The 243,793-nt window shown below is 45.9% G+C and overlaps 1 protein-coding gene across 3 annotated transcripts; it reads left to right on the forward strand.

Moving 5' to 3' along the window:
* The first annotated feature begins 101,355 nt into the window (after positions 1 to 101,355).
* Positions 101,356 to 243,514, forward strand: hapln1b (hyaluronan and proteoglycan link protein 1b). 3 transcript variants are annotated; one of them, XM_070866833.1, is made up of 5 exons: positions 101,356 to 101,686; positions 167,639 to 167,782; positions 208,312 to 208,686; positions 214,108 to 214,410; positions 243,084 to 243,514. In XM_070866833.1, exons 2-5 carry the CDS (start codon positions 167,677 to 167,679, stop codon positions 243,368 to 243,370), a joined length of 1,071 nt encoding a protein of 356 aa, XP_070722934.1. In that variant the 5' UTR covers positions 101,356 to 101,686; positions 167,639 to 167,676; the 3' UTR covers positions 243,371 to 243,514. The 3 variants fall into 3 exon arrangements, with proteins under 3 accessions (XP_070722934.1, XP_070722943.1, XP_070722952.1); XM_070866842.1 differs by having other exon boundaries at positions 101,517 to 101,537; XM_070866851.1 differs by lacking the exon at positions 101,356 to 101,686 and adding an exon at positions 138,170 to 138,301.
* The last annotated feature ends 279 nt before the right edge of the window (positions 243,515 to 243,793 follow it).

Below are 243,793 nucleotides of genomic sequence, written 5' to 3' on the forward strand. Positions count from 1 at the left end.
TACTGGCCGCATTGTCCCTTGCAATGGCGTGAATCGCTGTTCAGCTTGCCATTGTCTCTGTCGAACTCCCCCTCTGGGTTCGACTACATGTTGGGGCATGCCTGACTGCCCTTATCTGCCTGGAGAACTGTGTGCTGCTTTAACAATGTTGAATCTCTGTCCCAACCATTCCTTAACACAGTACCTCTCATCTGTTCTGCTAGTGGCCATGCTCGCGTGGTTTAAATCCCAGTTTCTTGTCGCCATTGATCCGTCCTTACTACACAGTATAAATGCACACGAGGCCCATGCTTGAGAGAAGGTCAGTCTGTGACCTGTCCTTTATTCCTTAGCACTCAAGTAATGAAGGTGGGTGGAGCTTCCCCTTTTATACCTGAAGGTCCAGGTTAGGAGTGTCTCCCACCTAGTGGTCAGTGTTCTCACGGTGTACAACTTAGGTCAGTTTATACATGGGTTACAATGCTGGTTGAATACATGACAGGCCTCACCTGCATCAACCTGCACAAAGGTCTCTTCACTTACTGTCCTTAGTAAAAAACTGTGCTCCACAGGAGTTGTTCTAGTGTCCTGTTAGAGATGCAGGAGGAAATAAAGCTGCACCAGCGGCACAAAGGTGAAATGTCTATACAGGCAGACTGCCTCCTATGGGGTAATCAGGTAGTGATGCCAAAAAAGGGGAGGGACACTTTCATTAATGATCTCCACAGCACCCACCCAGGCATCGTAATGATGAAAGCGATAACCAGATCCCATGTGTGGTGGCCTGATATCGATGCAGACTTAGAGTCCTGTGTGCACAAATGTAATACATGTTCACAGTTAAGCAATGCACCCAGGGAGGCGCCACTAAGTTTATGGTCCTGGACCTCCAAACCATGGTGCAGGGTCCATTTCGACAATGCAGGCCCATTCTTGGGAAAAATGTTCTTCGTAGTTGTAGATACGTACTCCAAATGGATTGAATGTGTGATAATGTCGGCAAACATGTCCTCTGCCACCATTGAAAGCCTACAGGCCATGTTTGCCATGCACAACCTGCCTGATGTCCTTGTAAGTGACAATGGGCCGTGCTTTACCAGTGCCGGGTTCAAGGAGTTCATGACCCGCAATGGGATGAAACATGTCACATCTGCCCCATTTAAACCAGCGGCCAATGGTCAGGCAGAACGAGCATTTCAAACAATCAAGCAGAGCTTGAAAAGGATAACTGAAGGCTCACTGCAGACTTGGTTATCCCGAGTCCTGCTTAGTTACAACACAAGACCACACTCGTTCACTGGGGTCCCTCCCACTGAGCTGCTCATGAAAAGGGCACTTAAGACAATGCTCTCATTAGTACACACTAACAGGTAGAGAGCAGGCAGCTTCAACAGAATACATATCATGATCACACAAATGTGTCACGCAAAATTGACATCAATGATCCTGTATTTCTGTTGAACTATGGACAAGGTCCCAAGAGGCTTCCTAGCACTGTTTTAGCCAAAGAGGGGAGTAGGGTGTTTGGAGTCAAACTCTCAAATAGACTCACCTGCAGGAAACACTTGGACCAAACCAAACTCAGATTTACAGACAATCCAGAACAACCCACAATAGACTCCAACTTTTTCGACCCTCCAATACACATACAAATGGCAATCGACCCAGCGGTTGGCGACGAAGCAGAACCCATCACCCGCAGTGGCCCAGCAGGATTCACCACCACCAGCAGCCCAGCAAGGCCAGCTGCGCAGCAGCCCAGCGAGAGCCCAACAACCGACTCACCAAAACCAGCATTTGCACTGAGACGATCAACCAGGGAAAGGAAGGCCCCAGATCGATTCACATTGTAAACATTTACACTATTGACTTTGCGGGGGGAGTGTTGTTATGTGTGTAAACCTGTAAATACCATGTCTAACCACCAGAGGGCTTATCCACTGCAGTCCCAAGAGATCCCACAATCTCTTGGGAGCACCTGTATATAAGGAGGCCTCACAGGCTGGAGAGGCATTCTGAGATCTGTAATAAAGGACTGTGGTCACACCTTACTTTGAGCTTGCAGTATCTACTCTAACTCTTTATTCAAGTCATAACAGGATCCACATCATAATTTCGTCAGAAAAAGTGAAATTCTGCTTTCTGGAATTGAAAAGCTTACTATGTTTTAAAGTTAAGGTATAGCATCACGTTGTCTTATATTACGGAGACATGGCTTCAGGGTGACCAAGGCTGGGAACTCAACATCCAGGACTATTCAATAGTCAGGAAGAATAGACAGAAAGGAAAAGGAGGTGGGGTACCATTACTGGTTAAAGAGGATATTAACACAATAGTAAGGAAGGACATTAGCTTGGATGATGTGGAATCTGTATGGGTAGAGCTGAGGAACACCAAAGGGCAGAAAACACGAGTGGGAGTTATGTGCAGACCACCAAACAGTAGTAGTGAGGTTGGGGATGGCATCAAACAGGAAATTAGGGATGCATGCAATAAAGGTACAGCAGTTATCATGGGCGACTTTAATCTGCATATAGATTGGGCAAACCAAAGTGGTAGCAATGTGGTGGAGGAGGATTTCCTGGAGTGTATAAGGGATGGTTTTCCAGACCAATATGTCGAAGAACCAACTAGAGAGCTGGCCATCCTAGACTGGGTGCTGTGTAACGAGAGAGGATTAATTACCAATCTTGTTGTGCGAGGCCCTTTGGGGATGAATGACTATAATATGGTAGAATTCTTCATTAAGATGGAGAGTGACACAGTTAATTCAGAGACTAGAGTCCTGAACTTAAAGAAAGGTAAATTCGATGATATGAGACGTGAATTGGCTAGGATAGATTGGCGAATGATACTTAAAGGGTTGACGGTGGATAGGCAATGGCAGACATTTAAAGATCACATGGATGAACGTCAACAATTGTACATCCCTGTCTGACGTAAAAATAAAACAGGGAAGGTGGCTCAACCGTGGCTAACAAGGGAAATTAGGGATAATGATAAATCCAAGGAAGAGGCATATAAATTGGCCAGAAAAGCAGCAAACCCGGAGAAATTTAGAATTCAGCAGAGGAGGACAAAGGGTTTAATTAGGAGAGGGAAAATAGAGTATGAGAGGAAGCTTGCAGGGAACATAAAAACTGACTGCAAAAGCTTCTGTAGATATGTGAAGAGAAAAAGATTAGTGAAGGCAAATGTAGGTTCCTTGCAGTCAGAATCAGGTGAATTTATAATGGGAAACAAAGAAATGGCAGACCAATTGAACAAATACTTTGGTTCTGTCTTCACGAAGGAAGACACAAATAACGTTCCGGAAATATTGAAATAATGGATGCATTGGTGGTCATTTTCCAACATTCTATAGACTCTGGATCAGTTCCTATGGATTGGAGGATGGCTAATGTAACACCACTTTTTAAAAAAAGGAGGGAGAGAGAAAACAGTGAATTATAGACTGGTTAGCCTGACGTCGGTAGTGGGGAAACTGTTGGAATCAGTTATCAAAGATGTAATAGCAGCGCATTTGGAAAGCAGTGACAGGATTGGTCCAAGTCAGCATGGACTTAGGAAAGGGAAATGATGCTTGACAAATATTCTAGAATTTTTTGAGGATGTAACTAGTAGAGTGGACAAGAGAGAACCAGTGGATGTGGTGTATTTGGACTTTCAAAAGGCTTTTGACAAGGTCCCACACAAGAGATTAGTGTGCAAAATTAAAGCACATGGTATTGGGGGTAATGTATTGACGTGGATAGAGAACTGGTTGGCAGACAGGAAGCAAAGATTAGAAATAAACGGGTCCTTTTCAGAATGGCAGACAGTGATTAGTGGGATACCGCAAGGTTCACTGCTGGGACCCCAGCTATTTACAATATACATTAATGATTTAGACGAAGGAATAGAGTGTAATATCTCCAAGTTTGCAGATGACACTAAACTGGGTGGTGGTGTGAGCTATGAGGAGGATGCTAAGAGGCTGCAGGGTGACTTGGACAGGTTTAGGTGAGTGGGCAGTATAATGTAAAAAAATGTGAGGTTATCCACTTTGGTGGTAAAAACAAGAGGGGTGATTATTATCTAAATGGTGACAGATTGGTAAAGGGGAAGGTGCAACAAGACCTGGGTGTCATGATACATCAGTCATTGAAAGTTGGCATGCAGGTACAGCAGGCGGTGAAGAAGGCAAATGGCATGTTGGCCTTCATAGCGAGAGGGTTTGAGTGTAGGAGCAGGGAGGTCTTACTGCAGTTATACAGTGCCTTGGTGAGGCCACACCTTGAATATTGTTTACTGTTTTGGTCTCCTAATCTGAGGATGGACATTCTTGCTATTGAGGGAGTGCAGCGAAGGTTCACCAAACTGATTCCCGGAATGGCAGGACTGACATATGAAGAAAGCCTGGATCGACTAGGCTTATATTCACAGGGATTTAGAAGAATGAGAGGGGATTTCATGAAACACATAAAAATCTGACGGGATTGGACAGGTTAGATGCAGGAAGAATGTTCCCGATGTTGGGGAAGTCCAGAACCAGGGGTCACAGTCTAAGGGTAAAGGGAAAGCCATTTAGGACCAAGATGAGGAGAAACTTCTTCACTCAGAGAATTGTGAATCTGTGGAATTCCCTACCACAGAAAGTTATTGAGGCCAGTTTGTTGGATATATTCAAAAGGGAGTTAGATGTGGCTCTTAAGGCTAAAGGGATCAAGGAGTATGGTGCAAAGGAGGAATGGGGTACTAAAGTTGCAAAAATGATCAGCCATGATCATATTGAATGCTGGTGCAGGCTCGAAGGGCCGAAGGGCCTACTACTGCACCTATTTCTATGTTTCTAATTGTTTCTATATTTTGCGTAAGGGGCCCGAATTTGGTGAAGCACAAGTTCTGCCCGTTTTTCGGCGGTCCCCGGGCGGTGTGTGATTTTTTTACCGCCCGGTACCGCTGGGGCCGAGTGGATGGGAGATTAATTTCGCTTTTCTCAGCGTTAGTAGGAGCGGAGTGCAGCAGGTGGTGGCCGGCGGAGGAAGCCTTTCGACTCGGGAATCTTCGGCTCCCAAGTTGTGCGCGCGCGTGGCTGTGAAGCTCCGCCCCCAAGAGGCACCGACGAGAGGCCAGAGACTGCCGGCCTGTGGCGGGGGGGAGAGATCGCTGTGGGGTGGGGGGGAGAGAGATCGCTGTGGGGTGGGGGGGAGAGATCGCTGTGGGGTGGGGGGGAGAGAGATCGCTGTGGGGTGGGGGGGAGAGAGATCGCTGTGGGGTGGGGGGGAGAGATCGCTGTGGGGTGGGGGGGAGAGAGATCGCTGTGGGGTGGGGGGGAGAGAGATCGCTGTGGGGTGGGGGGGAGAGAGATCGCTGTGGGGTGGGGGGGAGAGATCGCTGTGGGGTGGGGGGGAGAGAGATCGCTGTGGGGTGGGGGGGAGAGATCGCTGTGGGGTGGGGGGGAGAGAGATCGCTGTGGGGTGGGGGGGAAGAGAGATCACTGTGGGGTGGGGGGGAGAGAGATCGCTGTGGGGTGGGGGGAAGAGAGATCACTGTGGGGTGGGGGGGAGAGAGATCGCTGTGGGGTGGGGGGGAGAGATCGCTGTGGGGTGGGGGGGAGAGAGATCGCTATGGGGTGGGGGGAAGAGAGATCACTGTGGGGTGGGGGGGAGAGAGATCGCTGTGGGGTGGGGGGGAGAGATCGCTGTGGGGTGGGGGGGAGAGAGATCGCTGTGTGGGGGAGAGAGATCGCTGTGGGGTGGTGGGGAGAGAGATCGCTGTGGGGTGGGGGGGAGAGAGATCGCTGTGGGGTGGGGGGGAGAGAGATCGCTGTGGGGTGGGGGGGAGAGAGATCGCTGTGTGGGGGAGGAGATCGCTGTGTATGGGGCGGGAGGAAGAGATCGCTGTGGGGTGGGGGGGGAGAGATTGCTGCGGGGGGGGGGGGGGAGATCGCTGTGGGGGTGAGAGATTGCTGTGGGGGGGAGAGAGATTGGGTGGTGGGAGAGACTGATGGGTGGGAGAGACTGGGGGGTGGGAGAGATGAGGGAGGTGAGAGAGACTAATAACATTTTTATTATAATTCATTAATAAAGGAGTAAATATGGCTTTATTTGACCATTTATATTATTGCCTAACACTAAGAAAATGCTATAATCCATTTAAAAATACATCAAACTGTGGAGAACTAAAAAGATCTGTGTAATATCAAACAAACCTGTCAGCTCTGTGTACATACCGCTTACTTAAGATGCACTTAAAAGCACCTTCTCCAGGACGGTATGCAGTTCCAGCGGTATGTTGGCGGTATGTCATGAAACTTGCACTTTTGGGCGGTATGTGGGCGGTTCTACATGGGTGGGCGGTGTGCATACTACCCGGTGGTATGTCACTCATGAAACTTCCGCCGGGCGGTATGTCAGCGGTATGGTCCTGGTTTTTGATGAAACTTGTGTTTTACGGCGGGAGCAGGCGATAAGCGGGCGGTAAGCGGGCGGTCGTGAATGGTATGTCGATGAATTTCATGCCATATGTAACTGGCCTACAATGTAGAGCTCCTTCAAATAGTTAAAGCTCCATTGTTTCCATCTTCTCCTTTATAATCTAAGATTATCAACAGTCAAGCTCAGTGATATTTTTTGATTGTAAGGTGATCCAATTATGGAGTACAGACCTTGCCAATTTGGCTTGTAGATGCTCAAACCCACATAAAACTTTCGTAAAGGAAAGAGAGGTGATCCAGGCATGAAGAAACAGGTGACCACAACAATTTCTGAGACATTTTCTATCATCAGAAACCAATTAGACTAAAACAGATATTACACTGGGAACATAACATTTGTGTAAGGTGATAAGTTTGCATTTTGGATTGGCCAAAAATGTACTGCAATCTTAAAAATGTTATTATTTTGTAATAAGCATTTAGATATTAATGAAATATTGGGTATAGACTTAATTCTCGTAAGCAATTCTTGTATAAAGATAGCAGATAAAGCACTTTAAAATGCTAGTATTTAATAGAACACTTAGTAAATTAAATCTCTTTTAATTCACTGCAACATTTGCATATTTGTGGGTACATATTTTGCATTATATTTTCAACTACCTTCTAAGGTCTTTCCAAAATGACTTTGCAGTGCCTGAGCTGCAGTATCTGAGTGGATTTATTCGAACATACACAGTGCAGAGGTTGGCCTATATTCAGCAGTAAGTTTTACAACTGGCATTTATGGTAGCGTTAATTAACTGCTTCTTATATTCTGTACCTGATAAATAGTACTTGAAATAGTCTATGGAGGTAGAAGTCATCTTTATGGAAAGGTTTGACTTATAGTATTTCCATGTTAATTTCTTAAGTAGTTTATCAGCAAGGAAAGTACAGACACAATGACAATCCTTAATGGATGGGTGCCTTTTGTATAGACAACAGAGTGGGCCAGATTTTGCCGAAGCAGGACATCTAACAGTGTCTGCCATTAAAACTTGCCCCTGCACCCTTCAGCTCAAAGAATGTTTGCCTATTAAATTGCTGAAAGTGCGAGCTGATAACGGCGCAGCGAGGGAACAGGGCATCTTGGACTTGAGTGAATAGGGCAACCAACAGGGTATCTCCTTAACCAATGAGATTTAAGGATTGTGAAAAAGTACTGAAGTTGCATGTTCAGCCATGAACTCATTGAATGGCGGTGCAGACTCGAAGGGCCGAATGGCCTACTCCTGCACCTATTTTCTATGTTTCTATGTTTCTATGAAATAAACAGCAGAAGGAGTGAGAAGGAGGGTAAATTAAAGGGGGTGAATTCAATGTCAAATCAGGTACAGAAAGTTAAATAAAGAGAGGGAAAGAATGGTTGGATTAAGAGAGAGAGAGAGAAAAGAGGCAGAAAAGAAAAAAAATAATTTTAAATTTGACATTTTTGATATCTCCTGCAACAATTCATAAGCTGAAGTAATGATTAATTTTCAGTGCCAGAGAGATGGATTGGCAGTCATTAACACTTATCACGTTGTTAAAACGGTACTTACACTTATAACTACTAGCCGAAAGCATGTGGGAGTCAGGAGCATTGCGATACTTCTGACTCCGAAAACGGGTCGTCAGACCCTACATCTTCTCCAGATTCCCCACACATGGGGTCCAAGTTTCGGATGTCCTCCCAGAGGCCCGCCTATTTTTTAGAATAAAAAAAGCGCCTAAAACTTACCTCGCGATTCTGCAAGACCAGCAGGCCTGTTTCACAGTCAATGCAGCGCAACACAAGCAGGCGGGGGTGGAGCTACAGCCCTGCGCCAAAAAGAGCTCCGGCAGCTGCGTGCGCGTGCAGTGGAGTCTGCGCATGTGCTCAGTAGCTCTTGGCCCCCAGATTCTGTGTGAGTGTGCTGCTGGCTGTGTGGGAGGGCCCGAAGCACGCTGACCCAAGCCCTGGCCGAATGGGCTGCAAGTAAGGCTGACTGGATATCTCTCCAAGGCAAGAAATATTGGAGGGGTTTCACAGTGGAGGAGAAAGTCAAGAGTTCAGCACCACCTCTCTCCCACTCCCCCCCTCCCCCGCCCCCAATGCCGCATTGAGCCTAGCCTCCCGGTGTGCGTCTTACCGCACCTAGCCCTGCCTGGCCGAATGGGCTCCCCGCTGCAAGTAAGGCTGACTGGATATCTCCCCAAGGCAAGAAATATTGGAGGGGTTTCACAGTGGAGGAGAAAGTCATTGGCCGAATGGGCTCCCTCATCGCGGCCAGAGTGCTGATTTCCAGCCTGCAGCACGCAGCCCCTAGCCCTGGCCAGGCTCCCGGTGCTCCCAAATGGGTAGGTGAGGTAGGAACTTTTTATTTTTTATTTATTGATTTATTGAATGATTTGTTATTTTTTATTTTATTTATTGATTTATTGATTTATTTATCATTTATTATTGATGATGGTTCTTTACTTTTAAAAGTGAAGTGTTTAATGCTTTGGGAAATCCCCTAACTTCCCTTCCCCCTCGCACCCCCCCCACCCCATCTCTGGCTACCTGCGCCTAATTCTAAAGTGTACGCAAGGTTTTTCTGAACGTACAAAAGTCGACACTTACTCTGTTCTAAGTTAGTTTGGAGTAACTTTTCGGTGCCTAAACTTGCAAAACAGGCGTAAGTGGCTGGTTATGCCCCCTTTCGAAAAAAAAAACTGAACTAAAATGAAACTAAACTGACTCACTAGAACTGGAGCAAACTAAATGCCGAGAATTATGATTTCTAAGATACTCCAAACTAAACTAGTTGCTCCAAAAAAATAGGAGCAACTCCACCCGAAACTTGGGCCCTAGAGTGCACAATGTAGATTCATCAGGTTGATGCCAGTGATGGGAAATTATAGTTATGAATAAGAGTTTTAAGATACTGGGACTATTTCTACCGAGGAAAAGAAGTCTTAATTGATGAGTTTTTATAGGGTGAATAGAGAAGTTTATTTCCTCTGGTTGGGGAGATAGTAACGAGAGATTATTAATTAAAAATTCTCACTAAGAGAGTGAGGAGAGAAGTATGGAGAAATGTCTTTACACAAGGGTTGTTGAAACACATAATGCTCTGTCAGGTGGATGGAAAAGATCCCATGGCACTATTTCAAAGAAGAGCAGGGGTATAATCCCTGGTGTCCTGGCCAATACTTATCACTCAATCAACATAACAAAAACAGATTATCTGGTCATTATCACGTTGCTATTTGTGGGAGCTTGCTGTGCACAAATTGGCTGCCAGGTTTCCTACATTACAACAGAGACTACACTTCAAAAATACTTCATTGGCTGTAAAGCGCTTTGGGACATCCGGTGATCATAAAAGGTGCTATATACTTGAAAGTCTTTCCTTCTGAATGGTGTCCTTCTGTATTGTATAAGTCTATGGTTCTATAAGGAAGGTAAAGCTAAATTAAAATGCCTTAATTTTTTGTTAAAGGTTATCGGTTTAAGGCCCACTCCAGAGACCTGTGCACATAATCTAGGCTGATACTTCAGTGCAGTACTGAGGGAGAGCTGCACTGAAGTACCAGCCTATAAATTGAGGCCTTTTCTGCCTTCCAAGGTGGATATAAAAGATCTCATTGCACTATTTGATGAAAAGCAGGAGAATTCCCTTAGTGCCCTGCCCAACGTTCACCCTTGAACTAATAGCACCAAAACAGATTATCTGATCATTTAACTTGTTGCTATTTTTGGTACGTTGCTGAGTACCATTTTGACTGCTGCATTTCCCTACTTTGTGACCACACTTCAAGAGTAATTCATTGATTGTGAAGCATTTTGCAATGTCCTGAGGTCATGAAAGGTGGTATGTAAATGCAAGTTTTTTCTTTCTTCTTTCTTTATTACTGTATTACAGCAGTTGTTTGAGCATCTGGGAGCTGTAGACCAATGAGGGATAGAATAATTTTCCACAAACTAATCTTGAGGATTAAAATTAGATTCTCCTCCCGGTTTTTCTGTGGCTGCGGAGTGACCACCTCCTGGAACATGCAGCCCATGAAATACCCAGCCTCCTGTATGCACTGTATTGACACCAGCTGCTCCTCAAGCTCATGTTTGTCCAAGGCACACAAAGCGTCCTGGCGTTCCGGCACAGGATGCACATTCAACAGGTCCCAGCTGTCCTGCCATTTTCCTCGAAATTGAACAGCTATCTAGTGGAAAGCAGTCACACAACTGTATCGCTATCAGCCTTGTAATACTTACATGTCCTTACCTGAAAGCAGTAATGATGTCCTGGGCAGCACAAACCTCCTGGTTAGCAGAAACTCCGCGCTCTGAAAATGATGGGAAAAGCAATGCAATATGGATTGTTGGGACTATTAGGGAAAAGCAGGTGGCTCACTTACCAGCTAGTTGCTTTGAGTGATGGCGACTCCGTCATTTCATAACTAATAAAAGAAAATGAAAAAAACACAGACGTTATTTTAAGGCGACTATGATTTTTCTCCCGTGTTGCTCACAGTAGTGTCCAGAAGAATAATCTTTACTTTGTGGAGGCTCCAGGATAATTCTGGAGGGCTAGCAACCCTATTTGAATTCCATCGAATTCACGGCATTTGCTTGTTTAGAATGTTACTAAACATAAAAGATCAGCATTGTGCATTACATAGAGCTCACTGAAAATAGCGTTTCACTTTCCCAAGCTCCCTGGCTGATAGCGACATCAAGGTTCTTTGACTGGCATATATCATGGAGCATTTCATTAGATGAGTATCTCAACCAGAAAGGAGTTTGTAAGGCTTTGAAATGCAAGTGTTTTATTTTTATTGTTCTCCATAAATAGTTCTGGCTTGCATTTCCTCAGGGGTTGTATGCCTCTTTCAGTATGTTCTTAAAGGTCATCTTAAATTGTAAATAGATTTATATTTTAAAAAGTTATTTAATATGATAAACTTGTGGTGCATGTCATTAAATTCAATAAGATTCTGATTCTCAAATAAACCTGCAATTACTATCATTCTATTCTGATCCCAATCTCCACAGTTCAGTATTTTATTGTGTGGTTTAATGATTTGGTTTCTTCAGAGTGGGAATGTTACCTTGAATTTTTGCTAAACCACCCCTTAGGGTCCTCTTGAAAACTCCAAACATCAGATTCAAAGCTATGATTATCTGAAAGAGATGGTTGTATACCTGAGGGTGAATTGCAGAGAAATTCTGATACTGTAATTACATTTTATTTGCATATAACAATTGCAGCTGAGACAATGTAACCCTATCACACGAGTACAAATATATCTACGGTTTGAATTAGCTGTGCTCAATACAGCAATATCTAATGTGCCGATGTGCTTTGCCACCTAATGCATGAATGGTAGCATTTCAGAACCATGTGGACTTTTGTAAATTAAATCAATGAAATTCAAAAATGCATTTCAGCAAAATTAGAAAATTAATTAAAAGTAATTTAGAAGATTTAGCATTATTGGTGGATAACTTCACAACAAAAAGAACTTCGTATCGTGTGATAAGATTCTGCATTATCGAAACTTCCCAGTGAAAGATTTAAAATTGGGAACAGGTCACTGATGTAATTAATGTATGAATGAGTTGCTTAGGCCACATCCAAAAATGGAAACTCATGGCTCCTATTAACAATTGGCTGCTATTGAAGTAGCCAATTTTTTAAACACCGAAACAGCTATTAATCCCAACACAATTCACAACACTTCTCCTCTAAAATGGGAAACTATCATGTATCTCTAAAAAAGATGAGCTTATAGGTGTTAAAAGTAAGTTCAATTATATTTCTGGTAACGGTACGGCTGTGCTATGGTTCCTGACAGGAGTCATGAGCCATGTCCGGAGGGAAAGCTAAGTAGCCAACCTGTGACTTGGCGGCCTGGTTAGAATAAAGGCAGCATAGAGAACTGGCACAGAATGAATAAATCATGCCTGCTGCCAGGAAACCATGCACGACCTGTGGTTTCAAACAAGCTACTCATCCAGGGAGTTATATTGCTTTCAATTGAGAAAGATGCCAGGCTGGTGATGGGGAGCACGAAAGACAGTGTGGGTGCAGTCCATGAGGAAGTCTGTGTTGCAGGCAAAGTCTAGTTTTCCCTCATCCTGATTTGCTCTGTTCATGGGGAATATGACGTATGTGTTCCTGCTGGCATAAAGAGCCTCAGTCACCTCCCTGATACAGCGATGCACAGCAAGCTGGGAGATATCACTAATGTCACCTGTGGCAACTTGGGACAAGCCCGTGGTGTAAAAGTTAATGGCTACAGTGACCTTGACAACCACAAACAGAGCTGTCCATGCCCTGGTTTTGGGCTCCAACTGTGACATAGCTTGGTGACAGGCTCCTTGGTGAAGCACAGGTGCCTCACGCGTTACTCCTCTGTGAAATTGAGGTATGAGAATTGCTCCCTGAAGACTTGCTGGGGATATGGCCTCCAGTGTAGTGCCTTTCTCCTCTACTCCCACCTTTTTAGCTGCTCCTGCTCTCTTCTGTCTTCTTTGCTACTTCCCTTGTTCTCCAGACCCAAAGGCCAGATCTACCAGACTACTACAATTGGAATAAACTCTTTCCAAAGTAGACAAAAGCAGCCCAGCACTGGCACACAGCTGTTCCCAGAAGTTAAAATTCACTTGTGGAACAGACAAATAGCAAAAGAAAGGTTCAGAAGTTAACTAGCAGGCTAAGAGTACAAACCGACAACTAACCTGTATGGAATGAATCATCCCTTTGAACAGTATTCCTGCGGGACCTGTTAGCACCACAATTTGCTCGGTGGGTTTCTCACTTGGTGAGACAAGTGCTGCAGCAGACTCATTTCCCAAAATGGCCCTACAACAAGCATAGGTCCATTATTTTAATATTGTAATGAGACTTCTAATAATTATGATCCTACTGAGCTGCCCTATCCATTATGGCGGACTGTGCCGAAAGTATGTCGCCCACCATATTGCACCCTTAGGCAGGGGTTTTACGCCTGTAACACAGGTTCAGCACAATCAAATTTCTATTCCAGCAGAACATGCACGTCAAACAAGCCAATCAGAGCATACCTGCAATCTGCTGCTGGCTCACATATTAATGAGCCTGTTAAACTGTAGAAGATATACATTTTGTGCAGTAAGGAAAGTTCTGTAAAATTGAGCAAAAATAGACTATGGAAATGGTAATTCAACAACAGTACAATCCAGGTCCTTTTAAGTGGAGTGAGCAAAGAGTGAGTAGTCTCTTTATAGGGTAAGGACATTCCAACGAGCGCAATGCATCAATGCAGTGCCACATGCTAATTGCACTTGTGTTGATGTCAGTAAAGCACCTAACCTTTGCAGAATTAAAAGGTAAGCAAGGAAGATTATTGTGAATGTCTCATGTCCTAAAAGGACCACATGGCATAGATGTTAGTCTCAATGCTGCCACTTCTGAATTGCTGCATGATCAGAACAAATACTTTCTCAATCTGTGCCCTGGTTTGCCCATTGTGCCTTTTTAGCAGGACTTGTCTGGTGTACGGAGAGAGGGAATGATGACTTATTGGCGTCATGATTCACAGTTGTCGCACTTAGCTTTGTGACAGAATTCTGATGGGTCCGATCTTCTGCCCACCCCTCCAAATTAATTTCAACCTTGCACCATTTTCCTAGGCCAGGGCTTATTAGAGATGCACGGCAAACAACCAGCGGGATTCCCGCCACCAATTAGGGAACATCAACAGTGCTGCAGTGTGGACATTACTGCAGCACTGGAAATCTTAAAAAGGTAGAAGGGACCTAAAGATTGAACCAGCTGTCCTACTGATGGTCTCAGCTAAGACCAGTGTTGGGGGCCAGAATAGAGGAAGAGAGGCTGCTACAAGGCCCTCTCCTTCCTTGGCGAGGACCTCAGGCCAATATTACCGCTTCCCAGGGCCTGCTGCCACCTTCCATTGGAATTGGCGGTTAATGGGATAGATGGGAGAGACCAAGGCAGGGGAGATTGTAAAGAGCCAATCTTGCACCCTTCAAAGAGTTTGATCATGCATGGATGGACGAATCATAGTTGCTCTCAGAGTAGCAAGTAGTCATGTGCATGATTTGCATGCAGTAGTCACTGAGTACTTGCACATACAAAAAGCTTCCTATTGTAGTAGGTCAGGGCATGGTGTGTGGATGGTAAAAGGACTATGTGTGTGTGCAATTTTTGATGCCCCGTACCACTCCAGCTGTTTAAGAGCCAACAATGTCGCATACAACTGGATTCAAATGTAGGCAAGATCAGGCAGAGGTGACAGGTTCTCTTCCCTGTTGGGTGTTTACAACAATCTGACAGCTTTCAATGGCAAATCCACAAACTACCAGATTCATTGAATTTACCATTGTGGGATTTGAACTCACGTGCCCTAGGTTGCTACTCAAGTTCTATAAAAACTATGTTACTGAACCCATGTGTTCAAATTGGACACCAGTCACCTATTTGTTGCAATGTTTTATGGCAAAGTAGTTGATCCCACACAAGTCTTTTGGATGGCTGATCATGTCTCTAAGTCTGAACCAATGAGCCTGTTTATCTCGTCCAGAGCAGTCTTAATAAACCATAACCTCTTGAGCAAAGCTCCTCTATGAGATGCAGATCGCTTACTTTCATGTGGTGTAATTGGTGGCTCGGATACCCATGGGTCCGGTAGGTGTTCCTTCAATGTGCAAGGACCTCTCCCTCACCACCTGTTTCCTCTCCTATTGTTGTTGCTTCTCCTTCCAGTCCTGCATTAAAACGGCACTGTATGCACTACCCAACAAAATAAGCAAACTTCCTTCTGTACTTTAGTGCAGCCTCTCTTATCTTTCCCCACACTGCCCACTCTCTCCACTGCTCCATCAACATTTTTCATCCGTAATATATGCTCAATGCAGGGATATGAATGGCTGCGCAGTTCTGCATGAGGTACCTTTAATCACATTTTGACAAGGAATTAACGAGCTAAATCTGACTTACATATAAGAAAATGTGTTCATTTGTAGGCAGAAACCCCATGGAGCAATTTTCTGAGAAATGCTGCAAATGTTAAGTCATATGAAAAAAAATTACTCAGCATTATGTTCAATTTGCTTAGTCATTAACTCCAACAGATTGAGAGATGTCCCTAGTGCATTGAGAACATAAGTACAAAAAGCTACAGCAGCACCGGCGCCCATTATATGGCGATAGGTCCATGGGTATTTGGTGGCTGGATAACAGGAAGAGTCAGATTGTATTTGGAAATGCAAAATTGAGTGGTGTGTAAAACAGACGGTTGATTTGATTATGTAAGCTCCCATCAGGCAAGTTAGGTTAAAATTACCCCCATTGAATGGTCATTTATCTCATAGCTTTTTGTGGGATCTTGCAGTTCAAATATTGGCTGCCATGTTTCCTTACTGTACAACAATGACTGCAACTCAAAAGTACTGCATTGGCTTTCTTCTATGTCAATTATAATCACCTGATTGAATACATCTGCATGAAATAAGAGCACCCTTTTCTGTATGACTCTAATCTCCATGAATAACAGAGCACAACATAATTGTACATTCTGTTTTGATATAACAAACTGCAAAGTGAACACAAGTCAACCTATTCTTTCCTAACATTGCGCTTCTCTGAGTAGCTAAAAGTACCTTTCTTTTTTCTATTCAAGTGCTTCACTTAGGTGTAACCTGAGGGCCAGTATCATGAGAGCTAGTTAGCTGCTCCTGTGCTACCAATGGCCCATGGGACTGAGATGGTGCTCTTCTCACAACAGCTCCATTGATGCCTGCAATGAAGAAAACACTTCCTTGATGTTGCTGCAGATGTAGGCCATATACTTTAGAGTCACACCTGTCTGCGGCACACTTCCTTGGAGACTGATCTCAGAGTCTGCACACAGGCGTAATGTTTCTTGAAGTTGTGGCTTGAGGTAATGGAAGGTTGGATATACATTTCAGTGCTATGGGGGAGGAATGATGGGGTGAAGGTGGGCAATGTTGCAGAGATGGAAGCATATATTCTTGGTGATGGATAGGATTGGAGCTTGAAACTCAGTTCAGGGTCAGTCAGGCCCAGTTGCTCATCACTTGGTTCAGCCTGAGGGAATTTTTGGGGAGGAGGATAGATTTGGGAGTAAGGGTATGAAAATTTTGGTGGGAGTCAAGATAACATCTATTTTTTCAATGTTTGACTGGAGGAAGTTCTGCCTCTGATTCATCCATGTCTTGATGTCAAATCGGCACTCTGATAACACAGCAGTGATTATGGAATCCAGGCTGGTAATGGGGTGGTGAAGTTTCATGTAAACAACATTCATATGGAACTTGACTATGGAAAATATTTCCAAGCAGCGGTACGTAAATGAGAAAAAAGAGGAGCCAATGATAAAACATTGGGGTATCAAAGAGGTGACTGCAAGGGTAGAAGGATATATTATTGTTATTGTTATTGGCGAGACTGGACACCAGATTGTAGGGAGTCAAAGATAAATTTTGGTAGCTGTGGTTGCAGAGCTGGGTGTCAAGAACATGTCCAAGGGCCTTGAAAAAACAAGACAGATTAGATATGTGATGGCATTTGGAAAGGACAAGGGGTCCAAGGTGTTTTTTCATGAAGTTTAGAAAAGGAGTAGAATTGTGTGTGAGCAAAGAAAGCTATGAAGTTGACAAACATTGGAACGAGAGATAGCTCAGTATTCAGGACTTGGGTGGAGTAGAATGTTGAGGGAACAGGAATGGGTGTCATGTAGATGAGTTCGGTAAGAGTTGGAAAGGGGAAATTGGAAAGTATTCACAGAATAATATGGGATAAGGACAAATGTTCCCTTTAAGCTGCACGGCTGCGCAGTGCTCTTGAGGTCCCATGCAGCCAGCTCACCGGTTTTTAAATGGAAAAAACGCACATGCACGGAATTTTGAATGGGCTATGCAGCCTATTAAAGGGACCACACAGCCCCCAAAAATTAGAGGGAACAGTGGTTAGGACTGGGATGGAGAAATAATTTGAGAGGGAACAGAGGGAGGAGGTGAGGGTGTCTGAAGCTGCTGTATGGATAGTATTAATCTGAGAGACAAATATGTCCACAGGCTTCTTGCATTTGGTGTTGCAGTTGAGGGTGAAAGAAAGGGACATAGCAACTTAGAGGAGGTCATTGGTCATTGAGATGAGGTCTGGGATATTCCTTAATCTTCAGGATCACCCTGGATTAGTAGGAGGATTTGGCCATTGAAAGAACATTTCTTATGGTGCTTAAATCAGATCCAATGGTAGACATCCAGGCTTGTCATGTGCCAGTTATACTCGAATCTGTGACTTTTAGACTTAAGGATTCAGAGGTATTTTGGACCAGGGGGACCAACAGGGGTGTATAATGGAAAACAAAATAGGCCACAGCGCCAATCTCTGGAGAACTCATATCCTGCCAATCTGAAAAACATCCAGAGACTGATTCTTGTGATCAGTACCTTCGATATGCCTATTCCTTGGATGTAGAGTTCAGAAAATGATACTATCTCTATTGTGTTCCTAAGACAGATGAGACTGCACACAGGGAGGTTAAAGTAACAGTGACCTCAGTCTTTATTAAGACACTCCAGAGTGATGAACAGGCCTTAGGGGCCGGCTTATATATAGTGCTCCCAAGGGATGCTGGGACTTCAGGGGATGCGCTCGCTAGTGTCGGAACATGGGAGTGCATGCTTTACAGATACACAACATCACTCCCCCCCCCAAAGTCAGAGTGAAAACTATTTACAAGGTGAGGCAGTCGGAAGCCTTTCTTTCCCTGGTGGATCACCTCGGTACAAATGTCAGTTCAGGTGTGTTGGCTGTGCCTTCGCTGGGCTGGCGTGTTGTTGGCCCTGCAGGGCTGCTGGGTGGGTCTAGCCTTGCTGGGCTGTTGGGCGTGATGGGTTCGATTTCCTGGTCCGAGGTGGTGTCGTTGATCCTTTGGGTGTGTGTTGTGGGCTCAAAAAAGGTGGTGTTTGCTGTGGGTTGTTCAGGGCAGTCTGTGAACCGCAGCCTCATTTGGTCCAGGTGCTTTCTGCAAATTTGTCCATTGTCTCGTTTCACTACAAACACCCTACTCCCTTCTTTAGCTATCACCGTGCCCGTGATCCACTTGGGACCATGTCCATAGTTTAGTACATACACAGGGTCATTCAGATCAATTTCCCGTGACACAGTGGCGCGACCATCGTTTACATTTTGTTGCTGCCGCCTGCTCTCCACCTGATCATGCAGGTTGGGGTGAACCAACGAGAATTTGGTTTTAAGTGTCCTTTTCATGAGTAGCTCAGCCGGGGGCACCCCTGTGAGCAAGTGGGGTCTCGTGCGGTAGCTGAGCAGTACTCGGGACAGGCGGGTTTGTAGTGAGCCTTCTGTGACTCGGTTAAGGCTCTGTTTGATGGTTTGTACTGCCCGCTCTGCCTGCCCATTGGAGGCTGGTTTAAACGGGGCCAAGGTGACAAGTTTGATCCCAATTCTTTAAATTCAGCACTGGTGAAACACAGCTCGTTGTCACCGACCAATATGTCAGGCAGGCCGTGGGTGGCAAACATGGCCCTCAGGCTTTCAATGGTGGCGGTGGCGGTGCTTCCCGACATTATTTCACATTCAATCCATTTTGAAAAAGCATCCACCACCACCAGGCCCACATAGTCGACATGGATCCTCGACCATGGTCTGGAAGGCCAGGACCACAAACTTAGTGGTGCCTCTCTGGGCGCGTTGCTCAACTGAGCACACACGCGGCATTGCTGTACACAGGACTCTAAGTCAGAGTCGATACCGGGTCACCACATGTGGGATCTGGCTATCGCTTTCATCATTACTATACCCGCGTGTGTGCTGTGGAGATCCGAGATGAACGTCTCCCTGCCCTTTTTGGGTAGCACAACGTGGTTACCCCACAACAGGCAGTCTGCCTGAATGGACAGCTCGTCCTTTCGCTGCTGGAATGGCTTGATTAGCTCTTGCATTTCAACGGGGATGCTGGCCCAGCTCCCATGCAGTACACAGTTTTTTACTAGGGACAGCAGAGAATCTTGACTGGTCCAAGTCCTAATCTGGCGGGCCGTGACAGGTGATTTATCATTTTCAAACGCTTCCATGACCATCGACAAGTCAGCGGGCTGCGCCACCATCGACAAGTTTGCAGGCTGCGCCATTTCCACCCCCGTGATGGGCAATGGTAGCCGACTGAGAACATCTGCACAGTTCTCTGTGCCTGGCCTGTGGCGGATGGTATAGTTATACGCTGATAGCGCAAGTGCCCACCTTTGTATACGGGCTAAGGCATTAGTATTTATCCCCTTGTTTTCAGCGAACAGGGATATGAGGGGCTTGTGATCGGTTTCCAGCTCAAATTTGAGGCCAAACAGGTACTGATACATTTTCTTTACCCCGAACACACACGCTAATGCCTCTTCCTCAATCATGCTGTAGGCCCTCTCGGCCTTAGACAAAGTCCTGGAGGCATAGGCGACAGATTGCAACTTCCCCGCAACGTTAGCTTGTTGTAATACACACCCGACTCTGTACGACGATGCATCACATGCTAGCACAAGTCTTTTACAATACAAGCAGCTTGTTGGAGAATAAAATGTTCAGGCTTTCTCAAAAGCAATTACTTGGTTTTTTCTCCATACACAGTTCTCACCTTTATGCAATAACACATGTAGGGGCTCTAAGAGGGTGCTTAACCCCGGTAGGAAGTTACCAAAATAGTTGAGGAGTCCCAGGAATGACCGCAGCTGCGTGACGTTCTGTGGCCTGGGCGTGTTCCTGATAGCCTCTGTCTTGGCGTCTGTGGGCCGAATGCCGTCCGCCGCGATCTTTCCCCCCAAAAACTCCACTTCTGTTGCTATGAAGACACATTACGACCTCTTCAGCCGCAGCCTTACGCGATCCAGTCGCTGGAGGATCGCCTCCGGGTTTTGTAGGTGCTCAACGATGACCCGACCCATGACCAATATGTCGTCCTGAAAAACCACCGTGCGTGGTAGCGACTTGAGTAGGCTCTCTATGTTTCTCTGGAAGATCGCTGCAGCCGACCGAATTCCAAACGGGCATTTGTTGTAGATGAACAGTCCTTTGTGCATGTTGATGCAGGTGAGGCCTTTCAAAGACTCCTCCAGCTCCTGCATCATGTAGGCCGAAGTCAGGTCGAGCTTGGTGAACGTCTTGCCTCCTGCCAGCGTCACAAATAGGTCGTCTGCCTTAGGTAGTGGGTATTGGTGCTGTAGCGAGAAATGATAAATAGTTACTTTATAATCGCCGCAAATCCTGACCGTGCCATCACTTTTGAGTACTGAAACAATTGGACTGGCCCACTCACTGAATTCCACTGGGGAGATGATGCCCTTGTGTTGCAGCCTGTCCAGCTCGATTTCCACTCTCTCACTCATCATGTGAGGTACCGCTCGCGCCTTGTGGTGAATGGGTCGTGCATCTGGGACCAAGTGGATCCACACCTTCGCCCCGGAAAAGTTTCCAATGCCTGACTCAAAAAGGGAAGGAAATTTGTTAAGAACCTGGGTACATGAGGCCTCATTGACATGTGATAGCGCTCGGATGTCATCCCAGTTCCAGCGGATTTTGCCCAGCCAGCTCCTTCTAAGCAGTGTGGGGCCATTGCCCGGGACAATCCAGAGTGGCAGTTCGTGCACCATGCCCTCGTAGGTGACCTTGACCATGGCGCTGCCCAGGACAGTGATGAGCTCTTTGGTGTACGTTCTCAGTTTCGTGTGAATGGGGCTCAGGGCTGGTCTGAGTGCCTTGTTGCACCATAGCCTCTCAAACATCTTTGTATTCAGGCTGGATTGGCGAGTACCAGTGTCCAGTTCCATGGCTATGGTTAAGCCATTCAATTTTACATTTAGCATTATCGGTGGACATTTCGTCAAAAATGTGTGCACCCGGTGTACTTCAGCATCTGCCTCCTCTCTCTGAGGCTTGAAATTGCTTTGATCCACCATGGATCGATCTTCCTCTGCCACGTGGTGGTTAGCAGGTTTTGCAGAGCTTGCAGCTCGTCTGCAAGCTCGTTGGAGGTGCCCCATTGTTCCACAGCTCTTGCAAATATACCCTTTGAAGCGGCATGAATAGGCTGAAAGGAAGCCTCTACAACGCCAACAAGGTGTGAATTGGCTTGCATTCATCCTTTGTTGCGGACTCTGAGTCATGGGTCACCTGAGGCCTGCTGGCAGTTGCAGACTTGTGGTTTCTGCCCTGTACATTTCTGCTTGCAAACACAGTTCCAGTTAATTTATGAACATTGCTACCACTTGTATGCTGAGAGATTTGTTTGGTGTTATCACTGGTGGACATAAACGCCTGTGCTTTTGCAATGGCCTTACTGAGGGTCGGTGTCTCTACAGTCAAAAGTTTTCATAGGATGGTCTCGTGGCCAATACCCAATACAAAATAGTCTCTGAGCATCTGCTCCAGGTAGCCATCAAACTCACATTGTCCTACAAGTCTCCCTCGGGTTAAGATGCTCCCGAACTAGTGTACTCAGCTCCTCATATGACTTATCTGTGGGTTTCAGCGGAGCCAGAAGATTCTTCATGAGGCTGTAGGTCGGTGCCCCGCAGACCGTGAGGAGGTCCGCTCTCCTTTTTGCAGCGTTTCCTTCTCCGTCCAGCTCATTGGCTACAAAGTACTGGTCTAGCCGCTCGACATAGGCTTCTCAGTCCTCACCCTCTGAGAACTTCTCCAGGATGGCCACAGTTTGCTGCATCTTTGCGTTGGATTCGTATACTCGTCGCTAGTTATTATGTTCCTAACACAGATGAGACTACACACAGGGAGGTTAAAGTAACAGTGACCTCAGTCTTTATTAAGACACTCCAGAGTGAGGAACAGGCCTTAGGGGCCGGCTTATATACAGTGCTCCCAAGGGATGCTGGGATCCCTTGGAACTTCAGGGGATGCGCTCCCTGGTGGCGGAACATGGCTTTACAGATACACAACAATCTCCACCCCCTTTATCCTACCCTGAGATTTCTTGGACTTCTGCCAAGGAGTGGAACAGGGTTTGCACCTACAATAGCTGCAGGCAAAGCACTATGGGAGAAATGACCAGAGGGGTGTTCCTGGCTCTCGCACCTCACTTTCCTGTGATTACCCAAGAAAGATACCCAGGTGTAGTGAGCCTTGTGCGTGGACCCCTTCAGATCAGAGAGTCTCAAGCTCAATGGGCAAGACAGAAAGGGCAAAAAGGCTCAAGAGGTGAAAATTATGCTATTTTTGCTGCAGGGATGCTTCAGGCTGGAAGACCTTCTGACTGCTGTTCTTTAACAGCAGCAGGAATATCCCAAGGATAATCAGCTTCTGCCCTGATTTCAAAGTCCTGCCACGGCAACCCTGTGCCAGGAGTACAACATGTTAATGATCTTGCTTATGATCCAACCCACCAAATTCAGGCACACAATGATCTGTACAGGCGAAGCACACATTGGGTGTGCTGCACTCTGCAGTGCCCAAGGCACGAGGGGCCAGGAAAATTGACCACTTCAATTTTCATCTACTCCTTGCTTTCTGTCCCCAGCATTCTCTCCATCCATGCAGCTCCATTCCCTCTAATACCATGTTAATTTTTGTAACAAGTAATTTGTATCGCATTGATCAAAATCCTTCTGAAAATCCATATATATAACTTCCACTTTATCTATTCGCTCTTTGTTCGCTCTATTATTCAGTTAATTTGGTCCAGTACAGCCTGCCCTTTGTAAATTTATGTCTGATTTCCTTGATTTGCCCTTGCCTTTCTATGGAGGTTAATTTCCTCGTGACTTCTCTCGTGCGCCACCATAAATTCGTCAGAAGTTCATTGCAAACCCCTTTTACGCACGTAAAGAGTTTCCACCAAACTTCCACCAAAGTTACTGCAGTGGAGCGGGAGATGCTGAAAGGAAATTCATCCCTAGGTGTTCACTAATATCGTTCTATGTATTAGGGATTCTTGATATTCAAGCACAACTGAAGTAAGACTGACTGGCCTATAATATCTGACCTTATCCCCTTTCTTGAGCAAGGGTGTAAGATTTGCCACCCTCAGACCTATGAATAGAATTTTCTTTTGAACTATTGGTGAGACAGTTCAGTTATTATCTCTGACTCCAGTAACAGTGCTTTTGTATGTCAGTAGATCTAATTCACTTTCTCAAATCAAATAGCCTCCCAGAATGAATAAAGCACCCTAAATCCATCAGTTATTTCAGTATCATGTCCTTTGTGAATACCAAGGCTGGATGTGCCCCCTCGATACTGCCCAAAATAAGATGGTGTAGAGGAAGGAAATCAGGTGTGGTGGCCAACTGCCGCCTCACCATTACCTTCCATTGCTGCCATGGATGTTCCACCCCCTGCCTCAGTAGGGACAGTGGCCAGCAGCCCTTAACAACCCGGCTGCATGTAAATGACGGAAGGAAGACAGGCCTGGGAACCCATCTGAATTCCCTCTTCTACCACTAATGCTTCCACAGTGGGGTGGTAAGTGTTAAGCTCATAATAAAGTAATGTCACTGAGCACGGTACACAATGAGTAAGTGTGACCTTAGCTCCTTTATTCAAACTCCAGAGTGCTGGTACAGCATGGGAGGCCTGCTTATATACAGTGCTCCCAAGGGATGCTGGGATCCTTTGGGACTCCAACAGGTAAGCCCTCTGGTGGTGGTATGATACAGGTTGTTGAGGGTTGCATATGTAACATCAGTCCCTCCCAAAGTCAATAGTACACTTATTTACAGGGTGAGACGATCTGGGGCTTTGTGCTCCCTTGTCGATCGTCTCGGTACAACTGTAGATGTGGGTGAGTTGGTTGGTTCTTCGCTGGGCTGCTGGGCAGCCGGCCTTGCCGGGCTGCTGGGGATGGTGAGTTCAGCTTCGTGGTCAACCATGATGTCGGTTGCCACTTGTGTGCGTGTTGGAGGGTCGAAGTTGGTGGTGTCTTCTTCGGGTTGCTGGTGGTTGTTTGTGAATCACAGTTTGGTTTGGTCCAAATGCTTTCTGCAAGTTTGTCCATTGGCAAGTTTGACCTCAAACACCCTACTCCCTTCTTTGGCTATGAAGGTGCCAGCAAGCCATCTGGGACCATGTCCATAGTTGACTACAAATACAGGGTCATTGACTTCAATATCACGTGACAAGTTTGCGCGATCATGGTACATGCTTTGTTGATGTTGCCTGACCTCGACATGATCATGGAGATCAGGGTGGACAAGAGAGAGCCTTGTTTTGAGCGCCCTTTTCATGAGCAGCTCGGGTGAGGGAACCCCGGTGAGCAAATGGGGTCTAGTGCGGTATCTGAGCAGAACTCGGGACAGGCGGGTCTGCAGGGAGCGTTCCGACACACGTTTCAAGCTTTGCTTGATGGTTTGGACTGCCCGTTCTGCCTGGCCATTGGATGTGGGCTTGAACGGGGCAGATGTGACATGCTTGATCCCATTGCGGGTCATGAATTCCTTGAATTCAGCACTGGTGAAGCACGGCCCATTGTCGCTGACAAAGACATCAGGCAGGCCATGCGTGGCGAACATGGCTCGTAGGCTTTCGATGGTGGCAGTGGATGTGCTTACAGACATTATTACACATTCAATCTATTTTGAATAAGCATCCGCAACAACCAAAAACATTTTGCCTAGAAACGGGCACGCAAAGTCAACATGGATCCTAGACCATGGATTGGAGGGCCATGACCACAAACTTAGCGGTGCCTCTCTGGGTGTATTGCTCAGTTGAGAGCAGGTGTTGCATTGGCGCATGCATGACTCCAAATCTGAATCGATGCTGGGTCACCACACATGGGATCTGGCTGTAGCTTTCATCATTACTGTGCCTGGGTGGGTACTGTGTAGGTTGCATATGAATGTTTCTCTGCCTTTCTTCGGCAAAACCACGCCATTGCCCCACAGAAGACAGTCCGCCTGTATGGACATTTCGTCTTTGCGCCGCTGGAACAGCATGATCCCTTCATGCATCTCCGCTGGGACGCTGAATCAGCTCCCATGGAGGATACAGCTTTTTACAAGGGACAGTAAAGGATCCTGGCTGGTCCAGGTCCTGATCTGGCGGGCCATAACGGGTGACTTTTTATTTTCGAATGCATCCATCACCAAGAGCAAGTCTGCAGGCTGTGCCATTTCCACCCCGGTGGTGGGCAATGGTAGCCGACTGAGCGCATCAGCGCAGTTCTCTGTGCCTGGTCTGTTGCGGATTACATAGTTATATGCAGACAGCGTGAGCGCCTATCTTTGGATGTGGGCAGAGGCATTGGTATTAATCCCTTTGCTCTCTGAGAACAGCGATATGAGCGGCTTATGGTCAGTTTCTATCTCAAACTTGAGACCAAACAGATACTGGTACATTTTTTTCACCCTGTAAACACATGCCAGAGCTTCTTTTTCAATCATACCGTCGGCCCTTTCGGTCTTGGACAAACTCCTGGACACATAGGCGACCGGTTACAATGTTCCGATTCGTTAGCTTGTTGTAACACACACCCGAACCTGTATGAAGACGCATTGCAAGCTAGCACTAAACGTTTACATGGGTTATACAGAACAAGCAGTTTGTTGGAACATAACGGATTTCTGGCTTTCTCAAAAGCAGCCTCTTGTGATTTCCCCCATACCCAGTCGTCTCCCTTGCGTAGCAACACATGTAGGGGTTCTAGCAAGGAGCTTTACCCAGGTAGGAAATTACCAAAGTAGTTGAGGAGTCCCAGGAACGACCACAGCTCCATCACGTTCTGTGGTCTCGGCGCGTTCTTGATGGCTTCCGTCTTGGCGCGGTGGGTCTGATGCCGTCTGCCGCGATTCTTCTCCCTAAGGACTCGACCTCTGGTGCCAGGAAAACACACTTCGAGTGTTTCAACCTGAGTCCCAAGCGATCTAGCCGACTTAGAACCTCTTCCAGGTTCTTCAAGTGTTCAATGGTGTCCCGACCTGTGACCAGTATGTCGTCCTGGAAAACTACCGTGCACGGAACCGACTTTAGCAGTCTCTCCGTGTTCCTTTGGAAAATTGCCGCAGCCGATCGAATCCCAAACGGGCATCTATTGTAGATGAACAGACCTTTGTGCATGTTAATGCAGGTGAGGCCTTTTGACGATTCCTCCAGCTCCTGTATCATGTAGGCCGAGGTCAGGTCCAACTTGGTGAACGTCTTTCCTCCAGCCAGGGTCGCAAATAGGTCATCTGCCTTGGGTAGCGGGTACTGGTCCTGTAGCAAAAAACGGTTAATCATTACTTTATAGTCCCCACAAATTCTGACCGTGCCATCGCCTTTGAGAACTGGGACAATCGGACTGGCCCACTCGTTGAATTCTACCGGCGCGATGATGCCTTCTCGCTGCAGCCTGTCCACCTCAATTTCCACTTTCTCTCGCATCATATATGGCACCGCACGTGCCTTGTGGTGGATGGGTGATGTACCGGGAACCAAGTGGATCTGCATCTTCGCCCCCGAGAAACTTCCGATGCCTGGCTCATAAAACTACAGGAACTTGCTCAGAACCTGGGCAAATGAGGCATCGTCGACAGACGAGAGCGCTCGGATGTCGTCCCAATTCCAGCGGATTTTTCTCAGCCAGCTTCTGCCGAACAGTGTGGGGCCATCTCCTGGTACAATCTATACTGGGAGTTTGTGCACTGCTCCATCATAGGAGACTTTTACTGCTGTACTGCCAATAACAGGGATCGGCTCTTTAGTGTAAGTTCTTAGTTTGGTGTAAATGGAGCTAAGCTTGGGCCTGTGTGCCTTGTTGCACCACAGCCTGTCAAAGGCCTTTTTGCTCATGATAGACTGACTCGCACCTGTGTCCAGTTCCATGGATACTGGAATTCCGTCCAGTTCGATTTTTAGCATGATTGGTGGATATTTCGTGGTGAAGGTGTGTACCCCGTACACTTCTGCCTCCTCTGTTTGAGTCTCTAGTTCAGCCTGATCCACCATGGATCAATCATCCTCTGCAACGTGGTGGTTTACAGGGTTTGCAGCTCGTCTGCACATTCGCTGGAGATGTCCCGTTGTTCCACAGCCTTTGCACACATAGTGTTTGAAGTGGCATTAATGGGCTCGATGATCACCTCCGCAGCGCCAACAAGGTGTTAACTGCCTTGCATTAACGATTGATGGCGGACTCTGAGTCATCTGAGGTCGTGCAGCTGCCGGCATGTACGTTCTGCCATGTGCATTCCTGCCTGAAAATGACATTACTTTGTGTACAGTATTTGCCGAAACCTCTTTATGTTGTGAAATTTGTTTGGTGTTGTCGCTGGTGGACATAAATGCCTGGGCTATTGTTATGGCTTTGCTCAGGTTCGGTGTTTCAACAGTCAATAGTTTGCGAAGGATAACCTCATGCTCAATGCCAAGCACAAAAAAGTCTCTTAGCATTTGCTCAAGGAATCCATCGATTTTGCAATGTCCTGCAAGGCGCCTTAGTTCGGCGATGTAGCTCGCCACTTCCTGGCCTTCAGACCGTTGACACGTGTAGAATCGATACCTTGCCATCAGAACGCTTTCATTCAGATTTAGGTGCTCCCGGACCAGTGTACACAGTTCTTCATACGATTTGGTTGTTGGTTTCACCGGAGCTAGAAGATTCTTCATGAGGCCATAGGTTGTTGCCTCACAGACGGTGAGGAGGATCGACCTTCGTTTGGCAGCGTTCTCGTCCCCTTCCAGCTCATTGGCCACGAAGTATTGGTCAAGTCGCTCCATGAAGGCCTCCCAATCATCCCCTTCTGAGAATTTCTCCAGGATACCAACAGTTCTTTGCATTTTTGAATGTTATTCATTATCTCGTCGCCAGTTGTTAAACTTACAATGAAGTAATGCAACTGAGTACTGTAGACAATGAGTAAGTAACTTTAGCTCCTTTATTCAAACTCCAGAGTGTTGGTACAGCATGGGAGGCCTGTTTATATACAATGCTCCCAAGGGATGCTGGGATCCCTTGGGACTCCAACAGGTAAGCCCTCTGGTGGCGGTATGATACGGGTTGCCTAGGGTTGCATACATAACAGTAAGGCTCTTTATGGCCATATCAATATTCAAGGACATAGTCTGCAGTTTCTTTGGCCATTTGTGTGGCCCTGTAAACATAGATGGCGGCATAAGGGCCGGTCTTAATTGACTGCCTAAGGAGCAAATGCACCTGTCTAGCATACCTCTTCTAATCCTCCTCCTCCTCGATCGGCAAATGTAAAGGGATGCCCAGAGGAATAGATTGGCAGCACAGGATGAAATATCCCTGAGGAGACAAGCAGGACTAGCAGATGGAATGCAGTTTTAAGAAGCTGACAGCTTCTTTGGCAATTGAGCCAAACAACAAAGCAGCAAAATAGCTGAATAGTAGTGAAGCACTAATACAGATGGGAGAAATACACAGCAGGTACGAGCAGTAAATCCAAAGAAATCAGGCTACTTTAAGAACAAAGGCAGACCTCCCTTGCAGCAGCCTTAATTTGCCTATCACAAAACGGGGCTAATTTTGACTTTGTGGGATAGCAGCCCGATTTACATCTCCCGATATTTATTTCTTTGAAGCCAATGGAAATAAAAGTCAGGAGAGATGTAAAATGGGCTGCCGACTTGTTATCAACCATTTTACACTGTCGCACAAAGTCATAATTATCACCAACATATGAACAGACTCTCAGCAATGGAGGCACCTGCAGTGCACATTATGCTGCACACTGTACATTGGGCACACAGCAGGCCTCAGTACTCCATGATCTGGAGTGCGGATGCCCAATTTGCAGCAGTATTACAGGCTTCATGATCAAATTTTCTACAGCATCATTGATACATCCTTACTTGCAACCACAAAGCAATTTAAAAAAATGCTGTTCCCATTGATTCACTGCATGAAATTTTAATCACCCTACAAATAAAAAAACAAATAATTATTTGAGAAACCAGAAACAAATATAGATTTTCACATATGAATCAAAATTGGCATACCTAGAATCATGGTGAAGTTGTAAAGGACCATTTGCGAGCCTGTTATGTTTCTTTTGTACTCTGTGTTGTGTATTGAGAAAGAGTCAGACTGAACACTGTGAGCTCAAAGTAAAGTGTGACCTTAGTCTTTTATTGCAGGTCTCCAGAGTGCCTCTCCAACCTGTGAAGCCTCCTTAAATACCTGTGCTCTCAAGGGATTATGGGATCCCTTGGGACTTTGGGGAATGAGCCCTCTGGTGGCTGTACAGAGTAAATACAAGTCCACATATATAACAACATTCCACCCCGCACCCCCAAAGTCAATAATGTAACTACTTACAATGTGAGTCGATCTGGGGCCCTTCTTGCCCTGGTTGATCGTCTCGGTGCGAAGGCTGGTGTTGTTGAATCATTGGTTGGGCCCTCGCTGGGCTGCTGTGCAACTGGTCTTGCTGAGCTCCTTGGTGTGTTGGGCCCTGCAGGGCTGCTGTGAATGATGGGTTCTGCTTTGTGGTCAACCACGGTGTCAGTTGCCATTAGTGTGTGTGTTGGGGGATCAAAAAAGGTAGGGTCCAAGTTGGGTTGCTCAGGTTAGTCCGTGAATCTGAGTTTGATTTGGTCCAAGTGTTTCCGGTGAATGAGTCCATTTGAAAGTTTGACCCGAAACACCCTGCTCCCCACTTTGGCCACGACAGTGCTGGGAAGGCACTTGGGAACTTGTCCATAATTTAAAACAAATATAGGATCATTGACTTCAATCTCACTTGACACATTTGCGCTATCATGGTATGCACTTTGTTGACGCCGCCTGCTCTCTACCTGTTCATGTAGATCAGGGTGAGCTAATGAGAGCCTTGTCTTAAGTGCTTTTTTCATGAGCAGTTCAGCAGGTGGGATCCCAGTGAGTGAGTGGAGTCTCGTGCGGTAGCTAAGCAGGACACAGGATAGGCGAGTCTGCAGTGAGCCTTCAGTTACCCTCTTCAAGCCTTGCTTGATGATTTGCACTGCTCTCGCTGCCTGACCATTGGACGCTGGTTTAAACAGGCAGATGTGACATGTTTGATCCTGTTACGGGTCATGAATTCTTTGAACTCAGCACTGGTAAAACATGGCCCGTTGTCGCTCCCCAAGACATCGGGTAAGCCGTGTGTGGCAAACATGGCCCGCAGGCTTTCAGTGGTGGCAGCAGACGTGCTAGCCGACATTATCTCACATTCAATCCACTTGGAGTACGCATCTATAACCACAAGGAACATTTTACCCAAGAACGGGACTGCATAGTCGACGTGTACCCGAAACCATGGTTTGGAGGGCCAAGACCATAAACCTAGCGGCGCCTCCCTGGGTACATTGCTTAACTGCGAGCATGTATTACATCTGTGAACGCATGACTCTAAGACGGGCCACCACACGTGGGATCTGGCTATCGCTTTCATCATTATGATGCCTGGGTGGGTACTGTGGAGGTCATTGATGAAGGTGCCTCTGCCCTTTTTGGGGACCACTACTCGATTGCCCCACAGAAGGCAGTCTGCCTGTATAGACATTTCATCTTTGCGCCGCTGGAACAGCTTTATCTCTTCCTGCATTTCCACTGGGACACTGGACCAGCTCCCATTAAGCACGCAGCTTTTGACTAGAGATAATAAGGGTTCCTGGCTTGTCCAGGTTTTGATCTGCCGGGCACTGACGGGTGATTGCTCACTCTCAAATGCTTCCATAACCATGGCTAGATCTGCGGACTGCGCCATTTCCACCCCTGTGGTGGGCAATGGCAGTCTACTGAGAGCATCGGTGCAGTTTTCTGTGCTTGGCCTGTGGCGGATGGCGTAGTTGTATGCAGACAACGTGAGCGCCCATCTCTAGATGTGGGCCGATGCATTGGTATTTATCCCTTTACTCTCGAAAAACAGGGATATAAGTGTCTTATGGTCAATTTCCAATTCGAATTTTAGCCCAAACAGGTATTGATGCATTTTTTTTACCCCATAGACACATGCTAATGCTTCTTTTTCAATCATGCTGTCGGCTCTCTCGGCCTTAGACAGACTTCTGGGTGCATAAGCAACCAGTTGCAGTGTCCTGAAATCATAAGCTTGTTGCAATACACACCCGACGCCATATGACGACGCATTACATGCTAGTACCAAACGCTTACATGGATCATACAACACAAGCAATTTGTTTGAGCATAACAATTTTCTCGCTTTTACAAAGGCATTTTCTTGGTTTTTGCCCCAAACCTATTTGTCCCCTTTCCTGGGTAAGTCATGTAGTGGTTCTAGCAGGGTGCTGAGACCCAATTAGAAGTTACCAAAGTAGTTCAAGAGTCGCAGAAACGACCGCAGTTCCGTCACGTTCTGTGGCCTCGGTGCATTCTCGATTGCATCTGTCTTCGCGTTGGTGGGCCTGATGCCGTCCACCGCAATCCTCCTTCCCAGGAACTCCATTCAGGTGCCAGGAAAACGCACTTCAAGCATTTTAACCTGAGCCCCATGCAGTTGAGTCAACTAAGAACCTCCTCCAGGTTCAGCAGATGCTTTACTGTGTTCCGACCTGTGACCAAGATGTCGTCGTGGAAGACCACGGTGTGCGGGACTAACTTCAGTAAGCTTTCCATGTTTCTCTAGAATATCGCCATCACTGATCAGATTCCAAATGGGCAAATGTTATAAACAAAAAGACCTTTGTGAGTGTTAATGCAGGTGAGGGCCTTCGATGATTCCTCCAGTTCCTGCGTTACCTAGGCTGAAGTCAGATCCAGTTTCGTGAACGTCTTTCCTCCCACCAACGTTTCAAAGAGGTCGTCGGTCTTTGGTAGTGGGTATTGGTCCTGCAGGGAGAAACGATTGATAGTTACTTTGTAATCGCCACAGATTCTGACGGTGCCGTCTCCCTTGAGGACTGGGGCAATAGGACTGGCCCACTCGCTGAACTCAATCGGTGAAATGATGCCCTCTCGTTGCAGCCAATCTAGCTTGATCTCTACCCTTTCTCTCATCATGTACGGGACTGCTCTCGCCTTGTGATGGATGGGTCGCGCCCCCGGAATTAGTGGGATCTGCACTTTTGCTCCTTGGAATTTCCGGATGCCTGGTTCGAACAGCGAAGGAAATTTATTTTAGACCTGGGCACACGAAGTGTCGTCAGCGGGCGATAGTGCTCAGACGTCGTCCCAGTTCCAGCGTATCTTTCCCAGCCAGCTCCTGCCGAGCAGCGTGAGACCATTGCCCGGTACCACCCAGAGTGGTAGCTTGTGCATTGCTCCATCATAGGAGACCTTTACAGTAGCACTGCCAATTACAGGAATCAATTCTTTAGTGTAAGTTCTTAGTCTCGTGCGAACTGGAGTTAAGATTGGCCTTGAGGCCTTGTTGCACCACAACCGTTCGGAAGTATTTTTGCCCATGATGGACTGGCTCGCGCCTGTGTCCAGCTCCATTGACACCGGGAGTCCATTTAGTTCAACATTCAGCATTATCGGGGGACAATTCATAGTGAATATGTGCATCCCATGTACCTCTGCCTCCTCTATCTGAGGCTCTGCTTCGTAGTGATCCTCCGTGGATCTGTCCTCCTCTGCAACCTGGTGGTTTGCAGGTTTAACAGACTTAACAGCTCGCCTGTACACTCGTTGGAGGTATCCCATTGTTCCACAGCCCTTGCAAACGTATCCTTTGAATCGGCATGAATGGAAATGATGATCACCCCCGCAGCGTCAACAAGGTGTTAATGGCCTTGCATTCATCACCCTTGATGGCGGACTCTGAGACATCTGCGGACGTGTAGCTGCAGGTATGTGTGACTTGCCCTGTACGTTACGATTCGAAAACAAGATCACTTTGTTCACAGTACTCGTAGCAGCACTTGTGTGCTAAGAGATTTGCTTAGTATTGTCACTGGTGGCAATGAACGACTAGGCTATTGCTATGGCCTTACTCAAGGTTGGGGTCTCTACAGTCAAAAGCTTGCGAAGTATGGTTTCATGGCCAATGCCAAGTACGAAAAAGTCTCTGAGCGTGTGCTCCAAATGTCCTTCAAATTCGCAATGACCTGCAAGGCGTCTCAGCTCGGTGACATAACTCGCCACTTCCTGGCCTTCAGACCTTTTGTAGGTGTAGAACCGGTACCTCACCATCAGAACGCTTTCCTTCGGGTTCAAATGCTCTCGGACCAGTGTGCACAAATCATCGTACGATTTCTCCGTGGGTTTCGCTGGAGTGAGCAGATTCTTCATGAGGCCATACGTTGATGCCCCACAGTGAGGAGGATCGCTCTTTGTTTGGCAGCGCTCTCTTCCCCATCTAGCTCGTTGGCCACGAAGTATTGGTCGAGTTGCTCCACAAAAGTTTCCCAATCATCTCCCTCCAAAAACTTCTCCAGGATGCCCACTGTTCTCTGCATCTTTGGGTTCGCTATCTGTATCTTGTTGCCAGTTGTTGTGTATGGAGAAAGAATCAGACTGAACACTGTGAGCTCAAAGTAAAGTGTGACCTTAGTCTTTTATTGCAGGTCTCCAGAGTGCCTCTCCAACCTGTGAAGCCTTCTTAAATACCTGTGCTCCCAAGGGATTATGGGATCCCTTGGGACTCCGGGGAATGAGCCCTCTGGTGGCTGACAGAGTAAATACAAGTCCACATATATAACACTCTGTTCACCAGGATTTTTGCACAGTGCTGTTGAAATGCAGGTATGGGTGTATTTTAGCCCCAGCACAAATATGCATGTATAACCCTTTCTAGGGCCAAACTTTGCAATGGAAAGTCCTGATGTTCCAACAGTGAATAAATATTATTTGATCCTGTCAGCTGTGGCTCAGTGGGTATCACTCTCACCTAAGTCAGAAGGTTGTGGATTAAAGTCACACTCCAGGGAGTTGAGCACAAAATATCTAGGCTGGCACTCCAGTGTAGGACTGAGGGAGTGCTGCACTGTCAGCGGGTCTGTCTTTCAGATGAGACATTAAACCGAACCCTGTCTGCTCTCTCAGGTGGATGTAAATTATCCCATAGTACTATTTCGAACAAGAGCAGGGGAGTTCTCTCCGGTGTCCTGGCGAATATTTATCATAGAAACATAGAAAATAGGTGCAGGAGTAGGCCATTCGGCCCTTCTAGCCTGCACCGCCATTCAATGAGTTCATGGCTGAACATTCAACTTCAGTACCCCATTCCTGCTTTCTCGCCATACCCCTTGATCCCCCTAGTAGTAAGGACCTCATCTATCCCTCAATCAACATCTAAATCAGATTATCTGGTCATTATCACATTGCTGTTTGTGGGAGCTTGCTTGTGCACAAATTGGCTGCTCCGTTTCCGACATTACAACAGTGACTACACTTCAAAAAGTACTTCATTGGCTGTAAAGTGCTTTGAGACGTCCTGTGGTTGTGAAAGGTGGTATATAAATCCAAGGACTAGACTTTCCACTTTTGTGCAGATCGGCCAAAAATGGGCACTACTTCCAGCGTGGGCGGTTAAAAATGGGTTTTGAGAACGGCAGATTATCGCCCAGTTTCAAAATCCTAACTATCCATTTTTGAAAATGGGCATTACCGCGAGCGATCTGAAATGGGTGTTAGCGTTAAAGATTTTTGACCTTCTGCCGTAAAGTGTCGCCAACCATAGAAACTCGCTTCCCACGTTTCAGGAGTTCAGGGGTCATCGTTACACCCACATAAAAGGAGACAGGGAGCAGAGAGGGACTGAACACGCATGTGGGTGTGGTGTGCGCTTCTTTGGCTGTTGTGGGAGGCACGCGGGAGATTCACCAGCAGCAAAAAGCCTACTAAGCACAAAGAAGATCGTTTTTGTAGAAAAAATATACTTAGCATGGAAAGGATAGAGGAGGAGACCCAGCACGCTGTGGAGACTGAGGACGCTGACAAAACCAGTGAGCTGGGAGAGGAACAATTGGGAGGACGAAAAAGAGCAAGGAGGTTCTCGGACGAGGCAAATGTCTCCCTCATGCAAGAGCTCGAGTCACGCTGGGGCCAATTGACCCAGAGAGGGCGTTGGAAGCCCACCCCAAAGGCTTATCAGAAGATATGGGCAGAGATAGCCGAGGTGGTCTTGTCGGTGACCAACGAGGTGTGTGAGGGCAACCAATGTCGCAAGCGATGGAACGACCTTGTCGGATCCGCCAGAGTAAGTATTACATTTATTTACATGTATAATTGGAATTGTAAGTGTAATGAGTGATTAAAATCAGATGTGATGTCTTGCACTTACACCAGGAAGGTTGTACTCAAAGCCTGCAGTCACAGTGTACGTCTTTAGGTAAAGAATGATCATTTTCATTATAATTGTAAAGTCCTGACCCTGCAGTACAGACTTACACGAGGCACATGCTGAAGTCAAGGTCACTCTGGACCTGCACCTTTATTTCACAGCTCTGGAATGCCTCACTTGCCTGAGACCTGCCTTTATATATCTGTGTGGGACAGGTGTGCAGTGTCTCCTGCAAGGGCACCCCTGGTGGTAAAGTATGCTTGTGGTTACAGGTCATATCTAGTTACAGTCATGTACAGCATGGTAAGATACAATTGTATACAGTGGTGTGAGATACATGACATCACCCTCCCCCAAGGTCTTATTGTCTTTATAGATTCAATCTCTCAGGTGGTCTACGCTCTCACGTGGAGCGTCTCAGTTGTGGTTCAGTTGTTTGCCTTGGTGCCTGTTTATCTTTCGGTGTAATTGCTGGTATCTCGCCTGGGCTGTTTGTTTCGTTCAGTATGATTGCTGGTATCTCATCTGGGCTCTCTGTTGAGACTGCCCTTTCCTCAGGTTGTTCCCTCTGTCTGTGCACCAGGTGTGGTGTGAGTTCCACATTGTAGTCTGCCTCTGGTTCTGCAGTGTTGTTGGTGAATCTACTTTTTACTTGGTCTACATGCCTCCGGCAGGTTTGGCCATTGCCCATTAGTACAACCAGTAGCCTCTTTCCTTCCTTGCCTGTTACTGTCCCTGCAAGCCATTTGGGACCCCTGCCATAGTTTAGCACAAACACTTTGTCCCCTATCTCATTCCACCTCCCCCTCGAATTTCGGTCACGGTACTCAGTTAGCTTCCGGCGCTTTGCCTCAACAATTTCATGCATGCCTGGGAGGATTAACGAGAGCCTAGTCTTTAAGGTCCGTTTCATCAGTAGTTGCGCGGGGGGAACCCCAGTCAACGAATGCAGATGAGATCTGTATGCTAGCAGCAGTCGCGACCGGCGGCTCTGCAGCATGGGACCTTGGATTTTAAGCATGCCTTGTTTAATGATTTACACTGCTCGCTCTGCCTGGCCATTGGAGGCCAGCTTGAACGGTGCCGTCTTAACGTGATTTATGCCGTGGTCAACTATAAAATCTTGGAATTCTGCACTGGTGAAGCACGGACCATTATCACTGACCAATATGTCAGAAATTCCGTGCGTTGCAAACATGGTCCTAAGGCTCTCCACAGTGGTGGAGGTGGTGCTCGAGTTTAAAATGGGGCATTGGATCCACTTTAAAAATGCATCGACGACTACGAGGAACATTTTGCCCATGAATGGGCCCACATAGTCTACGTGCACCCGCGACCACGGTTTGGTGGGCCATGGCTAGGGGCTCAGGGGGGCCTCCACGGGGGCATTGCTGAGTTGGGCACAAATGGTGCACCGTCGGACGCAGAGCTCCAATCTGCGTCAATGCCAGGCCACCAGACGTGGGATCTGGCTATGGCCTTTATGAGAATGATCCCCGGGTGCTCGCGGTGGAGCTCCCGGACAAATGCCTCTCTGCCTCGCAAAGTCATGACTACTCGGCTGCCCCACATCAGGCAGTCTGCCTGTAGTGATAGTTCATGCATGCGCCTATGGAAAGGTTTGATCTCCTCAGGGCAGGCATCGCGAGCCTCTGCCCAGTCACCAGTTAAAACACATCTTTTGACTAAGGATAACGTGGGGTCGCTGGTCGTCCAGGCTCTGATTTGGCGAGCCGTCATGGGCGAACCTGTGGACTCAAAGGCATTGATTACCATGACCATCTCACAGTCATGTTCGTTGGACCCTTCCGTGGTCGCCAGGGGTAGCCTGCTAAGTGCGTCAGCACAGTTGTCTGTGCCTGATCTGTGCCTTATTGTGTAGTCGTAAGATGCCAGCATGAGTGCTCACCATTGAATGCGCGCCGAGGCGTTGGCGTTTATTGCCTTGCTCTCAGATAGCAGGGATGTGAGGGGTTTGTGGTCGGTTTGTAATGCGAACTTGGCCCCGAAAAGGTATTGGTTCATCTTTTTGACACCATACACGCACGCGAGCGCCTCCTTCTCCACCTTATCGTACCCACGCTCCACCCGCGAAAGTGACCTGGAGGCATAAGCTATGGGTTGTAATTTACCCGCACCATTGACATGCTGTAAAACGCACCCAACCCTGTATGCTGACGCATCACATGTAAGAGCTAGCTTTTTACCTGGGTCAAAAAAATTCAAAACACTGTTGGAACATAGACGGTTGCGTGCCTTATTGAAGGCGCGTTCTTGGGCGTCCCCCCAAAACCAATCGCACCCCTTTCTGAGTAGTATGTGGAGAGGCTCCAGCAACATGGTCAAGTTCTGCATAAAGTTCCCAAAATAATTGAGTAGCCCGAGAAAGGCGCGCAGTTCCGAGACATTCCGGGGCCTGGGTGCCAGACGAATTGCTTCGGTTTTGGATTCGGTTCGGTGGATTCCATCAGCGGCAATCCTTCTGCCCAAAAATTCAACCTCGAGCGCGATAAACAGACATTTGGATTTCTTAACTCTTAGGCCGACCCGATCCAATCGCTTTAGTACTTCCTCCAAATTGCAGAGATGAGAGTCGGTGTCCCTTCCCCTGATGAGTATGTCGTCTTGAAATACAACCGTCCCCGTGATGGACTTGAGCAGACTCTCCATGTTGTGCTGGAATATAGCAGCTGCAGACCTGATGCCGAATGGGCATCGATTGTACATGAAAAGGCCTCGATGTGTGTTGATGGTGGTGAGTAGCTTAGACTCTTCGGTCAGTTCTTACGTCATATACGCAGATCTGTGATCGAGTTTCGAGAAAAGTTTTCCTCCAGCCAATGTGGCAAATAAGTCCTCCGCTCTGGGCAGCGGGTATTGGTCCTGTAGGGAGACTCTGTTTATGGTAGATTTGTAATCCCCACAGATTCGTACGGATCCATCAGGCTTCATGACGGGGATGATGGGACTTGCCCATTTGCTAATTTCCACGGGTGAGATAATGCCTTCCCGCAGAAGCCGGTCCAGTTCATGTTCAATCTTTTCCCTCATCACATAAGGCACAGCTCTAGCCTTGTGATGGACCGGTCTAGCATCCTGTGTGATGTAGATTTTAAATTTAGCCCCTTTGAAGGTGCCCACATCTGGCTGAAAGAGATGTTCAAATCGACTTAGAATTGTTGAGCAAGAGGTCCGTTCCTCTGATGACATGGCGTGAACATCATCCCATTTCCAATTTAGTTTTGCCAGCCAGCTTCTCCCCAACAGTGCTGGGAGAGCTCCGGGGACAATCCACAAGGGGAAGTCGGTTCACAGTCCCTTTGTGTGTGACTGAGAGCATGGTGCTGCCAAGGACTGGGACGATTTCTTTGGTACAAGTCCTTAATTTGGTGTCGACCCTTGTGAGCTTTGGTCTGTTGCTTTTGTGCGGCCACAGCTGTTCAAATTGTTGGACGCTCATGAGAGATTGACTCGCTCCCGTGTCCAGTTCCATGTTGAGGGGTATCCCGTTGAGTAGGACCCTCATCATTATTGGAGGCATCTTGTTGTAAGAACAGTGGACATTGATCGAGTTGACCCGCTGTGCCTCGGTGTCCTGGGCACTGTCCCCACCGTCTTCTGGTCCGCTTTCCAACCCTTCCGATTCGTATACCAGCCGAGCTGCTGTTTTTCTGCACATGCAGGCCAGGTGCCCTGTATAGTTGCAGTTTCTGCAAACGGCATGCTGAAATCGACACCCACTTGATGGGTGCCTTCCCCCACATCTCCAGCACAGATCGCTTCCATTGTTTCCGAAGGATGAGCTGCGTCTGGCTGATCTCTTTTGAGCTTATCTCAGTTTGTAGTTGATTGCTCGCATTGTGGGTTGATGAGGTGTGAACGGCCGTTCATGTGGCCCTTGATGGCTTCTGGCGCCACTGCCTGCTGTTGAAGGCCTGCTCTCCTGCCTTTGTCTGTGTGTGGGGGTAGCGGCTTGTTTCACGCTGTGAACCCCTTGTTCCGATGTTTCATTAGTTGTCGTACCCGCAGTATATATCAACCTCGTTTCTTCTTCTCCTGCCAAGAATGTCTGTGCGACCAGTGCTGCTGCCTCTAGGGTCAAGTTCTTGGTCTCTATGAGCTTTCGGAATATGCCTGTGTGGCCTATTCCTTCAATAAAAAAGTCTCTCAGTACTTCTTTCCTTAGTTCATCAGAGAACTCACATAAACTAGCCAGCCTCCGAAGTTCCGCCACAAAGTCGGGTATGCTCTGGCCCACACAGCGTTTGTAGTTGTAGAACCTGTGTCTGACCATGTGTAGGCTGCTCGCTGGCTTCAGGTGGTCTCTCACCAGTGTGCTCAACTCTTCAAACGACTTGCTTGCTGGTTTCTCCGGTGCCAGCAGGTCCTTCATTAAGGCGTACGTTTTCGAGCCACAGAGATGGGCTCTTTTCGTGTCTACCTTATCGTCGCCCAACCAGTCTTTGGTTACAAAAGCTTTGCTGGAGCCTTTCTATAAAGTCCTCCCAATTATCTCCAGCATTGTATTTCTCATCTGAGCCGTTGGTAGCCATTCTGTGGATTCTGTAATCCCGTAACTCGTCGCCACTGTAAAGTCTTGACCCTGCAGTACAGACTTACATGAGGCACATGCTGAAGTCAAGGTCACTCAGGACCTGCACCTTTATTTCACAGCTCTGGAATGCTACACTTGCCTGAGACCTGCCTTTATATACCTGTGTTGGACAGGTGTGCAGTGTCTCCTGCAAGTGCACTCCTGGTGGTAAAGTATGCTTGTGGTTACAGGTCATATCTAGTTACAGTCATCTATAGCATGGTAAAGTACAGTTGTATACAGTGGTGTGAGATACATGATAATAATCATGATTATATCTGTCGGTTATGTGTTGTATTTGTCTCTGTGACAGTACCTAGCAATGATATGACGCAATGATCTCATGCCATGTCATGCTGTTGTTACCTTTTACAGAAGAAGCTTTCGAGGAATAGGGCTGAGCAGAGGCGAACGGGTGGGGGGCCACTAGTCATCGTCGACCTATCTTAGATCAGTTCCTGTGTAATGAGACAGGATTAATAAACAATCTCCTCATAAAGTATTCCCTTGGAGTGAGTGATCATAGCATGATTGAGTTTCAAATTCAGATGGAGGGTGAGACAGTTGGATCTCTAACCAGTTTACTAAGTTTAAATAAAGGAGACTATGAAGGTATGAGGGCAGAGTTGGCTAAAGTGGACTGGGAAAACAAACTGAAGTGCAGGACGGTTGATGAACAGTGGTGTACATTTAAAGAGATATTTCACAATTCTCAAGAAAATTATATTCCAGTTAGGAGGAAAGGGTGTAAGAGAAAAGAAAGCCATCCGTGGCTAACTAAAGAAATAAAGGAAGATATCCGATTAAAAACAAGGGTATACAAAGTGGCCAAAACTAGTGGGAGGACAGAAGATTGGGAAACTTTTAAAAGCCAGCAAAGAATGACTAAAAAAATGATTAAGAAAGGGAAGATAGACTAGTAAACGAGCACAAAATATAAAAAAAGATAGCAAGAGTTACTATAGGTATAAAAAGAAAAAGAGTGGCGAAAGTAAATGTTGGTCCCTTAGAGGACGAGACCGGGGAATTAGTAATGCGGAACATGGAGATGTCAGAAACTCTAAACAAGTATTTTATATCACTAACAATATTCTAACAGTGGACAGTCAAGGGGCTATAGGGGGGGAGGAACTTAACACAATCACAATCACTAAAGAGATGGTACTCAGTAAGATAATGGGACTAAAGGCAGATAAATCCCCTGGACCTGATGGTTTGCATCCTAGGGTCTTAAGAGAAGTAACGGCAGGGATTGTGGATGCATTGGTTGTAATTTACCAAAATTCCCTGGATTCTGGGGAGGTCCCAGCAGATTGGAAAACTGCAAATGTAATGCCCCTATTTAAAAAAGGAGGCAGACAAAAAGCAGGAAACTATAGACCAGTTAGCCTAACATCTGTGGTTGGGAAAATGTTGAAGTCCATTATTAAAGAAGCAGTAACAGGGCATTTGGAAAAGCAAAATTTGGTAAGGCAGAGTCAGCATGGATTTATGAAGGAGACGTCATGTTTGACAAATTTGCTGGCATTCTTTGAGGATGTAACGAACAGGGTGGATGAAGGGGAACCAGTAGATCCGGTGTATTTTGACTTCTAGAAGGCATTTGACAAGGTGCACACAAAAGGTTACTGCACAAGATAAAAGTACACGGGGTTGGGGGTAATATATTAGCATGGATAGAAGATTGGCTAACAAACAGGAAACAGAGTCGGAATAAATGGTTCATTCTCTGGTTGGCAATCAGTAACGAGTGGGGTGCCGCAGGGATCAGTGCTGGGACTCCAACTATTTATAATCTATATTAACGACTTGAAAGAAGGGACTGAGTGTAACATAGCTAAGTTTGCTGACAATACAAAGATGGGAGGAAAAGCAATGTGTGAGGATATAAAAAAGTTGTAAAAGGACATAGACAGGCTAAGTGAGTGGGCAAAAATTTGGCAGATGGAGTATAATGGAAAGTGTGAGGTCATACAATTTGGCAGAAAAAATTATTTAAACGGAGAAAGATTGCAAAGTGCTGCAGTACAGCGGGACCTTGGGTACTTGTGCATGAAACACAGAAGGATAGTAAGCAGGTACAGCAAGTGATCAGGAAAGCCAATGGAATCTTGGCTTTTATTGCAAAGGAGATGGAGTATAAAAGCAGGGAAGTCTTGTTACAGCTGTAGAGGGTATTGGTGAGGCCACACATTGAATACTGCGTGCTGTTTTGGTTTCCATATTTACAAAAGGATGTGCTTGCTTTGGAGGCAGTTCAGAGAAGGTTCACTTGGTTGGTTCTGGGGATGAGGGGGTTGACTTATGAGGAAAGGCTGAATAAGTTGGGCCTCTACTCATTGGAATTCAGAAGAATGAGAGGTGATCTTATCGAAATGTATAAGATTATGAGGGGGCTGGACAAGGTGGATGCAGATAGAATGTTTCCACTGAAGGGGGAGACTAGAACTAGAGGGCATGATCTTAGAATAAGAGTCCGCCCATTTAGAACTGAGATGAGGAGTAATATCTTCTCTCAGAGGGTTGTGAATCCCTTGGAATTTGCTGCCCCAGAAAGCTGTGGAAGCTGGGACATTGAATAAAGTGAAGACAGAACTAGACAGTTTCTTAAACGATAAGGGGATAAAGGGTTATGGGGAGCAGGCAGGGAACTGGAGCTGAGTCCAAGATCAGATCAGCCATGATCTTATTGAATGGCGGAGCAGGCTCAAGGGGCCGTATGGCCTACTCCTGCTCCTAATTCTTATGTTCTTATGTTCTTATGACCTCACCGACATCGAGGAGTGGGTGCTGACACTACTGGGGACCCACCCCTGGTCAGCCTTGCAAGCAGCAGCAGAGCCTGATGTGATGCCACGTGAATAAAGTATACACCATTGCGTGATGTAAAGTCAATAGATGCCACACCAACTCATATCCGACTAATACTATATGATAGATGAATCATAAAATTCTTCTCTAAATAATGATGTCCTCATGAGAATCATTGCAATGCAGAATTTGGTGATGGTCATGAAATGTGATGTCTGTGATGATCTTGATAGCGGTGTTGCTTTTGTCGTGCATATGCTGTGTGCAGCGCTGGAATCACCCTCTTCTCTAATAACCTTATTTATATTTTGTAGCTCAGCCAGCAGCGCGGCCCCATGCAAGACCACTGAGCCCAGAAGGTGGGGGCGCGGGGACGGACTCGCCGGGCGATCCTCCATCTGGTGCTGAGGAGCCCCAATTCTCGCCCGTGCATCTGCTAGGTCCCTTCTCAACAGATGACAGTGCCGACTTCGAGGAGTTTGCATCCCCAACCTCCATAATCCATTCGACAACGTGACATCTCGTGCTCCTGCAGCCATTCCCACACCCACCATGGAGGTACTGGGCCCAAGCATCTTGCCACAGAGCACCCCAGGTGTCTCCAGGACGGCACCGACCAAGCAGAGGTTGGTTTAATGCGGCAGGTCTGCTCCACGAACGGCAGATCTGAGCGGGGACATGGTACACTTGTCCAGGAGGAGGGTTTAGGTCAGCAGATCCAACAGACAATGGGGGGCATATCCCTCCAGCTGACCAGCATGTCTGCCACCATGACAGAGGATTGCGGAGGCCCTTGAGCTGACAGCCAGGAACACTGGTGGCAGAGGTCTCCCAGTAGTCCCGGAGCACGACACTGCATCCCAAGGTGCCGCACCCGCAATGCCAATGACACATGAGAGCTAGGAGGAAGATCTTGCTTGTGGCCCGGAGGACATTCCCACCTTGGGACCATCCTCTCCCGTATCCGTCCAAACAGCAGTTCTGCCATCATCACCCCCTAATGAAGCAGCGTCTGAGGAGCTCCTCGGCCAGGCGGCTTGGAGTCAGGAAGGGAAGAGGAAGGGGTAGGGGTAGAGGTGGAGAGGAGAAGCGGCGGTGGGGGGGGGGGGGGGGGAGGGGGGTACGGGGGGAAGGAAAGTGAGGTGCATGGCCGCAGGTGTTGTTTTGGGCATATTTTTATGTTGTTGATGTTATTTTGGTGGGAGGGTCGGGGGAAGGGGCGAGGGGGCAATCTTGCTGGGTTGCATTTGTGTTCTGTATTGTGGTGATGTACACCATTGATGTATGACCTGCACACCCAGCAGTGTTGCAGCTTTGTAAATAACAACAATGTTCTTTCAAGCAAGCGCTCATTTATGAGCTGCTGACGTAAGAGTCTTGCAGCTAATATAGCTACCACAGACCCTTTGCTGGGGTCTAGAGGGGGTTGGTGGTATGGTTTCAGCGTCAGCCTAAGTGCGCCAATGCAGCCTTCAGCCACCTGAGGAAAAGAGTTTTCAAAGACCAGGCCCTCAAATCTGCCACCAAGCTCATGGTCTACAGGGCTGTAGTAATACCCGCCCTCCTGTATGGCTCAGAGACATGGACCATGTACAGTAGATACCTCAAGTCGTTGGAGAAATAGCACCAACGATGTCTCCGCAAGATCCTACAAATCCTCTAGGAGGACCGACGCGTCAACATTAGCGTCGTCGACCAGGCCAACATTCCCAGCATTGAAGCCCTGACCACACTTGATCAACTCCACTGGGCAGGCCAAGTTGTCCGCATGCCAGACACGAGACTCCCAAAGCAAGCGCTCTACTCAGAACTCCTTCACGGCAAACCAGCCAAAGATGGGCAAAGGAAACATTACAAGGACACCCTCAAAGCTTCCCTGATAAAGTGAAACATCCCCACTGACACATGGAAGTGCCTGACCAAAGACTGCCCTAAGTGGAGGAAGTGCATCCGGGAGGGCGCTGAGCACCTCGAATCCCATTGCCGAGAGCGTGCAGAAATCAAGCGCAGGCAGCGGAAAGAGCATGCGGCAAACCTGTCCCACCCACCCCTTCCCTCAACAACTATCTGTCCCACCTGTGACAAGGACTGTGGTTCTCGTATTGGACTGTTCAGCCACCTAAGGACTCACTTTAAGAGTGGAAGCAAGTCTTCCTCGATTCTGAGGAACGGCCTGTGATGACGATGATGATTGTCTGGCCTGAGGTCAGCGTCCACCTCCGCGTCCTCCTCTTCCTCTCTCTCCTGAGATGGATCATCTGTCCCTTCTGGCAATTCTTGTCCCCTCCTTATAGCCAAGTTGTGCAGCATTGAGCACACCACCATGAATTGAGTTACCTGCTCAGGGTGGTATTGGAGCTCGCCTCCTGAGTGGTCCAGGCATCTAAAGCGCTGCTTAAGCACTCCAATGGTTTTCTCCATGATATTGCAAATGGCTCTGTGGCTCTCGTTGTATCGCTTCTTGGCTTTGGTGTGGGTGTCACGCAGTGTGTGTCATCACCCAGGTGGCGAGGCCATATCCTTTGTCACCAAGCATCCAGCATTGACCTTGTGGCTGACTGGTAAACATGTCAGATACAGCGCTCTCACGCAGATGGATGCTGCCCAGAAATTTAGCATTCACTGCCATAATTATTTGCTGGTGGTTGACAACGAGTTGCACATTCCGGGAGTGGAATCCTTTGTGGTTCCTAAAAACCTCTGTATCCTGAAAAGGTGCCCGCATCGCGATGTGCGTACAGTCTATTGCTCTCTGCACCTTGGGGAAGTTAGCAATTCGGTAGAATCCTAAAGCCCTCTCAGTCTGAGCCTCCCTGGCCATGGGGAAGCTGATAAAGTCCATCCTGCGTGCGTACAGGGCTTCAGTGACCTGTCTAATGCAGCAATGTGTGGCATGCTGAGAAATAGCGCAAATGTCGCCAGCTGAGGTCTGAAAGGAACCCGACGCCTAGAACGAAAGTGCCGCGATGACCTTGACCTCGACGGACAGTGCGGTCCTGATGGTGCTGGCAGACTGCAGATCTCCCCTGATGAGTTGGCATATCTCACTGATAACCTCCTTGTGGAAGAGCAGTCTCCTAAGGTAGGTGGTGTCGGACAAGTTAAGGTAAGACCACTTCTCCCTGTAAGTGCGGGGGGGTGTATAGTCTGCTCCTCCTCATCAGTCTGGCATGTCTTAGATTGGGCACATAATGCTGTTGAATATATCTTCTGTCATCTGTAGTCTGCAGCATGTGCATACTCATCAAGACAGGCTGAAAAATGACAGGCCCCATTCCAATAACTGTCAGTATTACAACGATTGTTCACAAACAATAATTGTCCCCACTAAGACACCTAAAGTAAATTCCAATCATCAACAGTATGATAAGATGTTTGTTCAGATGTTCGCATCACCTTAAAAGACGTCCAGAGTACATCCAAGCTTCCCCGAAAATGAAGCAGCCTTCTAAATGAAGTGACCTGCGATTTAAAAAATGGCGTCCATACCGCTGTGATTAGTTCAGGTGAGAGCAACTTTTTCACAGTGTTGTTTCGGCGACCGATATTGTCGGCGAGATGTGTGCGAGGTGTCGAAAGTAACGCTGACCGATTTTCTGGTCGTTAGTTTCGGCAAATGTAATCTTTATGACAAAAAACAGTGGCCGGGCGGTTTTATTAAATCTCAGCGTTAATTACGTGCCGAATGTAACGCTGGGTAATATTATGGCCGTTGGCTTCGCCCATTCTGATCCTTCCGCCCAAAAAAAGTAGGTGGGCAGTATTATTTTTTATGGGCGTTACGTACATGCCGAAAGTAACGCTCGGCGATAAGTGACCGAGAAATGGGCGTTAGTTTCCATTTTGTGGCTAAATGGGCGATATCTGGGCATTATACCTGTCATGTATCTCACACCACTGTATATAACTGTATCTTACCATGTATACATGACTGTAACTAGATATGACCTGTAACCACTAGCTTACCTTACCACCAGGGGTGCACTTGCAGGAGACACTGCACACCTGTCCCACACAGGTATATAAAGGCAGGTCTCAGGCAAGTGAGGCATTCGAGAGCTGTGAAATAAAGGTGCAGGTCCTGAGTGACCTTGACTTCAGCATGTACCTCGTGTAAGTCTGTACTGAGGGGACAGGACTTTACAGTGGCCGACGAGTTACGGGATCACAGAATCCAAAGAATGGCGACCAACGGCTCAGATGAGGAATACAATGCTGGAGATAATTGGGAGGACTTTATAGAAAGGCTCCAGCAAAGCTTTGTAACCAAAGACTGGTTGGGCGACGATAAGGCAGACAAGAGAAGAGCCCATCTCTTAACCAGCTGTGGCTCGAAAACATACGCCTTAATGAAGGACCTGCTGGCACCGGAGAAACCAGCAAGCAAGTCGTTTGAAGAGTTGAGTACACTGGTGAGAGACCACCTGAAGCCAGCGAGCAGCCTACACATGGCCAGACACAGGTTCGACAACTACAGACGCTGTGTGGGCCAGAGCATACCCGACTTTGTGGCGGAACTTCGGAGGCTGGCTAGTTTATGTGAGTTCTCTGATGAACTACAGAGAGAAGTACTGAGAGACTTTTTTATTGAAGGAATAGGCCACGCAGGCATATTCCGAAAGCTCATAGAGACCAAGAACTTGACCCTAGAGGCCGCAGCACTGGTCGCACAGACATTCTTGGCAGGAGAAGAAGAAACAAGGTTGATCTATACTGCGGGTACGACAACTGCGGGTGGCATTGCTGGTTAAAGAGGAGATTAATGCAATAGTTAGGAAGGACATTAGCTCGGATGATGTGGAATCTATATGGGTAGAGCTGCAGAACACCAAAGGGCAAAAAACGTTAGTGGGAGCTGTGTACAGACCTCCAAACATTAGTAGTGATGTTGGGGAGGGCATCAAACAGGAAATTAGGGATGCATGCAATAAAGGTGCAGCAATTATCATGGGTGACTTTAATATGCATATAGATTGGGCTAACCAAACTGGAAGCAATACGGTGGAGGAGGATTTTCTGGAGCGCATAAGGGATGGTTTTCTAGACCAATATATCGAGGAACCAACTAGGGGGGGGCCATCTTCGACTGGGTGTTGTGTAATGAGAGAGGATTAATTAGCAATCTCATTGTGCAAGGCCCCTTGGGGAAGAGTGACCATAATATGGTGGAATTCTACATTAGGATGGAGAATGAAACAGTTAATTCAGAGACCATGGTCCAGAACTTAAACAAGGGTAACTTTGAAGATATGAGGCGTGAATTGGCTAGGATAGATTGGCGAATGATACTTAAGGGGTTGACTGTGGATGGGCAATGGCAGACATTTAGAGACCGCACGGATGAACTACAACAATTGTACATCCCTGACTGGCGTAAAAATAAAAAAGGGAAGGTGGCTCAACCGTGGCTATCAAGGGAAATCAGGGATAGTATCAAAGCCAAGGAAGTGGCATACAAATTGGCCAGAAATAACAGCGAACCCAGGGACTGGGAGAAATTTAGAACTCAGCAGAGGAGGACAAAGGGTTTGATTAGGGCAGGGAAAATGGAGTACGAGAGGAAGCTTGCAGGGAACATTAAGATGGACTGCAAAAGCTTCTATAGATATGTAAAGAGAAAAAGGTTAGTAAAGACAAACGTAGGTCCCCTGCAGTCAGAATCAGGGGAAGTCATAACGGGGAACAAAGAAATGGCAGACCAATTGAACAAGTACTTTGGTTCGGTGTTCACTAAGGAGGACACAAACAATCTTCTGGATATAAAAGGGGTCAGAGGGTCCATTAAGAAGGAGGAACTGAGGAAAATCCTTGTTAGTCGGGAAATTGTGTTGGGGAAATTGATGGGATTGAAGGCCGATAAATCCGCAGGGCCTGATGGACTGCATCCCAGAGTACCGAAGGAGGTGGTCTTGGAAATAGCAGAGCCAATGTAACCCCACTTTTTAAAAAAGAGGGAGAGAAAACAGGGAATTATAGACCGGTCAGCCTGACATCGGTAGTGGGTAAAATGATGGAATCAATTATTAAGGATGTCATAGCAGCGCATTTGGAAAGAGGTGGCATGATAGGTCCAAGTCAGCATGGATTTGTGAAAGGGAAATCATGCTTGACAAATCTTCTGGAATTTTTTGAGGATGTTTCTAGTAGAGCGGACAAGGGAGAACCAGTTGTTGTGGTGTATTTGGACTTTCAGAAGGCTTTCGACAAGGTCCCACATAAGAGATTAATGTGCAAAGTTAAAGCACATGGGATTGGGGCTCGTGTGCTGATGTGGATTGAGAACTGGTTGTCAGACAGGAAGCAAAGAGTAGGAGTAAATGGGTACTTTTCAGAATGGCAGGCAGTGACTAGTCGGGTACCGCAAGGTTCTGTGCTGGGGCCCCAGCTGTTTACATTGTACATTAATGATTTAAACGAGGGGATTAAATGTAGTATCTCCAAATTTGCGGATGACACTAAGTTGGTGTGGCAGTGTGAGCTGCAAGGAGGATGCTATGAGGCTGCAGAGTGACTTGGATAGGTTAGATGAGTGGGCAAATACATGGCAGATGAAGTAAAATGTGGATAAATGTGAGGTTATCCACTTTGGTGGTAAAAGTAGAGAGACAGACTATTATCTGAATGGTGACAGATTAGAAAAAGGGGAGGTGCAACGAGACCTGGGTGTCATGGTACATCAGTCATTGAAGGTTGGCATGCAGGTACAGCAGGTGGTTAAGAAAGCAAATGGCATGTTGGCCTTCATAGCGAGGGGATTTGAGTATAGGGGCAGGGAGGTGTTACTACAGTTGTACAGGGCCTTAGTGAGGCCACACCTGGAGTATTGTGTACAGTTTTGGTCTCCTAACTTGAGGAAGGATATTCTTGCTATTGAGCGAGTGCAGCGAAGGTTCACCAGACTGATTCCCGGGATGGCGGGACTGACATATCAAGAAAGACTGGATCAACTGGGCTTGTATTCACTGGAGTTCAGAAGAATGAGAGGGAATCTCATAGAAACGTTTAAAATTCTGACGGTTTTAGACAGGTTAGATGCAGGAAGAATGTTCCTAATGTTGGGGAAGTCCAAAACCAGGGGTCACAGTCTAAGGATAAGGGGTAAGCCATTTAGGACCGAGATGAGGAGAAACTTCTTCACCCAGAGTGTGGTGAACCTGTGGAATTCTCTAACACAAAAAGTTGTTGAGGCCAATTCACTAAATATATTCAAAAAGGAGTTAGATGTAGTCTTTACTACTAGGGCGATCAAGGGATATGGCGAGAAAGCAGGAATGGGGTACTGAAGTTGCATGTTCAGCCATGAACTCATTTAATGGCCATGCAGGCTCGAAGGGCCGAATAGCCTGCTCCTGCATTTATTTTCTATGTAACTAACGAAACATCGGAACAAGGGGTTCACAGCGTGAAACAAGCCGCTACCCCCACACACAGACAAAGGCAGGAGAGCAGGCCTTCAACAGCAGGCAGTGGCGCCAGAAGCCATCAAGGGCTACATGAACGGCCGTTCACACCTCATCAACCCACAATGCGAACAATCAACTACAAACTGAGAGAAGCTCAAAAGAGATCAGCCAGACGCAGCTCATCCTTTGGAAATAATGGAAACGGTCTGTGCTGGAGATGTGCTGGAAGGCACTCTTCAAGTGGGTGTCGATTTCAGCATGCCGTTTGCAGGAACTGCAGCTATACAGGGCATCTGACCTGTATGTGCAGAAAAACAGCAGCTCGGCTGATATACGAATCGGAAGGGTCAGAAAGCGGACCAGAAGACGGTGGGGACAGTGCTCGGGACACCGAGGTACAGCGGGTCAACTCGAACAATGTCCATTGTTCTTACAACAAGACGCCTCCAATAATGATGAGGGTCCTACTCAACAGGATACCTGTCAACATGGAACTGGATACGGGAGCGAGTCAATCTCTCATGAGCGTCCAACAATTTGAACAGCTGTGGCCGCACAAAAGCAACAGACCGAAACTCACAAGGGTCGACACCAAACTAAGGACCTATACCAAAGAAATCGTCCCAGTCCTTGGCAGCGCCATGCTCTCAGTCACACACAAAGGGACGGTGAACCGACTTTCCCTGTGGATTGTTCCCGGAGATCTCCCAGCACTGTTGGGGAGAAGCTGGCTGGCAAAACTAAATTGGAAATGGGATGATGTTCACGTCATGTCGTCAGAGGAACGGACCTCCTGCTCAACAGTTCTAAATCGATTTCAACATCTCTTTCAGCCAGGTGTGGGCACCTTCAAAGGGGCTAAATTTAAAATCTACATCACACAGGATGCTAGACCGGTCCATCACAAGGCTAGAGCTGTGCCTTATGTGATGAGGGAAAAGATTGAACATGAACTGGACCGGCTTCTGCGGGAAGGCATTATCTCACCCATGGAATTTAGCGACTGGGCAAGTCCCATCATCCCTATCATGAAGCCTGATGGATCCGTACGAATCTGTGGGGATTACAAATCTACCATAAACAGAGTCTCCCTACAGGACCAATACCCGCTGCCCAGAGCGGAGGACTTATTTGCCACATTGGCTGGAGGAAAACTTTTCTCGAAACTAGATCTCACATCTGCGTATATGACGTAAGAACTGACCGAAGAGTCTCAGCTACTCACCACCATCAACACACATCAAGGCCTTTTCATGTACAATCGATGCCCATTCGGCATCAGGTCGGCAGCTGCTATATTCCAGCACAACATGGAGAGTCTGCTCAAGTCCATCACGGGGACGGTTGTGTTTCAAGACGACATACTCATCACGGGCAGGGACACCGACTCCCATCTCCGCAATTTGGAGGAAGTTCTAAAGCAATTGGATCGGGTCGGCCTAAGAGTTAAGAAATCCAAGTGTCTGTTTCTCACGCCCAAGGTTGAATTTTTGGCAGAAGGATTGCCGCTGATGGAATCCGCCCAACAGAATCCAAAACCGAAGCAATTCATCTGGCACCCAGGCCCCGGAATGTCTCGGAACTGCGCGCCTTTCTCAGGCTACTCAATTACTTTCGGAAGTTTATGCAGAATTTGAGCACACTATTGGAGCCTCTCCATGTGCTACTCAGAAAGGGATGCGATTGGTTTTGGGGGGACACCCAAGAACGCGCTTTCAATAAGGCACGCAACCTTCTATGTTCCAACAGTGTTTTGACTTTTTTTGACCCAGGTAAAAAGTTAGCTCTTGCATGTGATGCATTAGCGTACGGGGTCGGGTGCGTTTTACAGCATGTCAATGGTGCGGGTAAATTACAACCCATAGCTTATGCCTCCAGGTCACTTTCGCGGGCGGAGTGCGGGTACGGAATGGTGGAGAAGGAGGCGCTCGCGTGCGTGTACAGTGTCAAAAAGATGCACCAATACCTTTTCGGGGCCAAGTTCGCATTAGAAACTGACCACAAACCCCTCATGCCCCTGCTATCTGAGAGCAAGGCAATAAACACCAACACCTCGGTGCGCATTCAACGGTGGGCACTCATGCTGGCGTCTTACAACTACACAATAAGGCACAGATCAGGCACAGACAACTGTGCCGACGCGCTTAGCAGGCTACCCCTGGCGACCACGGAAGGGTCCAACGAACATGACTGTGAGATGGTCATGGCAATCAATGCCTTTGAGTCCACACGTTCGCTTATGACAGCTCGCCAAATCAGAGCCTGGACGACCAGCGACCCCGCATTATCCTTAGTCAAAAGATGTGTTTTAAACTGGTGGCTGGGCAGAGGCTCGCGATGCCTGCCTCGAGGAGATCAAACCTTTCCATAGGCGCATGCATGAACTATCACTACAGGCAGATTGCTTGATGTGGGGCAGCCGAGTAGTCATGCCTTTGCGAGGCAGAGAGGCGTTTGTCCGGGAGCTCCACCGCGAGCACCCGGGGATCGTTTTCATGAAGGCCATAGCCAGATCCCACGTCTGGTGGCCTGGCATTGACGCGGACTTGGAGCTCTGCATCCGACGGTGCACCATTTGTGCCCAACTCAGCAATACCCCCAGGGAGGCCCCCCTGAACCCCTGGCCCTGGCCCACCAATCCGTGGTCGCGGGTGCACGTAGACTATGCGAGCCCATTCATGGGCAAAATGTTCCTCGTAGTCATCGATGCATTTTCAAAGTGGATCCAATGCACCATTTTAAACTCGAGCACCACCTCCATCACTGAGGAGAGCCTTGGAACCATATTTGCAATGCACGGAATTCCTGACATATTGGTCAGTGATAATGGTCCGTGCTTCACCAGCGCAAAATTACAAGATTTTATCGTTGACCACGGCATAAATCACGTTAAGACGGCACCATTGAAGCCGGCCTCCAATGACCAGGCGGAGCGAGCAGTGTAAATCATTAAACAAGGCATGCTTAAAATCCAAGGTCCCACCCTGCAGAGCTGCCTGTCGCGACTGCTGCTGGCATACACATCCCGTCCACATTCGTTGACTGGGGAACCCCCCAGCGCAAATATTGATGAAACGGACCTTAAAGACTAGACTCTCGTTAATCCTCCCAGGCATGCATTAAATTGTTGAGGCAAAGCGCCGGAAGCTAACTGAGTACCATGACCGAAATTCGAGGGGGAGGTGGAATGAGATAGGGGACAAAGTGTTTGTGCTAAACTATGGCAGGGGTCCAAAATGGCTTGCAGGGACAGTAACAGGCAAGGAAGGAAACAGACTACTGGTTGTACAAATAGACAATGGCCAAACCTGCCGGAGGCATGTCGACCAAGTAAAAAGTAGATTCACCAACAACACTGCAGAACCAGAGGCAGACTACAATGTGGAACTCACACCACACCTGGTGGACAGACAGAGGGAACAACCTGAGGAAAGGGCAGTCTCAACAGACAGCCCAGGCGAGATACCAGCAATTATACTGAACGAAACAAACAGCCCAGGCGAGATACCAGCAATCACACCAAAAGAAAAACAGGCACCAAGGCAAACAACTGAACCACAACTGAGACGCTCCACGCGAGAGCGTAGGCCACCTGAGAGACTGAATCTATAAAGACAATAAGAACTTGGGGGAGGGTAATGTCATGTATCTCACACCACTGTATATAACTGTATCTTACCATGCTGTACATGACTGTAACTAGATATGACCTGTAACCACAAGCATACCTTACCACCATGGGTGCACTTGCAGGAGACACTGCACACCTGTCCCACACAGGTATAGAAGGGCAGGTCTCAGGCAAGTGAGGCATTCCAAAGCTGTGAAACAAAGGTGCAGGTCCAGAGTGACCTTGACTTCAGCATGTGCCTCATGTAATCTGTACTGCAGGGTCAGGACTTTACAATACCTCATTTCCAAGTCTTTCTTTCTATATAGTTATCAGAACCTCACGTAATTTCAGAAGCCTCAGGCAAATAATAATAATCTAGGCATTTATAGAGCACCTTATGACTAAAGATCTTTAAGTAATTTGCACTTTATTTTGAACTGCAGTGACTGTTATGTAGGGAGTCATGGGAGCTATTTTATATCACCATTATCTCGCAAACAGACACTGAGATCAATGGCCAATTGAAGCAAGACCTAAGTTTAGAGGTTTTTTCCAAAAGACAGCGCCTCTGATAATGCTGTACGTCATGCAGTTGCATTGTCATAAATGCCCTTCTTTAATTGAAATATCAATCCAAGATCCTGTCTGCCTGTTCCACTAATCTAGGTGGACTGTAAGGGGCTAATTGTTCAAATGTGTGTGGAGTCTCTCCTGCCAGGAGTACAATTGGGAAATCAGGGCACACTGTCTGTATTTTCTGTACCCTAATTTAGGTCTGAGTGTCCACACTGGGTGTGTGACATTGGAAAATTGACTCTTATGGATGCCACTATTCAAAGAAGAGCAGGGAGTTCCCCCAGTGTCCTTGCCATTCCACCAATATCACCCCACTGGAATTTCAGCCCAGATTATGAGCTCAAACTTGTTACCCAGAACATTCTGAGCCAGAAGCAACAGCTTTACCAACTGAACCAAGCTTACACTGATGCAATAATAATATTGAATGTGTCATGTGACTCTTCACAAAGATTTTATCAAACTTAAAATCTGCAACTCAAGCTTCTTGTTCCATCTGTAGACATTCCCTTTGCACATATAAGATGCCTATGCCTCCCAAAGGTGAATGATGTCCGTTCGTTGGACCCAGATTTGTTTTGGCCAACTTGGTAATAGTGAACTGTTATTTTGTGCCACACAGTGGTCGGGCTTTGACTCACACTTATAATGCTTCATATGATAAATCCCTGATCTTTTCTGAGGTGAAGGAAAACTTTGGGCTTATTAATTTTGCATTCATGTTCTCTAGTTCTGCATTCACAGCTTATGTCAAACATTCATATTATTCATGTTTTTCAGCATTTTAGAGGCCTGAATTGGATTTATTCTCAATCTTCTTTTCTCTGTTGAGAACAAGCCAAAGGTCAGCCTATCCTCATAATTTGGCATTTTGAATTCTGAAATCGTTCTTCTTGCTCTTTTCTGCATGTAATATATCAATGTCCTGTTGAAGGTAAAATAGCCAATTGCAAATTAAGCTTTATCAATGAGTTCTACAGGGTTACAATGCATCTCTCAAAATGTAATGAAATGCTCTTGAGATGAATCCTAGGATTTAATTAGTCTTGTTAACAACATCCCTGCATTCATTGAATAACTTTAGCAAATGATCAATAACCAGACCCAATTCTTATTTTCCTTTTCCAACTTCCTTAACATACACTCACCTACATACATATGTTTCATATTTCCTGTAACAAGGTGTGCTTACTTTTATATCAACACTAAATGCCCTCTGACATTGCTCAGCCTACTTGCTTCATTTAACTAGGTCATTTTACATCCTGCCACTCTCCCTTGTATTGCCTTTCTGCCTGCATAGTTTGGTGTGATCAGCAGATCTGACAATATTATTAGAAGTAACCATCAGGTGAATCGTATGAGTAACACTCCTGAGATCTCACCTAGAAGTGCTCTTTTCTTTGTATCTTAGTTAATAAAGAAAGCACTTTCAGAGGGACTCTATTTTACCCAGCTCCGCTGTTATTATATCTGTATTGGACTTTTTGCAGTGACAGTCTTATTAAAAATGTAAAACTATCAACTGTAAATCCTTTGTTAAGGATTATCTTTGCTTTATTGCTGTGTTTGCTTGGATTCCCATGTTAGAAACATCTTTATATTTATATTATAAGGCTATTGAATGATTTCCTTGCCAGCCTGTTCCATTATTCTGAGGGTTATTTCTCCTTTAAATCTGAATCGGTAGATATGTAGTGTTCAAACTTCCTTTCCATTTATATTGCAATATATTGAAATAAAGGTTTCATAGTCTTTGCCAGATGGAAAATAAATTGTAAAGCAAACCCAAGACAACAAATAGGCAAAGAAACTGATGTAGTACCATACAACTGAAAAGTGGAAAATGTTCTTGAGAGGGTACAGAGACTAACAACAAAGATATCAGGGACTGATGTGCTGAGGAAATGTAAAACAAGTTGAGCTTGTTTTCTTTGGAAAAGAAGAGAGTTTAGGGAAAGTTTAATTAAAATTACACAATTATAAAGAAAACTCACAAAATTGTTTATTATGACAAAGGGTTCACACACAAGTTGAAAATTCAGAAATCTTCTTGTAATAGAAATATTGTCTATGCTTTGTTATTCTGATGAGAGCTAGATTGTTCTGAACCTAACTCTGACTCAGGGTCAACTTTCCATGCCTCCTTGGCTCTCCATTTGCCACGGTAGAACCTCTAACAGTCTGTTCATTAATACTCTGCCCCTCAAACAGCTCCAGGACTCACTTGCCCTCCACACCTGTATCCAAACCTGGGCATTAGTTCATCGATGTTCCAAGCTGACCCCATTCTATCAACAAGTCAACATCAGCCCCTCATGGGACCTCTGACTTTAACTATGGACTATCTCTTATTGTCTTCTCCCTATTCACCACTTAATACCAAGAAATGTCTATCCTAATACTGCGGATGCTGGAAATCTGAAATAAAAACAGAAAATGCTGGAAATACTCAGCAGGTCAGGAAGCATTTATGGAGAGAGAAACAAAGTTGACGTGTCAGATCGATGATCTTTCATCGGAACTGGAAAAAGTTAGAGATGTAACAGATTTTAAGCAAGTTCAGAGGCAGGGAAAGGAGGGAGGTTAGAAAAGAACAAAAGGGAAGGTTTGTGATACGGTAGAAGGCAGAAGAGCTTAAATGACAAAATGGATGATGGTGCAAGACAAAAGGGGATGTTAATGGGACAAGTAAAGAAACAAAAGATGGGTCTAGAGGGGGAAATGGGAATAACAGAATCATAACCAACAGCTACCATCCAAAAAAATGAGGGCAGAGGTTATGATCTGAAATTGTTGAGTCCAGAAGGCTGTAACGTGCTTAATCGAAAGATGAGATGCTGTTCCTTGAGCTTACATTGAGGTTCATTGGATCAGTGTAGGAGGCCAAGGACAGAGAGGTCAGAGTAGGATTGGAGCAGAGAATTAAAATGACAGGTGACTGGAACCTCAGGGTCACACTTGTGGAGTGAATGGAGGTGTTCCACAAAGCAGTCACCCAATTTGCATTTGGTCTCCCCAATGTAGAGGAGACAGCAGCGTGAGCAGCGAATACAATATACTAAATTGAAAGAAGTACAAGTAAATCACTGTTTCGCCTGGAAGAACTGTTTGGGGCCCTGTGCAGTGGGAAGGGAGGAGCTTAAAGGGCAGGTATTGCATCTCCTGCACTTGCACGTGAAGGTGCCGTGGGAAGGAGAGGGGGTGTTGGGAGTGATTGAGGAGTGGAGCACGTTGTCATGGAGCAAACAGACCATTCAGAATGCTGAAAGAGGAGGGTAGGGGAAGATGTGTTTGGTGGTGGCATCACGCTAGAGGTGGCAGAAATGGCGGAATATGATCTGTTGAATTTGGAGGCTGGTGGGCTGGAATATGAGGACCAGTGGAACCCTATCATAGTTCTGGGATGGATGGGAAGGACTGAGAGTAGAAGTGCGGGAAATGGAATGGACATGGTTCAGGGCCATGTCAACCACGGTAGACAAGAATCCTTGGTTGAGGAAAAAGGACAACATATCGGAAGCACTAATATGGAAGGTGGCAACGTCAGAACAGATGTGACAGAGATGGAGAAATTGGAAGAATGGAATAGAGTCCTTACAGGAAGTGGGGTGGGAGGATGTGTAGTCAAGGTAGTTGTGGGACTGAGTGGGCTTATAGTGGATATTGGTCGATAGCCTAGCCCCAGAAATGGAGATAGAGAAGTCGAGGAAGGGAAGGGTGGAAATTGAAAGCAAAGTTGATGACATTTTCCAGTTCAATGCGAGAGCAGGAAACTGCACCAATATAGTCAGCAATGTACCACAAAAAGAGGTGAGGATTGGAACAAAGAATGTTCCACATATCACACAAAAAGGCAGGCATTGCTAGGACCCATGTGCGTTCCCACAGCAACACCTTTTATTTGGCGGAAGTGAGTGGAGTCAAAGGAGAAGTTGTTCAATGTGAGAACAAGTTCAGCCAGGCGGAGAAGGGGGTAGGTGGATGGGAAGTGGTTGTGCCAAGGAAGGAGTGGAGGGCCCTCAGACCGTCCCACTGCGGGATGAAGGTATAGAGGGATTGGATGTCCATGGTGGAAAGAAGACGGCTGGGGCCGGGGAACTGGAAATTGGAAACTGTTAAAGTGGCGGAGCTTGTCGGAAGAGTCGCAGGAAGAGACTGGGCAAGATAGGAAGAAATCAGTTCCTTGGGGCAAGAACAGGCTGAAACGATGGGTCTAGCAGGACAGTTCTGTATGTGGATCTTGGGAAGGAGGTAGAAGCAGGCTGTGTGGGTTGGGGTACTATGAGGCCATGGAGGGAAGATCTCCAGAGGAGATGAGGTCAGTGACAGTCTGGGAAATGATGGCTTGATGTTTAGTGGTGTGGTCATGGTCCAGGGGAGGTAGCAATCGGTATCAGAGAGTTGGTGTTCAGCCTCCGCAAGGTAGAGGTTGGTTCGCCAAACATCAGTATCATCAACAGGCTTAATAGAAACATAGAAACATAGAAAATAGGTGCAGGAGTAGGCCATTCGGCCCTTCGAGCCTGCACCACCATTCAAAAAGATCATGGCTGATCATTCACCTCAGTACCCCTTCCCTGCTTTCTCTCCATACCCCTTGATCCCTTTCGCCATAAGGGCCATATCTAACTCCCTCTTGAATATATCCAATGAACTGGCATCAACAACTCCCTGCGGCAGAGAATTCCACAGGTTAACAACTCTCTGAATGAAGAAGTTTCTCCTCATCTCGGTCCTAAATGACTTACCCCTTATCCTTAGACTGTGTCACCTGGTTCTGGACTTCCTCAACATCGGGAACATTCTTCCTGCATCTAACCTGTCCAGTACCATCAGTATTTTATATGTTTCTATGAGATCCCCTCTCATTCTTCTAAACTCCAGTGAATACAGACCCAGTCGATCCAGTCTCTCCCCATATGTCAGTCCTGCCATCCCGGGAATCAGTCTGGTAAATCTTCACTGCACTCCCTCAATAGCAAGAATGTCCTTCCTCAGATTAGGAGACCAAAACTGAACACAATATTTCAGGTGAGGCCTCACCAAGGTCCTGTACAACTGCAGTAAGACCTCCCTGCTCCTATACTCAAATCCCCTAGCTATGAAGGCCAACATGCCATTTGCCTTCTTCACCTCCTGCTGTACCTGCATGCCAACTTTCAACGACTGATGTACCATGACACCCAGGTCTCGTTGCACCTCCCCTTTTCCTAATCTGCCACCATTCAGATAATATTCTGCCTTTGTGTTTTTGCCACCAAAGTGGATAACCTCACATTTATCCACATTGTACAGCATCTGCCATGCATTTGCCCACTCAACAAACCTGTCCAAGTCATCCTGTAGCCTCTTAGCATCCTCCTCGCAGCTCACACCACCACCCAGCTTAGTGTCATCGGCAAACTTGGAGATATTACACTCAATTCCTTCATCTAAATCATTGATGTATATTGTAAATAGCTGGGGTCCCAGTACTGAGCTCTGCGGCACCCCACTAGTCACTGCCTGCCATTCTGAAAAGGACCCGTTTATCCCGACTTTTTGCTTCCTGTCTGCCAACCAGTTCTCTATCAACGTCAATACATTACCCCCAATACCATGTGCTTTAATTTTGCACAACATTTCTCGTGTGGGAACTTGTCAAAAGCCTTTTGAAAGTCCAAATACGCCACATCCACTGGTTCTCCCTTGTCCACTCCACTAGTTACATCCTCAAAAAATTCTAGAAGATTTAGCAAGCATGATTTCCCTTTCATAAATCCATGCTGACTTGGACCGATCCTGTTACTGCTTTCCAAATGCGCTGTTATTTCATCTTTAATAATTGATTCCAACATTTTCCCCACTACGGATGTCAGACTAACCGGTCTATAATTACCTGTTTACTCTCTCCCTTCTTTTTTAAAAAATGGTGTTACATTAGCTGCCCACCAGTCCATAGGAACTGATCCAGAGTCGATAGACTGCTGGAAAATGATTACCAATGCATCCACTATTTCTAGGGCCACTTCCTTAAGTATTCTGGGATGCAGACTATCAGGCCCCAGGGATTTATCGGCCTTCAATCCCATCAATTTCCCTAACACAATTTCCTGACTGATAAGGATTTCCTTCAGTTCCTTCTTCTCCTAAGACCCTCGGTCCCCTAGTATTTCCGGAAGGTTATTTGTGTCTTCCTTCATGAAGACAGAACCAAAGTATTTGTTCAATTGATCTGCCATTTCTTTGTTCCCCATTATAAATTCACTTGATTCTGACTGCAAGGGACCTACGTTTGTCTTCACTCATCTTTTTCTCTTCAATATCTATAAAAGCTTTTGCAGTCAGTTTTTATGTTCCCAGCAAGCTTCCTCTCATACTCTATTTTCCCCCTCCTAATTAAACCCTTTGTCCTCCTCTGCTGAATTCTAAATTTCTCCCAGTCTTCAGGTTTGCTGCTTTTTCTGGCCAATTTATATGCCTCTTCCTTGGATTTAACACTATCCCTAATTTCTCTTGTTAGCCATGGTTGAGCCACCTTCCCCATTTTATTTTTACTTCAGACAGGGAAGTACAATTGTTGAAATTCATCCATATGATCCTTAAATGTTTGCCATTGCCTATCTACCGTCAACCCTTTAAATATCATTCGCCAGTCTATTCTAGCCAATTCACGTCTCACATCATCGAAGTTACCTTTCCCTAAGTTCAGGACCCTAGTCTCTGAATTAACTATCTCACTCTCCATCTTAATAAAGGATTCTACCATATTATGGTCACTCTTTCCCAAGGGGCCTCGCACAACAAGATTGCTAATTAGTCCTTTCTCATTACACATCACCCAGTCTAGGATGGCCAGCCCTCTAGTTGGTTCCTCAACATATTGGTCGAGAAAACCATCCCTAATACACTCCAGGATATCCTCCTCCACCGTATTGCTACCAGTTTGGTTAGCCCAATCTATATGTAGATTAAAGTCGCCCATGATAACTGCTGTACCCTTATTGCATGCATCCCCAATTTCTTGTTTGATGCTGTCCCCAACCTCACTACTACTGTTTGGTGGTCTGTATACAACTCCCACTAGCGTTTTCTGCCCTTTGGTATTCCGCAGCTCCACCCATACAGATTCCACATCATCCAAGCTAATGTCCTTCCTTATTATTGCGTTAATTTCCTCTTTAACCAGCAACGTTACCCCACCTCCTTTTCCTTTCTGTCTATCCTTCCTGAATGTTGAATATCCGTGGATGTTGAGTTCCCAGCCTTGGTCACCCTGGAGCCTTGTCTCCGTAATGCCAATTATATCATATTCGTTTGTAGCTGCCTGTGCAGTTAATTCGTCCACCTTATTACGAATACTCCTCGCATTGAGGCACAGAGCCTTCTGGCTTGTCTTTTTAACACACTTGGCCCCTTTAGATTTTGCTGTAATAACAATGTTAGAGTTGGACTTGAGAGAACGGAGTGCTGCGAGTGCAGAGAGAGGTATGTTAGAGTGAGTGAGCGGAGTAGAAAAATTTAGACTGTTGATGCCATGCCCGCCATTCCCAATGAAATGATTTCGAGAGAGTAATATCTATTCACTCCTTTGCCATGCCTACGTAACCTGAGTTTCCTGTGTCCATTCGTGTGTGCATTTTGGCTGCTGCTCCAGACCCGAGCTCATTACTTCGATATCCCTTTTTCTTTCTCTTCTCTTTACCCCCTTCTCTACAATGTCCTACCCTTCCAGTTACCCAGTCATGCCCCTTCCATGCCCTCTGAATGCCTATCCCAATCCTTCATTATTCCTCTACATTCCTACTCTACCGCTGCTGATCCAGGCTTTATTCCCTCCTAGATAAGCTAACAGCTTCCCTCGGTACATCTTTTTGCATTCTCCAAAGGGCCCATTGAAACACCCATCGCTGCCTCCATAGGAATGGCAAACCAACTGTCCCATCTTCCTCTATCACTGACATTCCTATGCACCATGTCCACTGAAGGCTAACCTTGTTCCTTCCCACTCACCCCTCCTCCCATTGACCCTATGACCTCTGTCAGCGACTCAGCAATCATTGCCTCTCTCCGCATCTCCCTCCAGAATGTCTATTCACTTGTGAACAAGGTGCTTGCCATCCACACCCTTATTGTGGAGGATTGCATTGATATCATGGCCTCGGCTTAGGTTGATGACATCTTGCGCCTTACTGAAGCCTCCTCACCTGGCTGCACCTTCCACCACCTGGTTCACCCAAATTGTCATGGTGGTGATCATCAAATCTCACCTTGTTCTGTAAACCCTAATCCTCTGGCACCTTCTCCTCCTTTGAGTACCTCACGTTGTTCCACCCCTCAATCACAGAGGCCTTCTCTGATTACTTATTTGTATCCATCACCACTTACATTCCCCTTCCCTCTTCATATTCCACTTCATTCTGCATCCATCCCTTCCCCCAAGTTATTTACAATGGCACTTTCAAACTCCCAACGATCTAACCTTTGCTTTCCATTCACCATGTTACTTCTGCAGCTACGGATCTGCTCAATCACACCTTTACCTCTGCCTTTGATGCACTTGTCCCCAGGAAAGCCATTACTCTCTCCCACCCTGGTCGTTGCCCGTTTTGAAAAATTATTATACTCTTATGTTGAGAAACATTGGTGTGTGACAAAAAAATAATTTTGTCTCTGTTAAATTTTTAAGTTTTATTCTTTATTGTTAGAAATAGCTTTTGAAGAGCTAAAAGCCCAAAGTATCAAAAGGAAAAGCCAGAACCTAGAGAGCAGACATGTGAGCTGTGGTGGGCTTCACAAGGTGAAAACTGTTAGCAGTAATGCCAATTCTTGCGATTTAATCACAGGACACGCGATTTCTCATGAAAACTCACCTCTACTCGCCATTTCACTCGGAAAAATCTTGATTTTCTTTTCTTGTTCGGCACCACCTCCTGTGATTGGCTGCTGGGGCACGTGGGGTTGGGTCAGGGATTCGCAAGGAGTGGGGGGTCCGCGCACCCGTCGTGGTCCGTGAGAAGATTTCAGGGGGTCTCCGAGTTGGTATAGCTATTGTCTGCAATTGGTGTTCCATTAGCGGGCTCCCCCTTGCTTCCTTGTGTGCTTGGAAGTGTCTGAGATACAAAAGGTTGTGCATGCATACATTAGCGACTATTGCAACGCAGTCAGGGAAGTGGAGTTGAAGTGCAGCATTTGAGTCACTGGCTATTGAAATGTATTGTACTGAATTTGACAGTATTGAAATCTATTTTGACAATTTTTGTGAATAAAGTATATTTTAGAAACAAAAAACTGAATAAAATTTGAGTCACTGGCTTCTTCATGATTATCTGATCCCGATAAGTACCTCGTGTTGTCTGAGCTTTAGTCTGCCGTTGTTTCTGAAACTTGGGCCTTTTGTGTTCCGATCCCTCCAGTAATTTGATGGGTGATCGTGACGGAGGTTCGGCGAATGTTTGGTGCGGAGGTGCGGCGGGAGATCATGGCAGAGATGCGGCAAGTGTTTTTGTGGCGGAGGAGCGGCGAGAGATCGTGGCGGAGGTGCGGCGAATGTTTGTGGTGGAGGAGCGGCGAGAGATCGTGGCGGAGGTGCGGCGAATGAGAGTACGAGACCCAGAAGAGCCGAGGGCCCAGGGGCAGCACGGGCCTGCCCACACTGCGATATGTGTGCACACTAGGTTAACCCTTGCCACTGGATAAAGGCCTAGCTCTGTCAAGCCCGTGTGGTGGCTGATGTGCAATGATCACCACACGTTAAAAAAATTCACGCACAGGCATCTTCCACCCCCTCAATTGGAGTTCAGGACTGGAACATCGAATCCTTCATTGAAACATCTGTGAACTCATGTGGAAGCAAGTCATCCTCGTTCGAGGGACCACCCATGAATGAATGAGTGAAATAAGTCACAACAGCGGGCTGCTGGTCGAGTGTAGCTTTTGTTTCATAACCTCCAGGTGCAGCGTACCTCTGCTTTCACATCCCCTTTGGCTTCCTTTTACTTTAGTTGCCTTATTTAATTCTTTGACAATTAGATGTATTTTAGTGGCCAGCAGAGCCTGCATGGCACTCCAGGGTCACACAAGTGAGAATCAATGTGATCCAGAGATGGAGAACCAAAGGAAATTCATCATTTTACTCTTCACTATGTCGGGCAGTTTTATACTGTTATGGCTCTCAGCTGTCATTAGTTTTGCAACTACTGGACTTTCAAACACCAATTATTACCGAGATGACCACACAAATCCTAGATATATCGCCACCAAAACCAGAGCTATGTTGAAGCTTTTGAGTTCCTGACCAAACACGTTTATTTATGCAGTGACCCAGAGGAAATTCAGAGAAGAGCTGAAGAAGGTGCTAAAATCTCCCTGGACACTAATTCTAAGACTGGTTAAAAATGAAAGAAATACAAACTAAAGCTCCCTTTGGAAAATTTAAATTAACTTTTAGCTCCTATTCCAGCTTAGACTGACTGGGGTTCTCTCTCCTTACAGCTGCATCAAGATAGTTCTTGTAAAAACTCACAGGCACGTGACTCTATTTGTTCCCCTTTTAATGCCAACAAGGTGACGAATTCTTGTTGGTAGTCATGAGCGAGAGAAAAAGTTAGCTAGGAAGCATGCGTGGGAAAATCGCTTGTTGCAGAAAATTGGAACATAGATCAGCAAAAGATATTGTTCTCAGAACTTTATATACACAGTGATCATATTCCCAGATTCGAGCCCAGGGCACACAGTTTCTGCACGTAAAGATTAATGTTTTTTTTTAAACTTGGTCATTTGGAATTAGCCAATAGCAAGAAGCAGGGTTTTATTGGATCCCCTTGATATTCAATGTACTGAGGCGATGCTATAATTTGGCGGGAGCGGGGGAAGGCTTTATAGTTTTCATTATTAAATCAATCCTTTCCCCCCAGTCATTTACTAACACAGGTGCAGCATCCAAAATCCGGAGTTCCGGAATCCGGAATGTTCTGGAATCCGGACACTGGGCTCATCCGTGGCGGGGTCGTCCGGAAACCGGAAAATGTTCCGAGATCTGGACTCCCCCCACCTCAGCGGCCCAACCTCGCCCTGGCCCTCAGCAGCCCAACCTCGCTCCGGCCCTCAGCGGCCCAACCTCGCTCCGGCCCAACCTCGCTCCAGCCCTTGGCGGCCCAACTTCGCCCCGGCCCTCAGCGGCCCAACCTCGCCCCGGCCCTCAGCGGCCCAACCTCGCTCTGGCCCTCGGTGGCCCAACCTCGCTCCGGCCCAACCTCGCTCCAGCCCTTGGCGGCCCAACTTCGCCCCGGCCCTCAGCGGCCCAACCTCGCTCCGGCCCTCGGTGGACCAACCTCGCTCCGGCCCAACCTCACTCCAGCCCTTGGCGGCCCAACTGCGCCCTGGCCCTCAGCGGCCCAACCTCGCCCCTGCCCTCGGCGGCCCAACCTCGCCCCGGCCCTCGGCGGCCCAACCTCGCCCCGGCCCTCGGCGGCCCAACCTCGCCCCGGCCCTCGGCGGCCCAACCTCGCCCCGGCCCTCGGCGGCCCAACCTCGCCCCAGCCCTCTGCGGCCCAACCTCGCCCCGGCCCTCAGCGGCCCAACCTCACCCCAGCCCTTGGCGGCCCAACCTCGCTCCAGCCCTCAGCGGCCCAAACTCCGGCCCGACTTCGCCGCGACTTAACCCATCCCAACTTCACCCCGGCCCGGTCCAACTTCGCTCCGACCTCGCCTCGACCCGACTTCGCCCTGGCCCGACCTCGCCCCGGCCCTCGGCGACCTGACCTCGCCCTGGCCCGACCTCGCCCCGGCCCGACCTCGCCCCGGCCCTCGGCGACCTGACCTCGCCCCGGCCCGACCTCGCCCCGGCCCTCGGCGACCTGACCTCGCCCCGGCCCGACCTCGCCCCGGCCCTCGGCGACCTGACCTCGCCTCGACCCGACTTCACCCTGGCCCGATCTCGCCCCGGCCCTCGGCGACCTGACCTCGCCCTGCCCCGACCTCGCCCCGGCCCTCGGCGACCTGACCTCGCCCTGCCCCGACCTCGCCCCGGCCCGACCTCGCCCCGGCCCTCGGCGACCTGACCTCGCCCCGGCCCGACTTCGCCCTGGCCCCGGCTCCCCCCTCCCCCCCCGCCCCGCCACCTCGGCGGGCCAACCTCGCCCCCTTACCTTGGCTGCCTGACCCCACCTACCTCGGCCCAGGCAAAGACGTTCCAAAATCCGGAAATACCCGGAATCCGGAACGGCCTCGGTCCCAAGGTTTGCGGATTTCGAACGGTCAATCTGTAGTTTGTAATGAAGTCTGTCCTGACTTTTAAAAAATTGCTTATATATCAGTGCAAAAACATGCAGACATGCTGCTGTAAGATATGAGGATCAGGTGGCAAAGTGGAGTTGAGTCTGAAGATCAGCCATGATCTTATTGAATGGTGGAACAGGCTCAAGGGGCTGAATGGCCTACTCCTGCTCCCATTTCTTGTTTTGATGGCAGTAATCGGTTAGTGACGGCCAAATCTGCTTCCTGTCCGGGAGCAATGGTCACAGAATGAGCTTCCTGTCCGGGAGCAAAGATCAGTGAGGGGTCGGGTCAGGAAAAAAATAACACCTCATGATTTATATACCAAATCTTATGATTTTTAAGAGTTTGTCTCCTGATTTTTGAGAAAGTGGAGTTGACAATACTGTGTTAGGCAAAGCACAATATGAAGTCTAAGGTGCTAGTTGGATTAAAAGTCTGCAACTTCCACATTGCATGGCAAACATTATATGCTGTTGTCAAAGATTGGCTATTCATTTAATATGGTTAAGGGAAATGCATGTTTGTTTCAGTATCTCTTGAAAGGATGTTGAATGATATATTTGGTCTGACTTTATGCCAGTGAACAATCAGTTTCCAGTGGCAGTACTTTTGAAGTACAGTCAATGTTAGACAAAATCAGCAGTCACTTGGCACAGAGACTATAAAGTAAATGTTATGAATTTGTGCTCCTGGCAAGGAGCTTTCGATCCTGGACTGCAGATTGAGAATTCAAGCACAGAGGTCAGTGCTTAGAAGATCAATACTGGTAGTGCACATTCATAAAATCTAACCTCATATATCTACCTATTGCCTGACAATGGGTAACCTAAATATTCACACTCCTGTACATCCTAACAACTTTTCCAAATTTTGTGGAACACACGGTCACTGTGCTCAGATGATTTGCTGTATGAAGTATTTGGATTAACTTACAACAAAAATAATTTTCCTTACACTCTTTTAAATTAACAGTATACCTTGTTTGATGCTGTTGAGTACAGTCACCAGTATTGTGACACCTTCAATTTTAATTCAGTTTGAAACAGGACGCTGCTCCTCTCACAGTTCCATCAAATTACACTGTGGATGGATTTTACATTCCCACCCACTTACTGTCTGCTCCCCTGCTAAGACAGACAGGCTGGCAGACAGACAGGTACCCTCCAGCTGGATTGAAACATTAAAACAAATTGTATTAGCTTTTGAAATTGTATTCAGTTATTGGCTACGTTTTACAGGAGATGATGTGACCAACATAGGCGGTCCCTTGAAACGAGGATGACTTGCTTCCACGCCAAAAAGGGATAAGTTCACAGGTGTCTCAATGAAGGACCTAATATTCCAGATCCCAAACTACATCTTGAAGGGTGGAAGATACCTGTGCGTGGATTTTTTTAATGTGTGGTGGCCGTTGCACACCAGCCAGCACACGGGTTTGATCGAGCTAGGTCTTGGTCCAGTGGCAAGGATTACCCAAGTCGACTGGACCAAGGCCTACTGTCCATAGATCGCAGTGTGGGCTGGCCTGTGCTGCCCCTGGGTCCTCGCCTCTTCTGGGTCCCAAACTCATGCCTCTCCTGGGCCCCAGTCACTTCCCTCTACCAACTCTTGCCGCTCCTTCGCCCTGACCTCGCCGCTCCTGCTGTACCTGCCCACACTGCAATCAGTGACCTGGCTTTGCAGCCGTTGCCCTCCTGCAGCAGCACGCGCTGCTCCCTGCAGTGGTATGCTGCCGCACGTTGCTCCCTCGAATGGTGTGACCAATGTAACAGATGTATGTCAGAATCTTCTTCAGCTTATCCTATTACACAAGGAACTACTAAATCAAAAAGTCTCAGAAAATGTAAAAAAAAGTAACTAAAATTAGATATTACATCTAATAACACCATTATACCTCAGATGCTGGTTTAACACTGGTACCTCCTCTGAAGCAGTGTGAGCCAGGAGTACTGCCAACGACATAACACTCTTGAATTGTGGAAAGGCAGAAGGCTTAAATATGTATGAAAGGCTCCACTCACCACTGCTTGACTATCAGTAAAATGTTTCATGTCAGTGAAGAGCCAACTGTTCCGTCACCTCGTTCGCCTGTTACAATCAAAGTACATCATCCAAAAACTTTTTAAACTTTAAAATCGAAATTGTAAATGTTCCCTTCCCGCTGGTAGTGGTTACACTGCTGCAAGTGTGAAGCACAAATCATAGTCTCATGTCCAGTGGCCAAAAGTGAACTGGGGCTGGTTTGGATTCAGTTATGCTGCATATATTGCATCACAGCAAAGAAGTCGAGAGTTTACAGTGACACAAAATGCGCAGTGTATCTTACCCTATAAAAGGGAAAGTCAAGCGACCGCATGTTCAAAATTCTGAGGAGTTTCGATGGAATAGATAGGGAGAAACTATTTCCACTGGCAGGAGGGTCAGTAACCAGAAGACACAGATTTAAGATGATTGGCAAGAAAGCAAGGAGGGAGACGTGGAGAATTTATTTTTACTCACAAATTTGTTATGATCTGGAATGCTTACCATGAAAGGGTGGTGAAAACCTTCAATATTGACTTTCAAAATGGAATTGAATAAATACTTGAAAGGAAAAATTTGCAGTGCTATGGAGAAGGAGCAGTTGGTAACACTTTCAGAGCACAGACCGGGCACAGGCGTGATGGGCTGTGTTATGTATGTAAACCTGTAAATACCATGTCTAACTACCAGAGGGCTTATGCCCTGGAGTCCCAAAGGATCCCACAATCCCTTGGGAGCACCTGTATGTAAGGAGGCCTCACGGGCTGGAGAGGCACTCTGAGATCTGTAATAAAGGACTACGGTCACACCTTACTTTGAGCTTGCAGTATCGAGTCTGACTCTATTCAAGACACAACAACTGGCGACGAGATACAAATGACGAACCCCACTGCAACAATGCAGAGAACTGTGGGCATCCTGGAGAAATTTTCGGAGGGAGATGATTGGAAAACCTTCCTGGAGCGACTCAACCAATACTTCGTGCCAACGAGCTGGAAGGAGAAGCGAACGCTGCCAAACAAAGGGCGATCCTCCTCACCGTTTGCAGGGCCCCGATGTATGGCCTCATGAAAAATCTGCTCGCTTCAGGGAAACCCGCAGACAAGTCGTACGATGAGTTGTGCACACTGGTCCGGGAGCATCTAAACCCGAAGGAAAGCGTTCTGATAACAAGGTATCGGTTCTACACATACAAGAGGTCTGAAGGCCAGGAAGTGGCGATCTATGTCGCCGAGCTAAGGCGCCTTACAGGACATTACGAATTTGAAGGACACTTGGAGCACATTCTCAGGGACTTCTTTGTACTTGGCATTGGCCATGAAGTAATACTTCGTAAACTCCTGACTGTAGAGACCCCAACATTGAGTAAAGCCATAGCGACAGCCCAGGCGTTTATCACCACAAGTGGCAATACCAAACAAATTTCTCAGCACACGAGTGCTGCTGCAAGTACTGTGAACAAAGTAATGTTGTTTTCGAATCGAAATGTACAAGGCAGGACTTACACGCCTGCAGCTGCACGTCCGCAAATGACTCAGAGTCCACCATCAAAGGTGATGAATACAAGGCCATCAACACCTTGTTGGTGCTGCGGGGGTGATCATTGTTTGCATTCATGCCGCTTCAAAGGATATGTTTGCAAGGGCTGTGGAACAATGGGACACCTCCAACGTATGTACAGGCGAGGTACAAACCCTGCTAATCCTACAAACCACCATGTTGCAGAGGAGAACAGATCCATGGTGGATCACGACGAACCAGAGCCTCAGACTGAGGAGGCAGAGGTATATGGGGTGCACACATTTACCACTAAGTGTCCCCCGAAAATGCTGAAGGTTGAATTAAATGGACTCCCGGTGTCCCCAGAGCTGGACATGGGCGCAAGCCAGTCCATAATGAGCAAAAAGACTTTCGATAAATTGTGGTGCAGCAAGGCCTCAAGGCCAGTCCTGACTCCCATTCGTACTAAACTGAGAAGGTAAAAAAAGGAACCGATTCCCGTAATCAGCAATGCTACTGTAAAGGTCTCCTAGGATGGAGCGGTGCATGAGTTACCACTCTGGGTGGTACCGGGCGATGGCCCCACGCTGTTCGGCAGGAACTGGGACGACATCCGTCGACGAAACTTCATGTGCCTAAGTCCTAAACAAGTTCCCCTAGCCATTCGAACCAGGCATCGGGAAGTTCCAAGGAGCAAAAGTGCAGATCCATTTGATTCTGGGGGCGCGACCCATCAATCACAAGGTGAGAGCGGTACCTTACATGATGAGAGAGAGGGTGGAGATCGAGCTGGACAGGCTGCAATGAGAGAGCATCATTTCGGCGATCGAATTCAATGAGTGGGCCAGTCCGATTGTTACAGTCCTCAAGAGAGATGGCGCAGTTAGAATCTGTGGTGATTACAAAGTAACTATCAATTGTTTCTCACTGCAGAATCAATACCTGCTACCGAAGGCAGACGACCTATTTGCGACGCTGGCGGGAGGGAAAACGTTCACGAAGCTGGACTTGACCTCAGCCTACATGACACAGGAGTTGGAGGAATCATCAAAAGGCCTCACCTGCTTCAACACGCACAAAGGTCTCTTCATTTACAACAGATGCCCATTTGGGATTTGATCAGCCGCGGCAATATTCCACAGGAACATGGAAAGTTTGCTGCAGTCCCGCGCATTGTGGTCTTCCAGGACGACATCTTGGTTACAGGTCAGGACACCGTCGAGCACCTGCAGAACCTGGAGGAGGTTCTTAGTCGGCTTAATCGTGTGGGGCTCAGGCTAAAACGCTTGAAGTGCATTTTCCTGGCACCTGAAGTGGAGTTCCTGGGGAGAAGAATCGCAGTGGACAGCATTAGGCCCACCGATTCGAAGATGGAGGCAATCAAAAACACACCAAGACCACAGAACGTGACGGAGCTGCGGTCGTTTCTCGGACTCCTGATCTATTTTGGTAACTTCTTACAGGGTCTTAGCACATTGTTAGGACCCCTGCACTCTTTACTGCATAATGGGTATGGGGTAAAAGCCAAGAAAATGCCTTTGAGAAAGCTAGGAACCTGTTATGTTCAAACAAATTGCTTGTGTTGTACAATCTATGTAAACGTTTGGGACTAGCATGTGATGCATCATCGTACGGGGTCGGGTGTGTATTGCAACAAGCTAACGAATTTGGGGAATTGCAACCGGTTGCTTATGCATCCAGAATTCTGTCTAAGGCCAAGAGGGCCTACAGAATGATCGAAAAAGAATCGTTAGCGTGTGTTTAGGGGGTAAAGAAAATGCATCAATATCTGTTCGGGTTCAAATTTGAATTCTGCACAGCAGCCCAGTGAGGGCCCAACAATCGACTCACCAAAACCAGCATTTTCACCGAGATGATCAACCAGGGAAAGGAAGTTCCCAAATCGACTCACATTGTAAATAGTTACACTATTGACTTTGGGGGGAGTGTTGTTACGTATGTAAACCTGTAAATACCATGTCTAACCACCAGAGAGCTTATCCCCTGGAGTCCCAAGGGATCCCACCATCTCTTGGGAGCACCACTATATATAAGGAGGCCTCACAAGATGGAGAGGCATTCTGAGATCTGTAATAAAGGACTATGGTCACACCTTACTTTGAGCTTGCAGTATCTAGTCTGACTCTTTATTCAAGACACAACAGGCCGAATGGCCACCTTCTATACTCTATGATTCTATGCCATTTTCTGAAACAGCCATGATAAACATTATCACCAAGTTACAGCACTTAAGAATTATATGGCAGGGACCATTTCTGCATATTCATCTCTTGTTGCCACAACAAAGGACTTCAATCACATCTGTAGAACACATTCCTTACACACAGCACAACATTCCCATGTTATACACTCAAGCTTCAAGATCCATTTTTAACTGATGAATTAAATGTCAAATTTTTGGAAGTATTTTGCTGGAGTAGCAGCATTTTAAACCGGGGTTAGGCTGGCAGAATCAGTTCTACATGTTATTGTTCTTGTTTGACAAAGAAGAGCTATCTTAATGTGACTTCTGTGAGCTGTTTCCAAACCAATCCACTGTCTAAAAGGACAGAGTTTCAAAAATATTCCTACACACTATATCAATTGACAATGATTTCAACATGAATAGTTGCTCATGTTTTTGCTTCTATGCCTTGGCTCAGTAGTAGCACTCTCACCTCTGAGTCAGAAGGTTGTGGGTTCAAGTCCCACTACAGAGACTTAAGCACATAATCCAGGCTGACACTTCAGTGCACTACTGAAGGAATACTGCACTGTCCGGGGTCTTTATGATGTGACGTTTAACTGAGGCCCCATTTGCCCTCTCAAGTTGCTATAAAAAATTCTATGGCACTATTTCAAAGAGCAGGGGAGTTCTTCCTGGTGTCTTGGCCAATATTTATCCCTCAACCAACATCACTGAAACATAATGGGCAGGATTTTACTTTTAAATCGCCCCCGCCCAATCCTTAGCGGTGTTCCGGCGGTTGCATCTTTGGTGCGCGCTCCTGCGGTTTTCGAGTGCTCCATGTCAGCGGCGGCGGTGAAGCGGTGTGGGAGCGAAGTGCAGCGGGCGGTGTGCGGCGCAGGAGGCCTATCGACGGGGGAATCTTCAGCTCCCAAGTTGTGCGCACGCGCGCGGCTGTCAAGCTCCGTACCCCACCCCGATAGGCACTGAGAGGCCAGAGACTGCCGGCGTGAGATGGCCTGAGATCGCTGTGGGGGGGCGGGGGAGAAGAGTGAGATCGCTGTGGGGGGGGGGGGGAGATCGCTGTGGGGGGAGGGGGAGAGAGATTGCTGTGGGGGGGGGATCGCTGTGGGGGGAGGGGGAGAGAGATTGCTGTGGGGGGGGGATCGCTGTGGGGGGAGGGGGAGAGAGATTGCTGTGGGAGGGGATCGCTGTGGGGGGAGGGGGAGAGAGATTGCTGTGGGGGGGGGATCGCTGTGGGGGGAGGGGGAGAGAGATTGCTGTGGGGGGGGGTCGCTGTGGGGGGAGGGGGAGAGAGATTGCTGTCGGGGGGGATCGCTGTGGGGGGAGGGGGAGAGAGATCGCTGTGGGGGGGAGAGAGATCGCTGTGGGGGGGAGAGAGATCGCTGTGGGGGGAGGGGGAGAGAGATTGCTGTGGGGGGGATCACTGTGGGGGGAGGGGGAGAGAGATTGCTGTGGGGGGGATCGCTGTGGGGGGAGGGGGAGAGAGATCGCTGTGGGGGGGAGAGAGATCGCTGTGGGGGGAGGAGGAGAGAGATTGCTGTGGTGGGGGGGGGGAAGAATGAGATCACTGTGGTGGAGGGGGAAGAGTGAGATTACTGTGGGGCGGTGGAAGAGTGAGATTACTGTGGGGGGGGGAGAGTGAGATTACTGTGGGGGGGGGAAGAGTGAGATCACTGTGTGGAGGGGGGAGAGTGAGATCGCTGTGGGAGGGGTGGAAGAGTGAGATTGCTGCGGGGGGGGGGAGAAAGAGAGTGGGAGCGCTGTGGGGGGGGGGGGAGGGGAAGAGTGAGTGCCGTGGGGGGGGAAGAGTAAGATCACTATGGGGGGGAAAGAGTGGGATCGCTGTGGGGGGGGGGGGAAGAGTGAGATCATTGTGGGGGGGGGAAGAGTGAGATTACTGTGGGGGGAGAGAGTGAGATCACTGTGGGGGGGAGGGGAAGAGTGAGATTGCTGCGGGGGGGGGGGTGGAAGAGTGAGATTGCTGCGGGGGGGAAGAAAGAGAGTGGGAGCGCTGTGGTGGGAGGGAGAGAGAGTGAGATCGCTGTGGGGGGGAGGTGAAGAGTGAGTGTTGCGGGGGGGGGGAGAGTAAGATCACTACGGGGGGGGGAAAGAGTGGGATCGCTGTGGGGGGGGGGGAAGAGTGAGATCGCTGTGGGGGGGGAAGAGAGTGATATCGCTGTGGAGGGGGGAGATAGAGTGAAATTGCTATGGGGGGGAGCAACATCATGGTGGGGGGAGGTTGAGATCACTGTAGGGGGTGAGACAGTCTAGGGGAGAGGAAGAGACTGGGGGGCTGAGAGAGACTGGGGGTGAGAGAGACTGGGGGAGAGAGAGACTGGGGGAGAGAGAGACTGGGGGGAGAGAGCGACTGGGGGTGAGAGAGACTGGGGGAGAGACTGGGGGGGAGAGAGAGACCGGAGGGGGAGAGAGACTGGGGGGGAGAGAGACTGGAGGGGGAGAGAGACTGAGGGGGGAGAGAGACTGGGGGGGGAGAGAGACTGGGGGAGGGAGAGACTGGGGGGGAGAGAGACTGGGGGGAGAGAGACTGGGGGGAGAGAGAGACTGAGGGGGGAGAGAGACTGGGGGTAAGAGAGACTGGGGGGGGTGGTGAGTGGGACTAATGTGAGTGAGACTAGTGAGTGAGAGAGACTAAAGGAGTAAATAAGACTTTATTGGACCATTTATATTGTTGCCCAACACTAGAAAATATTACAATCCATTTAAAAATACATCAAACTATGGAGAACTATAAAGATCTGTATAATATCAAACAAACCTGTCAGCTCTGTGTCCATACCGCCCACTTAAGATCCAGTAAGACCTGCTTTTTCAGGTATTAAGGTCCGGTGGTAAACGGATCTTAATGATGAAACTTCCATTTTGGACGGTATTTGGGCGGTAATATATGGGCGGACAGTATCGAATACGCCCGGCGGTAATGACTGTGGAATTTACCACTGGGCGGTATCTGGGCAGTAAATGTGCTTTTTTCAACGAAACTTGTATTTCTGGCCGGTAACTGGGCGGAAAATAAGCGATTTGAGAGGAAACTCTAGCCCATTGTCTGGTAATGTCTCTTATTGCTGTTTGTGTGATCTTACTGTGTGGAATTTGTCTGCCATATTTCCCAACATTACATCAGTGACTACACTTCAAAATAACTTATTTGCCTGTAAAGTGCTTTGGGATGTCCTGAAGTCATGAAAGGCTTTACATAAATGCAAGTCCTTTACTTTAATTCACAGCAGTTTGGATAATACTCGTGTTCACAACTCCAACAATAATGACTTCCTAAAGTTAATAGAATTCTGACTGAGAACCTATAATTGAATGGCAAAAACAGAATGTTATCTCTTTTACACTGGTTCGTGGAGACTGCACTTCAAAACTATCTAAAATAGCATTTACATGGACCTCAGACTTCTTGAAGAATTCTATTTGAATAATGGATTATATTTTTACAAAGTGCTGACAGCACTACAGGGGATTTTGCAGATAAATGTAATATTTATAAATAATATTATTATTGTATTAATTGCACAAGATTCTGTAAATATATTCATTCCAGTTTGCATCATTTTAGCAAAAGGGGCAAGATACATTGGTATGTAGATTTTTATTTTTGAAATTCATATTAATTTTATGTATCTGATACAAGCTTTATGGTACTAACATATTTATTTTCCATTTTTCCATTTTTATATAATTATTAAATCATTTTTATAATGAATTGCACAATTTATCTAATCTGCGATATTTAGAAACATCAACAACCCTATTCCTTTCTGCCTGATCAACAAAGTGAAAAATTAGATAATTTAGGGGCTAAACGAAGCCTATGAACTATATTGGTAGTCTGTCGTATCCAACAAAGACATTAATGTGCTAATCATCAATGGCATGTGTCTTCAAGTGGCTGTATAGGCCAATTCTGGATGTACATAATCTCTTGCACGTCGGACAAGGGAAGTTCAATGTGCCTGATGCTGACAGTACTGCCACCTGATGTCGTCTATCTCGAGTGTCCCGCAGGCGTTGACATCAGCTTTCTTCGAAGGTCTGGCAGGCAATCCTCGTGAGGGTACGCCACTGGATTTTATTAGCTGCTGTATTCTCGAGGTCCTTTGGTCGGATGCCACAGTACTGGAGGTTAGCCTTGATGCAACCTTTGTAGCGCTTGCGGGGGCGCCCCTGGTGTCTTCGGCCTTCACAGAGCTCGCTGTGAAGAAGCTGACGAGGGATCCTTGACTCATCCATGCGGATGACATGTCCAGCCCACCGGAACTGGGCTCGCATCATCATCACCTCGATGCTAGTTGATTGTGCTCTCTCTAGAACCTCAAAGTTTGACACCCGGTCTTGCCAGCGTATGTGGAGTATAGATCTGAGACTGCGCATATGGAAAGCTTCCAACTTTTTGATGTGATGCCTGTAGGGTGTCCAGGTCTCACATCCATAAAGGAGAGATGATAGAACGACAGCTCTATACATCAACAGTTTAGTTCACAGTCGGATGTGGTGGCGACTCAACACCTTAAGTGTGCAAGCGACCAAGTGCCTGGCTGGCTTTACAGATCCTTGCATCAATCTCCTTGTCCAAGGACCCATCACTTGATATGGTGCTGCCAAGGTACTTGAAGCTGTCCATTGACTTTAGTTGTATACTGCCGATGATGACTGTGGGAGCAGGTGCTGTGGTGCCAGGGGCAGGCTGATAGAGAACCTCGGTTTTACTAAGGCTGATGGTTAGGCCAAACAATTCTGTTGCCTCAGCAAATTTGCTGAGTATGAATTGTAGGTCACTCTCCTTGTGTGCCATAAGGGCGCAGTCGTCAGCAAAGAGTGCCTCTAGGATGAGTCGTTTCCGTACTTTGGTCTTTGCAGCAAGGTGGCAGAGGTCGAACAGTGAACCATCTAATCGATATTTCAGGTAGACCCCAAACTCCAAGACTTTTATGGCAAAGTTCAAGATGCAGGTAAAGAATAGGTTGAACAGAACTGGAGCGAGAACATAACCTCCTTTCATTCTATTTGAGATGGCAAATGGGGCCGTGGTTGTGCCGTCTGATAGCACTTCACCTGTCATGTTGTCATGAAACAGCTTGATAATGTGGGCAAACTTCCTTGGGCACCCAAGTTTCGTCAAGATTGACCACAGCGCTGCTCTGTGGACAGTATCAAAGGCCTTGGTGAGGTCAATAAATACAGCGTACAGGTCCATGTTCTGCTCAATGCACTTCTCCTGCACTTGTCTGAGTGCAAAGATCATGTCCGCTGTGCTCCGACCAGGTCGAAAGCCACATTGTGTTTCTGGAAGATTTACTTCTGAGACACTAGCTATGAGTCGGTTCAATACTATGTGGGCGATGATCTTCCCAGCAATGGACAGAAGCGATATTCCCCTTAGTGGCCACAGTCTGCTTTGATGCCCTTGTTCTTGTAAAGGGAAACTATCATAGCGTCACGGAAGTCCTGTGGCATGTCTTCATCTTCCCAGTTATTATGTCATGAAAGGCCTCGAGAGTTGCTGGGCCTACTGCCTTGTAGATTTCGGCAGGGATTCCATCCTTTCCTGGAATCTTTCCAGTACTCATCTGGTTGATGGCTTTCTTTACTTCGTCCATGCTGGGAGGAAGATCAAGATCTTCTTTGATAGATTGCTGGGGTATGGAGTCAAGTGCTTCTTCGTTCACTGCTGAAGGTCAATTAAGAAGATTACTGAAGTGTTCTCTCCAAATCTCATTTATGCCAATCCTGTCTTTGATCAAAGTGCTACCATTTGCTGAAAGGAGTGGAGTAGTGCTGGGTTTTGATGGTCCATAGACTGACTTGATGGTAGGACCTCAAAAGTAGTAATCTCTGGATTGCGACCAGTGCCACATGCTAGTCAGAGTAGGAATCACAGGATAGCTCAGATGAATACGTAGCTTGAGCAGTGGTCGCTGAGGCGTGAGTCCGGGGATCGGCGAGGCCTATAAAAGACCACGAGAGGCAGCGGGAGTTCGTGGTCGCTGAGGCGTGAGTCCGGGGATCGGCGAGGCCTATAAAAGACCGCGAGAGGCAGCGGGAGTTCGTGGTCGCTGAGGCGTGAGCCCGGGGATCGGCGAGGCCTATAAAAGATCACGAGAGGCAGCGGGAGTTCGTGGTCGCTGAGGCGTGAGTCCGGGGATCGGCGAAGCCTATAAAAGGCCAGCTGGTGCAGCTACAGGGAGAAGGCAAAAAAGAAGTAGAAAGAAATAGGAAGGTGACGTCACAGCCAAGGGGGTAAGTGATTGGCTGGTGATTGGTGAGTAGCTTTTCTTTTTTCTCTTCTATAACAGTGAGTAAACTTTAGCATTGTTGTTGCCAATTTAAGTGTATCTAAGGGTTAAGTCATGGCAGGAGAGCTCGGTCACGTGATATGCTCCTCCTGTACCATGTGGGAACTCAGGGACACTTCCGGTGTCCCTGATGACTACGTGTGCGGGAAGTGTATACACCTCCAGCTCCTGACAGACCGCGTTGCGGAATTGGAGCTGAGGGTGGATTCACTCTGGAGCATCCACGATGCTGAGAATGACGTGAGTAGCACGTGTGGCGAGTTGATCTTACCGCAGATGAAGGGTCCACAGCCAGTTAGGAAATGGAAGACCAGCAGGAAGAGCAGTGCAAGTAAGGTAGTGCAGGGGTCCCCTGCGGTCATCCCCCTAAAAAACAGATACACCGTTTTGAGTACTGTTGGGGGGGATGACTCATCAGGGGAGGGCAGCAGCAGCCAAGTTTATGGCACCGTGGCTGGCTCTGCTGCACAGGAGGGCAGGAAAAAGAGTGGGAGAGCGATAGTGATAGGGGATTCGATTGTAAGGGGAATAGATAGGTGTTTCTGCGGCCACAACCGAGACTCCAGGATGGTATGTTGCCTCCCTGGTGCAAGGGTCAAGGATGTCTCGGAGCGGGTGCAGGACATTCTGAAAAGGGAGGGTGAACAGCCAGTTGCCGTGGTGTACATTGGTACCAACGATATAGGTATAAAAAAGGGATGAGGTCCTACAAGACGAATTGAAGGAGCTAGGAGCTAAATTAAAAGGTAGGACCTCAAAAGTAGTCATCTCTGGATTGCTACCAGTGCCACGTGTTAATCAGAGTAGGAATCGTAGGATAGCGCAGATGAATACGTGGCTTGAGCAGTGGTGCAGTAGGGAGGGATTCAAATTTCTGGGGCATTGGAACCAGTTAACATAGAAACATAGAAACATAGAAAATAGGTGCAGGAGTAGGCCATTCGGCCCTTCTAGCCTGCACCGCCATTCAATGAGTTCATGGCTGAACATTCAACTTCAGTACCCCATTCCTGCTTTCTCGCCATACCCCTTGATCCCCCTAGCAGTAAGGACCTCATCTAACTCCTTTTTGAATATATTTAGTGAATTGGCCTCAACAACTTTCTGTGGTAGAGAATTCCACAGGTTCACCACTCTCTGGGTGAAGAAGTTCCTCCGCATCTCGGTCCTAAATGGCTTACCCCTTATCCTTAGACTGTGACCCCTGGTTCTGGACTTCCCCAACATTGGGAACATTCTTCCTGCATCTAACCTGTCTAACCCCGTCAGAATTTTATATGTTTCTATGAGGTCCCCTCTCATTCTTCTGAACTCCAGTGAATACAAGCCCAGTTGATCCAGTCTTTCTTGATAGGTCAGTCCCGCCATCCCGGGAATCAGTCTGGTGAACCTTCGCTGCACTCCCTCAATAGCAAGAATGTCCTTCCTCAGGTTAGGAGACCAAAACTGTACACAATACTCCAGGTGTGGCCTCACCAATGCCCTGTACAACTGTAGCAACACCTCCCTGCCCCTGTACTCAAATCCACTTGCTATGAAGGCCAACATGCCATTTGCTTTCTTAACCGCCTGCTGCACCTGCATGCCAACCTTCAATGACTGATGTACCATGACACCCAGGTCTCTTTGCACCTCCCCTTTTCCTAATCTGTCACCATTCAGATAATAGTCTGTCTCTCTGTTTTTACCACCAAAGTGGATAACCTCACATTTATCCACATTATACTTCATCTGCCATGCATTTGCCCACTCACCTAACCTATCCAAGTCGCTCTGCAGCCTCACAGCATCCTCCTCGCAGCTCACACTGCCACCCAACTTAGTGTCATCCGCAAATTTGGAGATACTACATTTAATCCCCTCATCTAAATCATTAATGTATAGTGTAAACAGCTGGGGGAGGTGGGACCAGTACAAACCGGACGGTCTGCACCTGGGCAGGACCAGAACCAATGTCCGAGGGGGAGTGTTTGCTAGTGCTGTTGGGGAGGAGTTAAACTAATATGGCAGGGGGATGGGAACCAATGCAGGGAGACAGAGGGAAACAAAAAGGAGACAAAAGCAAAAGACAGAAAGGAGATGAGTAAAAGTGGAGGGCAGAGAAACCCAAGGCAAAAAACAAAAAGGGCCACTGAATATAAAGGGGCTGCAGGAGGGGTCAAAACAAAAAATCATGGTTTAAAAACTCGGATTAAAACACTCTACCTAAATGCACGCAGCATTCGAAATAAAGTAAATGAGTTGACGGCACAAATCATTACAAATGGGTATGATTTGGTGGCCATTACAGAAACATGGTTGCAGGGTGGCCAAGACTGGGAATTAAACATACAGGGGTATCTGATAGACAAGAAGGGAAAGGAGGTGGGGTAGCTCTTTTAATAAAGGATGATATCAGGGCAGTTGTGAGAGACGATATTGGCTCGAATTAACAAAATGTTGAATCATTGTGGGTGGAGATTAGAGATAGTAAGGGGAAAAAGTCACTGGTGGGCGTAGTTTATAGGCCCCCAAATAATAACTTCACGGTGGGGCGGGCAATAATCAAGGGAATAATGGAGGCATGTGAAAAAGAAACGGCAGTAGTCATGGGGGATTTTAACCTACATATCGATTGGTCAAATCAAATCGCACGGGGTAGCCTGGAGGAGGAATTCATAGAATGCATACGGGATTGTTTCTTAGAACAGTATGTTACAGAACCTACAAGGGAGCAAGCTATCTTAGGTCTGGTCCTGTGTAATGAGACAGGAAAAATAAACGATCTCCAAGTAAAAGATCCTCTCGGAATGAGTGATCACAGTATGGTTGAATTTGTAATACAGATTGAGGGTGAGAAAGTTGTGTCTCAAACAATCGTACTATGCTTAAACAAAGGGGACTACAGTGGGATGAGGGCAGAGTTGGCTAAAGTAGACTGGAAACACAGACTAAACAGTGGCACAATTGAGGAACAGTGGAGGACTTTTAAGGAGCTCTTTCATAGTGCGCAACAAAAATATATTCCAGTGAAAAAAGAAGGGCGGTAAGAGTAGGGATAACCAGCTGTGGATAACCAAGGAAATAAAGGAGAGTATCAAATTAAAGAACAATGCGTATAAGGTGGCCAAAGTTAGTGGAAAACTAGAAGAATGGGAAAATTTTAAAGAACAGCAAAGAATGACTAAAAAAGCAATAAAGAAAGGAAAGATAGATTACGAAGGTAAACTTGCGCAAAACATAAAAGCAGATAGTAAAAGCTTTTACCGATATATAAAACGGAAAAGAGTGACTAAAGTAAATGTTGGTCCCTTAGAAGATGAGAAGGGGGATTTAATAATGGGAAATGTGGAAATGGCTGAGACCTTAAACAATTATTTTGCTTCGGTCTTCACAGTGGAAGATACAAAAACCATGCCAAACATTGCTGGTCACAGGAATGTGGGAAGGGAGGACCTTGAGACAATCACTATCACGAGGGGGGTAGTGCTGGACAGGCTAACGGGACTCAAGGTAGACAAGTCCCCTGGTCCTGATGAAATGCATCCCAGGGTATTAAAAGAGATGGCGGAAGTTATAGCAGATGCATTCGTTATAATCTACCAAAATTCTCTGGACTCTGGGGAGGTACCAGCGGATTGGAAAGCAGCTAATGTAACGCCTCTGTTTAAAAAAGGGGGCAGACAAAAGGCAGGTAACTATAGGCCGGTTAGTTTAACATCTGTAGTGGGGAAAATGCTTGAAACTATCATGAAGGAAGAAATAGCGGGACATCTAGATAGGAATAGTGCAATCAAGCAGACGCAGCATGGATTCATGAAGGGGAAATCATGTTTAACTAATTTACTGGAATTCTTTGAGGATATAATGAGCATGGTGGATAGAGGTGTACCGATGGATGTGGTGTATTTAGATTTCCAAAAGGCATTTGATAAGGTGCCACACAAAAGGTTACTGCAGAAGATAGAGGTATGCGGAGTCAGAGGAAATGTATTAGCATGGATAGAGAATTGGCTGGCGAACAGAAAGCAGAGAGTCGGGATAAATGGGTCCTTTTCGGGTTGGAAATCAGTAGTTAGTGGTGTGCCACAGGGATCGGTGCTGGGACCACAACTGTTTACAATATACATGGATGACCTGGAAGAGGGGACAGAGTGTAGTGTAACAAAATTTGCAGATGACACAAAGATTAGTGGGAAAGCAGGTTGTGTAGAGGACACAGAGAGGCTGCAAAGAGATTTGGATAGGTTAAGCGAATGCTAAGGTTTGGCAGATGGAATACAATGTCGGAAAATGTGAGGTCATCCACTTGGGAAAAAAACAGGAAAAGGGAATATTATTTGAATGGGGAGAAATTGCAACATGCTGAGGTGCAGAGGGACCTGGGGGTCCTTGTGCATGAATCCCAAAAAGTTAGTTTGCAGGTGCAGCAGGTAATCAGGAAGGCGAATGGAATGTTGGCCTTCATTGCGAGAGGGATGGAGTACAAAAGCAGGGAGGTCCTGCTGCAACTGTATAGGGTATTGGTGAGGCCGCACCTGGAGTACTGCGTGCAGTTTTGGTCACCTTACTTAAAGAAGGATATACTGGCTTTGGAAGGGGTACAGAGACGATTCACTAGGCTGATTCCGGAGATGAGGGGGTTACCTTATGATGATAGATTGAGCAGACTGGGTCTTTACTCGTTGGAGTTCAGAAGGATGAGGGGTGATCTTTTAGAAACATTTAAAATAATGAAAGGGATCGACAAGATAGAGGCAGAGAGGTTGTTTCCACTGGTGGGGGAGACTAGAACTAGGGGGCACAGCCTCAAAATACGGGGGAGCCAATTTAAAACCGAGTTGAGAAGGAATTTCTTCTCCCAGAGGCTTGTGAATCTGTGGAATTCTCTGCCCAAGGAAGCAGTTGAGGCTAGCTCATTGAATGTATTCAAATCACAGATAGATAGATTTTTAACCAATAAGGGAATTAAGGGTTACGGGGAGCGGGCGGGTAAGTGGAGCTGAGTCAACGGCCAGATCAGCCATGATCTTGTTGAATGGCGGAGCAGGCTCGAGGGGCTAGATGGCCTACTCCTGTTCCTAATTCTTATGTTCTTATGTTCTTATGGCGCTGAAGAACATCTTTGTATTGTGAGTTTCAGCATAATGTTCCACTTCCTCTGCTTTCGTCTGCCACCATTTATCTTGCATCTGGCGAAGGTCTCTTTGTGCTTTGCTCTACATTTGTCTGTAGCGGTCCCTCTTGGAAATTTGCCATTCTAGATATGCTTTTTTCTTTTCATCCAGCGTCTTGCAGATCTCAACATTGTTTTCATCGAACCAGTCTTGGTGTACCTTCTTTTTAAGTCCAAGAGTTGTCTTTGCTGAGTCTGTCACCATCTGTTTGAGCTTTGTCCACTTCTGTGTGGTGTTGCCGATGAACGGTCCGTGAGACATCAGCCTGTTATCGAGGTCATCCTGGAACTGCTCACGGTAGCACTGATGTTTCAGCCTAGCTGTGTTAAAGGTACTTCTGCTCGGTTTTGGACGCTTGTGCTGAAGTGGAGCAATGTACAGCTGGAGGGTGGATCTGACTAGACGGTGATCTGTCCAGCATTCTGCTCCCCGCATGGCTCTTGTGATTTTTACATCCTTGATGTCTCACCTTCTTACAATGACATGGTCTATCATGTGCCATTGCTTAGACCTGGGGTGCATCCAAGTTGTTTTGTACTTGTCGGCCTGCCTGAATAGAGTATTTGTAATAGTCAAGTCGTTCTCCGCACTCATGCTCAAGAGGAGGAGGCCATTACTGTTTAATTTTTCTGTGCCGTGCTGTCCAATGACTCCCTTCCAGTGCTTGCTGTCTTTTCCAACTCGTGCGTTGAAATCACCCAGGATGATCAACTTGTTCCCAGCAGGCGTGGACCTGACCAGCCTGTCTAGATCTTCATAGAACCTCTCTTTCATCTCATCGGGATTTGGAAGGGTAGGTGCATAAGCACTTATAATGGTGATGTGACACTTGGCATTCAGGGGGAAACGCAGTTTCACAAGTCTTTCGCTAATCCCTTCAGGCAGATTCGGAAACTGTTGCATAAGAGAAGTCTTCACTGCTATGCCAATTCCATGGATCCTATTCTCATTCTCTGCCTTGCCTTTCCAATAGAAGGTGTAGCCGCTACCTAGTTCACTCACACAGCTCTCCTCTGCAAATCTTGTCTCACTCAGAACCGCTATATCGATGTTATAACGCTGCAGCTCTCTTGCAATAAGGGCAGTCCTTCTTTCCGGCCTTGTAGTGTCTCTGTCTATGAGTGTGTGAACGTTCCATTGTCTGAGAAGAAGTTTTCTCGTGTTATGACGTTTTCGACTGTTGCTGTATTTTCAACCGCAGAATGGGTTGAGCTGCCAGCCGCTGGAATACAGGTCAGTTAATGAAAGGGCAGGCAATGTTTGGGCCACCTTTTCTAGGCCCCTCCCTTATAAAGGGTGAGCAGTGCTGTCCTAAAGAGGGCTGCTCAGTCACCTGGGGTGCTGCCGGGTTCCTCTGCTGCCCTGGATACAGAGTCAAATGACCACTTGCCCGCAGGCCGCCTATGTGCAGGTCTGAGGCTACGACTCCCAGTGATCACCTCCACCTGTCACTTCGCCCCTCCCCCATCGCCGCAGGACTTGGTATGTTGGATGATGGTTAGCTCAAACCTGTGCATAGATGCTTTTAAAGTGGGAAGGCCGGTGCACAGGGGCAGTCCCACTCTCTCCTCCGCAGAAGCCGGGTTTCAGTGACCCAAGATTTGGTACAACTGAAGACTTCGTTGGCTGCAGTGGATGACCATGACGTCTTTTGTGCTCTGCCACTCCACAGTGCATTGCTGTTCCACCTTCATGGCCGTTGGATCAAACTTGATTTCCTCCGTCCAATCCACCGCAACAGACTTCACATGCTGGGGTGAGCAGGTCCCGAAAGTCACCGAGGGATAATACCCATCGGCTACCCTCATCTGGTTTAGCCTGCCTATCAAAGCAGTTTACCGGGGTGTGGCCGCTGTGCATACTACAGCTACTTGGAGCCACAGATGGGAGTTGGATGCCAGGTGGGGACCAAGGCAGAGAAACTACTCCGAAGAGCACTACAAGTCCACTGTCAGAGGTGCTACCCCTCCCAGACACCCCAGATACCCCTACAACCCTATTCCTTTCTGCCTGATCAACAAAGTGCATAATTGGATCATTTAGGGACTAAACGAAGCCTATTAATTAACACTTTATTAAACCTTCAAGCTAAGTTCCATTGATGTATTTCTGGAATCACCTGATTTTGGCTAAAATATGTTGCCATTGGCAGAAATTCGACTTTTAATAATTTGAAACCTTGTTATATCAGCCTTACTACAAGGTAAACACATGTGAATATATAAATTCAAGTACAGGTTGAACCTCTCTTTCCAGCACTCTCGGGACCTGGCCTGTGCCGGATAAGGGATTTTGCCGGACGAGGGGAGGTCACATTAAATTGGATGGTACAGGTACTGAGCAAGGGGCTATCGGGGCTGGCTGGCTTGGGGCTGGGAGTGCGGCAAAATTGAAAGAAGTACAAGTAAATCGCTGTTTCACCTGGAAGAAGTATTTGGAAGAAGTCTGTGCTATTGTTAGCTCCACACCAGTACAATACAATCCCATTTCTCTGCTCTTTCCCATACGTTTTATTATTTGTCATCAAATTGCACCTAAATCACGTAGTTTGATTGTGGTAGTTTGCCAACTGCCAAAATCCACCATGACACACACCACCCGCAAAATGTCAGTCGAAGCAATGCTTTAAAGGAGAATGAAAAGTTTCCTGTACTAAGTATTGCAGTCCCTACTCTCGCTCGATGTGACTTTTATGGGTTCAGGTGCCCTCACTTTAGTCTGCAAAATATTTGAAAGCACTGACTCCCATTGAAATCAATGGAATCAATTTATTGTGTATGGACTGTTCCCATAATCTATGCTAATTCAAAAAGAGTGTGAAAACCGAAAATGGCAAATGTCTGTGAGGCTGAAAACATCCTATTAAACGAGGCGATCTCTGAATAGGGAGGAGATATTGAGCTAATTTTTGTTCTTTTTATTGTGTTTAGTAATTACTTCCCCCAGCCATAATTCCTCCTTAAAGGAAGTAAAACTCATTGAGGCTCAGATGACACTAATCTACCCTATGTCTAATCTGCTCTGTCATCGCCATCAACGTTGCCCCAAAACAGCGATGGCGACAGAAGCAATGCCACAGGAAAATCAACACTGAGGCACTCAAAGATGCTGCTAAGATAGTGCTATTCAGCCAGCGCCTCGCTACCAACCTGACGATTCCCAGTGACCCAGAGACACAGAGTGCCCACAGCGCCTGGTCTGCCCTCAAGGCCTCCATAATTAGCACCTGTGAAGAAACGCTCGGTCACACGACCAGGAAACACCAAGACTGGTTTGACGAGTATGACCAGGAGATCCAGGAGCTAATAACCCCCAAGTGCAAGACATTCTTGAACTGGAAACAGCAACTCAATTCAAGAGCAAGAAAGCAACTCTACAGATATCTGAAGGCCGAGGTCCAACAGAAAACCCGCGAGCTAAAGAATGGAGAAAGCACAGGAGATTCTGCAGCTAGCCGACAACCACGACGTGCGAGGATTCTTCAGCGCAGTCAAGACCACCTACGGCCCAAGCACCCAAGGCCCTGCCACACTGCTGGCCAAGAACGGAGAGATACTCATCAAGGACAGAGAGGCAGTCAGTGCCCTCTGGAAGGAGCATTTCGAAGATCTCCTGCACCGAGACTCTGTCTTCGACATGAGTGTCCTCGACTCCATCCCACAGCATCCCACCCACCACCACCTCAGCACAACCCCAGCCCGACATGAGGTAGAAAAGGTCATCCAACAACTGAAGACCAACAAGACATCAGGAGCAGATGGAATCCCCGCCGAAGCACTAAACCGTGGTGGAGAAGCACTATTGCCATGAATTCATGATCTCATTTCTCTTATCAGGAAGGAGAGCATACCAGGAGACCTCAGAGACGCCGTAATCGTGATCATTTTCAAGAAGGGTGACAAGTCCGTCTGCGGAAACTACAGAGGAGTCTCCTTGCTATCGGCCACAGGGAAAATCATCACAAGAATCCTCCTCAATCACCTTCTCCCTGTGTCCGAAGAGTTCCTCTCAGAGCTGCAATGCGGATTCCGCCTACTAAGGGGCACAATGGACATGATCTTCACCGCGCAGAAAATACAAGAGAAATGCAGGGAGCAGCACCAACCCTTGTACATGGCCTTCTTTGAACTCACAAAGGCTTTCAACACTTTCAACCATGAGGGATTATGGAACGTTCTCCTCCGATTCGGCTGCCCTCAAAAGTTTGTCACCATCCTCCGCCTGCTTCACGATGACATGCAAACCATGATCCTTACCAATGGATCCACCACAGACCCAATTCACGTTCAGACCGGGGTCAAACAAGGCTGTATCATTGTACCAATGCTCTTCTCGATCTTCCTTGCTGCAATGCTCCATCTCACCCTTGGCAAGCTCCCTGCTGGAGTGGAGCTAAATTACAGGACAAATAGGAATCTGTTCAACCTCCGCCGCCTCCAGGCCAGATCCAAGGTCGTCCCTTGCATCTGCGCACACTCGGAGGCTGAACTCCAAGCTGTTATGTATGTAAACCTGTAATTACCATGTCTAACCACCAGAGGGCTTATCCCCTGGAGTACCAAGGGATCCCACAATCCCTTGGGAGCATCTGTATATAAGGAGGCCTCACAGGCTGGAGAGGCACTCTAAGATCTGCAATAAAGGACTACGGTCACACTTACTTTGAGCTTGCAGTATCTAGTCTGACTCTTTATTCAAGACATAACAACTGGTGATGAGATACAGATGACGAACCCCAACACAACAATGCAGAGAACTGTGGGCACCCTGGAGAAATTTTCGGAGGGAGATGATTGGAAAACCTTCCTGGAGCGACTCTACCAACCTTCCCTCGCCAGACAGCACTATCCCTCGGTTATCAAAATCCATGATGAGGCCTTGGACAACGTGGACCATTTTCTACACCTTGGGAGCAGACATCGATGATGAAGTCCAACACCACCTTCAGTGTGCCAGTGCAGCCTTTGGCCGCCTGAGGAAGAGAGTATTTGAAGACCAGGACCTCAAACCCGGCTCCAAGCTCATGGTCTACAGAGCAGTAGTGATACCTGCCCTCCTATATGGCTCAGAGACATCGACTATGTACAGCAGGCACCTCAAAACACTGGAGAAGTACCATCAATGCTGCCTCCGCAAGATCCTGCAAATCTATTGGCAGGATAGGTGCACCAACATCAATGTTCTTACTCAGGCCAACGTCCAACATCCCCAACATTGAAGTATTGACCATGCTTGACCAGCTCCATTGGACGGGCACATCGTCCACATGCCTAATACGAGACTCCCAAAACAAGTGCTCTACTCGGAGCTTCGACACGGCAAACAAGCCCCAGGTGGGCAGAGGAAACACTTTAAGGACAACCTCAAAGCCTCCTTGAAAAAGTGCAACATCCCCACCGACACCTAGGAATCCCTGACCCAAGACTGCTCAAAGGGGAGGAAAAGCATCTGGGAAGGAGCCAAACACCTCGAGTCTCTTCGCCAAGAGCAAGCTGAAGCCAAGCGTCGACAGCGGAAGGAGCGTATGGCAACCCAGGCACCCCACCCACCTGTTCCTTCAACCACCGTCTGCCCCACCTGTGACGGAGACTGTAGGTCCCGCATTAGACTCTTCAGTCACCTGAGAACTCATTTTTAGTGTGGAAGCAAGTCACCCTCGACTCCGAGGGACTGTCTAAGAGAGAAGAGAGAGACATGACCTTGGCTTTCATGGTTTATGTAGACATCTAAAGCTCCTTATGTATTATTGCCTTGTAACATACAATATTATCCCATTTACATTGCAATGATTGTACACAGAATATTAACATTGGCAATATATTGTACATTTCTGGAAGCAAATAATTTTTATTACATGTAATTGCTGGAATTAGAAAGCAAAAATAAAGAAAGTGAGTTTGAAGGAGAGAAGAAACAAGCAGGAAAAAGGGTAATAAAACAAATTTAATGGCGCTTTGTCTAAATGCACGTAGCATTTGTAACAAAATCGATGAGTTGACGGCACAAATTGAGACAAATGGGTATGATCTGATAGCCATTACAGAGACGTGGTTGCAAGGTGACCAGGACTGGGAATTAAATATTCAGGGGCATCTGACAATCCGGAAGGACAGACAGAAAAGAAAAGGAGGTGGGGTAGCTCTATTGATAAAAGATGGAAGCACTACAATACTGAGAAACGATATATGCTCAAAGGATCAGGATGTTGAAACAGTTTGGTTGGAGATAAGGAACAATAAGGGGAAAAAGTCATTGGTGGGCGTAGTGTATAGGACCCCTAACAATAGCAACTCTGTTGGTCGGAGCATAAACCAGGAAATAGTGGGGGCTTGTAAAAAGGGAACTGTTATGTCTTGAGTAAAGAATTTGACCAGATACTGTAAGCTTAAAATAATTTGTGACCATAGTCCTTTATTGCAGGTCTCCAGAGTGCCTCTCCAGCCTCGGAGGCCTCCTTATGTACAGGTGCTCCCAAGGGATTGTGGGATCCCTTGGGACTCCATGGGGATGAGCCCTCTGGTGGTTAAACAAAGTATTTACAGCTTTACATATATAACAACACTCCCCCCCCCCCGGCCAAAGTCAATAGTGTAACTATTTACAATGTGAGTCGATCTGGGGCCTTCCTTTCCCTGGTTGATCGTCTCGGTGCAAATGCTGGTTTTGGTGAGTCGTTTGTTGGGTCCTCGCTGGGCTGCTGCGCAGCTGGCGTTGCAAGGCTGCTGGGTGTGGTGAGTCCTGCTGGGCTGCTGGGGCTGATGGGTTCTGCTTCATGGTCAACCGTTGGGTCGGTTGCCACTTGTGTGTGTGTTGGGGGCCGAAAAAGGTAGAGTCTATTGTGGGTTGTTCTGGATAGTCCGTGAATCTGAGTTTGGTTTGGTCCAAGTGTTTTCGCCAGGTGAGTCTATTTGAAAGTTTGACCAGAAACATCCTACACCCCTCTTTGGCCACGACAGTGCTGGGAAGCTACTTGGGACCTTGTCCATAGTTCAACACAAATACAGGATCATTCATCTCAATTTCGCGTGACATATTTGCGCGATCATGATATGTATTCTGTTGAAGCCGCCTGCGCTCTACCTGTTTGTATAGATCAGGGTGGACTAATGAGAGCCTTGTCTTAAGTGCCCTTTTCATGAGCAGTTCAGCGGGGGGCACCCCAGTGAACGAGTGGGGTCTTGTGCGGTAACTAAGCATGACTCGGGATGGGCGAGTCTACAGTGAGCCTTCAGTTACCCTCTTCAAGCTCTGCTTGATTGTTTGAACTGCTCACTCTGCCTGACCATTGGATGCTGGTTTAAACGGGGCAGATGTGACATGTTTGATCCCATTGCGAGTCATGAACTTTTTGAACTCGGTACTGGTGAAGCACAACCCATTGTCACTCACAAGGACATCAGGCAGGCCGTGCGTGGCAAACATGGCCCGCAGGCTTTCAATGGTAGCAGCGGATGTGCTAGCCGATATTATCTCACATTCAATCCATTTGAAGTACGCATCTACAACCACAAAGAACATTTTTCCCAAGAATGGACATGGACCCTGGACCACGGTTTGGAGGGCCAGGACCATAAACTTAGTGGTGCCTACCTGGGTGCATTGCTTAACTGGGAACATGTGTTGCATTGCTTAACTGGGAACTATGGACAAGGTCACAAGTGGCTTCCCGGTACTGTCGTGGCCAAAGAGGGGAGTAGGGTGTTTCTGGTCAAACTTTCAAATAGACTCACCTGGCGAAAACACTTGGACCAAACCTGGGTGGGTACTGTGGAGGTCACTAATGAAAGTGTCCCTGCCCTTTTTTGGCACCACTACCCGAATACCCCATAGGATGCAGTCTGCCTGTATAGACATTTCATCTCTGCACCGCGGGTATGGCTTTATTTCTTCCTGCATCTCTAACGGGACACTAGACCAACTCCCAACTCCCGTGGAGCACACAGTTTTTTACTAAGGATAGTAAGGGGTCCTGGTTCGTCCAGGTTCTAATCTGTCGGACGGTAACAGGTGATTGCTCACTCTCGAATGCTTCCATTACCATAACTAAATCTGAAGGCTGTGCCATCTCCACCCCTGTGGTGTACAATGGCAGCCTACTGAGAGCATCGGCACAGTTTTCTGTGCCTGGACTGTGGCGGATGGTGTAGTTGTATGCAGACAATGTGAGCGCCCATCTCTGGATGCGGGCCGATGCATTCATATTGTTCCCCTTACTTTCAGAAAAGAGGGATATAAGTGGCTTATGGTTGGTTTCCAATTCAAACTTGAGCCCAAACAGATATTGATGCATTTTCTTTACCCCATAAATACACGCTAACGCTTCTTTTTTGATCATGCTGTAGGCCCTCTCAGCCTTAGACAGACTTCTGGATGTATAAGCAACCGGTTGCAATTTCCCAGATTCATTAGCTTGTTGCAATACACACCCGACACCATATGACGACGCATCACATGGATCATACAACACAAGCAATTTGTTTGAGCATAACAGTTTCCTAGCTTTCTCAAATGCATTTTCTTGGCTTTTACCCCATACCCATTCATCTCCTTTTCGCAGTAAAGAGTGCAGTGGTTCGAACAGAGTGCTAAGACGCGGTAAGAAGTTACCAAAGTAGTTCAGGAGTCCTAGAGACGATCGCAGCTGCGTCACGTTCTGTGGTCTCAGTGCGTTTTTGATTGCCTCCGTCTTCGAATTGGTGGGCCTGATGCCGTCTGCCACGATTCTTCTTCACAGGAACTCCTCTTCGGGTGCCAGGAAAATGCACTTCGAGCATTTTAACCTGAGCCCCACACAATTAAGCTGACTAAGAACCTCCTCCAGGTTCTGCAGGTGCTCAACGGTGTCCCGACCTGTAACCAAGATGTCGTCCTGGAAGACCACGGTATGCGGGACTGACTTCAGCAAGCTTTCCATGTTCCTCTGGAATATCGTCACGGCCGATCGAATCCCAAATGGGCACCTGTTGTAAATGAAGAGATCTTTGTACGTGTTGATGTAGGTGAGGACCTTCGATGATTCCTCCAGCTCCTGCGTCATGTAGGCTGAGGTCAAGTCCAGCTTTGTGAACATTTTTCCTCCCGCCAGTGTCACAAATAGGTTGACTGCCTTTGGTAGCGGGTATTGATCCTGCAGGGAGAAACGATTGATAGTTACTTTGCAATCACCACAGATTCTGACGGTACCGTCTTCCTTGAGGACCGGAACAATCGGACTGGCCCATTCATTGAATTCGATAGGCGAAATGATGCTCTCTCGTTGCAGCCAGTCCAGCTCGATCTCCACCCTTTCTCTCATCATGTACGGTACCACTCTCGCCTTGTGATGGATGGATCGCGCCCCCAGAATCAAATGGATCTGCACTTTTGCTCCTTGGAACTTCCTGATGCCTGGTTCGAACAGTGAGGGGAACTTGTTTAGGACCTGAGCGCATGAAGTGTCGTCCCAGTTCCAGCGTATCATTCCCAGCCATCTCCTGCCGAACAGCATGGGGCCATCGCCCGGTACCACCCAGAATGGTAAATTGTGCACCGCTCCATCATAGGAGACCATTATGGTAGCACTGCCGATTACGGGAATTTGTTCCTTTGTGTATGTTCTCAGTTTAGTACGAATGGGAGTCAGGACTGACCTTGAGGCCTTGCTGCACCACAATTTATCAAAAATCTTTTTGCTCATTATGGACTGGCTCGTGCCCGTGTCCAGCTCCATTGACACTGGGAGTCCATTTAATTCAACCTTCACCATTAACGGGGGACACTTAGTGGTAAATGTGTGCACCCCATATACCTCTGCCTCCTCAGTCTGAGGCTCTGGTTTGTCGTGATCCACAGTGGATCTGTCCTCCTCTGCAACATGGTGGTTTGCAGAATTAGCAGGTTTTGCAGCTCGCCTGCACATAAGTCGGAGGTGTCCCATTGTTCCACAGCCCTTGCAAACGAATCCTTTGAAGCGGCTTGAATGTAAACGATGATCACCTCCGCAGCGCCAACAAGGTGTTAATGGTCTTGTATTCACCACCCTTGATGGTGGACTCTGAGACATCTGTGGACGTGCAGCTGCAGGCATGTGAGTCCTGCCCTGTACGTTACGATTCAAAAACAACATTACGTTGTTCACAGTACTTGCAACAGCACTCGTGTGCTGAGAGATTTGTTTGGTATTGTCACTGGTGACGATGAACGCCTGGGCTATCGCTATGGTTTTACTCAAGGTTGGGGTCTCTACAGTCAAAAGTTTGCGAAGTATTACTTCATGTCCAATGCCAAGTACAAAGAAGTCCCTTAGCATGTGCTCCAAGTGTCCCTCAAATTCGCAATGCCTGCAAAGCGCCTTAGCCGGCGACGTAGCTTGCCACTTCCTGGCCTTCAGACCTCTTGTACGTGTAGAACCGGTATCTCCCCATCAGAAGCTTTCCTTCGGCTTTAGATGCTCCCGGACCAGTGTGCACAAATCATCGTACGACTTCTCTGTGGGTTTCGCTGGAGCGAGCAGATTTTTCATGAGGCCATACGTTGGTGCCCCACAAACGGTGAGGAGGGCCGCCCTTCGTTTGGTAGCATTCGCTTCTCCTTCCAGCTCAATGGCCATGTAGTATTGGTCGAGTCGCTCCACGAAGGTTTTCCAATCATCTCCCTCCAAAAATTTCTCCAGGATGCCCACAGTTCTCTGCATTGTTGCGGTGGGGTTTGTCATCTGTATCTCGTCACCAGTTGTTATGTCTTGAGTAAAGAATCTGACCAGATACTGTAAACTTAAAGTAATGTGTGACCATTGTCCTTTATTGCAGGTCTCCAGGGTGCCTCTCCAGCCTCTGAGGCCTCCTTAGGGAGCTCCCAAGGGATTGTGGGATCCCTTGGGACTCCAGGGGATGAGCCCTCTGGTGGTTAAACAAGGCAGTTACAGGTTTACATATATAACAGGAACAGCAATAATCATGGGTGATTTTAACCTCCATATTGATTGGACAAATCAAATTGGTCAGGGTAGCCTTGAGGAAGAGTTCACAGAGTGCATAAGGGATGGGTTCCTTGAGCAGTTTGTAATGGAACCAACCAGGGGGCAGGCTATCTTAGATCTGGTCCTGTGTAATGAGTCAGGATTAATAAACAATCTCCTAGTAAAGGATCTCCTTGGAATGAGTGAACATAGCATGATTGAATTTCAAATTCAGATGGAGGGTAAGAAAGTTGGATCTCTAACCAGCGTACTAAACTTAAATAAAGGCGACTATGAAGATACGAGGGCAGAGTTGGCTAAAGTGGACTGGGGAAACAGATTGAAGTGTTGGACGGTTGATGAACAGTGGTGTACATTTAAAGAGATATTTCACAATTCTCAAGAAAAATATATTCCAGTAAGGAGGAAAGGGTGCAAGAGAAAAGAAAGTCATCCATGGCTAACTAAAGAAATAAAGAACGGTATCTGATTAAAAACAAGGGCATACAAAGTGGCCAAAACTAGTGGGAGGACAGAAGATTGGGAAGCTTTTAAAACCCAGCAAAGAATGACTAAAAAAATGATTTAGGGCCCAACATTGGCCATGACTTGCATCAATTTTTTTGGAGTAAGTTGTTTTTTCTGGCGTAAGTTAGAAAATGCCATTTTCCCCAAAAAACTTGCTCCAGAGTAGGTCAGTTAGGTACGTTATTTTTTAGGTCAGTTTTTTTTTCAAAAGGGGCGTTCACAGACACTTACGACAGCTTTGGCCATTTATGCCATTTTGGCCAGCAAAAACGTACTCCAAATCCACTTAGGTCAGCGTATGTGGCCAGCTCTGAAAAACCTTGCAGGCAGTTAAGAAAAAGCAACGCACATTCAGCAAACATTAGGGCAGGGATAGGGGAGGTAAGGGAACTGGAGAGGACCTCAACAACCAAGCAGCAAACATTAAGGAAAAGCTCAAACCAATAAAATACAATTAAAAAAGAAGTAAATCCTACCTTATCTTTAAAACATGCCCGGAAAGGCAGCGGGCCGGCCTGTGCGTGAGGCCATTCGGCCTGGGATAGGGGAGGGAAGACGCACCGGAGAAGTGCGAGCTTGTGGACCGGAGAAGTTGCAGCTACTGGGTCTGCGCGTTTTGTCGGGTGTGGGGCGGGGGGGAGAGCCCGCCGAGCGACCAGAGAAGCTGCTGGTTCTGCGCGTTTCATCGGGATGGTGGGGGGGGGGGGGGGGGAAACGCCAGAGAGCTTTCATTCAGCACACCAGCTATTTAGATTGAGAGCTCTCCTGGCAGGCAAACAATTACAGCGGCGATGCTCTTTAAAAATGGCAGAGTGCCAAGTTTTCTCTCTATTGCGCATGCACGCATGTCGGGGCCGGCACCAGTGCGCCGACAAAGTTGCTTGCACAATGTTAGGCCCTAAGAAAGGGAAGATAGACTTTGAAAGTAAACTAGCACAAAATATAAAAACAGGAAGCAAGAGTTTTTATAGGTATATAAAACGAAAAAGAGTGGCTAAAGTAAATGTTGATCCCTTAGAGGACGAGACCGGGGAATGAGTAATGCGGAACATGGAGATGGCAGAATCTCTAAACAAGTATTTTATATCACTAACAATATTCCAACAGTGGATAGTCAAGGGGCTATAGGGGGGAAGGAACTTAACACAATCATAATCACTAAAGAGATGGTACTCAGTAAGATAATGGAACTAAAGGCAGATAAATCCCCTGGACCTGATGGCTTGCATCCTAGGGTCTTAAGAGAAGTAGCAGAAGGGATTGTGGATGCATTGGTTGTAATATACCAAAATTCCCTGGATTCTGGGGAGGTCCCAGCAGATTGGAAAACTGCAAATGTAACGCCCCTATTCAAAAAAGGAGGCAGACAAAAAGCAGGAAACTATGGACCAGTTAGCCTAACATCTGTGGTTGGGAAAATGTTGGAGTCCATTATTAAAGAAGCAGTAACAGGACAGTTGGAAAAGCAAAATTTGGTCAGGCAGGGTCAGCATGGATTTATGAAGGGGAAATCATGTTTGAAAAATTTGCTGGAATTCTTTGAGGATGTAACGAACAGGGTGGCTAAAGGGGAACCAGTGTATGTGGTGTATTTGGATTTCCAGAAGGCATTTGACAAGGTGCCACACAAAAGGTTACTGCACAAGATTAAAGTTCACGGGGTTGGGGGTAATATATTAACATGGATAGAAGATTGGCTAACAAACGGAAAACAGAGATTCAGTTAGCAATCAGTAATGAGTGGGGTGCTGCAGGGATCAGTGCTGGGACCCCAACTATTTACAATCTATATTAACAATGTGGAAGAAGGGACTGAGTGTAATGTAGCCAAGTTTGCTGACGATACAAAGATGGGAGGAAAAGCAACGTGTGAGGAGGACATAAAAAAGCTGGAAAAGGACATGGACAGGCTAAGTGAGTGGGCAAAATTAGGCAGATGGACAGTGTGAAGTCATGCACTTTGGCAGAAAAAATCAAAGAGCAAGTTATTATTTAAATGGAGAAAGATTGCAAAGTGTTGCAGTACAGCGAAACCTGGGGGTACTTGTGCATGAAAGAAGGATAGTATGCAGGTACAGCAAGTGATCAGGAAGGCCAATTGAATCTTGGCCTTTATTGCAAAGGGGATGGAGTATAAAAGCAAGGAAGTCTTGTTACAGCTGTACAGGGTATTGGTGAGGCCACACCTGGAATACTGCATGCAGTTTTGGTTTCCATATTTACGAAAGGATATGCTTGCTTTGGAGGCAGTTCAGAGAAGGTTCACTAGGTTGATTCTGGGAATGAGGGGGTTGACTTATGAGGAAAGGTTGAGTAGGTTGGGCCTCTACTCATTGGAATTCAGAAGAATGAGAGGTGATCTTATCGAAACGTATAAGATTATGAGGGGGCTTGACAAGGTGGATGCAGAGAGGATGTTTCCACTGATGGGGGAGACTAGAACTAGAGGGCATGATCTTAGAATAAGGGGCCGCCCATTTAGAACTGAGATGAGGAGAAATTTCTTCTCTCAGAGGGTTGTGAATGTGTGGAATTCGCTGCCTTAGAAAGCTGTGGAAGCTGGGACATTAAATAAATTTAAGACAGAAATAGACAGTTTCTTAAACGATAAGGGGATAAGGGGTTATGGGGAGCGGTCAGGGAAGTGGAGCTGAGTCCATGATCAGATCAGCCATGATCTTATTGAATGGCGGAGCAGGCTCGAGGGATCATATGGCCTACTCCTGCTCCTATTTCTTATATTCTTATGACAAAAAGATTTTTTATATTATACAATGCACTTTAAAACAGAGTATTTTTTTGACAAAAATGTTTTTCTGCAAAACCTTATTCTCTTGTAACATGAGTGTTAAAACGAGTGATTTCCAATTGAGGCATCTTTTTGCAGATCTCACCTGTAATTGCTAACAGCACAGGATCAGCATATGAATCCTTTCCCAGCAGCGCAATTGGGAGAGGATTCTGTGCATTGCAGAATAAATGAATGTTAGCAGCTAAAAACAAAACAAAATCTTTGGCTTACAGAAAGCAGCCTGAAGTGTAACATGAAATTTGTCAAATATTTAATGATTAGTGAACTGATCATTACATGATGAGGTCACTTGTGAGCTATGATTTAAATCCCATTGTTTGATATATTACATAGAGCATCAGGAGAAGTAGGACCTTCCAGTTACATCATGAAAATGATATAGTCCATTCATATCATTACTATCACAAGACATTTCTATAACCCTGAGCACTCAAAGTAAAAAAATACAATTTAAGCATGTCTTCTATTAACAGTCTTATATTCAAATCTGCATAGACAAATGTTGTGCCGAATTATAAATTATATAATTGGATTGGACACCAAAGCCCAGTTGTTAATCCCATCACTGCACCCACGTCACTGAAACGCCCTGGCCGTGACAAGGCCAGGTTAATGGGGGCGATTCTTAACTCGTCGGTTCGGTAGTATGAGAGGGGAGGATACATGGGTCAAACCTGTAAGGAAGGAGCGGCCGGGACGAGGCTCTGGCCTCTCCTGTGGGGAGGGAAAATAATCAGTGATGTTTTCCCTGGGTGGCACCTCCCACCTCATAGTCTCCAGCTAGAGGAAAACAAGGTAGAGATAAAACTGCAAGGTGTCTGCTCAGCTTCCTAATAGAAAGGCTGTGAGTTCGGGTGAGCTAAACCAATGGGGCAAATTAGATAAAATTACATTTTAAAAAGAGATAAAAATATATCTTGCCCCCACCCCCAAAACAAACTGGACGGGTGCATTTGGACTATAATAGTGGGAGAGAGGAATGGTAACATTAAGTCACCCTACACTGTAATGTCTCCGCCAATAAGACTCTCCCACTACAAACTACAAAATACCCCAAAGGACACGAGAGAATAAAACTCATCACTTGATTACAAATATTCAGAACGGTATCATAGGAAAAACTAACTTGAAATAATGTTATTGCGCTTGGTCTTTCTGATCTATAAGACTTCAATCTTTCTCTTTCCTGTTGACCAATGTTCAGCATTCGATCAGATGGGATCGGGAGAGCACCAGAACGCCCAGCACTGCCACTTCTTTTAAGACCTTAGGATGCAAGCCATTAGGTCCGGGGACTTGTCCCCCTTTAATCCCATTATTTTACCTAGTACTACTTCTTTCGTGATAGTGCCTCATCGTGGATCCCCTGAACCCAACGGCTGGGGTTTTATTGAGCCTTGTGAACACCACATGACTGGCTAAGCCACTCCCAACTCACAGCTCTACAACTATTTTGGTAGAAACTTTAATTCAAGTGTCCCTTTTTTTTTTGAGAGCACCAAAAACCACAACTTAACAATTGAACATAAAAGGGAACCTTTGTCAAATCAAATCCCGGTTGAAATGATGCACTCCAGTCCCTCTGTCGCCCAACTCTTCCGGAAGGCCGTGAGCGTACTGGTGGACATCACATGCTCCATCTCCAAGGACACCCTGGCTCGAATGTAACCGCGGAAGAGAGGCAGGCAATCGGGCTGAACGACCCCCTCGAGCGGTTAATGGCCACCTTGGCCAGGCCCAGCAGCAGTCGTCGAGGAGGCCTTGCAACCTGTCCGCTCCGCTCCGCACAGGGTGCCCAAAGATCAGGAGTGTGGGACTTAAGTGCAACCAGAATTTGAAGAGCAGCCCCTTCAAATATTGGAAGGGGGGGCTGCAACCTCCACATTCCACATATACATGGAACACAGACTCCTCTACAACTCTTTTGTTTCAAAACAAAATAATAATTAACTCAAGTGCCCACTGATCTGGGGTGGTTTTGATCCATCGATTTCTGGGTTATGGGCCCAGCACGCTTCTGCTGCACCACCCAGCACTACCAACACAGGACATATTTGAGCAACTGAATTGGTGCGATTATATTTGAAGGCCGCCTCTCCCAAAGATGAATAGGGGCGAGTTTGTGTTCTTAAAACCAAAACATAACACGCCTCCGACCTTTCGAGAACTGGTTACGCGGAATCTGCCCAAGCTGCTTTGGCTGCTTTATTTGAGACAATAGCGCCGCTTGCCGCAATCACAACCCTAACAGCTCTTTCCTCAATAAAACACTAGCGTTCGCAGCAATCGCGACCCGTGCATTTGGCTAGGCACACAATAATTAAGCAGGAATCCTTGCATTTTGTTTCGGAAGGGAATAAGTCCTTTCTTGAGAAAATCGTATGGTAGAGAGAGAAGTTACTACACGGGTGCTTATTTGACAAGTTCGTTCTTGGAGAATATTGCCAACCTTAAAGGGGAGTTTAATGAAAAGTGCGTTTGTAAGAGGCGTCGCAGTCTTCTCTCAAAGGGTGCACTGTGCTGAAATATGAAGCGATTTCCTCTTACTGGGCAGACTGAACCTTAAACCTCACTTATTATTAGCGCTGACTTTTGAAATATGTTTGGCGGTGTTTTTTTGGTAGAAACACTACATTAAACTGCCGTGCTATTAAACATAGGAGCCCAGTTACATCCCTGGGTAAATAAGGGAAAAAATGACAGCCCACACACTGTGACAGCCAGGGTATCCTGCGTTAATCATCGAACCCACACAACCCCGCCCGTTGTCAGTTTATGGAACCGACTCAGAATAAACAGGCGGGAGGGGAGAAAAGTCACGTCAAAACCACGTTTGAGCTCATAAAACACCCCTGTGTTCATTGCTGTATCTGTCTCTGGCTACCACTTAAGTCCTTCCTTTCTTGAACTGACCCATCTCTTACATATTAATTCCCCCAAAAGAAATTCACTTCCTTGATTTTAAATGGGAGGAGACAGGACTTGTGTTAAAATCAGATCTCGCATCACAGTTCCCGCCAATAGTTTCTCGCACTTCTAAACTTTATTCGTTAGTTTACTGATTATTTCTGGGTCTGACAGACGTGCGCAAGTATTTAATGACGTCGTGGCTATTTCCTCTGGTGGGAAAAGTGTCTTCCCCCTCTATGGACCAAACTCACCAACACCCAGAGCAACAAACGGACATTGAGCAGGAACACAGCCCAGCAAGGTGAGCTCAGTACAGCCTGCATCTCCACTCATTTGGGAATCAGAGACAGACAGAAACAGACGAGGCGACACAGAAAGTTTAGCTGCAACTCTCGAAAAGTGTTTTTTTTAAACTTTTGACAGGACTTGAGACTCCGCGATATCTGTCAAGTAAGTGTGATCAATGCGTTAAGAGTAGTGTGAACGATTTGCAGTAGAAAAGGTCTAAAGGTGAAAATAGGGCTGATATTCTGTTGGGTATAATGAGAGTGATATTGCCCGGTTCTGGAGTTACAGTGCACTGGGATACTCTCGGTTGATGCAGATGACTGTGCTGACTCCACACAGTCTCGCCTCTCACTTTAGACCAGTGATAATAATTCGATAGTTAATTAAGACTTTTAAAGTAAATGCAATATTTTATTCCGAGTGGTTTATCACCTGCATTGACGGGCTCACTCCTCGCCCTCTATGTCGGGTTACAAGGTGACTTGAGATGGATGCTCGGACATGCCCGCGTCCTCTGCTGTCTGGCGGATTTGTTTCCTCAGTGTTCATACACGTGATGCAATCTTCATTTTGTTCAGGTCGCACATCAGACTGAGATCGCGTGTGCAAGTTAATGTTCAAAAACAGCAGAGCACATTCTCGGCTAACAGCAACTATGAAGTATTTGTGGGGAAGATATAGGTAATGGTGTGATTAGCTGCACAGCAGAATACTCGCGCCATGTGGCTTTCGTTATTACATTCCTCGCCAACAGCAGCCCTGTCCATATTTGTCGGCTTTCCCAAATTAAAATGTAGCCAATTTTTTTTTGATCGACGTGTTTTAAATATAAAGCGTTACTGTATACCAACTCCGTTCTTACAACAGCAATGTTGGGAAGCAATGCTCGGTGCGCGTTTACCGGGGTTATTTCATTAATATGTGACGTGCCGAGCGGATCCTCAATAAGCTGAATATGTTGTTGTCTGTGTCACTTCAGATTCAGCAGCCAAGAGAGCTCTGAAACTTTGGAGTTTGTCCGCTAGGCGAAAAAATCTTCAAGTTTCAAGCGAAAACTGAATTTTCCAGATCCCACTTATCTCCTCGATCAAAATCCCAACGATTTTAAACGGGTCTAGAAAACACTGCGATTGAGACGTTTGCAACAAATATTGACCCTTCGTGAAACGCCAAGTCTCGGTTCTTGGCCAAACATTTAACGAAATGCAAATGCAAGTGCAAATGCTGGGCGTTTACGCGTGTTTATTTCCAACCAGTTCGTATATTCTCTCTTAAGGCAGCCTGAAATGACAAACTGTTAATTTGGCGATGTTATTTACCTAAATTTTCTACAATTTTCAGAGTAGGGAGGCAGCTAGCTAAACAAAATATTGTACGTAGAATGTGAGGGAATCCAGTAAATTAATAATGCACTCCTTTATTAGAATGAATGGGAGGTTTTGTGTGCGTGTCGGTGTGTGTGTATACATGTGTGGTGTGAGGAGACTTTCCACGGTAGCCCTGCGCCACCTTCTGGTCATTGAAGAAACGTTTGTAAAATCGGCTGATGGTCATTTTGGAATGTGTTTTTCACAATATTAATGCGTTATACTGTCGTATCTTGACACTGCTTCGAATTACAAAGGTGTTGGGGATTGGTTTGCGCTATCGTTATTACTTTTTAAAATACTGTAGTAATGCGATGTGCAAAACATTAATACGAACAATGCATTTTATTGCATTTAATTATTAATTGATTCGAATATATATATCTATGAACAAACACAAGACTGTCAGTCACCGAAGATGTCACGCATTGCTACTCTGCTGCATGCATTTGACTGCAGTAACTATACAGACGTGCAGAACCCAGAATTCTAGTGTATCCAATCACGTCGCAGCATCATCCAGAATCCCTGTTCCAAACTGTCCCTGTTAAGTGTAAAATGTGGATCCAAGCATAACATGTGTTCTCATGTTGAATAGTGTCATGCCAACACGTGCAGTCATCTTTGGCAAACTAACAACTTCTAAAAAAAAAGCTGAAATAATAGAATATTGTAATTTAAACTAAATAATTGGAACATAAATATACTGAGGCTCCTTGGCAAACTCAAGTCTTTAATGTGATTCAGCTGTATTCCAATATTTGGGCAATTTGGTCAACAGTGCTGGTGAATGTCCTCAACCGCTGCCCTGCAAAGCTTTGTAGAATGCCTTGCTCTCTGATTCCACCCAGGATGTTGTATAAAGGTAACATACACCAAGATAGAATCATAAAAATCTTACAGCACAGAAGGAGGCCATTCGGCCCATTGTGCCTGTGCCAGCTCTTTGAAAGAGCTCTCCAATTAGTCCCATTCCCCTGCTCTTTCCCCACAGACCTGCAATTTTCTTCCCCTTCATCTTTAAAAAAAATATTCATTCACAGGATGTGGGCATCGCTGGCAAGGCTGGCATTTATTGTGAATCCCTAATTGCCCTTGAAAAGGTGATGGTCAGCTGCCTTCTTGGACTGCTGCAGTCCTTGTGGTGAAGGTAATTCCACAGTGCTGACTTTATCCTAGTGGTTTGGTACAACTGAGTGGCATGCTAGGCCATTTCAGAGGGCAGTTGAGAGTTTACCACATTGCTGTGGGTCTGGAGTCACATATAGGCTAGACCAGATAAGATTTCCTTTCTGAACCAGATGGGTTTTTCCAGTAGTTTCATCGTCACCATTACTGATACCAGCTTTTTAATTCCAAATGTATTTAATTAACTGAATTTAAATTCCCCAACTGCTGTGGTGTGATTTGAACTTGTATCTCTGGATCATTAATAATCCAGTAACATAACCACTATGCTACCATTCCCTCTATATATCTAATTCCCTTTTGAAAGTTGAAGCAAGCTGTGCAGTGACTTGGATTCGATCGAGGTTGCTGTGACCACAGTGCAGAGCATTGACCACTATACGATCAGGACGTCACACATCAGTCTCAGATAACATAGAGCAAACTGGTGTGCCAGGAATTATGTCAATTTGCATACAATTACCATACCAAGGCTTGGAGTTTTCGTTAGGTTGCGCTTTTTTTATAGTGCAATTCGCCTGAAATCGGCCAAACCAGCGCAAAAGATCGAGGAATTTCAAGCACAAATTATGTCCAGTGCAAATCGATTTTTTTGTGCTAATTTAAAAAAGCATTGCCCTGGAAACTGGCCATGCCCACAAAACTGGCCACACCCCCAGTTTGAATTAATCACTACAGCGAGTTTCCGATAATTACGCCTGTCTGCGGGCCTTTGAGGAGGCTCTTAAAATTAAGCTAATTTTTAGGCGCCAGGACACGAATAGCTTTTAAAAGTTTTTGAATATATATTTTTTTAATTCACTAAGAAATTGACTACTGTGAGCCCATGTAACCAGTAAATGGTTCTGTATAGTTTTTCAAGTCATTTTCAGTTATTTAAAATGGGGTTACTCACAAGTGATGGCCTAGACACTGATTAGAAATACTTATTTTTTGTGATCAACCCATTTTCGGCTGTATTAATCAAACTGCACCAAGTTACCACTCTTAAATATATCAAGAAATATTTTTAAAGCAAATAAAAAAATACTTTCTAAAACGCTGCCAGGTTGTGCTCAAAGCAGAAACTTTGAAACGATTATATTTGACTACACGATGCTGACATTAGAACAATGAAAGACTACTTTGTCTGTTTTGTGACCATCTTTATATTGATGTGGTAAATTCATTTTAGGACTGCTGTTAAAAGGAAGCTACATAGCGCATTGTCAGCTCTTTTTCCTTATTCCAGTGTATGTAGTGTTTGGTATCAGGCCTACAGCTCCTAACGTTACAAAATATGCATCGAAACTGATAGAACAAGTAATTTCAGAGAGGATTTCTTGTCGATTTCAAATTAATTCAATTTTTTTTCGCGTCACCAGTATTTTAGTTCACAGCTGATGTGCAGCACAAATACCAACCAGTTTTTCTTTCTGACATTTAACCGTTGTGGCTTTAAATGTTAATTTACAACTTTGCTGAAAAATATTTTGAACCTAATCTCTATTGCAAAATTCTCGTTCTAATGGATAGATTAACCAGTTACAGCGCTTTTATATGTAATTTTTCTTCAAGATGTGTAGTCAAATCTTGTTTTACATCTTAGACTTGTTTTAAAGGCAGAGTAACAATTTAATATGGTCCAGCTTTGTATTTGTCCAAAAGCGCCAACGCTGTCAGCATGTTAGACATACAAGTACGTGTGTGTAATACTGTGTAACAGTCTACAGTACTGAGCTACACGTTCTGTCTGATCTTTTAAATTATTAATGGCGGTTGTCAAGTAACAATACGAAAGCACAATTACTGGCATTTAATTGCAGAACTGAACATTGTTTGCCTCAAAGTTATCAATTATTTCCAGACAGGCTCAATTACTTGAGTTGAATGCCGTTTTAATTATTTTATCGCTAATCATTTCGGGGTTTTGTCCTAATTAGAAATTCGTTTGGACAGCGGTATAAACTTCAAATTAAATCCCTCGAAGACAGAGATTTTGCCGTTCATCTGTAAGTAATTTCCCTGCTAAACCCAATGGGGCTCTGGGCTGCAACTGCTTAAATAGCCCCAAAATTTGCATAATGTTATTAGTTTAACACTTCAGTGTCCAGTAGTGCATCCATATAAAAAGATGCATGAAACAAGATGTTAAAATGTGTGACTCAGTAATATTTTGACTGCTGTAACTTACAACTTTGGCAAAATACTAAATGTATACTTGTAAAGGCTTCATTCTGTCATGGACGGGATTCGTGTTATGGAGTATTCTGTAGTGTGAACATTCAGAAACCTTCAGACTGCGAGAATTTCCAAAGGGCTGCATTTGTTTAAATAGTGTTGCTGCTGCCATCAGGTGGCAATAGTCAGAACTCCGGCCAGAAGATACATTCAGCCAATACAAAGTCTTCCAAGTTTCTTTTAAACAAGTACTTTAATTCTTTCTGCAAAGCAATCAATGGTGTGCCACTTGGTAGAAGTGGATCTTATGCAGTTTGCAAGCAAAGGGTATTTTAGAAAATGAAGAATTCTGCTTTTACTTTTACCTATTTTCTCTCCTTTTCCTCTTTATCTCCTGAAAGCTGTAAGAACATAAGAACATAAGAATTAGGAACAGGAGTAGGCCATCTAGCCCCTCGAGCCTGCTCCGCCATTCAATAAGATCATGGCTGATCTGGCCATGGATTCAGCTCCACTTACCTGCCCGCTCCCCATAACCCTTAATTCCCTTATTGGTTAAAAATCTATCTATCTGTGACTTGAATACATTCAATGAGCTAGCCTCAACTGCTTCCTTGGGCAGAGAATTCCACAGATTCACAACCCTCTGGGAGAAGAAATTCCTTCTCAACTCGGTTTTAAATTGGCTCCCCCGTATTTTGAGGCTGTGCCCCCTAGTTCTAGTCTTCCCTACCAGTGGAAACAACCTCTCTGCCTCTATCTTGTCTATCCCTTTCATTATTTTAAATGTTTCTATAAGATCACCCCTCATCCTTCTGAACTCCAACGAGTAAAGACCCAGTCTACTCAATCTATCATCATAAGGTAACCCCCTCATCTCCGGAATCAGCCTAGTGAATCATCTCTGTACCCCCTCCAAAGCCAGTATATCCTTACTTAAGTAAGGTGACCAAAACTGCACGCAGTACTCCAGGTGCGGCCTCATCAATACCCTATACAGTTGCAGCAGGACCTCCCTGCTTTTGTACTCCATCCCTCTCGCAATGAAGGCCAACATTCCATTCGCCTTCCTGATTACCTGCTGCACCTGCAAACTAACTTTTTGGGATTCATGCACAAGGACCCCCAGGTCCCTCTGCACCTCAGCATGTTGTAATTTCTCCCCATTCAAATAATATTCCCTTTTACTGTTTTTTTTCCCAAGGTGGATGACCTCACACTTTCCGACATTGTATTCCATCTGCCAAACCTTCGCCCATTCGCTTAACCTATCCAAATCTCTTTGCAGCCTCTCTGTGTCCTCTACACAACCCGCTTTCCCACTAATCTTAGTGTCATCTGCAAATTTTGTTACACGACAGTGTCCCCTCTTCCAGGTCATCTATGTATATTGTAAACATTTGTGGTCCCAGCACCGATCCCTGTGGTACACCACTAACCACCGATTTCCAACCCGAAAAGGACCCATTTATCCCGACTCTCTGCTTTCTGTTCACCAGCCAATTCTCTATCCATGCTAATACATTTCCTCTGACTCCACATACCTCTAGCTTCTGCAGTAACCTTTTGTGTGGCACCTTATCGAATGCCTTTTGGAAATCTAAATATACCACATCCATCGGTACACCTCTATCCACCATGCTCGTTATATCCTCAAAGAATTCTAGTAAATTAGTTAAACATGATTTCCCCTTCATGAATCCATGCTGCGTCTGCTTGACTGCACTATTCCTATCTAGATGTCTCGCTATTTCTTCCTATGTCTCTGTGATATGATTGTTTTGGTACCAAAAACCTTCCATTATGTGCCCTGGTAGGCATTTTCCACATGTGAGCCTAAGTAATTAATGTTGGCAGATAATTCCAGTTGTTGGAGGCCTCATAGTTATCCCCAAGCCTACCCTCACCCGATGCCCACGAGCACTTTCCAGTAAATGCGACCAGATAGCATACAGGAACATAACTAATCACTGATTTTTTTTCCCCCTTTAAATGCTGCCCCAGTCCCAAACTTCTGCCCAGCAGTTCGGAGGCAAATTGTGCCACTCCTATTATCATTTCATCTGGGATCAGGTATTTTAGTACAGGTTAGGGACTGAACATGGAATCTTTCTGATCTATATGGCTCCATGGCATACCAGAATTAATCCAAAATTCCATTGCTTGAGAATTGCCTGAAATTTCTGTACCATCAGCAGCAGATGAGTCATTTGCCACAATCCTTCCACTAGTCTAGTCTGCCGTTATAATATAGAAAACATAGAAAATAGTAGGCCATTCGGTCCTTCGAGCCTGCACCACCATTCAATAAAATCATGGCTGATCATTCACCTCAGTACCCCTTTCCTGCTTTCTCTCCATACCCCTTGATCCCTTTAGCCGTAAGGGCCATATCTAACTCCCTCTTGAATATATCCAATGAACTGGCATCAATAACTCTCTGCAGTAGGGAATTCCACAGGTTAACAACTCTCTGAGTGAAGAAGTTTCCCCTCATCTCAGTCCTAAATGACTTACCCCTTATCCTTAGACTGTGTCCCCTGGTTCTGGACTTCCCGAACATCGGGAACATTCTTCCTGCATCTAACCTGTCCAGTCCCGTCAGAATTTTATGGTTCTATGAGATCCTCTCTCATCCTTCTAAACTCCAGTGAATATAGGCCCAGTCAATCCAGTCTCTCCTCATATGTCAGTCCTGCCATCTCGGGAATCAGTCTGGTGAACCTTCGCTGCACTCCCTCAATAGCAAGAACGTCCTTCCTCAGATTAGGAGACCAAAACGGAACACAATATTCCAGGTGAGGCCTCACTAAGACCCTGAACAACTGCAGTAAGACCTCCCTGCTCCTATACTCAAATCCCCTAGCTATGAAGGCCAACAAACCATTTGCGTTCTTCACTGCTTGCTGTACCTGCATGCCAACTTTCAATGACTGATGTAGAATGGCACCCAGGTCTCGTTGCACCTCCCCTTTTCCTAATCTTCCTAATCAGATAATATTCTGCCTTCGTGTTTTTGCCACCAAAGTGGATAACCTCACATTTATCCACATTATATTGCATCCGCCATGCATTTGCCCACTTACCTAAACTGTCCAAGTCATCCTGCAGCCTCTTAGCATCCTCCTCACAGCTCACAACGCCACCCAGCTTAGTGTCATCTGCAAACTTGGAGATATTACACTCAATTCCTTCATCTAAATCATTAATGTATATTGTAAATAGCTGAGGTCCCAGCACTGAGCCCTGTGGCACCCCACTAATCACTGCCTGCCATTCTGAAAAGGACCTGTTTATCCTGACTCTCTGCCAACCAGTTCTCTATCCACGTCAGTACATTACCCCAATACCATGTGCTTTAATTTTGCGCACCAATCCCTTGTGTGGGACCTTGTCAAAAGCCTTTTGAAAGTCCAAATACACCACATCCACTGGTTCCCCCTTGTCCACTCTACTAGTTACATCCTCAAAAAATTCTAGAAGATTTGTCAAGCATGATTTCCCTTTCATAAATCCATGCTGACTTGGACCGTTCCTGTCACTGCTTTTCAAATGCACTGCTATTTCATCTTTAATAATTGATTCCAACATTTTCCCCAAACATTTCAGCCCTGATTTTTTTCCCTGCCCACCCGGCATGAACAGGGTGGGAGGGTAGTTAAGTTGGTGGTCAGTGGAGGGGTTAGATGTGCCTCCTCAAAAAACCCATCCTTGACCCCTCTGACCTTGCAAACTACTGTCCAATCTCAAACCACCTTTTTCTCTCCAAAGTCTTTTTTGAACATGTTGTCAAATACAGTATACTGTGTACTAAATATTGTAGAATTTTTGGAAGAATATAGAAAGTTCAGAGGTAAAATTAAAAAGGATATTAGGAATGCTAAGAGAGAGCATGAAAAATTCTTGGCAAGTAAAATTAAGGAAAACTCAAAGATGCTCTATAAATATATTAAGAGCAAGAGAATAATTAAAGAAAGGGTAGGGCTTATTAGAGGCCATGAGGGTAATCTATGTGTCGAGGCGGAAGATGTTGGTATGGTTCTTAATGAATACTTTGTGTCTGTTTTCACAAAGGAAAGGGGCAATGCAGATACTGCGATCGAGGAGGAGTGTGAAATTCTGGATGAAATAAACATAATGAGAGAGGAGGTATTAAGGGGTTTAGCAGCTTTGAAAGTAGATAAGTCCCCAGGCCCAGATTGAAATGCATCCCAGGCTTTGACCATTACTTTCCAGTCCTCTTTGGATTTGGGCATGGTGCCGGAGGATTGGAGGACTGCTAATGTAGTACACTTGTTTAAGAAGGGAGAAAGGGATAGGCCGAGTAATTACAGGCCTGCCAGCCTAACCTCATTAGTGGGAAAATTATTGGAAAAATCCTGAAAGACAGGATAAATCTACATTTAGAAAGGCAAGGATTAATTAGAGACAGTCAGCACGGATTTGTTAAGGGAAGATCGTGTTTGACTAACCTGATTGAATTTTTCGAGGAGGTAGCCAGGAGGGTCGATGAGAGATGTGCGTATGATGTAGTGTATATGGACTTTAGCAAAGCTTTTGATAAGATCGCACATGGTAGACTGGTCATGAAGGTTAAAGCCCATGGGATCCAGGGCAAAGTGGCAAGTCGGATCCAAAATTGGCTTGGAGGTAGGAAGCAAAGGGTTATGATTGATGGATGTTTTTGTGACTGGAAGGATGTTTCCAGTGGGGTTCCGCAGGGCTCCTTCTGTGCTGTAGATTTCTATATTTCTAAGTCCGTACCCATCTTTCCCACATCTCCATGTTTGAATCTTTCCAATAAGATTTCCGTCCTTGCCACAGCACACAAACGGCCCTAATCAAACTCACAAATGAAATCTTCTGTGACCTGTAACTGCAGTCTTCATTACTCTCGACCTGTCTGCTGCCTCTAATAAGGTTGACCGCACCATCCTCCTCCAACACCTCTCATCTATTGTCCAGCTGGGTGGGACTGTCCTCACCTGGTTCTGCTCTTTATCTATCCAGTTGTAGCCAAAGAATCTCCTGCAGTGCCTTCTCTTCTCGTCCTGGCAGTGTTACCTCTTGAGTCCCCCAAGTATCTATCATTGGCCCTTTCTATTTCAGCAACAATAACAACTTGCATTTATGTATTGCCTTTAACATAGTAAAACATCCCAAGTTGTTTCGCAGGATTGTAATAAGGCGAAAATTGGCACAAAGCCAAAGAAGGAGACTTTTGGAGATGTGCCAAAAGCTTGGTCAAAGAGGTAGGTTTTAAGGAGTGTCGTAAAGGAAAAGAGAGAGGTTGAAAGCTAGAGAGATTTCGGAAGGAAATTCCAGAGCTCAGGACCAATGTAGGTAAACAAGCACAGGGTGATGGGTGGACAGGACTTGGTGGGAATTAGGATATGGGCAGTAGAGGTTTGTTTAAGTTTATGGAGGGTGCTTAAGTTTATGGAGGGTGGAAGATGGGAGGCCGGCAAGAAAGCATGGGAATAGTCGAGTCTAGAGGTAACAAAAGCATGGATGAGTGTTTCAGTAACAGATGAGCTGAGGCAGTGATGGAGGCGGGCAATATTACAGTGATTCAGGTAGGCAGTCTTGGTGATGGAGATGATATGAGGTCATAAGGTCAGCTCAGGGTCAAATTGGAGACCAAGGTTGCAAACAGTCTGTATAAGCATCAGACTGTGGCTGGGGAGAAGATGAAATCAGTGGCTAGGAAATAGAGTTCACTGTGGGGGTTGAAGACAGTGGCTTCAATCTTCCCAATATTTAATACAATTTAATATTTACTGCAAGAATGAACTTAGTTAACATAAGAACATGAGAACATAAGAAATAGGAACAGGAGTAGGCTATATGGCCCCTCGAGCCAGCTCCGCCATTCAATAAGATCATGGCTGATCTGATCATGGACTCAGCTCCACTTCCCTGTCTGCTCCCCATAACCCCTGATTCCCTTATCATTTAAGAAACTCTCTATTTCTGTCTTAAATTTATTCAATGTCCCAGTTTCCACAGCTCATTGAGGCAGCGAATTCCACAGATTTACAACCTCTAAGAGAAGAAATTCCTCCTCATCTCTGTTTTAAATGGGCCACCCCTTATTCTAAGATCGTGCCCTCTAGTTCTAGTCTCTCCCATCAGTGGAAACAGCCTCTCTTCATCCACCTTGTCAAGTCCCCTCATAATCTTATACGTTTCGATAAGATCACCTCTCATTCTAATGAGTAGAGGCCCAACCTACTCAACCTTTCTTCATAAGTCAATCCCCTCATCCCCGGAATCAACCTAGTGAACCTTCTCTGAACTGTCTCCAAAGCAAGTATATCCTTTCGTAAACATGGAAACCAAAACTGCACGCAGTATTCCAGGTGTGGCCTCACCCATACCTTGTATAGCTGTAGCAAGACTTCCCTGCTTTTATACTCCATCCCCTTTGCAATAAAGGCTAATATACCATTGGCTTTCCTGATCATTTGCAGTACCTGCATACTATCCTTTTGCATAAGTACCCCCAGGTCCCGCTGTACTACGGCACTTTGCAATCTTTCTCCATTTAAATAATAACTTGTTCTTTGATTTTTTTGGCCAAAGTACATGACCTCACACTTTCCAACATTATATTCCATCTGCAAAATTTTTGCCCACTCACTGTCTATGTACTTTTGCAGCTCCTCACACATTGCTTTTCCTCCCATCTTTGTATTGTCAGCAAACTTAGCTACGTTACGCTTAGTCCCTTCTTCCAAGTCGTTAATGCAGATCTAATAACTAATAAAACTCAAACCTACAATTTAAGACCTGATTTCATTGAATAAACTCATTATGGATTCTGTCATAAAATGTATTTATTACTTTTCCTGTTTGGAAGTTAAGGGAAATAATCCATTCTGATTGAGACTTTGCTTTAAGAGAATGAAAGCAAAGGTCCTTCCGCAATTTGATTAATACCAGTTGAATAACATGGTTCTGAAGAAAGATATACACCTAGAAATTTGATGGTACTCTGCCTGTTTTTCAGGTGCAAAATGAGTGCCTAAGCATCTAAAATGGTGGACGGGGTGCATAAACTATTGCGCACCAGTTGTGTAGTGCCCACATTTTTGGTAAAGAAAGAAAAACAGTCGTCCAGGCTCTGCACCTGAAGCAGGCATTAGATTCTTTGTGTTATGTATGCAACCCCTTGTAACCAGCATTCTACCACCACCAGAGGGTGCATCTGTTGGAGTCCCAAGGGATCCCAGCATCCCTTGGGAGCACTGCATATAAGCTGGCCACCCATGCTGTGCAGGCATTCTAGTGTCAGAATAAAGAGACTAAGGTCACACTTACTCAAGTCTACAGTACTCAGTCACATTTCTTTATTTGAGACATAACAACTGACGATGAGTAATTGATAACGAACCATCACGCGAAAGACTCCTGGAAAAATTCTCAGAAGGTGACGATTGAGAAGCCTTCGTGGAGCGACTCGACCAATACTTCGTGGCCAAGGAGCTGGAAAGGAATGAGAACGCTGCCAAACGAAGGGCGATCCTCCTCACCGTCTGCGGGGCAACAACCTACGGCCTCATGAAGAATCTTCTTGTTCCAGTGAAACCAACAACCAAATCGTATGAAGAACTGTCTACGCTGGTCCGGGAGCATCTAAATCCGAAGGAGAAGGTTCTGATGGCAAGGTATCGATTTTATACATGTCAACGGTCTGAAGGTCAGGAAGTGGCGAGCTACGGTCGCCGAACTAAGGCGCCTTGCAGGACATTGTGAATTTGGTGGATTCCTGGAGCAAATGCTAAGAGACAATTTTGTGCTTGGCATTGGCCATGAGATTATCCTTCGCAAACTATTGACTATTGAAACATCGAACCTGAGCAAAGCCATAACGATAGCCCAAGCATTTATGTCCACCAGCGATAACACCAAACAAATTTCGCAGCATAAAGATGCACCGGCAAGTACTGTACACAAGTAACGTCATTTACAGGCAGGAATGCCCATGGCAGAATGTACACACCTGCAGCTGCATGACCTCAGATGACTCAAAGTCCGCCATCAAGTGTGAATGCGAGGCAATTAACACCTTGTTGGCACTGCAGAAGTGATCATCGAGTCCATCAATGCCACTTCAAACACTGCGTGCAAAGGCTGTAGAATAATGGGACACCTTCAGCAAATGTGCAGACGAACTGCAAACCCTGCAAACCACTACGTTGCAGAGGAAGACGGATCCATGGCGGATCAAACTGAACTCGAGACTCAAACCGAGGGGGCAGAAGTGTACGGGGTACACACCTTCACCACGAAATGTCCACCGATCATGTTAAAAGTTGAACTGAATGGAATTCCATGGAATTGGACACGGGTGCGAGTCAGTCTATCATGAGCAAAAAGGCCTTCGACAGACTGTGGTGCAACAAGGCACAAAGGCCCAAGCTGAGCCCTATTCATACCAAACTGAGAACTTACACTAAAGAGCTGATCCCTGTAATTGGCAGTGCAGCAGTAAAAGTCTCCTATGATGGAGCGGTGCATGAACTACCAATATGGATTGTACCAAGAGATGGCCCCACACTGTTCGGCAGAAGCTGGCTGGGAAAAATCTGCTGGAACTGGGATGACATCTGAGCTCTTTCGTCCGTCGACGACGCCTCATGTGCCCAGGTTTTGAGCAAGTTCCCGTCGTTGTTTGAGCCAGGCATCGGAAAACTCTCTGGGGCGAAGGTGCAGATCCACTTGGTTCCCGGTACACAACCCATCCACCACAAGGAACGTGCGGTGCCATATATGATGCGAGAGAAAGTGGAGATCGAGCTGGACAGGCTGCAACGAGGGGGCATCATCGCACCGGTTAAGTTCAATGAGTGGGCCAGTCCGATTGTTCCGGTTCTCAAGGGCGATGGCACGGTCAGAATTTGTGGGGACTATAAAGTAACGATTAACCGTTTTTCGCTATCCAAGGCAGATGACCTATTTGCGACCCTGGCAGGAGAGAAGACGTTCACCAAGTTGGACCTGACCTCGGCCTACATGACGCAGGAGCTGGAGGAATCTTCGAAAGGTCTCACCTGCATCAACACGCCCAAAGGTCTGTTCATCTACAATAGATGCCCGTTTGCGATTCGATCGGCCGCGGGTACTTTTCAAAGGAACATGGAGAGTCTACTAAAGTCGGTTCCGCGCACCATGGTTTTCCAGAACAACATATTGATCACAGGTCGGGACACCATCGAACACTTGCAGAACCTGGAAGAGGTTCTAAGTCGGCTAGATCGTGTGGGACTCAGGTTGAAATGCTCGAAGTGTATTTTCCTGGTGCCAGAGGTCGAGTTCTTAGGGAGAAGAATCGCGGCAGACGGCATCAGACCCACCGATGCCAAGACCGAGGCCATCAAGAATGTGCCGAGATCACAGAACGTGACGGAGCTGCGGTCGTTCCTGGGACTCCTCGATTATTTTGGAAATTTCCTACCCGGGTTAAGCACCTTGCTGGAACCCCTACATGTGTTGCTACGCAAGGGGGATGACTGGGTATGGGGGAAATCACAAGAGACTGCTTTTGAGAAAGCCAGAAATCTGTTATGTTCCAACAAACTGCTTGTTCTGTATGACCCATGTAAATGTTTAGTGCTAGCTTGCGATCTTTGTACGGGGTTGGGTGTGTGTTACAACAAGCAAACGAATCGGGAACATTGCAACCGGTCGCTTATGCACCAGGAGTTTGTCCAAGGCCGAAAGGGCCTACAGCATGATTGAAAAAGAAGTTCTGGCATGCGTTTACAGGGTAAAAAAAATGCACCAGTATCTGTTTGGGCTTAAGTTCGAGTTAGAAACTGATCATCAGCCGTTCATATCGCTATTCTCAGAGAGCAAAGGGATTAATACCAATGCCTCTGCTCGCATCCAAAGATGGGCGCTCACGCTGTCTGCATATAACTACGTAATTCGCCACAGGCCAGGCACAGAGAACTGCGCTGATGCTCTCAGACAGCTACCATTGCCCACCACCGGGGTGGAAATGGCACAGCCTGCAGACTTGCTCTTGGTGATGGATTCATTTGAAAATGAAAAGTCACCCGTTACGGCCCACCAGATCAGGACCTGGACCAGCCAGGGTACTTTACTGTCCCTTGTAAAAAAAAACTGTGACCTCCATGGGAGCTGGTCCATCATCCCAGCGGAGATGCATGAAGAGATCAAGCCGTTCCAGCAGTGCAAAGATGAAATGTTCATACAGGCGGGCTGTCTTTTGTGGGGTAATTGTGTGGTTTTGCCTAAGAAAGGCAGGGAAATATTTATACGTGACCTACACAGTACCCACCCAGGCACAGTAATGATGAAAACTACAGCCAGATCCCATGTGTGGTGGCCCGGCATCGACTCAGATTTGGCACCCAGGGAGGCACTGCTAAGTTTGTGGCCATGGCCCTCCAAACCATGGTCTAGGATCCACATTGACTTCGCTGGCCCGTTTCTAGGCAAAATGTTTTTGGTTATTGTAGATGCTTATTCAAAATGGATTGAGTGTGTAATAATGTCTGTAAGTACGTCCACTGCCACCATCGAAAGCCTACGAGCCATGTTTGCCTCGCACGGCCTGCCTGATGTCCTTGTTAGCGACAATGGGCCATGCTTCATCAGCGCTGAATTCAAGGAATTCATGACGCGCAATGGGATCAAGCACGTCATATCTGCCCCGTTCAAGCCCGCATCAAACAGCCAGGCACAACGGGCAGTCCAAACCATCAAGCAAAGCTTGAAATGCGTGTCGGAAGGCTCCCTGCAGAACTGCCTGTCCCGAGTCCTGCTCAGCTACCGCACAAGACCCCACTTGCTCACCAGGGTTCCCCCTGCCGAACTGCTCATGAAAAGGGCACTCAAAACAAGGCTCTCTCTAGTCCACCCTGATCTCCATGATCATGTCGAGGGCAGGCAGCATCAACAAAGCATGTACCATGATCACGCAAATTTGTCAAGTGATATTGAAGTCAATGACTCTGTATTTGTACTCAACTATGGACACGGTCCCAAATGGCTTGCTGGCACTATCGTAGCCAAAGAAAGGAGTAGGGTGTTTGAGGTCAAACTTGCAAATGGACTAACTTGCAGAAAGCATTTGGACCAAACCAAACTGCGATTCACAGTCAGCCACAAGCAACCTGAAGAGGATACCACCAACTTCGACCCTCCGATACACACACAAGTGGCAACCAACATCACGGTTGACCACGAAGCTGAATTCATCATCCCCAGCAGCCCAGCAAGGCCAGCTGCGCAGCAGCCCAGCGAAGGCCCAACCAACTCACCTGCACCTGTGTTTGTACCGAGACGATCGACTAGGGAACGGAAGCCCCAGATTGTCTCACCTTGTAAATAAGTGTACTATTAACTTTGGGGGGGGGCGGAGTAATATTATGTATGCAACACCTTGTAACCAGCATTCTACTGCCACCAGAGGGTGCATCTGTTGGAGTCCCAAGGGATCCCAGCATCCCTCGGGAGCACTGCATATAAACAGGCCTCCCATACTGTGCAGGCACTCTGGAGTCTGAATAAAGAGACGAAGGTCACAATTACTCAAGTCTACAGTACTCAGTCACATTGTTTTATTTGAGACATAACACTTTGCATATGCACATAGGGGGCATAAGGCCTATTTGAAGGGCCCTTTGTAAATTTGGATTGTCCTAAATGTAGCTGGTGCCGGGCCGGCCGCGTTTAGGAAAATCAAATCTACATGCAGGCTAATCAGTAATCCTTAAAGGGACCAAAGGAGGCCACCATCAAAAAGGTAAGTTTAAAAAAAGATTTTTACCTGACCTGGAGATGGGAGATGCAGGAGTGCTCCTCCTGGCTCCACCGCACCAGCAAATACTGTTGCTGGTTCCTGCTCGGCCCCTTCCCAATCGCTGTCCTCCCTTTCCCGATCTATTTATCCCCTCTCCTGACCGTCTCTGTCATTCCATATTTCTTATCCTTTCCCCTCCCCCCTGCCCCCCCAACCACCGCCCCCCCACCAACCACCCAGGACCTAACTCAGGGCCGCTGCCACAATGGCCTGAAATTTAAATTCTCTTTGCCATTGAGTTGCCTGGGGATGCCCAGCAGTCGTCCGCAGCTTGCCGGTCTCATGTAATTGAGGCCTGAGGCCCAATATCGGGTTGGCCTTGGGCCTACCTGTTCTGGCACATCGATTGTTCCCTGTGCCCAGTTCCTATTCTAGTCTATACTGTTGGGCCTCTGTAGACTTTATTATTGTTCTTAATAGCATAGGCAGTATAAGATAAATATCAGGCGTACCTAAAAATGAGGTGCCAACCTGGGGAAGCTGCAACACAGAACTACATACATGCTAAAAAGCAGAAGCAGCATGATATAGTCAGAATTAAGCAATCCCACAATCAACGGATCAGATCAAAATTCTGCAGCCTTGCCACATACAGTCGTAAATGGTGGTGGACAATTAAACTAAAAACTGGAGGAGGAGGCTCCATGAATAACCCATCCTCAATGATGGCGGAGCCCAGCACCTGACTGCAAAAAACAAGGCTGAAGCATTTGCAACTATCTTCAGCCAGAAGTGTCGATTGGATGATCCATATCAGCCTCCTCCTGAGGTTCCCACCATCACAGAAGCCATTCTTCAGCCAATTCGATTCACTCCACATGATATCAAGAAACTAGCTGTGCCTCTAGCCAAGCTGTTCCAGTACAGCTGCAACACTGACATCTACCCGACAATGTGGAAAACTGCCCAGGTATGTCCTGTCCCCAAAAAGCAGGACAAATCCAATCCAGCCAATTAATGCCCCATCAGTCTACTCTCAATCATCAACAAAGTGATGGATGTGTCATCGACAGTGCTATCAAGCGACACTCACCAATAACCTGCTCACCGATGCTCAGTTTGGGTTCCACCAGGACCACTCAGCTCCAGACCTCATTACAGCCTTAGTCCAAACATGGATAAAAGAGCTGAATTCCAGAGGTGAGGTGTGAATGACTGTCCTTGACATCAAGGCAGCATTTGACCAAGTGTGACATCAAGGAGCCCTAGTAAAATTGAAGTCAAAGGCAATCAGAGGGAAAACTCTCCACTAGCTGGAGTCATACCTAGCTCAAAGGAAGATGGTTGTAGTTGTTGGAAGTCAATCATCTCAGCCCCAGGACGTCACTGCAGGAGTTCCCTCAGAGCAGTGACCTGGGTCCAACCATCTTCAGCTCCTTCATCAATGACCTTCCCTCCATCCTAAGGTCAGAAGTGGGGATGTTCACTGATGATTGCAGTGTTCAGTTCCATTCGCAACTCCTTAGATCATGAAGCAGTCCATGCCCGAATGCAGCAAGACCTGGACGACATTCAGGCCTGGGCTGATAAGTAGCAAGTAACATTTACGCCACATAAGTGCCAGGCAATGACTATCTGCAACAAGCGAGAGTCTAACCAACACCCCTTGACGTTCAGTGGCATTTCCATCGCCTAACCCCCACCATCAACATCCTGGGGGTCACCATTGACCAGAAATGTAACTGGACCAGCCACATAAATACTGTGGCAACAAAGTCTGGTCAGGGGCTGGACATTCTGCAGCGAATGTCTCACCTCCTGACTCCCCAAAGCCTTTCCACCATCTAAAAGGCACAAGTAAGGCATGTGATAGAATACTCACTTGCCTGGATGAGTGCAGCTCCAACAACACTCATGAAGAAACTCGACACCATCCAGGACAAAGCAGCCCACTTGATTGGCACCCCATCCACTACCTTCAATACTCACTCCCTGCACCACCGATGCACCGTGGCTGCAGTGTGTACCATCCACAAAATGCACTGCAACAACTCGCCAAGGCTTCTTCAGTGGCACCTCCCAAACCCATGACCTCTACCACCTAGAAGGACAAGGGCAGCAGGCCCATGTGAGCACCATCACTTGGAAATATATCGGCATTCCTTCATCGTTGCTGGGTCAAAATCTTGGAACTCCCTCCCTAACCGCACTGTGGGAGTACCTTCACCACAAAGACTGCTGCGGTTCAAGAAGGTGGCTCATCACCACCTTCTCAGGGGCAATTAGGGATGGGCAATAAATGCAGGCTCTGCCAGCGATGCCCACATCCCAGGAACAAATAAAAACAAAAACTTCTTAATGTTAATATTGATTGGAGAGATTTGAGATCCTCAACAACAATGCTAGGCAACTGAACATATACCTTTATGTCAAGAGGACTGAATACAATGGGGGTGAAATAATGCTGCAGTTGTGTAGAGCCTTGATCAGATTCCATCTGGAGTATTGCTTTCAGTTCTGGGCACTGTATGTCAGGAAGGATATATTGGCCTCGGAGGGTTTGCAGCGCAGATTCACAAGAATTATACCAGGGCTTCAAATATGAAGATAGATTGTACAAACATGATTTGTATTCCCTTGAGCATTCAGGAGATAGATCAGGAAGTCCTAAAGACTGTGGGTGCTCGTTCAAATGAAGCTTTTAAGACTTAAATCAGTAGATTTTTGTTAAGTAAGGGTATCAAGGGATATGGAGCAATGGCGGGTAAATGCTGTTGAGGAACAGATCAGGCATGATCTAGTTGAATGGTGAAACAGGCTCGAAGAGCTGAATTGGCTACTCCTGTTCCTATGTTCTTACCAACTTAGAAAATAAGCAAAAGCTGACCAACAGACAAGTAGTTACTGGACGTTGGAAAAGGCAAATCTGGACATCCCAAACCATCTTTGCAGATATTTATCTCCAGAAACAATGGTGGGTGATTAATATAACCAAGTCTTTCCTCCATTAAGGTAATCACAATAGGTCCTAGTTTTGTTTGTGCAATCTCTGGTAGTGTATTGTAGATTAGGAGAATGTAATCTTGTAATAGATGAAAATGCATTAGATTTTTAGAAGCTTAGTGCAATGGTGATTGATACATGATTTATAGTACTGTCAATGGCCAAGATATGGCATTACCCTAATTCTGCCATATAGATGACACACTCTCAGCTAACCTACATTGGTTCCAGGTCCGGCAACCCTTCGATTAAAAAAATTTCATCCTTGTTTTCAAATCCCTCCTTGGCCTCGCCCTTCCTTATCTCTGTGTCCCTCCAATTCTGGCCTCTTGCGCATCCCTGATTTTCGTCACTCCACCATTGGCAGCCTTGCCTTCAGTTGCAATGATAAAACATCTATTTCTATTCAAATAGTACACAGCTTTGCATGGTAAGAGAAAAACTGAACTGGATTACCAAAGGCAAATGTGAGTTCTGAAGTTCTCTGCATCAGGTAACAAGGAACATCAAAGATACTTCATATGTAAAAGAGCTAATGTCAAGCATTTCAATTGTTTGATTTGACTTTAAAACTATTTGACATTGACTTTCTGCCTACTGCAAATTTGGTATTAATTCATACTATTCTGTAATTTCTGACATCGGTTGAAAAGTGCTGTAAATCTTTCACACTCCCAGTAGAAAGCAGTAACTTATCCAGTTATCCAGGGGGGTGGGGTCAATTAATCTTAGACATGCTGCAGATTGCGATAAATTAATTTCCATTGTTCTTCAATTGTAATATACTGATATGCATCACTCCATAAGGAAAAAGTAAATTAAAGTTTAATAAGCCCCTAATACCCACTCCCCTACCTTTGGCTTTAGAACTATTAGCATAATATATTCAGGCTTGTTTCCCTGCAAAAGCTGCAGCAGAAGGTTAAGATAGTTGAGCACACTGATATAGTTAGCAATGGAGCCAATGAGTGTGAGCTCTCGGTGATTAAAGTTAATGTGTGCCTTTGAAAAGATTCCAAAAAACACTGGAGCGCATGCCACAAAAAAATGTCGAGCTGAACTTTTTCAAAGTTGGAGAACAGCTTGCTGGTACAGATCAATGAAAGATGGAAAAAGGAGTTGAGGTCAGGCTGACCAAACTTAGAGTTAAAGTTATTGGGTAAATGTATTGATCATAGGTTCCCAGCATGGAGCCATGCTCTAAGGGAGTGCATACTAGAGACAGGGCTACAACAAAATAGTGCCGATTTTCTGATTCCCTTCGAGCACAGTTCCCATTGGCAGCATGGGATCAGGAAATTTACCCGATTGTCTTTGTCCAAAGATAGACACTGAAGGGCTATTGGAAAGATTCCTGTGGTGTAACGACTAGTCTATTACACAGATTTCAAAGAAAATCTTGTCCAGTTTCATATTAGAGCAGTGCAGAAAACACAATTTTGAACAGTTCTACACTTTGAAACACTGATCAAAATCAATGTGTAATACGTTGTACAAATGTATAGTTTGCACAAAATGTACCAAATCAGTTTACATTCCTACTAGATCCAATGAAAAGTCACAGTCCATTGTAATGCTCGCATATAAAAGTGCATCCTGAGGGATGGGTGGATGGTTAAAACTGTAATGCTGGATATGATTAGGACATTGCAAGCTTTTTATATCTTGGTCTGATAAAAGAGTTTCATTCTGATCAAATGAATTCTATCTCTGATAAAGAGCTACATAAAAGAACTAACTATCTGCCAATGATTCTCAGAAGAATCTCAGCAGGTTGCAACCACTGGGTATAGTAGTGAACAAATTGATGAAAGCTATGTTGTGATTGAAGTGGAATTGTTGGATCAATAGAGCACACGCTTTCACTGCTGGAGGTCAAAGCCTGACACTGGAGGAGGCAGTCTAGTAGATAGTGAACACATGGACAGCATTGGGCACACAAATTATTGTGCATGGCAGAAATATTCCATATTTAGCATGCCATTGAAGATTATGGGCTCAATTTTCCCAGGTCATTTGAGCCGTTTTTTCTGGTGTATTTATTTTTTTCCAAGCTTCCCCCTGCGATCTGCACCAGCATAACTGACTTATTTCCGATTTTTCTAGGCCAGTTTTTTTTACATCATGTCTGCGCTGGTTTTTTCAAGTTTTTGCAGTTTTGCCAACATTTTTTCCTCCTAGGTCGATGTATCTGACCACTCCCGTAAAACCTTCTGGGCACTTAAGAAAACCAGCGCACATTCACAAATCGGCGCTGAAAGACGCCTTTGTTTTTAAATCGAAGATTTTGGAGGGAGTCAAGAACACTGTAAAAATCAATAATAAATTTCAACTTTTTTTTACCCGTCAACGTAGAAGTGTAAATTTATTGGATTTTAGAACTTTTATCATTTTTTATTCACTCACACGCCACCACCGAACATCTTGAAGCAGGGCTGGAGGGTCGTAGCTTTGGCCAGCAAAATTGGCCCCACGCCCGGACACAGCGGCTCAGGGCTCGGCTAGTCAACAAGCCATGTGGGGGTGGGGTGGGGGGAGGAGAGAGAGACCAAGGTGCCGATCGGAAGATTTCAAGCCTGGGGAGTGAGATGCCAATCGGAAGGTTTCGAGCCCGGGGAACGAGGTGCCTTCTGCACTGAAGACTGTAATGAGTGGGGGAGGAGGGAGGAAGTGGGGGGGGGGGGAAGGGGAAAGAGAGTGGGGGAAAAGTGACAAGATTCCAATTAGTTACGGGTAGGGGGAGAGAGAAGTCACAAGACCTTTGGGTGTGGTCCATCCTTACAGACCTTGGGTAGAGAGAGAACGGTGAACCTGTCCTGCCTGACTGCTTTCCTGCCATTTTGAGCTTCTTTCAAAGGTGGAGTTTAATTATGGGGGCAATACTGACAATGCCATACCTTGTGCGAGCCTTTTGCATCATGGTGCTATGTAGAAGACAATTGATTCGACTTCATCGCATCAGGAACATCAGAATCCGTAGGGTGCTGGGAAGGAGGCCTTACCCACCTCGGGTCTATCAAGACAGGCGTTCATACCTCCACCTGAGTGATGCAGACTGTGTCAGAAAGCTGAGTTTCCGCAAAGAAGTTGTAAGTGAGATCTGTGAGTTGGTCAAAGCAGACCTGCAACCTAGAAGCATCAGGAGGATTGCTTTGTCAGTTGAAGTGAAGGTTACAGTCTATGCCTCCAGATCGTTTCAAGCTACAACTGGGGATGTGTGCACCATCTCTCAACGTGCAATACATGTCTGCATTTGCCAGGTGACGGCTGCACTGTATGCGCGTAGGAATGACTTCATAAAGTTCCCCATTACCGCCCAAGCAATCCATGACAGGGCTGTGGGCTTCTCCAAGATTGCTGGTTTCTCCAAGGTACAGGGCTGCATTGATTGTACCCACGTCGCCTTGTGAGCACCTTTGGAGGATTTCGAGATGTACAGGAACAGAAAAGGCTTCCACTCCATTAATGTGTAGCTCGTGTGTGACGACATGCATCATATCATGTCAGTCGATGCAAGATATCCTGGGAGAACCCATGATGCATTCATCCTGCGCGACAGCGTTATATCTGCCATGTTTCAGCAGCAGCAGCCAGAAGGGCAGAACTGGCTACTGGGAGTTTTACATATGAAATAAAGGTTCAAACTGAGTACTGTTTAACTAAGAAAGGTACAACCTTGCTTCTGCTTTAGTTGGGTCCAAAGTGCCTGACTCACAAAATGGCTGGCCTTTTATACTAGAGCAGCACCATGTGCGTGCTGCTCAGTGGCCTCCAACAATGACACCATCCGATAGCTACAAACAGCATGTGCATACATGACAATACCCTCCTCTGAGATCTTATCACAATCTTTCACAGGTTGAAATAGTCCGCTGCTTTACACTCCCGGGTTGACTGTCTCAGTTCGATTCCGACCTTGGGTAAATGTGCGGAGACTGTTGTGGCTGGTGGCTGGATGGCTGACTTGTTGGGGGTGGCAGTGGCCATGTCAAGAATTGTAAGTCCATTTTTATTGAACAAGTCCGTGATGGGAATTCCGGGTTCACTGATGACCCTTGAGTCCACTGAAGGCTGCTGGTAGGTTGGTTGGTCTTCGACGGTTTCTTCGTCCGACTGCTCTGGCTTGTCTGTGTGCCTCAGCTTTGTTTGATCCATGTGTTTCCTGCAAGTTTGCCCATTATTGAGCTTAATAACAAATACTCTGTTGCCCTCCTTGGCCATGACCGTACCAGCAATCCATTTGGGACCCTGATCATAATTCAACACATATACTGGATCATTAACAGAAATCTTGCGTAACACAGCTGCGCGATCGTGGTACCCTTGTTGACTCTGTCTTCTGTATTCAACATGATTACTTAAATCCGGGTATAAAAGAAATAACTTGGTCTTAAGACCTCTTTTCATCATGAGTTCAGCAGGCGAGACCCCTGTGAGTGTGTGGGGTCTTGTCCTGTAACTCAGCAGTATGCATGACAAGCGGGTCTGCAGTGACCCTAGGATTACTCTCCTCATGATTTGCTTGAGAATTTGTACTGCACGTTCTGCTTGCCCATTGGACGCAGGCTTGAATGGTGCTGACCTTACATGTTTTATGCCGTTAAGTTTTACAAACTCCTGAAACTACTGACTGGTGAAGCACGACCCATTGTCGCTCACCACTATGTCAGGCAGACCATGTGTCGCGAATATGACATTGAGATTCTCTATAGTTGCCGTGGACGTACTGGATGACATGATTATGCATTCTATCCACTTCGAATAATCATCCACCACCACTAAAAACATCTTGCTCAGGGAGGGACCTTCAAAATCTACATGGATCCTGGACCAAGGTTTGGATGGCCATGACCACAGACTCAGCGGCGATTCTGCTGGTGCTTTGCTGAGCTGCATGCAGGTGTTGCACTGATGCACGCATGCTTCCAGCTCAGAATCAATTCCTAGCCACCATACGTGCGACCTGGCGATGGCCTTCATTATCACTATACCAGGATGTGTGCTATGTAACTCATGCACAAACTTCTCTCTCCCTTTCTTAGGCATTACAACTCGATTGCCCCACAATATGCAATCTGCTTGAATAGACAGTTCGTCCTTGCGACGAATGTACGGTTTGGCCTCCTCGCACATTTGCTTAGGTATGGCAGACCAATCCCCTTTGAGGATGCAACCCTTTACCACCGATAATATCGGGTCCTGGCTGGTCCAGGTTTTAAATTGTTCAGCCTTGACAGAGGTACATACCTTCAGTCTCAAAAGCATCCGTGATTAACATTAAATCTGCCGGTTGTGGCGTTTCCACCTCCAATGTGGGCAACGGCAACCGGCTCAAAGCATCGGCACAATTCTCTGTGCCAGGTCTGTGGTGAATGACATAATCATAAGCAGATAATGTCAGCGCCCACCTTTGGATGTGGGATGAAGCGTTGGTATTGCTACCTTTGCTCTCGGAAAACAACAAAATGAATGGCTTGTGATCGGTCTCTATTTCAAACCTCAGACCGAACAGCTATTGATGCATCTTTTTAACACTGTACAGACACGCTGAAGCTTCTTTTTCGACCATACTGTGGACTCTTTCTGCTTTAGACATACTTTTGGATGCATACGTGACAGGTTGAAGTTTCCCCAACATATTGGCTTGTTGTAACACGTAATCAATTCCACATGACGATGCGTCACAGGTCAAAACTAAACATTTACATGGGTCTTAATGTACCAGCAGCTTGTTCGAGCAAAGCAGATTGGTGGCTTTCTCGAAAGCTCTGTCTTACAATGCGCCCCACACCCAGTTTGTTGCTTTTTCTCAATAGCATGTGCAGTGGTTCAAGTAAGGTACTCAGTTTAGGTAGGAAGTTACCAAAGTAGTTGAGAAGACCTAGGAATGAAAGCAGCTCCGTCACGTTCTGCGGCTTGGGTGCATTCTTGATAGCTTTGGTTTTCACGTCAGTAGATCTGATGCCATCAGCGGCGATTTTCCTCCCAAGGAATTCGACCTCCGATGCTATGAAGACATACTTCGAGCATTTAAGTCTGAGTCCCACTCTGTCCAAATGCAGTAGAACCTCTTCCAGGTTGTTCAGATGTTCCTTGGAGTCATGACCGGTAATCAGGATGTCATCTTGGAACACGACGGTTCTGGGAACGGACTTCAGTAAACTTTCCATATTCCTCTGGAATATTGCTGCAGACAAGCGAATTCCAAATGGGCACCTGTGGTAAATAAACAGTCCTTTATGCGTGTTAATGCACTTAAGTCTCTTTGACGTCTCGACCAACTCCTGCGTCATATAGGCCGACATCAAGTCCAGTTTTGTGAACGACTTCCCTCCATCTAGCATCGCAAACAAGTTATCAGCTTTCGGTAACACGTTCTGATCTTGTTTCGAAACCCTGTTGATCGTAGCCTTGTAGTCTCCACAATGGGGCTGTCCCATTCATTAAATTCGACTGGTGATATGATCCCTTCACGCTGGAGTCTGTCCAGTTCAACTTCCCTCATCATAAACGGCACTGCCCGAGCTTTATGATAGACGGGTCTTGCATCTGAGTCCACGTGGATCTGCACCTTTGCTCCCGTGAAGTTGCTGATACCCAGTTCAAACAGCAAGGGGAACTTGCTCAATACTTGGGCACATGTATCTTCCTCCGACGACAACGCCTTTATGTCATTCCAGTCGCATTTGATTTTCTCCAACCAGCTCCTGCTGAGCAGCATTGGGCCATTGCCTGGAACAATCCACAGCAGTAACTCATGAACCGCACCGTTATACGACACATTAATTTGTGCACTGCCAATCACCTTTATCAGTTCTTTGGTGCATGTGCGCAGTTTGGCGTTAACAGGGCTCAGCCTGGGCCTCAAAGTCTTAGTATCCCACAGCTTATTAAATATCCTCTCGTTCATGATCGATTGACTCACCCCTGTGTTCATTTCCATCGATACCGATATCCCGTTAACTTCACAATAATCAAAATTGGTTTACTCTTGGTTATGAAAGAGTACAGTCCATACACTTCCTCCTCTGGCATCATGGATTGCGTATCCGGATCCACGCTAGTCTGACTCTCATCCTCCACGTGGTGTGTCGCAGCTCGCTTGCTCATCTGCGGACACTTGTGCTGGAGATGCCCCACTCTCAGACAGCCTTTGCAACTATATTGCTTAAATCGTCACTGTTGGTGCCGATGATTTCCCCCACAATGCCAAGACGGAGAAGTCGGATACATTCCTGCTGGCGAGCGCAGCTGAATAGGCCCTGCCATGTGCCGCTCTGCCGAATGCCGAATCATTCACGAACGCAGTCGGATAGGCCCTGCCATGTGCCGCTCTGCCAGACGCCGAATCATTCACGAACGCAGTCGGATAGGCCCTGCCATGTGCCACTCTGCCAGACGCCGGATCAATCGCATTTACAGTACTTACCGAGGTTCGGTTCTTCACCGATATTTGCTTTAAACTCCTGTCTATCGTCATACATGATTGAGCGATCTGGATGGTCCTTTTTAAATCCAACTCCTCCACCGCCAGAAGTTTGCACAGGATCACCTCGTGGTTGATACTGATAACAAAGAAGTCCCGCACCATGTCTGCAAACACCGTCCCGAACTTGCACGGTCCCGCTAGACATCTCAGGTCGGCAACAAATTCCACCACGCTCTGGCCCTCCGATTGAACATGTGTATAAAACCTGTATCTCAAGATGATGATGCCGTCATCTGGCTTGAGGTGCTCCTGTACCTATGTACACAACTCCTCGTACGTTTTCTCTGTTGGATTATTAGGCATGAGTAGATTCTTTATCAGACCGTAAATTTTTGAACCGTACACAGTTGACCCCCTTCATTTTGTTGACCACCAAGTACTGCTTCAAACGGCTCACAAAGTCTGCCCAATCTTCTCCCTCCACAAATCGCTCTAAAAATCTAATCGTGCTCATTTTGCAAACAAAGGTTCTTGTACTCTCGTCGCCAAATGTTATGTATGCAATAAAGGTTCAAACTGAGTACTGTTTAACTAAGCAAGGTACAACCTTGCTTCTGCTTTATTTAGGCCCAAAGTGCCTGACTCACAAAATGGCTGGCCTTTTATACCAGAGCAGCATCATGTGCGTGCTGCTCAGTAGCCTCCAACAATGACACCATCTTGTCGCTACAAACAGCATGTACATACATGACAAAACAAAGGGTATGGCCTCGCCACCTGGCTCATGACACCCCTACGCGTAACCCGGATGGAAGCTGACCAGGAATACATGTCGCACATTGTGACACGCAGCTTCATAGAGAGGACCATTGGCATCTTGAAACAGTGTTTCCGATGCCTAGACCATTCCAGAGGCTACTCGCTGTACTCCCCTGAGATTGTTGGTCAGTTCACTGTTGTGTGCTGCATGCTGCATAACTTAGCCATCATGAAGCAGCAGCATCTGGTTGTGGAAGACTCAGCTGTGGTGAGAGTGTCTGATGGTAATGATGTGGAAGATGCAGATGATGAGCAGGAGGAGAAGGAGGAGGATGACGAGGATGAGGAAGCTATGCAAATGCTTGAGGCCGGAGCACAACGGTGGAGGAGGGCGGGTCATCTTGCCCCTTTAACGATTGCTCGAACCTTGAGCCAGCAGCTCATACATGAACACTTTGCTTCCTGAAGGCTCAGCGACAACTATTCCACGTGGACATGTTTACTGTTTGGAGTTGTTCCGTAATGTGTTGTGTTAATGGAACATGATTCAGTTTTAATGTAAAATATATTTTCAAAAGTTTACAATGTACTTAACTTAACTTTAATAAAATTATTCTTGTATCAAACTTTAAGATCACTCTTTAAGATCACTTAAAAACTTTAAGATCACTTATAAACTTGTAAATTTACATAACTTACAAAAAACTTATAATTTGAGAACAGATACAACAGTAACAACAATAATAACAACAACAGCAAAGAACAGCACCATCTCTCCTCCACCTTATTATAAGACCGCCCGCCATGCTTAGTCTTGGACTCTCCACTGTCGCTGCTCACAGGCGGTGGCGCAGTGTTTCTAACTTGGTACCAAGCTTATTCTTTCTAACATTCCGTGTACTGCGCACCTCTTGAGGGCGGGGGGGGTCGGGGGAGGTGGGTGGGGGGTGGGGGGTGGTGTCGGCGTCAGGGGGCAAGTTGGAGGGCCCGGCTTTGGGCTCTTCAGAGGCCGGTGGGGGGATTGCAGTGGGAGTGGCAGTTGATTCTGTCAATGGGTGCGGGATCTGGGCGGGGTCCCTTATTTACAGCAGCTAACTCCCAACATGCCATCCCTCATGCGCCTTGACAGTGTCTCAACAACCTGCAACATTCCCTCCCTCATGATCAGTAACATGGTTTGCACTACCTCTGATATTCCCTCCCTCATGGCCACTATTCCCTCACTGATAGTCTCGGATATCGTTCCCATTTCTCGTGTCATTGCTGTTACTTCTCCTGACAGTACCACTCCCTCATCACTCTCCTCACTGATGGCGTCCAGGATTGATCAGGTCAGGTCAATGCTCTCCGCACTCAATGACATCATCTGAACCACATCTGTTACATCCTGCACCTCAGGAGAGCGCGGTCAAGCTCTCCTTCCCCTCCTCCCCACAAGTGTGCCTCGCTGCATCTCACCACTGGGAGCTGCAGCCTGGGATAGTGTGGCACTGGGTGTGCCTCGCTGCACCTCACCACTGGGACCCACAACCTCGGAAGGTGTGAAACCATGGAATGTCCCACCAACACTCAAACCACTAGTCACGGAAGGGGCTGACACCTCCATGAGTGGTACCCCCTCCAAAATCAGTACAACAGTGGGAGCTTCATCCAGCTCCATTCCATCCCCCATCCCCTCACCCCCATGTCTTTGGTCTGGAGGATTGGATTGGAAGATGTTCTCCTCTTCAGGCTCATCCCCATTTGAATCTTCTGCATCGTCAGGGTTGGCCTCAAGTTCTGTAAAATATAACAGAACACAGACAAATAGTTAGCAACTGAGTAGGGGTAGGGTGGGTGGCATGAGTAGACTCACACATCACAGGCCAGGCAGCAGGCTGATTTGAAGGACCACGATGAATTTGCAGGACTTACCCTCTCCTTCGAGTGTGAAACATAGAAACCTAGAAAATAGGAGCTGTAGTAGGCCATCCGGCTCTTTGAGTCTGCACCGCCATTCAATATGATCATGGCTGATACTCTATCTCAACATTATATTCCCGCTTTTTCCCCATAGTCCTTGATACCTTTTGTGTCTAGAAATCTATCTATCTCCTTCTTAAATATATTCAATGACTTGGCCTCCACAGCCTTCTGTGGTAGAGAACTCCACAGTTTTACCACCCTCTGAGTGAAAACATTTCTCCTCATCTCGGTCCTAAATTTCCTACCCTGTATCCTGAGACTGTGACCCCTTGTTCTAGACTTCCCAGCCAGGGAAAACATCCTCCCTGCATCCAGTCTATCCAACCCCCGTCAGAATTTTATACATTTCAATGAAATCTCCTCTCATTCTTCTAAACTCTAGTGAATACAGGCCTAGTCGACCCAATCTCTCCTCATTCGACAGTCCTGCCATCCCAGGAATCAGTCTGGTGAACCTTTGCTGCACTCCCTCTATGGCAAGTATATCCGTTCTTAGGTAAGGAGACAAAAACTGCATACAATACTCCAGTGTGGTCTCACCATGGCCCTGTATAACTGCAGTAAGACATCCTTGCTCCTGTACTCACATCCTCTTGCAATGAAGGCCAACATACCATTTGCAATGAAGGCCAACATAACTGCTTGCTGCATCTGCATGTTTGCTTTCAATGACTGGTGTACAAGAACATCCAGGTCCCTTTGTACATTGACATTTCCCAAGCTATCACCATTTAAATAATACTTTGGACCAAAAATTCCTCTGGGGTTCTTCCCACAGGCAATTGCCTCCTCGCTGGATATTTTTTACGAATTTACCTGGTGGTCTAGGAGGCGCCCTGATTTCCGATGAGGAGGCCTTCTCCCGTGCTGCAAAGTGCGCTCCCATGCAGAGGGTCCTGACGCAAAAGATGCAGTCACGTGTGACTGCTCAGCCAATCAGGTAAGTATTTCACAGGTTCCCATTAATGGCACTGAGACTCGCGTAACTATGAGTTCTCAATGCTATTAATGGGAACAAAAGCAATCACACAAAATAATAAAAAATAAAAAACAGATTACACAAATTTAAAATTAATTGAAATTAAAGATATTATGTCTTATAAAAATAAAATATTTTCCTGATTTTTAAAAAAGTTTTTTTAATTATAGTTAAAAATAAACTTACTGTAGTGGGGAGGGTTTTAACAATAAACTATGTGTTTATAATTTTATTTTAAAATTCTTTTGTGTGTTTTAAAACACTTGCACCTGTAAAAGTAGGCTATAGGCCTGCTTTTACAGGCGCAAGATTTTTGAGGACATTTGCTGGGCAAGATATGGGTAAATAGCCCAATCTTGCCCATACAAACGTCCTCGCTCCCGATCTGGCATCTGTGCTCCCTATGTGGCTACGATCTGTCAAGCTCCATCTTGACAAATCAGAAAACTGGTTTTTCCGATGCCTTCCCGGGTCTGTAGAAACTTCATAAGAAATTCTGCTCCAATGTCTTTCTGTTTTTCCTACCAAAATGGATAACTTCACATTTATCCACGTTATACTGCATCTGCCATGTGTTTTCCCACTCACTTAACCTATCTAAATCGCCTTGCAGTGTCTTTGTATCCTCCTCACAACTCACAATCCCACCTAGTTTTGTGCCATCAGCAAACTTGGAAATATTACATTTGGTTCCCTCATCCAAATCATTTACATATATTGTGACTAGCTGGGGCCCAAGCACTGATCCCTTTGGTACTCCACGAGTCACTGCTCGCCACCCCGAAAAAGACCCGTTTATTCCTACTTTCTGTTTCCTGTCACTTAACCAATTTTCAATCCATGCCAGTATATTACCCCCAATCCTATGTGCTTCAATTTTGCACACTAACCTCTTATGTGGGACTTTATCAAAGGTCTTCTGAAAATCCAAATACACTACATCCACTGGTTCTCCCTTATCCTATCAGTTACATCCTCAAAAAACTCCAGTAGATTTGTCAAACACAATTTTCCTTTCATAAATCCATGTTGGCTTTGTCTAATTCCGTTGATATTATCTAAGTGTCCCATTATCACATCCTTTATAATAGACTGTAGCATTTTCCCTACTACTGATGTTAGGCTAACCGGTCTGTAGTTTCCTGCGTTCACTCTCCCTCCTTTTTTAAATAGTGGGGTTACATTTGCCACCCTCCAACCTGCAGGAACTGTTCCATAATCTATAGAATTTTGGAAGATGACAACCAATGCATCTACTATTTCCCTGGCTTCTTCTTTTAGTACTCCTGGATGCAGATCATCAAGCCCTGGGGATTTATCTGCCTTCAGTCTCATTAGTTTCTTCAGAACTATTTTTTTACTAATAATCATTTCCTTTAATTCCTCTTGCTCACTAGACCTTTGGTTCCCTAGCATTTCTGGGACGTTATTAGTGTCCTCTTCCGTGAAGACAGAACCAAAATATTTATTTAATTGTTCTGCCATTTCCTTGTTCCCCATTATAAATTCTCCCGTTTCTGACTGTAAAGGACCTACATTTGTCTTCACTAATCTTTTTCTTTTTACGTACTTGTAGAAACTTTTGCAGTCGTTTTTTATGTTCCTTGCAAATTTACTCTCATACTCTATTTTTCCCTCTTAATCAATCTCTGGATCCTTTTTTGCTAAATTCTAAACTGCTCCCAATCCTCAGGCTTGCAACTTTTTCTAGCAACTTTGTATAACTCCTCTTTGGATCTAATACTATCTTTAATTTCTTTTGTTAGCCATGGTTGGGCCGCTTTTCCTTTTGTGTTTTTATGCCAGAAAGGAATGTATAACTCATTCATGCATTCATTCCTTAAATATTAGCCATTGCCTATCCACTGTCATGCCTATTAATGAATCTTCCCAATCTATCATCGCCAATTCATTCCTCATACCTTCGTAGTTTCCTTTGTTTAGATTTAGGACCCTAGTTTCAGATTGGATTACTTCACTTTCCATCTTAATAAAGAATTCAATCATGTTATGGTCACTCTTCCCTAAAGGACCTCGCACAACAAGACTGTTAACTAACCCATTCTCATTACACAATACCCAATCTAGTATAGCCTCTTCCCTAGTAGGCTCCTCAACATACTAGTCTAAAAACCATCTCGTACACACTCCAGGAATTCATCTTCCACAGTATTATTACTAATTTGGTTTGGCCAGTTTATATGTAGATTAAAGTCACCTACAATTACTGTAATACCCTTGTTACATGCATCTTTAATTTACTGTTTGATGCCATCCCCTACATTACCACTACTGTTCGGAGGCCTATCGACAACTTCCACCAATGTTTTCTGCCCCTTGATGCTCCTTAGCTCCACCCAGACTGATTCTAAATCTTGATTTTCTGAGTCTGATTTCATCCTTTACTAACAACGCCACACCACCCCCTCTTCCTTTTTGCCTGTCCTTCCTAAATATCGAATATCTTTGGATATTCAGTTCCCAACCCTGGTCAACCTGTAGTTGATCAGAAACATTCTCCTTGTTCCAATAATGCACAAACACTCTTACTTGTAAGAAAAGCCCACAGGCCTCCATACTCATCTGTTCCTCTGTTACTGCATCTATCCTTTTATTGAGCATTGGCCTATTGATTTTGCCTACTTTCATCGATAGTGCTGTCTCCTGTATGTCACTAACATGTTCATTGTAGTGCATCATTGTGAAATGTTTATGCAGTTGCTTCTATGCTGCTGTCTTTAACAGTGGTGCATATTATGTGTATGTGTATACCAGTGGTATGTATTCCATAGATTGGTGCTGGAGTGGTCTTGCTCCATCTGTGAAAAAGAAGGCACTCCAGTACTTTCATGACATCATCAAATATTAATGTATACTTTTGAACAACAGCAATTTACAGAACACATAGCACTCCTTGTGACATGGAACGGTAATTGGTCGGGAGGTAGGAGATAGAGGCCATGAAATTCGGCACCTGAACACTGGCCGTTAAGGACGGTTTGGATGGAAAAATGGCGGCCGCCTGGCTTCCGCCCACTTCTGGTGAGTCCTGCGATGGCTGCCATTTTGGGCAGGTTGACTGTGCTGCTGTTGCCTGCACTCACTGCAGAAATGGAAATGAGGCTGATCATGATGTCAATGAGTGTGCAACGCTGATTTGACACATGACCTGCCAATTTGGACATCGGCGCTCCATTCAACACCCTCTCCAAATCACAGACAGCTGACCATGTGCTAAGCAGCAAGAGGGACAACCCACCAGCGCTATTTAAAGGGATCAGAAACAACTTTCAGCTGACTTGCTTTTTCATTTGTACTGGCTCTGTGTAAGTTTGTGCAATTGTTTGGAGTTTTCTACAGGTATTTAAAGTTGGTGAGGTGACACGGAGTGTTGCTGCAGTGAAGAAGGCCTTGCTTCTCGCTTAAAGGGTTCTGCTCACAACACTTGCTCTCAGTCATGGGGGCTCTACTTGCAGTCGCCCTCATGCTCGGGTATGACAGGGAGATGGAGCAGAGGCAGCGAAGAAGAGGACAAGCTGTTCGCAGAGGGAGGAGGAGGGGCAGGAGGGCTCTCAGCAGGCGACCTTAACTACCTAGGGTCTTCCAGGAGCACATTTCCCACCTGTAGTTAAGCCAGGAGCACTGCATTCGGAGGCTCCACTTCACCAAGGAGTTGGTCACAGAACTCCGCCAGCTCTTGGAACCAGACCTGCAGCCTCAGAGCAGGGCGACAATGGCTCTGCCAGTGACCCTCAAGGTCACCATGGCCCTCAATTTTCTTGCCAATGGATCCTTCCAGTCTGAAGCAGAAGACATAGCTAACATCTCCCAATTCGCCATCCATCGTTGCATCCGGGAGGTCACAGAAGCTCTGTACTCCAGGAGAAGGGACTTCATTGTCTTCCCTCTGAAAAGAGAGAAGCAGGTGGAGCGAGCATGTGGCTTTGCCAGGGTATCGGGCTTCCCCAAGGTGCACGGCACCATCAATTGCATATACATAGCTTTGTGGGCACCGTATACCAATCCTGAGACGTTCTGTAACCATATAGGCTACCACTCACCTAATGTGCAGTTGGTGTGTGATCTCCCCCAGCACATCATGATGGTGAATGCCCACTATCCTGGCAGCAGTCATGATGCCTTCATCCTGCACCAGAACAGCATGCCAGCAATTTTCCAGCCACCACGTCAAATCCAAGGGTGTCTAATCGGAGACAAGGGCTATTCGCTCTGCACCTGGCTGATGACTCCCGCATCCCCACCATTCATGGGGAGTGTGATATACACACACACACACTCAAATCACTGACTCCACACGGTCCAGTGTTGTGGTAACTGCTGTGACTTTAGTCCTTTATTGTCTGACTCCAGAGTGCGGTGGGTAACCTTTTATACTCTGTCTTGCAGGTACTTTCAAGTCTCCCACCACAGCGCCCTCTGTGGCGCACCATTGTACTTATACATTTAATGTACCTGGACAATACATAACATCTCACTGCCCCCCCCCAGTTCCAAAAGCCATTGCTGGTGACCTCGGCCTTGTTCGTCCTGGTTGATTTGTGAGTGTGAGTCCATGACCATCCACTTCCCTCTTCTCCCCCATGTGGAGGACCCGGTGCACACAAGTGGTATTTGCAGTCCTTACATGGTGGATAAAGCACACGAGCATAACCTCCAACAGAAAGCAGGTATACATAGACGGTACATTTGTATGGTACATATAATATGTGGTACAGATGTTATGTCAAAAAGTTGCGGGTACATTGAACAGTTATTTAATCCCAGCTCCTCTGGGTGAGGTAGGGTGGAGGTACACAGCCCCTTTTTGCCCGAGGTAATGGGCTGCGCTGAGACAGGGTATCGCAACTGGTGCGTTGCCTCTGTTCTCATGAAGTAGTCGCCTTAGCAGCCGCTGAACCATTGCATGAATCACCTAAATCAAAAATCGCATTAGCCCATTGGTCATGTTAGTCACGGGTCCATATCCTTTTTACTTGAACCTCGTGGTATTAACTCTTTTCGTAATTCATATCCATAATTTTAAACACAGTAACCATTCAACATTAAAATATTAATTCTTATCATAAATCCATCATCCTACATTCACATTGCTCATTTAGACTTGCTCTTGCCTTACAAAAGTCTCTTTGTGGGGACCGCCAATGGTGTAAGGCCCTTTTAAGACTCCTGGGTGCATTTCCCTTTTAAGACCAAATCTTGTGGTTCCCACGAGGCTTGGGCGCCGCCATTTTAGTTGTACTGTTTGCCTTTGTTCTTTGCAGAGCTCTGCTGCCGCCATCTTGAGCTCGCTGACCTGCCGTTTTACTCTCTGGAAAAGAAGAAATAACGAAGAAAGAAGGAAAGAAAACAGCCAAAACATGATCTTGAATCTGGCCGTATCCTCTGTTCTGCCTCCTGCATCTGCTCTGGCTCCTGCATCTGTCCGAGAAATCGCGTTCTCCCGAGTTGTACCTGCCGCCTCCGTAGCCTCCGCCGCTGGTGCCGCCTCTGTTCCTGCTGCTGGTGCCGCCTCTCCTTTGGCCTCCGCTCCTGCTCCAGCACCTGCCGCTGCTCCTGCAGCCGGGTTGAAAAGCTGCTCTTCCAGGGTTGGGGCTGCAGGGTTGCTGTGGCCTGTGGAATTGAGACTGCTGATGAACTGCTTATTTCTTCTCCAGCTCAGTCAGCGCTGCTCTTTGGGGACCCGGGGGACAGCGGTCTGTGGAGGAGTGAAGTCTTCCCAGCTCCCACGGACCTTTCCCATCCATCATCTGCCGAGAAGCGTGGGCCCATCACCTGCAATGACCCAAAAAGGTAAACCGTGCGTCTCGCCCCCGTGAGATACCTGCGCCTCCGCTCTGCCAAGAACAGGTATCAGTTCCTTGGTGTAGGTACGCAGCTTCGCCGGGACCAGCTTAGGTCGTACAGCTGGGTTAATCCACAGTTTATCAAAAGTTCTCCGACTCATCAACGACGGACCCGAGCCAGTATCTACTTCCATACTCACTGGGACTCCGTTAATCTTGACCTCCATAATCACCGGGGCCGAACCGTCGGTACATGTATACAGTCCAAACAATGCCTTGTCTTCTTCTGCCTGCTCCTCGCTGGAAAATAGACCCTCTGGACCCTCTGCTATCTCCTCAGCCACACGGTGAGTCAGGTGTCTTTTACACATACGCTGAAGGTGGCCTTTCGTGTGACAGGTATTGCATGTATACTCCGCAAACCTGCACCAGTGAGCCCCATGGCTTCCTCCGCAGCGCCAGCATGGTGCTGCTTGATTGGCCCCCCTCAACGGACTCTGAGTTCCATGACCCCGAGGTCCGTGCTCTCTGCCCTGGGCAGAGCCACGTTCTGCAGTTTTGTCCGTGGTGGGCGCTATCCTGTGGACAGTGCCTGCCGGGTTCGAGACTGTGTGGATCATCTGTTTGGTGCTGCAAGTCGATGCCATAAACGCCCGGCTGATGGTGATGGCTTGCTTCAGGGTGACTGTAGGTTCCGTGGATAACAGCTTGTGAAGGAGAACCTCATGGCCAATCCCCATAAGAAAAATGTCTCGCAACGCGTCTTCAAGGTGTGTGCCAAAATCACACGGCGCCGCGAGTCTCCTGAGGTCCGTAGCATATTTGGTGACATCCTGGCCCTCAGGTCTGCAGTGATGGTAGAATTTGTGCCGGACCGTGAGGATGCTCTCCTTTGGTTTCAACTGGTCACGAATGAGTGCGACCAGCTCCTCATATGACTTGTCCCTGGCACTCCCGGGTGCCAGCAAATCCCTGACGAGACAGTAAACCTCATCGCCACAGCTGGAAAGTAATATCACCTTACGCTTCTCTCTCAGTGCATTCGTGTTCACCGTCAGGTCGTTTGCTGTGAAGTAGTACTCGAGCCTTTCCGTAAAGGCCTCCCAATCATTTCCCACCGTAAAATCCTTTAATGAGCCCAGAGTAGCCATAGTTGCGTGATGTGTGACGTTCGTCCGTGTCCTTGTCACCAATGTGATGTATGTAGCACTCAAATCACTGACTCCACAAGGTCTGGTGTTGTGGTAACTGCTGTGACATTAGTCCTTTATTGTCTGACTCCAGAGTGCCTCCCAGATGTGGTGGGCAGCTTTTTATACTCTGTCTTGCAGGTACTTTCAGGTCTCCCACCACAGCGCCCTCTGTGGTGCACCATTGTACTTATACATTTAATGTACCTGAACAATACATAACAGGAAGCACTCATATAATGATTGCTATGCTGCCACAGGAACCTCATTGTGCAGACCACGGGGCGGTAAAGCAATGGTTCTGCTGCCTTGACTGCTCGGGAGGAGCCTTCCAGTACTCGCAGTTGCAGGTGTTACATTTTGTGGTGGTCTGCTGTGTGCTGCACAACTTGGCCATCATGAGAGCGCAGCCCTTGTCACCACGGGTTCTGTGATCACCTCAGGAGGAGCAAGAAGAGGAAGAGGAGGTGGACGAAGAGGCGAAGGAGGAGGAAGGGAGGAGGCAGGCAGCAAATCCCATTCTGGAGGGGCTGTCCCCGAGTGCCTCATCAGACTCCAGTTCCAATGAATAAAATCTCAGATCTCCGTTGCTCACCGCTTCCCCATCTTACCATCCCTCTGTCACGGAACATCACAGCATTTTCCTTCACACAAAGGAGAAATGAGAGCCACCACAAAACAAACAGTCCAAACATAATTTATAAATTTATCAATTCAGTTACACTCATAACAAAGGATACAACTGAGTACTGTCTTTTGTGGGGTAAGTGTGACCTTAGCTCCTTTAATTAAACTCCCGAGTGCTGGTACAGCGTGGGAGGCCTGCTTATATACAGTGCTCCCAAAGGATGCTGGGATCCCTTGGGACTCCCATCAGGTAGGCCCTCTGGTGATACAGGTTGCCAAGGGTTACATACATAACATCACTCCCTCCCAAAGTCAATAGTACACTTATTTACAGGGTGAGACGATCTGGGGCTTTTCGCTCCCTTGTCGATCGTCTCAGTACAAATGCAATTGTGGGTGAGTTGGTTGGTTCTTCGCTGGGCTGCTGAGCAGCTGGCCTTGCCAGGCTGCTGGGGATGGTGAGTTCGGTTTCATGGTCAACCATGATGTCGATTGCCGCCTATGTGTGTGTTGGAGGGTCGAAGTTGGTGGTGTCCTCTTCAGGTTGCTCGTGGCTGTTTGTGAACCGCAATTTGGTTTGGTCCAAATGCTTTTTGCACGTTAATCCACTGGCCAATTTGACCTGAAACACCCTACTCCCTTCTTTGGCTATGATAGTGCCAGCAAGCCATTTGGGATCATGTCCATAGTTGACTACAAATATCAGGTCATTGACTTCAATATCGCGTGACAAGTTTGTGCGATCATGGTACATGCTTTGTTGATGCCGCTTGTCCTCGACATGATCATGGAGATCAGGGTGGACAAGAGAGAGCCTTGTTTTGAGCGCCCTTTTCATGAGCAGCTCGGCTGGAGGAAACCCGGTGAGCGAGTGGGGCCTGATGCAATAGCTGAGCAGGACTCGGGACAGTCTGCAGGGAGCCTTCCGACACACGTTTCAAGCTTTGCTTGATTGTTTGAACAGCCCGTTCTGCCTGGCCATTGGATGCGGACTTGAACGGGGCAGATGTGATGTGCTTGAGCCCATTGCGGGTCATGAATTCCTTGAATTCAGCACTGGTGAAACATGGCTCATTGTCGCTGACAAGGACATCCGGCAGGCCGTGTGTGGCAAACATGGCTCGTAGGCTTTCGATGGTGGCGGTGGACATGCTTACAGACATTATTACACATTCAATCCATTTTGAATAAACAAACAATCAAAACTATTTTGCCTAGAAATGGGCCCGCAAAGTCAACATGGATCCTAGACCATGGTTTGGACGGTCACAACCACAAACTTAGCAGTGCTTCTTTGGATGCTTTCTCAGTTGAGAGTAAGTGTTGCACTGGCGCACGCATGACTCTAAATCTGAGTCGATGCCGGGCCACGACACATGGGATCTGGCGATAGCTTTCATCATTACTATGCCTGGGTGGGTACTGTGTAGGTTACGTATGAACGTTTCCCTGCCTTTCTTAGGCAAAACCACAGGATTGCCCCACAAAAGACAGTCCGCCTGTAAGGACATTTCGTCTTTACGCCTCTGGAACAGCTTGATCTCTTCCTGCATCTCCACTGGGACGCTGGACCAGCTCCCATGGAGGACACAGTTTTTTACCAGGGACAGTAAAGGATCCTGGCCCAGGTCCTGATCTGGTGGGCCGTAACGGGTGACTTTTCATTTTTGAATGCATCCGTCACCAAGAGCAAGTCTGCAGGCTGTGCCATCTCCATCCCAGTGGTCAGCAATGGTAGCCGACTGAGCGCATCAGCGCAGTTCTCTGTGCCTGGTCTGTGGCAGATTACATCGTTGTATGCCGACAGCGTGAGCATCCATCTTTAATGCGGGCAGAGGCATTGGTGTTAATCCCTTTGCTCTCTGAGAATAGCGATATGAGTGGCTTATGGTCAGTTTCTAGCTCAAACTTGAGACCAAACCGATACTGGTGCATTTTTTTCACCCCGTAAATACACACCAGAGCTTCTTTTTCAATCATGCTATAGGCCCTTTCGGCCTTGGACAGACTCCTGGACGCATAGCCGACCGGTTGCAATGTTCCCGATTCGTTAGCCTGTTGTAACACACACCCGACCTAGTATGATGACGCATCGCAAGCTAGCACTAATCGTTTACATGGGTTGTACAGAACAAGCAGTTTGTTGGAACATAACAGATTTCTGGCTTTCTCAAAAGCAGCCTGTTGTGAATTACCCCATATCCAGTCATCTCCCTTGCGTAGCAGCACATGTAGGGGTTCTAGCAAGGTGCTTAACCCGGGTAGGAAATTACCGAAATAGTTGAGTCTCAGGAACGACCGCAGCTCCATCATGTTCTGTGGTCTCGACGCATTCTTGATGGCCTCTGTCTTGGTGTCGGTGGGTCTGATGCCGTCTACAGCGATTCTTCTTCCTAAGAACTCAACCTCTGGCGCCAGGAAAACACACTTCGAGTATTTCAACCTGAGTCCCACACGATCTAGCCGACTTAGAACCTCTTCCAGATTCTTCAAGTGTTCGATGGTGTCCCGACCTGTGACCAGTATGTCGTCCTGGAAAACCACGGTGCATGGAACCGACGTTAGCAGGCTCTCCATGTTCCGTTGGAAAATTGCCGCGGCAGAAAGAATCCCAAACGGGCATCTGTTATAGATGAACAGACCTTTGTGCGTGTTGATGCAGGTGAGGTCTTTCGAAGATTCCTTCAGCTCCTGCGTCATGTAGTCCGAGGTCAGGTCCAACTTGGTGAACATCTTTTCTCCAGCCAGAGTCGCAAATAGGTCGTCTGCCTTGGGTAGTATGTACTGGTCCTGTAGCGAAAAACGGTTAATCGTTACTTTATAGTCCCCACAAATTCTGACCGTGCCGTCGCCTTTGAGAACCGGAACAATTGGACTGGCCCACTCGTTGATCTTCACCGGCGCGATGATGCCTTCTCGCTGCAGCCTGTCCAGCTCAATTTCCACTTTCTCTCGCATCATATATGGTACCACCCGTGCCTTGTGGTGGATGGGTCATGTACCGGGAACCAAGTGGATCTGAACCTTCGCCCCCGAGAAACTTCCAATGCCTGGCTCAAACAATGATAGGAATTTGCTCAGAAGCTGGGCACATGAGGCGTCGTCGACAGACGAGAGCGCTCGGATGTTGTCCCAGTTCCAGCGGATTTTCCCCAGCCAGCTTCTGCCGAACAGTGTGGGGCCATCTCCTGGCACAATCCATAATGGGAGTTCATGCACTGCTCCATCATAGGAGACTTTTACTTCTGCACTACCACTAACAGGGATCAGCTCTTTAGTGTAAGTTCTTAGCTTGGTGTGAATGGGGCTAAGCTTGGGCCTGTGTGCCTTGTTGCTCCAAAGCCTGTCAAAGGCCTTTTTGCTCATTATAGACTGACTCGCACCCATGTCCAGTTCCATGAATACTGAAATTCCGTTCAGTTCAACTTTTAACATGATCGGTGGACATGTCGTAGTGAAGGTGTGTACCCCGGTTTGAGTCTCTAATTCAGCCTGATCCACCATGGATTGATCTTCCTCTGCAATGCAATTCGCTGGAGGTGTCCCATTGTTCTACAGCCTTTGCACGCATAGTGATTGAAGCGGCATTGATGGGCTCAATGATCACCTCCACAGCGCCAACAAGGGTGTTAACTGCCTTGCATTAACGATTGATGGTGGACTCTGGGTCATCTAAGGTCATGCGTGTACGTTCTGCCATGTATATTCCTGCTCGAAACGACGTTACTTTGTGTACAGTACTAGCCGAAACCTCTTTATGCTGCGAAATTTGTTTGGTGTTATCGCTGGTGGACATAAATGCCTGGGCTATCGTTATGGCTTTGCTCAGATTCGGTGTTTCAACAGTCAATAGTTTGCGAAGGATAACCTCATGGCCAATGCCAAGCACAAAAAAGTCTCTTAGCATTTGTTCAAGGAATACATCGAATTCGCAATGTCCTGCAAGGCGCCTTAGTTCGGCGACGTAGCTCACCACTTCCTGGCCTTCAAACCGTTGACCCGTGTAGAACCGATACCTTGCCATCAGAACGCTTTCCTTCAGATTCAGGTGCTCCCGGACCAGCGAACACAGTTCTTCATAGGATTTGGTTGTTGGTTTCACCGGAGCTAGAAGATTCTTCATGAGGCCATAGGTTGTTGCCCCACAGACGGTAAGGAGGATCGCCCTTCGTTTGACAGCGTTTTCGTCCCCGTCCAGCTCGTTGGCCACGAATTATTGGTCGAGTCGCTCCACGACGGCCTCCCAATCATCCTCTTCTGAGAATTTCTCCAAGATACCAACAGTTCTTTGCATTTTCACGCGGTTGTTCGTTATCTCGTTGCCAATTGTTACACTCATAATAAAGGATATAACTGAGTACTGTATGCAATGAGTAAGTGTGACCTTTGCTCCTTTCATTAAACTCCAGAGTTTTGGTACAGCATGGGAGGCCTGCTTATATACAATGCTCCCAAGGGATGCTGGGATCACTTGGGACTCCAAAAGGTAGGCCCTCTGGTGGTGGTATGATACAGATTGCCAAGGGTTACATACATAACAAACTCCAATTCAAAACAATGTCAACTAATCACCCTTGTGCATTCCCTCAGTGTCTGTGTTTCATGTTCCTTTGCCTGCTCGAGTGTTATGATGAAATGCTACCCCAGTGGCTGCAGCGTGGCTGGTGAAAGGCTGCTGACTTTCAGTGAGAGAGACTGCCGTTGACCTTGCAGGATGACCTCAAGCAGATGTGGGCCTAGTAGGTCCTGCTGTAGATTGCATCACCTCGGCATGGGCAGCAGCAGTCTGGGCTGGCTGGATGACAGAAAGCAGCAAGGGCACTGGCGGTGTGACAGTGATGAAAGAAGGAATGCTGTCATCCTGAGAGAGGACAGCAGGTTCTTGCCCCACAGAGCCACTGCAACTTACCCGGGGCGGCGTGTCAGCATTACTAGCCATCTGTTGGAGGACAGATTGCTAGACTGTTGTTTCACCCTGCAATCCCCTTTCAACACTCGTAACCGCAGCCATGATAGCAGCAGTCTGAGCTTGCGTGGCAGAAAGTTGAGATTGCAGGAAAGCAGTCTGAGCTTCCACTGCAACACAGAGACATTCAGTCACTTCCGTCTGTGCTGCAATGAAAACTGCGATATCGCCCGTCACACACAGCATCACGATTAGGTCCACAAGGTCTCTCATGGAGTTTTCCATCATTTCCATCCTGGAAAGCATGGGCTCCAAGCACTGCGCAAAGCCCCGTGCAATGTTGGAGTCAGCCATTGCACCAAACATTTCCGTGTGCATGCCCATCATCCTTCTTCTGAAGGCCGCTCCATCGAGGTCATCATCTGAGCTCTGTGCAGCAGAACTCGTGCATGAACTCACCCTCCAGTGAGCTGGGACCCGAGCAACCCTTTCCCCCAGGCCTGGCTGCAGCACACTGGTGCCCGGTGACTCACCACATGCAGAACCCACCTCTATACAACCTTCTAAAGTCCATGCAGTGTCATTGTCTGAGCTGGTGCCTGTGAGTGTCACATGGAGTGACGGTGTCTCTTCTCCTTCACTCTCCTCATCCATGACTTTGGGGACAGACTGGGCTGGTGGGACTTCTTGGGTATCTGAAAGGAGAATGGCACAAGGGTCAGATTGTGGTGAGGGGAAGCAGGGAAAAGCAAGGTATCCATCTGCAGCTTGTAAGTGAGCAGAGAGTCTGGGATGACGAGGACATGGGATGTGAGAAGGATTAGGTATGAACATACCATCAGTAATGCTTTCAACTTCACTATATACCACGGATTCTGTGACGGCCACTCCAATCATCTCCAGCATTGCTTCCTCCAGCTGTCAGGTTCTGCAGTCGCCTCCACCCGTCTGCTGCTGCCCACGATGGTTGTGAGCCACCTTTGCCTGCAAGAGAAAGGTAAGTGAGTCAGTGAGGGTGGTGCAATGTGCTTGGGTGATGTGCCTGCCATAGTTGAATAGCTGGCTGTGTGCGCAAGGTGTGAAATGTGGGTGTGAATGTTGCTGCGGTGGTAAGTGGAAAGGTGAGTTAAAGCTATGATTGTGAGGTATGAGTGGTGATTGCTGAAGATTGTTGTTAGGGGGGTTATTGGCTAGTAGACTGCACCCGATATTGCCCCCTCCCCCCTGTTCAGTGCGAAGTCAATCAACAGCGCATTTGGCAGTGAGATCAGCACTGCAATCATTATAATAAGCAGGCAGCATGAATTTTACATGCTGCCTGCATCACTTAGAACGGGTGTGGGCACACCATGCTTCATGCTGCCCACGCCCGTTTTTCGGCCTTATGCAATTTCTAGGCCAGAGAGTAGGGATAAAGGGAATGTACTTTAATTAGTGACATGGTGTTCCCTGGGGATCTGTACTGGGGCCTTAGCTTTTCACCATGGAGCTGGTAAATGGAGTTGAGGTACAGATCAGCCACAAAGTGATTGAATGGTGTAACAGGCTCAAGGGACCGAATGGCCTACTCCTGTTCCTATAGCTTCAGCATTATTACAACTAAAATGTTTGGTAAATAGATGTCCTATGTTTAACTGTGCACCAAATATAGAAGCCTCCAGAAAAAAGAACTTGGCAAACCTGGTTTTTGGTCTACGTTGCTGGCGGTATCCTCTAGTGCTGTTTATTTCTGGACTGACTATTGTATCCTTGGCTGTCCTTTTATAAAGTAATTAAATTGTCTGAGCACCTCTTGCCAAGCCCTTCTGGTAAAGTTATGTTAACCTGTGAGGTACTTTCCTTGGGAGCTGCCTTCCTTGTCTGGAGATGGTGACAATAACTTGCTATAACAAAAATGGTGGCCTGCACTCTTTTTCTCGACAGAGGTGTTTCTGGTCAGCATTTTTGGCTGAACACCCACCTGCTCTCTTAAAATGATTGCATGCCCCGTTTCCTACTTGTTAAAGTGTCCAACAGCCTTAACTTACTGCTTAGACCTTAACACCTGAAACTTATCGCCGTAGTCTGAAATACATAATGGGGGAAAATTGCGGTCGGAGGCATCCTTCGTACAAACGCCTCCGAACCACAAAAAATCTACGTAAGTACCTGGTGGTCCTGGAGGAACGTAGGATTCCGGTCGGAGGCCTAGATTCGCTGTGCAGCGCACGGGGAGATGTGGTTCATTTATGTACGTACAAGCTGGAGTCACGTGAGCCTGGACTGCCAATCACTATGCAGTATTCTCATTGATAAAAATGGGAGCCCTGTTTGTATGGGCTCCCATTACTATCAATGAGAAAAAAAAACTAAAATACCGAAACACAGCATAATAAATAAAACATCTCATATATTTAAAATTAATTGAAATTAAATTAATTAAATGTTTTAGAAAAAAAAATATTTTTTGGAATTTTTTTAATGTGTTTTAGTAGGGTTAAAAATAAACTTATCTTAATGGACAAGGTTTTTAATATAAAAATGAGTGTTTAAATTTAATTTTTATGGGCTAGATTTTCCATTATTTTTGCATGCAAAACGCCCATTTAACGGCCCCTTTAATGCTGAAATGAGGTATAACGCTCATATATTGCCCATTTAGCCACAAAATGGAAAGTAAAGCCCATTTCTCGGTCACTTATCAGCGAGCGTTATTTTCAGCATGTACATAACGGCGACAAAAAATAATACCGCTCTCCCACTTTATTTGGGCGGCAAGATCAGAATAGGCGAAACCAATGCCAATAATATCGCTCAGCATTACTTTCGGCACGTAATTAACGCCGAGATTTACTAATACCACCCGCCCACTGTTTTTTGTCGTAAAGATCACATTTGCGAAAACTAACGCCCAGGAAATCGCCCAGCCTTACTTTCGGCACCTCGCACACATCTTGCTGACAATATCGCTTATCGAAAAAACCGCTGTGAAAAAGTTGAACTAACCTGAAATAATCACAGCGGTTTGGGCGCCATTTTCTAAATCGCAGGTCGCATCATTTAAAAGGCTGCTCTGCTTCAACTTCGGGGGAGTTTGGATGTACTGTGGAGGTCTTTTAAGGAGATGTGAAAATCTGAACAAACATCTTTTCATACTGTGGACTATTGGGATTTCCTTTAGGTGTCTAAGTGGGGACATTTATTGCTTGTGAACAATCGGTATTATACTGCTAGTTATTGGAATGGGGCCAGCCATATCTCAGCCTGTCTTGATGACAACGCAGATGTTGCAGAGTACAGATGGCAGAAGGTATATTCAACAGCATTAGGTGTCCGATCTAAGACATGCCAGACTGATGAGGAGGACGAGACCATACACCCCCCCGTACTTACAGGGAGAAGCGGTCTTATCTCAACTGATCCGAGCACACCTCCCTTCGGAGACTGCGCTTCCACAAAGAGGTTATCAGTGAGATATGCCAGCTCATCAGGACAGATCTGCAGCACCATCGTGACCACACTGTCCGTCGAGGTCAAGGTCACCGCGGCACTTTCGTTCTATGCGTCCGGTTCCTTTCAGGCCTCCTCTGGCGACATTTGTGCTATATCTCAGCATGCCACACGTTGCTGCATTAGACAGGTCATTGAAGCCCTTTGCACACATAGGATGGACTTTATCAGCTTCCCTATGACCACGGAGGCTCAGACTGAGAAGGCTCTAGGATTCTACTGAAATGCTAACTTTCCCAAGGTGCAGGGAGCAATAAACTGTACGCACATCACCATGCGGGCACCTTCTCAGGATACAGAGGTTTTTCAAAACAGAAAAGGATTTCACTCCCTGAAGGTGCAACTCGTTGTCGACCACAACCAGATAATTATGGCAGTGAATGCCAAATTTCCAGGCAGCATCCATGATGCTCACATCCTGTGTGAGAGTGCTGTATCTGACATGTTTACCAGTCAGCCACAAGATCAATGCTGGATGATTGGTGACAAAGGATATGGCCTCGCCACCTGGCTGATGACCCCTCTGCGTGACACCCACACCGAGGCTGAGAAGCGATACGAGAGCCACAGAGCCACACGCAATGTGGTCTAGAAAACCATTGATGTGCTTAGGCGGTGCTTTAGATGCCTGGACCACTCAGGAGGGGAGCTCCAATACCACCCCAATCAGGTAGCTCAGTTCGTGATCGTGTGCTCCATGCTGCACAACCTGGCTATCAGGAGGGGACAAGAATTGCGAGAAGGGACTGATGGTCCACCTCAGGAGAGAGAGGAAGAGGAGGACGAGGGGCTGGACGCTGACCTAGGGCCAGACAATCAAGCTGACTATACAACCATGCCCACGCCCCCTCCAGACCACAGGAAAGGGCCCGTGGTGGCTACATAGCTGCAAGACTCTTACGTCAGCAGCTCATAAATGAGCGCTTTGTCTGAAAGAGCGTTGCTGTTATTCACAAAGTTGATACTTGTGTGCAGCTCAGACATCAATGGTGGGCATCACCTTGATGCCAGTTAAAGTTTAAGTTGGTTCAAGTTAAGTTTAATTATACCCTTTCATGTTAAGGAATCACCAGTTTGTAACGGTGCAGCTATCTGAGACAATGCTCAACAAGGTTATGTTAAATGAAAAACATTTAATCCCACCATTTGTCTGAAATCATAAGTATAACTGTCAAAAATAGCCCACCCCCACCCCACCCCACAATACATTTAAAACATTGATATCAATCAAATTTACAACATGTCCAGCAACGCAGGACACAAATGCAAACCAACAAGGTGGGCCCCTCCCCCCATACCCCAGACCTTACAACAAATTTGATAACCAAGATGGAAATATTACAAAGCCATCATCTGCGGACATGCACCTCACTTTCCTTTCCGCCCCCCACCACCCCCCCCCCCGCACCCTTCTTCTTCCCACCTCTACCCCTTCCTCTCCTGACTCCACGCCACCTGGCCGAGGAGCTCCTCAGGTGCTGTGTCATTGTGGGGGATGAAGGCAGAGCCGGTGGTTGCACGGATACGGGAGAGGAGGATCCCGAGGTGGGAACCTTCTCCGAGCCAGAAGCAAGATGTTCCTCCTGGCTCGCATGTGTCGTTGGCAATGGTGGTGCGGCACATTGGGGTGCAGTGCCGCGCTCCGGGACCATTGGGAGGCCTCTGCCAGCAGTGTTCCTGGCTATCGCCTCCAGGGCGTCCGCCATCCGCGGAACGTACTCCGTCATGGTGCCGGACATGCTGGCCAGCTGGTGGGATATGCCCCCCATTGTCTGGAGGATCTGCTGATCTATGTCAGCAGTCCTCTTGGATAAGTGTACCATATCGCTGCTCTGATCTGCCGCTCGTGGATCAGACCAGCCGCATCTAGAAAACCTCCACGGGGTCAGCGCCGTCCTGGGGACACCTGGGGTGCCCTGTGGCGAGGTGCTTAGGCCCGGTACATAGAAACAAAGAAACATAGAAAATAGGTGCAGGAGTAGGCCATTCGGCCCTTCAAGTCTGCACCGCCATTCAATGAGTTCATGGCTGAACATGCAACTTCAGTACCCCATTCCTGCGTTCTCGCCGTACCCCTTGATCTTCCTAGTAGTAAGGACTACATCTAACTCCTTTTTGAATATATTTAGTGAATTGGCCTCAACAACTTTCTGTGGTAGAGAATTCCACAGGTTCACCACTCTCTGGGTGAAGAAGTTTCTCCTCATCTCGGTCCTAAATGGCTTACGCCTTATTCTTAGACTGTGACCCCTGGTTCTGGACTTCCCCAACATCGGGAACATTCTTCCTGCATCTAACCTGTCCAAACCCGTCAGAATTTTAAACGTTTCTATGAGATCTCTTCTCATTCTTCTGAACTCCAGTGAATACAAGCCCAGTTGATCCAGTCTTTCTTGATATGTCAGTCCCGCCATCCCAGGAATCAGTCTGGTGAACCTTCGCTGCACTCTCTCAATAGCAAGAATGTCCTTCCTCAAGTTAGGAGACCAAAACTGTACACAATACTCCAGGTGTGGCCTCACCAAGGCCCTGTACAACTGTAGTAACACCTCCCTGCCCCTGTACTCAAATCAACATGCCATTTGCTTTCTTAACCGCCTGCTGTACCTGCACACCAACCTTCAATGACTGATGTACCATGACACCCAGGTCTCGTTGCACCTCCCCTTTTCCTAATCTGTCATCATTCAGATAATAGTCTGTCTCTGTTTTTGCCACCAAAGTGGATAACCTCTCATTTATCCACATTGTACTTCATCTGCCATGCATTTGCCCACTCACCTAACCTATCCAAGTCGCTCTGCAGCCTCATAGCATCCTCCTCACAGCTCACACTGCCACCCAACTTAGTGTCACCCACAAATTTGGAGATACTACATTTAATCCCCTCGTCTAAATCATTAATGTACAATGTAAACAGCTGGGGCCCCAGCACAGAACCTTGCGGTACCCCACTAGTCACTGCCTGCCATTTTGAAAAGTACCCATTTACTCCTACTCTTTGCTTCCTGTCTGCCAACCAGTTCTCAATCCATGTCAGCACACTACCCCCAATCCCATGTGCTTTAACTTTGCACATTAATCTCTTGTGTGGGACCTTGTTGAAAGCCTTCTGAAAGTCCAAATACACCACATCAACTGGTTCTCCCTTGTCCATTCTACTGGAAACATCCTCAAAAAATTCCAGAAGATTTGTCAAGCATGATTTCCCTTTCACAAATCCATGCTGACTTGGACCTATCATGTCACCTCTTTCCAAATGCGCTGCTATGACATCCTTAATAATTGATTCCATCATTTTACCCACTACCGATGTCAGGCTGACCGGTCTATAATTTCCTGTTTTCTCTCTCCCTCCTTTCTTAAAAAGTGGGGTTACATTGGCTACCCTCCACTCCATAGGAACTGATCCAGAATCTATGAAATGTTGGAAAATGACTGTCAATGCATCCGCTATTTCCAAGGCCACCTCCTTACGTACTCTGGGATGCAGTGCATCAGGCCCTGGAGATTTATCGGCCTTCAATCCCATCAATTTCCCCAACACAATTTCCCGACTAATAAGGATTTCCCTCAGTTCCTCCTTCTTACTAGACCCTCTGACCCCTTTTATATCCGGAAGGTTGTTTGTGTCCTCCTTAGTGAATACCGAACCAAAGTACTTCCTCAATTGGTCTGCCATTTCTTTGTTCCCTGTTATGACTTCCCCTGATTCTGACTGCAGGGGACCTTCGTTTGTCTTTACTAACCTTTTTCTCTTTACATACCTATCGAAGCTTTTGCAGTCCGTCTTAATGTTCCCTGCAAGCTTCCTCTCGTACTCCATTTTCCCTGCCCTAATCAAACCCTTTGTCCTCCTCTGCTGAGTTTTAAATTTCTCCCAATCCCCGGGTTCGCTGCTATTTCTGGCCAATTTGTATGCCACTTCCTTGGCTTTAAGACTATCCCTGATTTCCCTTGATAGCCACGGTTGAGCCACCTTCCCTTTTTTATTTTTACGCCAGACAGGGATGTACAATTGTTGTAGTTCATCCATGCGGTACCTCCACAGTAGAGATGTGAATGGCCGCACGAGCACCAGATGGCGTTGGGGTCAAATGTGTTACGGAGCCTGGCGATGCAGGCACTATCATCCGTAGAGAATGGACCCAGCAGATCCACGGGTGAAAATCGGACCTCCTCAGCACCAGATGGAAGATCATGCGGTGAGTCCAGCCCTGTGCCCCCACCTTCTGGGCACGGTGGTCTTGCCTGGGGACGCGCTGCTGGCTGAGCTGCAACACACAAATGAAGTTATTAGAGGAGAAGCGGGTGCTTGGGTCACAAGGTGATTCCAGCGCTACACACAGTATATGCACGACAAAAGCACCACCGCTATCAAAATCATCACAGACATCACATTTCATGACCAGCAACACATTGTGCATTGCAATGATTCTCATGAGGCCAGCATTATTTAGAGAACACTTTTATCAATCATCTATCAAATATTATTGTTCGGATATGAGTGGGTGTGGCATCGATTGACTTTACATCACGCAATGGTGTATACTTTACTCACGTGGCATCACTTTAAGTTCTGCAGCTGCCTGCGTGGCCGACCGGGGGGTGGATCCCCTCTAGTGCCAGCACCCGCTCCTCGATATCGGTGATGTCGATGATAACTGGTGGCCCCCCACCCATTCGCCTCTGCTTGGCCCTATTCTTTGAAACCTTCTTTTGTAAAAGGTAATAACAGGACGACATGGCATGAGATCATTGCATGATATCATTGTTATTACTGTCACAGAGACTGATACAACACATGCGACAGATGTAATCGTGATTATTATGATAATTATCATTCTTTACCTAAAAACATACACCATGAACGCAGGCTTTGAGTACAATCTTCCCGGTAAAAGTGAAAGACCTCGCATTTGATTTTAATCACTCATTACACTTACAAATCAAATTATAGAAATATATAAGTACATGTAAATAAATGTAATACTTACTCTTGCGGATCCGACAAGGTCGTTCCATCACTTGCGGCACTGGTTGCCCTCACGTACCTCATTGGTCACCGATGAGACTACCTCGGCTATCTCTGCCCATATCTTCTGGTAGGCCTTTGGGGTGGGCTTCCCACGGTTTCCCTGTGTCAATTCACCCCAGCGTGACTCGACCTCCTGCATGAGGGAGGCATTTGCCTCATCCGAGAATCTCCTCGCTCTCTTTCGTCCTCCTAATTGTTCCTCTCCCAGCTCATTGCTCTCGCCAGCGTCAGTCTCCACAGCGTGCTGTGTCACCTCCTCCATTCCCTCCATTGTAGGCACTAAATTAGCGAAAATATCTCGCTGGTAACAGCTACATTTTTGCTCACAATTCTGTATTAAGGTCAAAATTCTCCCTCCTCCTACCTCCCAAGACAGTCAAACAAGCACCCACACCACACCCACACATGCCTTCACTTCCTCTCTGCTCCCTCTCTCTCTGTCTCCTCTTATGCAGATGTAATGATGACCCCTGACCTCCTGAAACACAGGAAACTAGCGTTGCCATGCCGTTGCTAAGGACATCGACGCTTTACGGCAGAAGGTTAGAGAAATTTAACGCTAACGCCCATTTCAGATCGCTCCCGGTAACGCCCATTTAAAAAAATGCAAAGTAGGGGTTTTGACAATGGGCGATAATCCGGCGATCTGAAAACCCATATTTACCACCCACGCTGGAAATAACGCCCATTTTTGGCCGATTTGCACAAAAGTGGAACGTCTAGCCCTATATGTTTTAAAAGTGTTACGCTGGTAAAAGTAAGCTATGCGCCTGTTTTTACCAGGCGTAAGAGTTTGAAGGACATTCACTGAGCATGAGTTGGGCAGATAGCCCAATCTCTCCCACGCGGGATGTTCTTCTCCCGGGGATGCGGAGGAAATGTATGGATAAATCTAGACAGATTGGAAAAGCCGGTTTTCGGCGCATGCGCAACGCGCTCCAATAATTGACTTTTGCGAGGCCTCGCCGGGTGCATGCGCACTTCATACGGACCCAGAGAGGCCACAATTTTCGGCACACTGTAAATGAACAGCTAATGTGTGAATTCAATTTGTTCATTTTGCTGTTTTTTGCATTTGGCATTTGGAATAGCACGCCACTGATATTCCATCCATGTAAATTATATAAAACTGTGAGAATTACAGGCAGAGAGCCATAAGAATCTTTCACACAAATAGAAACAAGAAGGTGAGGGGAAGACATAATGGTATATATAAACTGAGCCCTAATAGATTATTAGATTCTCTAACCTGGGCGCACATACTCAAGCCAGAAGGGAAAAGATGAATAGACAGTTTAGATTCATATTAGAATATTCATGTTAGAATTAAAGGAAAGAAAGCACTTGTATTTATATCTGTTTTCATACCTGTAGTTTGAATATAACTTAGATGCGGAATGCTGGAATTAAATCGACTTAATTCAATTTGATTGATTCTTTTTGAGCTTAAGGTGAACAATAGCCTTAGTGGGCAGTAAAATGAAGACTGAACACTGATGTGAAAGCAAAAACATACAGCCTATGCTCAGTGGTAGCCTTGCTCCTTCCCCGAGCTGCCATTTGCACACGGTGGGGCGGGAAAGAGAGATGAACGGCAGTCCTGATTGGGTGAGGGAAGCTCGGGTCAGGTGGTGAGATGGAAATAGGCCTCACCACTTGCATTTTCCTTCATTCATCATCATAATCCCACAATTTGCAGTGAGATTGCAAAGTAGAATTTCAGCCGTTATATGATGGGTTTTGAGAAGGTGAGGAGGGAAGCAACTAATTGCACTGGTTGGTGAATCGGTAACTAGCAGGCCTAAATTTAATATCCTCAAAAGAACAAAGGAGAAGGTTAGGAGAATCTTTATGCAGAAGGTTGTTCGAACACGGATTGCCCTACCAGAAACTCTGGTGTAAGCAGAGTCCAAAATGCATTTTAAAAGATTTGGGAAAAGAGCAATGAATATTTGGGGAAAAAAAGTTAAAAAAGATATGGGAAAAGAGCAATGAATGGGACCAAGTGGATAGCTCCTACAGAGAGCCAGCACAGGCATGATGGGTCAAATGGCCTCCTTCTATGCTATAAAATTCTAAAAATCTATACACATATAGCAAAACAAGAACTGCTTGAAAGTGCTTCTTGGAACTCGCATTTCTCATCTGTTTATGTAGCCCAGAAGAACAGACTAATGCCACGGACAGTGTCCCCAATAAGCCAACACCTCACGATATCCTGCATCACTCTCGCCACCCTTACCAAGCAGGAACATTGGAAGATATAAGTGGTGAGCTTTTTTTATCTTGATGCAGGTGATACTGGCAAGGCAGTATTTATTGCCCATCCTTAGTATTTCTGAGGGCATTAAGAGTTATCCACATAGTATGGGACTGGAGTCACATGTAGGCCAGACCAGGTAGGGCATGAGTGACTCAGTTGGGTTTTTAGATTTCATGGTTATTTTAGCACAAATTACCAGATTATTGAAATCGATTTCACAACTTGCCATGGTGGGATTTGTGTTTTGTGGTGTCTATTTAGAATAGATATTTACCTTTAAAATATTTGGTTTAGAATTAAGCTTGCAGTACAATAAAGTATGTTCTGAGACATGAATTTATGATCTTTACAAGATTTGTAAAGCTAATTGGTAATTAAAAAAATAAAGAACTGTTTAAGCAATTGATCCAGAAAATGCAGGTTTCAAAAAATATATTTACAGGTAGAAGTTCAGTGGAACAATGGCATTGATGGCTATTTACACCATTACACCATTTCTGTGGGGTTTCTGCCACCTACCATACCCCACCCCCCACCCCCCCCCAGATTTGACCTGCTGGCCAGCCCAACTGGAGAACCGACTAATGTCCTGACCTACCGCAACCAGCGAGCTTCAACGAGGCATCTATTTGGCATCTGCAGCTTGCCAATGGCAGTCAAATGGGTGAAAGTTGAAGATTGTCACCTTGGAATTATTTAAGAAACAACTGGAGGCTACATTGAAGATCATTAGGATCATTTTGGATGGAAGATGGGCTGAATAGCCTTTCTCATCTTTAATTATCTTGTGACCTTTCAAAAAGGTTGTAGGGTGATTTTACCAACTCGGGACCATTATCACAGGCAAAGTGAGTAGAGTACTGGATGGAGATAGGATGACAGGCTTCAGTTAGCCTTGAGCATCTGAGGACGTAAGACTAGGAGACAGCAAAATATTAAGGCACAATGCACATCTAAATTAAAAGAGGCAGAAAATTTTGTGTTAAATAACAGCATTTGGTTAAGAGATTCTAATTGCTTTGTTACATATTTTAATGTATCAAAGGTCTCGACCAAACCCAACAGAGTGTTACAATTGTGCTTCGATCCTCGCCAAATCCAGAGAAAGCCACAGGCCATCTGGCCCAAAAATTGGGCAGCAATGAATGTTAGAATATAAATGTTACCAAACATGTATTCAGACTCTCCTATTCGAACATTTGTGGAAATTAATATAAGAATATCAATGTGTAAAATTATCTAAAGCAAATGGCAATTCTTCTGCTGTGGAATCAATCCCACCCAATCCCTGCTTAGTTTTAATTTGACCTACTTGCTTCCACACCAAAGTAGTTTCTTGAATCACAATTTCATCACCCACAAAACTGTTCAATTGACCAATATTGTGACTCGATGGCCTTGAAATTCCAGTCGGAGGCTTCCTTCAGACGAATGCCTCCGACCCGAAATTTCTCTACGAATGTACCTGCTGGTCCCGGAGGCGCCTTGGATTCTGGTCGGAGGCCTTCTTTTCCCGCGCTTCACAGCGCGTCCACGTCTTCTAGATCCGAACGGAGAAACTGGAGTCACGTGGGCCTGGACAACCAATCACGGTACAGTATTCTCATTGATAGTCATGGGAACTCTGATTTTACAAGTTCCCATTACTATCAATGAGAATAACTCCCTAAAACACCCAAACACAACATTATAAATAAAAAAACACCAAACATATTTAACATTGATTGAAATTAAAGTTAATGTTTCAGAAAAAATATTTTTTTTTTGGATTTTTTTTTAATGTGTTTTAATAGGGTTTAAAATAAACTTACCTTAATGGACAGGGTTTTTACTATAAAAATGTGTACTTAAATTTTATTTTTATATGTTTTAAAACTCTTACACTGGTAAAAGTAAGCTATGCACTTGCTTTTACCAGGTGTAAGAGTTTGAAGGACATTTGCTGGGCAAGTGTTGGGCAAATAGCCCAATCTCTGCCCCGTGGATGTCCTTCTTCCGGGGATGTGGAGGATCAGTCAAGAGATATCTTGATAGATCGGAAAAGCCGCTTTTTGGTTCATGCGCATTGCGCGCTAAAAACCGGCTTTTGCGAGGCCTCGCCGGGTGTGGTGCGTATTCCGTATGGACCCGGCGAGGCCGGAATTACAGGGCCATGACTTTGAGAACAGAGACAGTTTACAATCAAGGGTGAAGTCTTTTCAGACAATTTTGTTAGCTGTTTGGTAAATTTTAATCATCATATATATTAAACCATTCCAGAAAATGCTGAATCACAGTACACTTCAAAATGCTAGAAAATGCCCCCAAAAGTTTCTTGAACTAGGAATGTAGCCTCCAGATATCCTAGGAAATAAATTTTCCACCATTACAGTTCACTTCTGTTTCAAAAATTTCTAACTTTACCAATGCAAAAATGACACTTCTATGTAATTCAGTTTTTTTATTCCCATATGATACAACTGATGGAACTTTGGGTACAGCTACAATTTGCGTCATGACAAGATCATGTCCCAATGCACTCCCATTATAACTAATTCTTTTTGTATGTCATTCATAAGACTGGAGTTCCATTTTTTCTTATAGAAAATCGAACTGAATTGTAGAATATGACCCCAAATACTAATACAAATCTTGAAATCCAGTGCAATAAAAGAGGAATTTAATTTATTCAGTCGCTTTGATGGCCTTATTCAGAAGCTTTGATTCACAGTTGTGTTCCAGTTGTACGTTGTATTTTGAGTTGTCACCTCTGAACTGTTCATCAGCTTTCTTGAATTTTGTAGGTTGCCATGGATTCAAATCTACAAGATTATCCAGCTTCAGTGTATTGGGTGGTCAGACTAAGAAAACCTTGAGGCAGGGACTCACCAACATAATTGCTGCTTCCACACACATCAGTGGGCATTCTGTGGGAGTGCCTAGTGGCTCTGCCTAGAATAAGCATAGGTTGTATCTCAGGCAATGCCACATCTAGTCCATCTAGTATTCCTGTTCAAGTGATAGCAAGATGTGCCAGAAAATGGGCAGGAACAGCCAGCCACTGCAGCAGCAGATGTGGCTGAATCAGTTGCAGAGCTATCACATGAAACAGCCCAAGGAGCTACAAAGTCACCTGAATCATAAGAACATAAGAATTAGGAACAGGAGTAGGCCATCTAGCCCCTCGAGCCTGCTCCGCCATTCAATAAGATCATGGGTGATCTGGCCGTGGACTCAGCTCCACTTTGCCCGCGATCGATCAGCCCGGCACTCTACTGCAGTGTATCGAGCTGATCAGGCTGGATCACAGCTACCGTCGGGGAGAAGCTTTTATTTTGCAACGATGGCCTTTCCTTTAAGGGAGGGAAGGAGCCTTCCAATGTGGCAGCACTGCACGGCCCATTGTGCAGCGCTGCACAGTACCGCCCCGCCTGCTGCCTCTTGCGCTCCAAGAAGGAAGTGGAGCACTTGATTTAGCACTCCACTTCCTTCCTGGAGCGCAAACGCCGAATGTTTTAAAAGTTAGAAACATTAGTAATTTTTCCAACTTTTAAAAGTTGGGCGCTCCCGAATTTCTCCCTCCTGAGATGTCCTCTGCACTGTGCGGTTGGAATGAAGGCATAAAAAAGAGTTGTGGTAACTGTGATGGCCACTGACAATGTTGCTCTTGTAGTTGAGTTGTTTAAAGTCTTCCTGAAGCAGTGAACACAGCTCTGTAACTCCAAAATGTCAGTCATTGTAAAGTAACTGCGCCTTAGAACATGATGGGTGATATGGTTGGTCTGGACAGTCAGGGGCAATTTGAACCTGTCGGGGCACACGGGTGTGGGTATGGATGGAGGGTTAGTTTCGAGGAAAATGACAGTGCCGGCTCCAATTTGCCGACTTTTGCATTTAACTCCAGTGCGTTAGGCTGCCTGTACACAACCCCCTCGGGAGTGGCAGCTTGCTCAATTAAAATGATATTTCAATACACGTTTTGACTTTAACATTGGATCCACGGGTTTCCCAGGCTTCCTGAAACTTGCTAGTGAAATCAAGGCAAGAGCACAGCTGCAATTGAGGGGGCTGAATCAATTTCATGGAAATATTGCAATAAATACCCAGTACTCACAGCTGCTTTCTTACCTGATGGTGGGAAAGGGTTTGTCGAGAGTTTACTTTCTAGACTTTGGAGGTTTTCTGAATCACAGCAGGATCAGTGGCACTTTGGCAGCCTTAGATTGGACCTCAGACAAGAACTAATATGACCATCACCTGCAGCAGCAGCGCCAGCCTGCTCTTGAGAAACCTGTAGCTTGTCAGCAGAGAGGGGAGCAGCAAAGAGGGGAGGGGCAGAGAGGAGAGGGGCAGGGGGGGAGGGGCAGAGAGAGGAGGGGCAGAGAGGAGAGGGGCAGGGGGGGAGGGGTAGGAGGGGAGGGGCAGAGGGGGGAGCAGCAAAGGGGGGCACGGCAGAGAGGTGCAACTCACAGGAGGCACTATCACGACACATGACCAAACAGCAGTATTTCAGGAGGCTCAGGTTGACATGTCAGACATCTGGCAGACATTTGCAGCCTGCTAGAAGAAGTCCTGCTGCCTGCTGGACCTGGTAGCCATGCATTATCGGTGGCTATCAAAGTCAACACTGCCCTCAAACCTTTAGTCTCCGGATCCTCTCAGGGCACTGTCGGAGACATATCCAGGATCTCCCAGTCAGCAGCCCACAAATGAATAAGACTGTTGGACTATTTGCCATGGCCGGCAATTATGTGAACTTTGTCTGCGATGATGCTAGTCAAAATGAATGGGCGGTGGGTTTGAGTCTCTGCCTAGCTTCCCACAGGTGCAGGGCATCATTGACTGCACACACGTGGCAATCCAAGCACCCCCAGATCACCCAGGGTTATTCATCAACCACAAGGGCTTCCACTCCATCAATGTGTAGCTGGTGCACAACCACAAAAAGATATTTCTGCAAGGTTGCCCAAGATTCCCAGGGAGCTGCCATGATGCTTTTGTCCTGCGGCAGTCCAAGCTCCCAGACTTAAGACTTGCCTGCTAGGAGACAAGGGATGCACTTCAAACTTGGGTGATTATCCCCGTCAGAAATCCAACAACTGAAGTCCAACAGTGCAACAATGAACACCATATGACCATCAGATGTTTGATTAAACAAGCCATTGGCATGTTGAAGATATGCTTCAGGTGCCTACACAGATCAGGAGGTGCCCTTCAGTATGCACCAGCCAAGTTCTCCAGGATGGTCGTGGTGTGCTGCGCTCAACACAACCTTTTGCAGCAACGTGGTTTGGTCCTGCAAGAGAAATAAGTGCACAGCTCAGATCCTCATCGGAATGAGCGGATGCCTAAAACACACGCTAGTCCTTGAATATGTAAATTAGGAGCCTTTTGATAAATTTGTCACCAATGAGTGGGTCAAGCGATGGGCCACCAACCAAAGGTAAGTGTTGTCATTATTTTTTCTAGGAAACATCTTCCTGTGGAGCCAGGAGAAACAGGAGTGCTCCTTAACTCCACAGGAATCACAATCACCAGCCCCCACCCCACCACCTCCATAACATGCTCAAATTCCCTCCACCATCAGGAATTATCTGAGGCAGCCCAAAACTGACATCTCTCAGCAAGGGAGCTGCCTGTGGAGGCGCGACCAGCACTGGCAGCTCGGCCCAGTTATTCAGATGACTCTCTAATGACTCTCAGTAATTATTTTAAATTGATGACCCCTTTTCACTAATGCTCCAATCAAAGTAAATATTCTTCACTTATCGTGAGGGGAGAACTGTTCATCTTCACTGCCTATGCATTAATGCTGCCCATTATAGAACCCATCTGATTTTAATACCATTGATTATCACGGGTTAATCATACATTGCTACCATTGCAATATCGTATTATAAGAACATTCGATTTGAATGTGATGCCAAATATGGTTGCAACGTAATCCATTTATTGTGCTCAACTAAGTGTTTAAAATGCGCAATGTCTCTAAGACCAAATACTAACCCTAGGAATTAATGTATACATGACCAGGAGATCTTACAGTATTTGTTATAGAAATTTATGGAGTTGAATTTTTTCACCATTATTGATTAATAAACAGTGCAGGAAATTGTTTCTGGTAGGAAGTTGAGACACAAGCCATTTCCATCCAATTTACACCATTAAAATGCATTTGCCAAGTTCTCCCGCACTTTGTGGCCCTTCCAGGGAACCACCCACTGGGTGTCAACTGATCTCGGTAACATATTATAATGAGGGCAGTGGTGCTGCAGCTCTGAGTTTCCTACTTTTATACTCCCAATGTACTCTGGGTAACTTGGGCAAATTCTTACTCTCCTGCTTGGTGGAAACTGGGCCTGGAATTGCAGTTAAAATGGAGCAGGAGACTTGCCCGCTGGTCTCCCGCCACGATCTCGCTGACTACAATTTTAAATTACAGGCACCAAGAACACCCACCTAAAGTCGTCAAGGTCCTTCTTTCTGTCATGTATGTACATGCTGTTTGTAGCCACCAGATGGTGTCATTGTTGGAGGCTACTGAGCAGCACACACATGGTGATGCTCTGGTATAAAAGGCCAGCCATTTTGTGAGTCAGGCACTTTGGGCCATAATAAAGCAGAAACAAGGTAGTACCTTGTTCAGTTAAACAGTACTCAGTTTGTACCTTTATTGCATACATAACATTTGGCGACGAGAATACAAGAACCTTGTTTGCAAAATGAGCATGATTGGATTTTTAGAGCACTTCGTGGAGGAAGAAGATTGGGCAGACTTTGTGAGCCGTTTGAACCAGTACTTCGTGGCCAACAAAATGAAGGGGGTCAATGATGCAGATCGGTGCCGGGCTGTGTTCCTCACTGTGCCGTTCAAAGATCTATAGTCTGATAAAGAATCTACTCATGCCTAGTGATCCAACAGAGAAAACGTACGAGGAGTTGTGTACATTGGTATGGGAGCACCTCAAGCCAGACGACGACATCATCATCTCGAGATACAGGTTTTATACACACATTCGATTGGAGCATGGCGGAATTTGTTTCCAACCTGAGACGTCTAGCGGGACTGTGCAAGTTCAGGACGGTATTGGCAGACATGCTGCGGGACTTCTTTTAATCAGTATCAACCACGAGGTGATCCTGTGCAAACTTCTGGCCGTGGAGGAGTTGGATTTAAAAAGGGCCATCCAGATCGCTCAATCATGTATGATGACGGACAGGAGTTTAAAGCAAATATCGGTGAAGAACCAAACCTCGGCAAGTACTGTAAATGTGATTGATTTGGCGTTCAGCTGAGCGGCACATGGCAGGGCCTATCCGGCTGCGTTCGCGAAACCTGTGGCTGCCCAAAGTCCGCCAGCGGGAATGTATCCGACGTCTCCGTGTTGGCGTTGTGGGGGAAATCATCGTCACCAGCAGTGCAGATTTAAGCAATATAGTTGCAAAGGCTGTCTGAGAGTGGGGCATCTCCAGCGCAAGTGTCCGCAGATGAGCAAGCAAGCTGCGACACACCACCTGGAGGATGAGAGTCAGACTCGCGCGGATCCGGATACGCAAGCTGAGCCCTGTTAACGCCAAGCTGCACACGTACACCAAAGAACTGATAAAGTTGATTGGCAGTGTACAAATTAATGTGCCGTATAATGGTGCGGTTCATGAGTTACCGCTGTGGATTGTTCCAGCCAATGGCCCATCGCTGCTCAGCAGGAGCTGGTTGGAGAAAATCAGATGCGACTGGAACGACATACAGGCTTTGTCATCAGAGGAAGATACATGTGTCCAAGTATTGAGCAAGTTCCCCTCGTTGTTCGAACCGGGTATCAGTAACTACACGGGAGCCAAGGTGCAGATCCACGTGGACTCAGATGCAAGACCCGTCCATCATAAAGCTCGGGCAGTGCCGTATATGATGAGGGAGAAGGTCGAAATTGAACTGGACAGACTCCAGCGTGAAGGGATCATATCACCGGTCAAATTTAATGAATGGGCCAACCCCATTGTTCCTGTGCTGAAAAGTGATGGCACAGTCAGAATCTGTAGAGACTATGACGCTATGATTAACAGGGTGTCGAAACAAGATCAGTACCCGTTACCGAAGGCTGATGACTTGTTTGCGACGCTAGCCGGAGGGAAGTCGTTCACAAAACTCGACTTGACGTCGGCCTATATGACGCAGGAGTTGGTCGAGACGTCAAAGAGACTTACGTGCATTAACACACACAAAGGACTGTTTATTTACCACAGGTGCCGATTTGTAATTCACTCGTCTGCAGCAATATTCCAGAGGAATATGGAAAGTCTACTAAAGTCCGTTCCCAGAACCATCGTGTTCCAAGGTGACATCCTGATCACTGGTCATGACTCCAAAGAACATCTGAACGACTTGGAAGAAGGTCTACTGCGTTTGGACAAAGTGGGAATCAGACTTGAACGCTCGAAGTGCGTCTTCATGGCACCGGAGGTCAAATTCCTTGGAAGGAAAATCACCGCTGATGGCATCAGACCTACTGACGTGAAAACCAAAGTCATCAAGAATGCACCCAAGCCACAGAACGTGATGGAGCTGCTTTCGTTCCTGGGTCTACTTAACTACTTTGGTAAATTCCTACCTAAATTAAGCACCTTACTTGAACCACTGCACATGCTATTGAGAAAAGGCAACAATTGGGTGTGGGGCGCATTGCAAGACAGAGCTTTCGAGAAAGCCACCAATCTGCTTTGCTCGAACAAGCTGCTGGTATATTATGACCCATGTAAACATTTAGTTTTGGTCTATGACGCATCGACATATGGAATTGGTTGCATGTTACAACAAGCCAATGAGTCGGGGAAATTTCAACCTGTCACGTATGCATCCAAATGTTTGTCTAAAGCAGAAAGAGCCTACAGTATGGTAGAAAAAAAAGCTTTAACGTGTGTGTACGGTGTTAAAAAGATGCATCAATACCTGTTCGGTCTGAGGTTTGAATTGGAGACCGATCACAAGCCGCTCATTTTGTTGTTTTCTGAGAGCAAAGGTATCAATACCAACGCTTCATCCCGCATCCAAAGGTGGGCGCTGACATTATCTGCCTATGATTATGTCATTCGCAACAGACCTGGCACAGAGAATTGTGCCAATGCTTTGAGCCGGTAGCCATTGCCCACACCAGAGGTGGAAATGCCACAACCGGCAGATTTAATGTTAATCGTGGATGCTTTTGAGAGTGAAGGAACCCCTGTCACAACTCAACAAGTTAAGACCTGACCAGCCAGGACCCGATATTATCGGTGGTAAAGGGTTGCATCCTCAAAAGGGATTGGTCTGCCAAACCTAAGCAAATGTGCGAGGAGACCAAACCGTACATTCGTCACAAGGACAAACTGTCTATTCAAGCAGATTGCATATTGTGGGGCAATCGAGTTGTAATGCCTAAGAAAGGGAGAGAGAGATTTGTGTGTGAGTTACACAGCACACATCCTGGTATAGTGATGATGAAGGTCCCACGTATGGTGGCTAGGAATTGATTCTGAGCTGGAAGCATGCGTGCATCAGTGCAACACCTGCATGCAGCTCAGCAAAGCACCAGTGGAATCGCTGCTGAGTCTGTGGTCATGGCCATTCAAACCTTAGTCCAGGATCCATGTAGATTTTGCAGGTCCCTTCCTGGGCAAGATATTTTTAGTGATGGTGGATGCTTATTCGAAGTGGATAGAATTCATAATCATGTCATCCAGTACGTCCGCAGCAACCATAGAGAATCTCAATGTCATGTTCACGGCATATGGACTGCCTGACATAGTGGTGAGCGACAATGGGTCGTGCTTCACCTGTCAGGTGTTTCAGGAGTTTGTAAAACTTAATGGCATGAAACATGTAAGGTTAGCACCATTCACGCCTGCGTCCAACGGGCAAGCAGAACGTGCAGTACAAATTATCAAGCAAACCATGAGGAGAGTAACCCAAGGGTCACTGCAGACCCGCTTGTCTTGCATACTGCTGAGTTACAGGACAAGACCCCACACACTCACAGGGGTCTCGCCTGCTGAACTCATGATGAAAAGAGGTCTTAAGACCAAGCTATCTCTGGTACACCCAGATTTAAGTAATCATGTTGAATACAGAAGACAGAGTCAACAAGGGTACCACGATCGCGCAACTGTGTCATGCGAGATTTCTGTTAATGATCCTGTATACGTGTTGAATTATGGTCAGGATCGCAAATGGATCGCTGGTACGGTCATGGCCAAGAAGGGCAACAGAGTATTTGTTATTAAGCTCAAGAATGAGCAAACTTGCAGGAAACACATGGATCAAACAAAGCTGAGGCACGCAGACAAGCCAGAGCAGTCGGCGAAGAAACCATCGACGGCCAACCAACCTACCAGCAGCCTTCAGTGGACTCAAGGATCATCAGTGAACCCGGAATTTCCATCACAGACTTGTTCAATAAAAATGGACTTGCAATTCCTGACATGGCCACTGCCACCCCCAACAAGTCAGCCATCCAGCCACCAGCCACAACAGATTCCACACATTCACCCAAGGCCGGAATCGAACTGAGATGGTCAACCTGGGTGCGTAAAGCATCGGACCATCTCAATCTGTGAAAAACTGTGATAAGATCTCAGAGGAGGGTATTGTCATGTATGTACATGCTGTTTGTAGCCACCAGATGGTGTCATTGTTGGAGGCCACTGAGCAGCACGCACATGGTGCTGCTCTGGTATAAAAGGCCAGCCATTTTGTGAGTCAGGCACTTTGGGCCGTAATATAGCAGAAGCAAGGTTGTACCTTGTTCAGTTAAATAGTACTCAGTTTGTACCTTTATTGCATACATAACACTTTCAATATGCAGATCGGATCCCAATGACGTTATCATGAATCGACTGTCATTTTGACATTTGCCAGAATGGGTAAGCAAATGTGGCTTTCCTTCAGGCTGAAGCAGGCCGTAGGTTGACAACCGTGTAAATACCTTTCCAGGCCACCAGCATAAGCAAATCTTTGGTGTTACAGCAGTGTAGCTCACCGTGAGGCAATTCACCCCCTATTATTGACTACTTTTATGTGCACAATAATACAAATTGCCTTGATGATGAGGTTTTAAGATCTCTTTTATGAGAGCACTTTGTCTTTGTAATGTGAGTGCAGGGAGGGATAATCGGATTTAACAATGCCTTTAATGGTGCATTTCAGTCCATGTGGACTGCAGCACATGCTGGGATGTTTGCAAATTATTACACAACATTCCATTTTGTTCTGATGCAAAATAATAGTGACAGGGGCAGGGAAAATAGCCCATATATAATAGGTATAAATATGTTTCTAAAATTGAATTTGCCACGGTTTTAAGCAGTCCAATTAGTTGCAATGCAGCATCCAGAATCTATTTTTATGTGTCATTATCTATTCGTGATGGCAGTTAGCTCAACTCTAACGACTGTTCCCAGCCTGGTTGTGCCATTCTGCTGCATGCAGCTTTGCAGACTGCGGACACACTACCTGGCACACTGAGTTTGTGCGTCAGCATTCTAGGTTAGAAATGAATGAAAAATCAATCCGTGTGACTGCAGTGCTAGCACTGTCCACTCTAACCTAGTTTCTACATTATCTTCTACATTGCTATTTCAAGTGATGGCTCTGTTTAAAATGGTGAGTTGATTGCTTGAGTTTTATTTTCATGTTTTAGTTCTATTTGAAGGATAAAAGTAAAATACTGCAAAGGGTTTTCTGCAGTTCTGAGCACATTTCTGATTGCAGTGTTGAGTTGTTTTCTGATACTTTACTGTATTCATTCATCTAACCCTAGCTGTTTTATACCAAAATTAAAACAGAATATGAAAAAAATGATAGTTGTAAATATTGTATGTACTATCCCAAACTAATGCTAGAAACAAGACAGTTTTTGCTTCTCTCTACAGTATGAATATATTTCTTAAATAATGCAGAAACTGTAGTTGAAGCTGTACTTGATCTTTTTTTTACAGTAATGTATGTGTCAGTGTTGCTGCAAAATTGGTAATGTTGCAAGAATTGGAATTTAATGTAACAACAATTTGTATTCCAATCTTAATATTTGTATCTGTCCATTCAAATTCCACTGTGGATTAGCATAATGATCACTCTGTGTATTTGACTGCAGTGTGTTCAAGACAATTTGCAGCTGCTGAAATCTCTGCTCATTTATTCAACTACCCAAATTCCTTTAGTTTTTCCCACAGTGAAGTGAATTTCTGCAGCCACAACGATGACTTCTCTGCTGTTACTCGCTCTGGTGTCCGTCTGCTGGGCTGATTCTCATTTTAACGTGAACTCTACAGAGTCAAAATACTTCAGGACGATCTACATTGCAGGTAGGGGCAGCAATGGTACGGGCAGGAAGATGAGCTATGGAATGTATTTCTAGCTTTATTAAGTAGCATGTGTAAGTCATTATATTATACGAGTCCACTAAATCTAGTATTAATGGATTCATATATAGCTCCATATGATTTAAGACTGCTTAAAAGATTAAGTATAGAGAAGACCTGAATGTAATTTATTAAGTATATGTTGACAATTAATGAAATTTAATATAACTAATATATAAATTATTGGAGCAGTTGCTTATTGCTCTTTTCAAGCTTGTACACTAATTGTTCTTGCATATGCCTGATAATTATTCCACATATCTATTTCAAGCAGCAACCAGCAGGTACCAAGCAGAGTTCTCCCATCTCATTCTTCACTGGCATATTCTGTTAAATTAAGATAGCACCTCCCTTCTCCACAGCAGTCTATCAGTTTCTGAATGTTGCTGATCTCTTTTACCAGCTGTTGTTTCTTTGCCTTCTGTGACTGTCTCAAATATAATGGAAACTGTGGCCTTGAAATTGCACAGTTCAGAGAGTCAAAGAATGTGCGAGATTCCAAGCGACTGAGGTTATACCAACTCTTTCTGTGTAAAAGAAAAGTTCATATTTATATATCATCTTATCACATCTCTCAGAAGCACCCCAAAGTGTTTCACATAGAATGAATTACTTTGAAATTCTTGTTGTTAAGTAGGCAAACATGGCAGCCATTTTGCACACATCCTGAAATGAGCAGTGACGAATTAACCTAGTTTTTAGTGGTATTAGTTGAGAGAGGAATGTTGGTACGTATTATAGGAATAGCGCCACGTGATCATTAACGTTTACCTGAACCAGTGGAAAGGATGCATCGCAAGTGATGCAGCAATACCCAGTACTGCTCTGGATTTTCATCTTAGATTACGTGCTCAGGTTTTGGCTGCTAGTTCTGAAATTTCACCTTAACATGAATTACTAAACCAAATAATAACACAGATCGCATGCATTAAGGTGAAATTTAAGAACTAGCAACCAAAACTTGTTAATTGTTTGTTAATGGGAATCGCAAACATGGGCTGCGATTTCACCAACAGTGGGGAGACCGGTGCGGCCAGCATTGGTGGCACCAGCATTGGGAACACACTCCCGGCTCCATCATGTCCTCTCAACAATCTTCCATTGATGGGGCTTGTTAAGCCCACCCTGTGAGGTTCGTGGCCAATTAACAGGAAGCGGTTCATCTGATGACGCATCATCAACCGGTTTCCTTAAGGGGACCATGGCCAACTTTTTTTGACAGTTGTTCTGTCAATGTTGTGCAGCATTGAGCTGCTGCAAACACTGACAAGCATTGCACAAAGGTGCACCCAGGCTCTCCCATGACTTCCTCCAGATGGGAGGGATACAGGGAGGTTCTCGTCCCTTCCAATGGACAGAAGAGACCACCCATTGCACAGGAGGGCACAAAGAGGGAATCGAACCTTTCAATGATCTCAGTAGATCACGAAACGATACTGCAAAGCCACACTAAACCTCATCCTGCTGTGACATTCATCACATCCCCATCACTCTGCCTTCCCTACCCAACTCCTGCACATCCTTACTCACACCAACAAACCTTGCATCTCCATCCATCCCTCTCTCTCTATCTACATTATCACTTCCCCATCTCCCTAGCCACCCCTCATATTCACCCTCATCCTTGTCCAATCATACCAAGAAACAACACACAGGGATAGGCACTAGGGTGTTTTAGCCAATATTCATGCATAGTTTCTGCTATTGTGTTGTCAAACATTGAAATCTTTATTTTGAACACTTAGGGGTCGAAATTGCCCCCCGCCCAAAATGGGATGCACGTACATCGTTTCAATGGTTTTTACCACAGTTGTCGTTGAGGTCGCTTCTTGAGCGAAATTCCGCTCTTTGTTGTTTTTTGAAATTCGGATCCGGAAGTCGCTCTTAATGGGGGCAGTGACTACATTAGAGGAGCGGATACGGCAACACCTGAGGGGCGGAAGCTGGGGGCGGTGAGTCACCATGGCTCCCCCCTTCACTTAAAGGGGAAAGCCTTCCGATTTTAAAACTTCGGTTCACTGGGCCACCAGGGAGTGTTTCCCCCAAGAGAGGGTGCCTGTTGGCAACCCGGCCGAACCCACGGGTATAATTGTTGGCCCAACATGGCAGTCGGCCGACAAAAAAAAACATGATGGCAGTGGCAGTGCACCCCCCCCCCTTTAAGGGAAGCCGCACTGCCATTGCAAAAGGTCATTGCCTCACTGGCACCGCCGGGCAGGCCAAAGATTTTCAGAGTGGAATGTCGCCGTCGGAGGGGTAGATTGGCGGTGCACACTGTGATGATGCACTTAACACGGATCGACAGCAGCAGAACGGTGGGTGGGATTGGGGCACTGCCAGAAAACCTCGGAAGGGCAATTGGGCTATCAGCGGCCATTCCACAAAAAGTTGGCGGCCACGCCACTGTGCAGCCGCCGATTTATGGCGGTAACAGGCCTGAAGGAGAGGGGCAATTTCGGCCCCTTTGTGTTCTTGGACAGATTTGTGGGCACCTTTGGAAGTGGCTTAGTGAGTTGTAGTGAATGGTTAGACAGAAGGGTACCCTGCACAATGGTGATGAGTGTGAAAGGAATGGCTTGGACATTGCAATGATGCTGGTGTGAGGCGGTGCCAACCTGGCGCATCATGTGGCAGTCAAGGTGCACAGCATGAAGTGACGTAAATGTAACCACTGTGAGGCCATCCCTGGTCTCCTGGGCAGCAATGTGGTCGGGTGCTGATGCCCTGTGTCCTGTGCAGCATCACGTGATTGCGAGAAGATTGTTGTTATTGTTGGTGATGCTGGTGTGTCTGATGATGTTGATATTGGGACTGATCGTGGTGGGATTCTGAGGACCAAGCTGAGATTTTGTCAGGTGAGGTTGAAATGACAAAAGCAATCTGTCAATGGTGAGAGGTTGCTTCAAGGAGGTGACAGTGAATAGGGAGTTCACTGCAAACACTTCTAACCTGCATACAATTCAAAAGTTTCCTCCAAATCCTGAAGGCTTCAGCTTCTTACATTGGAAAGTGAACAGCTTTTGGAAAGTGGTAGCTTTTATATCACTTCTACAGCTGTCAACTGGCCAAAGCAATACAGAGTCACTGAAAACCCGACATACTTACCTGGCATGAAACCCAAGGGATGGCAAACTCGTTGAAAACTTGGAAAATGGTAAGTGCCTGAGTAAAATCCTTTTAAATAACTTTAAATGACCTCTTAATCATCTTAATTGCCTGGCCTGCCACTTGGTGTCGGGTCTGCGATCCGCACGTAGACCCAACAGTTGAGAAACTGACACGGAGGCGGGTTCAGAGCGGACTTCCGTCCCACTGTCAATCAGGGCCATTTCAACAACAGGCCCGCCTCCAAACCCACACTCACAGGGATGGGAAAATTCCAGCTATTGTGTTAAATCCAACTGCTTAACGATTACAGAAACTGTGCAAGAAACATTCCCGATAATTGTAGGAACAGTGGTGTTCAACATCAACTGACTGACTTTATGAGACATGTTGGATTTTGCTTGCTACTGATAGTAGCTGCTGTCCATTAAATAGCTAGTAGCTTATTTATTGATTCTTTGCTCTCTTTTCTTTATTTAGCTTTACAATTTTGATGATACTACCAATAGACATTCCCTTTCCTTTTGCTGAATTAAATCTTACCTTGTGCTTATATTCAGTTTTCTGGCTGAATATTCATGATGCATGGAGCTGAAAAAGGATAGAGGCAGTATTAGCTTCAGGCTAATGAAATCAAACTCTGTCACAGGTCATCACCCCTTCCAGCATGTGTATGTCATCAGAAAGGCTACCTCAATATGCCACAAGAGTAGTGCTTAGGAACCTGTGGCTAACAAGGGCAACATTGACTAGCTACTGCCAACTGCTGTAAGGAGTCCTCTAGCCATGTTCCAGTGTCTAAATGGCATAGCCAGTAACAGTTGAAGTCACTATTGCCCTTAATTTTTATCCTATTGGCAGCTTTAAGTCCCCCACAGGCGACATCTGCATCACTAGACAGTTTGTTATGCACCGTTGTATCAAAAGGAAGTTACTGATATCTATTCCATCATAGCTTCCCTCAGGAGAAACAACAGAGAAAAACTAGCCTTTACTATATATTTGGCTTCTCAAGGGTGCAAGGAGTTATTGATTGCACTCACATACCTATTGAAGCCCATACCTGCAATTCGAGGGCTTACATCAACCATAAGGATTGCACCCTTTCAACACCCGATGGGTAGCGACCAGCAGTGCAAATCATGTATGTCAGTCCACGATTCATCGGCAGCTCACATGACATTTTCACTTTCTGTCCTTTCTATTCAGTAGAAATGGAAGTGGCTTTTGGTGGAACAAGGTTTGCACTACACTACTGTGGTTCATATCCTCACTGAGGTGACCCCTGTATTGAGCCAGGGACTAGATACAATTAGGAACACATCAAAGTGGAAACCATCATAAGGCACATTTTTTGGGTCTTCGGGTTAAATTTTTGCTGCCTCAATCAGTCTTGGGCCACTTTACAATACGCCTAAGAACATATTAAAAGGATCTGATGCATGCGACACAACATTGCAAGACAGAGAGCCATTCCACGTGTGACACGCCGACCTTACACCAGGACAGAGACGGAGAAGATAATGAAGATAAGCAAAAGCAGCAGTTTGCAGGAGATGATCTGATACAGCCTTCATCATATTGTTTTGCTCATTGAATTATATGCCCTGTATAGTACAACACAATGGAAAAGCAACAATATAACTGCCATTAAAAGGAACATACAATACTCAAGACTATTGGTTTGCAGTTTTTACAACAAAATTGACGGAATCATGGAACGCGATCCTCAAAATACTGGTAAAAGTCTTAGAACTACATGTATTAAAATGGAATTTGACTTATTCAGTCACCATAATACTCCTTCCCCATTAAAAAATTGCCATACCGTCTAAAATATCTGTACATGAGTTTCAAATTCTGCTTATAATGACCATTTCATGCAATGCGCTCAGAAATATAGCTTTCATACCAGAAAATAATAAAATAAGTCTCCTCACCATGCTTCCTGGTGGCTGAAACTTTCCTCTCTTAACTCAAAACATGTCTGTCTCCACTCCTTCATGCCCAGTTAGTATCCAAACAATGTTTAGTGGTTGAATGGTGTATGAAGCACTTACTATGCACATTTGGTTACAGCATAGTATAGAGACATATATATGATTGCACACAAATAAGGAGGTATCATCATCATAGGCAGTCCCTCGAATCGAGGATGACTTGCTTCCACGCCAATAAGTTCACAGATGTTTCAATGAAGGACCTAATATTCCAGGTCCCGAATTAAATCTTGAAGGGTGGAAGATGCCTGTGCGTGGATTTCTTTAACGTGGGGTGGCCATTGCACACCAGCCACCACACAGGCTTGATAGAACTAGGTCTTGGTCCAGTGGCAAGGATTTACCAAGACGACTGAAGACCAGCTCTGCTGCACGGACCTAGTGTGCACACATATCGCAGTGTGGGCTGGCCCGTGCTGCCCCTGGGCCTTCGTCTCTTCTGGGCCCCGAACTCACGCCTCTCCTTGGCCCCAATCACGTTCCTCTACAATCTCTCACCGCTCCTTTGCCCTGACCTCGCTGCTCCTGCAGTACCTGCCTACGCTCCAATCAGTGACCTGGATCTTGTTGACTCCAATCCAGTCGCCCTCTTTGCTGCCGCTGCTCCTTCCGCTCCCCGGCCTGCTCCGATGGTGCTCGCAGGCCAGGGGCTGCGCAGACATAATAAAAGTTCAGTGATTGGTATCCCATTTATTGGTGTAATGCGCAAGGCACTTAAAGTATTTATAATAGTGCACCACTGTGTCTCCCTGTTATGTCTCGTCTAGTCGTGTTGCACGGGCTAGCTCATGTTCTGCTCCTAAGTGATTACATTACACCAGAAGAGGCAGGTGTTGTTGCTGGCTGGGAGGTCTGCTGTGGAGCCTCCTTAGACTGGGACTGCTGAGAATGATTCATATTCTCTGGCTGGGAGGTCTGCTTGGCTCTCCACTCATTACTGGCTGGTCTCTAACCAATCAGTGATCTGAAATCTACCCAACTCCGATACCAAATAAAAGCAGGAAAGTGAGCAGAGTAAGAGTGTGACTGCATTGTGGAGCATTTTTTTCTGCAGCATTCTAATAATAAGCTATATACAGTGAAGGCACAGTGACTATATTTGAATTTAGTTCATGATAACTTTTTCATGGATATTAGGGTCTTGAAATTCCTACCGTAACTCTAGCAGAACTCCCAGAGAAATAATGTAAATGGCTGAAAATGGCTGGTATGTTGGGAGATCTATAGAATCCCTGTGGAATTTCAGGGCCTATATGCTATAATGAGACTAACAAGCATCAAAGATAAGACTTCCATTTGTTGCATCCTCCACTTACAAAAAAGACTCTTTTATGTCAGTGACCATTATTCCTTCTTGGAGCATTCTTAGAGACTAATATATCTTAGAAATAGAACAATATGTGCTTTAAATTACAGGAACTCTAGCATAGGGAATATCTGTATGCGGCATACTTCGTATAACAATATATTTTTACTGTACAATGTAATGTTGCTAATGTACTGTACCCACAATAGTTTTAACATTGTCAATTATGGTTTATTCCATTGCTCCACATATTCACAACTAAACATCTGGGAATTGCTATCTGTCTCAATATTATAATGGGGAATTTACAGTGGGGAATAAAGAAATGGCAGACCAATTGAACAAATACTTGGGTTCTGTCTTCACAAAGGAAGACACAAATAACCTTCCAATTGTACTAGGGAACAGTAGGTCTAGTGAGAAGGAGGAACTGAAGGATATCCTTATTAGGCGGGAAATTGATGGGATTGAAGGCTGATAAATCCCCGGGGCCTGATAGTCTGCATCCCAGAGTACTTAAGGAAGTGGCCATAGAAGTAGTGGATGCATTGGTGATCATTTTCCAACAGTCTTTATTGACTCTGGATCAGTTCCTATGGACCGGAGGGTAGCTAATGTAACACCACTTTTTAAAAAAGGAGGGAGAGAAAAAACGGGTAATTATAGACCAGTTAGCCTGACATCAGTAGTGGGGAAAATATTGGAATCAATCATTAAGGATGAAATAGCAGCGCATTTGGAAAGCAGTGACAGGATCGGACCAAGTCAGCATGGATTTATGAAAGGGAAATCATGCTTGACGAATCTTCTGGAGTTTTTTGAGGATGTAACTAGCAGAGTGGACAAGGGAGAACCAGTGGATGTGGTGTATTTAGACTTTCAAAAGGCTTTTGACAAGATCCCGCGCAACAGATTGGTGTGCAAAATCAAAGCACATGTTATTGGGGGTAATGTACTGACGTGGATAGAGAACTGGTTGGCAGACAGGAAGCAGAGAGTCGGGATAAACGGGTTCTTTTCAGAATGGCAGGCAGTGACTAGTGGAGTGCCGCAGGGCTCAGTGCTGGGACCCCAGCTCTTTACAATATACATTAACGATTTAGATGAAGGAATTGAGTGTTATATCTCCAAGTTTGCGGATGACACTAAACTGGGTGGCGGTGTGAGCTGTGAGGAGAACACTAAGAGGCTGCAGGGTGACTTGGACAGGTTAGGTGAATGGGCAAATGCATGGCGGATGCAGTATAATGTGGATAAATGTGAGGTTATCCATTTTGGGGCAAAAACACAAAGGCAGAATATTATCTGGATAGCGGCAGATTAGGAAAAGGGGAGGTGCAACGAGACCTGGGTGTTATGGTTCATCAGTCACTGAAAGTGGGCATGCAGGTACAACAGGTGGTGAAGAAGGCAAATGGTATATTGGCCTTCATAGCTAGGGGATTTGAGTATAGGAGCAGGGAGGTCTTACTGCAGTTGCACAGGGCCTTAGTGAGGCCACACCTGGAATATTGTATACAGTTTTGGTCTCCTACTCTGAGAAAGGACGTTCTTGCTATTGAGGGAGTGCAGTGAAGGTTCACCAGACTGATTCCAGGGATAGCTGGACTGTCATATGAGGAGAGACTGGATCAACTGGGCCTTTATTCACTGGAGTTTAGAAGAATGAGAGGGGATCTCATAGAAATGTACAAGATTCTGACGGGACTGGACAGGTTAGATGCAGGAAGAATGTTTCTGATGTTGGGGAAGTCCAGAACCAGGGGACATAGTCTTTGGATAAGGGGTAGGCCATTTAGGACTGAGATGAGGAGAAACTTCTTCACTCAGTGAGTTGTTAACCTGTGGAATTCCCTGCCGCAGAGAGTTGTTGATGCCAGTTCATTGGATATATTCAAAAGGGAGTTAGATATGGCCCTTACGGCTAAGTGGATCAAGCGGTATGGAGAGAAAGCAGGAAAGGGGTACTGAGGGAATGATCAGCCATGATCTTATTGAATGACGGTGCAGGCTCGAAGGGTCGAATGGCCTACTCCTGCACCTATTTTCTATGTTTCTATGTTATTATACACATGGGCCGAAATCTTCCCAGCCCTGCGAGTGCATATTTGGAGGCGGGCCCGCTGTCAAAATGGCTCCGATTGACAGCGGGACAGGATCTTGCTCTGAACCCGCCTCTGTGAGAGTTTCTCAGCTGTCAAGTATGCTTGCAGATTGCAGACCCGCCACCAAGCGGTGGGCCATTTCATTAAGGTACTTAACAGGTAGTTTATTGCTATTTAAGAGGATTAAAAGAGGAAGATCACAGTGTGCGGGACCGACTTCAGTAAACTTTCCATGTTTCTCTGGAATGTCACCGCCGCTGATCGGATTCCAAACGGGCATCTGTTATAAACAAAAAGACCTTTTTGCGTGTTGATGCAGGTGAGTGCCTTCGATAATTCCTCCAGTTCCTGCGTCATGTAGGCTGAAGTCAAATCCAACTTCGTGAACGTCTTTCCTCCCGCCAGCGTTGCAAAGAGCTCGTCGGCTTTTGGTAGTGTGTATTGGTCCTACAGGGAGAAACGATTGATAGTTACTTTGTAATTGCCACAGATTCTGAGAGTGCCGTCTCCCTTGAGGACTGAGACAATAGGACTGGACCACTCGTTGAACTCAATCGGTGAAATGATGCCCTCTCGTTGCAGCCGGTCTAGCTCGATCGCTACCCTTTCTCTCATCATGTACGATACTGCTCTCACCTTGTGATGGATGGGTCGCGCCCCCGGAATTAGGTGAATCTGCACTTTTGCTCCTTGGAATTCCCGATGCCTGGTTCGATCAGTCGTCGGGCGATAGCGCTCGGATGTCGTCCCAGTTCCAGCGTATCTTTCCCAGCCAGCAGCGTGGGACCATTGCCCGGTACCACCCAGAATGAGTGGTAGCTTGTGCCTGCTCCATCGTAGGAGACCTTTACGATAGTACTGCCGATTACAGGAATCAGTTCTTTAGTGTAAGTTCTTAGTCTCTTTTAAGACTGGCCTTGAGGCCTTGTTGCACCACAACCTTTCGAAAGTATTTTTGCCCATGATGGACTGGCTCGCACCCGTGTCCAGCTCCATTGACACCGGGAGTCCGTTTAGTTCAACATTCAGCATTATCGGGGGACAATTTGTGGTGAATGTGTGCACTCCATGTACCTCTGCCTCCTCTATCCGAGGCTCTGCTTCGTAGTGATCCTCTGTGGATCTGTCCTGCTCTGCAACGTGGTGGTTTGCAGGTTTAACAGGCTTAGCAGCTCGCCAGCACACTCGTTGGAGGTGTCCCATTGTTCCACAGCCCTTGCAAACATATCCTTTGAATCAGCATGAATGGAAACGATGATCACCCCCACAGTGCCAACAAGGTGTTAATGGCCTTGCATTCATCACCCTTGATGGTGGACTCTGAGACATCTGCAGACGTGTAACTGCAGGTTTGTGCAACCTGCCCTGTACATTACGATTCGAAAACAACATCACTTTGTTCACAGTACTTGTAGCAGCTCTTGCGTGCTGAGAGATTTGCTTAGTATTGTCGCTGGTGGCAATGAACGCCTGGGCTATCGCTATGGCCTTACTCAAGGTTGGGGTCTCTACAGTAAAAAGCTTGCGAAGTATGGTTTCGTGGCCAATGCCAAGTACGAAAAAGTCTCTGAGCATGTGCTCCAAATGTCCTTCAAATTCGCAATGTCCTGTAAGGCGTCTCAGCTCGGCGACATAACTCACCACTTCCTGGCCTTCAGACCTTTTGTAGGTGTAGAACCGGTACCTTGTCATCAGAACGCTTTCCTTCTGGTTCAAATGCTTTCGGACTAGCGTGCACGAATCGTCGTACGATTTCTCCGTGGGTTTCGCTGGAGTGAGCAGATTCTTCATGAGGCCATACGTTGGTGTCCCACAGACAGTGAGGAGGATCGCTCTACGTTTGGCAGCGCTCTCTTCCTCATCTAGCTTGTTGGCCACGAAGTATTGGCCGAGTCGCCCCACAAAATTTTCCCAATCATCTCCCTCCAAAAATTTCTCCAGGATGCCCACTGTTCTTTGCATCTTTGGTTCGCTATCTGTATCTCGTCACCAATTATTGTGTATGGAGAAAGAGTCAGACTGAGCACTGTAAAGTGTGACCTTCGTCTTTTATTGCAGGTCTCCAGAGTGCCTCTCCAATCTGTGAAGCCTTCTTAAATACCTATGCTCCCAAGGGATTATGGGATCCCTTGGGACTCCGGAGAATGAGCCCTCTGGTGGCTGTACAGAGTAAATACGAGTCCACATGTATAACACTTACCTCCTTGGCTACATGTCATTCCTGGCAAATCAAATTCAGCTTTACGGTGAGAGTGAATTCCCTCGGGCCTTCTCCCGCTCAACCACCCTAACTTCAGCAGGGATTTAGTAGAAACTCCGTTAACATGCCATTTATTTTTTTCCCTTTTCCCTCACTTCTTTTTGAGTCATTGAATCATGCTGACATACCAATCTAAGGACACAGGTAGTTAGTCAATGCCTTGCCCCAGTGACCTTTCTATATCTGTGAGTGTAGACAGTGAAGGCTGTTAAATCATGGGAAGCATCACACTTAAAGTCTTTGCCTAATGTTTATATTTGCACATATTCCTCAGAGGTTATTGGAGCAATTGGAGGAATCCCTCTGAGTTATTTCCTTACCTAAGGCAGGGATACTGAGTCCTATTGCAGAACCCCACTAGTGGTCAAGAGTGCAGCAAATGCAGCACGATCCAGGAATCCATCCTGGGATATTCATAATCTATATGGATGAGTGAGTGTCGATCAATGCAGTGACTTTTCTCACAGAGCCAGCAGGAGAGTCCTCTCCTGTGATATTAGACTAATATTATGTTAGATGCCACCCATGTCGTTTTTGGTGCAGAGGCCTGAGGCCTCGAATTGAGTTGCCTAGCAGTCCCCAATGTGGACGGCAAGTGCAAACATGGCTGGGAGTTTGTGCTCACACAGTGTCGGCTCATTAGGACCTCAAGGGGGTGAAATTGTCATTTCTTTAAAGCCCCATTCACGCATCCGTGGGGTGCTGATGGGCCGCAACGAGGTGATCGCCCGAGGGATGGGGTTGATAGCACCTCCTTGGAAATTGCCACGGAGGTTTGGGGGGACGGTGTGCCGTTAGCGCCGTGCCCCACAATTGACGCCCCAGGCTGGCGCGTGCATGGCGATGACATCATTGCCATGCGCACCAACCCCTCACCGCTCCGCGCCGACCCCTTTGTCCCCTGGGGGGAATTGTCCCTCGGAGGGCGAGGATAGCTCTGGCCGATGTCACCGGCAACTTCGTGGGTCACAAATCAGGTGGACATCCACCGCCAGGGCGCCTCTTAAAGCGGTGGCCGTTTGCGCCATGGACCGGCATATTTTTCTGTTGGCCATCTCAACTTTCGGCCCAACAATGGTGGCCCTCGCCTCAACCAGGCCGCCATCCTGCAGCCCGGTACTCTGTTATGGGTGCCCAGCTGTTGGCCCAGTCGAGGGTGTCCCTGGTGGCCCAGTGGCAGCTGCCAAAGGGACTGCAGAGCGCGCAGCGACCCTGCCCTTTAATTGATGAGGATGGGCGTTCTGCCACGTCAGCGCTACACGGAGCATTCACGGAGTGCTGACGTTGCCGGCGGGGAGCTGGGCTCCAGAGCGCAGCACTGGATTCAGCACCACTCTACTGCCCCAGGAGCACCCCTCCATGGACACGGAGCACCTCTAATAGCACTCCACCTCCATTGAAGGGCAGAAGGGCCGAATTCCGTCCCGAAGGTGGTACTCCTGGGCCAGGCGATAAGTATCCCGACTTTGGAAGATTACTGCCTCCAAACGGGGCGAGGTGCAATTTCGCCCCTAAGTGTCATTTAAATGAAGTGGCCGCTCCATAATGCAGCAACAGCCGACCTCCCCCCAGCCGTACCATCACACTTATGAAAAAGTAATTTCCTGCAGCCCTGCCTCTGGTAGACCTGGCCCCTAGCATGGTGCACCTTAGTGTCCCCTAACCCACACTCCCACCACAGTATGCCCAGTGTCACTCCCACCATGGGTGGAAGTTGCCTGGTGCACAATGGGCAGCTAAAAATGAACTATTATAAATGTGGAATCTTTTTTAATTTTCTTCTTACTTTCCTTTCTGTCTCTTTTTTCTTTCTCTCTTAATCCATGTCTTTATTTCCCTCTCTTTGGAGGAAATTTTAACCAAATCGCTGCGTACGGGTCGTGTGGGAAATTGAAGTGTTAAAATTCTGAATCCCAAACAGAACCCACCTCTAGCCCGCCCATTTCCGTTTTTAATGGACGCGGGACGGGGGGGAGGGGGTGGTGTTGGGAGAGCCAGGAGGTGGGTCGTCCAGTTACATGCTATAATGAGGCTGGTATGCCTCAAAGTTAACCTGCCTGCATTTTACCTTTAACCATAGTTGGTCGGGCTTCATGAAACCCGGCAGCTAATGGAAGGCGAAGACTGCTTGCTCCAGGAGCTGCCTAATCCACCACCCGACCACGATCGGAGATCCTCCATGATTCTGATCCCGCTACCAGGCCTCCGATCTGCCCCTCGAGGCCTCTTCCCCAGCTCCTCCTGAGCCCCCGTGCTCTTCCTGGCCCTCCGATGATGCTCCAAACGTCACCCCACCCCACCCCCCACCCCCCACCTTCACTCCTCTGGCCCCTGATTCAATTCTCCGGTCCCCAATCTGGTGCTCCAGCCCCCGATCGTTCCTGACACTCACCCTGCACCCACTCCTCCAGCCCCCAATCTGCTCCTCTGGTCCCCGATCTGATCATTCCTGACTCTAAACACCCTCCCTCTCCCCCCCCCCCCCGCTTCTCTGGCCCTCCCTGTGCTCCTCAGCCCTGTTCACTCAACCCCCAGATACCCTGTCCCCTCGCTGTGCTGTTATCAGCTCGCAGTTTCAGCAACTTTGTGGGCAAAAATGTTTTGAGCTGAAGGGTGCAGGAGCAAGTCTAATAGGAGGCACTGTTAGATGCCCTGCTATAGCAAATTCTGGCCTCATATAATTTGAAGGAAGTTGATGAATGTAGATTGGAATCAATAGTAAGAATGGATATTGTCGGATGATGGGTGGAGATCATTGCTGTAGAGAAGCTGCTGAGTGAGAGAGTAAACAGTGCCTTGAGAAACCCCTAAGTTGATGGAATCAAAGAATGGACCATTGAGTACAGTGTAGTCAGTGCAATTTGAGAGGAAACTAGATAGCCATGAAACGAAATCATAGTGTATGTCATATTAAATAAAGGTAAATCATGCAGAGTGAGCATTAGGTATTTACTTAACTTCAGGTGACACCCATAAACGACCAGAGCTTTGTGGTGACTGACATCAATTGGAGTCTTTAAATAAATAAATAAATTACATTCTTACTAGTCATTCTTAATCATCCCTAATTGTTTTTACAATGTTCTTAATTATTTAAGGACAGTATGGTTGAAGTTCCTCAGAATGAGATCTTGGCAGTTACGCCAGGTTTATGCATGCAAACGTCCTCTACCACTGACCCTGCTGGAGTTTGTAAGGTCACTGGGAAAGCAACTAATTAGCATGGAACTGGTAGACACCCATACCACTACAGTGCCCATCTCACCTGCCCCGTGCAACCAGAATCTCTGACACCAGAGGGTAGAACCCCTGCAAAATTTTGGGACCAGTATGTATATTAGGAACATATGAACAGTTACGGCCAGGTAGCTCCTTGAGCCTGTTCCACCATTCAATTAGGTCATGGCTGATCTGTACTTCAACTCTGCCTTACCTGTCTTTGATCCATATCCCTTGAAGCCCTTACCGAACAAAAATCTATCGATCTCAGTCTTGAAAATTTCAATTGACTCACATTCATCAGGCTTTTGGGAAAAAGACAGATTTCCTCTACCCTTTGTATGAAAAAAACCCACCAGATTTCACTACTAACTGGCCGAGCTCTAATTTTAAGATTGTGTCCCCTTGTTCTGGATCCAGCCACTAGAGGAAATAGGTTCTCTGTATCCTAATGAATCCCGTTATCATTTTAACGATGTCAATTCCTCCATTCAGGTCCTCAATTCCGGCCTTCTAATAAGTGCCTGCAGAAAGTAGCTGTGTTTGCCAGGACAAGTTGATGAAGGCAGAAGTGGAGTGCTAAAGGCACACTGCAGAAGATTTTTGATAGGAAAATGGTTTTGGTTAAGGCTTTTCTTTACCTGCATATTTTGCGGAAACTCTTTTTGCTCGATTCTTATGAGGCTTTCATCCTGGAGCAGATTCTCAGCCTGGACAATCTGGCATCATTTCTGGGAACCCTGCACACTGGGGTTTCCGATGGTGATTGTATTTCTTTAATATGATATTATTATTGATGATATCTGATGATGTTTGAGGAAGAAGTGGAGGAGACGATGCAAACAGCTGCATGGGTACCACGTCTCCACGTCTCCACGTCTAATAAGACAACACCCTAAAGGAAGGGAGTTGCAGGGTATGTCAGGGTTATTGATGGAATTGACTGCACTCATGTGGCTAACAGAAAGGGATGTCACTCCCTCAATTTTCAACTTGTATAGGATTCCAGACATCAGTTCCTTCATATGATTGTCAATCATATTTTCAGCTGCTATGATGTATTTATACTCTGGCAGTTGAACATCCCTGCTGTTTCAAAAGGAATGATAAGTGTCAGTATAGTTCATTGGAAACAAAGCCTCCCCTCGCCTTTCGTATCCCATTTAGTCAGCACAGGCACAATGGGCTGAATTAACTCCTTCTGTGCAGTGTGTACCATATGTAAGATGCACTGCAGCAACTCACCAAGGCTTCTTCGACAGCACCTCCCAAACCCACGACCTCTACCACCTACAAGGTCAAGGGCAGCAGGCGCATGGGAACACCATCACTTGCAAGCTCCCCTCCAAGTTACACACCATCCTGACTTGGAAATATATCGCTGTTCCTTCATCGTTACTGGGTCAAAATCCTGGAACTCCCTTCCTAACATCACTGTGGGAGTACCTTCACCACAAGGACTGCAGGGGTTCACGAAGGCAGCTCACCACCATCTTCTCAAGGGCAATTAGGGGTGGGCAATAAATGCTGGCCTTGCCAGCGACGCCCACTGTGCGGGGTCACCAATGCAGCAGAAAAGAAATACAATGAATTTCACATAAGAACAAGAGTTCGCATTGAGCAAGCAATCGGAAAGCTAAAAGGAAAGTTCAGATGTCTGGATCGATTAGGAGGCCCTTCAGTATGCCCTGAGCATGGTATCACAAATTATAGTAGCTTGTTGTGCTCTCTACAGTTTTGCTACCCAGAAAGGCCTTAAGGTTAAAAACCAGAGGAAGATGACAGATGGAGGTATCATGGAGATTGAGTATGAACCACAGTAAGAGGAAGCAGCTGAAGCAACAACTGCAGCAGTAAGAGGACTATGATTGAAGCTTAATCAGGACACCTACCCTAAAGCATAAATCCACGCTTGTTATAGCACACTTCTCTTAATAGAGCATCTTTTTCTTGTCTAAACTGCCTTTACATTAAAGCCCTCCATTTCTCCTTGAATGGTGTAATACAAATACTGAAAATACAAGCCAACAGTTTACTGAAGTGCAAAGTATCAGATCCTTGCTTACTGTCTTCAAAAAATTACAAAATAAACCATTCCAACAATGGATGAAAACCAATTTATAACACAAATTCTCAGCACAATTCTAACATTGTGCCTAAGTGCCACTGAAAGGCTAGGGTTCTGAGACGTTAATGGCTGCTCAGAACAATAATGAGCCTCTTGGAAGTAGGTGGCCCTTGACTTGGTACTACTGAGTCTTGAAGTAAACTTGTGACAGGCTAATCATTTGTTACTGGCTCATCCACAGCCCAGTCTGCTCTGTTCCTGTCACCGGTAAAGGAATCAGGGATGTAACTCTGTTATTGCCTGAATATCTCTGTTGTGCTGGTGACCTGACAAAAAGCAACCTCATGACAGTGACCTCCAACTGTCCCATCGAAACTAGGAACAGGATACTGGTGCTCTATAATCTGGAGAAGAACAGATAATGGTGGCACTAAAATCCTTCAAAACCGTTAGAGAGCATGCACTGGATATCCTCCATGCATGAGATACAGCTGTGGATAGTTCAGAATGTGGTAGTGATTGATCGATTAGCATTCAAAGTGTGGAGTGAAGAAGGAGGACCTGTGAAGCAGCTTGAACATGGGAGCTGAGCTCTAAATGTGCATAGCAAGATGTGAGGGAAAGTTAAGTGGAAACAATCATGTGAGAGATACACTGGTGCAAGGAGCATCGTGAAATGCAGTGCCAAAAGACTGAAGGCAGGCAGTGATGGTGCCTCTCTGAGATCTCACCAGTCACGTCACTTTGTGTTAGGTAATTCCATTTCTTCCTAATTTGTAGGGGAGTTATTGAGGTTTTGGAGATGCCATTGACTGCCACTGCCAGCTCCTTCCACATCATACTAACAGCTGCATTGGCAGAACTTTTGTCTCCAGAATGGATTCCTTATTCTACCTAATATCAATAATAATACCTCCATTTTGCTCTATATAAAATTTGCAGCCTGTTTATTCACTGCTTTTTCAGATGCCATCTATTTCTCCTTGAGTCACCCGGCCCCTTTAAACTGATGCAGGCATTTAAATCTCATTTGGGGCCTTAGACACCGCCTTCTTCTACCTGCCCCCTCCCCCCTCTCCTCTCTGAGTTTTCTAAGCCTCCTTGTACATAACTATCTGAAGGAATGAGACTCCACACTTTCATTTGCCATTTTCTAGACAAGAGAGATTGATTGGCAGTCATTAACAATTATTATGTTGTTAAAAGGTATACTTATGCTAGTCATTACTAGACTTAACTTTCTGTGGCAAATTTAATGGACAATTAATGAGCAAATGCAGCAATTTCATCGGGGGAAAGGTGAGTTGCCGTTTTCACAAAGCTAATGGCGGAGCGATGCAAATCGGCCAGCAAACATGTGCCGATTTGCAATTCCCAGGCTATTTCTTCCTCACCACAAGTTGCTGCCAATTTTCACATTAATAACGGTATGCGTGGTTCACATGCCTTTTTTTTTGTAAATTTTGGGCCATTGTCTTCAGGAGAGGAAGGGCAGGGAAAAAACAGCCAAGAAAAAATTAAGTCCAAGGTTCAAACACCATCTGATAAAGTTATAAACTGGATTATTAACTGGCTAGATAGCAGAAAATGATGGAATTATAAACTGGATTATTCATTCTCCAGATAATAAAAAAACACAGGATATGTATTAGTTATAATGGTTCCACTTGGGTAATTGGTTGCCTATTAGAGAACAGTCACAACCCCTCTACTTTTCATAATAATCTTATCAATGACCTCAAACTTTTTTTAATGAAAGTGCTATAATTGGAATGTCATAAGTATGCAGTTGATATCCAGTTGAGTGGGAAAGCAAAATATCCTGAGAAGAGGCCTGGCATTTCCAGAGGTCTGCAGATTCTTGACAACTGGCTTGATGGATGGTAAATTATACTTATCACTGAGAAGTAGAATGGGGGCACTCCACAATGGAACACCAAGACACCAAGCCACCAGTTTGGTTCCCCTCTCTTTCTCTCCCCCTCCTCCCGATGCTGCTCAGTTAGGAAGGAGGAAAATAATGCTGTAATCGAGTGACTTTTATGTCATCAGGACATGATCTACTTGCAAAGTGCAGTCACTGTCGTTATGTATGCAAATGTGGCAGTCAGTTTGCACTCAGAACACTGAAAGAACTCTCTTCAACAAAATACAGTGAGATCTTTTATGTCCACCTAAACAGATTCATCCAAAAGCAGCATTTCTGACAATACAGCAATCCCTCAGTACTGCATTGAAGTGCCAGCCTAGATCATGAACTCAAGTCCCGAAATGAGGCTTGAATCCCATGGGTTAGATTTTCCACGTTTTTTGCATGTTTAGCGCCCACTTAACGTCCATTTTACCGCTGAAATTACATATAACGCCTATATATCGCCCATTTAGCCGCAAAATGGAAACTGACGGGTATTTTTCGGAAACTTATCGGCAAGCGTTACTTTCCCCATGTGCGTAACGCCGGGAAAAAATAATACCACCCGCCCACTTTTTTTGGGTGGAATCATCAGAATGGGCGAATTCAACGCCCATAATATCGGCCAGCGTTACATTCGGCACGGAATTAGCGCCGAGATTCAATAATACCGCCCGCCCATTTTCTTTTGTCGTAAAGATCACATTTGCCGAAACTAACGCCCAGGAGATCTCCCACCATCACTTTCACCACCTCGCACACATATCGCCCACAATATCGCTCGCCCCAAAAAACACCCAGAAAAAGTGGAACTGTTCTGAACTAAAGCCAGCGGTGTGGCTGTCATTTTTAAAATTGCAGGTCACTTCATTCAAAATGCTGCTTCAACTTCGGGGGAGTTTGCATTGACTCTGGAGTTCTTCTCAGGTGAAGTGACCATCTCAACAGACATATTTTCAAACTCTGGACTATTGGGGGTTTATTCTAGGTGTATTTTAGTGAGGAAATTATTGCTTCTGATTAATATATTCTATTATACTTTCATTGCAATGGGGCCAGTCATTTCTCAGCCAGCATCGATTAATACACAGATGCTGCAGAGTGCAGATGGCTCAATGTGTGATGCACATCATTATGTTCCCAATTTAAGACATGCAAGAATGAGGAGGAGGGCCAGACCATACACACCCCGCACGTACAGGGAAAAGAGGTCTTACCTCGACGTGTCTGACCACACCTGCCTTCGGAGACAGCGCTTTCACAAGGTGGTGATCAATTAAATATGTGAGCTTATCAGGCCACATATGCAGCCTGCCATCAGGACATCAGTGTCAGTCGAGTTCAAGGTCACCGCGGCACTGTCTTTCTATGCGTTCGGTTCCTTCCGGACCTCTGCGGTCGAGATTTGCCCTCTGTCTCACCATGCCACCCATCGCTGCATTAGACAGGTCACGGAGGCCCTGTACACGCGAAGGATACACTTTATCAGCTTCTCCATGACCACGGAGGCTCAGACTGACAGGGCTGGAGCATTCTACCACATTGCTAAGTTCTCCAGGGTGCAGGGAGCTATACAGTGCACTCACATCGCCATATGGCCACCTTCTCAGGACCCGGAGCTTTTTCGTAACAGAAAAGGATTTCACTCCCTGAAGGTCCAACTAGTTGTCGACCACAACCAGATCATAATGGCAGTGGATGCCAAATGTCTGGGCAGTATTGATAAGGCTCACATCCTGCCTGAGAGTACTGTCTCTGACATCTTTAAGAGTCAGCTGGATGCTTGGTGATAACCGATATGGCCTAGTCACCTGGCTGATGACCCCCCCTGTGTTACTCCCACAACGAGGCTAAGAAGCGATACAACCAGAGCCACAGAGACACACGCAATGTGGTCCAAAAAACAATAATTGTGGTAAGCAGTGCTTCAGATGTCTGGACCACTCAGGAGGGGAGCTACACTACAACCCTAAGCAAGTAGGTAAATTTGTGGTCGTGTGCTCCATGCTGCACAACCTGGCTCTCAGGAGCGCCAAGAATTGCCAGAAGGGACTGATGCTCCACCTCAGGAGAGAGAGGAAGAGGACGATGAGGGGCTGGATGCTGACCTAGGGCCAGACAATCAGGCTGGCTATGCAACCTTGCCCACGACCCTCTCCAGACTGCAGGAAAGGGCCTGTGGTGGCTACATAGCTGCAAGACTCTTATGTGAGGAGCTGATATCTGAACGATTTGCCTGAAAGAACGTTGCTGTGAGTGACAACGCTGACACACTGCTATGTGTGTGCAGCTCAGACATCAGTGGTGCCCATCACCTTGGTGCCAGTTAAAGTTTGCGTTGATTGAAGTTAAGTTTTATTTAACCCTTTCATGTTAAGGAACCACCAGTGTGTAACGGTCCAGCTATCTGAGACAATGTGCAACAAGGTTATGTTCAATTAAAAAAAAATTATACCAACATTGGTCTGAAATCATAAGTATCACAGGCAAAAACACCCAACCCCCGCCCACACCCCACCTTTTCCACCATTGACACCAATCAAATGGTCAACATGTCCAGCAACACAGAATACAAAGGCAAAGCAGGAGCGTGGTCCCCTCCCCCCATATATTACAACAAATTGCATATATCCAGATGGAGATATAACACAGCCATCACCTGCGCACATGCACCTCACTTTCCTTCCATCCTCCACTTCTCCCCACCTCTACCCCTTCCCCTCCTCATACATGGCGCCTGGCCGAGGAGCTCCTCAGGCGGTGCCTCATTGCGGGGGATGAAGGCAGAGCTGCTGGTTGGACGGGTACGGGAGCGGGGCGTGCCGAGGGGGCAACATTCTCTGATGCAGAAGCAGGATCTTGGTCCTTCCACTCATCTGTCATTCGCAGTGGTGATGCGGAACCTAGGGGTGGAGTGCAGCACTCTGGGAGCACTGGGAGGCCTGGCTATCGCCTCCAGGGCCTCCGCTATCCGCGGAACGTACTCAGTCATGGTGGCCAGCTGTCGGGAAATGTCCCCCAATGCTTCGATGAGCTGGTCACCGATGTCTACAGTCCTCCTGGACAACTGTACCATCTCTCCACTCTCATGTGGCGCTCGTGGACCAGACCTGCTGAGTCCATGAGGCCTCCACGGGGTCGGTGCCGTCCTAGGGACAAATGGGGTGCCCTGTGGTGAGGTGCTTGGGGCTAGTACCTCCAGAGTGGAGGCGGGAATGACCGGAGGACCACTAGATGGCCATGGGGTGGAATGGCTTCTAGAGCGTGGCGATGCAGGTTCCTCGAAGTCCACGCTTTCATCCATAGAGAACAGACCCAGCGGATTGACAGGCGAGATTCGGAGCTCCTCAGCACCAGATGTAGGATCGTCCGGAGAGTCAGGCCCCTCGCCCCCACCTACTGGCCTCTGTGGTCTAGAACATTTTTAGAAATCATCTATCATAGATGATTGTTCGGTTATGAGTGGGTGTGGCATCTATTGACTTTACATCACGCAATGGTGTAAACTTTATTCACGTGGCATCACCTCAGGGTCTGCAGATGCTTCTGTGGCTGTCCGGGTCTGCTTCCCCACGAGTGTGAGCACCCGCTCCTCCATCTCAGTGATGTCATTGATGACTGGTGGCCTCCCACCCATTCACATCTGCACAGATCTCATCGTCGATAGCTTCTTCTGTAAAAGGTGACAAGATGACATGGCGTGAGATCATTGTGTGATATCATTGCTAGGTACTGTCACAGACACTGATACAACACATAACCGACAGATGTAATCATGGTTATTTTGATCATTATCATTCTTTACCTAAAGACGTGTACCGTGACCGCAGTACAACATTCCCGGTAAAAGTGAAAGACCTCACATCTGCTGACAGTCACTCATGACTGTTACAAATCAAATTATATAAATACATAAGTACATGTAAATCAATGTAATACTTACTCTTGCGGATCCAACAAGGTCGTTCCATCATTTGCGGCATTGATTGCCCTCACGCACCTCATTGGTCACCGACAAGACCACCTCTGCTATCTCGGTCCATATCTTCTGGTAGGCCTTTGGGGTGGGCTTCCCATGCCCTCCCTGTGTCAAATCACCCCAACATAACTCGACCTCCTGCATGAGGGAGGCATTTTGCCTTATCCGAGGACCTCCTCGCTCTTTTGCGCCCTGCAATATGCTCCTCTCCCAACTCACTGCTCTCACCAGCGTCAGTCTCCATAGTGTGCTGTGATGCCTCCTCCTCTCCCTCCATTATCGGCCAAATTCAGGCAAATATGTGGCTGGTAACAGCTAATTTTTGTTTCCCTATTGCTCTAAAGCTCTAAAGTCTCCCTCCTTCCTCCTAAAGCAGCCACACCACACCCACACATGCCTTCAGTCCCTCTCAGCTCCCTCTCTCTCGGTCTCTTCTTCTGTGCATGTCATGATGACCCTTGACCTCCTGAATCGCAGGAATCGAGCGTTGCCATGCCGTTGCTGAGGACGGCGACACTTTACAGCAGAAGATCAGCGAGATTTAATGCTACCGCCCATTTCAGATCGCTTGCGGTCACGCCGAATTTCAAAAATGGAGACTAGGTGCTTTGAAAACGGGCAAGAAGCCAGCGATCTGATAACCCATTTTTACCACCCACGCCGGAAATGATGCCCATTTTTGGGCGATATGCACAAAAGTGTCAAATCTAGCCCCATACCTTTTAACGGAGAGGTAAGATTGCTACCGCTGAGCCAAGCTAATTTTATAGTTACTATGCTGATCTGAGCAGTGATGATTTTAAGAGGCTAATGTAGATAACTGTTCTAATTGGGGACAACTTCGTGAGGCAATATAAATACAGGGAACTCTCGTTTATCCGAATCGTTCAGGGATTCGGCAATTCCAGGTAAACGAATTTTCCATTAGGGCGAGTTTACATTTTAAAGTTAAAACTTTAATGAATAAATACAATCAGCTACAAACAGTAACAAGGCAGTTAAGTATACAAAAGATGGACATTACCAGCATGCATGTACTCCCGCCGGACTATAATCGCGGAGGGACGAATGCTGCACTGGGAGTGGCTGCAGGTGGCCTCAAGGAGGCGATTGTCTAGCTCCGGGATTCCAGAGCGCGCTCTCCAGGCTGCGTTCTGTGCCTGGAACCTGGTGCCGGCACTGTCCCCGTTCCCAACATCAGTGGCGGCTGCGAGAGACAGTGGCTGCAGCAGCGCGCACATACACACACCAGCAAAGCAAGGGCAGAGGAGCGATTTTGCAACAGAAGGATCTACAACAGGTGGGTGATTTGCTTTTCCAGGTTACCGTTCAGGTGGCAAAGTAGAAAATTAAACCTATTCATTGGTTAAAATGAACTCCATCCTAATTAAAACAGCCGGTGAGAAGTGACAACGCAATATTTTAAATTCCGTTACAGCGGGTTTTCCGTTAGATCCGTAGCCGGATAAACGAGAGTTACTTGTATTTAAATTAATGAAGAGAGTCAGTGATGCAGATGTGCTGGGTGCGGAGAAGAGAATAAGCATGATTATATGCAAAGGAAATTGCAAAGAAATATAATTTTAGATGGACCTTTGCACACTTGGGGTTGCTGAAATATGGACTAGACTGCCATCTCTTCCGGTGGCTGCAGACTTTGAGGATTTTTTGAAAAAAATAGAGAATAGAAAGGTATGGATTTGTGGACAGAGATGGAGAGAGATGAGAATAATCTGTAGGGCCCTACATGGAGGAGATAGCTATGTGTTCAAAATGAACATTTATCCTTTTATTTTGTTATACATCAACAGAGGAGATACTTGACTTGTTTTGTATATTTTTGCAGCACTGTCTTTTACAAATGTTATTGCAAGAAACTTGCACGAGGAAGGAAGTAGAAACCTTTATCAAGGCGCTATGGAAGGTGGAGACGTGTTACAAAACATCCCAAAACACTTCACATATATTGAACTGTTGTTTTGTAGAAAACTATTTTGCACACAGCAAGATCTCCAAAACTGTAATGAGATGAATTCCCAGTTAATGTTTTTATTAATAATGTTGGTTGAGGATGGAATGTTGAAATGGACACTCCTGCTCTTCTTCAAATAGTGTCATAAGCCCTGACTTCAGCGAGTGGGCGCTGAGACAGATGACAAATATCAGTGTGAGATTGTAACTCCCAGGCCTCATCTGCATAAGCCCCGTCAGTCTCCCACCTGTACTTGACGGGAAAGGGCAGCTGGCTGGCAGGCATGAGCAACAGCTGGAGGCAGACATCAGGGACCCGAAGGAGTGGACCCCAGCAATCAGGTAATTGATTGTTATGGGATTCGGTAAATCCTCGTGGTCTGGGAAAGAGTGAAAGCCCAGAGCAGGGGAGGTTTAAACTTTCCATGTGGGGCCCTGCTCCTTCTGGCCCCAAAGTAAAACAAGAAAAAGAAAATCCACTTACTGTTTTGGGCTTTTTTCTGGCCCAACTCCTCTTCCCGTCAGCTTGGCCTGGCAACGAAGCCACAACGACTTCCACGTGTGGGTCTTTAGTTAAAATTGCAGTTGGGCCCCAAAGACGCCATTGGAGCCTGATCTGTATATTTAAAGCAGAACCATGCTGGCTTCTGGCAGGTGTCCATCTCACCTGCTCAGGAAACAGGTTAAAATCAGAATCCGCGGGAGGGCAGCAGGTAAGTCCCACAACCCATTTTAAAATCAGTCCTGTAGAATCTGTAACATGTACCTGAAGAGGGCCTTGGTTTAACATTTCATCTGATGAGTGACACTTTAAACAATGCAGCATTCCCTCCGTCGCTGCGCTAATGATTCAGCTTAATTTAAGTGGAGACAGAAATTTGCACTGGAAAAGTCTGGGAATTGGCCGTGTAGGCTTGTTTTGGAGTTTGTGGGAGAAGGTGGTATAGACTAGTGTTGGATAGGGTGATGACAGGAGGCAGAAACAATAAGAGAGTTTGTGTACATTGTAAATGATTTGACGACAACCTTGGCAGCTAGATATGATTGTGCCTAAATATATTGTTTTGGATGCCTACAGTAATGATGTTCAGTATTGTTTCAAACTAATTGTCATAATTTTGTAAATGTTAATCAGTCAGTATTGTGACTTACATTCTTCTTGCATAGTGCCTGAGCAATGTGAGGTATTTTTCTGTGACATTGGCAACAAACAGTTAATTCAAAAAGGTAAAGAAGCATTGATGCCACTAAAAAGTTACAGGAAAAACAGTGATTTTAGGTGCTCCTTGTATGCACAGATTGTGAATAATACCATAGAAAGAAACAAAGCCTTGCATTTATATAGCGCCTTTCATTATCACCGGATATCTCAAAGCGCTTTACAGCCAATGATGTACATTTTGAAGTGTAGTCACTGTTGTAATGTAGGAAACTCGGCAGCCAATTTGCGCACAGCAAACCCCACAAACAGCAATGTGATGATGACCAAATCATCTGTTTGTGTTATGTTGATTGAGGGATAAATATTGGCCAGGACACCGGGGATAACTCCCCTGCTCGTCTTCAAAATAGTGTCATGGGATCTTTTACATCCACCTGAGAGCAGACGGGGCCTCGGTTTAACGTCTCATCCGAAAAACGGCACCTCCCACAGTACAGCATTCCCCTGGAGTGTCAGCCTAGATTTTTATGCTCAAGTTCCTGGAGTGGGACTTGAACCCACAACCTTCTGATTCAGAAGCGAATGGGCTACCCACTGAGTCACAGCTGACACTAGACATCCCTAACACGATGTTCATAATTTAAATACTGAATAATTTTAGTACTAGTCGGTCTCCTGTGACATTGCACGCAGATAGTCAAAACCAATAGACATTTATCAGATCAAGTTGGATGAGAGAATGGGGGACAATTGAATCAAGGTTGGGAAGCAGGGAATAAGGAAGAAGGAGGAGGAATCAAATAGGAGGGAAAGGAGAGTTAGGAGGAGGGGAAAGGATGAGGCAGGGAGTGGAAAGGGAGAGGAGTTGGGAAGTGAAGAGGAAGAGGGAAAAGGGAGCATGGATAGAAGGGAATGAAGAAAACAATGGGAAAGGAGAGAAGAGGGCAGGTGAGAGGAAATTGGAAAGGGGCAGAAAGGGACCGGAGAGGGGGAGCGAAAGGAGTCCTGAGTAAGGGAATTAAGATTAGCAGGGGTGGGGAATTTGAGGCATGGAACAGTCAGCCATCAGCTGGAGAAATGGGAGAGGTTGCTACAGGTTATTGTCAAAGAGGAAATGGTGCATGGTAGCAGTACCCCGTGAGGGGCAATTTCAGCCCCTGGGGAGTTGCAGGAGAAAGGATTGGCAGCAAATCGGTGAGCTGGAACAGGAAATGCAGCCAGCAGAATAGGGGAAAGGTGTTAAAATCTTGTTGGAGTCAAAGTCTTACTCAGTGGGGGGAAAGCTAAAGGCCAAAACCTTGATTGGGGGAGGACGTAATGGCCAAAATGTTGCTCAGTAGATGGCAGAATGATTTAGGGCTAAAATAATGTTCATGGTGAGGGGGTTAAGAATCAAAAACTTACACAATGGTGGGTGGAATTAGGGCTGAAAACACATAGAGTTGCGTGAATGGCTGGGGCCCACAAACTTATTCAGTGAGGTGGGGTTATAGTTGTAAGGGCTCAATTTTCCTCTTTGCCAATTTTTGGTGCCCGTGAGGAGTAACGACTGATTTATTTGTGCCTGATTGCGCCAAAGAAATGTAGCAACTTTCGGCAAAGTTAAATTTCATTTTGCCGCTGCGGTACCCGAAGTTAAATCTGGGGGTGGAGCTTCAAGTCTGCGCCAAAAGCTGAGGTTGCCAGGATAACGAGAGACACACAAAGGCCTGAAGCTCCCACTGCGAGTTGAAGTTCCACGGCCTGGGATTGCAGTGGGGGGTGGGGCCATTCGACCCAGGATTGCAGCAGGACCAGGAGCGTGAGGGTGGGCATTCGGCCCGGGATTGTAGCAGGACCAGGAGGTGGGGGGGAGTGGCTATTCGGCCCGAGATTGCAGCAGGACCGGGAGGTGGAGGGGAGTGGCCATTCGGCCCGGGATTGTAGCAGGACCGGGAGCAGGGGGGCGGGGGGCCATTCGGCCCAGGATTGCACCGGGACCGGGAGCAGGGGGGCAAACACAAAAACAAGTCATCTTTAATGTAAACAGATGAAAAAGCAATGAACTTTAACATGATCATTATAAACTATCTTTATGAGCAAGGCTAAACTGCAAAGAAACAGCTCTGATACAGACCTCAGCGCTGATTTATAAACAATCTATGATCAAGACCAACTAAACTGCAAAGAAACAGCACCAATACAGACCTGAGCGCCGATTTTCTTAAGTTAACGTAGGGTTTTTCTGAATGGTACTTAAGGCCACTCTGCGCCGACCTTAAAAAAATCGGTGTTGGGAAAAATCACTTAAATGGCCAAAAACGGCGCGGAATCCAGTTTTCACCCAGACCTGTGCCAAAAAATCTGGTGTACAAAAAATCCGAAACTTTGAGCAAAGTTGCAAGTTCACGATTACTCCAAAAAAATCAGCGGACGCCAAAAAAACGGCACCCAATGGTGGCGACTTTTTCATTTGGGAGCAAGGGTTGAAGGCTGAAACTTTGCTGATGGGGAAGGTTTAAGAGATTAAAGGCCAAAACTTGCTCAATGGCGAGGATGGGTTGAGGGATGGAAAGTTAATATGTGAATAGGAGCATATTGTGAGATCATTTCTAGCTCAATGGGGGGGATGTGGAATTTTCATCTAAGAGATATTAGATTATGCTTCTTTTGTGTTTTCTTGTTGGGTATCACATAACATTATGCCTGACTCCATTTGCTATGTTACATTGCGTTTACAGCATCACCTACATGTGCAATATCTTAAGCATCTTGAGACCACTGAACATTTTTAATATTTGACTGGTAAAGAAATTACTGTAGCATGGCACTCAAATGTTTAGGTACAACAGATATTGGTTTCAATAGAAAATAACATTTCCCAGCAACCATTATGCAGGCGCTGAATTACATTTGTAATGATGTCATAAATGTGTTGATTGATATTTCCTCCGGTTGATATGCTCGCTAAACTGTAAACGCATTCAAAATGAACGCATTTATGTTTTCACGAGAAGTACTGATGGAGGAAAGAACACATTTGTGATGTCGCTACATGTAATGATCAGAGTAATTCCTCTCACGAGAACATTCATACCAATTAAACCAAAACAAATTAAATTACATCCCGAACAGAACTGAAACCGATAGAATTGACTATCATATATCCAAGTTGACACAGGCATCTTTAAAAATAATTACCATCTAATGTCAATTAATTCGGGAGCAGAGCAGTGCCTTGATAAGATGTGGGTTCATGTCCATATTCTCCACTTGCTGAGTTACTGATCTCAGCCAGATCATTGCGGAGAAATGGCAGCTACTTCCCAACAATAAAAGGAGGAAAGTTTAGAGTCAGTCTCGCCTTCACCACAGCCATTGTATGCACAGTGGCTCCTCTTAGTGATTTGGTTTTGAGTGACACCATTGAAGCCCTGTGAGCAATAGGGATGCACCCTCGTAGCTTTGGATGGATGGGAACCCAGTTGAAGGAATAGGAATGAAATAACATAATATAAAACAATAGATTTTGCACTCTGAAAAAAAGTAATGTTAACTAATTACAAATAAGTATATCTGAGAAGATTTCAATTAATTGAAACAAAAGAATTGTATGAAGATAAATGCAAAAATAAATTTAGCACTGAAACTATATTCTAACCACAATAAAACACACTGCAAGTTCACAAAATAGTAATTTGGTACTGTACTCCCATCCAAATTCATCAAACTTGAAATAAAAATGTCCTTAATGAAACAGAAAGCATCCATAGGCACTATCAAATATGTCCTTGTTATGTAAGCCGCACGCATATACTTAAGGTGTGTCCCAGATAACAGGAGATGTTGACAGTAACCTTGAATACTCAAACCATTAATTCCTATTATAATTGCCTAGAGTAGGTTTTTTATAACCAAATTTGAATGCAAATTAGTTTATTCAAAAGCAACCATTTGCTTTGGGTTTATGCAAGCCTAACTCAATAGAGGTAATTAATCATAACACTTCAAAACCAACTAACATCTAGATGTAAACATGCAGCTCTCATTATTTTGTACAAAATGCATAAAAAGTCTCTTTGTGTTCTTATGATTGTTTCTTGCCATCATCGTCATCATAGGCAGTCCCTTGGAATCGAGGAAGACTTGCTTCCACTCTTAAAATGAGTTCTTAGGTGGCTGAACAGTCGACTACGAGAATCGCAGTCCCTATCACAGGTGGGTCAGATAGTCGTAGAGGGAAGGGGTGGGCGGGGAGCCTGGTTCGCAGCAGGCTCTTTCCGCTGCCTGCGCTTGATTTCTGCACGCTCTCGGCGAGGAGACTTGAGGTGCCCAGCGCCCTTGCAGATGCACTTCCACTTAGGGCGATCTTTGGCCAGGGACTCCCAGATGCTAGTGAGGATGTTGCAGTTTATCAGGGAGGCTTTGAGGGTGGCCTTGTAACATTTCCGCTGCCCACTTTTGGCTCGTTTGCCATGAAGGAGTTCCGAGTAGAGCGCTTGCTTTGGGAGTCTCGTGTCTGGCATGCGGACTATGTGGTCAGTGCTTCACTTTGTTTCTTGCCATAAAATGTTGGTAAATGAATGGTATTATTTAAGACCACGGCCATGAAATTATTTGGACTTCCCTCCACTGTGCAGCAGTCGCTTCATTCTCATATCAACAGTGTTTTTGCCACACTTCCGAAAAAGCTCTGCAGCAGAGTGTCAGAAGGATTTCAGGGTCCAGAGTGAATGTATTTGATTATAAACATTATTTTGAAGTATAGCGCTTCTTTTTAATTCATTCTCGTGAGGTAGGCGTCACATGAAGGGCTGTCATTTTTCTCCATTGCTAGTTGTGTGTGAGAAGATGGTCTGGAACTGCCACAGTTCTTCTGATGAAGGTACTCCCACAGTGCTATTAGGGAGGTGTTCCAGGATTTTGACCCAGCGACAATGAAGGAACATCTGTATATGTCCAGGTCAGGATGGTGTGTGACTAAGAGGGGAATTTCAAGGTAATGGTGTTCCCATGCATCTGCTGCCATTGTCCTTCTAGGTGGTGGAGGTACAGGGTTTGAGAGGTGCTGCCGAGGAAGCCTTGGTGAGTTGGTGCTGTGAATCCTGTAGGTTGTACATGCCGGAGTCATGGTACATCAGTGGTGGAGGGGTGGACCTTTACACTAGGGAATAAGGTGCTGATCAAGCGAGCTGCTTTGTCCTGGATGGTGTTGATGTTCTTGAGTGTTGTTGCAGCTGCACTCATCCAGACAAGTATTTTATCACATTCCCCGTGTCTTGTAGGTGGTGGAGAGGTTTTGGGAGATGAACCACTAGCCATAGAATACCCAGTCTCTGATCTCTAGTAACCACGGCATTTATGTGGCTCGTCCAGGTGAGTTTCTGGTCAATGGCAGCCCCCAGGATATTGATGGTGGAGGACTCAGCGATGGTAGTGCCATTGATTGTCAAGGGAAAGTGGTTAGGCTCTCTCTTATTGGAGATCGTCATTGCCTGGCGCTTATGTGGCACAGATGTTACTTGCCACTTATGAGCCCAAGCCTGGATGTTGTCCAAATCTTGCTGTATGCAAGCATGAACCTCTTCCTTATTTGAGAAACTGTGAATAGAGCTGAACACTGTATAATCATCAGCGAATAGCCCCACCTCTGAACTTATGATGGAGGGAAGATCATTGTTGAAGATAGTTGGATCTCGGGAGGTGCACTGGGGAATTCCTGCAACAATGTCTTGGGCTGAGATGATTGGGCTCCAACCACCATACCAGCCACTGGAGAGGTTTCCCACATCCCCATTTACTTCATAGAAATATAGAAACATAGAAAGTAGGTGCAGGAGTAGGCCATTCAGCCCTTCGAGCCTGCACCACCATTCAACATGATCATGGCTGATCATGTAACTTCAGTACCCCATTCCTGCTTTCTCTCCATACCCCTTGATCCCTTTCGCCGTAAGGGCCACATTTAACTCCCTTTTGAATATATCTAATGAACTATCCTCAACAACGTTCTGTGGTAGAGAATTCCACAGGTTCACAATTCTCTGAATTAAGAAGTTTCTCCTCATCTCAGTCCTAAATGGCTTACCCCTTATCCTTAGACTGTGTCCCCTGGTTCTGGACTTCCCCAACATCGGGAACATTCTTCCTGCATCTAACCTGTCTAATCCCGTCAGAATTTTATATGTTTCTATGAGATTCACTCTCATTCTTCTAAATTCCAGTGAATATAAGCCTAGTCGATCCAGTCTTTCTTCATATGTCAGTCCTGCCATCCTGGGAATCAGTCTGGTGAACCTTCACAGCACTCCCTCAATAGCAAGAATGTCCTTCCTCAGATTAGGAGACCAAAACTGTACACAATATTCAAGGTGTGGCCTCACCAAGGCCCTGTACAACTGTAATAAGACCTCCCTGCTCCTATACTCAAATCCTCTCGCTATGAAGGCCAACATGCCATTTGGCTTCTTCACCGCCTGCTGTACCTATATGCCAACTTTCAATGACTGCTGTACCATGACACCCAGGTCTCGTTGCACCTCCCCTTTTACTAATCTGTCACCATTCAGATAATATTCTGCCTTCCTGTTTTTGCCACCAAAGTGGATAACCTCACATTTATCTACATTATACTGCATCTGCCATGCATTTGCCCACTCACCTAACCTGTCCAAGTCACCCTGCAGCCTCTTAGCATCCACCTCACCGCTTACACTGCCACCCAGCTTAGTGTCATCTGCAAACTTGGAGATATTACATTTAATTCCTTCGTCTAAATCATTAATGTATATTGTAAATAGCTGGGGTTCCAGCACTGAACCTTGCGGTACCCGACTAGTCACTGCCTGCCATTCTGAAAAGGACCCGTTTATTCCCACTCTTTGCTTCCTGTCTGCCAACCAGTTCTCTATCCATGACAATACATTACCCCCAATACCATGTGCTTTAATTTTGCATACTAATCTCTTGTGTGAGACTTTGTCAAAAGCCTTTTGAAAGTCCAAATACACCACATCCACTGGTTTTCCCTTGTCCACTCTACTAGTTACATCCCTCAAAAAATTCTAGAAGATTTGTCAAGCATGATTTCCCTTTCATAAATCCATGCTGACTTGGACCGATTCTGTCACTGCTTTCCAAATGCGCTGCTATTAAATCTTTAATAATTGATTCCAACATTTTCCCCACTACCGATGTTAAAAAATGGTGTTACATTAGCTACCCTCCGATCCATAGGAACTGATCAGAGTCTATAGAATGTTGGAAAATGACCACCAATGCATCCACTATTTCTAGGGCCACTTCCTTAAGTACTCTGGGATGCAGACTATCAGGCTTTGGGGATTTATCGGGCTTCAAACCCATCAATTTCCTTAACACAATTTCCTGACTAATAAGGATTTCCTTCAGTTCCCCCTTCTCGCTAGACCCTCAGTCCCCTATCCCTTGGTCCTCGGTCTTACTCGGACTGCTTGGTGTCTCACTCGGTCGAATGCTGTCTATTGTTTTACTGATGTATAGCACTTTAATATGTACTACTTCTGAAGAGAGGTAGGGTTTTCACGACATGTGCTTCATCCCTGCATGAATACTTACTAGCTGATGAATAATCGCTGTCCCACAGGTCTCAAGTAATGAACAGCTCAAATCATAATTCAAATATGGCTCAAGAATGTATTCTGAAGGTCACGCAGATACAGATAAACACGCATACTTTACAGCAATTGATTCACTGAGGATTATTAGCAATTAATAATATATATGATGAAAACCTGCTGTGTTTTGTTAATCCTCCGGGGTAGACATTCTCATACATTAAGAAAACATTCTGCACATAATCTGTCAGCATCTGCCAGCAAAAATAAAGGATGGATTCATTCCAAGACTGAAAACTTATCTCAGGGTTCTTTGCTGTCATGGTTAATGACATCATATGAACCCCTTGGATTAGATTACTACTTTTTAATCATTGTTAGATGTCCATTTTTCTCTGTTTATAATTGTTTCTTGTATTCTGCGAATCAGATGCTGTTCAAACATTTACTTCGACTTTGAAGCTGGCCAGATGGACTGCAGTGGTCCTTTTCAGGTCTTGTACATTGTCATATCTTGACCATTTCCATTCATCTGATTATCCTTCAGTTATACAGTCACTCAAAAATAAATCTGTTCTTTATCTTTTTTTAATTTATTCATAAGAACATAAGAAATAGGAGCAGGAGTAGGCCATTTGGCCCCTCGAGCCTGCTCCGCCATTTAATATGAACATGGCTGATCCGATCATGGACTCAGGTTCAGTTCCCTGCCCACTCCCCATAACCCCTTATTCCCTTATCGTTTAAGAAACTGTCTATGTCTTAAATTTATTCAATGACCCAGCTTCCACAGCTCTCTGAGGCAGTATATTTCACAGATTTACAATCCTCTGAGAGATTAAATTCCTCCTCATCTCAGTTTTAAATGGGTGGCCCCTTATTCTAAGATCATACCCTCTAGTTCGAGTCTCCCCCATCAGTGGAGACATCCTCTCTGCATCCATCTTGTCAAGCCCCCTCAAAATCTTATATGTTTCGATAAGATCACCTGAATTCCAATGCGGAGAGGCCCAACCTACTCAACCTTTCCTCATAAATCAACCCCCTCGTCTCGGGAATCAACCTAGTGAACCTTCTCTGAACTGCCTCCAAAGCAAGTATATCCTTTCGTAAATATGGAAACCAAAACTGCACGCAGTATTCCAGATGTGGCCTCACCAATACCCTGTATAACTATAGCAAGACTTTCCTGCTTTTATACTCATTCCCTTTGCAATAAAGGCCAAGATTCCATTGGCCTTCCTGATCATTTGCTGTACCTGCATACTAACCTTTTATGTTTCATGCACCACGATCCCCAGGTCCCGCTGTACTGCAGCACTTTGCAATTTTTATCCATTTAAATAATAACTTGCTCTGTGATTTTTTTTCTGCAAAAGTGCATAACCTCACACTTTCCAACATTATACTCCATCTGCCAAATTTTTGCACACCCTCTTATCCTGTCTATGTCCTTTTGCAGGTTTTTTGTGTCCTCCTCACACATTGCTTTTTCTCCCATCTTTGTATCATCAGCAAACACAGCTATGTTACGCTCAGTCCCTTCTTCCAACTCGTTAATATAGATTGTAAATAGTTGGGATGTGGACGTCGCTGGCAAGGCCAGAATTTATTGTCCATCCCTAATTGCCCTTGAGAAGGTGGTGGTGATCTGCCTGCTTAAACTGCTGCAGTCCATGTGGTGAAGGTACTCCCAAAGTGCTGTTAGGGAGGGAATTCCAGGATTGTGACCCAGCAAGGATGAAGGGAGGATGATACATTTCCAAGTCAGGATGGTGTGTGACTTGGAGGTGATGGTGTTCCCATGCACCTGCTGCCCTTGTCCTTCTAGGTGGTAGAGGTCATGAGTTAGGAGATGATGTCGAAGAAGCCTTGCCAAGTTGCTGCAGTGTATCATGTAGATAGTTCACACTGCTGTTGGTGAAGGGAGCGAATATTTAAGGTGGTGGATGGGGTGCCAATCAAGCAGGCTGCTTTGTCCTGGATGGTGTTGAGTTTCTTGAGTGGTGTTGGAGTTGCACTCATCCAAGCAAGTGGAGAGTATTCCATCACACTCCTGACTTGTCGATGGTGGAAAGGCTTTGGGGCGTCAGGGGCAACGTTCCTTAACGGAGCCGCGCACCCAAAAAAATATTAGGGATAACATTGGTCAGGAGATGAGACACGCGCCACGGAATATCCAACCTCTGACCTGGTCTTGTATACACAGTATTTATGTGACTGGTCCAGTTAAGTTAATTGTCAATGGTGATCCCCAGGATGTTGGTGTAAATTACCACATCTAGTTCCAGTCACATATTTGATTAACTCTGATTCTTCTGCAACAATTCTTTTTTTCAGATTGTCTTCTAGCTTTGCTAATCTTGTCTATTCTTCCTTCTTTCTTTCCTAGAATATTTTCTTCCTGTATGATAATGCCCCCCCCCAACACATCGCAGCAAGTTTTCATCATATATTATTATTAATAAATGATAATTTATTAATAATATAATAATTAATAGTTAGCAGATCTTTACTAGTGTGCGACACCTTCAGATAATTCTTGATGGCATAATCCTTTGACGCAAATCTCGTTTCAACACGAAAAATCTCACTCCAATCCAGCTTCAGTGATCCTAACCAATTTCTTCCTCGTAAGGCAGGCTTGTCTCCTGCCACTACTATTAGAGGCAAGCTCTGAACTTGATCCTTGTATTTCACCGGTACGTTAGCCTTCATAGCTAGGGGATTTGACTGTAGGAGCAGGGAGGTCTTACTGCAGTTGTGCAGAGCCTTGGTGAGGCCTCACCTGGAATATTGTGTTCAGTTTTGGTCTCCTAATCTGAGGAAGGACATTCTTGCTATTGAGGGAGTGCAGCGAAGGTTCACCAGACTGATTTCTGGGATGGCAGGACTGTATATTCACTGGAGTTTAGAAGAATGAGAGGGGATCTCATAGAAATATATAAAATTCTGATGGGATTGGACAGGTTAGATGCAGGAAGAATGTTCCCGATGTTGGGGAAGTCCAGAACCAGGGGACATAGTCTATTAGATAAGGGGCAAGCCATTTAGGACTGAGATGAGGAGAAACTTCTTCACTCAGAGAGTTGTTAACCTGTGGAATTCTCTACCGCAGAGAGTTGTTGATGCCAGTTCATTGGATATATTCAAGAGGGAGTTAGATATGGGCCTTACGGCAAATGGGATCAAGGGGTATGGAGAGAAAGCAGGAAAGGGATACTGAGGTGATGATCAGCCATGATCTTATTGAATGGTGGTTCAGGCTCAAAGGGCCAAATGGCCTACTCCACTTATTTTCTATGTTTCTAACCAGGCATCTACAATATCTATACCATTAGCAGAAAAACCAGCAGTAATGAGAAAGACTTTCGTACAAAACTTTTGATCAATGAGCAATATATTGAATAAAAACAGAAAATGTTGGAAATACACAGCAGGTCAGGCAGCATCTATGGAGAGAAACAGAGTTAACATTTCATGTCTGTGACCCTTCGTCGGAACTTGTCACAGACCTGAAACATTAACTCTGTTTCTCTCTCCATAGATGCTGTCTGACCTGCTGAGATTGCCAGCATTTTCTGGTTTTATTTCAGGTTCCAGCATCCACAGTTTTTTGCTTTTGTATTAGAGCAATATATTGATATGTGTATCGGCACGGCGGCAGACCGCTCTATCATGAGTAAGGACACATATGAGAGAAAGGTTAATCAAATAACACTTACAAAGAGTACCATAGAGTTAAAAACCAGCTCCGGAGAAATCCTAGAGACATGTGGACAAATGGAACATACAATTCAACACAATGACCAATCATTAAAGCTACCTATTATTGTAGCGAGCTACAACAACAGGCCAACTCTCACGGGCAAAGACTGGTTGAAAAAGTTCAAACTGGACTGAAAAAACTTCATCAGTGTAGATGCTTCAAAGAAGCGACTCGATACAATGCTGAACAATTACGAAAGCATGTCCACAGACAGTTATGAGGGCATCAGAACTGTGCAGTCAGAATCAGGGGAAGTCATAACGGGGAACAAAGAAATGGCGGACCAATTGAACAAGTACTTTGGGTCGGTATTCACTAAGGAGGACACAAACAACCTTCCAGATATAAAAGGGGTCAGAGGGTCTAGTAAGGAGGAGGAACTGAGGGAAATCCTTATTAGTCGGGAAATTGTGTTGGGGAAATTGATGGGATTGAAGGCCGATAAATCCCCAGGGCCTGATGGACTGCATCCCAGAGTACTTAAGGAGGTGGCCTTGGAAATAGCGGATGCATTGACAGTCATTTTCCAACATTCCATTGACTCTGGATCAGTTCCTATCGAGTGGAGGGTAGCCAATGTAACCCCACTTTTTAAAAAAGGAGGGAGAGAGAAAACAGGGAATTATAGACCAGTCAGCCTGACATCGGTAGTGGGTAAAATGATGGAATCAATTATTAAGGATGTCATAGCAGTGCATTTGGAAAGAGGTGACATGATAGATCCAAGTCAGCATGGATTTGTGAAAGGGAAATCATGCTTGACAAATCTTCTGGAATTTTTTGAGGATGTTTCCAGTAGAGTGGACAATGGAGAACCAGTTGATGTGGTATATTTGGACTTTCAGAAGGCTTTCGACAAGGTCCCACACAAGAGATTAATGTGCAAAGTTAAAGCACATGGGATTGGGGGTAGTGTGCTGACATGGATTGAGAACTGGTTGTCAGACAGGAAGCAAAGAGTAGGAGTAAATGGGTACTTTTCAGAAGGGCAGGCAGTGACTAGTGGGGTACCGCAAGGTTCTGTGCTGGGGCCCCAGCTGTTTACACTGTACATTAATGATTTAGACGAGGGGATTAAATGTAGTATCTCCAAATTTGCGGATGACACTAAGTTGGGTGGCAGTGTGAGCTGCGAGGAGGATGCTAAGAGGCTGCAGAGCGACTTGGATAGGTTAAGTGAGTGGGCAAATGCATGGCAGATGAAGTATAATGTGGATAAATGGGAGGTTATCCACTTTGGTGGTAAAAACAGAGAGACAGACTATTATCTGAATGGTGACAGATTAGGAAAAGGGGAGGTGCAACGAGATCTGGGTTCATGGTACATCAGTCATTGAAGGTTGGCATGCAGGTACAGCAGGCGGTTAAGAAAGCAAATGACATGTTGGCCTTCATAGCGAGGGGATTTGAGTACAGGGGCAGGGAGGTGTGCTACAGTTGTACAGGGCCTTGGTGAGGCCACACCTGGAGTATTGTGTACAGTTTTGGTCTCCTAACCTGAGGAAGGACATTCTTGCTATTGAGGGAGTGCAGCGAAGGTTCACCAGACTGATTTCCGGGATGGTGGGACTGACCTATCATGAAAGACTGGATCAACTGGGCTTGTATTCACTGGAGTTCAGAAGAATGAGAGGGGACCTCATAGAAACGTTTAAAATTCTGACGGGGTTAGACAGGTTAGATGCAGGAAGAATATTCCCAATGTTGGGAAAGTCCAGAACCAGGGGACACAGTCTAAGGATAAGGGGTAAGCCATTTAGGACCGAGATGAGGAGAAACTTCTTCACCCAGAGAGTGGTGAGCCTGTGGAATTCTCTACCACAGAAAGTTGTTGAGGCCAATTCACTAAATATATTCAAAAAGGAGTTAGATGAAGTCCTTACTACTAGGGGGATCAAGGGGTATGGCGAGAAAGCAGGAATGGGGTACTGAAGTTGCATGTTCAGCCATGAACTCATTGAATGGCGGTGCAGGCTAGAAGGGCCGAATGGCCTACTCCTGCACCTATTTTCTATGTTTCTATCACTGGGTATGATGCGCATATCCACATCAAGTCCAATGCGAAGCCTATTTATTGTAAGGCAAGGCCGGTCCCCTATGCATTGAAAAGTCAGGTGGAGGAACAGCGAAGCTGAGAGAATGGAATGCTAGTAAAAACTGACAAAGGTGAATGGGCTACCCCGATTGCAGGAATGCCCAAAGCAGACAAAACTGTATGCTTGTGTGGTGGCTGCAAAGTTACTATCAAGCAAGCAGTTGACGATGAGCAGTACCCATTACCTACATTGCAAGACTTGTATGCAGCACTCTCTAGGTCAAAGGTCTTCTCCAAGCTTGACCTGTCGCACACTTACACTCAGCTAAATATTGACAAAGAGTGTCAACAGTATCTCACCATCAACACACACAAGGGACTGTACTCATACACCAAGCTGCTGCATGGTGTAAAGTCCTCCACCAAAATTTTCCAGGCTATGATGGATAAGATTTTGCAAGGAGCTCCAAATTGTTTATGCAATCAAGATGATGTGCTGATCGCAACAAGCAGTGAGGAAGAAAACTTAGAAGTGTTAGATATAGTGCTTCAAAGGTTGAATGCCCACAATGCCGCCGCTCGACCTCCCCTCCCCTCCCCTACCTACCAACCTACCTACCTCAGCCCCAGCGTTTCTGGACATCGGAAAGACGTTCCAAAGTCCAGAAAGACACAAAATCTTGAGCGGCCTTGGTCCTGAGCCTTCCGGATTCTCCATGCTGTACCTGTACATGTAATGCAGGGATAGGTGGGACCATAGTTTGTTGTTTTTGTGTGGGGAATACATTCTTTTTTTTAAGGGAGAAAGCAGTGTAATGTATTATCAAATGGTTTGGTATGAGAATGCTCAATTTGCTCTGGCCTAATAAAGCAAGTACATGGACTAGCAACTCATCGCAAGGGGGATGGAGTATAAAAGCAGAAAAGTCCTGCTACAACTGTACAGGGTATTGATGAGGCCACACCTAGAGTACTGCGTACAGTTTTGGTCTCCGTATTTAAGGAAGGATATACTTGCATTGGAGGCTGTTCAGAGAAGGTTCACTAGGTTTATTCTGGAGATGAGGGGGTTGACTTATGAAGATAGGTTGAGCCTATACACATTGGAGTTCAGAAGAATGAGAGGTGATCTTATCGAAACATATAAGATAATGAGGGGGCTCAACAAGGTGGATGCAGAGAGGATATTTCCACTCATATGGGAAACTAAAACGAGGGGGCATAGTCTCAGAATAAGGGGCCGCCCATTTAAAACTGAGGTGAGGAGGAATATCTTCTCTGAAGGTTGTAAATCTGTGAAATTCTCTGCTCCAGAGAGCTGTGGAGGCTGGGTCATTGAATATATTTAAGGCGGAGATAGACAGATTTTTGAGCGATAAGGGAATAAAGGGTTATGGGGAGCGGGCAGGGAAGTGGAGCTGAGTCCATGATCAGATCAGCTATGATTTTATTGAATGGCGGAGCAGGCTTGAGGGGCCAAATGGCCTACTCCTGCTCCTATTTCATATGTTCTTATGTTCATCGTGTCTCTGTCCTTCATTTGTTCTACCCATATCTATTATAATTTTGCAAACATTTCATTTTATGTTCACATAATTCTGAAATATTAATTTTAAAAGCAATTGTCTGCTTTGTGATATTTTTTCATTCTCCCAATTAAAGTATTATAGGTAGTACCTACATTAATGTATAAAAAAACATTTAAAAGTCCTAAAAATCATTTTGAATATTCTTAAGTCAGTCATAAATATTATTGAGGCAAGCAGTCTTACATAAAAGGGTGTTTCCACTCTAATAAATGTGGGTATGTAGATATTTGGTGCTTTGCTATCTGTGCATTTAGGCAAACTTCAGATACTTACACCTTCAACTTCCACATACCACATTATCAAAATTGATTTATTTCAAAAGCAGGTTCTGGTGTTAAACTATTTCTTGAAGTATAAGGATTACATAAAGACAATACAACTGGATCTCTGTTAATACAATCTATTCTTCTTTTTGTAGATAACGGATCAAGACTGGGCATAAAGATAGAACAGCCTAAAATTGTCTCATACCGAGGTAGCAATGCCACTCTGCCCTGCAAGTTCTATTACAAGTCCGTGCCTGTGCGTGCAGTTCAAACCCCTCTTAAGGTCAGGATCAAGTGGACCAAACTCACCTCAGATTATCTCAAGGAAATTGATGTATTTGTTTCATTGGGAAACAACTGGAAAAGTTTTGGAAACTACCAGGGAAGAGTTTTCTTAGATGAAGTCAATGAGAATGATGCCTCTATAACAATAACAGATTTAAGATTGGAGGACTACGGTAACTACAAATGTGAAATAATTGAAGGACTAGATGATGCCACCGGGACTGTGCTGCTGGATCTGCAAGGTACAAAAATATGATTCTTTTTGTATGTGAAATGAAGTAATTATTTAATAATCAACAAACGTATTGGTAGAGAGTATTTCTTGAAAATCTTTTAGGGGATGTCATTTCACAGGACTATAGCACCCAATATCTGCAGCAAGTATTCCAGGGACTGGTTGACCAAATCTACCTTTATTCTGTCCTGATGTCCTGCTCCAATCTCAGAATCATATTCCCTAATGCATCAGTGTGAATTTTCCACTTTCCACACCAGGCATCTCTATCACGTCGTAGGATCAAATTGTCAATTTTGCTGAGTGGCTGAGTGCTGTGAATTTTGTTCTGTGGCCTCACAAGCACTATGAACTCAGTAGCATTCACCTCAAGTTGCCTCAAATACTTCAGTCTTGTCTTGTCTCGGTTGAGTTAGCATATGCAATCGAACTCTACTCCACCATCTTTGTGAGGGGTGAAGTCACTGGGTGAGCGCAACAGTGAAATTCTTCAGTTTATCTTTAACTGTGTCTCGTGAGCTTGCAGTCACTATTTCTACTTCAGTAGAAGACTGGCCAAGCTCATTTTGCATAAGATCCTTGCATTCAGCAGACAGACAAGACTAGCATCTCATCAGTCTGGACTGGATTTGAATCCAGACCTCAGAGTTGAGAAGCCAATGTCACTCACTGTGCCGGTGGAGAAATTATTTCTTTCACTTTGTCAGACTCTTTAATCCCTCTAATTCACCTATTTTTCCTTTCTCTTTTGTCCAATTTTCCTATTTCACAAATATTGTAGTCTTTATCCAATTTATTTATTTCTATTTTTATTTGGAGCTTTAGGTGTATTTTCTCTCTTACTTTGCAGTTTCTTTCTATTATGGCACTAGGAAGTTGCTAAAATTCTGGATTCTGCTGGACTGTCTAGAAATTATCACCTGGTGCCCTATGTTCTAAGAAGGCCTTTCTTTCTAAGAAGTATACATTCTTTTAAGTATTTCTGACATTTGGCATAATTTTCACAGTGATCTAATTTTCATGAAGGAGAGGGACTCAATTACATTGTTTAAAACTGCCTTCATATGTAAAATAGCAGATAAAGTCCAGTCCATCAGTTTTATGATGTGCTGTTTATTAACATGCACTTTAAAGTACACAAACCACTCCAGAAAATCCAAGGAAAAGAAAGCTATGAAATAGATTCAACATTCTGATTATAAAAGGAATGACTAGATGGCAGCCCACTTAAATTTAAAAGTGTGTATGTTTGATGGATCTACTTCATATAAAATAATTGAGCCGAGTAAAAACTGGTGCAGTATTAATAGCTTTAGTGGAGAGACTCATAAAAGAAGTCTCTCTTGTGTAGCAGTACTTTTCCACTTTTGCACTTAAGATAGAAATTGTATTTACAGTCGGAAGACACCATAATTGTGTACATCTTTACTAGTGAGTCAAATAAGAACATAAGAAATAGGAGCAGGATTAGGCCACCTGGCCCCTCGAGCCTGCTCCACCATTTAATAAGATCATGGCTGATCTGATCATGGACTCAGCTCCACTTCCCTGTCCGCTCCCCATAATCCTTTATTCCCTTATTGCTAAAAATTTGTCTATCTCCGCCTTAATTATATTCAGTGACCCAGCTTCCACAGCTCTCTGGAGCAGAGAATTCCTTAGATTTACAACCTTCTGAGAGAAGAAATTCCTCCTCACCTCAGCTTTAAATGGGTGGCCCTTTATTCTGAGATTATGTCCCCTTGTTTTAGTTTCCCTTATGAGTGGAAATATCCTCTCTGCATCCACCTTATCGAGCCCCTCATTATCTTACATGTTTCGATAAGATCACCTCTCATTCTTCTGAACTCCAATGAGTATAGGCCCAACCTACTCAACCTATCTTCATAAGTCAACCCGCTCATCTCTGGAATCAACCTAGTGAACCTTCTCTGAACGGCCTCCAATGCAAGTATATCCTTCCTTAAATACGGAGACCAAAACTGAACGCAGTACTCTAGGTGTGGCCTCACCAATACCCTGTACAGTTGCAGCAGGACTTCTCTGCTTTTATACTCTAACCCCCTTGCAATAAAGGCCAACATTCCATTTGCCTTCCTGATTACTTGCTGTACCTACATACTCACTTTTTGTGTTTCATGCACGGACCCCCGGTCTCTTTGTACTGAAGCACTTTGCAATTTTTCTCCATTTAAATTATAATTTGCTTTTCTATTATTTCTGCCAAAGTGGATAACCTCACATTTTCCCACATTATACTCCATCTTCCAAATGTTTGCCCACTCACTTAGCCAATCTATATATCCCTTTGCAGATTTTTTGTGTCCTCCTCACAATTTGCTTTCCCACCCATCTTTGTATCATCAACAAACTTGTCTACATTACACTCTGTCCCTTCATCCAAGCCATTAATATAGATTGTAAATAGTTGAGGATCCAGCACTGATCCCTGCGGCACCCCACTAGTTACTGTTTGCCAACGGAAAATGACCCATTTATCCTGACTCTCTGTTTTCTGGTAGTTAGTCAATCCTCTATCCATGCTAATCTATTCCCCCAACCCCATGAACTTTTATCTTGTGCAGTAACCTTTTATGTGCCACTTTTATCGAATGCCTTTTGAAAATCCAAGTACACCACATCCACTGGTTCCTCCTTATCCACCCTGTTCAAAGAACTCCAACAAATTTGTCAAACATGTCATTATTTGTCATAATCAGTTAGTAGGAATGGTATTGGAAAAAATTTAAAACCTGGGATAAGTTTGAATTTTGCCGAGTCCAGGTCATTTCAGAATCAGAACAGCCTGTTATTTTAAAGTCAATAATGAAGCACAAGATATCCTGAATGAATGCCTACCATTCTGTGTATCAGATGCATGTTTAGTCATTATGCAGATTCTGTCTGTGTCTTGATCCATAACAAAAAGCTATATTTCATTTCTTGGCATTTTCCCAAAGTAAATTTTTTTTTTGTGGCTATTTTTGTACCCCTAGTTGATATTAATTGATCCCAGGAAAGGCACAGGATAGGTTGGATGAAGATTAAATCTGTCTATACCAATGATGAGCCAAACTCTGAAAAGCATCTCCTGCAGCACCAGTGTGGCAATTCCATGCCTGTCAAGTCTCATTCATTTGCAGTTAGACTCAGTCAAAATGTGACCTATTTTGACGTATTTCACTCTTAAAAATAAACACAGTTCCTCGTGCATTGATATTAGCTTGTGCTCTATCTCTTTTTTTGGTCGTAAATCACAGTCTTGACGTTTCCCCAATGTTGGCAGCTCTGAATATTTCTAAGTGAGAATACGAATTTCGAGTTGCTTAGTGTTGAATTATGGCTAGTGTACTGGAGACTTGTACTCATTTTTGAAAATGCTTCAGTTCATTTATATTTGTTTGTTATACAGTACTTATCCTGATTCAGACTGGAGCTAGGAATGTACATTTTGTATAGCAGTTATCCTGTTAGTGCTCACCCTCCCAGTTGGGCGGTTATGGGTTTACTAGATTGTGTAAAGAGGGCTGAACCAGCCAAGGTTGGAAAGGTAGCAGGACAAATTCCCATACCAATCAGTAGTGGGGTCACAGCTACAAATAGATGTTGCAGTACAGCCTGACCCAGATAATGAAACACAGTGTTTTAAATAATGAGCAATATTTTGTTTAAATTATGTTTTTCACTGCAATTCTGAATAGTATTCATTAGTAGCAGATTTGGTGCAATTAATCAACGGAGGTTTCAATCAATTACCAATTAAAGATCCTGCCATCCAAAAAATGAATGTATAATTTCACCTGAAAATGCTGTAACTAAATTCATTTTATTTACAATAATATTTCTGTTAATACTGCACATTTCTTTAAACAAGCTTCAGAAGAGTAAACAACTGATTAAGATATCATAGTTTTTTTTATCTCAATAGAAAACATTTGCTTTTAGTAAAGTGTGCCAGATTCAGCACAATATTCGTACGCAACAGAGGAGCAACACTTTGTTGGAATCAGGTTGGGAGAGGCCTAGCAGAACAGTGGGACCCAAGACAGGAGCACAGCAGTAACACAGCAGATAACTTGGCAGGAGAGGAATAATTCTACCTCTGGGAATCTGGGGCAGGAATAGGAGAAGTGCAAGGTCAGGGATTCAGGGCAGAAGTGGAATAACACAATATCAGGGAATTGGGGGACAGGAAAAGGAGCATCAGAAGGTCAAAGGAGCATGGCAAAAGAACTATAGCACAACATCTGGTATCCAGGGCAAGAGAGGAACAGCAACATTTCAGGGAATCAGGAAGAGGAACAGAAACGCAATATCTGGGACCCATGATCTTTATGTCCCTCTGCTAGATTATGACTGAATACTGAATGTCCTCTATTCAAAAGCTGTAGAATTGTGCCACTGGTACGTTCCTTGCAATGTGGTATGATTGACTCAGATTTGTGTAACAGGGGAATTCTGAAGTTTACATAAGTGTCTTAAACCTATACTTCTAACTTCTCCATGCTGTCGGAATTAACTGAGTTATTTGTTCAATTGAAGTTAAGCTATAGCTTGTTCTACATATTCTGGCACTGTCCCATATTTCTCCAATATAAACTGTTGAGAATAAAAAACCTAGTAAACCGAGTAAAAGGAAGTTTCAGGTTTCATATGCATTGATTAATTAAAATAGAAGTGATTGGTGGCACAGCTCATTAGTGCGCAGACACGCTGCCACAGAATGATCAGACATGGGTCGAAACAAAATCCAAAAGATTAATCAATCCAGTGCAAAGATTCATCTCCTGGAAGCTTGTGCAAGGCTGCTATTGGCCTGGAAACAGCTATTACTGAAATTTCAGACGAGAATGATGTATATTTCAGAGGAGTTAATGAGATGAGGGGAAAAAATAACATGCAAAAAGGCAGTGAGGAGAGTCACACAATTATAAATAATTTAAATTTGCTTTCCACCTTGAAAGCTGACAGACATTGATATTATTTGATTTGATTTGACTTAACTTATGCAGAAGGGTTGCAGGCATGCATATGTATGTATGAATACATTTACAGTCATGAGTCCAGTGAAAAAAAACACTTGCAGTTCTCTTATTGGTTGTTCACAAATTTAGCAACAGTATTTTGACAATCTGTTCTGAAAATTAAGATCTATACACAGAATTTTGCAGGAGAAATGTGCAAATTGTGTGACTATCGTAGTCAAAATTATAGCAATATGGAATAATGAATAATTGAAAATTCACACAATCAGAACATCCTTCCAGACCTAACAAATAAATGGGAGTGTTGTTAAATGAGCACACATTTGAATGGATGTATCTAATTATACATATGTCTGACATCCTGTATACCTTTGAATTTCTGCCGCTTACAGTCATCATATACATCTGGCTGGTAAATTCTTGTGTCCTTCATTTGTTTCCAGGTATTGTGTTCCCATACTTTCCACGCCTAGGTCGCTACAACCTGAATTTTATTGAGGCTCAGAAGGCGTGTGATGATCAGGATGCGATAGTTGCTTCATTTGATCAGCTTTACGATGCGTGGAGGGCGGGACTGGACTGGTGTAATGCAGGCTGGCTGAGTGACGGGTCTGTGCAGTATCCTATCACCAAACCCAGGGAACCATGTGGAGGGAGAAATACAGTGCCTGGTGTCAGAAGCTATGGATACAGGGACAAAGTGAAGAACAAATATGATGTGTTCTGCTTTACATCCAACTACAAAGGTATGACATTCAAATGTTCTGTTCTGTCTTAATGATGTGAAATTTTGATATGCCAACAAACTGGATCAGTAATAGGGTTCAGTCTTAGTCATACCATTTGGTGGAGCTACTGAGCAGATTTAGTGTGATTTCCTACAAAAGGAAAATAAAATAAGTCAATCTACAGCAATCTTGAAATCCTTCTAATGGCTGGTTACAGTGTGGCAATGGCATTAGCCTAAGAAAGGATTGCTTGCTAAGCCCTTAGATGGATGTTGTGGAGGTGTTATCTGAGAGAGAGAGAGAGGAATTTAATTTAAAGATAGCATTGTGAAATGTTGCTTCTGCCCTAACATCAAGCAGAGACTATGGAGATAATTTTGTGAGTCTCTGCTGCCAACATCGAACATTAAAGTCTGGGTCAGAGATAAGGTTATAACTCAAGAGCCCAAATTCTTTGACATACTCATCACTACAAGTTTCACATAATTATAATTCACATTGCTTTTGTTCATAACTGATGGTTGGCTCCTCATACTGTACAGAAGGGTCAAGAGACTGTCCACATCTTATGAAATTTGTCTCCAGGCATGGAGCTGCTGGTGACTGTGTTTCTAGAAGGTGTTCCTGCGCAGACTGGTCTTAACTCCCATGTACCACTACCATGGTGTTGTGAAAGGAAAGGCCATAGCCTTGGCATGTGCTGCTATCCTGAGAGATGGCACTATCAGGCAGATGGACTTCAGTTGTCACCAATCTACCAATCTATTGGGCCCTGGATCTATGGCCCCACTGATAAGTGGAATGTCTGGTCGAATGCAACTGCCAGATCCTAAAAGCCCTGAGACACATCAATGGCCATGGTCTGAAAGCCATGATCTGTGCTGTGCTCTAATCTGTCCCCTATTGCTGCCAGAGCTGCAGTCTGTGCTTCCATGGAGATGGAGGAACCGTTGGTACCTGGATGCTTTTTATCTGGGGATGATCTGCAAATTTCAATGCAGTTGCCACTTTCTGCTTAGGTGCCTGCAAGGAAGAACATTTTTTGTGATGTTGCTGCAAAGGATAGCTGTAGACTCAACAGTCACACGAGTCAGTGGCTGTACATCCTGGGAGATTGTCCTCAGAGTCAGAAAATAGGTATGATGTTCATCAAACATCCTTATTTTCAGGTGAGTCTCCAAAGCCTTAGCAGCCTTCTCCACAGCATCCACATCCTCACTGTTATGTATGCAATAAAGCTACAAACTGAGTACTGTTTAAGTGAACAAGTTACAACCTTGGCTCTGCTTTATTATGGCCCAAAGTGCCTGACTCACAAAATGGCTGACCTTTTATACCAGAGCAGCACCATATGCGTGCTGCTCAGTGGCCTCCAACAATGACACCATCTGGTGGCTACAACAGCATGTACATACATGAAAATACCCTCCTCTGAGATCTTATCACAGTCCTTCACAGATTGAGACGGTCCTGTGCTTTACACTCCTGGGTTGACCGTCTCAGTTCGATTCCGGCCTTGGGTGAATGTGCCGAGTCTGTTGTGGCTGGTGGCTGGATGGCTGACTTGTTGGGGTGGCAGTGGCTACGTCAGAATTGCAAGTCCATTTTTATTGAACAAGTCCGTGATGGGAATTCCGAGTTCACTGATGACCCTTGAGTCCACTGAAGGCTGCTGGTAGGTTGGTTGGTCGTTGACGGTTTCTTCGTCCGACTGCACTGGCTCGTCTGTGTGCCTCAGCTTTATTTGATCCATGTATTTCCTGCAAGTTTGCCCATTCTTGAGCTTAATAACAAATACTCTGTTGCCCTCCTTGGCCATGACCGTACCAACGATCCATTTTGGACCCTGACCATAATTCAACACATATACAAGATCATTAACAGAAATCTCACATAACACAGTTGCGTGATCGTGTACCCTTGTTGACTCTGTCTTCTGTATTCAACATGATTACTTAAATCTGGGTGTACAAGAGATAACTTGGTCTTAAGACCTCTTTTCATCATGAATTCAGCAGGCGAGACTCCTGTGAGTGTGTGGGGTCTTGTCCTGCAACTCAGCAGTATGCAGGACAAGCGGGTCTGCAGTGACCCTTGGGTTACTCTCCTCATGCTTTGCTTGATAATTTGTACTGCACGTTCTGCTTGCCCGTTGGACTCAGGCTTGAACGGTGCTGACCTTACATGTTTTATGCCGTTAAGTTTTACAAACTCCTAAAATTTCTGACAGGTGAAGCACGACCCATTGTCGCTCACTACTATGTCAGGCAGACCATGTGTCACGAACATGACATTAAGATTCTCTATGGTTGCCGTGGATGTACTGGATGACATGATTATGCATTCTATCCACTTCGAATAAGCATCCACCACCACTAAAAACATCTTGCCCAGGAAAGGATCTGCAAAATCTACATGGATCCTGGACCAAGGTTTGGATGGCCATGACCACAAACTCAGCGGCGGTACCTTCACTCTCAAAAGCATCCATGATTAACATTAAATCTGCCGGTTGTGGCGTTTCTACTTCCGGTGTGGGCAATGACAACCGGCTAAAAGCATCGGCACAATTCTCTGTGTCAGGTCTGTGGCGAATGACATAATCATAGACAGATAATGTCAGCGCCCACCTTTGGATGCGGGATGAAGCGTTGGTATTGATACCTTTGCTCTCGGAAAACAACAAAATGAACGGCTTGTGATCGGTCTCTAATTCAAACTTCAGACCGAACAGGTATTGATGCATCTTTTTAACACTGTACACACACGCTAAATCTTCACTTTCTACCATACTGTAGGCTCTTGGTTGAAGTTTCCCCGACTCATTGGCTTGTTGTAACAATCAACCAATTCCATATGACGATGCGTCACAGGCCAAAACTAAACATTTATATGGGTTATAATGTACCAGCAGCTTGTTTGAGCAAAGCAGCTTGGTGGCTTTCTCGAAAGTTCTGTCTTGCAATGTGCCCCACACCCAGTTATTGTCTTTTCTTAATAGCATGTGCAGTGGTTCAAGTAAGGTGCTCAATTTAGGTAGGAAGTTACCAAAGTAGTTGAGTAGACCCAGGAACGAACGCAGCTCCATCACGTTCTGTGGCTTGGCTGCATTCTTGATGGCTTTTGTTTACACGTCAGTAGGTCTGATGCCAGCGGTGGTGATTTTCCTCCCGAGGAATTCGACCTCCGGTGACATGAAGACGCACTTCAAGCATTTAAGTCTGAGTCCCACTCTGTCCAAACGCAGTAGAACCTCTTCCAGGTTGTTCAGATGTTCCTTGGAGTCACGACCGGTGATCAGGATGTCATCTTGGAACACGATAGTTCTGGGAACAGACTTCAGTAGACTTTCCATATTCCTCTGGAATATTGCTGCAGACGAGCGAATTCCAAATGGGCACCTGTGGTAAATAAACAGTCCTTTGTGCGTGTAAGTCTTTTCAACGTCTCGACCAACTCCTGCGTCATATAGGCCAATGTCAAGTTCAGTTTTGTGAACGACTTCCCTCCGGCTAGCTGTCAGTAACGGGTACTGATCTTGTTTCAAAACCCTGTTGATCATAGCCTTGTAGTCTCCACAGATTCTGACTGCACCATCACTTTTCAGCAGAGGAGCAATGGGGCTGGCCCATTCATTAAATTCGACCGGTGATATGATCCCTTCGCGCTGAAGTCTGTCCAGTTCAATTTCGACCTTCTCCCTCATCATATACAGCACTGCCCGAGCTTTATGATGGACGGGTCTTGCATCTGAGTCCACGTGGATCTGCACCTTGGCTCCCGTGAAGTTGCCGATACCCGGTTCGAACAGCGAGGGGAACTTGCTCAATACTTGGGAACATGTATCTTCCTCCGATGACAACACCTTTATGTCGTTCCAGTCGCATCTGATTTTCTCCAACCAGCTCCTGCCGAGCAGCGTTGGGCCATTGCCTAGAACAATCCACAGCGGTAACTCGTGAACCGCACCGTTATACGACACGTTAATTTGTGCACTGCCAATCACCTTTATCAGTTCTTTGGTGCACGTGCGCAACTTGGCGTTAACAGGGCTCAGCCTGGGCCTCACAGTCTTAGTATCCCACAGCTTATTAAATACCCTCTCGTTCTTGATCGATTGACTTGCCCCTGTGTCCAGTTCCATCGCTACCGATATCCCATTAAACGTCACATTAATCAAAATTGGTTTACTCTTGGTTATGAAAGAGTACAGTCCATTCACTTCCTCCTCTGGCATCATGGATTGCATATCCGGATCCACGCTAGTCTGACTCTCATCCTCCATGTGGTGTGTCGCAGCTCGCTTGCTCATCTGCGGACACTTGTGCTGGAGATGTCCCACTCTCAGACAGCCTTTGCAACTATATTGCTTAAATCAGCACTGCTGGTGCCGATGATTTCCCCCACAACGCCAACGCGGAGAAGTCGCATACATTCCCGTTGGCGGACTTTGAGCTGCCACAGGTTTCATGAACGCAGCCGGATAGGCCCTGCCATGTGCCGTTCTGCCGAACACCGAACTATTCGCAAACACAGCCGGATAGGCCCTGCCATGTGCCGTTCTGCCGAACACCGAACTATTCGCAAACACAGCCGGATAGGCCCTGCCATGTGCCGTTCTGCAGAACACCGAACCATTCGCAAACGCAGCCGGATAGGCCCTGCCATGTGCCGTTCTGCCGAACACCGAACCATTCGCAAACGCAGCCGGATAGGCCCTGCCATGTGCCGCTCTGCCGAACGCCGAATCAATCACATTTACAGTATTTGCTGAGGATTGGTTCTTCACCGATATTTGCTTTAAACTCCTGTCCGTTGTCATACATGATTGAGCGATCTGGGTGGCCCTTTTTAAATCCAACTCCTCCACTGCCAGAAGTTTGCACAGGATCACCTCGTGGGTGATACCGATAACAAAGAAGTCCCGCAGCATGTCTGCCAACAACGTCCTGAACTTGCATGGTCCCGCTAGATGTCTCAGGTCGGCAACGGATTCCGCCGCGCTCTGGCCCTCCGATCGAACATGTGTATAAAGCCTGTATCTCGAGATGATGATGCTGTCGTCTGGCTTGAGGTGTTCCCGTACCCATGTACACAACTCCTCGTACGTTTTCTCTGTTGGATCACTAGGCATAAGTAGATTCTTTATCAGACCGTAGATCTTTGAACCGCACAGAGTGAGGAACACGGCCCGGTGCCAATCTGCATCATCGACCCCCTTCATTTTGTTGGCCTCGAAGTACTGGTTCAAACGCCTCACAAAGTCTGCCTAATCTTCTCCCTCTGCGCATCGCTCTAAAAATCCAATCGTGCTCATTTTGCAAACAAATGTTTTTGTATTCTTGTCGCCAAATGCTATGTATGCAATAAAGGTACAAACTGAGTACTGTTTAACTGAACAAGGTACAACCTTGGCTCTGCTTCATTATGGCCCATAGTGCCTGGCTCACAAAATGGCTGGCCTTTTATCCCAGAGCAGCACCATGTGTGTGCTGCTCAGTGGCCTCCAACAATGACACCATCTGGTGGCTACAAACAGCATGTACATACATGACACTCGCCGACTACCCACTCCGCCAGATCCACCCTGTTCGGTGAAACATCTGGTGCCAATTTCTCACTACCGCTATCTAATGTCCCCTGGATGAAAGTCTCTGTGCTGGTGGCTGGGAGAAAGGATCGTTGCTCTTCACCATCTTTATCAATGATTTGGACAAAGACATTGGGTGGAGTAGGAAATGTTGCTGATGACACTAGGGCACTTGAGGTAGTTCGGACTTTAGGTGAAATAGCCTGCAGGCTGATTTAGATACATTGGTGAATTAGGTCATAGTGTGGCAAATGTCCTTCAATGTGAATAAAACCTCTGGAATAGATTTCCAGAATGTGTGGTGAGTATATATTTACTTCACACTTTCAGAAGGATGCTGGATAAATTCATAAAAGTGGGAGACATCTCAAGTTATAGAAGGTAGGTAGTGTTAGCAGTGACTAGTGATATCAGTTATGCAATCTCCTGGATGGAGTAGTTGGCCTTTTCTTGTCCTCTTTTGTTTGGTCTTATGAATATTCAGCATAATTAGTTGCCAAATTGATTGGGATTACTTTCACACCAATTATGTGATGCTGTACGACCGTATTATTTCAATTATCCTTTTACCTACATCATGCCCCCTCTACCACACTCTGTATGCCTAGTATGCAGAGAAAATTGAGCAAGAATAGATTCATTTATAATTTGTTTTAAAGCAATACAGGTATAATATAAAGAACAGAAAATAACTGATCATAAGTTTAAGGCAGTAATTGCAGCCCTGAGGTCGACTGATGGCCTCCTTCTTTAAAATTGTAATGTCATCAGAACCACACAATTGAATTGCTACCTTGCAATTCCCTAGAACTTCAGTACTGTCCTAAATTTGCTTTTACTGTGGTAAAAATAGCATAGTGCGATGAATTGTCAATGGTATAGATGAAGGATGAGTGTTTGGTGTTAGATCTCTTAATTTCCAATGAAATACGAACTCCGATGGTAGTTTTAACTTTTTAATCTTGGCAGAGAGTAACAAGCTGCTGGCTGATTGCCAGTTTCTTTGTCTTACTGAAACCACATGGTCAAAATGGCTGTATTTATACCTGGATCAATTTACAGAAAAGAACTCGCCTTCTTTGACCTTATTGGCTCAATTGAAAGTATTTTAATGTTTTAATTGGCTCGCTACCCAAGGTCCGAAAATGTCAAGTTGATTGATGATTTCATGCAATGTGGCCTGTGTTTTTTCACAGCCTGTCTAAATGCAGCCTGTTTGAATTCTCTATCAATCCCCCCTTTGATTCTTTCACAAACTGAATCATAAAACATCAGGTATCACTGGTTAAACATTCTACAAAATAATTTCATACATGTTAATAGAGTTTCCTTCTAAAATTTGTTGATGTTTTTTCGCCACATGTCCGGACTAGTAGCTTCCACACAAATTTACACCAACCTGAGTTCCATCGTGGCCACAATGGAAGTCTGGTTTTAGTAGGTTAATTAACCTTATTCCAATTTAATCCAAATCAATATCTTAATTCAACCAGTAAACCACCTTTCCTTAAGCATAACATACCCCTGTGCAATGTACAGACGGTCTGCTAGGACCTGCAAGGTGTCTCAACTGCGGGACAGCAGCTACAGCTGCCTGGTCACAACAACATTTAATCAACATAAACAAACAATATAAAAGTAAAAAATATTTACATGTAATTCCCTTGCTACCCTACTATTTCCCTTCGGTGCAGAGGGTCGGCTAGTAAGAAGTAGGCCTATGCCTAGAATACCTACAATCAATACTACAGTAAATTTATACATTTTCGCGAAAAGTAATTGTCCTTATTAGATTTCAGCTTCAGTTACGGGTGCTCGTTTAGCGTGTGAAGCGTGGATCCAGGCTTTCTTTCCTTGGACTTTAACAGCTGCCTGGGTGGTCAATAACACTTGGTAAGGTCCCTCCCACTTGGCACCCAAAGGTTCTTTATGCAACTTTTTCACATACACCCAGACTCCCGGGATGATGTCGTGTCCTCCTTCGGGTAGATTACCCCAAGCTGCCGATACCTGTCGGGAAACAGAACTAATAGCATTGGTTAAGTTCTGATAGTATGATAACAAAGTGTCACTCATTAAGTGAACATCAGCTTTCTGTAAATCGATAGTTCCTGGCAGCGACATGGGTCTTCCTGTTATAATTTCAAATGGGCTTAGACCTGTAGTTCTGTTCGGGGTTGCCCTAATGCTACATAGCACTATTGGTAGTGCCTGGGGCCATGGTGTTCCTTCTTGGTGATATTTGGCAAGCCGTTGTTTCAGAGTTCGATTCATTCGCTCCACTTGTCCTGATGATTGTGGATGATAAGGACAGTGTAAATCCCACGTAATGTTCAGTAACCTACAGACTTCTTGGCAGACAGCACCTGTGAAGTGTGTTCCCTGATCTGAGTCAATGCTACTCGGGACTCCCCATCGGGGAATGTAATCCTTACACAAGATCTTTGCAGTGTGATTGGCTGTGGCTCTTTTAGTTGGGACAGCTTCTACCCATCTAGAGAATCTGTCGACTATGACAAGAATGTTAGTGTATCCTTGGCATGAAGGAAGAGATATATAATCAACCTGCAGATGCTGGAGTGGTCCGACAGGGGCAGGGGGCCTCAGTTGGGGCATTACCGTGATGGGTCCAGCTGGGCATGTTTTTTAAATCCCCGACCCCACCAGCTTTTCTGGAACCGTGCCGTCATCTGTTGTGAGGCCAAGTGTCCCCACGAGTGGATCTGTTGGGCTAAAAAAGGCATAAGCGCTTGTGGCGCAACTGGCTTGTCGGTAACTCTTTGTCTCCAGACACCATCTTCGCATAGCTTAATTCCTGCCTCAATCCATGTCCATTTTTCCTCTCGGGAGCACTCGCCTTGCATTGTTTGAAGGTCTCGTGTCAGAGTCCTGAGTGCTTTCAATCTGCACATCAGTGTTGGTTCTTCTGGAGGAACACCCTGTGAGGCGGCATCTTTAGCTGCCTGGTCGGCTGGGGCATTTCCCTGTGCTTCTGTGGTATTTTCCTTGGTATGGGCCTTACACTTCAGGATGGACACTTCCTGAGGTAATTGTATGGCCTCCAGTAAGTCTCGGACTTCTTTTCCATTTCAGATAGGTGTACCAGCAGCAATGAGGAATCCTCTTTTCCGCCATAACATACCAAAGTCGTGAGCGACTCCAAAAGCATAACGCAAATCTGTGTAGACATTAGCTGTCTGTCCTTCTGCTATTCGACATGCTTCTGACAGGGCCCGTAACTCGGCCTGTTGTGCTGACGTTCCTGAGGGTAAACATCCTTTTGCCACTACCTCATATAAGGTTGTAACTGCCCATCCTGCTTTTCTGGTACCATTGTCAACAAAGGAGGAACCATCTGTAAACAGGATGAGGTCTGGGTTGTGCAGAGGCTCCTCTGCTGCTAAGGCTGCTTCTTCTGTTTCTTTTAAAATCTCCACGCAGTCATGCTCTTCACATTCTCCCCCCTCTTGCTCCCTCGATTCTGACATCGGGAGCATAGTTACGGGATTAACCGGGCTGGTCCGGACGATATGGAGATTAGGAGCTTCCAAACTGCTGTCCAGCGGATCCATCTTGCTGCTGTCACCTGAGACATTCTATTCATAGACAGCGAAGCGTGTACGGTGTGGGGACACTTGACAATCAGCTTTTGGTCGAGGACTAGACCCGCAGTGATCATTACCGCTCGACATGTAGCTTCCATGGCCCTTAGGCAACTTCCCCATCCGAGGGCTACCGCATCCAGTTTTGCCGAATATTAGCCAATAGGTCTTTGCCGATCCCCATGTTCTTGTGTCAGTATAGCTGTCATATATCCTTCTTTCTCATGGACAAACAGGGTAAATGGCTTACCACTGTCGGGGATTCCCAGAGCCGGTGCCGAACACAAAGCCTTTTTCAAACTCAGGAAGGCCTCTTGCTGTTCCTTAGTGAGGGTGATGGCTTCTTTAGAGGCACGTTTCCCCTTTAAGATATCATTCAATGGCTGAGCAAGCTGTGTGAAGGAGTCAATCCAATTTCTGTTAAAGTTACACAATCCCAAAAAAGACCTTAGTTCCTGAATAGTGGTGGGTTTTTTAGCAGCCCGAATGGCTGCAGTTCTATCCTGGGTATGTTCTCTCTTTCCTTATGAAATCTTTTGTTCCAGGTATACAACCTCTTCTTGGGATATTTGTACTTTGTCGATGCTGGCTTTATGTCCTTTCAGCCGAAGGTGATCCAGCAAAGCTCGTAAATCTTGTTCATGCTGTTCTTCCGTGTTTGAAGCTAGCAGGATATCGTCTACATATTGGATGACTGTGGATGACAGGGGAGGTAATTCTCGCAAATGGCTTTGTAAAGCCATGTGGAATACTGTAGGGCTGTTATGGAAACCCTGCGGTAACCGGGTCCAAGTATACTGTTGTCCTTGGACAGTGAAAGCAAACTACTGTCGAACCTCCGGTGCCACAGGCACCGACCAAAATCCGTTGGCCATATCTATAACCGAGAAATATTTATGTTCCAGTTTGAGGGCATTAAAAATGGTGGAGGGATCTGCGACCAAAGGAGCTTTTTGATCAATACACTGGTTAGCTTTCCTATAATCGACAGTCAAACGGCGAGTTTCATTAGATTTCTGTACCGGCCACACGGGGCTATTGGAGGAGCTATGCGTTTTAATAAGCACCCCTTGTTTTTCCAATTGCTGAATAACCGGTAAGATTCCCGCGATGGCAGTTGGACTGATGGGATACTGTTTAGTGCATGGAGGCTTGCTCCCGGTAAATGACGCAGGCTCCATCTGGAGTAGGCCACAATCATTCTTATCTTTAGCCCATATCGGGTGTTCCTTCAATTCTTCTTTCTTCAAAGTTCTAATTGACCATGTCACCCGACCATCCTCGAAATGCAACAATGAATCTACTTGGATTAGAACGTCCATTCCCAAAAGGGGTTGATCTACTGGGCCTATCCAGACCGGCGTGGTTAGTTCATGTGGACCCAGCCCAATAAGTACCGGTGTTGTCCTTTTAATTTCCATTTTATGGCCCCCAACTCCATAGGCTGTACATGCCCTACCATCCAACGGCAAAAAGTCTTCATATTGTAGAGGTAAGCATGTTAATTCCGCCCCTGTGTCGAAAAGACAGTCCTCATCCTTATCGCCCACCCTCACAGTTATATATAGCCCATCTCCCCTTTGTTGTATTAGTGCGAGGAGGGGGGCCAGGGTGGGCTCTAATCGTTTTTTGCTATCCCAAGTAACTCCTTCTGTTGTTGTATTGTCAGTCACTTAAATGCTTCTATGAGGTCGTTATCTTGTGACAAACCTGGCTTGTTGGCTGAATTGTATCCCTGGCTGCGTCCTCTTCCCCAGCCACGACCTTTCTGTTTTGCCCTGCACGTCTTGGCCCAGTGACCTTCTTTCCCACAATAATGACATTTTCCGGGTAATTTTCTGAATGATTGTTTATCGGAATCCTGGGATTTCCATCCCATAGCCTGTACAGCTCGGACTTTAGCTCCCATATCCCGATCTAATTGGTTACATCGATCCACCAATGCTGCAAGGTAGTTCCTCTATCTTCCCAGTCCAGTAACACTACTTTAAGCATTTTGGACAGTTCTGGCTTTAGACCTGCCACGAAAGCTGCTTTCAGGGGTCCAAACGCTTGTTCATCCATTTCCTCATCCGTATTATTCATACCCGAATGTTCTAGCCACGTGCATCTAAGCCGCTCGTCATACTCCAGGACCTCCTCTGTTCCTTTCTGTTGGCAAGCTGCAATTTTTCCCCAGTCTGTCTTAGCTGGACTGAAGGCTTCCAGCCAGTGTTTAATCGCCTCCCATCCTGCGTCTAATTCTTGCTCATTCTGCCCCAAAGCTTCATCTACCTTGTCGTGCAATTTTCTTCCCTGTGTTTTTGGCACCATTATGGTCAAAATTTGCACTCCGTCCCAGGGATGAAGTTGATATATATTTCTTAAGCGGTCCAATTGGTCCCACGTTTTTACTCCCCCTTTCTTTGGATTAGGCAATTCCTTGGACCATTTATCAATTTTCTCTGGGTCTGCCGGAGCATGAACTAAGTATTCTGCATACACCCTTCTCTTTGTTTTTTTGGTTCCGCCCTCATCCGCAGTCTCTTCTGATTTGACGACAACTCGTCTTTTTTTAAACGGGGCAAAGCGCACCCCTAATTCTTCATCATCCTCCGACACTGTATTGTCGGAGGATTCAGAAACCGTATCTATTCCTCGGTCGTGTCTTCGGGTTTGCGCTTTTAATTTATCCAAACATGGGTACCCTGGGAATTGATCAATACATTTTCCTTTTCCTATTACTGTCTCTTGATCTAATGATTTTTTCCATTCTTTAATTTCACCTTTAAGATCGTTAACTTCCGCTTCCAGCTTTTCAAGTTCAAGCTTTTTCTGTCGCAGCTGTGCACAAACAGCTTGCAATTGATCCTTTGTGCTGGTCAGTTCTCGATCATGTTGGGAACGCATTATAATTTCATTCCGGTTTCGGATCTGGCCCATAGCCGCTAGGGACCATCTAGTTCGCTCTTTATTTTTCATACGGGTCGTTTTTCCCCAGACCCTTTTAATCTCGTCCAAGGACCATTGTCCTTTGGAGGTTCCGTACTTTTGTTCGATCTTAATACAGGTTTTAGATAAGTTGAATTGTTGTTCTATGTATTCTTTCAACTGTTCGAGAATTAAATCTAGCGAAACTTCAGATGGTGCCTGCCCACCTTTAACAGTTGTAGGCAATTCTTTGTTCTTATCTCCTGCTGCCATTATACTGAGTTCTTTACTGGGGTCTCGAGTTGTAGGCTTGCTAGCCGATCAATAGGTCGGTGATTAATTAACTAACACACCGCCGAAGTGTAGACGTCTATGGGACCTCGAGCCGACTACCAACCGGAGGGTTCGCAAACCGGAGGCTTTCGGAATCGCGTAGAAGGAGAGGCGAATTTAGACTTTTGACCGAGGACTTCTTTTTGAAAAAGAGGTGTCCTTACCTCAGTATGTAGGTCCGATGTCCAAAATTCAGTTTCTTTCCTCAGCGACCCTGCTCGCAACGCCAAAATTGTTAGATCTCTTAATTTCCAATGAAATACGAACTCCGATGGTAGTTTTAACTTTTTAATCTTGGCAGAGAGTAACAAGCTGCTGGCTGATTGCCAATTTCTTTGTCTTACTGAAACCACATGGTCAAAATGGCTGTATTTATACCTGGATGAATTTACAGAAAAGAACTCGCCTTCTTTGACCTTATTGGCTCAATTGAAAGTCTTTTAACGTTTTAATTGGCTCGCTACCCAAGGTCCGAAAATGTCAAGTTGATTGATGACTTAATGCAATGTGGCCTGTGTTTTTTCACAGCCTGTCTGAATGCAGCCTGATTGAATTCTCTATCAGTTTGGTTAGATTCAGAGGGGTCAAGATTCATAGTGAATTCAGATCCTGAACCCATTATTAGTTTGGATATTACTGCTAATATGAGAACCAGGAAATCCTCTGCCAGGCTGCCAGGGGCCTAAAATAATCCCCATCAGTATAGTGCCTGTAGGGACCTAGATTAATGCATACTCCGAGACTGCCAAAAAAATGACCCACTCTGGAAAATGGATGTGTATCATTAAACCACCACAAATAAAAAAAAAAAAAACTTTTGAAGAGGCTTTCAATCAACTTTAGAAACAACCATCACCCATCATGCAGGATTTTTCTATGAATACCAACTAATTTTCAGACATTATTTTAGTAGACAGGGGCAGGGAATGCGCCAGGGACCCATTATGCCAGATCCCTATCTGTTTGTGCAGTTGCCAGATTTTCCAACATCACTTCCACCAGATGGCAGAAGCACCCATCCAAATACAAACAGATACTGTATAATTAAATAAGGTTGTAATGACAGTGTAACAACATATAGTTGATTGCCCATCATTGCTACTTCAGTAACACTGCACACTCCTGACTTGAGTATTATAAATGGAGGTGGGGCTTTGAGGAGTGAGGAGGTGATCCACTCATCACAGAGTACCCAGCCTCTGACCTGTTCTTGTAGCCACAGAGTTGACATGGCTGATCCAGTTCAGCTTCTGGTCACTGGTGACCTCCAAGGTGTTGGTGATGAGGGTACCATTGACTATCAAGGGCAGGTTGGTGGGCTTTCTCTTTTTTGAGATAATCACTCTCTGGCACCAACATTCCTTTTAAACTTTGCTTTGTTCTGCATGGCCTGTTTCTTTTATTGTGGGGACGTGTCCCATCACCCGGCTGCGCAGCTTAGAGGAAACACTGCCTGGCACTTACATGGTGTGAATTTTATCAGTCAACTTGTCAGCCCAACTCTGAATGCTATCCAGGTATTGCTGTAGGTTGGCATGGGTTGCTTCTTTAATAAAAGATTTACAAAAGGAGCTGAACACAGTGGAATCATCAGCAAATAGCTCCTCTCCTCAATTTATGATGGACAGAACACCATTGATGAAGCAGTTGAAGATGGTTGGGTTGAAGATGCTTCCCTGAGGATGTCCTGCGATTATATCTCAAGGCTGTGATGACTGGCCTCCAAATTCCACGGCCATTTTTGTTTGTTTCAGGTATGACTCCAATCATTGGACGGTTTTCTCTTTGACTACAATTGACTAGTTTTGCCAGAGCTCCTTGGTGCCTTACTCAGTCAAGTGCTGCCTGATGTCAAGGGCAGTTAGTCTCACCTCCCCTCTTGCATTCTTTTGTCTATGTCTGGATCAAGGCTGTGATGAACTCTGAAGCCAAGTGATTCTGATGGAACCTGAGCTAAGCATCAGTGAGCAGGTTATTGGTGAGTTGGTGTTGCTTGATGGTACTATTGATGACACCATCGACCAATTGTGACTGGGAGAAGACTGATAAGACAGTAATTGGCTGGGATAGATTTGAACCTTTTTGTGGATAGGAAATAGCTGGGAAATCTTCCATATTGTTGGGTAGATACCAGTATCCTAGCTGTACTGGGAACCACTGTGTGGGGACACCACCGTAGGTCGGGGCTATGAATAAAGCTGGAGTGCCGGGCCTTGGAACATTGTGGGTGAAGGTGCAGTGAATGAGGGTACGGGGCCCAGAAGAGCCAAGGGCCCAGGGGCAGCACGGGCCTGCCCACACTGACATATGTGTGCGCACTAGGTCCGTGCAGCAAAGCATCGTGGTTAACCCTTGCCACTGGATAAAGGCCTAGCTCTGTCAAGCCCGTCTGGTGGCTGGTGTGCAACGGTCACCACGCGTTAAAAAAATCCACGCACAGGCATCTTCCACCCCCTCAATTGGAGTTCAGGACTGAAACATTGGGTCCTTCATTGAAACATCTGTGAACTCTTGTGGAAGCAAGTCATCCTTGCTCGAGGGACCGCCTATGAGCTGTACTGGAACAGCTTGGCTATGGGAGTGGCTAGCTCTGGTGGACAAGTCTTCAGCAGTTCTGCCAGAATACTGTCAGGGCTCATAGCCTTTGTTGTGTCCAATGCATTCATTGCATTCAGCAGCTTCTTAATGTCATGTGTACTGAACCAAATTGGCTGAACACTGGTATTTATGATGGTGAGGACCTCAGGGACAGACAGAGTAGGATGACCCACTTTTGGCTGACCAACAGGAAGAGCAGTGGAAGGAAGGTAGTGCAGGGGTCCCCTGTGGTCATCCCCCTGCAAAACAGATACACCGCTTTGGGTACAGTTGAGGGGGATGACTGATCAGGGGAGAGCAGCAGCAGCTAAGTTCATGGCACCGTGGGTGGCTCTGCTGCACAGGAAGGCAGGAAAAAGTGGGAGAGCTATAGTGATAGGGGATTCGATTGTAAGGGGAATAAATAGGTGTTTCTGCGGCCGCAACCGAGACTCCAGGATGGTATGTTGCCTCCCTGGTGCAAGGGTCAAGGATGTCTCGGAGTGGGTGCAGGACATTTTGAAAAGGGAGGGTGAACAGCCAGTTGTCGTGGTGCATATAGGTACCAAAGATATAGGTAAAAAACGGGATGATGTCCTACAAGATGAATTTAGGGAGCTAGGAGCTAAATTAAAAAGTAGGACCTCAAAAGTAGTAATCTCAGGATTGCTACCAGTGCCACGTGCTAGTCAGAGCAGGAATCGCAGAATAGCTCAGATGAATACGTGGCTTGAGGAATGATGCAGAAGGGAGGGATTCAAATTCCTGGGACATTGGAACCGGTTCTGGGGGAGATGGGATCAGTACAAACAGGACGGTCTGCACCTGGGCAGGACCGGAACCAATGTCCTAGGGGGAGTCTTTGCTAGTGCTGTTGGGGAAGGGCTAAACTAATATGGCAGGGGGATGGGAACCTATGCAGGGAGACAGAGAGAAGTAGAATGGGAGCAAAAGCAAAAGATAGAAAGAAGAAAAGTAAATGTGGAGGGCAGAGAAACCTAAGGCAAAAAGCAAAAAGGGCCACATTACAGCACAATTCTAAAGGGGCAAAGTATGTTAAAAAGACAAGCCTGAAGGCTCTGTGCCTCAATGCGAGGAGTATTCAGAATAAGGTGGACGAATTAACTGTGCAGATAGCAGTTAACGGATATGATGTAATTGGCATCACGGAGACATGGCTCCAGGGTGACCAAAGCTGAGAACTCAACATCCAGGGGTATTCAACTTTAGGAAGAATAGACAGAAAGGAAAAGGAGGTGGGGTGGCATTGCTGGTTAAAGAGGAAATTAATGCAATAATAAGGAAGGACATTAACTTGGATGATGTGGAATCGGTATGGGTGGAGCTACGGAATATCACAGGGCAGAAAACGCTGTGAGAGTTGTGTACAGACCACAAAACAGTAGTAGTGAAGTTGGGGAGAGCATCAAACAAGAAATTAGGGATGCGTGCAATAAAGGTACAGCAGTTATCATGGGTGACTTTAATCTACATATTGATTGGGCTAACCAAACTGGTAGCAATATGGTGGAGGAGGATTTCCTGGAGTGTATCAGCAGCAAACCTGAGGACTGGAAGAAATTTAGAATTCAGCAGAGGAGGACAATGGTTTTAATTAGGAGGGGGGAAATAGAGTATGAGAGGAAGCTTGCTGGGAACATAAAAACTGACTGCAAAAGCTTCTACAGATATGTGAAGAGAAAAAGATTAGTGAAGACAAACGTAGATCCCTTGCAGTCAGATTCAGGTGAATTTATAATGGGGAACAAAGAAATAGCAGACCAGTTGAACAAACATTTTGGTTCTGTCTTCACGAAGGAAGACACAAATAACCTTCCGGAAGTACGAGGGAACTGAGGGTCGAATGAGAAGGAGGAACTGAAGGATATCCTTATTAGACAGGAAATTGTGTTAGGGAAATTGATGAGATTGAAGGCCGATAAATCCCCAGGGCCTGATAGTGTTCATCCCAAGGTAGTTAAAAGAAGTGGCCCGAGAAATAGTGGATGCATTGGTGATCATTTTCCGACAGTCTATCGACTCTGGATCAGTTCCTATGGACTGGAGGGTAGCTAATGTAACACCTCTTTTTAAAAAAAGGAGGGAGAGAGAAAACGGGTAATTATAGACCAGTTAGCCTGACATCAGTAGGGAGAAAAATGTTGGAATCAATTATTAAAGATGAAATAGCTGTGCATTTGGAAAGCAGTGACAGGATCAGTCCAAGTCAGCATGGTTTTATGAAAGGGAAATCATGCTTGACAAATCTTCTGGAATTTTTTGAGGATGTAACTAGTAGAGTGGACAAGGGAGAACAAGTGGATCTGGTGTGTTTGAACTTTCAAAAGGCTTTTGACAAGGTCCCACACAAGAGATTGGTGTGCAAAATCAAAGCACATGGTATTGGGGGTAATGTACTGACATGGATAGAGAACTGGTTGGCAGACAGGAAACAGAGAGTCGGGTTAAACGGGTCCTTTTCAGAATGGTAGGGAGTGACTAGTGGGATGCCACAGGGCTCAGTGCTGGGACCCCAGCTCTTTACAATATATATTAATGATTTAGATGAAGGAATTGAGTGTAATATCTCCAAGTTTGCAGATGACACTAAACTGGGTGGCGGTGTGAGCTGTGAGGAGGGTGCTAAGAGGCTGCAGGGTGACTTGGACAGGTTAGGTGAGTGGGCAAATGCATGGCAGATGTAGTATAATGTGGATAAGTGTGAGGTTATCCACTTTGGTGGCAAAAACACGAATGCAGAATATTATCTGAATGGCAGATTAGGAAAAGTGGAGGTGCAACGAGACCTGGGTGTCATGGTTCATCAGTCATTGAAAGCTGGCATGCAGGTACAGCAGGCGGTGAAGGCGGCAAATGGTATGTTGGCCTTCATAGCGAGGGGATTTGAGTATAGGAGCAGGGAGGTCTTACTGCAGTTGTACAGGGCCTTGGTGAGGCCTCACCCGGAATACTGTGTTCAGTTTTGGTCCCCTAATCTGAGGAAGGACATTCTTGCTATTGAGGGTGTGCAGCGAAGATTCACCAGACTGATTCCCGGGATGGCAGGACTGACATATGAGGAGAGACTGGATCAACTGGGCCTTTATACACTGGAGTTTAGAAGGATGAGAGGGTATCTCATCGAAACATATAAGATTCTGACGGGACTGGACAGGTTAGATGCGGGAAGAATGTTTCCGATGTTGGGGAAGTCCAGAACCAGAGGACACAGTCTTAGGATAAGGGGTAGGCCATTTCGGACTGAGATGAGGAGAAACCTCTTCACTCAGAGAGTTGTTAACCTGTGGAGTTCCCTACCGCAGAGAGTTGTTGATGCCAGTTCATTGGATATATTCAAGAGGGAGTTAGATATGGCCCTTACGCCGAAAGGGATCAAGGGGTACGGAGAGAAAGCAGGAAAGGGGTACTGAGGGAATGATCAGCCATGATCTTATTGAATGGTGGTGCAGGCTTGAAGGGCTGACTGGCCTACTCTTGCACCTATTTTCTATGTTTCTATGAAGATACTTTCAAACAGTTCAGCCCTGTCTCTTGCACTCATATTCTAGGCTCCAACATAGTCGAGGATGGGAATGTTCATGGAGCCTCATTCTCCTGTTAATTGACGAGTTGTCCACCACCAATTGGATGTGGTATGGTTACAGAGCTTTTCTGTGAACCATTGATTTTGGACTACTCAGCGGGTTTTGGTGTTTAGCATGCTAGTAGCCCTGTTTATTGGCATCACTCATACCTCATTCTGAGGTCGGCTGGTGATAGATAGGTTAGTGAGGATGGCATCAAGTAGCTTACTTCTGTCTGCTGGTTCCCTCACCACCTGATGTGAGCCCAGTCTGGCCGTTGTGTCCTTCAGGACTCGACCATCTCAGTAAGTGTTGGTATTACCAAGCCATTCTTTGTGGTGGACATTTAAGTTCTCATCTAGAATACATTCTGTGCCCTTGCTTCCTTTGGAGTATCCTCGAAGTGAAGTTTAAAGTGGAGGCATACTGTTTTGACAGTTGGGTAGTAGGTGGTGATCAGCAGGAGATTTCCATGGCCTTTTTGGCCTGAAGTTATGACTTCACGGGCTCCAACTCTTTTAGAGTAAACAAAATAAACATTAGATCAAGTGCCCCCCGATCTGGGGAAAATTCAGCTTTTACCAAGATTTGAACTCCAATCGCTAGATTCAAAGTCCAGAGTGCTCACCATTACACCATTGAACCAACAATAAAGAACACTCACTCCTTCGAGCCGGAATTGAACCAGCGACTTAAGGATGACTTTACTGTGTATTCTACTACAGTCCTCTGCACTACTAACTGAGCTATCGAAGGGAAGTAGAGTCAATGTTGGTTTTCAGCTGATTCTAATTTCTTTAAGTAAAAACTGAAAATGAAGAGCCCCAACTAGATTGCATGACCTTTTGCACTGAATAATGGAAGTCATTTGAATTTGGCAAAGGTTATTTCCTTTGAGATTCTGGGATTGCAGTTCGATATAATTGTGTTTGCTTTGTTTAGCGACAGATGTTAGTTATGCAACCACTGACTAATTGAACACTCTGCATTGCCATAATCAAAATGGGGCAGAATTAGCTCATTGTACATTGTAATTTCTGCCTTCTGTGGAAGGCAAGAACAAATCTGTTTAACTATTGCTGTTTTTACTGAAATTTTTTTAATTCATTTGGTTAGCTCAACTTTTTACTTTATTGGCCCAGTAAATCTCCAGTCATTCCAATCCGATGGAATAGCTGCAAACCCAGTCGGGTCCGGGATATGCCTGGTCCCAGCCTTCAGGTAAAGTTTTGCGAGGAGGGAGGAGCCTCCGTCTTCCCCTTACAAGGCCATCAATGTGTACCATCTACAAGATGCACTACAGCAACTCGCCAAGGTTTCTTCGACAGCACCTCCCAAACTCGCATCCTCTGCCACCGAGAAGGACAAGAGCAGCAGGCGCCATAGGAGCACCATGTAAGTTCCCCTCCAAGTCACACACCATCCTGACTTGGAAATATGTCACCTTTCCTTCATCATCGCTGGGCCAAAATCCTGTAACTCCCTACCCAACAGAACTGTGTACCTTCACCACAAGGTCTGCAGCGGTTCATCACCATCTTCTCAAGAGCAATTAGGGATAGGCAATAAATGCCGGCATTGCCAGTGATGCCCACATCTCAGGAATGAATAAAAAAAATGTAAGGGAGGGGAGGACAGGACCAAGGGAATTGTCTTCTTAAGCTACTCCTAGGTCCTCATTCAGGACCTGGTACATAATCAACACAGGTACACCTGATTTTAGTAGGTGTACCTGGCTGAAAGAGACACCAGTAAGTGCCACCTTGGGGTCCAAGTTGTGAATCAATGATGAGAGGACTTGTGGACTGTGTTTTAAATGCCCCCCTTCTAAGGGGGCTGCTTGGGGCATCCAAATTGTACTTCTGGGAGTGAGTCCAGCACCCTTGCCTGGTCAGACCAGATACCGCTGGTATTTTCAAAGTCTTTGCTGGGGGCAGAGGGCCCCACAGATGCACCCCCAAGCCACCAAAAGCCCACTCCCGTAGGGTTCTTCCCCTGAACCTGGAAAGATGAGCAGGGTCAACAGCAGAATTTCATGGCAGCCACGAATCTGGCAAAATTGCCAAGATTATGGACTAGAGTTTCCTCATTTTTTGCATGCTTGACGCCCACTTAACATCCATTTTACCGCTGAAATGACATATACCGCCCATATATCGCCCATTTAGCCACAAAATGGAACTGACGAGCATTTTTCGGAAACTTATCGCCGAGTGTTACTTTCCCCATGTGCGTAACGCTGGGAAAAATTAATACAGCCCGCCCACTTTTTCTTGGCCGGAATCATCAGAATGGGCGAAATCAATGCCCATAATATCGCCCAGCGTTACTTTCCGCACATAATTAACGCCGAGATTCAATAATACCGACCGCCCTTTTTTTTGGTCATAAAGGTCACATTTTCCAAAACTAACACCCATAAGATCGCCCACTGTCACTTTCACCACCACACACACATATCGCCCACAATATCGCTCGCCCAAAAAACTGCCCAGAAAAAGTGGAACTGTTCCAAACGAATCACAGTGTTATGGACGCCATGTTCTAGATCACATGTCGCATCCTTTAAAAGGCTGCTCTGCTTCAACCTCGGGGGAGTTCAGATGTACTCTGGAGGTCGTTGGAGTTGATGTGAACATCTGTACAAACATCTTTACCATACTGTGAACAATTGGAATTTAATAGGTATCTTCGTCGGGAAATTTATTCTTTGTGACCAATCGGTGGTAAACAGACAGCTATTGCAATGGGGCCTGTCCTTTCTCACCCTCTCTTGATGACCAATTATATGCTGCAGACTCGAGATGGTCAAAGGTACGCTTCACAGCATTATGTGCCCAATGTAAGACATGCCAGACTGATGAGCAGTCTAACCTCAACTTGCCCGACACCTCCTGCCTTTGGAGACTGCACTTCCACAAAGTGGTTATCACTGAGGTATGCCAGCTTATAAGGGGAGATCTGCAGCCTGCCAGCACCATCAGTACTGCACTGTCCGTCGAGGTCAAAGTCACTGCGGCACTGTTGTTCTACGCATCGGTTCTTTTCAGGCCTCAGCTGGCGACATTTGCGGTCTGTCTCAGCATGCCACACATTGGTGCTTTAGACAGGTCTCTGAAGCCCTGTACACATGCAGGAACAACTTGATCAGCTTCCCCATGACCAGGGAGGCAGAGTGAGAGGGCTCCAGGATTCTCCAGAATTGCAAACTTCCCCAAGGTGCAGGGAGCAATAGACTGTACACACATCGCAATGTGGGCACCTTTTCAGAATGCAGAGGTTTTCAGGAACTGCAAGGGATTCCACTCCCTGAATGTCCAACTGGTTGTCGACCACCAGCAAATTATTATGGCAGTGAATGCTCAATTTCTGGGCAGCATCTGTGATAGTCACAACCTGCGTGAGAGCATTGTATCTGACTTGTTTAACAATCAGCCACAAGGTCAATGCTGGATGCTTGGTGACAAAAGATATGGCATCGCCATCTGGCTGATTACCCCTTGCGTGACACCCACACCAAAGCCGAGAGGCGATACAATGAGAGCCACAGAGCCACTCGCAATATCATGGAGAAAACCATTGGAATGCTTAAGCAGCACTCTAGATGCCTGGACCACTCAGGAGGCGAGCTCCAATACCACCCTGAGCAGGTAGCTCAATTCATGATGGTGTGCTCCATGCTGCACAACTTGGCTATCAGGAGGGGACAAGAATTGCCTGATGAGTCTAACAGTCCACCTCACCAGAGAGAGGAAGAGGAAGATGAGGAGGTGGACGCTGACATCGGCCCACACATTCAGGCTGACGCTGAAGCCATGCCCCCGCCCCCCTGTAGACCACATGAAAGGGCCTGTGGTGGCATGATAGCTGCAAGAGCCTTACGTCAGGAGCTCATCAATGAGCACGTTTCCTGAAAGAACATTGGTGTTATTTACAAGGCTGACACACTACTATGTGTGCATGTGATGCATCAATGGTGGGCACCACCTTGGTGACAGTCAAAGTTTAAGTTGATTGAAGTTAAGTGTAATTATATCCTTCGATGTTAAGCAATCACCAGCGTGTAACGGTGCAGCTATCTGAGCCAGTGTGCAACAAGGTTTTGTGAAATAAAAAACATTTAAACCAAACAGTTGTCTGAACTCATCAGTATTTCTGTAGAACCAACCCTTCCCCCCGTCCCACTTCTCCTCCCCACCTCTACCCCTTCCCCGTCCCCTCCTGACTCCAAGCTGCCTAGCTGAGGAACTCCTCAGGCGATGCTTCATTTGGGGGGGGATGACGGCTGAACCACTGCTTGGATGGAAAAGGGAGAGGACGATCCCAAGGTGGGAACGTGCTCAGAGCCAGAAGCAAGATGTTGCTCCTGGCTCTCATGTGTGGTTGGCAATGGGGGTGTGGCATCTGGGGTGCAATGCCGCACTCCGGGACCACTGGGAGCCCTCTGCCACCAGTGTTCCTGGCTACCAGCTCCAGGGCCTCCACCAGCCCTTCCATGTTATATCTTATTTATTGGAAAAAATTCAGCGCTAACTATGTTCTTGGTGCTTATTAGGCTTTTTGCCACTGGTGAACCTGCCTCGTGCCTCCAACAACAGCCAAACAAGCACACACCACAGCCACACACACCTTCAGTCCCTCTCAGCTCCCTCTCTCTTTGTCTCCTCTTCTGCACATGTCATGATGACCCTTGACCTTCTGAATCGCGGGAATCGAACATTGCCATGCCGTTGCTAAGGATGGTGACATTTTACGGCAGAATGTCAACGAGATTTAACGCGACCGCCCATTTCATATCGCTCACGGTAACGCCCAATTTTAAAAATGGAGACTAAGTGCTTTGAGAATGGGTGAGAAGCCGGCGATCTGAAAACCCATTTTTACCGCCACGTCAGAAATAACGCCCATTTTTGGGCGATAAGCAGAAAAGTGTAAAATCCAGCCCATGATCTCCACAAATTTTCTAGACTATTGTATTTTCACAAAGGAAAACACGGGCCTGAAAGAAATGTTCTGTACCATAAACCAATACAGCATAGAAGGAGTCTACTTCACCCATCGTGACTGGGCAGCTCTTTGCTAGAGCAATCCAAAACTCATCTTTTGCTCTCTCCCATAGCACTCTATCTTCCTTTGCTTCAAATATCTATTCACTCTTCCCTTAAAAGATGCAATAGTCTCTGTCTTAACCAATTCCTATTGCAAATAATTCTACATACCCACACAAATGTCTGCATAGAGAAATTTCCCTAACCTGCCTCTTCATTCTATCAAAATGCTTCGCAATTTCTCATCCCTTGTATCACCCTGTAACAAACAGCAGCAAAATGTTTTTTGGAACGGCACAATTTAACTCTTTAAAATCATGTAGCAAAAATGTGCTTAATGATTAATATATAACATCAAGTAGCTGAATGTAGGCATCGGTTTATAATTATTTGTTTGTAGTATTTTCTAAACAGTATTGATACTTTCTTCCAACTGTAAGGGAATATGAATCCAGATGGAATTCAGCTGCGTTAAAAGTAAAAGCGAATCTACATCTATTAATTACAAGATTTACATATTTAATACAAATTAATCTTCTAAATACTGCAGACATTAAGTAAGGAACTAGATCATTGTGAACAATTTAAATATGCTTTCTAATAAGATCCAGAGCAGTAATCATCAGCAAATCCTCAAAAGTTGAGATTTAACAGACCCTGAATATCGATGCACACCTCAGAATAATTTATGATGATAGTTCATTTTGCCATCTGATAAATGTAATCAAACAGTGCTCGAAATATAAGATCAAACTTGAATCCTATTTGTACTGGTGGTAACATGCCACCGACCTCGGAAAACGGGCGCAATGTATACAATTTACGTAAGAACATAAGAAATAGGAGCAGGAGTAGGCCAGTTGGCCCCTCGAGCCTGCTCCGCCATTCAATATCATAGTTGATCTTATTGAATTTTATTGAAAAGCCCTTGTTAAAGTCCAATCATAATAAACAACTTGAAATCTTGGACAGCGAAAGAACAAGGAGGAAGAACAAGATTTGGAAAAGATTATTATTTACAAATAATCAGTGTCAGGTTTAGGTGGGCTAAGGCCCCAGCCTCAAGAGTTTTTGTCACTCATGGATATATATTAATTTATTCCTTATTGCATTTCTTTCTAAGTCAATCATGTACATATGAAGACAGGATGGTGATTTTTTTTACCTTGAAATATATTAGTTCAGTTTTCTGTGTGTGTACAAATGTCTTCATGATGTTGTCTACGAGAACGTCCATAACCAGGCACTAAATTGGGTTTTCCAGCCATTTGTAATGCTTCAAATGTGCATTCTAGACAGCTAGACTAATTACATTTTCATCACTGGCCAGCTGCTTGAGGTATAAAAGCAACAAAATTATAGGATGTGTTGTGATTGGTTTTCTGCCATTCTCACTAATGAACTTAGGTTTCTAAAAATTACACCCAGGAAAATCTATAACATTCATTGGTCAATGTAAAATTCTATTAAAATTAGTGAAGCTGAGAATCCATGGACCCACTGACACACTTTTGCAATTAGGCCAAGACCTGAATACACAGGAGGAGAAATTGGCCTCCTTTGCGCCGCCCGTTAGCACCTTCGGGTGTCGATAACGGGGCGTTACCAACTTTGCAACCGGGTGCAATGAGAGTACCGACCCCCGCGAACTTCCCTTGTAGGTTAGCGGCGGCGGTAAATCCTAACGCCATGATCTCCTGCGCCCCGGTACTGCCCCGGATGCGAATTTGCTTCCGTCCCCTGCAGCATCGGCAGTTGTCAACACTGGCAGCTGCAGGAGGCGTTGTAAGGTAGGCCAACCGCTTGGGGAGTGGTAACTAAAGGGATTGCCAGTGAGCTAGGGGAAGGTTTTTTATTCAGCCCTCAGGTCATTTTTTTCCAAATTTCTTCTGCCGCGATTGATCAACTCTGTTCGAGTGCTTGGGGCTGATTGTTGCAGATCGCAGGTGCTGTCGGCGAGCAAAAGACTTGATTTTTGCAGAGCCTGCAGCAATGGCCTGATCCCGACAATGCTGCACTGGACATTGTGCAACCCCTCCTGCCTGGTTTAGTGCTCCAAGGGAAGTGGTAGTGCTTGATTGAGCGCTCCACTTCCCTTCTAGAGCGCTAAACTGGAAGTTTGCATCCGCTAGAATTGGGTAGCACCTGCCAATAACTTTTGCGTTCCAAAAAGTTATCACCCCAAACGGGGCACTGTGCAACTTCTAGCCCATTGTGTCTCCGTCTTACGTCAGGGATTCCGCAGAGCTTTTAAGGTGTGGAACCTCCACCTGCCCCTTACAAAGTGAGAGGCACAGCTCCGGGAGTAGGGTCTCCCAATGCTGGGGGATCCCCACGTCCCTGACTCTCAGAGCAATAGCAGTTCTTACCCATAGGTCGAGGCTGTGATCATGGCCTGGACCCACAAATAGTTTGTAATATTTCTTAAATGCTGTCTGTAAGTGCAACTCCTTTGCAAATGGATCTGCTGGGATGTTTCAAAGTTCTTTCCAGGAGGCAAAGGACCTGGCAATCCCCCTGGAATTGGTAAGTTCTGGGTAGGGTAGCATAGTGGTTATGTTACTAGGCTAGTAATCCAGAGGCCTGGACTAATGATCTGGGGGAACATGAGTTCAAATCCCATCATGGCAGCTGGGGAATTTTAATTTAGTTAATAAACAAAAAAATATCTGGAACAGAAAGCTAGTATTAGTAATGGTGATCATGAAACTACAGGTATCAGATTGTTGTAAAAACCCATCTGGTTCACTAAAGTCCTTTAGGGAAGGAAACATGCTGTCCTTACCTGGTATGGCCTATATGTGACTCTAGGCCCACAGCAATGTGGTTGATTCTTAACTGGCCAAGGAAACCACTCAGTTGTATAAGATGGCTCATCACTACCTTCTCATGAGCAGTTAGGGATGGGCAATAAATGCTGGCCTTGCCAGTGATGCCCACATCCCATGAACAAATAAGTCCAAAAAAAAGTTGTTGTAGAGGCCTTACATGTGTCCCTGGTGCATTATTCCCATGGAAATACCGGGACATCTCCCGACCCTTGGTCTGCAGCAGAACTCTGAGGTGGATGCAGCCTGGAATGCACACTGATCATACTGGAATTTAATCAGCTAAGATTGTGCACCCTAGAGCTGTGCTTCTCCCACTAGGACTGCTCTACCCCGTTAGCACCATAGCTTACAGAATTATTTAGAAGAGACAGAGAAGAATACCCGCCCCGGTAGCTGGTCTAATTTTGCAGGCTCCATTGGTGAGCTAGTGCCTCGTCAATCATTAACTATGACCTGGAATATTGCTGGTCTGCCTAGTTCATGTATTTGATATTTGAGTCTGCCACAGAGGGTTGACTTGGTTTTGAATTATTATCATGTCATTTTGCAGCCACCTTGAGCTCCTTGAGATTTTGCTCACCTCCCTTCCAAAAGAATAGTCACTTGTTGCTCATCAGACAACTGACAAGTGTGATTCTGAGCCCTTCCTGGGCACTACACTCCAGAAGCTCCTCATGAGTGGCAAGGTGATCAGCATAATGGATCACCATGCTTCATCAAGAAAATGATTAGTTATTTAATCATAGTAGCCTAGAGCTGAATTTCTGATGTGCACTGCTGGTGTGCAAGGCTGTATGCCAGTACTGTAGACTTGAAAAGTTACCTGTAAATCATCCTAACCTTGTGCAGGTCACTGGTAAGGCTGCATTTGCAATATTGTGTGTAGTTTTGGGTACTCTACCTGCAAAATGATTTTCACAATCTCAAGATGTCCTAAAGCGCATTATGGTCACTTAAGTACTTTTGAAAAGAAGTCACTGTTGTAATATAGAAAATGTGGCAGTAACTTTGCACATAGCAAGCTCCCACAAACAATATGATAATGACCAGATAATCTGTTTTGTTGAGTGATGTTGGTTGAGGGATAAATATTGGCCAGGAAACATGGAAAACTCTGTAAAAACCATGGGATTGTTTACGTCCACCATGATCACGGAGGTGGAGTGGTCCAGGGCAGCAACAGCCCTGATTATTTTTGTGGGGCCCGGAGGAACACACCTGCTCTCCACAAAAATAATTTAAAACTTACCTTTTCAGGCCTCTGGTAAAACTGGTTGGACTGTGTATGACGCATTCTCTGATCAGTACTATCCTAAAATAGCATAGTGCCCCCTTTACATATTAAAAGTGGCCTACAGTCTGAAGCAGGTGGGTGCTTAAGTCAGCACAGTGGTGGGCCCCTGTGACAATGGTGGTTGCTGTAGCATCAGCTTTAACCGGGCGGTAAGTCTACCAACCCAATTATGAGGCCATTTCTAGCCTAGTTAACACCAATTTTGGCACGGTAAATTCAGTAAAACAGTCTGTTTCTATATATTCTGTTCTCTCTCCGATCCCTTCAAATTTTAAACACTTCCATCATCACATAATCTCCTCGGTTCTAACAAAAACAGCTCCAATTTTTCAAGTCTTCCTTGTATTTGTAGTTCCTCATATCATCAGTGCTGCAACCTCTCTGTTGCCTCAACGTCCTTCCTTCAAGTTCAAGCAGACAGCTGATAGAAAGAAGCAACTAGTAATGATATGTAATATTACATAGAGATTCAGCTGTCAGAGAATGAACAAACAAAATGGGATTTGGCAAAGCCAGGAGCCAGTTGGAAAGTGAAGGGAGATGGGTAAAGATATGACAATCTGATCCAACCAGAATTATCTGTTCCTTTGTAATTATGATTTTACTGATCTACATCTATGGTATCTCAAAATATGTTTCCTGTGTATAGATCCTATGTAACGATCGGAGTAGTTTCGTTAATGTTGCAAAAACTGAAGTACAATATATGCACCACATATGAAAAAAAAACAAGACAAGAGTATTATTCTGAGAAAACAATGCAAAAATAAATATTCTGTACATTTTCCAAAATTCTGTTGTATAATCATCAGATTAAATCACTATTTTTAATGGATAAAAATGTGCAATTTTTGAAAGTTGCATAAAATGCTCCAGTTAACAATTTCTTCTAACCAATTTACCATTTTCGAATTCCTCTTAGGGCGCTTCTACTATCTGATTCACTTTAGAAAGCTGACCTATGGCGAAGCTGTACAAGCCTGTATTAAAGATGGATCAAGGATCGCTAAAGTTGGCCAGATGTACGCCGCCTGGAAGTTGCTGGGCTACGACCGCTGTGATGCGGGCTGGCTCGCTGATGGCAGTGTCCGCTACCCTATCACCAGACCCCGGCAGCGATGCAGTGAAACTGAGGCAGCCGTGCGCTTTGCTGGCTTCCCAGATAAGAAACACCGGTTATATGGTGTCTACTGCTTCAGAAGCAATTGATAGTTCACATAAAAGCTTAGATGGAGACGAGTGTTATTTTAATTCTGCACATGTGAAGGATGTACTTTCAATGATATGAACTCAAAACATGTTACCAAAACTGTGATAAAACTATTTTTACTTACTGTACAATGCCATTTTCATACAAGCCAAAACATCTTTTCTTTGTTGTAATGTATCATACAATCATTAAATATTAAAAATAATATAATTTTTATAGGAAGCTATACCAAGATTTAGCACCATTTTGCTTTTTTTTTTAAAGTAGCAGTTAGCAAAAGCTGCCCTAAACATTGCCCTAACCGTGTCTAATAGATAGAACATTCAGGAATGGGTGGAGGGGGCAAACCATAACTAGACCTTATTAAGAAATGTAAGGCCATTCGATTAAAACATGGACATTTCTCAGGCAATCTTTCAATC

The sequence above is a fragment of the Pristiophorus japonicus genome, chromosome 1 (genome assembly GCF_044704955.1).
Source record: "Pristiophorus japonicus isolate sPriJap1 chromosome 1, sPriJap1.hap1, whole genome shotgun sequence".
NCBI classification, from domain to species: Eukaryota; Metazoa; Chordata; class Chondrichthyes; family Pristiophoridae; genus Pristiophorus; species Pristiophorus japonicus.

Coding starts and splice junctions, on each gene's coding strand:
- hapln1b (XM_070866833.1), top strand. CDS start 167,677: ATGACTTCTCTGCTGTTACTCGCTCTGGTGTCCGTCTGCTGGGCTGAT. Junction 208,687..214,107: donor TGTGCTGCTGGATCTGCAAG/GTACAAAAATAT, acceptor ATTTGTTTCCAG/GTATTGTGTTCCCATACTTT. Junction 214,411..243,083: donor CTTTACATCCAACTACAAAG/GTATGACATTCA, acceptor AATTCCTCTTAG/GGCGCTTCTACTATCTGATT.